Source organism: Sarcophilus harrisii, chromosome 1, assembly GCF_902635505.1.
Source record: "Sarcophilus harrisii chromosome 1, mSarHar1.11, whole genome shotgun sequence".
NCBI classification, from domain to species: Eukaryota; Metazoa; Chordata; class Mammalia; order Dasyuromorphia; family Dasyuridae; genus Sarcophilus; species Sarcophilus harrisii.
In genome coordinates, this window is record NC_045426.1 from 463,504,417 (window position 1) to 463,792,774 (window position 288,358).

Genomic DNA, 288,358 nt, shown 5'->3' on the forward strand with positions numbered 1-288,358 from the left:
GTTGTTGAAGTATATAATGATCTCCTGGTCCTGCTCATTTCACTCAGCATCAGTTCGTGTAAGTCTCTCCAGGCCTTTCTGAAATCATCCTGTTGGTCATTTCTTACAGAACAGTAATATTCCATAATTTTCATATACCACAATTTATTCAGCCATTCTCCAACTGATGGACATCCATTCAGTTTCCAGTTTCTAGCCACTACAAAAAGGGCTGCCACAAACATTCGTGCACATACAGGTCCCTTTCCCTTCTTTATAATCTCTTTGGGATATAATCCCAGTAGTAACACTGCTGGATCAAAGGGTATGCACAGTTTGATAACTTTTTGAGCATAGTTCCAAACTACTCTCCAAAATGGTTGGATTCGTTCACAACTCCACCAACAATGAATCAATGTCCCAGTTTTCCCACATCCCCTCCAACAATCATCATTATTTTTTCCTGTCATCTTAGCCAATCTGACAGGTGTGTAGTGGTATCTTAGAGTTGTCTTAATTTGCATTTCTCTGATTAATAATGACTTGGAGCATCTTTTCATATGACTAGAAATAGTTTCAATTTCTTCATCTGAGAATTGTCTGTTCATATCCTTTGACCATTTTTCAATTGGAGAATGGCTTGATTTTTTATAAATTAGAGTTAATTCTCTATATATTTTGGAAATGAGGCCTTTATCAGAACCTTTGACTGTAAAAATATTTTCCCAGTTTATTGCTTCCCTTCTAATCTTGTCTGCATTAGTTTTGTTTGTACAAAAACTTTTCAGTTTGGTATAATCGAAATTTTCTATTTTGTGGTCAGTAATGATCTCTAGTTCTGCTTTGGTCATAAAAACCTTCCCCTTCCACAGGTCTGAGAGGTAAACTATCCTATGTTCCTCTAATTTATTAATAATTTCATTCTTTATGCCTAGGTCATGAACCCATTTTGACCTTATCTTGGTGTACGGCGTTAAGTATGGATCAATGCCTAGTTTCTGCCATATTAGTTTCCAATTTTCCCAGCAATTTTTATCAAACAGTAAGTTCTTATCCCAAAAGCTGGGATCTTTGGGTTTGTCAAAGACTAGGTTGCTATATTTGTTGACTGTTTTATCCCTTGAACCTAATCTATTCCACTGATCAACTAATCTATTCCTTAGCCAATACCAAATAGTTGGTAACTGCTGCTCTATAGTATAGTTTTAGATCTGGTACAGCTAAGCCACCATCATTTGATTTTTTTTTCATTAATTCCCTTGAAATTCTTGACCTTTTGTTTTTCCATATGAGAGACCATATTTTTTATCACTCCTAATATTAATTCATTCATGGCAACCCGTAAAATAATCTTGTGAATCTATGTTCAATTTTCCTTGCCATTGAGGTTATTGAGGTTAAATCACAACATTCATGCAAATCTTAAAATAATTTAATTTTAAAAAATATGACATCGTTGTGTTCAAACCTTGTAAAAATTGCCTTTTATTTAGAAGTAAGACATTTGATAAATATGGCAATGTAGCAATTAATATAGTAATTATATAACTGAAAGTAAATAATTATTTAACATTAACAAACTTCAAATTTATATCAGTTTTTTATTAAAATAATTTTTTATTTAAAATAATTTTTATGAAGAGAATAGATATTTCCTTTGTTCTTAAAACTATTTGCTTTGAATATTATAGTTAATTGTTTTCAAATGTGAGGACACATGAAAATCAAAGGATATATTCTAACAGAAAAAATAACTATTAACAACTCAAAAACCCAAAATCTTTTAATTGGTTGGAATTTTGAAAATTACCTTCCATTTTTAAAGAAGAGAATCAAATATAAAGAAAACCCACTGAAGTTAGGGACTAACTTTTTTTTTGCTTGTTTGTTTTTAAGAAATTGATAGGATATAAATTGAGATGAGCACAAATTCAACCCAGTTTTAGAAGAAAGCCAATATAGTATAGTAGTAGAAATGGATTTAGAATTGGAGTGTGACCACTAAGTTCAAAGATGAACATTACTCCTTAAAATATTTGTTTTTCTAGCAAATCATGTACTTTCTCCAAGACTCAGTTTTCTTATTGATAAATGAGAGAATTGGACTGTGTAACCTGTGTAATCTATCTTTATAACTAAATCTCATGGTCCTCTGACTCTACGTTCATACTACTAGCAATAGTATTTCAATTTCAAAATGATGCTCTGGAAGCAATGCAAGATCTTTAGCTACTAAACATGGCATTTTAAGTTATTGTTATTTTAAGATATTTACTGAAGCATTTCAGTGGATTTTTGCATTTATAGAAGGCTCTCAGGAATAAGACTTGAAACAAAAAAAGGAAGGTAAAGGATCTAGAGGTGGAAGGAGTGGCTGAGATTATCCATCTGGTTCTGGACTTCTTAACCTGAGGATCTGCAAGCTTTTTAAAAAATAGTTTGACAACTGTATTTCACTATACTTCCTTTGTTATCCTGTGTATTTTATTTTATTCATTTAAAAACATTATTCTGAGGAATTCATAAATTCATAAACCTTTATCATACTGACATAGGAGACCAAGACACAAAAATTCTTGCTCTAGCATTTCTCTTTCATTTCTCAATCATTTTTGATACATGATCAACCCAATTTTTTTCTGTTCCCTGTTTTTCTGATGACATTCTTTTTTTAATTAAATATTTAAAATTTTTATTTTCCCCAGTGACATATAAAATAATTTTTTACATTAAAAAAAACTTTGAATATCATATTCTTTTCTTACCCCTTCTCGCCCCCCATTAAGAAGGCACCTATGAAGTTATGCAAAACATTTCTATAAAAGTCATGTTCTTTGGGGTAGCATTTTTCATCCTAAGTCCTCTGTAGCATTGGATCATTGTATTTCTGAGAATAGCAAAGTCATTCATAGATATTCTATGAATCTCATTCATATAGCATCACAAAAATATGTATATTTAAAACTATAGGCCACCATCTACATGCTTCCATTATACACTTCAGATCCCATTTATCCAATTATATCATATATGGCAATCACAATCTTACCTTTCTTGATCATGGTCCTCCTCTGCATCCAAAACCTTATCCTGAGATGGCCATTTTCTCTTTGAGAAGCATGTCAGCATTATTCTCATTTATTTAACATTCCAAAGTATGTTATTTTTATAAATGTGGTTAATTCTTCCACCAAGAGAAAAACTTTCACTGACATTTCATTGCCTACAACACAAGATAGAAACTGATGGCTTTTAGATGTTCCACATTCTGGTTTTTCTCTTGTCCCTTTGGTCTCAGTTTATACATATAAATATACACATATAGCCAGAAGCTGTTACCCAAACTAGACACAGTTTCATGAATGCATTTATAAAAAAGGCTCTCCCCTTCTAATGAATGCATTACTTCCTATCTCCAAATCTTAGGATTCCTTTTAGGTACCACCCCCTCTGCTCTCTGCCCCACCTCCCAGTGATTTCTCTCTTACCATCCTTATTTGTACATATGTTATTCTAGTCAAATGCAAATTCCTTAAAAGCAGAAATGGTTTTATTTTTGCCTTTGTGCTTCAGAGAAGCAGCTGGTAGCACAGTGAGTGGAGCTCTAGGTTTGGAGACAGGAAGACTGGAGTTGAAATCTACTCTCAGAGTAGATTTGGGAATTTCACTTAGCCTCTGTTGCTTCAGTTTCCACAACTGTAGAATAAGGATAATAAAATACCTCAAAAAGTTGCAAGGGTGAAATAAAATATTTATCAAGCACTTCTCACAGTGTTTGGCATATTGTAGGTAATTAACAGACATTGATAAAATTGAAACGAAAAGAGGCCATTTGTGGTCTTAGTGCTAGTAGAGAAAGGGTCTTTATAGCTTTGAATTTGTACAACCCTCCAAAAATTAGAAACCATCTCATGATTTCTGTCACCTTGGTCAACTTCACAGGGCCTAAGATGATAGGCATGGGCATCCTGTGGTGTGGTCTATACTCAGTGCTCTGCCAGCTTTGTAGGATTTTTCAAAAGGCATGTTTTTCTTCTGCTCTGACATTTAAGAAATAAAGTCATATCCACCTTGGAATGGAATTCATTAAAGGATCATTTTCATTATCCAAATGCATTTGTTCACAAACAAAAAGTAGTATTTCAGTATTGATCTGTACAAAAACTCATTGATGTACTTTGTAAAACATTTAAGAAGTTTAAATATTTTTTTTGGAGATTATCTACAAAGAAGCTTTTTTTTTCTTCCTTTATGTTTTTAAGACTATTATCTCATCAGTTGCCCCAGTTCTCTACTACTTCAGAAATGAAAACAGATGGGAAAACCTTCAGTTTGTCCAGTAAACAGAAAATAGCTATCTATGGGAAGGGAAATGAATAAAAATAAAGCTTTGGATCAATGTTAAATGCAAAAATAAACTTTTAAAAGGCTGTATCTACAGAACAGTCAAATAATATTTTATATGTGGGTATGGGCTACTCAGAAGAAATACTTATGGAGTTAGTTTTCTGTAGTTGCTAAGATATACAAAAATATTTCATTTCAGGTTTGACAAAAATGACCCTCTGTTGTCCTTTCAACAAAGTAGTCTGATCAATTTTTTATTTAATCCTCTTCCTTGTACTCCTGGGCTCTCTCATTTTCTAGGAGATGAAAATTCCTTACAGGTGCTGCTGTGATGCTGAAAATACAACTCGGGTCTTTGGGACAGGAATTTATGTCTTTTAAATATAGCAATTTACTCAGTACTAAGAACAAAGCATTTTGACTTAAATACTCTTGTGAGTACTTGCTCATAACTTGTTAAAAGTCCAGAAAAATCCAGCCATAAGAACATTTTATTATCCTTAAAAACATTTTTTGGTGCTGCCATGTAGCCATACACTGAAATGAAAATAAAAATGTTGACCACAATGTTTGTTGGTAGCTGCATGCTCCAAGCTAAAATCAGCCACATTCTTGTTTAAAATGAGACATGAGTTAGTGGTAATGTATTAGTGTTAGCATTAATAAAGGTATTTTAGGACTCAATTTAGGACTCAGAAAGCTGACCTGTTTTTAAATATTATATCGTATTTGCTTTATTTTTATTTTTTATTAGTTGGATCTTGACAGATATGAATATTTCCATTTGCTAAGAGTGGAGAAAGACCTTTTAAAATTTATTTATTTTTAATATACATTGTTTTATGAACTTAATGTTGAAAGAGAATAATCAGAGCAAAAAAAATACCATGGGAGAGGAAAAAAAAACAGAAAAAAAGAAGTGAACATAATATGTGTTGATTTAAATTCAATCTATATAGTTTTTTTTTTTCCTGCATGCAGATGGCATTTCTGTCCAAAGTCTATTGGGACTGCTTTAGATCACTGAACCACTGAGAAGAACTAAATCTTTCATAGTTGATCATTGCACATTTTGCTGTTATTGTGTACATTGTATTCCTGGTTCTGCTTGTTTAGGCCACTATCAGTTCATGGAAAGACCTTTTAAAAGCATCACCATCCTTAGAACCATTCCCCCCAGAAATGAATGAATGAATGAAGAAAGAAGGAAGGGAAGGAAGGAAGGAAGGAAGGAAGGGAAGGAAGGAAGGAAAGGAAGGAAGGAAGGAAGGAAGGATGGAAGGAAGGAAGGGAGGAAAGGAAGGAAGGAAGGAAGGAAGGATGGAAGGAAGGAAGGGAGGAAGGAAGGAAGGAAGGAAGGAAGGAAGGAAGGAAGGAAGGAAGGAAGGAAGGGAAGGAAGGAAGGAAGGAAGGAAGGAAGGAAGGAAGGAAGGAAGGAAGGGTTAATTTAATTTATCACCTCTCTGTCAGGAAGGATACTTAATCATTCTGTTCTTCATCAGCACTCTGGAGTCACGGTTCTTCATTGCATCAATCAGTATTATGAAAGCCAGACATGTTTGAAGATACTAGCATGTTCTTCTATAATGCTATATTAAATCTTGGATCATTTGGTTTTTTTTTTAGTCAAAATGTAAAATGTTATTCATAACATAAGATATGCAGTGGTGAAAGGTTACAAATTGTGCCACTTTGGAATATATTCTCTCAAATGATAAGGTATTGCAGTGCTGAAGATTTTCAGTCCCATCTTTTCAAATCAACATAACCATAGGTATATTTTGTATATACTATTGTATGGTGAAAGGCATAAAATGTTTGCTTAACTAATTGTCACCTGCTAAACCCAAAGTATTTTGATTGTTTATCATCTGCATCCTGTGTGTTTGACTGTGTATGTATATAATAATCTAATTGTATGGTATAATTATTTAAGGTTAAAATGATTTTTATAAATACTTCACATGAAAACATGGATGATTATTCTATTTTGATTTCTTCTATTTACTGATTTTTTTCAAAGTATAATCTTACTGATCCTGAGGTAGAGACTTCAGAGACAATCCTAGCCCAATAGTATCTTTGGAAGAAGCATTCTTCTGTAGCATTCCTTGTAAAGAGTCATCCAGCCTTTGATTGATGAATTTTTCCTTACCTATGGATAAAATTTCCTTCTCTGAAGCTAACCCCAATTTTATTTAGTTCTGTCCTTTGGGATCATAGAAACCCAGTCTAAAAGCAGTCATATCCTTCACATCCCTCATCCACATGACCCCTTTTCAAATACTTCAGCACAGCTATTTTGCCCCATCCCCCATCTAATTCTTTTTTTAAACTAATCATTGCCCAGTCTTTCAACCAATGTTAATGCAACAGAATCTTGAGACCTTTTACCAATCTGATTGTCATTTTTCTAATTCTCTCCAGCTTATGAATATTTTCCCAAAAATATGACACTCCAAACTCTCCAGAGACAGTCTGACCAGGGGAAAAATCATAGAATGATCATTTAGATGGCTTTGGATACTGCATCTTTTGGGGTCTGAGGTTGTTTTGTTGTTTTGTTGGCTTCTGTTTATTCTATGAACAATGGCTGTTCCCAAAACATTTCCACAGGAGTTGGCTTGTGTTGCCTCTCTCCTGCTGTATTTGTGATTTTCTTTTTTTAGTCAAAATATTAATTACTCTTTTAGGAATTTACCTAAATTTAGCTTTCTCATTTAAAACTGTAGAGATCTCTTTGAAATGTCTGTCATTCAGCACATTAGCTATTTCCCTCAACTACATCTCATCTACAGTTATGACAGCCATGCTTCCTATGACTTCATTTTAGACATAGGCAGACAGATTGCACTGTATACCTATATCCACGTTCTTCCTCATCGTTTCTAAGAGAATATAAAGCACGGACATAACTATATCACTGCTCTACTCAGTAAAACCCAATGGCTTTGGGTTAGATCTTGAAGCAAATGTAGGCTATCTTTATCATTTAAAACTTTTCTCCACCAAACCTCAACCTATTTTTCCTAGATTTCTCATCATGCACTCTACAATTCAGTCAATAGTGTCTGACGTGGTGCTCTTCCTATTTGGCACTGTTTCCCATCTCTGTGTCTTTGCCTTGGCTACCTTGCCCCTTCTGAGTGCATGGAATACATTCCCTCCTCACCTTTGCCTCCTAAAGTTACCTCCTTCAAGACACAGTATATGTCCTACTTTCTATAATAAACACTTCCTTATACCTTCAGTTGCTAGTGCCCTCTTCCCATTAACTCATATCAAACTTTTTCATACATTCTCTGGCTTATTATGCCCCATTGAAGAGTAGAAGTCTAGAGGAAAACCTTTTTTTTAAAGAAAAATTAACAATTGCTTCTTTGTAGAGCCTTTCCAAAAGAATTAGCAGGCTTTTTTCTAGAGAATGAATTCATTGTGGGACAACTAGATGGCATCATGGATAGAGCACTGGCCCTGGAAACAGGACCTGTGTTTAAGTGCAGTCTCAGACACTTAACACTTTCTGTATGTGTGACTATGGGCAAGTCACTTAACCCCAATTGCTGCCCAAAGGGGAAAAAAGATTAAAAAATGTATTTATTAAACAAAACAGGAGAATTAAATTGTTTACTGTATTTCCTCTTTCACAAATGAAGCTCTTAAAATACAAAAGACTGGTAAACTTCATATTAAGAAATAGTTAAAACATGAAACAGAAATATATCACATTGGGCTCCCAGGAAACCATAAATAGAAAAACACATGAAGCACTCAGAGAACTTATAGAAGCCCATCACTTTCTGGGAGTGCTAACCAGATTTCATTTTTACTTCATTCTAACCTATCCCTTCAGCAGTTCTCTCAAGATCCAGGTCTTCTGTCTAGGTAGCCATTTATGGTTCAGCCTCATGGCTATGGTGGTCTCCTCAAATGAGATCTTAGTTGAGCATTCAGGACCCACATCTTTCAATGGTTCCATAACATTTACCTTATAATATAGGAGTCAAGGAAAGCAACACGCATCCTAAAATCACCGCTTAATTCCACTATTCTCAGAGAAAGAAATTATGAAGAGGCAACTGGAGACTTATTGCTGAGAGAGAAATGATAACAAATAGACAAAATTGATCGTTCTTTTTACGTAGTCCTCAATCATCTCTCTCCCTCTCTTTTCCTCTTCCTCCCTTTCCCTCTCCTTATTGATTGCCCACTGGCACAAAACACAGTGATCCTGAAAGTTTTTTTTTTTCCATTTAAAAGATAGACTTTCTGAGTACGGTGCCAACTTTTGTATTAGTAACCTCTCTTATTCAAATGACCTGGTAGTGATATCTGTTATTGGAATCTGTTCTTTCTAGATCCCTGCTCTTTAAAACCTAGGTATTCCCACAGACTATTGTTTGTGCAATACTCAAAAGCCATAGATGATACTCCAGGTTAAAAAGTTTTAAGAATTCAGTATTCAGAACTGGAACAAGTAAAAAAAAAAAATGAAGTGATTGAACATTACCTACTTTAATAAAATTGCCAAATAGACAAATGTTCTAATCAGTAGTCTAAATTAGATTAGAAATAGGGAATGATATATATTCCATTGTTTATTGCAATATTTTAAAAATGTTTATTAAAATATAATAGATGTATAATGTTCCAGATCTACTCATACTGAATTATATAATCTCTTATGCCCTCTATTGTTTGCTTTTAATCAATACCTGCCATTGATCCTATAGAAAATAGACACCTAAAGACAGATTATTCAAATTATTAGCAATTAACACTTTTAAATGAGTTACTATTAAAAATCTAGTTATTTGCTGAGTGTATCCACAAAAGTGGACTTTGCCAGACAGATCAAAGAAAAATTGAAGGTATTTGTCCAAATGAAAATTGGAACATAGAGCTCAAATATATTAAATGAACATCTATGTTCCTGTAATGATAATTTTTATTATCTCTAAGTTGCAGAACAAAATTTTAATTATGACCCCTTTATATCAGCAGAAACCATGTATTTGGGATTAAAAAACCTATTGCTTTAACTAGTTTAATGATAAACTATGGTATGATACTTTGTATGCTGCAAATTTCCTAAAAATCAGAAAACACGTCTAATAACATTTTTCTAATTTCATGGTTCAATGCACAGTCAGTAGAGATTTAAATAATTTAAAAAGAAAGACTATTCTGTTTCTTCATTAGAAGTTTGAGTCAGGAAAATTCTTTCACATTTAATAGGTTTTTAACCCATTTAATAACTTCTTATAATGAATTGATTGAAAGTTGTTTTAAAGAAATAGTTATTATCTTAGCATGAATATCATTTAGTAGTTTTTATGATTAGTTTTTGAGATCTTGACCCTGCATGACTCAAAGGGCATAAAAGCATTAAAGAAAGAGCAATGTTAATAGTAACTATAGTAAGCATATACCCAGAAATATGAAAACTCCATATGATTACATTCATATCTTAATGTGCTATAAAATATTGCACACAGATATCAGTTTTTTAATTAAAGTTTTTTAATTTTCAAAACATATTCATGGATAATTTTTCAACATTAACCCTTGCAAAACCTTGTGTTCCAATTTTTCTCCCCCTTTCCTCTACCTCTTCTCCTAGATGGCAAGTAGTCCAATATATATTAAACGTGATAAAAATAAATGTTAAATCCAATATGTGCATACATATTTATACAATTATCGTGCTGCACAAGAAAAAATCAAATCAAAATGAAAAAGAAAATAAAATGCAAACAAACAACAACAAAAAGAAGGAAAATGCTATGTTGTGGTCCATATTCAGTTCCCACAGTTCTCTCTCAGGGTGCATGTGGCTCTTTTCATCACAAGATCATTGGAACTGGCTTGAATCACCTCATTGTTGAAAAGAGCCACATCCATCAGAATTGATCATTGTATAATCTTGTTGTTGTCATGTATAATGATTTCCTGGTTCTGCTCCCTTCACTTAGCATTAGTTCATGTAAATCTCCCCGGGCCTCTCTGAAATCATCCTGTTTTTTACAGAACAATAATATTCCATAACATTTATATACCATAATTTATTCAGTCATTCTCCAACTGATGGGCATCCACTCGGTTTCCAGTTTCTTGACACTACAAAAAGGGCTGCAGTGCTATTACTGGGTTTATATCCCAGAGATGTTAAAGAAGGGAAAGGGAAAGTATGTGCAAGAATGTTTGTGGCAGCCCTCTTTATAGTGGCCAAAAACTGGAAATTGAATGGATGTCCATCAATTGGACAATGGTCAGATAAGCCCAGTAGAAATACTATTGGATCAAAGGGTATGGACAATTTGATAACCCTTTGGACATAGTTAAAAATTGTTTTCCAGAATGGCTGGATCACTTCACAACTCCACCAACAATGAAATGTCAGTTGTTTTAAAAGATTGTAAGGTCAGTTACAGACAGCTGACTTTAAGAAATAAAAAAGGGGTCTTTTTCCAAAAATTGATTTTCCCAGATTATTAGTAATGTGCTTAATAGAAGAGGATTCTTTGCATTTCCCCATCTTGGGTTTATTTTGCTCTAGTGTTTCATATTATTTCGGATTATTGCATGATTTCTATAAGGAAGCAAAAGCATAGAATTAAACTTTGTCTCTGCTAATTGTTGTTATGTTATGTCCAGAGAAGCAAAAATATGTGTATCCTTAAAATTGGGCTACGACCTATTAGTGCTCTTAAAATTTCGCATAAATGAATGTTTGTTTTTAATGACCAAAGAACTTTTAAATGAACTCAATTTTCCATTTTTTCATGCTGACATGGAACCAGATGGTGCTCCTTTTATTTGACCTATCTTTATTGTTATATTCAGACACCTTTAAGAGAAAAAAATTTTTTAAAGTATGATAAATTCTAAAGTATAGCGCAAAAGGAACCTTTTTGAGCTGAATTGCTTTAGACATAAATGCAAAAGCTTGGGGAAATTTCTAGAAGTCATATTATAGCCACAAAAAACCCATATCTAATGAATAGATCAATTGGTGTATTACTAACCATCTACCTATGACATTTTGTTTGTTTCAGTTTTTTGAAAGTGATTTGAAAATAAAGTGACACGTTTTGTAAGCACTTCTTTGAAGTTCAAAAGGAAAGCCATGTGGGATGATATTAATATATTTGAATACACTTTAAAAGGGAGAATTAGGAGCCCTGTTGGGAACATATACTTCCTTGGGCATTTTGTAATGCAGTTGTAAAAGTATAACTGAATCTTTCTTGCCTATCACTCATAATTAAATCCAAAGCAGTTTCATATGTACTTCTTGCCAAATAATTAAGGGGTTTTGAGGAACAAGCCACTCAAATGTCCTACACAGTGGAACTTGGACTTGATGTTAGCATTGACTCAGCTCAGGGATGTTCTGATTAGATAAGAATTCCTGACAAGTCATTACATTGGAATAATGGTTGGATTTTTCAGAACCATCTAAGGTAAAAATGTTGCCTATTATACATATGTTTATTTTCTGTTCATGAACTCTACAGAGGAACCATTTTCAAGAACACAATGAAAAACTGTTTCAAACTTGGTAATATGGAAGTTGATTGTTTAAAAATAATAGCAGGAGACAAATAATGTTAGAATGAAGTAATCAGAAATCACTTAATCCCAATTGCCTCAGGGGAAAAAAAAGAAAAAAACTGACCAGATTACTACCACGCAATTATGATCAGTGATACTGGTTTTCTTGCTTCTAACATTGCATTTTCCTGACTGTCCTTATTCCTGGAATGCTTTGTGTCTTTATCTCTAACTCCTGGCTTCCCTGGCTTCCTACAAGTACCATTTAAAATCCCACTCTCTACAGGGAAAATTTCCCTGTTAATATTCCTCTAGTGCCTTCCTTTTGTTAATTCTTTTCCATTCTGTAAATAATCTGTACATGGTTCTTTGCATTTAGTCTCCTCCAGTAGATTGTGAGCTCCTTGAGGGAAGGGAATGTCTTCCCTTCCTTAATGTTCTAAACCCTTAGCCTAGTACCCAGCACATGGTGGCATTTACCTAAATCAAGGGTCCTCAAACTATGGTCCGCGGACCAAATGCGGCAGCTGAGGATGATTATTCCCTTCACCCAGGGCTATGAAGTTTCTTTATTTAAAGGCCCACAAAACAAAGTTTTTGTTTTTACTATAGTCCAGCCCTCCAACAGTCTGAGGGACAGTGAACTGGTCCCGTATTTAAAAAGTTTGAGGACCCCTGAGTCCTAAATACTTCTTCCCTTTGTTTCTCCTCAAACTTCATACCATTGTCCTTATGATTGTCCTGTCCTTTTTTATGTCCTTCAGTCTATAGACTCTTTTACTGTCTCTTCTCCCAGGTGCAAAAATATCTAGCAGTAACTTTGTAGATAGCAAAGGAGGGAAAATCTTTAATTCTGTAGTTTGACTTTTAACTTTTGCATCTCAGAAAATATGAATGGAATTCATTTTAAATATAAAATTATTACTAGTCATACTAGCTAGCAATCAGTGAACCCAGCAAAATCAAAATTAAAATATGTTCTTTCAAGCTTTTTATAATCTGAAGTCTTCCTTCCTTTCCAGTCTTAACATTGACTAGAACCCTTCTATGCAACGTAAAATCCAATTACACTAGTCTAGTCTATGATTTTCTCAAATATGACATTGCATGTCTTCCATCTCTAATGTCTGCTATGTTCTGGACACAGTGCTGAGTCCAAGAGATGAAAAGGAAAGGCAAAGATGACTTCTTGCTCTCAAGGAGTTTCATGGTCTAGTGAGGGGAGAGAACGTGCTAACAATTGCCACACACAAATAAGATATAAACAGGATAAACTAGAGATAAACAATAGAGGGGAAGCAAAGCATTCATTGCTAAGAAGGGCTTCCTCAGAATCCAGAAAAGGCAGGAGGAAAGAAAAGGAGGAAAAGTTTCAGATGAAGAAAATTTAGGGAATCTTCATTTTACTATCCAATATATTAATTATCTTCAACTTTGTGTCACTCACAAATTTGATAAATATTGTCTTCTTCAGTGGAAAATAGTTTCATAAAAATGATCTTCTGGGAAAGCTAGTACCTTTGGTGTGAGGGGTTCATGAATCCTTTCCAGGCCTGCTTATCTAACAGTTTTGGTGTCCACTTTTCACCTGACTCACCTGTGGATCCAAGAAACTGTAGCATGTAAGATGACAGAAAAAAATAATGATGACTGTTGGAGGGGATATGGGAAAACTGGGACACTGATACATTGTTGGTGGAACTGTGAACCGATACAACCGTTCTGGAGAGCAATTTGGAACTATACCCAAAGGGCTACCAAACTGTGCATTCCCTTTGATACAGCAGTGTTACTACTGGGCTTATATCCCAAAGAGATCTTAAAGGAAGAAAAGGGACCCACATGTGCAAAAATGTTTGTGGCAGCCCTTTTTATAATGCCAGGAAACTGGAAACTGAGTGGATGCCCATCAGTTAAAGAATGGCTGAATAAATTATGATATATGAATGTTATGGAATATTATTGTTCTGGAAGAAGCGACCAGCAGAATGATTTCAGAATGGCCTGGAGAGACTTACATGAACTGAAGCTAAGTGAAGTGGGCAGAACCAGGAGATGGCAACAAGATTATACAATGATCAATTATGGACATGGCTCTTTTCAATAATAAGATGATTGAGACCATTTTCAATGACTTTGTGATGAAGACATCCAGAGAGAATTGTGGGAACTGAGTATGGATCACAAAATAGCATTTTTCCCTCTTTTTGTGGTTTGCTTGCATTTTATTTTCTTTTTCATTTTTTTATTTTGATTTTTCTTGTGCAGCAAGATAAATGTATACATATGTATGCATATATTGGATTTTATATATATATATATATATATATTTTTTTATCATGCTTAATGTATATTGGATTACTTGCCATCTAAGGGAGAGGTTGGGGGGAAGGAGGGAGGAAAATTGGAACACAAGGGTATTATTGAAAAATTATTCATGCATATGTTTTGAAAATTAAAAAAAAAACTTTAATTAAAAAAAAAAGAAAGAAACTGTAGCATGTTCAGTGGTCACACCTCAGTAAAATCATGTCAGTAGCCTAGCCAAACCAGACTAACTGACTGGCCTCAGACACATTAGTGAATGAGGGGAATGTCTACTCCAAGCATGTGAAGGTTTCACTGAGTGGAATGAGCAGAAGAAAACAGTTTGTTCTGATGGCCATGAAGGCAGTAGCAGCAGGTGCTGTGAAGTGTTATGGCTTGATCAGACATTGAATATTTTAAAACCTCTACTGCATACTAGACCTTCGGCATTCATCCTGATTTTTTCCTTGACACTACTAGACTTTGATGACTCTGGAATGATGAGTGAAATTGATGCTTTCTTAAATCCATTTTTACTCACAAGTCAAGACAATACTCTGTAATGTTGTTATTCATTTTTGAAAATGAAGGATGAACAACAACAATTATGACAAATCCAAAACGAAGCCCTGTGGAACTTCCCTATGGAAGCTGTGAAGCTTCCCTACGGATGGAATTCATAATCCAGATTTAGTCGTCCTAGGGAGGCAACTTAAAATAGTCGGATGAGTGCTGGGTTTAGACTCAAGAGATACTGCTTTCAAATCTTGTCTCTGCTTATTTGCCCCCTATGTGAAGTTGGATAAATTCTTTAAACTTTTATTAACTTCAGATTTCCTACTTATAAAATTACCATGTTGAACTAGTTGACCTCTGTGATATATTTCATGTCCATATCTACACAGTTTATAAAACTTACTAATGAAGAGTTGTCTATATACAGAAAATGATAACTATATTTTGATAATGAACATAATTTTCCTAGTTTGGGGAGGAAATAATTTTCTTTTTGAGAATGAATTTTTAAAAATAAATGAAAATTTGATTAACCCATTTGTTTATGTAATATATATTTAAATATTAATTGAATCATTGACAAAAATATGCAATTGATAAAAAAACAATGTTTTAATTCTTCTCATAAATACTCAGAGAGTGTTATTTCTATGAAAAATGATTTTTTTTTCTTTTCAACTTAGTTCATCAAGGAAGCTGAAAGGACTAGTAGCAGGGATCAAAAGTTTCCTTTGGGTGATAATTTAGAGATGCATTCAAGAGCATGCTCAGAGTGGGTTGGATAATAAGCTCTCTTCACAATTTAATTCCAATAGGGACTCACAATAGCCCTGGGGACTGCAGTCAACAATATTCAATGTCAGAAGATGATAGTCAGAAGAAGGGTTTCAAAGATTTCCCTTGTTTTTGCTGCAACTGGAATACTTCCAGGCCTAGCTTGCTAACACCACATAAAATAGCAGCTGGTGAGTAACATTAGCAAATAAAGACCTCAGGGCTACCTATGTTCCAGCTCTCCATTCACCAACTGCTATTCAGTGAAACAGCTGGATCAGAAGAGAGACAGCCAAGAAGTAGTTAGGAGTTTTATATGTACAACTGTTTTGATATAGATTATCTGCTACTGGCAGAGATAATGATAGCTTTGAAGGCTTATATGTTGGATTGAGAGGGATACTGATATTTAAAAAAAGGAAGCATACAATCAGTAAAGATTTTGAAAAACATTCAGTTTTTAAAAAGCAAAAGAAGACTGAAACATAACTCTTCACTTATTCTGTCCTTTTCTGTGTGCACAAATCAGTTTATTAAGCATTGTAATTATAGAACCTAATGCAACTATTTTTATTCCATCAATTTTTTTCCTTGGTAAATTAAGGTAGATAATGCTAGCTCCCCAATTAAAGCTATTTTCTTCTTTTGAAATAGCACTCAACTTAGCAACATTCGTATTTTAAGTTGCAAAGAGTTTAAGAAAATACTCAATAAAATATGTACAAAAGGCATTTCTCTATTTTCCTACTGCTTAACATTCCTCAGTATGGAATTTGTCTTAACAGAAAAACAATTAAGTTTTTGAGAAGATATATGTAGGAAAATCCAGGAAATGTTTACTTACTAGATCATGAGAAGTGCCATTTATATATTTTTTTCTTTTTTTGCTGAGGCAGTTGGGGTTGAATGACTTGCCCAAGGTCACACAGCTAGGAAATGTTAAGTGTTTGAGACCAGATTTGAAGTCAGGTCCTCCTGACTTCAGGGCCCATGATCTATCCACTGCACCACCTAGCTGCCCTGAAGTGCCATGTATCTTTAAACTAGGTTTTGCATCCCTCACTTTTATAAACTAGTTTCACCTTGAACTTACTGCTTTCTTCCTGTTTTTGCAGACAATACTACTCATCATTACTTTGTTCTCTACTAGAGTTAATATTGTATACTGAATCCTAATCTGGGTTCAAATTTTGAATCTTGTTGACTGATTCTGGGCAAATCCTATAACTTTTGGTCACCTTGGGCACAACCATGGGATTTTTTTTAAATCATAGATGAGTTACAATTTACTATGTAGAAGGAAGTTCCCAGATTCAAAGTTCCTTATGCATAGAAGTCATAGACCTTTTTCATTTTCAGATATTCCTACAAAGGACTGTATTTTTCAGTATTAAAATTTGCATAATTGTGCCTATCATTTGGGGAATGATTGAATAATATGTTATATAAATGTAAATGGTGATATGTAATTAATTTAATAATATAATACATAAAGAAACAATATGTGGCGTATAGATGGCACAGTAGGTAGAGCACCAACCCTGAAGTCAGGAGGACCTGAGTTCAAATCTGGTCTCAGACACTGAACACTTCTTAGCTGTGTGATCCTGGGCAAGTCACTTAACTCCAATTGCCTCAGAAAACAAAACAAAACAAAAAGAAACAATTTTATATATAAATATAAATAAAATTCTGCATAACATTAGGAATGTAAAAAGGGTTTAGAGAATCCTTGGTAGATTCAAATGAATTAATACAGAGAATACTATAACTATAATGATGTTAAAACAAATAACATTGAAATATTTATGAACTCTACTCAATTCAGTGACCAACCATGGTTCCAAAGAATTGATGTCAGCCTGTGCAAGATTATAAGAATATTACAAATTACTTCTCCTTACAGAGAAGGTGGTAGCTTCAGATGCAGAATGAGGAATTTGGGGATATGGAAAATGTGAATTTTTTTTTTTGTTTAACTATGCGTATTTATTGGATTTTTTTGTTTGGTATTTCTTTTTTCTTCAAAACTGGAAGAACAGAAAATGTATGCTTGTTAATAAGAAACAAAGTAAAATGGAACTAAAAGAAAACAAAATATCAAAAATGATATGCATAAAACACAATTTGGACTTCTAAGTTGTATGAGGATGTGTTGCTTGCACATAAGTCTCATCACTCCTCTTCAATTAGAGGGAAAGACTGAACCATTCTAATCCAAGTGAAATATGAAAATATGAGGAAGGCCCTTAGCCAAAAGAATGTGAAATCACTTGAAAAAAAACCCAATTCTAGAAAGAACCTTGAAAGATATTGGTTGTGAGGACCAAAATGATACCATGATGTCAGGGACAAAGTCACAGTCTCATACTGTGGCTGATCAGACCAATTTGAGCTCAGAATGCTTTTCCTCTGGTCAAGTTCATATAATCCATTTGAAAATTTGGGATGAAGATGTCACTAAATTTGATCATCTCCTTTTTCATTTTTATTTATTTATTTTTAGTTATTCCATTTTTCCTTTAGTCAGCACTTTCTTTGATGTGGGCATGTCATGCTGGATGGTCCTATGTCACTGTCTCCCATGTCTCACAGTCAGTTCTTCAGAGAGAACTCGAGTGTGTCCTTGTGTCACTTCTGCTTACCATGTCAGTGAGTTCTTATATGTGACTTCTCCATAAAATAGTCTTTTACTACAATGTTCATTTGATATTTGAACAACATGGTCAGACCAACATAGTTGCTTTTCTATAGTAGACCTTAAATGCTTGGTAGTTCAGCTGGAGAAAGACCCTCAGTGTTCTGTACCTTATCTCTTGCCAGGTGATCTTCAGAATCTTCCTAAGACAATTCAAATGGTTGTGGTTTGTTTTTCTGACAAGATACTGGTAGACTCTCTAGACTTCATAGACTTACCACAGTGACTCTGGAGACCTTTAGTTTGGTAAGCAGCCCAATAACTCCTTTCTCTCATGTTTTGTCTTGAAGCCTCAGAGCACTGAAATAGCTCTGGCAGTGACTGTATCAGGCTCATCATCCATGTGTCCATCCCTAGAGAGTATACTGCCAAGATAAATGAACTCATTCAAAATATCTTCCTTTGCCATAACTGATGGTTCCATGTTATAGATGGTGTGGTGCTGACTGGCTGGACTGGTGTCAGTCCAAAATTAGCAAAAGTGGCAGAGAATCAATCCACCTTATCCTCAAAGGCTTCATTGAATGCAAAATCTTCTGCTAACAAAAAGGCACATACCAAGTCTCCCTCCACTTTAAATTGACTGTAGTTCAGTAATTTACCAGCAGTGTGATAGCTGACTTTGATGCAATTGTTGGTCTTGGGGGAGGCATCTGGTAACACCGCTGAAAATAGAATGCTAAAAAGCATGGGAGCAAGCACACAAGTATTCTACTAGTAACTGGGAAAGCAAGAAATCATTGTCCATTATCCAGAATTTGTTGCAAGCATGCCATTGTGAAACTGGTATACAATACTGATTAAGTTCTCAGTTTGATATTTGATAATTTGATATTGATTGACAATATCAAAAGGCTTGGTAAGATCAATGAACAATGTGTACGTACCTCACTTCTGTTCCTGACATTTCTCCTGAATGTTGGATTTATTATTCCTCTGCCACAGGACAATCTATTTTCTTTTTCTTTATAGAGATGAGCACTGAAAGCACCCATGCTAATCTAGGGTTTAACTTCCTCTTTGACATGTAAACTGGAAGATTTCAGTTAGATTTTGTATGAGCAATAGATCATGTAGTTAGTTGGTTTGTTGATTAGTTTTTGTCTTTTGTACTTGAAGATGACCAAGATAGCATGACTATGTCAAGATAAATTATGTCTAACTGTGGCCAGTGAGGCCAATATCAGCATAGAAAACTTTACACAAGTCAGGCACAAATACTCCATATAATTATTTAGAGTGGAGATTTCCTCTAAGTTCTTTTTTGGAATGGAATCAACATCCGGTCTTTTGCCACACAAGAAGAGTCTGATGGCTTTCAAAACCTCTTCTTCAGTTGGAAGTTCAATCAGAGAGAAATTGACTTGAACCTGAGGGTATATAGTCAGTGGTTTCAGCATTACTTGATGGTGATCTGTTAAGAACATGGAATTATTCATCCCATCCCTCCAGGAGTATGTCCCCATCATTAATCAATGTGATTCTCAGCATGGAGTAGGTGAGATGGTCCAAAGGACGGTGGTCCATAAAGAGTCTTCAGGACATCAGAAAAGCACATTGGATTGTTACTATAAGTATAAAACTGAATCTCATCTTCCTTCTTCCTGAGCCAAGAATCCTGAATCTCTCTAAATTTTGCTTGTACTTTACATTTGATGGAGCCTTATTAAAGACAAATTGTCCTGCTGGCGAACCCTATGGAGTTCTCATTTTTCATTTAGTAGTTTCTGAATATCCCCATCATTTTCATCAAACTAATTCTGATGTTTTTAAGTGTTCTGGCCCAGATGAGTAAATGTGGTACTGTGCATGAAATGGCTAAAAGTTGTCCAGTCCTTTTCCTTTCCATTGGTGCTAACTGTGTGTTGATTCAATTTTCCCTCCAAGTTAGAAACAAACTGTTGACACAAGGAGAAGCACTTTAATTTGTTGGATTAGTGTCTTCTGATAGTCATTTTCCCTTGGGAACCACTGCTTTTGTTGAATACAAATGTTTAACTTGGAGAAATTATCTGTCCAATGCTGTGTACTACCCATCACCTTTGTTCTTTCACATTTTGTCTATCTTTTCTCCCTACAATTAAATTCCAGTGCATCTATGACATTTTGTTGAATTTAGGTAAATGAGGTCATGAGACACACAAATCTTCAATAGTAAGTGACTTGTTCTTTTCAGTTTCATTCCTCCTAAGGATTCCCTGCCAGTGTCTGGTGGAATATTCCTACTCTAGCACTAAAGTTAGCCAGAATTATAAACTTGTTCTCTTTTGATACTTAGATGATGAGGGTCTCTAGTTCTTCATAAAACTTTTCTTTGATTTCATCAGTTTGTCATAGTTGGAGCATAAACACTTATGATAGTACTGTGTCACTTTGCTGTAAGTAGAATCACATTCTCATGAATCTATCGTTCATTTTTTTGGCAGACATATAAGCTTGTTGATTAGATTAGATATAATTGCAATACATGTGCCAGCTTTATGGAGTTCCTCATCACAACAGCTACTCCAAAAAAATGTGTAACCAGCTCTGACTTTAGAAAATAGGTGTTCACTTGCCAGACTTGTTTCCTTCCAGAATGCTATTGGATGCAGTACCTACTGAGAGCCCTCCAATAAGAAGTATTCATCATTTAGGTTTACTGAATTTGGTGTTGTTCATAAGCTTGCATAGAGTCTATGTACCCATATGAGTGGAATCATCTTTGCACAAGTTTTTGTACATTATTTTTCTTTTTGAACATAGGGTGAGAACTTTGTTTGCTTTTTGTAAGCAAGCCAGGACTAAGTAAAGCTGTTTGTAGGGTACTTTTTCTAACCCTTTCCTCATGCTTGGAGGTGAACAGTATGGTCCTTTTAAAAGATGCTCACACATCCAGGAGGCTTCTTGTTAGTTATTTCTTTACATTCTAGAATTGTCTAGAAATTGAAATCAAGCCTCAGTCTTATAATTTGAAAATTCTACTCTCTTCCTTTTTTTGTAAGTAAGAATAATATTTTTACTTTCATCCAGATTCATTCCAGAAAATGACAGATAACATGGTAGCATAGTCAGCATTATGGTATACTGCTTTATTTCATACTGGAGAAAATGCCCCATAAAATCTGCTCCAGCCAGTCTCATTTCTTAGTATCTTCACCCAAATACTGTTAACAAAACCTATTACAAAGTTTCCAAATCCTGTTAAAATATCTTTCTACTTGACATTATGTTTTCGTGAAAACATTTAATGACATTCAGGGATAGATAGCATTCCTATACGTTTATAGAAATTTTAAATTTTTCTAGGGAAGTGTACCATTTTGATGGTTGTTTTGATACCAATTGTTTTGCTATTGAAAAAAAAAAGATAAAAATAAGCATAGTATAAGTAGCAGTAAAAGAAATATCAGGATATATTTGACTTTAGAATATAACAAGTTTACAATATAAAATCAAATATTAAACCACTTTGTAATTCCTTATTTTTTCCCTATTGTCACTAAGATAGAATATAGGTGAAAGTGGAAGAGCCACATCATCATATATATTCCACAAGCCAGTAATCTGATTTTTGGGTATATAGACAATTCTGATGGTATCTTTCCAATAAATGTGGATTTGAACCAAAGGAAAGAAACTCAAATTCATCCTTTTCCTTTCCAATAATGTTAAAGATATGATTTAATCATGGATAATTCATACCCTTTTACAAAATAGCTTCATTGAAAAAAGTATTACCTTTGCCTTTACAGACATAGACATGATTTGCTTTGCTTATCTGTGCATAATTGGCAAAAGGAAGGATTTTGTTGGGTTCCTGACAGTGAAAAGAGAAGAGACAGCAGTTAAGTTGAAAGGAAAAGTGATGGAAATCCCCCCCCCCCCCCCAGAGTATAAATATAACGTTTATAAAGGAAAAATCAAGTATCATTGTGATTTAACAATTACCTCCTTAAAAACCAACTAATTCATGCATTTCTATTATGTTTTTAATCTGTGCTGTAATTATGCATATTCATTTGTATATTCTTATCTCCACTGTCATTATCTTTAGTCTAATGAACTTTACTTAGTTTTCTAGCTTGTTTCTGTTTTCAAGTAAATTCATGCTCCCATCCCAGTGGTAGATAACATTTCTCACTCCATTTCCCTACTTAAAATTCACCAGTCTTAGTCTCTGCAGAAAACATGAAGATATTCTACCGGCCAAACCAGAATTCTTCTTTTAATTGATAACAGAACTAAAGTGGCAATAATAACATATTATTGCCACTTTAGTTCAAGATGTATTTTAAAATGCTAGTTAGCTGAACCTATATTTCAAAGAGATCATAAAAAAGGGAAAAGGACCCACATGTACCAAAATATGTGTAGTGGCAAGGAACTGGAAACTGAGTGGATGCCCATCAGTTGGGGAATGGCTGAATAAGTTGTGGTATATACAATAAGTTATGGTATATTAATGTTATGGAATATTATTATTCGACAAGAAATTATCAGCAGGATCATTTCAAAGAGGCCTGGAAAGACTTACAGGAACTGATGCTGAGTGAAATGAGTAGAACAAGAGAAGATTGTACATGGCAACAAAAAGGTTATACAATGGTCAATTCTGACAGACATGACTCTTTTCAAAAGTGAGGTGATTCAGGCCAGTTCTGAAGATCTTGTGATGAAGAGAGCCATCTATACCCAGAAAGAGGACTGTGTGGATCACAACATAGTATTTTCACTTTTTTATTGTTGTTTTCTTGCATTTTGTTTTCTTTCTCATTTTTTTCCTTCTTGATCTGATTTTTCTTGTGCAGCAAGATAATTGTGGACATATGTATAGAATAATTGCACATATTTAATATATATTGCATTACCTTGCCATCTAAGGCATAGGGTGAAGGAAGGGAGGGAGGAAAAAAATTGGAATACAAACTTTTGCAATGATGAATGTTGAAAACTATCTATTCATATGTTTTGAAAATAAAAAGCTTTAAAAAAAAAAAAAAAAGAAAATTCACAATGAAAAAGGGAAAAAAAGCTAATTAGACCTTGACCATGAAGTGCATGGAAGAGTGGCCCCAGTGCTATAAACCTTGCCTTTTATCTTCTTCTTGAGAAGTTACATATTTTTGGTAAATGATTTCTTTTGAAAGGACCACTGGCCTCAGTTAATCTAGACAGATAATTATGAACAAAAAGTGTGTCTTTAAAGAAAAAAGAAATAGTTGTGGCAAAATGGGCAGAGTGTAAGTAGAATAAATATCACCTTCCCAAATAGTGCCTAGCATACTTTTTTGATTATTATGAAGCTGTCTTAGTAGCAGTAGAGCATAGTTATTGTTAAAGAAAAACATATAGAATGAACAAAAGTAAGCCGCCTATACACTAGATGCTTATTTTTAAAAAAAACATATAATTCAGTGCTCATAATGCAACTGATGCTTTAAGAAACTGAAAAATTACTGACATTGGAAGCCAGTTCATTTGACATTGCCTTTCCTTTCATCAATTGTCAGGCTAAGGATATTTAAAATTCTTGTGTTTTGATTCTTTCATGGAGCATTACCACATATACAAAGGAATTTGTTCAAGGAATGTACAGAGGACAGGAAACTAATTTTCTAAATTATCTGCATATAATAAAACTCCATGGTATAGTGGATAAAGAGCTAGTCTCAGGAAGACTATTTTCCATAGTCTACTTCTGACACATATTAGATGTTAGTTATTTAACTTTTTTAGTGCCCCAGCCACCTCTCTCTCTCTCAAATGATAAAGATGGTTGCCAGTGTGGAGTAGTTGAGGCAATTTCCTCAGCACGAATTCCTCCTGTACAAAAGAAATGAGAGATACAAACCAGATACAGACAACTAAAGTTTTATCTTATTTTTTAATCAATTACCAATTCTGCCCCTCTGAATTTAAAGGTATTTATAATCTGACTCCTGCTTAAGAGTTAAAGTCTGATGAGGGGTCTGTGAAATAGTTGATAAAACATTGAACTTGGAGTAAGGAAAACCTGGTTTCCAATCTTATCTCATAAACTTTATAGGTCTACTACCTGGGCCGGTCGTTCAGTGTCTCTAAGATTTCACAATCCCCACCTAAAAAGTTCATGATTTCTAATGTCCCTTTCAGCTCCAAATCTCAGATTTTGTAAGCCTACATTTAAAAATTTTTAAACTCTGTAAATTTTGAATAATTTTCCTATTGACTTCTATAATTGCACACTTTTTAGCTATATATACTTTTATTATTTTATTTTTTCCTATTAAATATCAGTAACGTTTTTAGCATTCATTTTTACAAGATTTTCTGCTCGAAAATTTTCTCCCTCCCTTTCTTCCCTATCTTCTCCTGTAGATGATAGGCAGTTTGATATAGTTTATATATGCACTATCATATAAAACATATTTCCATATAAGTCACAGTTGTGAAAGAAGAAACAGATCAAAAAAGAAAAAAAAACATAAGAAAGAATAAGGTAAATGTGGGGGAGGGATTGCATAGACATTTTTGTCTTCATTTTTGACTGTTTCATTTGTAAGTGGTTTCAAATACTTCCTTCTCATCTTCATTATTTTTCTCTCTTCCCCTCTGCCTACACATACTCAAGTCTCCTTCATCTTTTATAAATAAAAACAAGAAAACTCTATTGTGTACTCAGACTATCATCCTGTATCTTTCCTTTTCATAGATGAAGTCCTAGAAGATGCTGTTTATACTCATGCTTCCTCTTCTCTAATTTCTCAAATTTTTGCAATCTGACTTTTGACCTCATCACCCAACTGAAAGTTGTCTCTCCTAAATTACCAATATTATCCTTACTTCTAAATTCTCTGACCTTTATTTAATCCTTGTTCATATTAATTTACCTCTAGCTTTTGACACTTGGTTATCTTTCCTTCTAGAAACATTTTTTTTCCTCTGAATTTTGATAATATGCACCCTAGTTATCTTCCTACCTCTTTGATTGCTTCCTATTAGTCTTTTTTGCTAGCTCTATATTCTGCCCCTTAACTATGGGCATGCTCCTTGAATGTTTTGGATAGAATTGAACTTGAGTCACAAAGGCTTAAGTTCTTTTTGCTAAGGCAATTGGGATTAAGTGATTTTCCCAGGGTCACACAGCTAGGAAATGTTAAGTGTCTGAGACCAGACTTGAACTCAGATCATCCTGATTTCAGGGCTGGTATCAAAGACTTAAGTTCAAATCATATTTTTAGTAGTAGTGATCCTGAGATAAACATTTAAACCCCATACCTCAGTTTTCTCTTCTGTAATATGAAAGATTTTGAATTGCAGACTCTTCAGATCACTTTGAGCTCTAAATCTATAATTTTGTGATAACATGTACTTAGAAAACAAATTAGTTAACATTTTCTTTTCTTTTCTTTTCTTTATGCTACAACTGTACCAATTCTATTTGAGGCTCATAGAACAAGAGCATAGTAAAATCAAATACCTTAATCAGCCACTTAAACAGCAAACATTTTTAAGGTCTTCCTATAAACTGGGCACTTTTCTAGGCCCTAGGCTGCCAAAATCAATCTCTACCTCCAAAATAAAATAAACTTTGCTGTTAAAAAAACAAACAAACAGCATTTTAAAGTTTATTATTTGCTAGAAATTTGCTAACAACCATTTCACATGCAAAGAAGCACTGAAAATGGGAATTATGCTTAGAAATTTTGAATACATGACATATGGGTTGTTTTTTTTGCTGTCCTAACTTTACTGTTAATGTGCCACCATTGCCTTGCTTCTCTGTACCCATATCTGAGTGCTTACTGATGGTTTTAAATAGATGCTGCTATTTTAAGGAAAAGTCTGTTTATTCCTATACTCTCTAGTGTTTTTAATAGGAATGGATATTGGATTTTATCAAATGCTTTTTCTGCATCTATTAAGATAATTATATAGTTTTTGTTAGTTTGATTATTAATATAGTCAATTATGCTAATAGTTTTCCTAATATTGAATCAATCCTGCATTCCTGGTATAAATCCTACTCAGTCATGGTGTATTATCCTGGGGATGACTTTCTGTAATATCTTTGCTAATATTTTATTTAAGATTATTTGCATCAATATTCTTTAGGAAAATTGTTTAATAATTTTCTTTCTCTGTTTTCATCCTACCTGGTTTAGGTATTGGTATCATGTCTGTGTCATAAAAGGAGTTTGGTAGGAGTCCTTCATTCCCTATTTATTCAAGTAGTTTATATATTATTGGAGTTAATTGTTCTTTAAATGTTTGGTAGAATTCACTTGTAAATCCATCTGTCCCTGGAGATTTTTTTCTTAAGGAGTTGATTAATAGCTTGTTCTATTTCTTTTTCTAAAATAGGACTATTTACATAATTTATTTCCTCTTCTGTTAATCTGGGAAATCTATATTTGTTTAGGTATCCCTCCATTTCACTTAGGTTATCAAATATATTGGCATAAAGTTGGGCAAAATAACTTCTAATTATTGCTCTGATTTCCTTTTAATTGGTGGAAAGTTCTCCCTTTTTATTTAATCTCTCCTTTTATTTTTAGAATTTCAAGTTTGGTATTTGATTGGGGTTTTCTAATTTGCTCTTTTTCTTTTTTAGTTGCAAGCCCAATACACTGATCTTCTCTTTCTCTATTTTGCAAATAAGTATCTAGAGATATAAAATTTCCCTTTATTACCACTTTGGCTGCATCCCACAAATTTTGGTATGTTGTCTCATTATTGCTATTCTCTTGGATGAAATTATTAATTGTGTCACTCATTCTTTAGGATAAGATTATTTAGTTCCCAATTACTTTTTGGTCTATTTTCCCCTGGCCTTCTATTGAATGTAATTTTTATTGCATTGTGATCTGGAAAAAAATGCATTTGCTATTTCTGCCTTTCTGCATTTGATTTTGAGGTCTTTATGTCCTAATATATGGTCAATTTTTTATATAGGTTCCATGAACTGCCAAGAAGAAAGTGTACTCCTTTCTGTTTCCATTCAATTTTCTCCAAAGATCTATCATACCAAACTTTTCCAGTATTCTATTTGCCTCTTTAATTTCTTATTTATTTTGTGGTTTGATTTATCTAGTTCTGAGAGAGCAAGATTAAGATCTCCCACTATTATAGTTTTGCTGTCTACTTCTTCTTGCAGCTCTTGTCACTTCTCCTTTAGGAATTTCCATGCTACACCATTTGGTGCATATATGTTTATTATTGATATTGCTTCATTATTTATGGTACACCTTAGCAAAATATAGTTTCTTTCCTTATCTCTCTTAATCAGATCAATTTTTGTTTTTGCTTGATCTGAGATCAGGATGGCTACTCCTGCTTTTTTTACTTCACCTGAAGCATAATAGATTCTGCCCCAGCCTTTTATCTTTCCTCTGTATGTATCACTTTGTTTTAAATGTGTTTCTTATAAAACATATTGTAGGATTCTAGCTTTTGATCCAGTCTTCTATCTGTCTCTGCTTTATGGGAGAGTTCATCCTATTCAGATTTACAGTTAAAACTACTAATTCTGTATTCCTGCCATCTTATTTACCCCAAATTATAGTTTTCTCTTTCCTTTTCCCCTTTCCCTCCTCCGTTTTCCCTCCTCCCAAGTATTTTACTTATGAGCACCACTTGCTCAAGTAATTCTTCCCCTTTAGAATCCCTCCCTTTTTCTTATACTTTTCCCCAACTATATCTGTTTTCTATTAGTCTTTCCCTTTCTTTTCCCCTTTTCCCTTCTACTTCCTTATAAGGTGAGACAAGTTTCTCTGTGAAACCAAATATATCTGATATTCTCTCTCTGAGGCAAATCTGATGAGAGTAAGATTCATACAATATTCACCCTCCTCTCTTCTTTCCCTCAATCATAATAGGTGGTCTTTGCTTCTTCCTGAGATGTAATTTCCTTCATTTTATTTCCACTTTCCCCTTTTTCTGGTATCATCCCCTTTCCATTTCTAGTTTCTTTTATATATTACAATAGTAAAATCAAATTGTATTGCATTATCTAGAAATACCCATAACAGAGATACAGTTCTCAAGAGTCCTTTTCTTATTACCTTTTATGTTTCTCTTGAGTTTTAGATTTGGAAGTCAAACTTTTTGTTTAGCTCTGGTCTTTTCATCAGAAATAAATAGAATTTACCAGTTTCATTGAATGTTCATCTTCTTCCCTGAAAGAGAATGTTCATTTTAGTGGGATAGTTTATTCTTAGCTGCATTCCAAGTTCTTTTGCCTTTCAGAATATCAGATTCTAGGCCCTGCGATCCTTTAAGGTGGAAGCTGCTAGGTCCTGGGTAATCCTTATTGTGGCTCCTCTGTATTTTAATTGTTTTCTTTTCTGGCTGCTTGCAATATTTTTTCCTTGGTCTGATAGTTTTGAAATTTATTTCAATAATATTCTTTGGAGTTTAAATTTTGGGGTCTCTTTTGGGAGGTGTTAGGCGAATTCTTTCAGTGGCTAATTTTACCTTCTGATTCTGACATACAGGTAGTTCTCTTTGATGATTTCCTGAAAAATAATGTCTAGGATCTTTTTTTAATCATGTTTTTTCACAAAGTCCAATAATCCTTAGATTGTTTCTTCTAGGTCTATTTTCCAGGTCAGTTGTTTTTCTAAATAGGTATTTTACATTTTCTTCTAATGTTTTCATTTTTTTGGTTTTGTTTGACTGATTTTTTTTATTTCTCATTGAGTCCCTCATTTCCATTTGTTCAGTTCTGATTTTTAGTGAATTTTTTCTTCATTTACTTCTTTTAGTTCTTTTTTGTATTTGTCCAATTAAATTTTTCAATGAATTGTCTTGTTATATGGATTTTTCTCATTTCACAAATTCTGTTTTTAAGAAGTTATTTTCTTTTTTCATTTCATAAATTCTGTTTCTCAGGGGGTTGTTTTCTTTTTCTATCTCACAAATTATGTTTTTCAGGGGGGTTGTTTTCTTTTTCCATGTCAACTCCATTTTTTAAGGAGTTATATGCTTCCGTTTCACTAAATCTATTATGTAATGAATTTTCTTCAGATAATTTCTATGTTTTCTTTTCCAAACCCTCTTGTAAATTTCTCATTTCCTTTCCCCATTTTTCTTCCAGCTCTCTTTTAAAATCTTTTATAATTTTTTCTAGGAGAGCCTTGTATGATGGGGACTTATTTATATTGCCCTTTGGGGCTGCTTTTAATCTCCTCAGGGTTTGAAATCTGTTATTCTTTTTCTCCATAAAAACTGTTTATGGTTAGTGTTCCTTTTTGCTTTTTTATTCATTTTTTTAATAGTTGAGATCTGCTTTTAGGGCAAGGGAGATCTAAGCTTCCTCTACAAGAGCACCAGCTGCGCTGAGTCAGTGCAGATTCTGCTATTTACATTTTGTGTTTGTGTTGGATGGTTTATAACTTCTCTGCTGAGCTACTAGATTGCATCCAGGGCAGAGTAGCCAACACTGCTGTAGATTCCTCCCTGTAGATTCTCTGGTGTGTGGGTTCTGGGTCTGTGTGCTGCCTGCACTGGTATCTGTGCTTGGCCTGTTTGCGCTTGTCTCACCTCAAGCACTGATTGAAACAGACCTTTTCTTGAGAGCTTCAAAATTGTCTTCTGCTGGTAATCATTACACTCCAATATTTGTGGGTTCTGCCAGTCCAGAACTAATTCAGAGAATGGATTTGCTAATTAATCTGAGGGTCATGGGAGAAAGTCAGAAAGAACTGTGTGTTTTCTCTCCACCATATTAGCTCTGCTCCCAATTAGCCCTCATTTTATTTTTTAAAAGGTTTTATTAATGCTCTTTTGTTTTCTCTTTTGACTTTGTGTTTTGTATCCAGCACTTCTCCCCAATCTCTATTAAATTAAAGCCCTCCCTTGTAACAAAAGTGGTCCATCAAAAACACATTTATATTGTGAGTTTGTATCTGGAAATGTAAGTCTCCTTCTGTACTTCTAGTATATCACCTCTATCGAGAAGTGAGAAATATTAACAGTTTTCACTACATTCAGAGTTTTAAATTCTTTCATGGTCCTATTCCTTTACATTTATAGTCATTGTAGTAAACATTTCTTGTTCTGCTTACTTCACTGCATCAGTTTACAGAAAATCATCTCAGGTTTGTTTGAATTGATTCCTCTCAGTATCCTTAAGGCACAATCATTTTCCATTACATTGCTAGGTCATGTTTGTTTCACTCATTTCTCAGTTGACATATGCTTCATTTGTTTCCAGTTTTTTGAACAAAAGGTACACATATGTACACACAGATTCATATTTTTATATATATTTTTTTCTCTTTTTAACTTTTTTGATGTATATCAATTACTTTCCAGAATGGTTGAGTCATTGCATGGCCCCAAGAATTTACATTTTTAAATTTAGGAGAAATATATTAATATTCTTATTAATTGATTCTTATAAATATGTTATGAAATCACCTCAAGGCAAGCAGTTAAGTCACTTCACTTTTGGCAAAGCAGTTACTACCTTTAATATTACCTTTTTTTTCCCTCAACAATTAAATTAGGATGAATGCTTATATAATTCACAAAGTATTTATTAAAAGTCTACTCTGTGCCACACAATGTAGCACAGATGTAGTTGTGCTATATATAGGATATTTAAAGATAAAAAGTGAAACTCTCTCTGCCTTGAAGGCATTTACATTCTATGCAGGGGTGATGGGTCAGAGGAGACATGTAAACGAATTCCTGATTCTTTGGTATATATTTTCCAGTTATGTAAGATTTAACTAAAAAACAACTGCAATAAGGTAGGGCTGAGCCTATAATAGAAATGATGAGGAAAAAAATTTTTCACATTGGTTGAATTCATTTTTCCTAAATTCTTGGTATGAAGAGTTATCTGAAAGTGTTTCCAAAAGCCACAAAACAAAATTCTTCTAAACAATTTTCTTCCCAAGCACTTTCTCTCTCCAGACATAGCTTATATGCCATATATGGAGTCAGTTCCCTGAATTAGTGAAAACATGAGGAATGAAACTAATATGCATAATCTTCAGGCTTTTTTGCAAACGGACCCAAGATAATCTTGCTCCTTGACGTGCAGAAGAAACCTGGATCCAGTTAAAACAAACAGGCAAACAAATAAACAATCTAACTTTTCATTACATAAGCAAATGAAAAGATGAACAAGAAAATCTAGTAAACTTGATGTAAGCTACCACTTATGGAATCATAGAACCACAGAGCTAGAAGGGACCTTTCATATTTTCTGATCCAGCTCCCTCATTTTATACTTAAAGAAACTGAGGCCCAAGGTGGTTAAATGACTTGTGAGTACCAGAAACAGGAATTGAATCCTAGTCCTCTGATTTCATATTCACTAGGGTCTTTCCACTGCTTTTCACTCAGTCTTTTCATGCATATTGTCTATCAGCTGCTTATTTCAGTTGAAGAGTATAATCTGAATGCCTGGGGTAAGCTCACCTCAACTTAATGTTAAATTCTACTTTAAGGAAATCCAAGATGCTTATTTATCAACTATTTTAATAACTATCTTGGACTTTATGTGCATTTTCTTCTATAGTTCGTTTTAGATTAACATAATGGCTATTTGATGATTACAGTAATAAATATGAATGTGAGAGGGGGGAAAAAAAGCATGTTGGATTCACCACTAGTTGGCCTGATTTGTTTCCATCCAACTACATTGGCTTCAGAAATTAGCCAAGGGTCAAAACGATGGTTATTGGCTAATTATGCATTCATTTTAGCTAATCTCAAACATAACCATATTCATTCTCATTATGTTCATTTCAAATATTGCATGGTCAGAAAACCAACAATCATTCAAAAATATGACTGTTTATTTAGTCATTCCATTCATAGTTAAGTTTTTTCCTTCCAGAAAACACAAAATAATAAGCACCTGAATTTTCAATATACCAGAGGCTACAGAGTAGACCTGGAAAATCTTCCTGATTCTGTGATATTAACACATATCATAGGAGGAGACCATAGTTGCATTCTCTACTATGATTGAAAAATGCAAGGAAAAACTTAGGAAATGCTTTCAGTTTCCTTCACTGATATTATAGACTAATTTAGCATTTAAACTCGTTAATTTAGACTCAAAGCCACAATGAGAAGGAACATTCTCATTTCATAATAATAGTGGAATTGAAGGCACAAAAAGTTTTATCCATACAGTCATCTTGTAATGCATTCTAATATCCTGATTTTATGGCAAACTCAAGATTCAGGCACCCAGGCCAGTTTTAGTTCCTCTTAGTTCCTCATGAATTCTATTTTATTTAGACTTCATTAACTTTCATAGCTGACAAAAAAAGGAAAATCAGGCTTTAGTGATAACCCATGTTCTTTAACTTGTGCCTTGTATTCTTCATTGGTAATAGTGGTGTAAGGTAAATGTGTGTAAGGTACTTGTCTCTCCCTAAAAAAACATGAAGAGAATGAATTTACAGTGATTTAAAAATGCAGTTCTTTCAACTCAATTAAATAGATATCTACAAAATGCCTCTGTTGGTAGGCACTGAGTGAGCTATCACAGAGCTGGGAGTGATTTAAGTCCCATCTCGATTAGACTGAACAAATAGCCATCTAATTCTTGTTAAAGACCATGTGGAATAAAGAATTCATTACCTCCTGAAGTCACCCAGCCTACTTTTGTTTAGCTTTTTTCTGTGCCATTCTTCCTCCAATCAAGTAGAAATCTACTGCCCTTCAATTTCTACATAAGTTTTTTTTCCTATATTCAAGATTAAGAAGAGTAAGTTTGACTCACCTTCACTTGCTAGTGATTGCTTTTGACTTAAAAACGGGTATCATAATTCTACTAAGTGTTCTTTTCTCCAGGTTAATTGCCCTATTTCTTTCAACCAATTCTTATATGGCATGATCTCATGTCTTCTCACTATCTGGATCACTGATGGGAAGCACATTAATCTGTCAAAGTCCATCATAAATTGTGGCACCTTGCCTAAAAACAAAACACCGAACATAGTCTCACCAAAGTTGAATACAAAAGATTGTTTAGTATAAATTCAGTAGTCTATAGTTCCCAGGTTTTCTCTTAAATCTTTTTATACAAAGAGTACCAAAGAAACTCTGATAATCCTTTGATCCAGTAGCTGTTAAATAATAGGCATTTGTTTAAGATAAAAATTGAACATTTTTTCACTCAGGTTCAAGCAATGGATATCATTGTTTTGGTGTGTTATCTACCTCTCTTATCAATTAAATATATCCTGTATATTCAGCATTCTTGGATCTAGCACATCCAACCCTTTCACTGCAAAAGTTGCCGATTACCAAAAGGTAATTTGGGAGTTAAAATTCTTTGCTTCATTATCTTTCTTTTCCCCATTAGTGTGACCCTGGGTAACATGAATGCTTTATGATATAAGTATTTGCTACAGCTACTTCACCACTCTGTGTATAACTTACAGAGGAGCAGTCTATTATGTGCTTTTATCCTCATTTTATCTCTTTCAATTTTTAACTCTATTTATCTATATAATTCTAGTCCTCTGTAAATACAGTTCAAATTAAGTTTCTCCTTAAATGTACAATTCTCATTCAATTAGTATTTACTATTTATCTCTTACCTTTCATATAATTCCTAATTTAAAATCCTTATGTACCATGCAGGAGCTCAGATCTCACAAAAAAGAACATCACTGTAGATCTGAAGTTTGAATCTTGACTCTATTGCTGGATCTACCTGCGTGATCTTAGGCAAGTTACTTAACATCACTTGGTGTCAGTTTCCTCCTCTATAAAATTAGCTGCAAAAACTAAGTTGAAAAACTAGGATAAACTCCTTGACTAAAGAAGAAAGTAAGTTCATTTTTAATACTAGCATGTGTGAGGTTGTATAAATCAGTGCCATTAAAATGTGTTTGACAACTCCCAAGCAGTTTTCACTATGACTATAAAACTCAAAAAAAAACCCAAAAAGAAGGATAGTGGAGTCAATATATTAGGGTAATAATTCTATAAAGACAATAAAAAATGTAAAATTTGTTATATAAGTTGTGAGAAACATAATTTACATGAGATATACATGAAATTACATTAAGTTACAAATAAAAATTCTACTTAGGATTATGCATGTGCATCTGTAGTCTAAATGAGAAACAGCAATTTGATTTGGCCCATGCTTTAGTGTGCCTCTCTATATTCTACTGTAATTTGCTTCCAGATAAATGGTGGAGAGAAAAGGTCTTCTTCTGATATGGAAAAGAAACTAAAACTCCCCAAAAGAAGAAGGACCCTGACGAACCTCAGAAATTTGTATTTGCCTATGTATTATTTTTCCAAGACACCCAGGCAGCCATCAAAGGTCAAAATCGAAATGTGGTTTTTGGTGAAGTTTAATTGTGGCCTCAGTGTGGGATAGTTTCAGAGAGGAGCAAAAACAGGTAAGAAGTGTTTAAAAAAGGGAGTGAATTAACTTGATTGTAGAAATTGAATAACTTGCAAAGAAGTAACTTCTAAGTGCTTTGAATGACTTCTTCAGGGACTGGGATGAATGACAGAAAATGGGCTACATCAGAACTGCACTTTAGGAAATTTGGATATAACTTTATACCACTTTATTGTTCTATTATCTGTTATTTTCTTTGTTTTTAGATTTATATAGTGCAATTACTTTTGAAAGAGACTTTACATGACATAGCCAGGATCTTATTACTCCTAAGAGTGTGACTATTAAGACTAAAAGATTCTGAGGGTGTTTTGAACTGTCCATATCTTTCTTCAGTACTTTCTGTTTGCTTATTTGTCATCAAAACCCAGTTTTACTGTTTGCTAAATTAACTTAAAACTTAGTTCTTCTATCCTCAGTCACTCTCAAAAGTCACATTAAAAAAAAGTTTGACTCAAAAGGCAAAAAACCCAGAGGTTACCCAAACTCTTCTAGACCACAGTCCATATTGGATTAAATGCATTTAATACATACCCCGTGGTATCACCATATACTCTTTTGGGGAAGACCAAGGAAGAGCAGCCCTATCCTGAGATGTTTGCTGAGTCCTTACATTATAGTGGAAAATCAATTAGTGAGGTGGTTGTCAGAATAACTCCCTTCCCTTGATGATTACCAAGTTTTGCCTATTTTTCTAAATCTTGAGCATGTTTACCATGGCCTTTCAATGACCAAACAAATTGCCATTCTTACTTCAGTTATGTAGCAGCTAACAGGAGCTTTATTTCCAATGAGGGGAATCAAAATAGTCATGAAATGCCTAAAAATCTTTAGCTTTAAGATTTGGGGAATATGAACATCTCCTTGATGATGAGTGTCTTATGTTTGGTGTCTTTCCTCTAAGCTGATTCATAAATCATTAAATCCCTTCTTATCAGATTTGTGAAATCATGTCAGAAGAAATAGAGTCTGTTTCCTCCTGGAGTCTAAGTATACCTTTGCATTGTGAAAATTAACTCAGTTGTGGGTTTCCTTAAAGTGAAAATTGCTGCTAAAGTCATCCAGAGAACCTCCCCCAACAACCCTCTTTTGTATTTTAGAAATGTCGAGACTGCAGATATTGAGATAGATACCCAGAGAAATAGCCAGCCCCAAAGGGGTTCTTTTGATGGAAGAAGAGAGAATTGTGCCACTAAATCATAAGCTGCTATTGAGTTCCATTAAAGAAGAAAAAAATACCCCATTAGACAAACCTTCCAAGCATGTTACTTGAGTTAAATTTAGAGGCAATGCAGACATTGCTTAAAAAAGAAATAATTAATTGAATAAGTAAATTCATATGTGTCTCTATGCTCTCCAAAATAGTATTCTGATTTCTAGCCAAATTCCCGTCTTACTGGTCAATATTCAGAGATCAGGATGGTTATAGACCAATAATATACAAAGTGTCTTCAAAGAGCTTCCTTAGGCCATTTTTCTGTGGTATATTGCCTATTTCAACTAAGCTCTCTATTCTTAATTTACTACTAAATCCTCCTTCATGTCTTTATTTCAGTAGACAATCCGTTATGTTATAATGTAGAAAATGTAATGACATATATCAAATAATGGCATAGTAAATTGAATGCTGGACTATGAAACAGGAAGACTACAGTTCAAATCATATCTGACACTCTCCCCATGGGCAAGATACTTAGCTTCTCTAAGGCTCAGTTTCCTCAGCCATAAAATTAAGAGGTTAAACTTGAGATAACCGCTAAAGTCTCTTCCAATGCTAAATGTATGATCTTATGTTTCTGCCAGAAACTAGACAGTTTGGAATTTAAAACATTAAAAACCCCCGGAATGTGGCTAATTTTCCTCTAAAAGCATCACCAGTTTCAGTTTTGGCAGGACTTTTCTTTTTCCTTTTTTGAGGGTGGGAAAAGAAGGGAAAAAGGATGCCAGGTGGCCTTGCATGGAGTCATTTTCTATCTCTACTTTAATATTAAAATAAATCAAAGAAACATTGACTTTCAAGAAGGAAGTTAAATCTTATTGTTTTCATACATATATGAGACATCACTTGCTTTACAGTCTGTCTTGCATTTACTTTTTGATTCATTTATAAGTTACATATAATTAGACTGGCTTTTGTTTGCCTTTTGCTAGAGCTTGATTTAGAGCATCTGGCTTATAAATAAGAAATGAAATGTCATCTTAGTTAGACTGGTTATTGTGAAGCAAAAGTCTTTGCCAGAGTCCAGTTGCTAACTGGATGTAGAGTGCTGCATGCATGGTGGAGGAATACAGATATAAAAAATGGGATTTCTTATGCTTATTTTTCTCTTTTAGAAAAGCATTCTAAGACATGAGTCTTAATAGACAAGGGATTAGCAGAAAGATCACTCCTACAATCAAATAGGAAACTGTTTTATTACTGCCTATTTCCCAGCACTGTTGGGGGAGGAAAGTGCTGGGTAAAACTTTAAAGCACCAGACAAACAAGACTCCTATGTCTCCTATGACAATTTTGATTTTATTTATCTTCATGATTATTGCCAAATGTTATCTTTTTCTCCTAACAATAGAGACATTGAAAGGGACAATTTTTTCCACAACTATAGAAAACATTACAAATACCCCAACCCTTCTCAAGAACAGAATGAGATCAAAGAGATGAAACCAACTCATAATTTCTAGAATCTGCATCCTGCATATGGAGGACCAGAGCTATCCTCTCAGGAGATAGTCCTGCTGGAGCTGAAAAGGCTCCCTATAAAATAAAGGCACTTATCTGGTTTTTACATTTCAGCATCATGAGAATTTTAGCAAAATATTCATTAGTGTCATCATGGTGTACTACCACCTGTTACATTCTCTTTATGTTGACTCACTGTACCAGCATAATATAATATCTGTTTCAAACTAAATTAATTCTGCTTCGCCCTTGTTTAATATTCAAATTGGAGAGCATACATACTGTTATTTATTTTAAAAGGAATGTTGCTGGAGCATATTAGAGGAAGGCTATTAAGCCCCCAAATTTAGGACTAATATGCATGTTAGAAAACAAAGCCATATGATGCAATTGGCATCATGCAGCAGCTGGTTCAAACATTCAAACGTGTGGCTAAGATTCCATGGCCCACAATTTTGTATAACTCCTGTTGTCCTAATAGCCTACAATTGTCAACAGCTAGAAATGTAAACAGAGACTGGAAAAAATGGACAAAATTGTTGATGATTTATTGGGAGCTTAGAAAAATTACAATATTTAAGAAAATCTAGCTATTAGGGAGATTAAAATTGAATGTTTTCTTGACTGTACACTAACAGTTGCCATGTATTTATATCACATGTTCCCTCATTGGGGAGTGTGGGAGAGAAAGAAGCCATGGAAAATGGCAGGTCTTTAATTTCAGGATCTGTGGTGAATGAAGGGCTATAATAGATAGATAGATGGGGGGAGGGAGAAAGAAGGGGAATAAAAGAGAGAGAGAGAGCATCACTATGAAGTTCTAAACAAAGAAGGAATTCAAATGAAAGCAGAAAGAAGAAATCAGATTGAAAGAACACAGACATATACATATTGCACACTTGCATATAAACAATTCTTTTCAAAGCTGATTTTTAAAAATTCACCTTTCAGAAATATCTTTAATTTAATACTTTAGAAAATGATGTTGGCTTTGGAGTGGGAACAGAACTGTGTCAGGGAATCCAGCTGAAGTTTTAAATGATAATGAATTGTAAGACAATTAGATGAGTCCATTTTAGTAAGCTAGTATATTGTCTTTTTTTCAAAGGTACCAGATGGGGAAAGTAAGATAAAACAAGTTATCAGTGTGATGTTGTTCTTTGCTACTTATTTTTCACTGACTACAAACTATAGGGGGAAAAAGAAAAAATCAACTATGTCCCATTGGATTTCCAGCAATTCTCAGCATCCTTTTTTAAATGAGGTTTCAGTTAAATCTTTTGCCTATCTAAGTATTCTTGAATTCTTTTCTGCTGCTCCTCTTAATATAAATGCCATGTTTGCTGGCTACTGTGAAGCTCAAACAAAATCTATTAAATAGAAGCTTTTCTCTCTTTAAAGCAGATGGGAGTGGTCCAAATAGCTATAAAGGGCACAAGGGTCATTTCCAGCCAAATGAAAGCAGCTCTTAAATGGGAAAGGAAAGTCACTTTAAATTAGAACCAGATGTATATATACTAAATGAACCTTAAGTTCCTAATTGGAGACACAGTAAGGCTGTAATACATTTAGCAAATTACAAACAAAATGTTCTTGTTTACATTACATTAAATAGCTTTAAAGCTTCTACCACAGAGCTAAATAAACATGCTATTATGCTAAAAGTGGAAAGGAATGTTTTTTTCAGAGTTGGTATATTCAGAAAGGACAACAACCTGTGTGTGTCTTTGTATGAAAAAGAGAAAGTTTGGGGAGGAAAGGTGGGGAAAGAGAAAGATAGATATTGATTTTCTTTTTGGTAGAAAAGGAAAATAGATTTACTTTGGGCTCTAGAATTTAAAGATCAGCAAGCACTTGCAAGGCAAGTATTTGAAAACTGTAACATATGCCTTCTTTCATACTGCATAATTCATATCTGGCAATATTAGCCATAGAGGTTCAGCTCACTAGCAACACCTCATTATTTTCTCTCTTGGTATTTATTTTTATGTTTGACACCTCATAAAATCCTTTTGTTAATTTGTTTATAAAAGAGCAGATCTAAAACAAATGAGAAGAATTAAATTTCCCACTCATTCTTTTCTATTGATGTGTCCTCTTCCTGTGGTACAATGGGAAGTGTAAGTAGTTAATTTTTTGCAATTATAAGCCTATCTTGTTAAATTAGAAGTCGCATGAATATGAAGTATCAGAATTATACTTATGTGGCCTCTGACATCCTGTGAGCTTACAAAGTCAAATCATTTACTTCTGTGGAAAATAAAATTAATAAAGGTAAGCTGAGGTGCATGTTTCCAAGCTAAATCACATTATTAAGAGTTATGTGTAAAACTGTTAACAAAGCAGGTTAGACTGGCAACCTCTATAAAGCTACTTGAGAAGGAAGGAACTCTCTATTAACATATAGCAAAGAAAGGTAGACCACAACATAGTGTTTTCACTCTTTCTGTTATTGTTTGCTTGAATTTTTGTTTCCCCTTCCCAGGTTTTTTTTTTCCTTTCTTGATCTGATTTTTCTTGTGCAGCAAGATAACTGTATGAATATGTATACATATATTCATACGGAGTACAGGTACAAGTACAGAGTGTATATATACAAAGTACAGGTATAGAGAAAAAGTAATCATCTCTTTTCTCTGACAATGTAGGAATGTCAATTATTTTACAGGACCCAATTGCATCTTGTTGTCTTTACTAGGGGATTAATCTATCAGACTTTCTGTTTCCTTGGAAGAAATAAAAACTCTCTTAATTTTACAAGGACAGGAAAAATCTGTGATATGTCCTTTGGGAGGGTATCAAGTTAATTCACGGTGTGTAAACATGGCAAACAGATATTCTGAAAGTATCCCAGAGTCCTCTGCCATGAGAGGTAACAACTTTTTTTTTAATTATAACTTTAAACTAAGAGGGAAATTTGAATTTCTGAAGTCAATTCAAAACATAGGAAGGGGACTTATATATTATTATATATATATATATATATATATATATATATATATATATTATATAACCAAATACTACCTGAAATCAATACAATATAAAAACAATTACATAGTACAATTTCTCAATCCCTTATTTGATTCTTGGTAGGTCACAATTCCCATGAATCATTTGGTCAGATTAAAGTTACCAATCAAAATATAGTAATGTGTAGTAAAGCAATGATTTTAAAAACAAAAATGGTGTTAACCAGTATCTCTTTTGAGATTTCTCGCTCCTTATTCTAACAGTGTATGGGAAGAGGGATTAAACAAATTTTATCTTCAACATTGTACCTTAATAGGACTAATTTGAGAAGGGTTGTTCCTCAAACTATTAAGTTTAATCTTATAACAATTCACATCTTAGTCTTGAAGACCATATGTGACTGACACATTTACAAACCACTTTGGGTGGAGTCCTCTTTCATAACTAAGCCTTACAGAGATAGTAGCTCATGGTTGAAGGAAAAAGAGAGAATGACGAACATTCAGTTTCTTTCCTAGTAATCTATTCTCTGTGTTCATTTCAATAGCACATCATATCTTCGGATTCAGATGTCTTATTCAGGCATCTGATTTCTGAAAACATCTTGGGCTTTCTGGAATGGGTTTGTTCTCAGAGAAGCTCTAAAGGGAGGAACTTGTAGAGGATCAGTTGGTTCGGGTTACATATAGGGATTCTTAGATGTTTCTGCTAACATTTCCCAGTAACTAGACTCAATACAATTTAGTACAATAAACATTTAAGATTTTACTTTTTTAATAACTAGTTCATGTCTGAAAATCAGCTCAAATCTTATGGTTCTAATCCTTTTCTAATCCTATTAACAACAAAATTATAAGAGGAACATTAAGTTTGGAACCTATAGTTCATTTGAAAACTTCAAAGAATTTAAGTTTTTACTTGCTTTTTTAAAACTCTGTATGTGACATAGATGCTGCCAACAACAGACTGAAAGAGGAATCTTAAAAAATATATATGAGGATCTTACTTGTAAAATGAACTTCTTTTTAAAAAATGTATCTTATTATAGCTTTTTATTTATAAAACATATGCATGGGTGGTTTTTCAATATTGACCCTTGCAAAATCTTCTCTTCCAAATTTTGCCCTTCTTTCCTCCTATATGGCAGATAGTCCAATGCATGTTAAATATGTTTAAAAATATATGTTAAATCCAATATATGTATACATATTCATACAGTTATCTTGCTGCACAAGAAAAATCAGATCAAGAAAGGAAAAAAAAAACCTGAGAAGGGGAAACAAAAATGCAAGTAAACAATAACAGAAAGAGTGAAAATGCTATGTTGTGGTCCTTACTCATTTCCCACAGTCTGCTCTCTGAGTGTAGATATCTCTCTTCATTGCTGAACAATTGGAACTAGTTTGAATCATCTCATTATTAAAGAGAGCCATTTGATTATCATATAGTCTTGTTGTTGCCATGTATGATGATCTCCTGGTCCTGCTCATTTCACTTAGCATCAGTTCATTTAAGTCTCTCCAGGTCTTCTCTGAAATCATCCTGTTGGTCATTTTTTACAGAATATAATATTCCATAACATTCCTAGATTATAATTTATTCAGCCATATTCCAATTGTTGGGCATCCATTCAGTTTCTAGTTTTTAACCACTACAGATAGGGCTGCCACAAATATTTTTGCACATTTGGGCCCCTTTCCCTCCTTTAAGATCTCTTTGGGATATAACAATAGTAGCAGTAACACTGCTGGGTCAAAAAGGGTATGCACAGTTTGATAACTTTTTGAGCATAGTTCCAAATTGCTCCCTAGAATAGTTGGATCCATTCACAGTTCCATCAACAATGCATCAGTGTTCCAGTTTTCCCACATCCCCTCCAACATTTGTCATAATCTTTTCCTGTCATTTTAGCCAACCTGAGAGGTGTGTAGTGGTATCTCAGAGTTGTCTTAATTTGAATTTCTCTGATCAATAATGATTTGGAGCACTTTTTCATATGACTAGAAATAGTTTCAATTTCTTAATCTGAAAATTGTCTTTATATCCTTTGATCATGTAGAATGAACTTTTTGTCAAAGATTTAATGTTTACCAAAGTAACATGTAAACTAAGGCTAAATGTGTTTTTCTAAGACAGACTTTTTTTCCACCCCTTAATGCCTTTTTCTTTGATGATATCACAACAGAATCTATTCACAGCCACGCCCTCAGTCTATGAGATGCTCCCCTTGTCTGCCCCAGTGATAGATAACAGTTCTCAAGAGTTACAGATATTGTTTTCCCATCTAGAGATGTAAACAGTTTAACCTTTAAATATATTTTTTCCCTCAATTTACCTTTTTATGGTTCTCTTGAGTCCAGTGTTTGTAGATTAAATTTTCTGTTCAGTTCTGGTTTTTTCAATAGAAACGATTTAAAATTTCTTACTTCATTGAAGATCCATTGCTTCCCATGAAAGATGATCATGAGTCTTGCTGAGTAGTTAATTCTTGTTTTTAACCCCAGGTCCTTTGCTTCTAGAATATAGTATTCCATGTCCTCTGATCCTTTATTATAGAAGTTGCCAGATACTGGGTAATCCTGATTGTTGTTCCTTGATATTTGAATTGTTTTTTGTCTGGCAGCTTGCAGTATTTTTTCCTTGAGATTGCACTGCTGGAGTTCTGCAACAATGTTCCTTGGGGTTTTCCTTATGGGATCTCTTTCCTAAGGTGATCATATGATAAAATGTATTTTTTTTTAAATTGGCATTGACTTTATTCATGTTGAGGGCATTCATTTATTTCATTTTTATTTCAGATGAAAGGCTCAGAAATGGAAAACTTCAGTTTTACTATTTATAAATGTCTTGTTAGGTAATGTTAATGAAATATGTTAATTTTAGAACTTCTGAAAATCTTTTAAACTTCGTATTTAAAAAAAATAATGACCATTTTGTGTAGAGGATGAAAAATATAATTTATGTATATAAATAATATATATATTTGAATGACCTATATAAATATACTAAATACTTAATCTCAGATTGTATACAGACAGCAATATACATCTCAACTGAGCAAAATGCATGTAAATTGCTTGCACTCTAGGACATGCACACATATAGTAATCCCAAACTAAGTAATAAACATAAATAAGATAGGATTTTCCTTTGAAGTAACAAAAGATAGTCCATAAGTTACTCTCTTCAAAGATTACTAATTGTACTGAAATTATTTTTCTTACAACCAAACAGATGATCTAATCTTGCTAATTAATAGATTTATATCTTTATCCCACAAACTTATTCATCTTTATTTAATTATTCCTATATTATTCTGAAATATTTCAAGGACCATTTCATACGAGAGTTGTTTGTCCTTTATGCTCAAAGAGGACCAAAATGACATTACAATATTGAGATCAACTTACAGTGTGTCTGGTTCAACTGGATTATGTACTCTGTATGTACTCTGAGGTACGGCTATCGCAGGGCAGGCACAAATCTTCTATATCACCTTTTGGGAGGGAGTTGTTTCTAAATTTGCTTTTCTTATATTACTTTTGAGCTACCAAAATTCTCCTTTGCTTCTATAGCACAGCAACTTCTTTGATACTGAATAATTTTGAGCTATTCTCTTCCATGTCTCACAATCAGTTCCACAGCTCTTCAGAGATGTGTGTTCTTCTACTACTTCTTCTGACCACTCTGTGACCAGTGCCTTATGTGAGTTCTGCAGAAAATATTGTTTTAGGCAGACATACACGTGGAATTTGAAAAATATAGCCAATCCATCATAGTTGTTCTCTCTGCAGTACAATTTGAATCCTTGAATCCTATACTTGAATTCAAGTATAACTTGAATATGTGTGCATGTCCTAGAGTGCAAGCAATTTACATGCATTTTGCTCAGTTGAGATGTATATTGCTCTCTGTATACAATCTGAGATTAAGTATTTAGTATATTTATATAGCTTATTCAAAATAAGAAAAAATCTTATTTTGCCAGGCAATCTTCAGAATCTTCCTAAAGCAATTCAGAGGGGGATGGTCCAATTTATTGGCATGGTCTTGGTAAATTTTCTACAGTGAGGTCAGCACAAGGGCTTGGTAGACTTTCAGTTTTGTAGTGGTAGACTTCTACTTTAGTCTTGGCTTGTAGCTTTTTTCAAGTTAAACAATTTACTGTCAGTTCAGTAGCTTATCTTGCTACTGTTTTTGTCCTGGTTGAAAGTGTCTGACAATGTTGCCAAAAATAGCAAATCATTGAAACAAAATATTCATATCAAACTATTCTGCCAGAGAAGTTTTCACATGCTTAGGGTTGACATCCCTAATTCACTGACCAGTTTAAAGTCTTTTGGTTATTCTCAAACTATTTAGCCCATTTGTCAAGAGTTTTTTTGTTTGTTTGTTTGTTTGTTTTACTGGGGAAGGGTTGTTCCATATGTGATAGTTTCTTGGAGCCTGTAGGTGAGAATTGTGTGGCAGATAAACACCAAAGGTAGATGAGCAGCCTTCACACCAGGGATATCAATCTTCTTTGAATGCTCCATATAATAATATAATATAACATAGCATAATATAAAATAACTGTTAATTGGTAGGTAGGTGACAGCCACAAAACTCATTTATTTAGTTTTATAGGATTCTAGAATTAACTACAAGTTTCAAATAAAAACAGTGGGATCTTTCATAATTTCATCCTATACTCAGAGGTGATTGGCACAAGAAGATTCATTATGTTTTTAAAATAATTACAGCTTTACTTGCACTGGCTAAAGAGATTTTTGTGAAAGAAATAAAAGCAGAGACATGAATCTAATTGCATCAGAACTGGTCTTAAGCCTAGAAGTATCATCTAGTAGTATCATCTCAAATAGCAACGTTTCATTACTGTTATGTTGTTGCAATAAACATTTACCAGACCTTACACTCAACATCCTTTTCTTCATTTTTTTTCTTCTTCTATATCAATTTCAACACAGTCTGGTATGAAAATTAATTATTAGAAATTTAAAAAATCATTATATTGTGGAATTTTACATAGTAGTGAATATAAGATCATTTATTTAAAAAGAAAGAAAAAAAGGAAAACTAGCTAATTACTATAAATCTCCAGACAAACTAATAGCTGTCTCTTAAAATATTGCATGTTAACCTCTTAATCAAAATTAAATATTTAAAACTGATCACTGTTAAGACTAAGATGGTTTCCTATAATAATCTGGTATTTAATAAACCAAAAGACTCCAGTTCTAAGATGATAACTCACTATTTAACAAAAATTGCTGGGAAATTGGAAAATAGTATGACAGGAATTAGGCATTGACCAGCACCTAACACCCTATACTGAGATAAAGTTGAAATGGATTCATGATTTAAACATAAAAGTGATACTGTAGACAAATTAAGAGAATGAGAGATAGTCTACCTCTCAGATATGTGGAAAAGGAAGGAATTTATGGACAAAGAACTAGAGTATATTATGAAATGCAGTAGAAAATTTTGATTATATTGAATTTAAAAAAGGTTTTGTACAAACAAAGCCAATTCAGTCAAGATTAGAAGGGAAGCAGAATATTGGGGAAAAAATTTTATATCCAAGGTTTCAAATAAAGACTTATTTCTAAAATTTATGGAGATTAACTCAAATTTATAAGAATACAAACCATTCTCCAATTAATAAATGGTAAAAGGATATGAACAATTTTCAAATAAAAAAATTAAAGCCATTTCTAGTCATATGTAAAAATGCTCTAAATTACTATTGACTAGAGAAATTCAAATTAAGACAGCTCTGAGGTACCACTTTATACTTCTCAGATTGGCTAAGATAACAAGAAAAGATAACAATGAATGTTGGAGGGGATGTGAGAAAACTAGGACTTTAATTCATTGTTGGTAGAGTTGTGAACTGATCCAACCATTCCAGAGAGCAATTTGGAACTATGCCAAAGGACTATCAAACTGTGCATACTCTTTGATCCAGCAGTATCTCTACTGGGCCTGTATCCCAAAGAGATCATAAATAAGGAAAAAGGACCCACATGTGCAAAAATGTTTGTAGCAGCCCTTTTTATTGTGGCCAGGAACTAAAATAATAAGACATTATGACCAGGCTGATTTCAGATAGCCCTGGAAAGACTTACATGAATTTGCTAAATGAAGTGAGTAGAACCAGGAGAACTTTGCATACAGCAACAACAAGATTATGTTATGATCACCCTTGGCTCTTTTCAACAATGACATGATTCAAGGTAATTCCAGTAGTCTTGTGATGCAGAGAACCATCTGCATCCAGAAAGGACTCTGGGGACTGAATGTGATCATAATATAGTATTTTAATTTTTGTTGTTGTTATTGTTGTTCACTTTATTGTTTTTTCTTTCTTATTTTTTTCCCTTTTGATCTGATTTTTCTTGTGTAGCATGATAAGTGTGGAAATATGTTTAGAAGAATTGCATATGTTTGACCTACATTGGATTACTTGCTTTTTAGGGGAGGAGAACGAGGTGGGAGTGGGGGAGAAAAATTTGGAACACAAGGTTTTTCAAGGGTGAATGTTGAAAACTATCTTTGCATGTATTTTGAAAAATGCTGCTATATATAAAAAAGAAATAAAAGATACTGTTACTGAAAAAAAGACTAAGTTGGTTTCAAGATATAACTTCAACAATATACTGTTCTAGGTCTCACTTCATAATTTTAATAATTACAAATCAAGATATAAATCACTGCTATAATACAAACAACTTTGTAAATATTCCTCCCACCCCACCCCCCAATTTTTCAAAGAGTATTTATAATACAAGAAGGGAATCCCATTTTCTTAGTAAACCAATTCACAAATTTTCTAATAGTATGGATAAAATTCTGTGATCTTACATAAGCATATGGTCCTAAGAAAGCTGGCCAGTTCAGAAATAAAAAGTTTTTATAAGGTATTTCTCCCTCTCCTCTTTTTCACAAAGTAAGTAATTATAATTCTTTCCTTTCAAAATATACCTAATTAAATGTTTCATTGGTTTTAACAAGCTAGCAATAACCTCTAATAACTTAATAATTTCATAATATCCAAATCAAAAGGAGTTAAATTATTCAGTGGCAAAATCTTATCTTTTAATAGCATTTCTTATACAATAGTTTCCCAGAATTTACGATACAAGAAAATAAACACAATAATAACATTCACAACAACATAAGCATTTTTTAATCATCTTGCATAGAAAACCATTCATTTTTATCACTTTTGGCATTTTATACTAAACACACTAAGGACATAGTACAGCATTCAATTAAGAAATAATGCATATTCTAATGTTTGTGGCAACCCTCTTTGTAGTGGCCAGAAACTGGAAATTGAGTGGATGCCCATCAATTGGAGAATGGCTGAATAAATTGTGGTATATGAATATTATGGAATATTATTGTTTGGTAAGAAATGACCAGCAGGATGATTTCAGAAAGGCCTGGAGAGACTTACATGAACTGATGCTGAGTGAAATGAGCAGGGCCAGGAGATCATTATATACTTCAACAACAATACTATATGATGACCAATTCTGCTGGACCTGGCCATCCTCAGCAATGAATGACTAAGAACCATTACATTGAATTCCCAATCCCTATATTTTTGCCCACCTGCATTTTTTATTTCCTTCACAGGCTAATTGTACAATATTTCAGAGTCCAATTCTTTTAGTACAGCAAAATAACAGTTTGGTTGTGTATACTTATTGTGTATCTAATTTATATTTTAATATATTTAACATCTACTGGTCATCCTACCATCTGGGGGAAGGGGTGGGGGGAAGGAGGGGAAAAATTGGAACAAGAGGTTTGGCAATTGTCAATGCTGTAAAGTTACCCATACATATAACCTGTAAATAAAAGGCTATTAAATTATTTAAAAATGAAATAAAATAAAATGAAAAAAATGCATATTACTTGCTGTCTAGGGGAGGGGAAAAGGGTGGGAGCACTATTTATATAGTGCTTATAATATGCCAGGTCTTATGTTAAGCATTTCACGTTCTTCTATTTCTCATAACAAATCTGGGAGGTGGGTGCTATTTTTATCCCCTTTACAGATTATTAAACTGAGATAAACACAGGTAAGATCATTTGCTTAAGGACACATGGCTAATAAATTTCTGAAAGCCAAATAGCAACTATAGTTTGTAATAGGTGTGATTTGCCACAATTATCCTATTTAGTTTTAGAACAAAATTTCGCTCAAATTGAATCTGGATTTTTAATCATGAATGGCAACATTTAAAGCTTTAAAAAAAATTTTCTCTCTAAGGTCATTACTTGATAGTACCTCAAAATTTAGATCCCACTCCTTTTGATCATCTCATGTTCAAAATTTCATGGAATAATGACATATTTTATGTGAATCATGGTACTCTTATACTGCATAATGCAAAGTTTACTCATGATTATTCTCGACTCTAAGTTGGCTTACTTAAGAGTTATTTCAAATAAGGGGCTGTTTCTAACCTTTACATTGTTATAATCCAGCAAAGTGTAAATCATACTACAGCATTAAAACAAAACTTTTCACTAACTTATAAAATACATGTTTAAGTCTCAAATTTTTGTTCAAAACAATTTAAGTTTTTGTCCTGAGTATAAAGTACAGGTGCATGATCATCACTGAATTTATCTTAGAAAACCAGGAGTAAAGCCTCAAATTAGAGAAACTAAAATAAACATTTAACTAAATTTGTGGGTTTTGTTGACATTTATAAGCAATCTGAACAACAACAGTAACAATTTTTTGTTAAAATAAAACTCATAAGATTTCAAAACATTTTGTGTAATTATCCCTTTAAATCATGATCCTCATTCCTTTTATAGATTAAGATACAGATATGAAGACAAATACATCTTACCATGGATAAGATCACAATTTATAAATTCTATAAAATCACTAAAATTTCATAGATCCAATACCTAGTTTTAATTTTTATCCGTATTTCAGAAAAGGTGATTTAAAAAAACTAATTTTTCTTAACTAATATATTTTAGTACACATATCACAAATTCCTATAAAATAATAACTATGATTCAATGTAAGTTATTCTCCATATAATAAAATATTATTTATAGCTAGGTATGTATAACTTTTTAAAAGAAGTCTTATTCTAAAACATATTAGATACCTCTTTTAAATTTAAACTGCAGTTAAAGACAGAATTCTATTTGAACCAAATTTGAATATATACTCTCAATTGGCACTATTTTAAATGCCTTAATATTTTAAATTACAGAAAATGTTTTATGAATTTTACCCATTTAGAGAATACTTGTTGGATGATTCAAAACTATAAAAGAATGCTGGTTATGGTAAACTTTTAAGTTCTGCCTTTCATTCAACCCAATTTGTTTACAACATTTTAATAATTTTCAGAAGTATTGAGTAAATAATGCTTGATAACCAATCTTTAATAAAAAAAGCTTTTCTGCATAATTACAATACAGCCAAATGAGTATATGGTTTATTAATTAACGATGAGATTTTATCTGAGTATACTGAAGGAGTTATCTATTTAAAAATATATCCAATTGAATATCTGACAACCTTATAGTATTCTGGATAACAATTTTACAGTGTTTGGTTTAGAACCAACAATAATATGATATATCTTAATTATTAACAGTGCTTAAACAGTCTAATCACACTCTTTAACGTCTCAGTTTATGATCTCTTATTATTCTTCATATAGTATTCTTTTAATGTAAGAAAAATCTAGAAACATCACTTATAATCACCAATTGTGTTTTTGACATTCTTCATTGATCACATGTAAGACTAGTATAGAGTATTCTGTATACTTTCCTAATGTCAAATAAATATTGGCCAAGAACATAAACCAGTATTTCTCATTGGCAGTGCTTATAAAGATGTTGCTTAGCACTGTTGTAATGTCTACCATAAAATTAATTAGTAGACTCATTGTCTTTCTGGATGGGCTTGGTCCTTTTATGCCCTTCTTGTGCCAATTAGGGTAGAAAACATATAAATGCTATTTGATCTAAAGTTTTTATCATTTTGCAGGAATTCATCCCAAGTGGCCATATGGTTTAATTGAATAAATAGCCTAGTCACAGATCTGGTGGATAGTTCATAGATCTTAATAAGGGTTCAGAAATCAAGTTCATAGTGTTCTCTTTTTGTCATCAGTGTATCCCTCCTGGGAAGACTGACCCTTGCTTTGGTGGTGAGGTTCATAGTGCTATTTAAGTGTGGTTGCCAGTAGGTACGATCTTTTTGTTCGGAGACCCAGTTTATGAGCTGATATAGGACAGGATTATGGCCAAACATGGAGATTGTCTTTTTTTGTTAAATGAATCAAAGGGATGTTGTCATATGATAAATATTAAATACTAATGATGAAACTGAAATATAAATATGACAAGTATAATGCTGTTCTCAGTTTGACCACAAGATGTCTCCAGAGACCATGCTGTCATTTATCTTTACTACTCAGAAAGATCTGGCCCTGGGAAGAAAACAGCTTTATTTACGGAAATAAACTGACACGGCGATATTAAACAGTAGTGATAGAACACTAAAGACAGTCATTGAGCACACATTAAAAATCCCTTTTTGAGGCCAATATTTGGATTTAAGCTAATTGTTTTAGTTATCTTCCTCTCTGGTTAGGAAGGCAAAGCTACCCCAACTCTTCATAGGCTCTGAAGACTGTCAGTTGTTGTGTGCTGTCTCTGATCAACTATCAATCTCAATTGAGGGTCACTGGTGAGGGGAAAAAATCTTTCAGGGGATTGTCCTTAAAGGATTTTTCCCTATCACACTAAACACAGACAGCAAAAGTTGTAACTTTTTCCAAATAGGGTTCTGAGCTTCTAGTTTGGGATAAAAATTGTGGAATTTGAAGTTGAGTCCATATCCCTGCTTATAATACTCCAGAAGTCTCCCTCCTTCCACCCTCTTTGCAGTCTTACTGGGAGTGTTCAAAAGATCGGGGTGGGGAGGAAGGGAGGGAGCATAGATTCGAGCAAAATCCGGTTATTAATAGTGCCGTGTTTATTAACTGTTAACAAAGGAAGTCAGACTAGCAACCTCAGTAAAGCCAGTAAACCACAGTGAAAAGGATGGGGTTTTCTTTAATGACATGTAAGAAAGAAGGTTTCTTGGTAGGTATAGAGAAAAAGTGTAGTTAGGGCAGGAACATCACAATTGGCTTTACTTTAGAAAGAAAGAAAGAGGAAGAAAGAACGAAACGAGAGAGAGACAGACAGAGAGAGAGAGAGACAGAGAGAGAAGAAAGAGAGACAGAGAGAGAAGAAAGAGAGAGAAGAGAGAGAGAGAGAAGAAAGAGAGAGAAGAGAGAGAGAGAGAGAGAGAGAGAGAGAGAGAGAGAGAGAGAGAGAGAGAGAGAGAGAGAGAAAGAAAGATTGCCATTCATGTGAGGCTAATCATTGCTCTTCTTTGATAGTAATCGTAATAGTTTTATGAAACCCCATCTGTATCTTATAATCTTTGCTAGGGGGATCAAAACTACCAAATTTGCTGTCTTCTGGGAAAAAGATAAAAAACTTGCCCCAATTTTAAAAGGACAGGAAAGAACAGATGATATGTCTTTTGGGGCTAGCACCAAGTTAACTTATAGCACTTAAAAATAACAAATATATCTCCTGGAATTATCCAAGTGGTTACTGGTGTGAGAGATGACAACTTTTTGTTTTTTTTATTATAATTGTAACTCACTAGGAAAACTGAATCGCAGAACTCAACTCAAAAATGTAGAAAAGGGACTTAAGCAGATACAGAATCAATAGTCACATCAAACCTGTACAATATGGAATCAGTCACAAAGTAGAATTAATTTGAATTTTCTCACCATTCATTAGTGCTCAAACACCCAGTAGACAAATGGTATTCATAGAACTTGGATTTTATGCCACTAGAACTTATATTACTTATAAGTCCATTATATTCTTAAGTTCACACATGGGCTTTTCTTAGCCTTATCATTAAAATTATTTTGCTTAAGGAAGAAAACTTCTAGCCTTTCCCTAGAAAAGCTTTTCCTGGAGGTAATGGCAATATTCTCCACTGAGGTTCTCTTCTGATGTCTCATTGTGGTGCAGAAACAGAAATAGGATTCCTGATAGCAATTTCAATTGAGTGCAACCTTTATCCAGTCCGACCAGTCCAATCCAGTGAACATTTATTACTGTGGGAAGTGCTAAAGAAACAAAGACAAAAGCACAAAAGATTCTCCTTTTAAAAAGTTTATATCCAAATGGGGAAGATTCCACCTGGTGATGGGGCTGTGGCTTATCACTAATCCAACTTAGTGCAGAGACTCATCATTAAAAAGTTGGCAATTATTTTTCTTTTTTAGAATTTAATTAATTTTATTTATAATTTTTGGGAAAAACAGGTATTTCCATAATATAGTATACTTTAAAAAAAAAAAAGAGTGTACATGATGCAAATCGTTGTATATAATTTACTATTCTTTTTAAAAATTTTATAAAATTATTTAAATTTATTTTTCTTTTTTTCCCCCTTTCCCACCCATGCCCTAAAGATGGCTACCATTAGACACAAATATGTCTAAACATGTAAAATCATTACGTACATACTTTTATTTATCTGTTCTATGTGGATGCAGATAGTCTCTTTCTTTATGGGTCCTTTGTAGTTAATTTGGGTATTTATAATAGAATGACTTAAGTTGTTCAAACTTGTTCTTAAAATAATATTGCTATTGCCAGATACACTGTCTTCTTGGTTCTGCTCATTTCATTCTTCATTATATCACACAAATCTATCCATGTTTTTCTAAGGTCATCAAGCTCATCATTTCTTATAGTACAATAATATTGCATCCAAATCTTTTATCACAACTTGTTTGTTCATTCCCAATTGAAAGGCATCTCTGAAATTTCTAATTCTTTGTCACCACAAAGAGATCTGCTATAAATATTTTTAGAACATATAAGTTCTTTTCCTTTTTCCCTAGTCATTGGAAATAGACCTAATAGTGGTATTGCTGGACCAAAGGGTACAGGCAGTTTAATAAATGGGTATCCGAATTGCTTTTCAAAATGGTTGGATCCCCTCCACATTTGTCCATATCCTCTCCAACATTTCTTGCTTTTCCTTTCAATTATTTTAGTGAATTCAATAGATACAAGATGATTGTTTTAATTTGCATTTCTCTAATCAGTAATGATTTTGAGCATTTTTCATGACTAAATTGTTTTGATATCTTCATTTTTTTATCATTTTTCATTTGTTATTACAATTGCTTTTTCAGCCACAACAAATCTCAAAAACTACCTTCTCAAGTGAGAAGTAACATTGTTAATAGGAGAGAACCATATCGTGAATATGATCCTTTTCAAAAAGTTAATATATCTAATATGACTATATATTAAAAGTAATTTCAGTATAGTATAATACTGACCTGACCAAATATATTTTGTGCCATTCTGAAATTGAAAATAATAAAAATTTGGAAATAATAGTTATTTTCAAATTGAGAATTGACCAATTGCAATTATTATATTAAAATGTCATACATATTTCATTTCTATATTTCAGGTATTCTATATATGCACATAAGTATTTGTATGCCAAATAGTCTCATCATTAAATACATTTTGCAGACATATCCTAAATTATTACTAAATTAAATATTTTGCATTGAACTGTGTGCGCTATATTGTCAGAGATTTAGGGCAAAGAATTCAAAATGTGTCCCCTCTGTACCTTTGACAGCACCTTCAAGATTGTTCTCAGTTCTTTATGTCAGTCTCTGTGTCAATTCTCTGTTATCCTTGTATTCACCTGTTGGGAATGCTAATTGCAGAGTCTGTTACTAAGCCTATAGTATCTTTTAGTTACTTTTGCTGCATTTCTGTTAAAGTGGTACATTGAAACCTATAGTTTTATTTATAATGCTTATATCAGTCCTTTATGTGATCCTTGTATGGATCACAGTGTCAGATAAGTGGAATATAGGAATACATCATACTCTTCTGCCACACCTGGTCTGGACCACTTTCACAACTATTAACAGGAAACATAGGAAAGAAAGCCTTTCAGTGTGTCTCAGAAGATTACCATTATAAAGCAGTGGATAGAATCTAGTCTAGAGTCAGGAAGACAAGTTCAGATTAGAACCAAGGTACTAGTTATGTGACCATGAGGAGTCACTTAACCTTTTAAGTTTCTTCATGTGTAAAATGAAGATAATAATAACCTCTTTCTCATAGGGTAGTTGTGAGGATTAAATGAAGTAATATTTGTAAAATACTTGACATAATGCATGGCACAGGTCCTATATGAATGTTTATTCCATTCTCAATACCCTTTCTTCCCCAGATGTTTTGTAGCAGAATCCATTATCATTCTGTTAATAATAGTTTTGCATTCCCTTGGGTTTTTATTATTTTTAGATATCTCCCAAATTACATCATGACTAAATTTGACTAGTTATTTTGAGAAATCCAACTGTGGGTAAATGATATTTATGGGAGGCAGTATGCTGCAGTGGAAAGAGTGGAGGATTTGTTACCACCAGACCTTGGTTCATATCCTAGTTCTGATGCTTACTAAGAGTCTTCTTGAAAATGTCATTTAATTTAAATGAGCTTCAGGTTCCTCAAGTGCAAAATGAGAAGATGGGATAAACTGCCCGTCAAGCTATAAATGTATGTGCCCTATACCATTAGTTGACTTAGAAATGTTTAAATCCCACTGAAAAATATCAGTGCTATATTTGTTTCCTTGGGCATTTGTTTTAAAATATTGTATCCTAGAAAAAATGTGGGGTGTCCCAAAAGTCCTAGACTGGGTCTTAAAATTTGAGAGCTCAAACCAAGACTGAGACTTTTGAGTCACTTTGTATTTTGAGAATGCACCAAACACTTGCTTACAGAATGTAAATTTCTTCAGAACAGGAATGGTTACATTTTTGCCTTTCTACCTTCAGTGCCTAGTCTACTGTCTGGCACATAGTAAGTGATAGATGTTTGTTGATTGATTAATAGGTGTTTTATTTCTTTTTGCTCCTTTCAAATCTGCAAAAAGAAGTCCTTGTGCAGTCATTTTCTGAAGTCTTCTGAATCGAAGTACATATTCACTATAGGCTAATACTATCATCCATAAATGATACAAATTAAATTTTCTGTTACATTCTGTAAGTTAACCAGAAACATCCAAATTTGACTTCGTATACTCCAAATTTAGGTGGAGAATTTTATGTGGCCTTTCTGCTATAAAGTCTTTGTTGAAATAAAACATTCTTGGAGACAGGCTATAAATCAAGTCAATGAGAGAGGAAGAAAGAAAGAATGTAAAGAGATTTTAAAGAATTTTCTTTTCTATGAGTTTTTCTCAATGGGGTGGTGAGAGTGACAATAAGAAAAATTTTCCTCAGCATGAATTTGTTGGGGGTTTTCTTTTCATGTCCATAACAATCAGTAATTTTAAAAAACAGGGTACATTTTAGTGAGGGACTTTTCATCTATTAAAATACTCTTAAATGTTAACATTTTTTTTAATGAATCATAGATTCAGAAGATTACAGTTTACTAAGATTTGGCTTCCTTGAAGGAGTCATTGATTAAGTTACATCAAGCTATAAAAATATGTATAAATATCTTAGTTTCACGAACATTGAGATGCATTTCTTGGAGAAAACATGGCAACCCTCTCAGAATACTAAACAGTATCATGTGATTGTTAATGCAGGATAGATTCAAATCTTTTGATAAACTATAATAAACTGTACATTTGATGCATTGTGATATTCTAATTCTCCTCTGTTCAGCATTTCCCTTCATTTCAACCAGCTGTTCATCATTTGAATATAAATCACAATCTTTTTCAGTGTTTGTTTTTCTCTAAGAGGGAAAGATCAATTCTATCACAGACTTGCAAAATCAATCCTATCCTTAAAACATGTGAAAACTAAGTAAAATGATCATCACAGAATGTTATTCCTATAAATTATAGATCACTTCTAAGTACATTCCCTCATTATTCTTTTTTGTTTGTCAAGCTAAAATAGATAGATATCTTGGGTCATGCCATTCCAAGGGGCCTCTAATGCCACTTCCTGAGTAGCACGGGGATCTTTTTAGTATCTGTTCAGGAGAGACACAGAGAGAGAGAGAGAGAGAGAGAGAGAGAGAGAGAGAACATTTTATTTATTTATATATTCATTCATTCATTTAGTATTTCCCCCCAGTTATATGCAAAACAATTTTTACATTTGTTTTTAATATTTTTGAGTTCTAAATTCTCTTCCTTATCCCCACCACAATTAAGAAACCACATGTGAAATTATGCAAAATATTTCCATAAAAGTCAAGTTATGAAACATAGCTCTCTTCCACCATAATGAAAATAAAAACTCTCAAAAAAATTAAATTAAAAGGAAAGACAGAGAAAAAGAAAGAATGCTTCAATCTGTATTCAGATGCAATCAGTTCCTTCTCTGGGTATGGACAGGATTTTCATTATAGTAGTCATGGATAATCATTTTACTGAGAATTTCCCCAAAACATTGCTATTACTTTGTATACAGTACATTTCACTTTGCTTGACTTCATGGAGGAATTTCCTTCACAAACACATAGCATACTTTATTGAGCCATTCCCTAATTGATGGGTATCCCCTCAGTTTCAAATTTTTTTATCTTTAGAAGAAAGCTGCTATGAATATTTTTTGTATATTTAGGTCATTTTCCTTTTTTTTCCCTGAATCTTTTTTGGTATTCGTGACTAGAAGTGGTATTCATACCATGTATGAATTTATAGCCCTTGGGACACAGACCATATCTTTTTATCATTTATCAATTGGGGCATGGCTCTTTTATGTTAGGAATTTGACTCAGTTCCCTTTATGTTTGAGAAATAAGGCCTCAACTGTGGGAACTAAGGGTGGATTACAACATAGCATTTCCACTCTTTTTGTTGTTGTTTGCTTCCATTTTGTTTTCTTTCTCATTTTTCCTTTTTGATCTGATTTTTCTTGTGCAGCAAAATTATTGTATAACTATGTATACATATATTAGATTTAATATATATTTTAACATGTTTAACATGTATTGAATTACTTGCCACTAGGGGATGAGGTGGGAGAAAGAAGGAGAAAATTTGGAACACAAGGTCTTGTAAGTGTCAATGTTGAAAAATTATCCCTGCATACATTTTGAAAATAAAAAGCTTTAATAAACAAAAAGAGAGAAATAAGGCCTTATCAGAGAAACTTGCTTCAATTTTTTTTTACGTTTTTTGTTTTATCGACATTTATTTTAAATGGAATTTCTTTTTGTGTCTCTTGCTGTTGAATTTTGTTAGTGGTGTATAAAAATGATGATGATTTATGTGGATTTATTTTGTATCCTGCAATTTTGCTAAAGTTGTGGATTATTTCTAATAGTTTTTTAGTTGATTCTCTATGGTTCTCTAAGTATACCATCATATCATCTGAAAAGAGTGATAATTTGGTTTCCTCATTACCTCTGATTCCTTTAATTTTTTTCTTCTTTTATTGCCAAAGCTAGCATTTCTAATATGATATTGAATAATAATGGTGATAGTGGGCAGCCTTGTTTTACCCCTCATCTTATTGGGAATGGTTGCAGTTTAGATATGGCTCTTTTCAACAGCAAGGTGATTAAGGCCAGTTTCAATGATTTTGTGATGAAGAAAGCCATCTGCACCCAGAGAGAGGACTATGGGAACTGAGAGTGAATCACAATATAGTATTTTCACGTTTTTTTGTCATTTGCTTGCATTTTGTTTTCTTTTTCATTTTTCTTTTTGATGTGATTTTCCTTGAGCAGCATGATAATTGTGGAAATATATATAGAATAATTGCACATGTCTAATATATTACTTGCAGTGTAGGAGAGGGGGTGGGGCAAAGAGAGGGAGAAAAAATTTGGAACACAAGGTTTTGCAAGGGTGAATGCTGAAAATATCTATGCATGTTTTGAAAATAAAAAAACTTTAAAAAATAATATAAAAATATTAAAAATAATGTTATTATATGTAATTTTATATAAAATTACCAAAAAATATTTTGCTACTGACCACTCCCTCCCCCAATATACCTTCTGTTTTATCATTCTGTTCCCTCTCCTGTTTTCCTGCAGGGTAAGATAGCTTTCTATGCCCCTATTGAGTATGTATGTTATTTCCTCTTTGAGCGAATGCTGTTGTGAGTAAGGTTCACTTACTCACTTTCTCCTCCTCCTCATCCCCTCTATTGTAAAAGCTTTTTCTTGCCTTTTATGGCAGATAATTTGCACTAATCAACTTCTCACTTTCCCTTTCTCCCATTACATTCCTCTCTCACCCCTTAATTTCATTGTTTTTTAAAAGATTATCTCTTCATATGAAACTTACACCCGGGCCCCCTGTCTTTTTTGTACTCCTTCTAACTTCCATAATAATGAGAAAGTTCTAATAAGTTACAAGTATCGTCCTCCCATGTAGGAATATAAACAGATGTCACTTTCCTGATTGCCTTCTCATCCTTTTTCAGAGTCATGTATTTGAAAATCAAGTTTCCCATTCAGATCTGGTCTTTTCGTTATAAATGCTTGAAAATCCTCTATTTTATTGAATGATCACCTTTTTCCTCTGAAGGATTATACTTAGTTTTGCTGGATAGGTGATTCTTAGTTGTATTCCTAGCTCCATTGCTCTTTGTAATATCATATTCCAAGCCCTCCAGGCCTTTAATGTCAACGCTACTAAATCATGGGTTATCCTGACTGTGACTCCACTACATTTAAATTGTTTCTTTCTGGATGCTTGCAATATTTTCTTCTAGATATCAGAATTCTGGAATTTGTCTATAATATTCCTGGGAGTTTTCATTTTGGAATCTCTTTCAGGGGGTGATTGGTGAATTATTTTAATTTCTATTTTACTCTCAGGTTCTAGAATAACAGGAAAATTTTCCTTGATAATTTTTTGACAGATGAGGTCCAGAGTTCTTTTTTTGATCATGACTTTCAGTATGCAATAATTTTAAAATGATCTCTCCTGCATCCATTTTCCAGGTCAGTTGCTTTTTCAATGAGATTTCATTTTTTTTTTTTGCTATTTTTTTCAGTTTCTTGGTTTTGCTTTATCATATCTTGATTTCTGATTCCATTTGCTCGATTCTGTTTTTTAAGGAATTATTTTCCTCAGTGAACTTTTATACCTTTTTTTCCAATTGGTCAATTTTGCTTTTTAAAGCATGCTTTGCCTCATTAGCTTTTTATATTCTTTTGTTCCACTCAATTCTTTCCCTAATTTTTCCTGTATTCCTCTTACTTGATTTTCAAAGTCCCTTTTAAGCTCTTCCATGGCCTGAGCCCAATTTTTATTTTTCTTGGATGTAGGAGCTTTGACTTCGTTATTATCTTTTGGGCATGTGTTTTGATCTTCTTTATCATCATAATAATTTTCAATGGTCAAAACTTTTTTTTTTGTTTGTTTTCTGCTCATTTTCCTTGGCTTTTAACTCTTTATTAAAGTAGGGCTTAGTTTTTAAAGTTAAGGATGTAATGTCCTAAGCTTAAGGGATTTTGTCCAGCTGTTTTCAGAAATCCTTCTAGAAATTCTACCCTAAGCACTCTTTTCAGCCCTGTAGCTGGTAGGTGTGTCCCTGTAGCTGTAAGATCTAGTGTGCTGGCCAAGGTGCTGACCTGGTGTGCACTAGGACTGCACACCAGATTCCCACCCTGTTGCCACAAATTCTCTCCACTGATCTTTCTAGCCCCTCACTGGCATCCCCAGGCTGAGAGGTCCAGAAGCCTTCAGCACTGCTGCTGATTCAGAAGTCCCACCTCACTGATACTGGAGTCCAGCCTGGGCTGGGTCTGGAGTTTGGGTCAGGTCTGCTCTGGTATAGCCTGAGCTGGGATTGCACTCCCGCCTCAGTTCCACAGACCTTTTCTGCCGACCTTCAAAGTCTTCTTTGGTGTTCTCTGGACTGAGGGGGCTGAAAGCCACCAGTATTGCCACTGATCCAGAGATCAGGCTGGAGCCTGGGCTGGGGCTTCACTGGGACTGTAGGCTGGAATTCCATTTTGGTATCACAGATCTTTTCTGCTGACCTTCTAAGTTGCCTTTAGCTGGAAAATGTTCTGCTCTGTCTTTTGGGGTGTCCTGATGCTCTAAAATTTGTTTAGAGTTATTATTTAAAGGAATTTGGAGCTGTTTGTGGGAGAGGTTGGGCAGATTATTGCCCTTAGTCCATCATCTTGGTTCTGCCCCCCAGAGAACTATTTTTTTGGTTGATAATTCAACAAAGCCATTTGTTAAGAAAAATCATACTGCTTATATATCTTCAAACCATATGTTATTATGAAAAGCATTGTTTTTGACCAACCCGGGTTTCTGTTTTCTATGATCTAACTTTCTGAAGCATGTTGTTAGTTTCTAGGGATTCAATCTTACATAAAGTTCACAATGCCCCAGTAATTGTGTCAGGACCTTATGTTTTCTCATGATTTCAAGTTTAAATGTATTCTTGATTAATCTTAAGAGAAGGGGAAAATTGCAGTTAGAAAGTTTCCAGCTTCCTGAGAGTCAGAGAACATTTTTTGAGGCAGCCTGATCCTATAGAAAACATGCAGGATTGGGAGTCAGGGTTTCATATTACAGCTTTGCCATGTATAACCTGTATAACTTTGAATAAGTAATCTTCATCTCCAGGCAACAGTGGGGCAGTGGAGTGAATAGAGTCAAGAAAAATAATCCTCCTGAGTTCAAAGGTGGCCTCAGAAACTTTTTAACTGTTACGACCCTGGGCAAGTCAGTTTCCTCATCTATAAAATGAGCTGGAGAAGGAAATGGTAAACTAAGTTTAGTATCTTTGCCAAGAAAACCCCAAATAAGAGCACACATTATTGGACTAAACTGAATAACAACAACATGAAGAGGTTAAAATATATTATCAGTCTTAGGTGCCTTCCCCTATATGATCTCAATTTTGCCATACTTAAGTAGGATTCTTAAAGGTTCAGAAGCACCTCTTTATTAATATTCAAAGATTAAATGGCATTGTTGAGAAATTCCTTGAAGTATTTTCATCAAAAACAATATCTGGTATCAGGTTAGGTCTTAAATTAATAAGACTAATTAAGTCTAATTAACTAATTAAGTGTTTAACATTTAAAAATCAAAGAGTCATAAGATATAAAGTATCATAAACCTCGGCTAATTTTCAAATCTGTGAAAGTCCCAGCTAACTGGATAGAATCCACATTAGGTTTCCATTTTGATTTGTCCCATTGCCACTAATGCAGAAATATGTCTCTTATAATCATTCCATTAAATCCTTCCTTTGAACATTTACAGTTAACAAGAGAAAGTGGATACATCAATCTATGTAATGTGATGTGATGAGTTTAGTCCTTTCTTAAGTGGTATTTAGGCACTTATATGAATTATTCCACACAGTCAATCATCAATAGCTAATGGGGAGCCATTTGTGGAAAACATGAGACTATGAATGTTAGTCTGGTGCCTCATAGCAACGATATTCATCCCCAAGTGATTGGGCAAATATTCAGCATAAAATGCATGGAGAAAGCCTTTTCTCTTCCTCTACCCTTTCCATTAATGTTAATTGACAATTAACAAAAGAAATTATCCTTTTCCTATCAATTTTGCAGTAGGGAATTCAATCAAGGAATTGTACCATGTTCTTTGTTAGGCACATTGTCAATGTAAACAAAAGGTCTTGTGAAAACATGGTTATCTTAGTAGTCAACAAATGATAAAGGACTATAAAAGCTGTAAGCAGGCAAGCCTGCCTGTGAATGGAAGATCCTCTCTTGGTCTGATTCATTAATCTTTTTTTAAGGAATGCTATAAACAAAAGTGTGGCATAGACCAAACAATCTTTTGGAAACTGAATGGACTTTAGTCACCTGGATGAGGGTCACGTTGAACATCCTCTTCATAAAAATAAAATAGAAAACATAAATTTGTGTTACTATAAAAAATGTCTTTGTTAAAATATTTGCTTTCAAGCTGTAAATAGGACCTCTATGGGAAATAACCTCTCAGAAGGTTTCTATGGTACTAAGAATAAATAGAAACTCTACCAGTTTAAGGCCATTCATTATAATTGATGTCTTGAAGAGGTGCTTCAGAGAAACTTTATACAAAAAATCTGTCTCTCCTAAGGAAAAAAGGAAATCTGTAAATAACTGCAAAACCATATGTTTCTCAAGGACTGAGTAACTAAATTGGCTGCATAAATTTCACATCCTATTTAATGAAATACATACAGTGTTAGTGTTTGATTTCTTTCATTTCTTTTTCAGTTTACAGATATTTATCTCTAAAAGTAAAGTAAATACTAATTCAGACCCAAATAATTAGATATACACAACTAGACTACTAGGAAGAAAGAACGTAAAGATATAATTGTAGATAGAAATTTATTTCTCCTCTTAGTTTTCCTCTAAATTTTTCTATTGAAGACATCACCATTTTTCTAGACCCGGGATTGCAATTTGAGAGTCATCTTTGACTCATCCCTCTCTCTTATATTTCATATCCAGTGAGTTACCGTTGTTGTCAATTCTATCTCCATAGGACCATAATCATCTCCTAATCAGACTCTTTCCTTTTGGTTTCTTTAAATCTATCCTTCATATGGCTACCAAACTGGCATTCCTAAAGCCCACTACATTTCTCTGCTCAAAATTTTTTGTGGTTCCCTGCAGCTTGACATCATTTCAAGTCCCACACAATCTGGGCCCGGCCGATAGTTCAGGCTGAATTTCACATTTCTACTCTTCGTGCTCTCTGTATTCTAGATGGACTGGCCTGCATGCTTTTTGCTAGATTTGGTATTGCCTCCTCTGCTTTGGTGTCTTTGACTGTAGCAACCTACTTTCTAAGCTGAAGGGGACCACAGAGTCCAACCCAGGCCAACTGGCATTTTGCAAGTTAGAAAAATGAAAAAATGCAGCTCTTGCCCATGTCCTTCCCTAAATTCAAGAGGCCTAGCTAGTGTGCTGGAGACCTTCTTTAAGCAAGGAAGAAGGAAGGAATTAAGTGCTTTTTAGCATTTAATAAGTGCCTAACCCAGTGCTGAGCACTGAAGAGTCATATAGAAGCAAAAACAAAGCCCAGTCCCTTCTCTCTATTCTTTAGAGAAAACAACACACAAAACTGGAGCTGTAGAAGAGGCTCATTCTGTGGGCCAGAGAATGTCAAAAAAAAATGAGGTCAGGAGGGACTAAAGGTAGTCCAGCCTGGGCCTTTCACAGAATGGTGGCTTCAGAAGAAACTTATCAATGGATGGGAGGAGCGCCTTGTTGAAAACTATTCCAAGGTGCACACTCTTGGTGGTCAGATGTTCCAGACTGAGGAGGAGAGACATGATTTTAAGTCCAGAGGAAGTGAGGAACAGGGCCAGGAAAGGAATGAACAATTAGTATATGTATTAATTAGGGTCCTGTTTCTAATTCCCTTTGTCAAGGCTGATCATTTGTTTTCCTTGGGATAGTCCCTCTTAATTAAAACCATTAGTGCCCAGGAATAGTGTTTCCCATGTATTGAATTTCACAGCAGAGAGTCAGGCTCCACTAATAATTGTCTGCCTTGGAAATAATGAAATAGCATTTTTGTCTTGCAAGCCTGTGTTCAGTGTTTACCCATTTTTAACTGTTTTTGTGTTTTGGCCAAAGCCAAAGATAACATCCAATTTAATATTTTTTTACTCATAAATTTCAATATTAGAAAAAGGTGGAAGACCTTGACTCCCTGACATGAACTTAAATATGTGAAAAAGTTAAACTTAATCATGTAGTTAGTATTTGGAAAATTTGGGAAGTTCTAAGTATGGGCAGCAATAGATGAGCAGAAAAAGTAGTAACTCAATTAACAGATGCCCACCTATTTTCATGTCACCAATCTTCCTCTGAAATGATTTTTCTTGATTTAGCTTAGCAGTATGACCTTTACCTTATGTCCCAAATCTTATTCATTGTAGACCATATTTATTTTCTAAAATAAAGGTAGAGTAGGTCCTTAACAATCAGTGTTCTGTTTAGAAAGTATAAGAGGAAATAGCCATTTATATAATACCAAATCCATGCTAGGCACTATAATCAGCACTTTTTTTAATTAAAGCTTTTTATTTTCAAAACATGTATAGATAATTTTCAACATTCACCCTTGTAAAACCTTGTATTTCAATTTCTTTCCTTCTCTTCCCCCTCCCTTCCCTAGTGGGGAATTAATTATATGTTAATATGTAATTATTATTATATGTTAATATAATATATATGTCATATATAATGTTAATATATGTTAAGCATGTACAATTCTTCTATACATATTTCCTCAATCATCATGCTGCACAAGAAAAATTAAATGAAAAAGGAAAAAAATGAGAAAGAAAACAAAATGCAAGCAAACTATAAAAAAGTGAAAATGCTATGTTGTAATCCACAGTCAGTCTCCACAGTCCTCTCTCTGATTGCAGGTGGTTCCCTCTATCACAAGACTATTGGAACTGGCCTGAGCACCTCACTGTTGAAAAAAATCACATCTGTCAAAATTGATCATATGATAAGCACTTTTACAAATGTCATCTCTTTTGATTCCCTACCACAAACTAAAGAAGTAGGTGCTATTATGATCTCAATTCATTGTTGAGGAAACTTGAAGCATAAAGTGGTTAAATGACTTGCCCAGGGTCATATAACTAGGAAGTATATGACTTAAATTGGTGGTATAAAAATAGATGGGTATCTGTTGATTCAGTTTCTTCTTTCAATTTATTATATAATGGTTCTGCCCACTTACTGCTGTCGAGTACTTAGAACTCCCCAAAATTTCCAAATACTAGCTATTGTACATAAGGGCAAAACTTTTGGCTTAGCATGTTTAAGTCCAACTTTTTCATATATTGAAGTTCACATTTGGGAGCCAAGTTCTTCCATCTTTTACAATACTGAAATTCTTGAGTAAAGAAATATTATTTTGTAATCTAAAACATTATCAGTTAATATGGCTGACATATAGTATACTTTCCCTATATTTTTTCTCTTTTGATTGAATCTCTTTTAACTTTAACTTTGATTGATATAAATGATTACTATGTCTACTGTTTTCTAATAAATTCTACTCGATTATTATGAGTGTATCTCATTTCCAATCCCTACTCTATTTTACTCTTGCTATCTTGCCTGCTGTTACTTAACATACCCCATTCCAAGGATCCCTCCCTTATTCTCTCCCTCACTCTTTCTTCTCACCTTTTCCCTCCTTCTTTATCCTAATCCCATGAATCTACAACCCTTCTGTGCCCTCCCTTTATCCTATTCCCTCTTTCTTATTTCTTAATAAATTTAGAAGATATTTATAACCTTAAATACATATATGTAGTATTCCCTCTATTAACCTATTCATATTATCCAACTACTCTTTTTTTAACTTTTCCTATATGATTTTGATTTTTAGAATCATTCAGTTTTATCACAATCTTTTTTTTTTAACTACCCACTTAGAAATGACAATCTTAGACATATGGTTTAGAAAAACCATATATAGAAAGCATAAAGTTTGTCCTTACTGAGCCCCCTGAAATTAATTTTTGACATTTACTTGATATTTTTCTTAGATCTTTTATGTTAAATTTCCTATTAAATTCAGATCATTTTGCAATAAAAATCTGAAAGTCTGACAATTCATAGGATGTCCATTTTTCTCATTCAAGATTAATTTTTCTGAATATATATGGCTCTTTGAGATATGTGTTCCAAGACAATTATGGTCTTTTAATGTCCTACTTCTAGGTATTGTGTGATTCTAATTGTGGTTCTGTTGTATTTGAATTGTTTTTTTCTTGTTGCTCATAATATTTTCTTATTGACCTGGGGATTTCAGAATTTAAATATGATGTTCCTGGGGATTTCCTTGTGAGATCTCTTTCAGATAGTGAATAGTGGCTTTTTTTCCCTATTTCTATTGTCCTCTTTTATAATAATAGTTTAGGATAATTTTCTTTAATTATTTTTGTATTATTATATCAAATTATTCTTTTAGTTATAGCTTTCAGGTAATCCAGTTATTCTTATGTTTTCTCTTTTTGATTTGTTCTCTAGATCTTTGGGGGGGGGGGGTGTTTCTATGAGACATCTCAGAGGCTTCTATATTTTTCATCTTTTATATTTTGTTTTATTATTAGTTTCCTTTTACCCAGATCTAGTTTTCAAGAGGTCATTTTCTTCCTTAAGGTGTTACTCAATTCCCAAGATTAAACAATAGATGTTATTTGCAAGAAAATGAGATTTAGGTCTCAAAGTGGAGTCAGTTTGGTTCATACAAATCCCATAATTCACTCTGCTTTAAAAGAGTAAAAGAAGGGCTGAACAGCATTAATGCAAATGCTAAAAGGGAAAATTGTTTGCATTCAATAAATGCAGTTCTGCTTTCCAGAAAAATATAACTTAGAATTATAAGTGGAGCCATAAGAGTTCCTGATGTTGTTTCTTTTCATAGTCATAGATTCCTACAGAATCTGTTTTGTTTCATCTCTCTCTCCCAACTCTATGCTACATGCTTGATTTATATTTATCAGATTAACAACACTTTTTTTTGTTTTTTAATAATATTAATAGCTTTTTATATTTCAAAATGTATGCAAAATTAGTTTTCAATATTCACCCTACAAAACCTCGTGTTCCAAATTTTTCTTCTTTCTTTCCCATCTCTTCTCTCCTAGAAAGCAAATAATCCAATCTAAACATATTTCCACATTTATCATACTGAGCAAGAAAAATAAGATCAAAAGGGGGAAAAAATGAGAAAATAAAGCAAGCAAGCAAACAACAAAAACAAAGATGAAAATATTATGTTGTGATCCACAATCATTTTCTAGCGTACTCTCTCTGGTTGCAGATGGCTCTTTCCATCCCAATTGGCCTTAATTACCTCACTGTGGAAAAGAGCCAAGTCCTTCACAATTGATCATCACATAATCTTGTTGTCATTATGTACCATGTTCTCTTGGTTCTATTCACTTCACATAGTATCGGTTCATGTAAATCTCTCCAGGCCTTTCTGAAATCATCCTGCTGATTATTTCTTATACAATAATAATATTCCATGACATTCATATACCATAACTTATTCAGCCATTCTCCAATTGATGGGCATCCACTCAGTTTCCAGTTCCTTGCTACTATAAAAAGGGCTGCCACAAACATTTTGGCAGGTCTTTTCCCTTTTTATGATCTCTTTGGGACACAGACCCAGTAGAGATACAACTGGATCAAAGAGTATGCACAGATTGATATTCCTTTGGGCATAGTTCCAAATTGGTCCCCAGGATGGTTGAATTAGTTCACAACTATATTAACAATGTATTAGTATCCAGTTTTCCCTGATCCTCTCTAACATTTATCATTATCTTTTTCTATCATCTTAGCTAACTTGAAAGGTATGAAGTGGTACCTCAGAGTTGTCTTAATTTGCATTTCTCTCATCAATAGTGATTTAGAGCATTTTTTCATATGACTAGAAATGGCTTTAATTTCTTCATCTGAAAATTATTCATATCTTTTGACTATTTATTAGCTGGAGAATAATTTGTATTCTTAAAAATTTGAGTCGATTTCTATATATTTAGAAATGAGACCTTTATCAGAAACACTGGATATAGAATTTTTTTCTGTTTCCTTCTAATCTTGGCTGCATTGGTTTTGTAACATTTGTTCTTAAAAGATGCTAAAAATCCTCAAGCTTTCCTCTAAGTCAGGAATTCTGAACCATTTTGCTGTCATGGACACTAATCTTACCTGGTGAAGCCAGTGAATCCTTTAGCAGGATAGTATTTTTAAATGCATAAAATAAAATACATAGCATTATAAAGAAAATGAAGTATAGTGAAATAGCTCTCAAAAAATGAAAAAATTAATTCACAGGCTGTCTCTGATTTAGGTAGAAAAGTCTTATCATTTAATAACATGGATGAATGAGCTCAAAGTCTGGGAAGTTTGTGTGAGTCATATATATAAAATAAAGGTGAGTCCCTGTCTAGGCAGAGGAAGAACCTACCTTTTCATCCTGCACTTAGTTTTATTATTTCCTTACTCTCCCCCATTCATTTGCGTGATGAAGAAAAAATAATAATGCAAAGTTAAATTAAGAAACATTTATTAATCACCTACTATGTGCCAAGGATTGTGCTACAATCAAAAAGAAGAAAGGTCGTTCCTTCCCTCAAGAATCTTACAATGTAATGTGGGGAGACCACATACAATAGGAGGCAAGAAAGTGGGGGTAGAGAGTGTACTGAGGAGTCCCCAATATGGGACCATCTTGCTTATGGAGTTGGAACCAGGCAGAGCAGCAGATGCAGAGTGGAATTTACCAAAAGTCCAGTTTCTGTTCTCTTCAAAGGAAGGCATTGGAATGAGTTTGGTTCCATACCCTTTTATTCTCCAAACAGAGGGAGAAGAAGCTGAAGGAAGGGGCATCCTCCAAGCTTGCATTAGCTCATGGTGATGAGAGGTAATGAACTTAACCTGGAAGGGGCATCCTGAGAGAAGCATTGTTTAGGGTTAGCAAGCACTTTGCACAACAGCTTATGCCTACGAGATAGAGCTAAGGGCTGGGCCTGATTTCATTGGTATAAAAATGATGAGAAAATTTCTTTATTAATGCAGGTCATCATGGTTACATTCCTGTTAATTAACTTTCCTAAGATCAAGTACTAGTTTGTGTGTTTTAGAATTAGGATTTGAAGCCATATCTTCCTGACTCCAAGCCTAATTCTGTATATATATTAATTCTTAATATAGAACAGGAATATAAGTGGTTATTGATTTACTAATTCTTTGATGATAGTAAGCTCAGCTTTTTATTGATATAAAATTTGAAAGCCCAGAAGAAATCTCAGAATTGTCAGGGAGTAAAAGAATAATAAAGAAAAGGGGGGGGGAGAGAAGAGAGACAGACAGACAATAATGAAGAGACCCAATACCTGAAGAAATACGGAAGAATCTAGGGAGCAAGTGTGACTTAGTGAATATTAGATAAGTTTAGTATTTTTTGAAATTACATTCTGGCCTTTTAGATCCAAGGTAATTACACTGTATGTAATTACAAGAAATGTAATTAGAGAATCCTTAACATGATGGTTTAGTGGAGTGTAAATATTATTTTACTATAGTTTAGCTCAGTTAAAAGGGGCAGGAACTTTCTAAATTAGTCCAAATTATACCCTAGAAAGAGATGAATATAAGGACATTTTATATGTGCATTCCCTTATTTATACAACACTGGAAATATGAAATTGAACATTTATTTTCAATTCTATTATGTTAAGAATTAAGCTCGATTTAACATTTCCCCTCACTGTTCTGGTCCTTGCAGGTTTACTCAGGTAACTCTCAGGTCACTCACTGGGTCACAATTCTATTCTTAGGATTCAGGTAATCTCAAGTCTTAAAAGTCAATCTCATCCATTTGAAACTGTTGTAGCAACACCCATTGCCCTTTTATAAAAGTTTAACATTTTTAAGTATTTGTATGCAATTATTTAGTGCCTCTAAATTCTTTGTTCTAAAACTAATTTAATCCCCAATTCTTTAAGCATCCTGGTTCAGAAACATTTTAAACCTCATTTTTTAGTTAAAGTGAAAATACACATGTCCTCAAAGTCTTAAAGCAGTTTTTTAAAGTTTTAGCTACTTAATAACAATAACTAATAAATGACGTATGTAATTTTGATAAAGTAGATCAAGAATTTGCCTTAAGGCAGTTTTAGTGGGAGTTTTTTTGTTTCTTCATTATAGCATTTGTTTCACATCAGATAAAATTTATAATCATTATATTAGGTATTAATATACTTTTCTCTATCCATTTATCATTTTTATCACCAACAATTTCTTCTACTTTCATATACTTAGCATTGGCCTCTCTTCATTCAGACCCCTATTACTATAGTTCAGGCCCTCATTACCTCTCATGTGAACTATTACAATAACCTCATAATTGCTCTCATAATTTGTTTTCCAATCTATCCTCCACTCAGGTGCCAAAAAAAAAAATCTTCCTAAAGCAAAGTTCTGACCATGTTATTCTCCTGTTCAAAAAGTGCAAGATCCAGTAACTCCCAGGTTCCACCAGAATAAAGAAAAATTCTTCTTAGCTTTCATAGCCTTTCATCATACCTGCTATGTCTCCCTTTGTACACGGTGTCTTTTGAATATACAGCCTTTTTACCTCTACTTCAAAGAATCCTGACTTCCTTCAAAGATGAGCTCAAGTGCTACTTCCTATTGGAAGCCTGTTTTTTTTCCCCACTTTTGTTCCCTAGGTCTTTTGGCCAAAATCTTTGTCACTAATAGTCAACTGAAAGTTAATTTGATTGTTAAGTGAGGTTCATCCTTGCGCCAAGGGTTATACTCTAACCTTACACTCTTTCTAGCATTTTTTTTTTTTTTTTTTTTTTTTTTTTTTTTTGCTCACCTGATGTAACCTTTGAGAGCAGAAGGTCACATCTACAATAGGATAAACCAAATGGGTCTTCATGGTGCTTAGGCCTTTCATAATGCACAAAGCTCTCAAAACACTTAAATTTTTCTATTGAGGAAATAATATATGTAGCCAAGTAAATATAAAACTCATGCCAAGTTAATGCATAGTGATTTCAGTAGAGGGTAAAGGAAGTGCAAACTGCTGAGAGAAGCAAGGAGAGTCCTGTGCAGGAGGCGGCTCTTTTGCTAGTGTTCAACACAAATATGACCAACAATCATTCTCCAAAGATAAATGATCAAAGAATACTAAAGTTTTCAGAATATTAATTATCTAAAATGCTCCAAATAATTAAGGTATAAAATCAAAATGAAAACTCCATTGAGGCTTTACTGATGGCTCTCAAGGGGTTACAAGAAGAGAGATATACTGTATTTTTGTGCCATGGTATACTTTTATTGTCCTGCCTCAGTTTCCCTAAATTGTTCTGCCTCAGTTCCTTGAATTGTTCTGCCTCAATACCCGCTGGTTGCAACCTCCTCTTCTTGACTATTAGGACTGATATAACTTAGGGCTGGCTACTTAAGGTTTTAAATTGTAAATGTTTAATCTCAGATAAGGGGGAGTTCAGACATCCTGGCTCCTAAATCCTCCTAAATTATCAGAATTTATGATCCTACCTCCAACCTGTCAGAACCGAATTGATGGTCCTTGCCTGGAAATTCCCGCCATTTACCAGTGTTCGGACTCCACCCCTTGCCTTTGTCTCCCCTAATCACTTGGAGCCATATATAACTCATTAGAATCTCACAAACAATGCTAGATTCTTTGAAATGAAAGTCCAATTCAGCCCTGGAGGAAGAATGGATTCTGTTCTGCCTCCAGACTATCTCTCCCTTTCAGAAACTAAATAAAATATTTAAAACTCTCTAATCTCTATCTTGCCTTAGTTCCTCCACCATTACAGTATTTATGATAGTGGAACTATGAATTGATCCATTTTTTCTAAATAACAGTTTGAAATATTTTTTTAAAAATGTCTAAATTCTATATATTGATCAACACGTTCAGAGATAGAAGCAAAGTTCCAAAATATTATTAGAAGAAACTGGGGGAGTAGGGATGTAAAGAAATGAAAATTAAATGGGTATCCATCAGCTTTGAAGAAACATTCCCTCTGTGCTACCTCCCTTACAGAGTTTTCAAATTTTAACAGGTGGGTACTTTAGGGAAGTGACTACTTGTGTTTAAGGGAATATTCTAAGGGTTCTTAATCTTCTTCTTCTTTCCCTGAGGCAATTAGGGTTGAGTGACTTATCCAGGGTCACACAACTGAGAAGTGTTAAGTGTCTGAGACCAGATTTGAACTCAGGTCCTCCTGACTTCAGGGCTAGTACTCTATTCACTGCACCAGCTAACTGCCCCTCTCATGTATTTTTCAGTATTCACAGGTTACTGTGCCTCTCCATCTCTTCCTAGACTATTCAACAGGTGTGCTAATATTCTCCCAAAGCCAAAGCTTATATTATTTATGTTTCTTATTTAGCAATTAATCACGTACTAATCTACAACAGTCCTTTTTGCCTAGATTTTAAGTTGAGAACATTAACTAGTGAAAATCAATTTATTGCCTCTGTAAAAATGATTTCATTTTATCATAAGCTTCCATTTTATGACAAGTAATATAAGTTGCTTTTCTGTAATAAGGACTTGAACATTGTAGCTTGGCAGTAACATGTATCCCCCAAATTTGGTAAGCAGTTACTAATGAATGATAAGCCTTCCCCAGATTTGATAAACATGTGTTTTACTGATTTTGTAAGCAATTGATAAATACTTGCTGATGCTGTTAGCTTTGGTTCACAGCTTCTGTTCATCTAAATATACATAGTCAATCACCAATTTGAATTTGGTTAAAACAGATCTAACACCCATATCTAGAACTATTAAAAAAATTCATAGGAAATACCCCATCTTAAGCTTGGCCTTGAGTGGCAACTGAGGCTATCTCCACTATCCCCAGAAGAAAAGGAACCTTGTTATTGAATGTCAGTACAAGACATATTTACTAGGAAGCCCTAGAAAATCTGGTAGTTTGTTCCTTTATTGTCTTTATTGCTTTATTGTCTGTTGTTTGCATTCAGTTGATTAATAAAGTTTGTTTGATAGCATTATAACAATTAATTCTAAATAATGTTTCTTTAATATTAGACAATGAAAATATAAGTAAATTGATACTTGTATCACTATTTTTCATATAGTCCATAATCCTGTCACACTACCCCTATACCTAGTAGACTCACAATAAATAAAACTCTAATATATGCTGCTGCTCACTGAACACCTTTGGATTATATCTCTTTCTGATCCTCCACCATATTCAAATATCTATTGAATGCCTACCCTGTGCAAAATAGTACAAGATATGGTCTCTACCCTTTATTCTAGGTCTTTTGAACTAGCTCAGGGTTCAGGAGCACACTCATTTAGAAGTCTTTGAAAAAAGTAAATCACTCATTGTTATACCTCGATTATCAAATATTAGAGGTATTATCCCATATTCCTAAAATTTTAAAGCTACTTAAAAAGGATCTGTGGTCTCATCAATTTGGTTGATCCCTCTAATACTACAGATTGCAACCTATTCATTCCTGCCCATCATACCTGATTCTTGTTCAAGTCTTCCCAAAAGTTTGCTCTAAAAGGGTTAGTGAATATGCAGGGAGCCTTCCTCACTTTTTTCTGATGTTACAGATGGGGGTACAAGTGGAAGACACAGGCTGTTTACTTAACACTTCTCATTGTCATAAAGCCTGTCTATCTTTTTTCATTATTCTTGTCCTGATATCTTTTATTCCTGTTCTGAAATTCATTTATTGTTAAATAAATTGTTCTTTCTTTCCATCACAGGTGTATTGGAATTGCCTTGAATCACCTCGTTGAAAAGTCCAAGTCCATCACAATTGATCATCACATAATCTTGCTGCTGGGTACAGTGTTCTCTTGGTTCTGCTCACTTCACTCAGTATCAGTTTATGCAAGTCTTTCCAAGCCTCTCTGACATCAGTTTGTTCATCATTTCTTATAGAACAATAATATTCCATTATATACATATACCATAACTTATTCAGCAATTCTCCAATTGAGGGGCATCCAGTTTCTAGCTATTACAAAAAGGGCTGCCACAATACCATTTATTGACTATTATACCTGAGTCCCTTTCTGTTCTTCTAATATTCTTTGGGATATAAGCCCAGTAGAAATACTGTCTGATGGGGGCGGAGCCAAGATGATGGGAGAAGACACATGCGTCTTTCTAAGCCTTCTCTTACCACTCTTTATCAATATATATCGAGCCTCAAAAATAGTCTTGACTGCTACAATTCGTAAAGATAAGATAACATACTCACCGACCGGAAGAAAATCCTGCAGTCTCAAAAAAGGTTGGTTCGAGTCCTCCAGAGATCGCAGTAACTGGGGAGAGAAATTGGGTTCCAGGAGAGTCTCAAACCCAGGGTGAAGGCACAGATCTCAGCACAAGCTGCCAAGCCCAGACTCACAGTGGGCCTTTCCTTGGGGCAGTTGGATCCTGCGCAGGAGGACGCAGCCGGGTTAGCCTCCAATCTGCCAGTGGGGAGCTCCGGCTTAGGCCATAGAGCTTTTCAGGGCCGATTTGCATCAGGCAGAGCACTGGGCAGAGTTTGTAGCTGTCATGCGTTCTGCAGTCTAGCGATCAGCTGCTAACACTCACAGTCCCACTAAGAGGCTCGGCCTAGGGCGGGTGACACGTTCCACTTTTAAGTCTCTAGCCGAGGGCAATCGATAATCCACTCAGCCCTACTATAGCAGTTTGAGAGCTCGCAGTGCTGAATCCACTTCCTGTTGGGGAAGGGAAAACTCTCACCTAGAGCACTCCCATATCTCGAGCGAAAATCGGTTTATCTTTCCCTGCTCTGCAGAGGAAGGCTGGTAACCCCTGCACTAGGAGAACTACCCTGAAAGGCTTTAAAACATGAATAAAAAGATGAAAAGAACAACTATCGCAGCTTCTATGCAGAAAAGGACAGGTCAGGACCAAGAGACCTCAAACAGCAAAATGCATCAGGACTCTCCTTTGCATAATGCTCATCAGAAGAGACATAAAAGTCTCAAAAGAGAGTTAGAAGTAAATGGGGAAAGGAAGAAGCCTTACAAGGAGCAACAACTTCCTTGAAATACAGAATTGGAAAAGTTAAAAATTCCAGGAAGTGCAGGGAAACAAAATTGGTGAGATTGGAAAAAATAAAAAATCTTCAGGAAAGTAAAATTGTGAATTGGAAAATAAAGAGCATTCACTAGAAAGTAGGATTTGATGAATTGAAAAAGACAAAGAATTCGCCAAGAAAAGGGATCCGTGAATTGAAAAGACAAAAGAACAGCAAGAAAGTAGGATCTGTGAATTGAAAAAGAAAATAATCACTAAAAAAATTAGTGAAATGGAAAAAATTCCACAGACCAAACAATACATTCAAAAACTCAATTGACATATACAGAAAGTAAGAAAAAGCTAATGAAGAAAATAATTCTTTAAAAATTAGAACTGAACAAATTGAAAGCTAATATGCATTGAGACAGCAAAAGAATCAGTCAAGCAAAACAAAAATGACAAACTGGAAAAACCATGAATTATCTATTGCTAAAATGACAGACTTGGAAAATAGATCTAGGAGAGTAATCAGAGGATTATTGGACTTTCGAAAACTATGATGAAAAAAAGAGCCTAGATACATATTTTACAAAGAAATCATCAAAGAGAACTAGCCCAGATGTAATAGAATCGAAGGATAAAATAAGGCATTGAAAAGAATTCATCGAACACCTTCTGAAAGAAACCCTAAAATAAAACCCCAAGAATATTGTGGCAAAATTTCAGAACTATCAGATTAAGGAGAAAAATTTTACAAGCCGCCAAAAAAACCATTTAAATACGAGGTGCCACAATAGGATCACCAAGATCTGGCTGCCTCTACATTAAAAGGAAAGAAAGGGCCTGGAATATGATATTCGAAAGGCACAAAGAACTTGGGATGCAGCCAAGAATAAACTACCCAGCTAAGCTGAGCATTTTCTTCCAGGGAAGAAGATGGACGTTAATACGAAACAAATGAATTCCATTTGTTTCTGAAGAAAAACCAGAACTAAAAAAATTTGATCTCCAAGAATAGAACTCAAAAGATGCAGAAAAAGGTAAAAATAATCTTGAGAATTGTATTTCTGTTGTGGATATACAAAAAAATACATGTAAAATTTGATAGTACTGATATAAATGCAAAAAAGGGAAGTAGATATGGAAAAGGGATGATGGCAGAATAAGGTGGGAAGGAGGGATAAAAAGAGGGAAACCACATCCCACAAAAGAGGCTAAAGGAAACTTATCATATCTGAGGGAATTTAGAGGGGGAGGAACATTAGGTGAATCTTACTCCATCAGAGTTGGCTCAAAGGAAAAATAATTGAATTTTTAGAAGAAAATTCTCTCGCCTCATTAAAACGGGGAGAGGAAAAGGAAAAGAAAAGAGTAATAAGGAAGGAGGGAAAGACTCAAAGAGGGAGGGAGGGATTATAAAGAGGATAAGTATCGTGATACAAGAGGGATACATAAGTTTAAAAGGGGAAAAGAGGGTTGGGGGAGGCAAAGAATAAAGTAAAGCACAATCTGGGGTTATTAGGATGGCAGAAATAAGACTTAGTAATTCTAACGTAAATGGAATGGGATGAACCCCATAAAGAGGAGGCAGATAGGCAGACTGGATCAAAAGTCAAACCCTACAATATGTTGTTTACAAGAAACACATTTAAAGCAGGGGATACATATAGAGTAAAGGTAAAAGGCTGGAGCAAAATCTATTATGCTTCAGGTGAGTCAAAAAGAGGGGTAGCCATCCTTATCTCAGATCAAGCAAAAGTAAAATTGATCTAATTAAAAGAGATAAGGAAGGAAACTACATCCTGCTAAAGGGTAGCATAAACAACGAAGCAATATCAATATTAAACATATATGCAACCAAGTGGTATGGCACTCAGCTTCCTAAAGGAGAAGTTAAAGAGAGTTGCAAGAAGAAATAGACAACAAAACTGTAATAGTAGGAGATCTCAACCTTGCACCTCAGAATTAGACAAATCAAACCACAAAACAAATAAGAAAGAAATTAAAGAAGTAAATATAATATTAGAAAAATTAGGTATGTTGGATCTTTGGAGAAAATTGAATGGAGATAGAAGAGAATATACTTTCTTCTCAGCAGTTCATGGAACCTATTCAAAAATTGACCATATATTAGGACATAAGGACCTCAAAATTAAATGCAAGAAAGCAGAAATAGTAAATGCTTTCTTTTCAGATCATGATGCAATAAAACTACATTCAACAAAAAGTTAGGGGAAATAGACCAAAAGTAATTGGAAACTAAACAATCTCATCTTAAAGAATGATTGGGTGAAGCAGCAAATTATAGATACAATTAATAATTTCACTCAAGATAATGACAATGATGAGACATCATACCAAAATTTGTGGGATGCAGCCAAAGCGGTAATAAGAGGGAATTTTATATCCTTAGAGGCTTACTTGAATAAAACAGAGAAAAGAAAAAGATTAATGAATTGGGCTTGCAACTAAAAAACTAAAAAGACCAAATTAAAACCCCAATCAAATACTAAATTGGAAATTCTAAAATTAAAAGGAGAATTAAAAATATTGAAAGTAAAAAAACTATTGAACTAATTAATAAAACTAAGAGTTGGTTCTATGAAAAAGCCAATAAGATAGATAAGCCTTTAGTAAATCTGATTAGAAAAAGGAGGGAGGAAAATGAAATTAGTAGTCTTAAAATGAAAAGGGAGAACTTTCCACCAATGAAGAGGAAATTAGAGAAATAATAAGGAGTTATTTTGCTCAACTTTATGCCAATAAATTTGATAACCTAAGTGAAATGGATGACTACCTCCAAAAATACAGACTTCCCAGACTAACAGAGGAAGAAGTAAATTGCTTGAATAGTCCCATTTCAGAAAAAGAAATAGAACAGGCAATTAAACAACTCCTAAGAAAAAATCCCCAGGACCAGATGGATTTACATGTGAATTTTACCAAACATTTAAAGAACAATTGGCCCCAATGCTATATAAATTATTTGATAAAATAGGGAATGAAGGAGTCCTACCAAATTCCTTCTATGACACGACATGGTACTGATACCTAAACCAGGTAGGCTGAAAACAGAGAAAGAAAATTATAGACCAATCTCCCTAATGAATATTGATGCTAAAATCTTAAATAAGATATTAGCAAAAAGACTACAGAAAATCATCTCCAAGATAATACACAATGATCAAGTAGGATTTATACCAGGAATGCAGGGCTGGTTCAATATTAGGAAAACTATCAATATAATTGGCCATGTCAATTACCAAATTAACAAAAACCATATGATCATCTCAATAGATGCAGAAAAAGCATTTGATAAAATCCAACATCCATTCCTATTAAAAACACTTGAGAGTATAGGAATAAATGGACTTTTCCCTTAAAATAATCAGCAGCATCTATTTAAAACCATCAGTAAGCATCATATGTAATGGAGACAAACTGCAACCATTCCCAATAAGATCTGAGGAAACAAGGTTGCCCACTATCACCGTTACTATTTAATATTGTATTAGAAACGCTAGCTATAGCAATAAGAGCTGAGAAAGAGATTAAAGGAATAAGAATAAGCAATGAGGAAGCCAAATTATCACTCTTTGCCGATGACATGATGGTATACTTAGAGAACCCCAGAGATTCTGCTAAAAAGTTATTAGAAATAATCCACAACTTTAGCAAAGTTGCTGGTTATAAAATAAACCCACATAAGTCATCAGCATTCTTATATATCACTAACAAAATCCAACAGTCAGAGTTACAAAGAGAAATTCCATTTAAAGTAACTACTGATAATATAAAATATTTAGGAATCTATCTGCCAAGGGAAAATCAGAAACTTTATGAGCAAAATTACAGACCACTTTTCACACAAATAAAGTCTGATCTAACAATTGAAAATATTAAATGCTCTTGGATAGGGCGAGCAAATATAATAAAGATGACAATATTACCTAAACTAATCTATTTATTTAGCGCTATACCAATCAGACTCCCAAAAACTATTTTAATGACCTAGAAAAATAACAACAAAGTTCATATGGAAAAACAAAAAGGTCAAGAATTTCAAGGGAATTAATAAAAAAATCAAATGATGGTGAGCTTAGCTGTACCAGATCTAAAACTATACTATAGAGCAGCAGTTACCAAAACTATTTGGTATTGGCTAAGGAATAGATTAGTTGATCAGTGGAATAGATTAGGGTTCAAGGGATAAAACAGTCAACAAATATAGCAACCTAGTCTTTGATAAACCCAAAGATCCCAGCTTTTGGGATAAGAACTTACTGTTTGATAAAAATTGCTGGGAAAATTGGAAACTAATATGGCAGAAACTAGGCATTGATCCATACTTAACGTCCGTACACCAAGATAAGGTCAAAATGGGTTCATGACCTAGGCATAAAAGAATGAAATTATTAATAAATTAGAGGAACATAGGATAGTTTACCTCTCAGACCTGTGGAAGGGGAAGGTTTTTATGACCAAAGCAGAACTAGAGATCATTACTGATCACAAAATAGAAAATTTCGATTATACCAAACTGAAAAAGTTTTTGTACAAACAAAACTAATGCAGACAAGATTAGAAGGGAAGCAATAAACTGGGAAAATATTTTTTACAGTCAAAGGTTCTGATAAGGCCTCATTTCCAAAATATATAGAGAATTAACTCTAATATATAAAAAATCAAGCCATTCTCCAATTGAAAAATGGTCAAAGGATATGAACAGACAATTCTCAGATGAAGAAATTGAAACTATTTCTAGTCATATGAAAAGATGCTCCAAGTCATTATTAATCAGAGAAATGCAAATTAAGACAACTCTAAGATACCACTACACACCTGTCAGATTGGCTAAGATGACAGGAAAAAATAATGTTGATTGTTGGAGGGGATGTGGGAAAACTGGGACATTGATTCATTGTTGGTGGAGTTGTGAACGAATCCAACCATTTTGGAGAGTAGTTTGGAACTATGCTCAAAAAGTTATCAAACTGTGCATACCCTTTGATCCAGCAGTGTTACTACTGGGATTATATCCCAAAGAGATTATAAAGAAGGAAAGGGACCTGTATGTGCACGAATGTTTGTGGCAGCCCTTTTGTAGTGGCTAGAAACTGGAAACTGAATGGATGTCCATCAGTTGGAGAATGGCTGAATAAATTGTGGTATATGAAAATTATGGAATATTACTGTTCTGTAAGAAATGACCAACAGGATGATTTCAGAAAGGCCTGGAGAGACTTACACGAACTGATGCTAAGTGAAATGAGCAGGACCAGGAGATCATTATATACTTCAACAACAATACTAGATGATGACCAGTCCTGATGGATCAGGCCATCCTCAGCAACGAGATCAACCAAATCATTTCTAATGGAGCAGTAATGAACTGAACTAGCTATACCCAGAAAAGAACTCTGGGAGATGACTAAAACCATTACATTGAATTCCAGTCCCTATATTTATGCACACCTGCATCTTTGATTTCCTTCACAAGCTAATTGTACAATAATTCAGAGTCTGATTCTTTTTGTACAGCAAAATAATGTTTTGGTCATGTATACTTATTGTGTATCTAAGTTATATTTTAATATATTTAACATCTACTGGTCATCCTGCCATTTAGGGAGGGTGGGGGGGTAAGAGGTGAAAAATTGGAACAAGAGGTTTGGCAATTGTTAATGCTGTAAAGTTACCCATGTATATATATCCTGTAAATTAAAGGCTATTAAATAAAAAAAAAAAAAAAAAAAAAAAAAAAGAAATACTGCTGGATGAAAGGATATGCACAGTTTGATAACTTTTTGAGTATAGTTCCAATTGCTCTCCAGAATAGTTGGATCAATTCACAGTTCCACCAACAATGTATCAATGTCCCAATTTTCCCACATCCCCTCCAACATTCATCATTATCTTTTCCTGTCATTTTAGCCAATCTGAGTGGTGTGTAGCGGTACCTCAGAGTTATCTTAATTTACATTTCTCTAATCAATAGTATTATAGAGCATTTTTTCATATGACTAGAAATAGCTTTAGTTTCTTCATCTGAAAATTGTTCATATCCTGAACAGACAATTCTCAGATGAAAAAATTGAAACTATTTCTAGTCATATGAAAAGATGCTCCAAGTCATTATTAATCAGAGAAATGCAAATTAAGACAACTCTAAGATACCACTACACACTGTCAGATTGGCTAAGATGACAGGAAAAAATAATGATGATTGTTGAGGGGATGGGAAACTGGGACATTGAGGCATTGTTGATGGAGTTGTGAATGAATCCAACCATTCTGAGAGTAGTTTGAACATGCTCAAAAGTTATCAAACTGATACCCTTTGATCCAGCAGTGTTACACTGGGCTTATATCCCAAAGAGATTATAAAGAAGGAAAGGGACCTGTATGTGCACGAATGTTTGTGGCAGCCCTTTTTGTAGTGGCTAGAAACTGGAAACTGAATGGATGCCCATCAGTTGGAGAATGGCTGAATAAATTGTGGTATATGAATATTATGGAATATTATTGTTCTGTAAGAAATGACCAACAGGATGATTTCAGAAAGGCCTGGAGAGACTTACACGAACTGATGCTGAGTGAAATGAGCAGGACCAGGAGATCATTATATATTTCAACAACAATACTATATGATGACCAGTTCTGATGGACCTGGCCATCCTCAGCAATGAAATCAACCAAATACTTTCCAATGGAACAGTAATGAACTGAACCAGATACACCCAGAGAAAGAACTCTGGGAGATGACTAAAAACCATTATATTGAATTCCCAATCCCTATATTTATGCCCACCTGCATTTTTTATTTCCTTCACAAGCTAATTGTACAATATTTCAGAGTCTGATTCTTTTTGTACAGCAAAATAACGGTTTGGTCATGTATACTTATTGTGTATCTAATTTATATTTTAATATATTTAACATCTACTGATCATCCTGCCATCTGGGGAGGGGTGGGGGGTAAGAGGTGAAAAATTGGAACAAGAGGTTTGGCAATTGTTAATGCTGTAAAGTTACCCATGCATATAACCTGTAAATAAAAGGCTATTAAATAAAAAAATTAAAAAAATTGTTCATATCCTTTGATCATTATCAATTGGGGAATGGTTTATATTCATATAAACTTGAGTCAGTTCTTTATCTATTTTAGAATTTTGAAATTTAGAAATAGGCCTTTAATAGAAACATTGAATATAAGAATTTTCCCCAGTTTTCTGCTTTCCTTCTAATCTTGGCTGCATTTGTTTTATTTGTATAAAACCTTTTAAAGTTAATATAACCAAAATTATTTGTTTTTGCATTTCATAATGTTCTCTTGTTCTTCCTTGGCCATAAATTCCTTCCTTCTCTAAAGATCTGAGAAAACTATCCCTTGTTGTCCTAATTTGTTTATCACTTCACCCTTTATGTCTAAATCATGAACCATTTCAACCATATCTTGTTATAGGATGTTAGGCATTGGTTATTTCTGCCATATTTTTCCAATAACTTTTGTCAAATAGTGAATTCTTATAGAGAGACCATTTTAATAACATAAAATTATTTAGTAAAAAATAAAATCAGTGTCATACCAGTGAAACTACCAAAAGATTACTTTAGAGAGCTAGGAAAAAATAACAAAATTTATCTGAAGAAATATGTAGAAATGAAGACTATCAAAGAAGAAAAATGAGAAGGAAAAAACCCTGGCCATTACTGATTTCAAACTATACTACAAAGTTTTAATCTTTTTAAAAATATCTTGTCTGAATAAAAGCCAAAGAAGTTTTAATTAATTAAATAAATTAGCATGGTAGTTACCATTTGAAAAACCTAAGGATACTAACTATTAGGGCCAGAACTCACTAATTGACAAAAACTGGAGGGGAAACTGGAAAACCCCGTGGCCAAAATTAGATGCAGTCCAATATCTTTTACTGTATTCCAAGATAAATTCCAAAGTCATACATGATTTATACAGAAAGGGCAACATTATAAGTTAATTAGCAGAGGATGGAAGAAATTACCTAACAGATCTGTGTATAAGGGAGGATTCGTGAATAAATTTAAGAGAGAAAAGGTTCACAAAAGGAAATAATAAAATTCTAATTACATAAAAAAAAGCAGGAATTAAAAAGGTTTTGCACAAACAAAATCAATGCCGATAAAATTAAAAGAGCAGCAGGAAAACTGAGGTATGTGAGAGAATTATGTAGCAAGTTTCTCTAATAAAGATATCATTTCTAAGAAATCTAAGGAAGTGAATTAAATTTATAAGAATAAGACTCATTCTCACTTAATAATGGATCGAATGATATGAATACAAAGTTTTCAGAGGAAGACTTTTCAGGACATTTGTAATATATTTAAAGCAATGTTCTATCACTATTAATTTGAGAAATGCAAATTTAATAAATTGAGTTACTACCTCTAATTAGTTAAGATGACCAAAAAGGAAAATTACTGATGCTAGGAGAGCTGAGGCAAAATAAGTAAAATAATGTGTTGTTGGAGTAAATTCATTGAAACATTCTGGAAAGCAGTTTGAAGCTGTGCTCAAAAAGTTATTAAATATTGCATTGTTTTTAACCCAGCAATATTGCTCCTTGAGTCTATACTTCAGAGAGATCAAGAAAAGAATAAAAAGCCCTACATGTACAGAAATAGCTCTAGCAGTTCTTTCTGTAGATAAAGAATTGAAAATTGAGGAGATACCTATCAGCTGAGAAATGGCTGAAGAGGTTGTATAATATGAATATGATGGAATACTACAGAAATGTGAGAAATGGTAAAGTGAGTGGTTTCAGGAAAACCCTGGAACATTTGTATGACCTGATGAAGAATGAAGTGTAAAACAGCAGAGAAATGTATACAGTAAAATCAGTATTATAAAGAGTATCAACTTTAAAAGACTTAGTAACTCTGTTTAGTATAATGATCAACCATAATTCCAAAGGACTCATGATGAAACATGCTATTCATCTTCAGATAGAGACCACATAGACTCAGAGTACAACATGCAATATATTTTCTTATCTTTTTTTTCTCTCCCCTTTTGTTTAGGACTCATGGAAATTGTGTCACATAAATAGATGTATATTTATATTTGATTTTTTTGCCTTTTCGATGGGTAGGAGGGGGGAAAGGATAGAATTCAGAACCGAAAAATAAAATTTAAAAGTCTAAATGGATTCATGATTTAAACATGAAGAGTGGTACTATAAGCAGATTGGGAAAGCAAAGGATAGCTTATGTGTCAGATCTTTGGATAAGGGAGGAATTTATGACCTAAGAAGAACAAGAGAACATTATGAAATGCAAAATGATAATTTTGACTATATTACATTTAAAAGTTTTTACATGAACACAAAACCAATGCATCCAAGATTAGAAAGGAATTAGAAAGCTGGGAAACAATTTATACAGCCAATATTTCTGATAAAGGCCTCATTTCTCATTTCTAAAATGTATAGTGAACAGAATCAAGTTTATAAGAATGCAAGAGAAAATAATTCACTAAAAATTAGAATTGGACAAATGGAAGTGAATGACTCAATGAGACATCAAAATCAGTCAAACAAAACCCCCCAAAATGAAAAAAATAGAAGAAAATGTAAAATATCTCATTGAAAAAACAACTGATCTGAAAAATAGTTCCAGGAGACACACTCTAAGAATTATTGGATTATCTAAAGACCATGATGAAAAATATCCATTGAAAGAATCTGCTGATCACCCCTGAAAGAGTCCCCAAAATGAAAACTCTAAGGAATATTGTATTTAAATTCCAGAATTATCCATGGAGAAAATCTTACAAGCAGCCAGAAAAAGTCCTATAATATGATAATCCAGAGGTTAAAAGAGTATGGACTGCAGCCAAGAATCAACTACTCAGCAAAACTAAGCATTATCTTTCAGGTGAAAAGATGGACATTCAATAAAATAGGGAATTTTCAATTATTTTTGATGAAAAGACGTCAAGGGGCAGGTCAATTATCCGAGAGCCTCCACAGCTGTGAATCATAACATCTGAAGGAGTTACAGATCAGCTTTTGCTGACACAGGTGTTACTGACTGAGAATGAGATAAATTGGAGGCAGAGGGAAGAGGAAAGAGGTCAGATAATACAATGGCCTCTCAGTCAGAGGGGTCAGAGAACAGCAACTGTCTCTTTGTATGATCCTCTCACAAGAAGAGATCCGTTCTGGGTTGGATCTTCAGCAGCCATTGCCAAGTAGCTACTGTGTATTCCAACAAAAAGACCAGAGCTGAACAGAAAACTTGATCTTAAAATACAGAACTCAAGAGAAGCATAAGAAGGTAAAAAGGAAAGAAAAAAACAATTCTTTTTAAAAAGTTAAAATGTTTTCATCCCTACATGGGAAGTTATGAGTAACTCTTGAGAGCTGTTTTTCAGTGTTTTTTAAGTAGTACAGTGGTAGTTCATTAATTCTTAAATTGGCTCTCCTGGATCTATTTTCCAGATCAGTTGTTTTTCCAGTGAGATGTTTTACGTTTTCTTCTATTTTCTTTTAATTTTTTTGGTTTTGTTTGATTCATTCGTGATGTCTCATTCAATCATTTATTTCCATTTGTCCAATTCTAATTTCTAGTGAATTATTTTCTTCAGTTAGCTTTTATACCTTTGCATTTGGGCAATTGTACTTTCAAAGGAGTTGTTTTCTTTATTTTTTTTTCTGTTTCACCAATTCTATTTTTTCAAATTGTTTTCTTTTCCATTTTGTCAGATATATTTTTAAGAAGTTATTTTCAGTATTTTTTCCCATTTTAACAAATGTATTCTTAAGGCATTGTTTTCTTCAATTTCTGTGTTTCCTTTTTCAAACTCTCCTGCAAAACTCATTTCCTTTCCCCATTTTTCTTCTCTCTTAAGATCCTTTTTGAAATCTTCCAAGAGAGCATTTTAAGATGGAGACTAGTTTGTACCCCCTTGGAGGCTTCAGCTGGAGGCTTTTTTTTTTTTTTTTTTTTTTTCTTTTAGTATTTCAGATTTGGGTACTGTTCTTCCCTGTCTCCATAATGGCTTTCTATGATAAGAGCTCTTTTTGTTTTTTTTACTCACTTTTAAAGGTTGCGCTCTGTTCCTAGGGCACAGGGAAGATTGTTCCGAATTTTCTCTATAGGGGCTCTTCACTACTCTGGGGCTGATTGTGCTGCAGTCTTCCCCCTGGACTGGGTAAGTCTGGGCGAGACCCACCTGTTATGTTGGGATTCAGGGGCTCACTAATTGCCTTTGGGAGCTGCATTGGAGATCTCACAGCTAGTCTGCTGATTTACTGGTTTTGTGAACCAGGACAGAGTAGCCAATGCTGCTGTATTTTGGCTATAAACTTCTCATTAAATTCCTGTGCTGGACCCCCCGAGGTGTACTTGTGCTGGGCCACATTCCTCCCCACCCAAGTGAGACAGACCTTTCCTGAAGTCCTTCCAAGATATCATCTGCTGGAAATTTGTTACTTTAAATATTTGTGGCTTACTTGAAAACTGTTTAGAAGCTTGATCTAGTGTTGATTCTGAGGGAATCCAGGAAGAGCTCAGGCAATATCCTGTTTAAGCTCTGCCATCTTGGCTCTGCCCTTCAAAGAACTTTGAGTGTAAAATGCCATCTGCTTCTAGAGAGAACTATGGATAGTGAATGTGGTTCATAACATACTGTTTTCACCTTTTTTGGTTTTTTCTTTCTTGTGGTTTTTCCTTTTCTGATTTTTCTTTCCCAATATAACATGTATGAAAACATGTTAAATTAATATACATATAACCTATAGTGCTTGATGTCTTAAGGAGGATGGAAAATAATTTTGGAACTCAAAACCTTACATAAATAAATCTACCTGTGTAATCAGAAAAAATAAAGTACTACTGGGGGAAATACAAAGCAGCAGTCTTCAAAACATTTTGGTATTTGATTTAAAAAAAAAAAAAAACTATTGGTACAACTGTGTTGCAAAGTAGATAGAGCACTGGCTCTAGATTTAAAAGAACCTGAGTTCAAATCCAACTTCACTACTAACTTATTAGTTGTGTGACCCTGGGCAAGTCAACTAACCCTTTTTGCCTTTTTAAAAAAACAAAACAAAAACAAAACAGGAAAACGGAAAAAATTTTGGCAAAAATTAGGCTTATACCAATATTTTATGCTGTATTCCACAATACATTCTAAATGACATGACTTAACAGTCTTACTATGAAAAAAATTTAGGAGAGAAGCAGATCATACACCTCTCAGTTCTGCAAATGGTACATATATTTTTAAATAAGCCAAGGAAAGAAGCAATTACAAAAGATAAAATATCACTTATTATGAGAAACTGTAAAGCTTTTATATAGACAAGCCAGCTATGAAGTACTTTTTCCTCTTCCCCTTCATAGTATCTTTCCTCTAATGATGTCTTTCTCCTTACTTATAACTAACTTGGGTTAGTCTGCTAAACTTCTCTACGGACCTAACTTACCAGTCTATGGCATCTCCTGGCCTCATAGCATATTCCTTTAACGTATTCTTCTAAATTCTCTTCCTTCCTTATTGCTGTCCTAACTCTTTCACATTTGCCATGCCTGGTGCCTTTTACCTCTTATATTTTTTCTGTAACTTATTCTCCTAAATAAGCCTAACTTTGGGCAGAGAGAATGGCCATTGTGAATTTGTCACATGTTTATTTCGAACTAGGAATTGCTACCTTGACCTCCTCAAATTTAGAGGGACAAATACAAGATTACTGCTCCTGGGTTGATTCCCAAGCCTACCCTCAAATTTAATTGAGGGAAATGAGGTTGTGGCAACTAGAATAATGCATGTGAAGGAGTATGGAGTTAACTTAAAACCATGACCATTTCAAATCTGAACACTCTTGGGCAATTTCTCAAATTAGGTTCCTATAGAGCAGGGGTCCTCAAACTACTGCCCAAGAGCCAGATGCGGCAGCTGAGGACACTTATCCCCCTCACCCAAGTCTATGAAGTTTTTTTATTTAAAGGCCCACAAAACAAAGTTTTTGTTTTCACTATAGTCCGGCCCTCCAACAGTCTGAGGGACAGTGAACTGGCCCCCTATTTAAAAAGTTTGAGGACCCCCTGCTAAGAGGCTAAAGAGTATATTTCCTACTAGCTATATTCACTGCCAGGGGGTGAACATGGGTAAGTTAATGGATTAATTTTTTTCCCAGGTCATGAGAGGTAGAGAAATCTGGGCATACCAAGCCTAGGAATTAATTATTGCCTCTAAAAGCAAGGGGTCATTTGTCTGAATAGTAATTTTTATAACTGGAGTTATCTTGCAAGCAGGAATAGTTCACACTGCTCACCTGACTATTTTGTCTTCCTTACAATTAAAATACAGTCTTCACTTCTGGTTTGAAATCTTTCTTATCCCTTAAATAAATGATCTAGAAATAGGGCAGCATATTAGAGGGGGGAAAAGTGGCTAAAATAGAGAGCTCTAGTTAGCAGAGATGATTGCTGTTCTCTTTACTAAGCATAGTATAATTACTTACTGAAAATACTTGCTCTTAAAATATCAAGAGAAAGAACTATATAGGATGCAAGTAAGGTCTGCTTCTCAGTAAGGATATTGAAATCCTTTCTTTTCAACTGATTCTTTTTTTTATAGGACAAACTGTCAAAAAGATGTGATTTCTGCAATTTGTCTGAAGAGGAAAAGAAGGCAATCAGAATTATCCTTGACTTCTCAGGTAAGATATATCTATTTGAGAGTGTTCAAACTGAGACATCAGAGGAAGAATATTTTTTTTTAATACATAGTCCTTGGCTGAAACTGTTGAAGAGGACAAATATGCAAGAGCTACCCCTGCTTTCAGGAATTAGATTCAGTGCAATTGATTATCTGGCAAGCCTCTTTACCCCATAATAGAATGGCAGTATGAGCAAATGTCTGTGCACACAGGATAAGGTAATTCTGGATGGGTGTTGAATCTATTGTACTTAAACAACTTCTTGTCAAATGCTCATGTTATATTGCTTTCATAATTTGTCGGTCAGGATTATATATAGAGCAAAGTTTCTTTTTTCCCCTCGATAACATTTTATTCTTAAATACATAATTTCCAACATTCATTTTTGTAAGATTTTATATTCCTAATTTTTCTTCTTCCTATTTCTTCCCATCTACCCAAAACAACAAGCAATGTTTGCTTTAATCTATTTAACAGTAGGTTAAACATGCAGTCTTTTAAAACGTGTTCATATTTGTTCATATCTTACAAGAAAAATCTGGCCAAAAGAAGGGGGGGAAAAACCACAAAGAAAAAAGCAAGTAAGCAAACAAACAAAAAATGAAAACATTGTGCTTCCATCAATATTTAGTCTCTAAAGTTCTCTGAATGCAGATGGTATTTCTCCATCCCAAATATATTATAATTATCTTGAATCACAGTATTGCTGATTAAGAGCCAAGTCAATCACAGATGATCATCACATGACCTTGACTTTACTGTATACAATGTTCTCTTGGTTATATAGGACAAAGGTTCTTAACCTGACATAAATAAACCCCTCTTCTCCCTCTGCCCCTCCACCAAAATTCACTTAATAGATATTGCAAGAATTGTGATTTACTGATGTTCTACCAAGACAAATTTCTGTAAACATTCCCCTTTAACAGTGGAAATTTCTAGTGAAATTACACACAATCTGATTTACAATCATTATTTGATAACTACTGATTTGCTATTCCCCATTTCTCTAGTAATTTAAAATCTCTGGCTATGTGCTCAGAAACATAGATCTTTCTTGATACAAGCCTCTGAAATAGCCAGGACTGGGATAATTACATTTTCAAGTCAAAGGTTTGATTCAACTTAAATCTACTGTCTACTATGCATAAGGCAGTGTAGTAGGTAAAGATTAAAGACTCTATTTCATAGAAGTATAAAAACAGAAAATCAGGGCCCAGGATGTAGGCTAGATTTATGATCTACTCAGTTTGGGCAATGGAGGTAGAATTCAGACCTTAGTTTCATATTCAGGCTCCTATTTGCAACACAAGGCTGACAAATTTGCTGAATATTACTGTATACAATGATCTCCTGGATCTGTTCACCTTCCTTAGCATCAATTGATGTAACTCTTCAAGTTTTTCTGAATGTCTTCCCATCATTTCTTTCATAGAACAATAACATTCAATTTCATTCATGTATCATACCTTATTTAGCTATTCCACAATTGATGGGCATCAAGTCAGTTTCCAATAACTTGCCATCACAAAAAGAGCTGCCACAAACATTTTTGTACATGTGTGTTCTTTTCCTTTTATGATTTCTTTGGGATACAGACCCAGTAGTGTCCTTTGGGCATAGCTCCTAATTGCTTTCCAGAATGATTGGATCAGTTTGTAATTCTACCAACAATGTTAGTGTCCCAGTTTTTCCACATTCCTTCAACATTTACCATTATTTTCCTGTCATCTTAGCCAATCTGATAGGTGTGAGGTGATACAGCAGAGTTGTTTTAATTCACACCTCTAATGAATAGTTATTTTTTAAAATTCTTATGACCATAAACAACTTTAATTTCTTACTCTGAAAATTATCTGATCATATCCTTCGACCATTTATCAATTGGAGAATGACTTGTATTCTTATATGGAGAATTAACTCCAATTTATATTTTAGAAATGCGGCTTTTATCAAACACTGGTGGTTAATAAATATTCCCAGATTTCTTTCCTTCAAATCGTGGCTGCTTTGGCTTTATTTGTACAAAACTTTTAATTTAATGTAATCTGAATTATCCATTTTGCCTTTCATAATGCCCTCAATTTCTTGTTTTGTCATAAAGTCCTTTCTTTAAAGATCCAACAGATACTATGCCTTGCTCTAATTTGTTTACATAGTATCATCCTTTATGTCTAAATCAAACTCATTATCTTGGTGAGGTATTAGTCTGTGCCTAGTTTCTGCTATGCTTTTTCCCCCCAGTTTTCACAACAATTTTTGTCAGATGAATTTTCATCTGAGAAGCTGGAGTCTTTGAGTTTAATAAACAGTAGAATACTATAGTCATTGACTGTTGTCTTGTGTACCTAACCAATCCCACTGATTCATCACTTTATATCTTGGTATCAAAAAAAAAAATTGTGATGACTGCTGCTTTAGGATCATTGCAGAGCTACAATTGCTACAAATTTTTTGAAAATTATAAAAGACCTATTATTTCTTGTTCCTCGGGAGAAACACAGATCACTTTCATAACTGAGACTTTTCAGATTGAGACCATCAGGCACACAACATTCTTTATGAGCCCTTCCTGCCTGCAGGGGAATGATTGAAGATGAAGGATGTCAGAAAGCCTCTTTATTTGAACACATATTTGGATGGATGAAAAACCAAGCCTATTGTTTAGAGACTAGATTTGTTTAATGCTTAACTTAGAACCTATGTTATAATGAACTGATATTTCCCCCCCACCCACTGAAAAAAGTTTTGTATAATGTTTAAAAATCCATAATACTATTTATCCTATTGTTAAGCTAGGAAACTTCACCATATCTACCTGCTATTTAAAACCTTTAATTAAGGACCTATATTATGCTGCCCAGAAAACCAATTAGATCCAAAGACTGATGCAGAGTTTTCTCAGTTGTAAATATCAAGCAACCCATGTTTTATCTCAAAACTGACCTCATACTGTAGAATCAGTTATTCTTCCATGTTTCTTTGATTGAATATAGATATTTGTGAATGGAATACCTCTTCTTCTGAATTCAGGGAATTGAATAGTTTTCTCTCACACTTCCAATTTGGATAGTCCCTAATCTGTCTTCCAAATAGAAATCAGATTACCTACCTAATGTTGTATTTTCTTAATTAATTGACTTTATTTGATTGCTTTTAATATATAAAAGTCTTGTCTCCCCTTGTTTTGGGAGTTAAGGTCAAAGGCTAAAGATGTCTGGCCCCAATTTCTTGGCCAGTTGCCATGCATTGCTTATTAAATCAATATGCTTAGAATATCCAACCTTTGTTTTACTTGGTCAATTCATCTTTTACCTGTCATAAAAGCCAATATGATTAGATTTTTATAACATCCTATTAAATTCTACTAATGTTTATTTCTAGAAGGTTTAAGCAGCATTAAAGTGTCTTGGAACTTGGACACTAGAAAGAATATTTCTGCAAATCTGCCTAGAAATAAGGCCCATATTGCTGTTTCAGATAGGCATATCTCAAAATCCAGATCAAACTGGATAGTTTTTAGTCGATATTTAGAGACAGTCCCTTATGACAGAATCCCTTTGAAGAAATAATTCTCAGAAGCAAACAACTTTATGTGTTTTTCTGGTGATAAAGAATCTCTTTGCTAAATATTTTATTTAAGATTTTTTGCATCAATATTTATTAGGGAAATTGGTCTCTAATTTTATTTCTGTTTTGACCCCTTCTGGTTTAGGTATCAGCATCATATCTGTGTCACAAAAGAAATTTGGTAGGACTCCTTCCCCTATTTTTTCCAAATAGTTTGTATATTATTAGAATTAATTGTTCTTTAAATGTTTAGTAGAATTCACTTGTAAATCCATCTGACCCAGGAGATTTTTTTTCTTAGGGAGTTCACTATTTAAGACTAAGTAATTTATTTCCTCTTTTTGTTAATCTGGGTAATCTATATTTTTGTAAGTGTTCATCCATTTCACTTGGAATTATCAGATTTATTGGCATACAGTTGGGCAAAATAGCTCCTAATTATTCCTTTAAATTCCTCCTCATTGGTAGTAAGTTTTTTTTTTTTTTTCCTTTTTGATACTGGTAATTTGATTTTTCCTTTCCTTTTTCTGATCAAATTAACTAAAGGTAATTCTATTTTGTTTTTTTCATAAAACCAACTCTTAATTTTTCTTATTAGTTAAATAGTTTTCTTTCAATTTTCTTATTTTCAGAATTTTAAATTTGGCATTTAATTGGGGGTTTTAATTTGTTCTTTTTTAAGCTTTTTTAGTTGCATACCCAATTCATTGGCCTTCTTTCCCTTTATTCATATAAGCATCTAGAGATAAAACTTTACCTTAAGGGGATAAGTTCATGAAGTAGAATAGCTCTTTCCAAGAATCTGAACTTGGGTGTATACTAATGATAAAAATAAATAAATAAAAACTTTTCTTTTTTTCCCTTCTTCATCCTTGCTTATGTTTGTGTTTTTCCCCATGGACATTTCTTTTCATATGCCATTCCCTTGCTTGCCATAACCTCCTAAAATAATCTATTCTCATTCAGATGCTTAGTCTTTTATTCCAGATTTCAGTTTTATCCCTGTAGTACCTCCTCCCAACTTAAAACCAAGGACCAAACAAAATAGTTTGATCTTATCTATCATTCTTTCCTACATTTCTCACTGACTCTTAAGAACTGTGACACTCTCAAAGATCCATTAAATGGAGGTATTGTGTAAAAGACTGTAAATACAGAAAATTCTTGCTAATCTTCCTATCAATTGAAAAATGCACATATCCATTTACTTTAAAAACAAGATACTCCGCTATATTAGAAACATTTCCTTAAGATCAACTGCATTAACTGCTTTCTGATTTTCAGCTGTTAAAGTTGACCTTTACAGTGACTACTTTAAATTATTCTTGTTAAAGCTGCAGAATTCTGCCTTAAAATAGTATACATGTACCTGGCTAGTAAAATGAAGAGAATTTCTTTTGTTTCTAGGCTTCTGTATTCTTACTGAGCATCATGAACCCACAGAATGTTCATTCAGTAAGGACCACTGAGGGTCAACTTCAAATGTAATTCTAAAATGAACATCAAATCAGTGAAATAGACTGTACTAAGTGAAATTTCATAAAGACTATAAAGGAAGAAAGGACTTCTTTTAATCAAGAACTGAGATCATCTCTTGCTGCATTGGTTTTCCACATGCCTCATTGTCATTGTTAAAGTACCCTCTTGAAAGGGACCCATGTGTACAAAAATGTTTGTGGCAACCCTTTTTATAGGTGCTAGAAACTGAGTGGATGCCCATCAGTTGGAGAATGGCTGAATAAATTACGATATATGAATGTTATGGAATAGTCTCTTTCTATAAGAAATGACCAGCAGGATGATCTCAGAAGCCTGGAGAGACTTGCATGAACTGATGCTAAATGAAACAAGCAGAACCAGGAGATATTGTACATTGCAATAACAAGACTATACAATGATAGAGAGATCTGAACAGAATTTTGGTAAGCTTTGGTTTTTAAAACTTGCCAGGATATAGTGATAGTCTCTAAAGGAGTCACATTAGGGTTGTCACTTAATGGAGACTAGAATTTTCCTCTTGGTGATTGTGATATCAGGGTTGGGAGAACTAAATTCAATCATGTATGACAAATTTATTTTCCATGGGATTTTCTTGGTCAAAATACTGCATTTCATTCTCTTGTGTCCCCATTTTAGAGATGAAAAACTGAACAAGTAGGAGTTAATAACTTACCCAGAGTCACCCAGCTAGTAAATATCTGAGTCCATATTTTAATTTGATCTTCCTGACTCCAAGCCCAGTGCTCTAAGCACTGAGCCACCCATCAGCAGGCCCACTCCTAATACTATGCCTCAGTAAATAGTTTTTGGACCTAATTACTACATTAAGTGAATTGTAGAAGATAATTGTGTGTGTATACACATACACAGAACAGCCCAGGTAAACCTGCTGGTCTAACACAATATGAAAAGACCCAACTTTCAAGGGCTGAGGTTTTGCCTCTGGGAGGAGCTGGACTGAGCTACCCTCAGATTTCTAAAAATTCCATCTCTCAGTATAAAGGGCTGAGTAGGAGAAGACTGAAGCACCTTCCACTGTTTTGGCATGTCAGGCCCAACTGCACTGATCAGAGGTGCTCCAGGCTGTAGGAGAAGGGTCTAGCCCACATCTGGGAATAAAATAACAATGAGGCTCCTGCTGGCTCAGGACACTTGCAGAGTCCTTGGTGTCAGTTCCAGGGCAGCTGTAGTTGGCAGCCATCAGAGGGATGAGAAGAAGCAAGATCATGTGAAGAAGTGTGGCTGGACACTCTAAGATTAGAAGTAGGGTAAAATTCTCTAAAGCATTACAGAGCAGAGAAATGGCAAATTAAGACTACTCTGAGGTACCACTGCAGCACCTCTCAGATTGGCTAAGATGACAGGAAAAGATAATGATGAATGTCAGAGGGGATATGGGAAAACTGGGATACTGATACATTGTTGGTGGAACTGTGAACTGATCCAACCATTCTGGAGAGCAATATGGAACTGTGCTATCAGAACAAGCTATCAAACTGTGCATAACCTTTGACTCAGTAGCGTTTCTACTGGGCTTATATCCCAAAGATATCTTAAAGGAGGGAAAAGGACCTATATGTGCCAAAAATGTTTGTGGCAGCCTTCTTTGTAGTGGCAAGAAACTAGAAATAAAATGGATGCTCATCAATTGGAGAATAGCTCAATAAATTGTGGTGTATGAATGTTACAGAAACAATCTATAAGAAATGATCAGCAGGATGATTTTGGAGAGGTCTGGAGAGACATGAACTGATGCTGAGTAAAGTGAATAGAACCAAGAAATCATTGTACATAACAATAGGATTATGCAATGATCAATTCTGATGGAGGTGGCTCTGCTCAATGAGGTAATTTGGGTCAATTCCAATAGACTTCTCATGGAGAGAGCCATCAGTACTGAGAGGACTATGGGGACTGAGTGTGGATCACAATAGTATTTTCACCTTTTGTTTGCTTACTTGTTTTGTTTTGTCTTTTTTTCTTTTTGATCTGATTTTTCTTGTGCAGCATAACTGTGGAAATAAATATAGAAGAATTGCATGCTTAACGTTGAATTGTCTAAGGAGGAATGGGGGAAGGGAGGGAAAAACTAGAACACAAGTTTTGCAAGGGTGTTAAACCTTTTAAAATTTTGAAAATAAAAAGCTAATTTTTTTTAAACTGGTTTGATTGGATTTTTCTTGTGCAGCATGATTTTTATATAAATATGTATGTCATATATGGGATTTTACATATTTCTACCATGTTTAACATTAAACTACTTGCCATCTAGGGGAAGGCATGGGAAGGTGGGGGGAGGGGAGAGCCGAACACAAGTTTTTTAAGGACTAATGTTGAATTGTCCATGTTTTGAAAAATAAAAAGCTTTAATGAAGAAAAAAAAATAAAAAAACTAAAAAAATAAAATAAAATAAAACACTTTTGTTTGTTTAGGGTTTGGGCTTTTGTTTTATTTTGCTACATTATTCCCCTCTATGAACTTACCTTTCAGTGATACTGTCCTATTTGCTCTTTCCCATAAATAAATATGAATTTTGCATCTTTGCACAGACCTGATCTCTGGAGTGGTTGTTTCTCCTAACCTCCACCTTGTAAAATATCTGGCTTCAAGCAAGATGAAGTTGAAGCACAAAAATGGAGAGTTCTTTCCTCCTTTCACCATTATCTTTGGTGGAATAAATGACTTGTAAAATGAAAGAAAAGTTAAGGGATTCCAGCCCCAATCAGGAAATCTCTTAATGCAGAGACTTATCTCTCCATATGTGCCATCACACTTTGTCTCTCCTTAGGTCTAATGAAAATTTCTAAAAAGAGAATTTTTCCATGAATGCCCATAGGCAGAATTCAAAGTGTTTTCTTTTTCTAGAGCTCCTTTGCTGAATTTCATCTTCCAATAGGAGCAGTTGATAATTCTAGATTCTTGCAATGTTCCCTCACCTATATTTGAGAAGACTTCACTATTTTTAGTCCTGTCAGCTGATCCTCCTCACCCTCCTACAAGAACCAAGCAAATAGTTTCTGAGTAGAAAAAACCAAACACTTCAGTGTAGTTTAAAACTCACCTTCTCTAGTCAATCATTTTGAAGCTTAGAATAATTTGCAGTGTGGCAAAGATTATATTCTAATCCCCAAAATTTAAGTCTTTTGGCTTATCAAATACAAGATAGTTAATCTCTGGGAGATGACTATGAACCATTACGTAGAATTCTCAATCCCTCTATTTTTGTCTGCCTGCATTTTTGATTTCCTTCACAGGCTAATAGTACATTATTTCAAAGTCCGATTCTTTTTGCACAGCAAAATAACTGTTTGGACATGTATACATATATTGTATTTAATTTATACTCTAACATGTATTGGTCAACTTGCCATCTGAGGGAAGGGGTGGGGGGGAAGGAGGGGACAAATTATAACAAGTTTTGGTGATTGTCAATGCTGTAAAATTAGCCATGCATATAACTTGTAAATAAAAAGCTATTAATAAAAGTGTCTGATTTTAATTAGGGTAAGGATCACTGTCCCACACAAACATGAATTCAGTTGGTAGAACTGTATCTAATCCAACCATTGTGAAGAACAATATAGACTTATTCCTAAAGAGTTATAAAACCATCTTATCCTTTGACCCAACAATAGCACTACTAACTGTTGATTAAATGAAAAGATTATTGGAGAAAAAGGAAAAGAATCCAAATGTTCTAAAATATTTATAGCAGTTCTTTGTGATTGCATAGAACTGGAAATTGCAGAAATGGCCGTCATTTGGGAAACAGATTGTAGTATAGGATTGTGATGGAGCACTATGTTATAAGCAATGATAAGCTCAATGATCTTAGTAAAACCAAAATATTTGCATGAAATGAGGAGAATCAAAAGAACCCTATATACAGTAATGAAAATACTGTTTTAAGAACAATTTTGAATGACTAAAGCTATTTTGATTATTATAGATTCCCAAATTAACATAAAGAACACATGAAGGAATATATCATCTTTACCCAGATAAAGAACTGATAAACAGAATTATAAGAATAGTGTATGTATACACATATTGTATATACATACAAACATACACATACATATATTTGTGCCTAATGGTAGCCATCTCTAGGATAGAAAAGGGAAAAATACAAAGGAAAAAAAAGAAAATTCCAAAATAACTTTCTTACATTTAAAAGGAATAGAAAGTTGTATATAATAAATTTGCATTTTAACAAAGTCATCTTTTGTTCTATTATACTGTTGTGGAAATCCTCCCTTTCATTCAGAATGAAATAAATAAAATTTTAAAATAGTGTGCAAAGTTAGCAGATCACATTCTAAGTGGATATGAAATTCACAGTGAATATCTAAATAATATCTAAAGACTGTTAAGACTAAAGTTGGGACATCTTTTAGTCAACTTAGTCAATTATCATAGCCCCCAAATAGAAAACCAAAGGGGGCTAGTGTCCTATGTAGTTCCTCATTACTGTTGCAGTATTTCATATTAACTGAAACATTTCCCTTTGATTTCTCACAAATGGCACCAATTCCATTCAGAAAAGGAAATAATACTCCTACATTGGGATAATAATAATTCCCACATTGGGATATCCTGCACTGATATCCTGGTTTATAACCTGAAAATTGTTTTCTTTTAAATCAGAAAATAGTGTTTCCCCTGTAATGGGGTCAAGTGCCAAGCTGAGGAGGTCTGGTACTGATTTATTGTGCAATTGGCATGTATTACTTATTAAACCTATACTCAGAAATTGCAACCTTTATTTCCTTAGTTATTTCAGATTTCACCCATTACATTCTTTTGGAAAGAATCAAAAGAATTTAAGTTAGGAGAGTATGCTGAAGGAATCCACTACTGATTGGTGTTCTTTAATTTTAACAATGTCCTCAGCTGGGGATAGTAATCCTTCTGCCATTCCCAGGCAATTCTCTATTAGTCATAAGGTAGTAATTCCAAATCTTTTCTTCCCCTACCTCTATTGACTGAGAACAAAATCCAAATCTAAAATAATTTAGAAAGAAGTTTATTAAGTCATCCAGCAGAGGGAAGAGTTAAAAAGTTGGTGGTCCATTGCCAATTATTTTCTGTAAATTACACATAATGCAGTATTCAAATAAAGAAAAAAAGAAACAGAAGCTGACTGGCTAGTTGAGAGGCATTTCCAGATAATACACATGGATTGCTTGAGATGTTTAACCAGGGAAAACTCCTAACATTTCTTGCAGCAGTCTTCACACCTGACTGGGTTTCTGGTCAGGGCAATCTAGGTTAGGAAAGGGAGGGAAAATATTTCATTAATTAAGTATAACTAGAATGAATAACCTTGGCCCTAAAGAAGAGGCCAAGAGAAAAATGATCCTTCCCTTCATTTTTTGGAGAGGAATTAGATGAGTGGCATGAAATATTGAATGTATTTGGTATATATGTTAATTAATTTTGTAAAACTACTTTTTTCCTCTGTGTTTTTTTCCCTCTGATCAAAATGGCTTACTGAATAAAGGAAAATATGGAATATTCTTAGAGTTGAAGAAAATGAAAAAATGAAGGCTAGCAGTAAGTGTGGGTGATTCTTTAAAAAGAATCCTGGTACAGAAAATGTTTGAAAGGGAGATTCAAGGAAAAGCTTACTCTTTGTAGTCCCACATATTCCTCGTCTTCTTCTTAGCACATTTGATTCTTTTAATTATTGTTCCTAATTCTATTTGGAAGGCATCTACTTATGGGCTAAGAAAATTTTCCAAGTAGAGGCAAAGATATTAGTCTAATCTTTGTGATTTTAAGTAAAGGAAAATGGCCAAGTAAGCAATGTGAAATCTTCCTCCTTGTTCAAAGTGACTTGACTTCCAGCAGTACCTAAGTGTGAACAAGCCTCAGGGTTAAGGGAAGGCCAGGAGAATTCACACCTTGAAGGAAGGAGGGCTTCAGTGTACTTAGGGATATATGAAAGGCCTAAGAGGTGACAGAATCAGAGTTTCCTTCTGCTAGAAGCAGAGTCTATAGTAGAGCAGGAAAAAAGGAAGGTAAATTTCCCCATGAAAAAGTTCATTTCTGAGTCAGGAATGTAAGAATTGGGCCTTCTGGTACAGCATGTATTGAGGTTGAGAGCTATGTTTCAATATGAGGAAATATAAAACTTTGGGAATGAGTCCTTTGAAGCCAGCAAAGGGAGAAGAGAGTCATATTTCATGTTCATGGGTTAGGAAATAATATATCAAATCAAATGGAGAAACTCAGTTTGCTGAGACAAAAGGAATGGTAGGAGTCTAGAAGGATTAATATCTTCCCTTGTCCATCTAATTATCTGAATTATCAATTTTCCAAGTAGAGATACCAACTCCTTAATGAAAGTATTCTCTAAGCCATTAATAATCAAATGAACTCAAAGGTGGAATCTCACACCCAATCAACTGGGAAAGGTGATGAGAAAGAGAAAAAAATAGACAATGCTAACAGGTCTGGGAGAAGACAGATGAACTAAGATACTACTGGTAGAACTGTGAGTTAGGCTATCCAAATAGACATTTGTAATTATGCCCCAAAATGAATCTAAAGTATCCAGAATCCATAAACATAGATCAAGAAATGTCATTTTTAGCCAAAAGTGAAAGGGTACAAAGATAGAAAGAATAATACCTATTCAATCAAATATTCATCAGATCATTTTTTCCTGGTAGTGAAGAATTAGAAAGACCCTTGGTACTACAAGTCCGTGACTGGGTAATCTATTATGGTAAATGAATATGTTGGGAAAATTATTCTGAATTTGAGTGAATTTAACACCACTAGGAAAACTAGTATACACAAGGAATATATTCATTAACTTGAAAAAAAGATAAGACAATATGGTATTGAGATAGTTGTCCTGGTCCAATTAGAATTAAGAAAAATTACCTCTTTCATACCTTTGCAGATGTGTAGCGTATTACAGGTATGAATAATTATAAGTACTGGCTTATATAGTGGATATATTCTTTGTTTTGGAGAACTGTTGTTTTGTGATGTTGGGTTGTTTTTATGAGACAACTGATGTAGAGGGGATGAGCTTTGCAAACTGAGATGTGAAAGAGAAAAAAGACAATAAAATTTAAAAGAGAAAGTGAAAGAGAAATTTTTATTTATTTATTTATTTGCTGAGGCAATTGGGATTAAGTGACTTGCCCAGGGTCACACATCTAGGAAGTATTAAGTGTCTGAGGTCAGATTTGAACTCAGGTCTTCCTGACTTCAGGGCTGGTGCTCTATCCATTGTGCCACCTAGCTGTCCCAATGAAAGAGAAAAAGTTCTTCAAAAGATATAATTGAATAAGTGAAATGATCATCACAACTGGGCTGGGAAGGGTAACAAGTTTGATCAAAATATACTAATACAATTATCTTTAAACATCAAATCATAACAAATGAAAGAATTTTTTTTCAGAGATCAAACATAAGTTTAATTAATTTCAGAGTGAAGAAAATACTTGCAAGCAGAAGCAAACTTCTCCCCTTGCTTTGAGAAGGAGGGCTTAACATGATGGGGCAAAGAGAGGGCTTATATAAATAAAAAACCACAAGTTGATTGGACCACAATACAATCATTCTTAGGTCTTGAATAACAATTCCCATCACAAGTTCATGAGTGGACAATGCTGGCATTTCCTGGATTCTATGGAAATGATCTCCAAATTAAGAACCAGAATTAGCATGGCAGGTTTGATTCATTCAGAATTTTAAAATTTTAATTAATTTAATTAATTTTTTAAAATGGATTGTGAGCATATCAAGAGATATTGATAGATGACTCTCAGATCCTTGGGAAATAGGGAGAGTTCCAACAAATCTAGACAGTTGTTGATTAATATGAAAGTCATAAATCCCTCAGTGAGCACCTAGTACTGGTCAAAGCAATACACTTTGCCAGAGAGTGAGATCATCAAGAGTGCAAAGGATTGTTGTTATACCAAGCTCAAGGCAGCACCTCTGAGAAACAAGGTGTCTCCAAATACCTTGACATATAGATATAGATATAGATATAGATATATACACATATACATACATATACACCCAGTTTGGGGGACTCTTTCAAGGAGAACAAAAGGCATCAAGATTTCCCCTTTTCCCCTAGTCCCTATTCAGGGGATTGAACCAACCTAAACCCACAGTTAAACTCCAGGTTTGCCAATCCAAATCCTTGATCCCAGAATTATTTATTTTGAGCCAGAGGGGACTTCAGATAACTGAAGATCAACAGGACTTTAGAAATGGAAGGGAGTTTAGAATAGATGCTGTTAACCTAAAATACCTTCCATCTCCACATAAAACACCATGACTCCTATTTTATTAGGACTAAGGCCTTATTTTTTTTTAATATAGCTTTTTTTAATACAGAACATATACATGGGTCCCTTGCACTCACTTCTGTTCCAACTTTTCCCTTCCCTCCCTCCACTCCCTATGAAAGAATATTAATTTGACTAGTTTATCAAAATTATTATCAAATTGGTATAAAGCAAACCTTGGAAACAGGAGAGTTGGACTTGAATCCTACCTTCAACTTTTAACTAGGTCTCTGATTCTGGATAAGCCTCTTAAGCTTACTGAAGTTCCTGATCAAACATTCAAATAACTGCAGGTATTTCATAAGAGTTTTCTGTGGACTAAAGAGGATAATGTATGAAAAGCATCTTAAAACTCTAAGACAAAGCTAGATATTATTAAATAGTGTCCCATAATTGTGCATACTCTTCCAACTGGTGGTTTCTATGTTTGTGGGAGACTTTGGCCCAAGTTTAGGGAACAAAACATCAATTATTATTATATTTGCTATGGTGTTTCATGAACTATGTTTGATAAATGGAGTAGTGAAAGAAACATCCTTATTGTGCCTTCTTTTCTCTCTTCAGGGTCATGACTGATGAATTTGAAGAGTCAGAGGTTCATCTCTGTGTTATTTGCTTAGGTGAAGACATAAAGCCAGTCACCCCTAAATTTGGACATACTATTTGCATATCTTGCCTCAGCAATGAAGCCCCTCCATCTTCATGTTGCACTGAATGTCAGGAATTTTACCAGTTGAGAACTCAGGCTGATATGGCCATGCACCCTGAAGTTTTGAAAAAGCATGTGTGAGAGATACAGTGAAGAACTAAAGTTGTATTGTTATAATAATAAGACCCTACTCTGTGTGACCTACTGTAAGTTAGAGGACCATGAAAATCATACACACTGGCCCACTGCAGTGGCTGCTCAGTACTACAAAGTAAATTATGCATTGATTGATGTCATTTCTTCAGGTAGTTTAATGTGTGCATTGGTAATGACTCTTCCCTGATCAATTTAGTCATTCCTATTTTAGTCTCTCACTTGGAAATATTCCCTGATACTCAAGTATTTATCAGAGTGAGGTCAAGTAATGTTTATTCTTGTTTCTCTTTCAGGAGGAGATCCAGATAAATCTGGAAAGCTTGTGTAGAATGGGAAGGGAACTCCAGGAACTTTTCCTAAAAGAGAAAGAAGAATCCCTCATATGGACTGTGGGATGGGTTATAAGTATCTGTCTCCTCAGATATCTTGCATATAATCTTACATATCCTCAATCTCAGAGGATTTTCACAAAAAAACTTCTCATCATTGTTATTTACCATATTTAACAAATGAGGAAACTGGTTCATAGACATGTTATTTATCACCTGATATTAATGAGTTCAGAAATTTGAGTCAAACCAGTATCTCCTGATCAAAAACCCAGTGCTGGATGTTAAGATCTCTTTCCAAGCTGGCTTCTATCTCTTCCTTCTTATTTCAGCTTTCTCATCTGTGTTATCTAGTCTTAACCCCCTTCACTAAAGTAGAAAAGTGAGATCTCAAGTGAGAGAGTAACTAAAATGTAAGAAATCTTTTGACAATAAGTAAAGACTTTACTAATACAATGGTGTACAACTATTACAAACTGGCTTTGAAAGAATACTTGGAAATCAGTGAATCATATTACCCTTCCATCATTATCTTCCATAGTTAACAATTAGTAACACCTATTAAGTTTCTTTTATGTTTTAAGTACTGTGACAAATGGTGGAGAGCAAGCAAAAGGCAAAAATGGCCCTTGCTTTGAAGGAACTTTCAGACTAATAAGAGAGAAAAACATGAAAACAGGCATGTTCAATAGGAAGGACTGCCATGAAAAAATATAGGGAAACACTCCTTGGAGAATTCAGGATTTGAGCTGAGGCTGAAAGGAAGCCAGGAACCTATTAGTGATGAGGACAGGGTAAGTTCCCAGCATTAGAGGCATCCCAGATATTGCTTGAGAATCTAGAGTACCTGGAACGCAAAGATGTTGAAGAAGACTGCAGAGCTTAGAAATATATTTCTGATGCATTTTCAGGTTTGCATGGGCAGACCAGTCAGTCAAACATGTTCTTATGCCTTATGCAGAAGGGGAAAATTATAGGTCTTCTGCAGCAGATAAGCAATCACTTTTATATTCATAGTGAAGATTGCTACAAATATAGCAACAGTTATACAACTTAGATACATTTAATGAGGAGAAGTGACATCAAAGGATATCTCCAGAATTTAGCAAGTTTGGGTCTAGTAAGAGAAAGGAATATGAGGCCATACTTCCTTCATTGTAAACTGGAGAGTTTGTGAAGATTAGGAAGGTGACCTGTCCATTTTTTTTCTTTCTAGCCTAATGGCTGCAGTGGGATTGCAGCCATTAGGGATTGTAGTAACATGACCAAAAATATAGAAGTAGAAATTCTGATTGAGTACAGGGAAAGCCTGAACATTGGAGAGGCTTCTGTAAAGGTAGATTGGCTCTAGTTTATGGAGAAGTTTAAATTCCTTGGAAAGAAGTATTAATTATATTTAACAGGAAATAGGGAGCCATGACAAGATTGTGAGGAAAAGAGTTTCTGAAGAAGATGTAAAAACAGATTAATCCCTAAGGTGAGTTGTAAATTAATTCACAGTCAAATTTAAATGCACATTCTTTCAGGGAGCTTATGAATGATGAGGAACTTGGGAAGAAGATCTGTAATTAAAGTTTTAGTAAAGGAAAATATGAAAAAAAATCCTGACTTGGAAATATTAGAGATACCTTTAGGAATTGAGAGTCCAAGCTTGGAATAGTAAAGGAAGCAAATTTTTCCTGTAAAGTGCTATGGTGGGTGGTTGAATGGATGGGATGAAAAACAATTCTTCTTTTGGGAGAAAGAAGGTAGAAGATAGAGAAAGATAGGTTGGAGAAAGTTTCTTGAATGCCTTAAAACTTCTAAAATAGTTAAACTGAAAAAGCCCATAGATGTCATTCAAATGTATAGAAGTTCACAATTTAAAGGATAAAATTGAAAATGCATCAGAAGCCAAGTAACTTCCTCCAGTTAACACAATAGGTAGGAGGATTTCCTGGGCTTCTGACTCCTGCTTAGCCCAGTAGTCTTTGCATTACACCACACTGAACAGTCAGGGAAAGGGAGGTTTTGGTGTTGCCCTTGGTATATCACCCAATAGTTTCTCTTCAGGACTATACAAACAGAGAGCAATTTCAGCAATTTAAGCAACTATGGGAATAGGAAAGAAAGTCAAAGAGGAAAAAGTTGTTGTGGAGAAGGAAAACAAAATGCTTTATGAACTCTATCAATACTGAAGGAGATGGAGGCTATACAGGAACTACAAATCATGAAGAAAAAGAAGGAAGGGAGACCATGATGTTCAGCCAGAGCAAATTCTTAATAGAAATGATCACTGAGCTGGAGGAAAAGATGCAAAAGCCAGATTTAAAAATGCTACAGGTGAGATTATGGACTCATCAGGGTCTATTGTTTATGGGGATAAGAAATCTTAGACAACTTCTTTCATTGCTCTTCCAAGATCCCAAAAGATTTCTTTTGGCATCTGTCCTTGTCTCCTGCTCTATGTACCTTATGTTTCCTGGTGGTGCAGATGAGGAGAAGGGGTCACTCCTGAAAGATGAGGTGTCTGACTACAGACAGCTTGGCTTGAGAGCAGCCTGGAGGACTCTAGGAACTGGTGCTAGGGCCAAATGATCCTAGGATATGAAGCCTAGGAATCCTGTTCCTCTAACTTGGAGCTCTCGTGGAGTAAAAAAAAATGATATAAGAACACTCTCAAGGTATCTTTTAAGAACTTTAGAATCAATTGGCATGGGAGACACTAACATAAGACAGCCTAGCATGGCATGCTCTTATCAGAGAAGGTGCTATACTCTACAAGCACAGTAGAATTGAATTAGCCCAAAAGAAACATGAGATGCACAAAATTAGAGAAGCTACCCCAAATGTTCATATGAACTATTTGTGTCCAACCTGTGGTAGGTAGAGCATTCCAGGTTTCTATTGGTCTGATCAGCCACAGTCAGACTGAAATTCTACTATAACATAATGATATCATTTTGGTCTTCTTGGAAAACGAGGGATAATAACCACCAATCATATGTGTAAGCAATAGTGGCTGGTTTCCACAGTATCATAGAGATGGCTCCAGAAGATCCCCATTCATTCTTAGGAGAACTTTTATTAGTACCAATATTTTTTCCCTCTATTTTTCTCCATATGAAAGAAAATGCCTGAATGGGCTTTTTCACAAAATGAGGTAAACAGGTTGTCCTCTAAAATCTTCTTTTTTGACCACATTTCTGCTATCACATTAGAGGAACAATCAAACACTTTGTAACATGGGGAGTTTATATCCAGAATCCAGCTTTTCCAAGCTGAGATTTAGTGAAATCAAGAAAATAAGAGAAAAAGATGATGGGCTTTTTTAGAAGTGGGTGTCACAGAAAGATTTTAGGAGAAACTTCATGGACTATTCTGATATTTTTTTTCCTTTCTAGAATATGGAAGAAACATTGGAAAGGTATGTTTCTTTTTAGATAGTAGATTATTACAGAACTTAGTTTGGGGATTGGGGGAAAATGAGCCTGTGTGTTTTCTCAAAAGAGGTAGAGGAAATAAGGTATTTAGTACAATGAAAGGCACAGCCTGTACAATATTAATTTTTTTTCCTAAAGGAGTGTGGTTTGGCCAAATTTGGAAATTTTCATACTGAATTTGGATGATTCTCATCTCAGTGTCCTAGTGGAATTTTTAAAAGTCTTTCTAAGTAAGTGTCAGCCCCTTGGGCAAGAACTTTGGGCTTTCCTCACAAGAATCCTAGGAGGAAAACAACCTACCCATTAGAATCTTCAATGTCTCCACTATCAAAACTCTGATGATGTTGTGTCTTTAACTTGGAAATTACTCCTAGTATAGATAGTCTCATGTGCCTGATATATGCCAAAAGATAGAAGAAAGAAGCTGATCCAGAATAGTGTTGGGAGAAAAAACAAGGAGAAAAACAAGTAAAGGGAAAAACAATATCCATGAGATCCACTGATTGTTTCGTTTGGGACAATCATATAGCTTCAACTGAGGTGAAGTCTTGTTTACAGTCAGGAAAGAATCACACAGAGGACTTTTAGCATCAGTTGGGGGCATTGAGACATCTAAGCAGGGTACTTGGCCTATAGTAACTCTTATAGACTCTGTGTTGAAAGGTAGAAGAAGAAATAGGATTCGGAGGAGAGAATTCCTAGGGGTCTGGGCAAAGGACAATTTTAGTAAGAAGTCACTATATGCCTCTTTCCTAAAGCATGTAAAATATAGAAGAAGGATTAGGTACTAAAGGATATGCTTGTCCAAGGGGAAAGAACTTCCAGGATCAGAAGTGTAAACCATTTTCTATTCCTGACACTTTCTGTGTAGACTTAGAAAGCTCTTTCTAACTCCTTTCATTTCTGCCTGGCAGGTGAAAGGTATATTAAATGACTTCTATGAGATTCCTTTCATATCTATTATTTTAGAATATGTTTTGGAAATGAAATCAAAATCCAGAAACTTGAGGTGCATGGTTCCTTTCCTTTGAGGGCTGCTACCTGTGTATTTTGGGCATAATGGGATGAGATAAGAATTTGTTTGATACTCAGACCCTGACAGCCCTAAGAAATGAAGATCCCTTAGAAAAATTTGTGTTAAGAAATAAGCCTTCATATATTTGGGAACACTCATCTTCACCTTAAGAATGTATTGTTCCAGTCGATAGACGCTTGAAGATGTAATTTTTGTACAATCTTTCTTTTCTTTTCTGCATGATGAACTGATAGGGTGACAGAATTTAGGAAAGTAAAAACTGATGGCTTTGCTGATCCAATTTATTTTGAGAGATTAAGACATCAAAAACTTGACCATTTTTATTATACTATTCCCTTAATTAACCACGTGTTTAGTTTGATGAAAACTTAGAAATGGGAAGGTAACTGTTAATTCTTTGCCCAGATGATGAGAGCTGAAATACTCTGGGCATTCCAAACCCAGGAAGTCTATAAAGTCATTTATCTGTGAATAGTTATTCTTATAACTGAAGTTATCTTTGTCTTTACTGCAAGGAGAAAGAGTTCACATGGTTTATTTGGCAATTTTGCCTTACTTAAAACCACAAAGATTAAAATACTATATTCACCTCTACCCTGAAAGCTTTCTTAATTATAAATGGCTACTCTTGAAATAGCTATGGTAACCTATTAGACAAAGAGGAAATGACTGAAAAAAAAGAACTGTACTTAGTTTGCTTTTTACTTTCCTAACTATAGTATAGCTATTTACTGAAAATTCTTCCTCTGAAAATACTAAATTTTCTGGTTATCCAGGGAATGAACACTATAGGATTCAAGTAAGGTCTTCCTTGCATTAAAGATATTGAAATTCTTTCTTTTGGACTAATATCTTTCCCTTTATAAGGATATAAAGTATCAGAGAAATGCAATTTCTACAGCTTGTCTGAGGAGAAAAAGAGGGTCATAAGAACTCTACCTGGCTTCTCAGTTAAGAAATGCCCTACTTATATATTTGGAAATTTTCAAGCTGAAGACATCAAAGTAAGAGAATTCATTATAGAGGCTTAGCTCCTGGATAAAATGATGAAGATGAAGACTATACCAGAATTATCACCACTTTCAGGATTGCCATGAAGAGGGATTAATCATCTAGCAAGCTTTTTTCTTCCAATAAAAGGCAATCTGAGTAAAAATGCCTTTGCACAGATGTTGAAGTGATTCTAAATGGTGTTCAATCTATTATATTTAATAAAAGTCACAACTTGCCAAATGCTCATATCTATTGCTTTCTTATTTGATCACTCATAGAATTATAAATCTAGAGCAAAGCTTCTTAATTTGGCATATATGGAATCCCTGTTCCACCCCCAGATATCACTAGACAGATAGTGGGTGATCTGTGAATTCCTGATATTCTACCAAGACCAGCCTCCCAAAATATTCCCATTAGCAATGGAAAGTTCTTTTCAATTACTAATGACTTTGCAACTAAAAAAGCTGGAAAAAGAACAAACTAAAAACACCCAATTAAATACGAAATTTGAAATTCTGAAAATAAAAGGGGAGATTTATAAAATTTAAAGTAAGAAAACTACAGAACTAATATACAAAACTAAGAATTGGTTTTATGAAAAAAAAACAAAATAGATAAATCTTTTGTTAATTTGATTAGAAAAAGGAAAGAAGAAAATCAAATTGTCAGTATCAAAAAAAAAAAAAAAAAAAAAAAAAAAAGGATGAACTTAGCACCTCTGAATAGGAAATTAAAACAATAATTAAAAGAGCTATTTTACCCAATTGTATGCCAATAAATCTGATAATTTAAGTGAAATGGATGAATACTGACAAAAATATAGATTTCCCAGATTAAGAGGAGAAAATAAATTATTTAAATAGTTACATTTTAGAAAAAGAACTGAACCAGTTATTAATGAATTCCCTTAGAAAAAATCTCTAGGGACAGATGAATTTACAAGTGAATTCTGCTAAACATTTAAAAAACAATTAATACCAATACTATGCAAACTACTTGGAAAAACAGGGAAAGAAGGAGTCCTACCAAATTCATTTTATGACACAGATTTGGTGCTGATACCCAAACTGGGTAGGGTCAAAACAGCGAAAGAAAATTATAGACCAATTTTCTTAATGAATATTGATGCAAAAATCTTAAATAAAATATTAGCAAAGGGAAATTATCACCTGGAGAATACACTATGACCAAGCAGAATTTATACCAGGAATGCAGGGCTGGTTCAAGAAGACTGTTTATTAGCATAATTGGCTGTAACACTAACCAAACTAACAGAAATTATATGATATCTCAATAGATGTAAGAAAAGCATTTGACAAAATCCAATATCCATTTCAATTAACATTAGAGAACACAGAAATAAATGAAGTTTTCCTTAAAATAATCAGTAGCATCTATCTAAAACTGTCAGCACGCAACCATCATGCGTAATGAGGCTAAACTACAAGCATTTCCAATAAGACCAGGAATGAAATAAGGTTGTCCACTATTACCATTATTATTTAATGTATTAGAAATGTTAGCTTTAGCAATAAGAGAAGAAAAAGAAATTAAAGGAATTAGAGTAGGTAATGAGGAAACAAATCACTCTTTGCAGATGATATGATAATTTACTTAGAGAATCAACTAAAAACTACTAGAAACAATGAACAACTTTAGCAAAGTTTCAAGATACAAAATAAATCTGCATAAATCATTAGCATTACCAACAAAGTCCAGCAGCAGGAGATAGACTCCCAAGTATTTTATTTTATCTAAAACAGTTATTTTAAATGGGCTTTCTCTATCTGCCATGACAAAGTCAGAAACTATATGAACACAATTACAAAACATTTTCCACACAAATAAAGTTAGATGAAAATAATTGGAAGAATATCAAGTGCTCATGGGTAGGATGAGTTAATACAATAAAAATGACAATTCTACCTGAAATTAACTATTTAATACCAAGAAATTACTTTATATAGCTAGAAAAAAATTAACAAAATTCATCTGAAAGAATAAAGGTCATGAATTTCAAGGGAATTAATGAAAACAATGCCAGTGAAGCTAGTCTAGCTGTATTATAGCTATACAGAAGATAGCTGTACTATAAAGTAGCAGTCATCAAAACCATTTGGAACTGGTTAAGAGTAGTCCGTTAGTGTAATAGCTAAGTCTGACAAGACATAATCATCAACGACTATAGTAATCTAGTGCTTGATAAATCCAAAGATTCCAGGTTCTAGGATAAGAACTTAGGATTTGACAAAAATTGCTAGGAAAATTGGAAAATAGTATGGCAAAAATTAGGCATTGACCAATACCTAAAACTCTGTATCAAGATAAGGCTGAAATAGGTTCATGATTTAAACATAAAGGGTAACACTATAAGCAAATTAGGAGAACAAGGGATAGTCTTCCTCTCAGATCTGTAGAAAAGGAAGGAATGTATAGCCAAAGAAGAATTAGAAAACATTATGAAATGCAAAATGAAATGAAAAGCAAATTAAGACCACTCTAAGGTACCACCATACACCTCTCAGATTGGTTCAGATGACAGGAAAAAATAATGATAAACATTGGGAGGAGATGTGGGAAAACTGGGACACAAATACATTGCTGGTGGAATTGTGAACTGATCCATCCATTCTGGAAAGCAATTTGGAACTATGCCCAAAGGGCTATCAAACTATGCATACCTTTTGATCCAGCAATGTCTCTACTGGGTCTGTATCCCAAAGAAAGCATAAAAAAGGGAAAAGGACCCACATGTACAAAAATGTTTGTGGTGGCCCTTTTTGTGGTGTCAAGAAACTGGAAACTGAATGGATGTCCATCAGTGGGAGAATGGCTGAATAATTTATGGTATATGAATGTTATGGAATATTATTGTTCTATAAGAAATGATCAGCAGGATGATTTCAGAAAGGCCTGGAGAGACTTACATGAACTGATGCTAAGTGAAATGAGCAGAACCAAGAGGTCACTGTACATGGCAACAAGATTATGTGATGATCAATGATGAGGGACGTGGCTCTTTTCAACAGCAAGGTGATTCAGGTCAGTTCCAATGGTTTTGTGATGGAGAACTATCTATATCCAGAAAGAGGACTGTGGGGACTGAATGTAGATCACAGCATGGTATTTTTGCCTTTTTTATTATTTGCTTGCTTTTTTCCTTTCTCATTTTTTTCCTTTTTGATCTCATTTTTCTTGTGCAGTATGATAAAATGTGGAAATAGAAAAAGTACACATATTTTACACATATTGGATTACATGTCTAGGGAAAGGGTTGGGAGAAAGGGGGGAGAAAAAATTGAAACACAAGGTTTTGCAAGAGTGAATGCTGAAAACTACCTTTGCATAAATTTTGAAAATAAAAAGGTATTATTAGAAATTAATAATGACCTCATTATGATCAATATGTAAGAGTTCAACTCATGGAGAAGTCAGCTTCATTATAATTACTCTAATTTTCACAATCCATGATTTACCTTTCTTAGAGGCAAGAAGGCAGGTAGTATAAATAGTAGTACTTAGGCCACAAGGTGACTCTCTACATAGTTTTTGAAACAAAGTTCAAATCTGTCCTCAACTATTTACTAATTGTGACTTCAGGCAAGTCATTTAACTTCTGTCTACCATAGTCCCACTCACCTTTAGAAAGGAGATACTAACACAAGCTTTCTAATGTTGCTTTAAAGATCAAATGAAATCAATTATATAAAATGCTTTGTAAACCTTAAAACACTGTGTTAGCTATTGTTAGGTATTATTAGTAGTAATCAGTTCAGAACAGCCCCTCTAGAAAGATGGCATTTCATTCTGAAGAAAATGGAAGCCTTAAGAAGCTGAGAGTTTATTTTGAATTTAATGAATGAATATAATGAATTTAATTGCCAATGGCTAAATTAAAAAGACTGTTTATTTCAAACTAAATACTTGGCCCCAATTACCTGCTTTTACACTAATCTCATGAAGGCAGAGACTTTAGTTTCCAATCCCTTCACTGCCTTGTACATAATAGGCAATACATTTGAATGGGATGAAAATTTTGGCTTGAAAATGGAGATAACATTATTGTTCTGCCTGCTTCACAGGGTTGTTGTGAGAAACTATCTTTATTGAATAAAATAAATAAATATTTATAATATTTAAATAAATAAATAAAAATAAGCAGCCTTTAAGTCTATGACTTAATGGCTAGAGAAATGTGAAGAAGAAAATTTCTATTACCTTTGTTTAAATTGAGAGATAGGGAGACTTCACAGCTTCTCAACAGAGTAGATATAGGGGGAGATATGGTTTTTAGAAACTCTTGAGCAAGGATCAGAGATTAAAGGGAGATGACAAATGCAGATACAATAAGCCAAGGAGCAGAATATTTAGAAAGTCCCAAGTAAGGTACTGAGTTTGTAGCTGCCCTTTACTTGTCAAGAATGATTCTGTGGTTTCTTGCAGTTACCAGCATCTCCAAATTTAGCTAGAGGACACTCCAAATGATCACTAGTATGGTCAAGAAGTTTGGGGCTTTAGAAGTCTTTCTGATTAGCTAGTTGTTGTGTAACTTTGACATGTAATGGGCTGAAGCTCGAGTTGATGCACTGAGGTCCCAAGCACGTGAGGCTAAATAGTAATTGGACCATACTCTATTAATATATATGCTTGGAGAAAAAATGGCCCCCACCCACTCTTTGTGCAAGTCCTGATGTGTTATATAGAAAATGATGATTTTGGTGGGTGGAGGCAGAGGGGAGGAAGTGAGGCAGAGAGAGACTGCTGGCTGGGGTCCTGTCACGGCTGCTCACATTGCTAATCCTGCTTCCCCTTCACAGAGAATAAAGATCGAAGATTTTCCCTTAACCTGAATTCCTGACTATGGCTGATTTTAAAATACGGTCATCATACTGACAGATAATTACAGTTATTAGAATACATGTTAACACTCCAAGAAAAGAAAACGTAATTCCTGTTGTTCCTTCCAATCTATTCTCCCACTTTAGGATGACTTTCCCTCCAACCTCTACCCTTCCATATCATACTTAGAAAATTTGATTTACATTTTCTACTTCAGTCTCTTGCTTGATCTTCAGTCTTTGGAGGGAGGAAAAAAAATAAATTGGGATTTCCCATCTGACCCTGCATTTTATTTCATGCTTTGTGTATTTTTAGCTTTTTCTGGGAGAGAGAATTATAGCCTTCCAGTTAAAAATTAATATATTTACATTTTGTCATACTCTACATATCTCTGTTTTTATACCCCAAAAGTTATCATTTACCCATCCCTTCTCAATCCTCCAATCTTCCAATTCCTTCTCTCCATATCTTTGAGTCTTCCCATCTCAAATTTTCTATTGTGCCTCTTGAATATCTGTAGACATGTATACATATGATATTGTCTACATCTTCCTCCCAAATCAAAATCTTGATAATTACTGCCTACAAACTTACAGGTTATTTCTTCCTATATCCTGCAAGATCTTCAACTCAAGTTGACATGCTTTTCATAAAGACTCTTTCTCTCAGAGGATCTTAACCATTTAGTTCCTTTAATTTACAATCTATGACCTACTTTTCTATTCCAGTTAAGCCATACACCAAGGTCTTCCATATGCTTAACCATATCACACCTATATATTTGTGAATTCTGAAATCCCTTATTTGACTAAGCCTCAACTTTTGATCACTGTCACCTTCTGTTACCTTTGCTCCTATTCCCTGCTGCCAAAATGAATGCGGAGGAAAAAAATCACAATCATGCTGACTGGGTCTATTACAAATTTATGTTACACAACTTCAAGTGGGCCCTCACTGCAGCTAGGCAATGCTACATATCCCTTATTAATTTACTATCCCTACATATAGTATACAGATAAGTGGTCAAAGGAAATGAACCGGTAGTACTCAAAAGAATTACCATTAACAACTTCATGAAAGAATACTTCAAATCACGAATAGGAAGAGAAATGCAATTCAAAACAATCCTTTAGTTGTACCTTAATACCCTGCAAATTGTCAAAGGAAGAGACAAACACAAAATAGTCAATAGGGGGAAGTTGTGGGGGGAAATGGCATACTAGTGCTTTAGTGGTACAGCTGTAAAGCAGAACAAGTATTTTGGAAAGGAATTTAGAATTATGCAAACAAAGTGACTAAAATGTCCAAACCCTTTGAGCACCCTTTGTCACTGTGCTTAAACACCAGGAAGGCTATTGATAAGGAGTCCACCTTTCTCTCAAAATATTTGTAGAAGCATTTTGTGATAGCAAAGAAATGGGGGGGCGGGGGGGGGAGGGGGAAGCAACTACTCAATAGTTTGAGAGTGTTTAAACAAATTATAGTGTATGTACGTAATGAAATATTACAATAAATTGCTAAGAAACTGAAAAGAACTACTTGAACAGAACAAAGGAAGCAGAGCTAAGGAAACAATATAGACAATGGTTACAAAAATGTAAATTGTAAGAACACACTAAAATTAAAGGTATGCTAAAATTATAAAGAACAAACATGGCTCAAAAGAAGATATAAAAAAGACTCACACCACCTTTTTTGCAATGAGAAGTACATAAATATTACCATTAAACATATTTCCAGACTTTTTCCATTCATTTTTTCCTCTGAAAAAATTCTATTTGATATATGGGATGACTCTCTGAGAGAGGGACAGAGAAAGTTACTGGGGAAACTATGATATGAAAAAAAGAGGTGACATTAAAAATACTAATAAAAATTTTTATGGGAAAAATTAAGGACGCTCTGCAATTTCCAGAAAGTAGAATTCAGTCTGCTTTCTTGTTTAACTCTGAATCTAACTTAATGCCCAATTGCACTATCTCTACTCCAGATATACATACTTATGGACAAATTCTATAGGCTATCCATCAAACTACATGTTATGATTATATTTTTCCCTCCCTTCTTCCCCCTTTGGTCCCCATCCCAGCTTGTTTGTGACTAGTTTCTATGTTTACAACCATTTTGACTTTAAAAATGGCTTCAAAAACGTCCCCTTTGGGTCACCATCCATTTTCTATAACAGGCTCCCTAACCTAGGATTCCATTAACTTAATTTTTTTTTGAAAACTTCAATAAGGTAATTATATGGTTTTATTTGATGCATTTGAAAATAGTCTGAGAAGCGCTCCTTAGACTTCTCAAAAATGGCAGAGGGATCCAAGACATAAAAAAAAAAAGTTAAAGGAGGGGGGGGAATGTTACTGGGGGCATTATGATAAGAATATTAATAAAAAGGCAGTAGTTGTGATTAGCTAGAGCTAGGGAGGTAGCAAGAGGATGGAGACGGAGCCGGAGGCCACCTGGAAACCAGGGGGCCGGACTCCGGAGATGTTGGGCCACGCCCCCGCCTCCCTGGAGCGCGACTTTACGGGGACACGGCGGGGGCCACGGCGGGGGCCACTTGGCGCCCTCGTTGCCTCAGACACGCGCACAGCCGGACAGCGGAGCGGCCTCGCGCGCGGAGCGGCCTCGCGCGCGGAGCGGCCTCGCGCGCGGAGCGGCCTCGCGCGCGGAGCGGCCTCGCGCGCGGAGCGGCCTCGCGCGCGGAGCGGCCTCGCGCGCGGAGCGGCCTCGCGCGCGGAGCGGCCTCGCGCGCGGAGCGGCCTCGCGCGCGGAGCGGCCTCGCGCGCGGAGCGGCCTCGCGCGCGGAGCGGCCTCGCGCGCGGAGGCCTCGCGCGCGGACTCCCTCCTGCCCCGCCCGCCGAGGCGGGCCAGAAGCAGAGAGTGCGGGAGCTTCGGCGCGTGCGCGTTGGCGAGCGGCGAGGGCGGAGCGCACCGAAGGCATCCGGGGAGGGAGGAGGGAGGCGGGAGGGGGGAGGGATTACAAGCACCACCTTCTTCTCCCTCCCCCGGGTCCGCACGCCCGCCGCGGGAGGGCGGCTTGCGGCATCTGGCTCTGCTGGGCTCCTGTAGCTCCCGGGCTCTTCCTCGGAGCCCCGAGCCCAGAGAGACATGGCTTTCATCCGCAAGAAGCAGCGAGAGCAGCAGCTGCAGCTCTACTCCAAAGAGCGGTGAGCGACCTTCTGGGCCGAGAGTGCAAGGGGCCGGCGGCGGGGGGAGGAGATGGGGCCGGAGACCGGGGCGGGGGGGGCCGAGAAGGAGGGCCCGGCGTGACCAGTCTTCCCGGCTGCCGGCACGCGGCCCCGGAACCCGGAAGAGAGGCTGGCGGTGGGGAGGACTCTCTCTGGCCGTAGGATCGCCCTCCTTCCTCCCGCCCCCAATCCGGCGGGCCTTGCTGAGGGAGGAGGGAGCGGGCACTGAGCCCTCCTCCCCAATCTGGGAGTGCGGCTGCTGCCGCTCCCCCTTCCCTCCCTCCCTCTGGGGGACGGCCCCGGGCCCAGGTGCCTCCGGCCTTTCCTCCCCCCTCACTAGAATGAATGGTCCGGGACTCGCAGGGATGGGAAGTGTCCGCCTGCGAGCAGATCAAAGTTTAGAGGCGGATTTTTTTTAATCTGCAGATATAATCTGTTCAAAGCCGTCCTTTGCTCTGGGGGCTGTAAGTGTGTGCGCAGCCGGGGATAAAGGGCCGCCGCCGCTCGGAGAACCCTCTCCTAACCCAAAGCTTCCACCTCTTCACTTGTTCTCCGGAGGTGACAGCATCCTAGATTTAGAGCCAGAAGAGACTGGAGAAGTTTTGTCATCCAAGTCCCGCATTTTAGAACGGATCCCAGAGAAATAAGTGGCTTTGCCCCAGAAACAGAGCAGTAAATGGAATTGGAACCCCCAAACCCTTGCCTCCAAAAATAGCTCTCCTGCAGGGCGAGTCAGCCAGGATTTAATTATGGGCTATTATGGGCCAGGCGTTGGGCTAAGTGTTGGGGATAACACCAAAAAGCAGAAAAAAAAAGGAAGGGTGCTCAGTTCACATTCTAATAGGGAGATAACATGGGAACAGCTGTGTACGAATAAGATTGATCCCATGTAAATTGGAGACGCTTTTAGAGATTAAGCCACCAAAATCAAGGAAGGACTGAGACTGGCTTCTGGAAGAAAGTGGAACTTTAGCTGAGCCTTGAAAAAGCTAGGTAATAAGGAAGAAGGTGGGATTACTAGGGAGAAAGTTCTAGGCTTTGGGGTACAGCCTTCAGTAGGGAGGAGTGTTCAGTGTTCCAAGAAATAGTAAGGAGATCAGATTCAAGTACCATCTCCATCCTGATCATCCTCAGATCTATCCAATCCTAACCTTTCTCCTGACCTTCAGTTTCAAATCTGTCTTCTTTCTTCTTTGTAAGTGCCCACTGTCCCTCTTAAACTCACACTTCCCAAACTTCTGATCTCATTTTCTCCTCAAACGCTTAAGAATACATTGGAGGAATTAAGGGATAGAAAGGGTTCACATTATGAAGGGCTTCAAAAGCCAAGCAGGATTTTTTTATTTGACCCTGGAGGTCAATAAGGAACCATTGAAGTTGATTGAATTGCAGGGTGAGATGGTCACACTTGTGAAAATCAGTTGATAGCCAAGTGGAAGAAGGATTGAAGAAGGGATAGTAACCAGGTTATTACAGGGCTTCTAGCATGAGGTCATGATAGCTGAACTGGGGTGTCCAGCAATGTGAGATCTAGAACAGGTCTTTTATGAGAAATCTTGTGATATAGCAACAGATTGGATATGGGGCAGGTGGTGGGATGAGAGATGATGCCTAGGTTGTGGCTGGGGTAGAGTGGGGTGCTGATGTTCTCAACTCTAATAGGGAAGTTACCAAGATGAAAGGGTTTGAGGAGAAAATGAAATCAGAAGTTTGGGAAGTATGAGTTTAAGAGGGTCAATGGGCACTTACAAAGAAGAAAGAAGACAGATTTGAGACTGAAGGTCAGGAGAAAGGTTAGGATTGGATAGATCTGAGGATGATCAGGGTAGAGATGGTACTTGAATCCAAAAGGGTTGCTTGATGAGATCACCAAATAAAAAAGTCTAAAAGGGAAATGGGAAGAGATCCAGGTAGAATCTGGGGGAAGTAGTGGATGTGATCTGGATGAAGGATATAGGATAGGTAGTAGGAGAACCAGTAGAGAGCAGTGGCCTATAAAACCTGGAGAGAACAGAGTGATCAACACTATTAGGCCAAGAAGCATGAGGAAGAACCATTCCATGCTATCAAGCTATCAAGCTGCCTGCCTCCCCTGCTCTGAGAAAGAAGAGATATGGTAGTGAGGGTGAGCCTAATATTTGGGATGATATCCCAGATGTAGTCCTTTAAACTTGACTTTTAAAATATAGTTAGAATTTTTAGGAAAAGAGGAGTTTTTAGGATATGTTGGGAGCAAAGAAGTGAGAAAGTCAGAATGCATTCTGGGTATGTAGTGGACTTCAGCCCAAATGGAGAGTCTTGGAAAACAAAAACTGTGACACAGGCAGGTGTGGAAAGCCCTGGATACCAAGATGAATATCATAAGCTCCTAGATTTAACAAATGAAGAATCAGCTAAGCCCTTACCATGTGTGAGAAATACAAACAGAAAAGCAAGACAGTCCCTGTTCTCCATGATTTTACCTAAGTGGGTGAGACAATGCATCTAACAAGGTTCAGCTGCTGGTTTAGTTTCCAGCGCAGCTGGAAAGAAGCAGAGAAGTCATGTAATCCCAGTGATGAAGAAACTGAGGTGAGTGGTTTGCTCAGATTGACACTAGGGTTTGGAACATCTTTCGTTATTAGTGGGGAGTCCTTGACGAGCTTTGAGCATGCTGACTTGTGATGTGATCAGAACTGTGGCCACATCAAGAAACACATATTGGAGGAATGAGAAACCAGGCAGGAAGATCTGAAAGGAAGTTATTACAGAGTCTGGGAAAAGAGATGAGGGCTGGAAGTAGGGTGAGGATAGAGGGAAGAGATTTCCTAAAAATAGAGCTGAAAAGACTTTGGAAAGCCTGAAAATTAAAGGAGAAAAAGGGATCAAAGATGAATGGAATTTTTCCTTGGTGACTTTTTCAGAAATGGAGGGAAATTGTGAAGCAGGACATATTTGGGGTTTCAGATACTCATTTTGGTAGGCTTAGGCTAGGGGTCCTCAAACTACAGCTCACGGGCCAGATACGGAAGCTGAGGACGATTATCTCCCTCACCCAGGGCTATGAAGTTTCTTTATTTAAAGGCCCACAAAACAAAGTTTTTGTTTTTACTATCCGGCCCTCCAATAGTCTGAGGGACAGTGAACTGGCCCCCTATTTTAAAAGTTTGAGGACCCCTGGTAGGCAGTTGAAAAGGCAGTTTGGAGCCCAGAAAGATAGCTTAGAGTGAAGGTCTGGACCTGGACAGCATCTGCATGGAACATAGTTAAAACTGTAAGGAAGACAGTATAAGAATAAAGAATAATAACTCACATTTATACAGAGAGAGTTTCAGAGTTTGCATTGTTCTTTAATATTTCATTGCATTTGAGAAGAGAAAAAGGGTTAAAGACAGAGACTTTGTGGAGCCTAGTGGAACAACCCTACATTAAGGGGTCAGGAAGAGAAGCTAAAGAAAAAAAAAAAAAACAGCAGGAATCAAAGAAGTAGGAAAATAACCGGAAGTATATAATATCTTAATAGACAAATGAAGCATCAGGATCAAGGGCAGGTTCCCTTACCTCAATCCCAGTTTTGCAGAGACCTAAGGATAGAACCAGTAGAATTGGGTTTTATCACTCTGTGTCATAGACCCTTAGGTAGGCTGGTAAAGTCCTGTTCAGGTGTTTGTAAATGTGTAAAAGAAGATTCAATGAAGTCAAATGTATTGAAGTATAATTATCAAAATATTAAAAAGTGTTCTTGTGCTCCAGATTAAGAATCCCCGGAAATATAGAGGTAGAGACACCAAAGAGGGAAAAAAGTTAGAGAAGAAAGCTCAGTAAAGGGATCCGGAGGAGAGGTTGGTCCCAGAAAGGAAGAAGCATGTTAACTTCAAGGCAGGAGGGAAGGTGATCAGTAATGAGGTGTAGAAAGGATACTGACCTGGATTTGAGTCACTAAAGGGCTAGGGCCTTTTAGTCTTAAATTCTTCATGTGTAGAATAAGTTAATAGTGCTCCAGTCACAGGGTTATTAGGAGAAAAGCACTTTATATATTTTAAATCCCTTTAAGAATAAAAGTAAGAATTAGCAATATGGAGAACTTTTGAGGAATGGAGGAAGGGATTTGAGGGATCTTCTGCCAAATCACCTCAGTAAAAAAGAAGTGGTCCCATCAACTGAGAATGAAGTTGGGATTTGGATTTTTTTGGGGGGGGAGAGGAACAGATTTAAAAGAACAGATATAAGAAATCGTATTAGGAGTTGATGAAAGATAAGTAGAAGAATTACTGAGGATTAGTGAGACACCCCTTCCTCCCCCCCCCCCCGCCCCCCCCCCCCCCCCGCCCAGGTTAAATAACATTACTTTCTATTTACTATTCTTTACCCTAGTTTTTGATTCATTGTTTTACCTTTCTTATTCTTCTAAATTAAAATGCAAGTTTAAGGATCTCTTTTCTTTATGTCTTTGGAAAGTATGGAGGAAGGCAGAAAGTTACTTATAGAAGAGAGTAGAATTACAGATTATGGAGATCCTACCTCAAGTATTTCATAAAACCTTGGGATCCCAAAATGTCTGTCAATCCCTTTCTTCAGTAATATCAGCTCAGGCCAAAATTAAAGTGAACAAATTAGCAAAGCATTGATGTGAGTCAGTATGGCAAGTGCTGAGAATCCAAAGGAAGAGTAAATAATCCTTGCCTGAAATTGTTCTATACCCCTTGTGTCTTCAAATTTTCACTTTGGAGCACTTTGCTGCTGGTTTACTTGGAGAATTCTAGTTTATGGCTTTCTGTCCTTTCTCTGAAATCTGTGAGTTCTCTTTTTGAACCTAATAGTAACAATAATTGACATCTTATCAGATGAGATCATTGTGTATAAAGTTTTACTCCTGACATGTCATTGTGTTATCTCTATGATATAGATGAGGAAACTGAGGCTCAGAGGCAGTAAATGATTTGCCCCCGTGGTCAAGTAGCTGGTTAGTACTCAGTGTCTAATTCCAAGTCCATCTCTTTTATCTGTCATTATTAATGCTTTCTTGGAGCATTTGATACATTACAAGTGTGATGCAACCCAGTACAGCCATTAATTACCACTGACAACTAACATCCAAGTCAGGTGTCAGTTTCCTTCTCACTTTAGTACTCTTCAAGGATATTGTTGTTTTTAATTCTTTCTGTGTTGACTCATTTTGACTTTCTGTGGGAAAAAAATAACTTGTCAAAGTAGGAGTATTTCTGGGGTGTGTATTTTTGGTGAGAGAAATCTATTCAGGTTTTGCTTATTCATTTTTAGGGATCAGTGTCATCAAACTTGGGAAGGGTAACAAAACATGAGAGAGATCATTTTACAAGATGATGCTCTTCTTGTGAGTAACACATTAGTCTTTTGGCTGCTGCTGGCTGATCACATGCCTTTTTCTGATGAAGAGAAGCCAACAAAGCTGCATTATGTATATGAAAGAAAAGAATAATTATAAAATTTTTCAGAATACATTGTGGAATCTGCTCAATGTAGAGTTCTTAAGGCTTTTCCCTTTCCCTCTTTTTCCTCTTATATTAAGTATCTTTTTGGATTCAGGAGATTAAGTACTAGAATTTCACCTCCCAATTATAAGGAATTTCCCCTTTCTATGATGAGATGTACAAATAGCATCTTAATATAGTGACATTAAAATTAAAATTTAATTTAAAATATTTTAAAAGGCCAAATAAAAATAGTTTAAAAATATATCAAAGAAAGTTTTTTTCTTTTAAATTTAGATCATTAATTTCTAAAAAGGTGTAGTCTTTAAATAATACTGTTGTCTCCAGATGTAGGGGAAGAAGAAGAAAAGATTAGATCATAAGTGCTCTTTCTGCTGGGGAAGTTTCCTGATTTCACTTGGGATTTGATTGCTTCCTATTAAGAAAGGATTTGGCTAGAAGTCACATATTCATTGTGCACTAGCTGATAATGTTTGGCAAAGAAGTAAATATTAAAACTTGTTCTGTATTACTCTAAAGTAATTTATTATAATTTTTAATGATCTTAGTATTTTGGTAGTTCTCTTACTACTTTGAACATAACAACAACACCTTTATGTGGCACTTCATAACTTATAAAACTTTTTTGATATGCATAGTGTTCCTTCCATTGTTGTCACAATAGAAATAGTAAAACACCCACATATTTTAACACCTGAAAGTACTTTCTTCACAATAATCATCTGAGCATAGTACAAAAAAGAATTCTGCTCTACAGTAAAGAGACCGAACTTAGAGTCACAATGTTGGAGCTAGGGCTACCCTAGTGTTTCATGCTTGCTCTGTAGATGATATTATTACTTATTTTCCAATTATGTATATCTGTAATACCAGGTCTTAAAAGTTTTTATTTACTCTTATTTAAATATAAGATAATTTTTGGTAACATTCTATTTAGTTTCCTCATACGTCTGTCTTCTTGTTCTTTGGGTCACATATCATGTTGGTTGTCTGAAGATTCTGCATGCTATGGTTCTCAGCCATAAACAGGAGAAGATGGATGTTACATGGGCTTTTGTGGCAATAAGCACTTTGAAGTATCTGCACATAGTCTGTGGTTTCCTGGATGCATTCTAACGTGATTACTCGATTCTGGACTAAGCTAATTGTTCATTTTCCTTTCCATTTGAGAAATAATTGTTGAGGTAGTAACCACCTATCCAATGGCATGTTGTAATCCAGGGAATATATGAGTTTTCTTAAATTCTGCTTTTTTTTTTTTTTTTTTCTCTTCAGGGACAGCTCGCCTAATATTTGTAGTACCTCTACAGAGATTATGTAATGTCCAGAGCTTATTGTAATTGAGGGTCATTTTCAAATAGAAATGTGAGGAGAGCTTTACTAAATCTTCATTATATCTTCTGTGATGCTGATAAATATTTTAGGAGAATGTTTGTCTCCCTCTTATACTTTCCTTCTTCACCTGGGTCACTGAACAAAGTTATCTTCATAGTCACATCTCTTATAATTGTATGTATTCTTTGGTCATTAACTCAAGTTTGACATCTTACCTGGACTATTTCACTAGCTTCCTAATTGGTCTCCCTTCACATGATCTTTTCCTGTAACAATCCATCATCCAAATGGCTGCCAAATCAATATTCCTAAAGCATATGGAACTCACCTGCCAAGAAAACTTTCTTGGCCCCATCTTGTTATCAGAAAAATAGAAACGCTTTGGCATTTAAAACCTTTGGCCATCTGGCTCTAGCCTCTTTCCAGAATTAAACATTACTCCCCCCTTATGCACACTACATTCTATTCAAAGGGCCAACTTACTGCTTCCCATATATTCTTTTTATCTCCCATTTTCATGTCTTTACATAGACTGTCTCCCATGCTTATATTTGCTTTCAGCAGTTAGTTGTCTCTCCCCCCTCCAATTATTTTATATTTATTCAGTATGTAGTATGTATCTGCTTATCTATGTACATATTTCTCCTCAGTAGGAATTGAGCTCCTTGAAGGCAGGAATTGTGTTTTTGTTTTTGTAGCCTCACACTTGGCACAATACCTAGTCCCTAGTAGTGACTATTGAATTTTTTGAATTGAGTCCTCAGTGGCCAGTAAAGTTTGCTTTCTTTAGATCCATCACCAATTTAGATGTGAGAATAGATTGCTTACCTTTGTGCAGCCTCCCAGCTTACCATCAGAATCCACATGATTTGTTATACATACTTGTATGTAAAGGCAAATTAAGCTACTAAAATTTAAATATTCTCATATTTACATTCAGTTCTGGTACAGTGGTTGAGTTCCAACATTGCTTTTTACATCTCTCATGGCCTATAGGAATTACATCACTTCTCTGAGGTAGTTAGATGGTGCAGTTGATAAGAGTTGGGCCTGGAGTTAAGGAGAACCTAGTTCAAATGTGGGCCCAAACACTTACTGAGAGACCTTGGACAAGTCACTTAACTTTGGTTTGCTCAACTGTAAAATGGGTATACTAACCCGGCCTACCTTGGGAGAGTTGTTATGAGGATCAAGTGAGATATTTGTAAAGCATTTAACACAATGCCTAACACATGGGTGCTATATAAATGCTTATTCCTTTCTCCTCTTTTGAACCATCTGGGTTTCCTCATTTGTAAAATGAGCTTAATAGCATTTGCATTTCCTACCTCCCATAATTGTCAATGATGGTGGAATGTGATAATGTATGTGAATGAAGCACTGAGTGTAACCTTAAAGTGAAACCTGCGTATTAAGTGGCTTGAAAAACCAAGAGAATCATATTCTGACATTTTGTTTCTATATTATAAAGTGAAATTTATGCTTATGAATTTAGAATCATTGCCATCTTTTACTTGAAATTCCTGATGATCTTCAAATCATTACTAAAGTCTTCTGACAGATAGCATTCAAATGCTGATTTGTTAAATGGAGCCTTGTGTTTATGATTCAGAACACAGATGTAGCCTAAAAAGTCCCAAAATAGCAGTAGTTCACAGATGTGATAACTTGTGAGGCCTTTTGAGTGCTCCACAAAGTGTCTTGGCCAAGAATGTAGGATCCTGACTGCTTTGAAGTTCCTGGCTACAGGAATCCTGCCTCATGTACCAATATTCTAATTTTCACTGAAACTTTAATGGAATCTAATTGGGCTGTAAAAAAAATGACCAAAAAATGATTTCAGAGAATCTAGTGTAGTGTGAACTGATGCAGAGTAAAGTGAGCAGAACCATGAAAATTTATGCAAAGGCAACACCACTGTTCTAAAAGGGGGAGGGGGGGGGGAGAGAGAGGAGAGGGGGTGGTGGTAAAGAACTAGAATTTAATGAGTTGAGCATAATTCAGGAAATAACAAATCAAATTGTGACATATCAATGTAGTGAAATATGACTGGGATGTAAAAAATTACAGATGATTTCAGAGAATCCTGTGTAGTATGAATTTATATACTGAAGAGGGAAGTAAGCACAAACATGAAAACAATTTATATAAGAATAACAGTAAAAAACCACCAACAACCAAAAAAAAAAAAAAAACTTTGAAGGACAACTAATCTGCAAAAAAAATATGATGGATCATGTTACCGATCTATGGACAAAGGAGATAAACACAAGATGAGACATGGATCCTAAGATAAGATATAAACTTAGCTTTTTAAATTTCAGACAAACTTCTTTTTGTTTCTCATACTGGGTGTTCCATTTTCTGTCTCCTTACCATTGCATTGGTATATAACTAGAATACACTTCTGTCTAGAATATACTCCTACTTTTATCTCAGAGACTCCTTTTTTCTTCCTTTATGATGAAGTTCAGGTGTCATTCAATATGAAGTTTTTCTTGTTTCTTTTCCTCTGATTACTAATCACTTCCCACCCAGTTTACCTTGTATTTAATTTAAATTGTATGTGATTTTCCATGTTTCTCTTTATCGTATCTTTATCTTTATTATATCTTATCTTTATCTTATAATAATGGAAGCTTCTTACAACTAGGGATTGTTACATTCTTTGTATTTGTGTCCGAAGTAGCACAATGCCTGGCACATATTTGACAATAATAATTTGTTGATTAATTGGTGAGTATTGTGTGGATTTGTTTTTTCTAGAGTATATTTATTTGTTATAACTTTTTTTTTTCTCTTTGGGGTTTTAATTATGTAGGAACTTGAAAGGAGAAAAGGAGGATTATGGTAGTAGTGATTACCTAAAAAAGAGGGCCGCTGAAAATTGTTTTAATGCACAGAGGTAAACTTGTTTTTTAAACATGGGCAGAAGGACGCACAGATAAGATAGTTTTGAAAGCAAAGTGTAGAATCATTTTATATTTTTGGAGATTCATAGTTGTGTATATCTTCCTTTTTATGTAATCTGTTGGGTATGTGAATATTCTTTTTTTGTGTTTAGGTTAAGAATAAAAAATACTATTTTTACAGCTAAAGGTTCTGATAAAGACCTCGTCTTCAAAATATATAGAGAATTGACTCTAATTTATAAGAAATCAAGCCATTCTCCAATTGATAAATGGTCAAAGGATATGAACAGACAATTTTCAGTTGAAGAATTTAGAACTATTTCTGGAGAATAAAAAAATACTAAAAGAGAGATACTAATTAGGGATCTTGACTAGTTTCCAGCTCTTTTTCATCTTGGAAAAATTGTAAAGTTTTATAGAAGTTTTAATAATTGAAATATGACAATACAGTAAAAGTGTTCAATGTATATAACCTATATCAAATTGCTTGCTCACCCATCTTGGGGGAGGGGAGGGAAGAGTGAGTTTTGAAACTCAAAATCTTATAAAAAATGAATGTTAAAAACTATCTTAAGTGAAAATGGAAAAAATCAAACACTGTTTACTTTTTTTAAAAAGTACACATCTGCTAATTGACCTACCTATGGAAAAGACCTTTGACTTAGAAGACTTAGATTTGCTCCAGTTTTGCCACTTGACAGTTGTGTGACATTAACTTTCTTAACCACTCTGAGCCTCAATATCCTCATCTATAAAGTGGTCATAATATTGTACTACTTACTTTAAAGGCACTGGTAAGAATCAAATGAGATCATATATGTAAAATGCTATGGAAACATAAAATGCTATACAAATGTAAGCTATTATCTTTGTAACCTAATATGTTTAATTGTTGGTTGTTGCTTTGAACTTAATGCTGTCATATTCCAAGCTAAAACATCAGTGATCCTAAATTTTATATGAGGCGCCTGCATATTAGAGCATTTTATGTGGTGAATCATTTGTTTTATAAGTATTTCTCAGACTTTATAAATACTTTGTTCATAACATGAGTTTGTGTAATATACCCTCAATTGTATTCCTTTGGAAATTTTTGTCATCTACATCTTGATTTAACTTTTAATCTCTACATTTAGTATTCATTAACTTATTTAAGAATATTTCTTACGCACCGACTTTGTATAAGATGTTATGTTAGACACTGAAAGGTATGCAAGAAACTAAAATAAAACATGTCTCCTATTTGAAGATAGTTGAGTAAGGGGCATAGAAATATATATATATATATATAAAATTATAGTGCAAGGAAAAATGTGATAAGTTAGTAAGAGGGATATAATAATTTAAGTGGGAAGATAGTGGTTCAGAAACTGGTTAAGTCAGGATGAGAAGCAGGTTTTAGTTGGGAAGTGAGGAGTTCAATCTGGAATTTATTTGCGGTTGTTGTAAAAGTACATGGTAAAAAGGTGGAAATGTGAAGCTCTTGGAAGAAAATGGTACTGGACTTAAATGTTTTCCTTTCTATTTTTAAAGTCACTCATATTCCCAGCTTCACTGTTATATTTTTAAGAAAGCAAGGGAAGGATGCAAGAGATGTTTCAGAGGTAGAATTGATAGGATTTAGTAGCCAACTTATTGAATGTAGAAAGAGAAATCAAAGATAAGCACTATGGAGTTTTGAAATAATTGTTTGAAAAGCTTGTTAGGAGTTGGGAAGTTGGATTAAAAGTCATTTTTTTCTTAATTGATAACTTGCTTCCCAGATGAACTATTGAATGAATGAATTATATTGCTATTAGCAAACTCTCAAAATGTTTTCTTCAGCTAGAAAGTTTTATCTTTCATTTGAACCCCCTGCTTTTCAAAATAGTACTTTAACCTAACAAACATTTATTGAATGGTTACTTTGGGCAAGTCAATGAGCTAGATTCTGAGAAAAGTAACAAAATAAAAATGTCTCTTTAAGTAGCTTCATATTCTACTGGACAGAATGAGAATGTGTATAAAAATAAATATGATTGTAGATAGGAAATTTGGGGGGCCTAAATAGAAAACTAGACAAATGACTTCTAGGTATGTTTGAGGAAGGAAGTGACCCTTTTGATTGACCTGAGCAGGGAAGTCTGAAAGAAATGGTGCCTGAGCTGAATCTTTTTTTTTTTTTTTCTTTTGTAGTAACTTTTTATTGACAGAATCCATGCCAGGGTAATTTTTTTTACAACATTATCCCTTGCACTCACTTCTGTTCCGATTTTTCCCTCCCACCCTCCACCCCCTCTCCTAGATGGCAAGCAGTCCTATATATGTTTGAATATGTCCTAGTATATCCTAGATAAAATGTATGTGTGCAGATCCAAACAGTTTTCTTGTTGCACAGGGAGAATTGGATTCAGAAGGTAGAAATAACCCGGGAAGAAAAACAAAAATGCAAACAGTTTACATTCATTTCCCAGTGTTTTTTTCTTTGGGTGTAGCTGCTTCTGTCCATCATTGATCAATTGAAACTGAATTAGGTCTCTTTGTCAAAGAAATCCACTTCCATCAGAGTACATCTTCATACAGTATCGTTGTTGACGTATATAATGATCTCTTGGTTCTGCTCATTTCACTTAGCATCAGTTCATGTAATTCTCTCCAAGCTTCTCTGTATTCATCTTGCTGGTCATTTCTTACAGAACAATAATATTTCATAACATTCATATACCACAATTTACCCAACCATTCTCCAATTGATAGGCATCCATTCAGTTTCCAGCTTCTAGCCACTACAAACAGGCTGCCACAAACATTTTGGCACATACTGGTCCCTTTCCCTTCTTTAGTATCTCTTTGGGGTATAAGCCCAGTAGAAACACTGCTGGATCAAAGGGTATGCACAGTTTGATAACTTTTTGGGCATAATTCCAGATTGCTGAGCTGAATCTTGAAAGAAAAGAAAGATTCTGAAAGGTGAAGATGAGAGAGTATATTCCAGGTGCAGGGAATATTCTAATTATAATAATTGAAATTTAATACCTCATCTCAATTGAGCTTTTTGAAAGGCCTAGGATAGAGATACTAGTTGCATGATCTTTTCTATTTTATAAAATCTTGAAACAGATTTAGAGACATTAAATAATTTATCCATGCTTTTGCATCCAATAAGTGTTGTACTACTATAAGGAGATAATCATGTTTATTTCAAGACCTGGCAATCCAGTTTGACTAGAATGAATACTGTGGGATGGGAACTGCTGTGAAACAATAGCTAAACAATGGATTGGAGTAAGATTGTAGAGGACCTTAAACTTCAATTTCAAGAGTGTATGTTTTCTTCTAGAAATGTCAGAAAGCCGCGGATGATTTTTGGAAATGGAATAGAGAGGAGAGACTGGAAGAATAGAAATTAGGGTGCTCATTACAATAATCCAGGAAAATGGTAATGAAGGGTGAAAATTAGGGTACTGTTAGTGTAAATGGAGTAAAAGGGACAGATTTAGGAGATTCTATGAAAGTAGATTCCAGCAAATTTGGTATCTGAATGGAGATGTAATAGGTAAAGGAGGAGGAAAAGTCAGTGATTGCTTCAAATGAATACTTAAATTACATGACTGGGAATATACTAATTTTTTTAATTAAAAGAGGGGAGTTTCAAGGACAGGAAAGATTAAAGGGGACAAGATGAATTTGGTAGGAAATTAAGGATAAAGGAAACTGACATTATTGGTGTCTTGCAGAAATAAGGAAATCTAGAAGAAGGAAAGGTTAAGGAGAAAATATAATTTGTGCTTTAGACAAGTTGAATTTGATCTGCCTACTCAATATCCAGTTAAAAATATTCAGTAGGCAATCAGTGATGTGATGTAGAAGCTTAGGAAAAAGACTGGTGCTACTAGTTAGAAAGATCTAGGAATCATAGAAGTGATAGTTAAGCCTGTTTGGGCTATTGAGGGCTGAGAGAGCTTTACTAGAGAAGTAAAGGATCTGACACAAATATATGGGGAATATCCATTGTTCGGGCACTTTATCAAGTGATTGATGAGCCAGTGAGGAGCTAGAGACTGGTAGAAAGCAAATGAGGAAAGGACAATGTCATGAAATCTCTGAGAGGAGAAAGGGTCAGGGAATACTTGTGAAGTGTCAACAGAGAGGATTAGGACTGAGAAAAGACCTTCAGATTTGTCAGTTGAGGGGTCATTATTAATTTTGAGGATGATAGTTTTAATTAAGTGATGAAGTCAGAATGCAAATGGTCAAGAATGAAGAGTGAATGAGAAGAAAGGGAGTAGAAGCAATGTGTAGAGTTTGTTTCCCTTAGGAGTTTGGCTGAGAAAAGTAGGGGACACAATAAATAGCTTGAGGGGATGGTTAGGGTGGGGAGACCATGTACATTTTTGAAGGAAGTAAGGAAGGAACCAGTTGATAGGAAGAGGTAGAAGGCTGGAGGTAGAGGTGGTGATTAGGAAGAAATCTGGAGAAGTGTTTTGTCTAAGGGTGCAAAAGCAACAAGTTTTAAAAAGATAAAGAGAATAAAAGAATGAGATCATGCCAAGGAGCCTCAATTTTCTCAGTAAATAACAGGCAAGGCCCTCACAAAGAAGGAAAGGTGGGTTAAGGGGAGGCTTTGCAGACTTGGGCATTGCAGAGTAAGAAAGATATTATGAGGGGAGCTGCATTGGTAGAAGTTTCTTACCCAAAGTTTTTTTCATCAGTGACATTGATGTGATCTAGGTTGTGGGATGTGACACCAGATGATGGCAGGCACCAAAAGTTGGGGTTTCTTGTGAAGAATTCTCTTTGACAAAAGATAGATTTATTTGGGAGAATAGGTTAAAAACAAAATGAAGGGATACAATAGGTATTGGGAATGGTAAACATGAAAGAGTGGGAAAGCATATGAAAGGCAATTTCCTCAGTGGAACTCACAGTTACCCAGTAGAAAGCGGCCACTCCATGTCATTGGGGCAACCTGGAAGAAACTTAAAACCTAAAGGGTTAGTTAGCTGTAAGGAAGAGAAGTCGGGTTGGGAAGCAGAATGGAGATATGAGGGAAGAGGAAGGGGAAAGATGCCATAAGGCAGAGTGCTGTGGTAGACTGACCCAAAGGAGGACAATCATTATGGCATGGACTGTAAGTTGTCTTACAGGGAGAATTTAGCCTCAGAGACTTGACATAACTTGGATTTCTGACTGGATTACCTCCAGGTAAGGGTAAGACCTGGAGACTAAACTAAATTATCAGAGCTGCCTTCCTGTCCGCTCCAGGGAATAATTTTTATCAATTCTTCCGTTTTTTCTGACCACCACAGCCACCATTCAGGACCTCATCAATATTACAGGTCTATTCCCTTTCCCTAACTTCAGAAATTATACACAGGTATTAATTTTAATAATGATGCCTGACATTTACATTCTGTTTTAAAGAATTCAAAGTAATATATATCTATATCTATATCTATCTATCTATCTATATGTTATCTCATTCATTCAAGTTTCATAGCTCCCTTTTTAAGACTATATTATAGGTATTATTATCCATCCCTTTTACAGAAGGGGAACTGAAGCTGAGACATGCTTGTGTTTACACAGCTATTAATTTTCAGAGATCACTATGACAGTAGGTCTTCCTGATTCCAAATCTTTCACTGTATTTACAATATCCTGCTGCTTAAATTTTAACTCATTAAAATGGACTTTTTTTGTTTGTTTTTTGTTTTATAGAATAGCTTTTATTTTTCCAAATACTGGCAAAGATAGTTTTCAACATTAACCTTTGTGAAACCTTATATTCCAAATTTTTCTCCCCCGTCTTCTCTCCCATTTCTCCTAGACAGCAAGCTATCCAATGTAGGTTAAACATGTACAGTTCTAAATATATTTCTTAAAGTCAACTTTTAATAAAAATACAAAACAATGAGCAACCTAGGTCTTTTTTTTTTTAAATTTTGATTTTGAAACAAATTGCATGTTTATGATCAATATAAGGAAAATCTCTTTATAACAAAAGATTTTCTAACCCAGCTAATGGATTATCCATTTTTAGCAGTATCCAAATTCTGATACAACAGAATTTAGATATTCTATATGTTAATGATTACATATTATACCATGTAAAAATTGTAAGTCTGTGTATCCATGTACACAGATTACATGTCAGAAAAAGCGACCTTAGGGTTAAAAAATTGCAGCAGGTATTTGCATGTGCTATGGCAAGCCTTGAAAGTTTGAAATCAATATATTGTTGTTGCTTGGGTTGGGATAAAGGAAGGAATTGGGGGAACAGTGGAAGTGACTGTTCCAGTTGAGTATGAATAAGTTTTATTGGGGCCGTACTAGTTGGGAGAAATAACCTTCTTGTTGTGTCTTTATGAAAGGAAAGGAAGTCTAGAGATATCCTTGAAATATTGTCAAATTATAGTTGATTTAAATGTGATTCCAAACATTTAGGTGAGAAAGACTTGAGCATTTCTTGTATGTCTAAGCTCCTTAGAAACTATCCAAGTGTTCTGAACTGAGTTGGTGATAAACAATTATTTGATTGTTCATATACTGTATTCCTTTTCCCTATTGTAAACTTTCCCCTCAGGCCTGAAATACAGTATTTAATTTTTTAACCTAAGTGCAGCATGTGCAACGACATGAAAAGGACAAAGAATATGAGTGTTTCCAGGGATCAGTGAAGGGACCAATGAAACTACTAGCTTCATTGGAGTAGATTATAAAGTGTTGTACTAAAAGAAAGAAAGTCAAAAAAAATTTGGGCTTTTTGAGGAAGAGTCTTAAGTTTTGTCCTCAGCCTTTTTGTACCTTTGATAGGGCAAATTTTAAAGATCAAATGTATTATGTAACATTTTCCTCTGAATATTTTAGTAATCTGGAGTTTATTATTATGTAGAAAATTTATTTTAAAATTTTGTTGTCTTAACAAGTAGCATACTTTAAACTTATCTTAATATTAATGCAAATTACCTTTAGAAATTACTTTTACCTATAGCCACATCCCAATGGATGCAAATAATTAAGCTTCTAAAGCATATATTCATATTCACACTATTCAGTTACAATGTAAAATAGGACAATTATTTCCAGCCCAATAGAAATAATGCAGTGCAAATTTGAAGAATGCAAGCACTTTATTATATTCATTATTCATACTAATTGGGTCCCAATTTTTCTCTACTCTTTAAAACCTCAAGCTTTATCTATCATTTAATTTTATGTCTTCTTAAATTTTAGGTTTTCCTTGTTGCTGCTTAACTTGGAGGAGTATTACTTTGAACAGCACACAGCTAATCATATTCTCTGTGAAGGGCGCCAAAATGAAAGGTAGGAGAATAGTTAAGAATGAAAATGTGCTTAACAGATATTTCCAACTTGACGTAAGAGTTAGTAAAAATAAAATTTGTCCTTAGCACAGTTCAAAGTTATGCCTTGGAGGTTTCTTTCCTTCTTCTCATTTAGGAAAAAAAAAAAAAAAAAATGAGGAAACATCCTTGTTACAGGCTCAAGAATATTTACTGTATCTTAAATACTATTCAGCCCTAAATATTTTTGCCATGTAATAAGTCTGGAGTTTGGTTAGATATTCATCTTTCATGTTCTTCTCTGAGTGTCAGTTGAGTTTACTCAGTTCTCACTGATTTGGACAACAATACTATTTAAAATAGTTTATAACTATTCTCTAAAAGAGTAGAAGCAGCTACAATAGGACACTTTCAAGATGGGTGTGTTGCCATCTGAATTAAAAATAATTTCATTTCTCTGTGTTTTTATCCTGCTTAAATTTTCCCCAAGTTGCTATAGAAATACAGTATTACTTTCCTTGATATATTCTCTTATCATAGCTTTTTAAGAATGTGATGAAATAAAACAAAATACTAACTTGAAATTAGCCAAAGTAAAAGTTTTTCTTATCAAGATGTCTAAAGTTTCTCTCAGGCAGATCACTTTTAACAACGTCAGGGCCATTTAAAAGGACAGAGATGATAACTTGAATATAATGAAATAGTCATTATCATGAGTGTTTTATTTTGTAGCCCCAAAAGCTATAACAAAAAAAAAAAAAGGTAGTTTTTTGTTTCATTAAATGCTGAAGTAACAATGACCTAGCTATTTGTCAATTTGTGGTATCTGATCAGGTCAAATTGAGACTTCAGAGATACCCCTGAGTGTTTAGATTCCTTGATGTGAGAATACCTTCTGACAGTGGTGGGTTTTTAGCCTTACCTTAGTTCAGACCAGCCTAGACTGTGGGAGGAATACATACCAGATCATTCACTTACATAATGAATAGTCCCACATGAAGAGGTTTAAGCATTTCTTGGCTGTGTGTGTATGTGTATGTTCACCCACATATTGATTTTCCCATTTTTTTTTTTAAATAAAAGCTCTCCCAATATGATTTTTTTTTATTTTTATGTTTTCTATGTAATTTTTTTTTTCATTTTGTGGGGCAGTTTTAGCTATTCATCTTTTTCTACTTTTTTCAGAACTCAGTCATGTAACTTAAAAGTTTTGGCTAACCTTTCCTTTCTATGCACTTTTAACATATCATACAATATATCAACATTTAACATATCAACAATATATGCTTATTATTAAAATATTAACAAAGTAGAAAATAGTGCATTGACTATATGATCATTATACTTAAACCAGAAGGAAAGCAGTGCAACTAAAAACAGCATGGGTAGTAAATATGGGAAATGAAAAATTTTTGCAAACCTTGGGAAATTTGACAGTTTATTGATGATCTGAGTGGTTTTGACTTTGATGTTTAATTCTTATACCTTAATAGGTGTCATAGCATCTCATTTAAAAGAAACAACACTCATTAGAAGTTATTACTAGAAAAATAATTAAAGTTGCACCAAAGAAGACTTAATCAGAATACTAGAGGCATCCCATACAAATTTTTTCATGTTTCCTAGAATTCTTCATATTCATCATTTCTTACTATCCAATAATATTCTGTAACATTTCTATATGCCTTTTCCCCCCCTCTATCCATTTCCCAAGTACAGACTTTCCCATTTTGGTTCTTTTAATATTTTATGAATGAATCAGTGTTAGACTTGGACTGACTATATTGTGATTCTCGGTACTGACTTTTATCCTATCTGTTTTTTTATATCCTCAGAAATATATTTAATGCCACAGTTCATTTGTATGCCATTGTTAATATCTTGTAGCCTATTTATGTCCTTTTTTTATGTTTCCATTGTGCAAAGGAGTTTACCTCTATAGCAAGGTTAATCACACTACTAGAAAAATTAGACTCTTCAACTATGAAGATTAAACCCCAAATCCCATATTTCAAACTCTAAAGGGAATTTTTAGAATATTTTTAATAAAAAAGTAGTATAGACTGGCCCCATTTTTGGATTTACTATATTCATGGAGACCATATCTTAAAGCACATTACCATATAGTGAAATTCCATTTTAATTTGCATGTCCTTTTATTCTTCTCTGTTATTTGTAAAAACTATCTAGTGATGAGGTAAAGATGCCAAGAAATGAAATTCAGCAACCCTGAGCTGGAACATTGTTTAATTCCAGGAGTGAGAGGGCTACTTCACATTGCTTATCAGAGTTCAGACCAAATTTCTTTAGTTTTTCATCAAGGATCAAGTATAAAATTTTGAGTAGCAATAGGGTGAAACCAATTCAGGAGAAGATGAAAGTGATTCCTAAAATCAGTGAATCTGTGGATAACAGTAGCCAGATCCTTAATTCTTAATTCTAATTCTTAGTCCTTAATTTTTATAATAATTAGAACTAAGTAACCAAATATATATATAATCTGTAATCTTAATGGTGTGATGAGATCTATAGTCTTAGTGATGTAATTATTCCCTCCATTAGGACAAATATGCACCAATCCAGACTTTCCCATCTTTGCTTTTCTTTTACATGTTCTCTTAGATGCTATTAAGACTCCACAGAGAATCAGAATCCTTCAGCCTTCTTTAGGAGCCCACCTAGGATAAAGACCTAGAACTAATTTTTCCATCTCACGGGTATCTGGACAGTACTCTGACAATCTGCTTATCATCTTTCACTTTCCTTTTCCTACTATATATTTTTCAGAAGTTTGTTGAAAATGTGTGGTAGTCTATTTGTATCCACTGCACTCCCCTCTATGGGATTCCAAGATTTGTAACCATTTATCATCACCAGAAGATACTTGAAATTATATACAAAAATAACAACCATATTCTTCTTGAGTGCTTTCTTAATGTTAAGATCTCAAAATTCAAGTCCTTTGGATCCTTTCACACCAAAATAGCACATTTACACAGAAGTAGGTTTTTATATATCCTAATTTTGAAACAGTTGGCTCACCACCTGCTTTCCCATTTAATTTTCTATATAGGGTATTTTAAAATATATATATATCTAGCATATATAATAGAAATGAAGAATTGAGGGCTCTTTAATATAATCAGTTTGAATATTTCAAATATGAAGAAATGAAAAGCCAGATGAATTTAATGAAGATAATGATATTATAAAAGAGAAAATCTAAAAACAATTGAGGAAGAAAAATTAATTTTAAAATCTCATACTTGAAACTTTGTATACAATTCTTTTCATTAATAATACACTAAAGATATTCTAATTGTGAGGCTCAATTAGGTGGCTCAATGATGGAGTACTGGACCAGAAGTCAGGAAGATTCTTCTTCCCGAGTTCAAACCTGAACAAATCACTTAACCTTCTTTGCTTTGGTTTTCTCATCTATAAAATGACTGAAGAAAAAAATGGCAAACCTCTCTAATATCTTTGTCACAAAAACCCTTATGTGAAGTCATGAACAGTTAGACATTGAAAAATGAACAAAATTCTAGTCAAGCTTTTAAATGCACTAAAATATATTTCCACAACAAGTAATGTTCAGTTCTTCTGGTTTGATCTCTAGGAAAATCCGGGGATCATTAAAAATCTGTTCAAAGTCAGTAATTTTTGAACCAGATGAGACATTTCAACCCATCATTAAGGTAAAAAATTACTTAAAACCTTTATAATTGTTGTACTAAATTTCTTCTTTATGAATAATTTTTCTATATTTCTTATAACATTTTTCTTATTTTCTATAGATTCCTTTGAGAGATTGTATAAAAATAGAAAAGCAAGGAGATAATGGAGCAAACACCCTCTTTGCAAAGTATGTTACTGTTGGATCACTAGATATTTGATTCATCATTCTTTAATTAAATTATTGAATGTACTGAGTGTCTCTTTTTTCCATTTTAGGACTCGAAATGGAAGGATTTCTCTTGTTTTCAGCCAAGTAAGAAATGTATTTTAAATATATTTTTTTTTAATCCTTAATCTAAAGGCTGTTGGTAAATACTGTTGTAATAGATATAATTGCCTATTTGTTAGAGTTCTGAACTTGGACTCAGGAAAACCCAGATTTCAATCCCACTTCAATTACCCATTAATTCAGTTTCCTCATCTGTAAAATGAAGGATAATAACAAATATCCCTACAAGGCCCAAATGACATTAATGTGTTCTTTAGGAAATCTTAAAAGTCCTACATAAAAGGCAATTTTTATTGTTATGCAAAAATATGTATCTTTGCAATTTACATTTGAAAAGGATATAGAATCAGTTATGGGAAATAACAATCAGTCATAGAAACTTAGATTTGGAGCAGCTAGGTGGCACAATGGATAGAGTACCAACTCTGAAATCAGGAGGACCTGAGTTCAAATCTGGCCTCAGACACTTAACACTTCCTAGCTGTGTGACCCTGGACAAGTCACTTAAACTCAATTGCCTCAGCCAAAAAAAAAAAAAGAGCGAGAGAAAAGAAAAAGAAACAGATTTGGAAGAAATTATCTTAGATGATTAAAGGTCATTTTATTCAGTCATGCTGCAGCATTGTTGACAAGTAACCACTTAGCTCCTATGCAATAAATATTTATGTAATGCTTTAGTTCGTACAAGGTTTTATGGCCTTGGAGTTTCTAATGAGAAAACTTCATTTTCCTTTAGGACACTTTTTTCAGTCACTTTGAGATAAGGGTTTTTTTCCCTAACTTTCCTTGTTGCTTGGGAGGCTTGAGCCAGATGTGATCTAATCTGAATAAGTTTTTAGATCACATTAACCATTAAAGGTACTACTTAGCATGACTTTAAAAGATAATTACTTATGTATTATATACTTTTGTGAAATAGACTTATTAACTATTTTCTGATTTATGCAATTATGTTTTTTTTCTTACATATAATCATATTCCCCAAGATGGAATTCAGTCAGTTCAGTTGCTTAGTTCCTAATATTAATGTGTGGACTCATGCATATAACAAAATCCCAACAATTGAAATACTATTCCTCCATTCCTTATTATTAGGCTGTCTATTTGTAGGTTAGGGATCCCACCATGATTTCTATAGACCATTCTCCTGAGGGTAATTACGGTGTTCCTAATTGAAATAAAGTTAGAGGAATTTAAAATTAGGCAGAAATTCACAGGGTCATTCAGATATTTTATTATTCTAAATTGGCCTCTAAAGAAAAATATAATGCCTGGGCTAGTTCTCTGGAGGGCCTTGGGATCAGCCTGAGACCTTAGGCTTAGTGGGGGATTGAAGTGAAGGAGATAGGAGAGCAGCCACGTGGCTGGTCAAAGATGTCTGGAGCCTGAAGTCTCCTCTGTGGCTGAGGTTGACCGTGGCCAAGAGAGCAAGAGTCCTCTGTGACTTCTTTAATACTCCAGTACGATCAAGTCACTACCTCACACAAAGCATGCTCAACCACACTTGAGCATGTGTCACCTTGTCAGGAGAGCCATCACATCACCATATTACCTTAAGTATATGTACTTGACTAGAGTGAATACATCAATAGTTAGAGAATTATCTCATCAGCTGTACTGAATTTTAAGTACACCTTTTCAGAGTTCCAGCCCTCTACAGAAAAACATGTGAATTTTCTTGTTATTTTGAAAAGAAATCTCTCATGTTATAACTTTCTCTAACAAGTAACAGTACTGTAAAGTGGCCTTGAATTAGAAGATTCTAGTAATAGCTTGATCTAAAGTTTTAGTTCATTCAAAAGCGAAATGGTTTCTTAAGAAGCATTGTTTATATAGAGTAAATATTTACTACATGGAAATTTCTTTTATTCTAGGCTCCTACTTTCATAGTAATTCAGCATTTGAGAATGTTTGATTTCATTAGCAATCATTTCCATTACTGAAACAGTTTACAGTACCATAAATGTATCTTATGTACAATCTTAATGAGCTTCTACAGCCAAAATCATTCATCACATGATGGCTAGACTCAACTTCCAACTTAGATGCACTGGTCTTTGTATGACAGACAACAGTCTAGCTCTGATTTGAAGCCTTTGCAGCTTGATATAGGACCTGTAGTATTTTATATTTAACTGAACTAGTCCTTGCAAATCCAGATTTACTTCTATACTGCCTTGAAATATCAGAATAAGACCAGTGAGGAAGAGAAGGAGTAGGAGGAGGGAAAGCTTAGAAATAAAAATAAGCTACCTACCCTTAGTGATTTGAGAGTGGGTTTTTTCTCTAGAATTCCTATACAAAATTAAGCTAATACTACAGTTAGCCTCCAGACCCCAACTATCTTCAAAATGCTCCTTTGAGGAATCTGCATGAGATGGACAAGATAAATCCTAAATTTTTTGATGCTTTATATAATTTTACTTCCCTATTTTCTACCACCTTTTACCTAGGAGATGAAATAAATGTTTTTTAAAAGGTTAATGTGCATTTAACAGATATTTAAAGAATAATTGTAATAATTTTATACAGCACTGCTACTGATATTCTTAGAAATTCAAATCAATCTATCATCTCATTTATATCAGGTAGGATTAGAAACAGAATTAGGTTTAGAAGTAGAATTAAGGTTAAGGTTAGAATTTTAAAGGGAATCCCAGCTATGACTTACTATTCGATGAAACTTTCATCTATATTCTCCTATAAGCTTAGCTACTCAGGGCTTTCTTTGCTTTCTCCTATGTTAAGTGATCCATCCAGGGCCCACAACCAGTATGTGTCAGTAGTGAGTCTTGAATACAGATCTTCCTGACTTCTGACTCATCTCTGTATCTATTATGTCATGGTATCATCTCAGTCTTAATTTGTCAAAATACATAGAATAAGGGGCAGCTAGGTGGTGCAGTGGATAGAGCACCAACCCTCAAGTCAGGAGGACCTGACTTCAAATGTGATCTCAGACACTTAACATTTCCTAACTGTGTGACCCTGGACAAGTCACTTAACCCCAACTGCCCCAACCAAAAAAATACACACACACACACACACACACACACACACAGAATAAAGCAAAAATCACTACACAATTGGAAAAAAACAGTATAATACTGTTTTCATTCATGCCTGTAATAGAATTTTCTTTTTAAAGGAAGTGATTAGTAAACTATGAATTACTGTATAAACCTGAGTGGTTATTATGATTTGTGTTTCTCTTTCATTTGTTTTGACTTCTTCTGCTTTGTAAGGAACTGAAACTTAGCTTAGTCCATTTTTTCCTACTTACAGAAAGAGGAAATAGCTTCATCTCCTTGAAGTTAGTTTCATAGGGTCATAGATTTAAGAGCTCACAGTTTAGCTCTCTCCTTTTACAAATAAGGAAACTGAGACATAAAGAAGTTGAATGATTTGCCCACCTAGTAACAGCTAGTTACTGTTACTACAGTAGTGTCAGAGGTGGTCTTTGAATCAATGTCTTTCTGACTTCAGCACTTTGTCAACTAATTAGAAGGCTAGCTTACATGATTTCTAAGATCCTTTTCATCTCTAATGTTATATTACCCCAAGATTTCCTTGATTACTTTTGTATGTGATTATATGGAATTAAAATATATGAATATTTTAGTAATCTGAGGTTTGTTTAGTTATCTATATTGTTTTGTAAGAAATTATTTTTGAAAAATAGTATTGTCTTAACAAATAATATATTTTAAACCTATTCTAATATTAATGTATAATGTTTATTTTAGAAATGATAATTATAGCCAGATTCTCTTAGTACAAGAAAGAAGCTCCTAAAGTGGTTACATATGTTCATATTCATCCTATTCAGAGCTATAATGTAAAAATATGGCACTTGTTTCCAACCCAATAGAAATAATGCAGTGTACATTTGAAGAATGCAACCACTTCAGGGCATTCATTAATCACACTAATTGGGACCTAGCTATATGTCAAAAGAAATTTTATAATCCAGTTATTCACCTCCTAAGTGTAGCAGTTTCTTACATTGGAAAAGTTGGGGTAAGACATTTTCCAACTACTCAATTTGTCCCCCGTAGGTGTATTTCATTAAAGAAGATAATGTCGTAGCACCATATAAAATCGAAAGGGTAAGTAAACTTATTTGCATCCCTTTTTAAAGGTCTTTAAGGAATAAAGTGTAATACTATATTGAAGCCTTCAGTAAAATAAAATACTGGTAAAGCCATAAAAGCTTAAAACTTGCTAGTTATTTATAACAAGACTGTAGAGAGGGAAAGCCTGCATCAGTGAAGTAGAATGATTTTTATCTTTAATAACTTAAATGACAAGATTAGACAAATGAATGCTGTATAAATATTTACTTGTTTTCAATTACTGACTACTTAATATAAAATATACTGAATTCTACATCACTGGTTTGTGAGCACTCTTAGGGTCTCTCAAAAAAAACTCATTAATAAACAGTAGACAAGGCATTCACCTGGTCTGTGCTTCACTCAGCTCTCTGCTTTAGCTTGGCAAAATTAAAAGGGAGAATGCATGTCAGAAAGTAAGTGTTTCTGAGGGCAGCATATACAGCGAAAGCCTTACTTTCCATCATATTAGAGTAATGCATTAGTCATTTATTTAGTCAGAAATTCTATAAACCCAGTCAATTCATGTTGCCTCAGGTAACCTTTCTCTCATTTTTCTTCTTGTCTTGTATCCCAAGAACCAATTTGTATTCAGTTCGCAGTCTTCATCTTGAAATGAAGCACTGTATAAGTTCTATTGAAAAGCAATATGTAAGTAAAGAAGTTCAGTATAAAATTAGAAGAGAAAGAAGAAGCTGGAATGAAGAGGAGATAATTTGAGCAAAGATAGGACATTTCATATTTATTACAGATATTCAGAGTCTAAAAATGATATCAATCATAGAGCTGGACTACATAGAAAATAAAACTTAGCTGGCATGAGCCTAATAAGATACTTGATATAGTTTTTACTCTAAATCAAAATTATTTCAATTTGAAGTAGCACTTAGAATTTGCTAGATTCACAGGTGTCCTCTGTGAGTTTCCTGTTGTCATTTAGATGCCGTTATCTTTCATCGTTTTTCTTTACATTGTAATTTCCTTTAATTGGTGAATTTATTATTAAGTATCCACTATATTCAGTGTTAACCTAGTAATACTTTCTTGCACTTTTTCTCCTTCTGGTCCTTGTTTTAAAATTTCCGTTTGTGTTAGGGCAAAATGCAATATGTCTTTGAGTTGGATATAGCAGGAAAAGTAGAAGATGTTGTTGAAACTCTCCTTCAGGTAAGCTTTTAAAGAAACATCTAAGTTTTCTTAGAAGAAAAATAAAAATATATTTATAAAGCTAAGTCCTTAATCTATGATATTTTAGCTTCACAGAGCATCTTGCCTTGATAAACTGGGAGATCAAACTGCCATGGTAAGATTTCCCTAAGATTTTAATTATAATTACAGTTACTATTTTGGTACTTGAACATACCTATGTCTTTTTATTTTCAAACTTTTATTTGAAATAGTTTTATATTCTTAACAGATAACAGCTATTTTGCAATCACGTTTGGCTAGAACATCATTTGACAAAAACAGGTGGGTTTTTTTTTTCTTAAAATTTTGCTAGTTTTTATTTAATGAACCAATAATTTTCATATATCCATTGAATATTTTATAGTTTCTTAGCAATATTCAAATTATATTTGGGTAAGCAGACTACTTTGAAAAGAATAGATTCCATTTTAGAAGGGAAAAATGATTTAAGAAGGATTAGTGTCTTTTGCTCCACTTAGAATGCATTCTTTTTGTGCACAGTGATTTAGGCTTGAATTTTAAATATGACACTAATTTTGAAGTCTAATTATAAAAGTCTTAGCATATTTAACCACCAAAATGCTATGCTGATAAATTTCTTTGAAAATTTATATAGGGTAAAATGCACACTGGTAGGTTTCTGAAAGGAAAAAAACCTACATTTAAATTTAAGGAATACATTTTATTTTATTGATATTTTCGTAGACTATCTAATTTTCATTTATATTTTTTGCTCTATTATTATCTTCATTTCTAAATGTTTCCTCTTTTTTCCTATCTGATAAGCCATCCCCAAAAGGAAAATAATAAAAGGAGAGAATATAAAGCAGTTCAGCAAAAACAAAAATACATCAATCATTTCATACAACTTTCCATATCTATAATCTCTCCCTTCGGTCAAGATAGAAGGGAGTTAGATTTTCTCAACTCTTCTCTGGGGCCACATTTCATCATTGAGATTACATAGTGTTCAGATTTGGGGTTTTTGCTGTTTCCATTTATATTGCTTTTGTCATTGTGATGTTTTTCAGATTCTGCTTACTTCTGCATCTGTTTTTCTAAGTCTTCTCATGCTTCTGAATTTTTAAAGGTCATCATATTTCACAGCACAGCAATATTGCATTTACATTTCTATACTATAGCTTGGTTAGGCTCTATTTTTATTTGCAGTTCTTTACTATTCCAAGCAGTACTGCTTTGAATATTTTGCTATATTTGGAATCTTTCTTTCTGTTTCTCTTTGACCTCCTTGACGCACATTGCCTAGGAATGAAATTTCTGCATTTTGCGGCTATGGACATTCTGCGGCTATGGACATTCATGTTTTGGATATAATTCCCCAAACCTGTATTTCATTGGTATAGGGTGAGGAAATTCCCTTCACTAATATAAATTGACAAAGAAAGGGCCAATAGACAAATTGAAGATGAGAAAGGTAGAGAAAAATGATCTCTGATAACAGCTTCTGGAAAAGAGAGTAGAGGATAGAATCAAGGGCACAAGTAAATTCCAGCAAGAGGTCCCATTTCATTCTCTGAAACAGAACAAAAGAGAAAGATGTCAAAAGCTTTGAGGTTGTGGAGGAGGGAAGATAAAATAGTATAATTTACTTATACCTTGATTTTTCCATCGTTTCTTAAATGCTAAGCAAATGGAAATTTATGATGTATTATATCCCCTACATTTTAATATTTACTTGCAAAGAAAAAATTGGAACAAGAGAACATATGGGACTGATTTGTAAAAAAAAAAAAAAAAAAAAAAAAAAAAAAAATTTGTCTTCACTGCCTCCTTTATGTACATGTGTTCTTACTGGTTTAATCTTACATTGTTATATCCAGAAAGCTTGCTTCATTTTTAATTCCCCTGGATGCCCTTTTGCATTGCATCAACAAAGCAGTGACTAAATGTAGCTGATAATTTGTATAAAACCAATTACTTTAGAATAGCTCATATTGTAGCCTCCAAATTGTGGCCCATATTTCCTTTCTACACTCCACTTGTGTTTTCCTTTAAAAGTTTAGATAATAGACAATTACAATAGTTATTTGAAAAATATCAGAAAAGTTGAAAACAATGATGGGGAACACTCTTTATTAACATTAATTAACATTAACTTATTATACAAGTTAATCATAAACATTATCTAAAGGTACCTCATTTTTTAAGAAATAGAAAAATATGGAGATGAAAAGTCATGAAATAGTTGATCTGTTTTTTTGTATTAGGGACCACAAATTATATTCGATATATATTATATTATATATATGTTGTTATATTATATACAAGCTATTTCACCTAGCTACCTACGTGAAAAATTGATTAATGACTAAAGGTGTTTGCTTTTCCATTTTAATTTTCAGGTCACCTCAACCTGTTTTGATTTTGGTATGGTTGCAACCCTAACAGCATAAGTTTCTGGTCTGAGTCTCAATAAAGAGCCCAGAGATATTATTGACAAATGAATTATCAAACTTTAAGGAACAAAACACATATAAGTACAGTAGATTAATTTAATTCATTCTATGAGGCAAATACAACGTTATTTGGTAAACCAAAAGAAAAGCAAAATTCAAGAATACTATAGAACAATATCACTAAGTATTATTGTTGGGAAAATATTTTTAAAATATTTTTAAACAGAATTGAGGGATAAATAAAAAATTATTCATCACAGTCAAGTATTATTTATTAATAGAATTCAGTACTGTTTTAATATCAGGAAAACAATATAATATCAGCAAGAAAAAATAAAGAATAAACAATTATACATAGATACAGAGAAAGTGTTTGATAAAATGAAACTCGTTTTAAGTTAAAAAACATAAAAAAGAATAAAAGAATCTTTTCATAATAGTTTTAAAAGTCTGAAATCCTTGTGTGTGTGTCTCTGTGCATGTATATACATGGGCACAGGAAATAGCAACTCACTATAGAGAGCGTGTGTGTGTGTGTGTGTGTGTGTGTGTGTGTGTGTGTGTAATAGAATATTATACCACAAGAAACTATAAATGAGATATTTAGAAAAACAACAAAAAAATCTGTATAAATGGAAACAAGCAGAATCCAAACAATTTTAGATAGACACATAATTACAACAATGTAAATTTTTAAGAAATCAGATGAATAGTAAGTAATGAGTTCTTTCTTTCTTCCTTATGGCTGAAGTAAAATTTAATTTATCAGAAGATAGAGCTCTACATATTATTTTTTAAAGTTATCAGATGATTGTCTTAAAGAAATATCCCAGAGAAACCAATGAAATATTCCAGGACTTGTAGAGCAGAATATAATGTACATGTCACATTTTTAATAACATAGAGTCACTCTGGTACTATTCTCTCCAAAAGGAAGACTTATAAATCATCTTTTATTCAAGGTGGTATTTCATGTTTTATTTGAAAGATCATGCCATTCAAAAGAATATAAGGTTTATCTAAGTTAGCAGTTTTCTTACTTGTTCTCTTGGATGTAGTACTTAGAAAATGAAAACATTTAAATCTAGATTTCAGTCTAGATTAATCTAAATTTGGAAATTGTATCTCAGTCTCAAAATGTATTTCATTTGTTATTTTAAAAGAAAGAACTTATCGCTTTAAAAAATCTTTTTTAGATTCCAAAGCCTTTCTGAAATACTCAAGATGGAATGTAAAGCAGAAATGGTGACGCCGCTAGTGACTAATCCTGGACATGTGTGTATAACTGACACAAATCTGTATTTCCAGCCTCTTAATGGGTATCCTGTAAGTAAAAAATGAATATCACATTAGTGACCTTATTTTAGTGATCCTTAAATAGTATAACTTTAATTATTTACTATGCAGTCATTTTGAAGAATTTAACTTTTAATTGCTTAAGACAATTTGACAACAAGCACTCATTGAAAGTTTAATACTATTTTCTTTACCCACTTCATTTACCATGCAAAATCAGATTCTCGAGGCTACCAGGTGGAGTTGCTGTTACAGAGCAAAAACAATTTCTTCTTTCCCAGATTTACTAATAGTATTTGGCCACCTGTTCCAGTTCTTTCTATCCCAGAAATAAAGATTGTAGAGAAATTCAGATTTCTAAATTGAAACTTGGTAAGGTATTTAGCATATCAAGATCTGGTCCTTTTAAAGTACACTTAAGAACAAGATTCCTAAAATGCTCTGATAATACATTTAGGTTGGCCTGGCAAAGGAAGCTAGAGGTATTATTAGTGCCCTCAGTCTTAGAAAATTGGAAATTTTCTAGTCTCTTCAAATTTTACTGAACCATTTAATTTTCCAACTGGAAGGTATTGTTTTTAAAATTATGTCCACTAGGTGGTAGGACAAGCTAGCCAAGACTTCTAGCTGAACTTAACCCATATGGCTTTGGATTTTCTTTTAATGTTCAAAAAAACCCTGTCTTTTGGCAATTACAGCTCAAAGTATTAAAGCAGAATCTTTCCATGAAGTAATTATGATAGCTGGGCCAGAAACTTTTGAAAAGCTCATTTATATTGCCTTAAATAGGAAAGCATTAACTTCTAAAATTCAATATGTAAACTTTCATCTCAGTTACTCCTATTTACTAGTAAATAGTCTAGTAGATCTCAGTGTTTTGTTGCTACTTTGAACCCATTCTCTCCTATATCTTCTTTCTGTAGTTTGATAAGGAACAGGGTAGTATAGTCTGGAGTCAAAAGACCTGGGTTTAAAACCTGGTTCTGTTCATTACTACTTGTCTGAAATTAGTTAACTGCCTTCTCTGGGCCTTAGTTTCAATAACTATAATGAAGGAGTTGGCCTAAATAACTTTTGAGGCCCTTTCCATCTCTTAAGTCCATTGGGAAAGAAGAGCACAACAATGTCCTTTCCTACATCTTAGAGGACTTTTCTATTGTGGTCTGCTTTGCCATGATCATCTCTACTGTGGCTTCCTCTCTCTGTCTCTTCCTCTCTCCCCACCGCCCCCCCCATCCCACCCCACCCCCATCTTCCAGGTGATTCAAGACTTCAAGAAAATAAGAAGTATCTCCTTATTAAATGTTGTGTGTGTGTGCATGTATTTTGTTTTGTTTTGTTTTTTATTTAATTTGATCATTGCTACAAGTAATAAGGATATAAGAGGAGGGAGGGGAAAACCTCCAGAATGGTAAAAGGAACTTTGAGAAGTTCTTTCTTTCTTCTTCATGGCTGAAGTAAAATTTAATTTATCAAAAGATAGAGCTCTACATATTGTTTTTTAAAGTTATCAGATGATTGTCTTAAAGAAATATGCCAATATTGTGATATTTGGGATTCTTTCTCTTAAAGAAACCTGTAGTCCAAATAACACTTCAGGATGTGCGCCGGATTTATAAAAGAAGACATGGCCTAATGCCTCTGGTAAGTAAAAGTACATGAATGATTCTGGATTAATGGTTTTCATTTCCTGAACTAATGAAAGAGAGAGTAGTGTAGAGGATAGAGTCATAGAGTTATAATTAAGATTTGAGTTCAAGACCCACCTCTGACTAGCTTATGGATTGCAAATTGTGTCAATAGTAGTAGTTCTCTCACTTATAAAATTAAATTATATGTCATTGATAGAATTAAATCATAGGCCTTGAGCTTACAAAGAATACTAGTTTGTGTACTTAATGTGTATTTTTTTAAAAATGAGCGTGTTCTTATTTGGCAAATAATAGATGGAATCATGGTGTCTATTCCTTTTAGATGAGGTGTACTAATTGATATACTATGGTAAAAATGACTTCCTTTTAAAAATTATTTTTCTCTGAACTTTAACAAATAGCTACCAAAATGAATAATTCCATCTACAAAGACAAACATAAAAGGAGGATTGCATATAAAACTTTGACTTTTTAAACTATATCACTTATTTTTAAATGTATATTATAAATTCAGCATGCTTATTTTCCAAGCTGCCTTCTTTATATTTTCTTCTCAAATACTTTTTTTCTGATTATTCACACACATGCACACATCTCTTTAAAAAAATATTTTTTTATCACTACCACAAATATCTATCTTCCCCTCCCCCCCCCCAGTTAAAAGCCACACAGTAATATAGCATAGTTAAGCAAAGTATGAGGTCATGTCTGAAAAGGAATATCTTTGTCTTCATCTAGAGTCCATCATCATTATGTCATGCTTTATTATAAATCCTCTGGATTCAGGATTGACCCTAAGCTTTTTAAAGTTATTTTTCTTTACAATATTACTGTCATTGTAGAAATTGTTTTACTTATTTTCACTTTGTTCTACATCAATTCATACAAGTCTTCCCAAGATATTCTGAGTCTCTTTTATAATTTCTTTCAGCTCAATAATATTTTATTATATTTTTATACCAAAATTCATTCAATCATTTACCAATTGATAAGCATCCCCTTAGTTTCTCTAATTCTTTGCTTCCCTCATTCCCCCTTTTAATCCACTTCAGAGCTCATCCTTTGACGTTTAAAGTTTTTTTTCCTCGTCAATTTTCCCTTTGTATTATCTTCCTTCTTAATCTTCCTCCAATCCCCATTCTTGCCTGAGTTCCTATGGATTTTTTTGTATTTCTACACAAAAGTGTGTGTGTGTGTGTGTGTGTGTGTGTGTGTGTGTGTGTATGCGCGCGCGCGCATGCGCGTGCTTCAATTCCCTTTGTCTGATTCTGGTAAAGATGAGGTTCATAACACTTGCTTTTTCCATTTTTTGAAGACTCTTTTCTTTCAACTCAGTATTAAATTCCACTACATTCTTCTTTTCTACATTCATGTATTTCTTTTTATCTCTCTTTTTTTTTTTTACTGTCTTTAAACCATCTAATCAAAACCAATTTACACCCAGAGTCTTAATTTTGTCTTATTATATTTATTTTATTTCAATTCCTCAATGTTCTTTGAATTTGTTAATGTTTCAAAGGCATACTTGTATCTTTTCCCTTTATAAGAATATTGTCTCATATATAGAAATATTAATTTCTCTTTGGAATAGTTTGATTTTTAGAGTCCCATTACTATTTTCTGTTCTAAAGTGTCTCTAATTATTTTTTCTAGAGTTTGTAATTTCATTTTTAAAAAATCTTACTTTGCTTCTTCTAGGTACTTATCAATTTTTTCCCCTTTAAGATTCTTCCAATAATAATTGTCAAATTGTTCTATTCTTCTAGATTGACTTTTTTGATATAATTTTATCTACAATAATTTATTTTTTTATCATAATAACTTTTTATTGACAGAACCCATGCCAGGGTAATTTTTTTTAGAACATTATCCCTTGCACTAACCGATTTTTTCCCTCTCTCCCTCCACCTTCCCTTAGATGGCAAGCAGTCCTATATATGTTAAACATGTCGCAGTATATCCTAGATACAATATATGTGTGCAGGACCGAACAGTTCTCTTGTTGCTCAGGGAGAAATGGATTCAGAAGGTAGAAATAACCCAGGAGGAAAAACAAAAATGCAAACAATTTACATTCATTTCCCAGTGTTCTTTCTTTGGGTGTAGCTGCTTCTGTCCATCATTGATCAATTGAAACTGAGTTAGATCTCTTTGTCGAAGAAATCCACTTCCATCAGATTACATCTTCATACAGTATCGTTGTTGAAGTATATAATGATCTCCTGGTTCTGCTCAATTCACTGAGCATCAGTTCATGTAAGTCTCTCCAAGCTTCTCTGTATTCATCCTGCTGGTCATTTCTTACAGAACAATAACATTCCATAACATTCATATACCACAATTTACCCAACCATTCTCCAATTGATGGACATCCATTCATTTTCCAATTTCTGGCTACTACAAAAGAGCTGCCACAAGCATTTTGGCACATACAGGTCCCTTTCCCTTCTTTAGAATTTCTTTGGGGTATGAGCCCAGAAACAGCACTGCTGGATCAAAGGGTATGCACAGTTTGATAACTTTTTGTTGGGTTTTTTTCTTCTTTAAAATATAAGATTGTTCTCTCTGAGGGAGAGGGTTTCTTGGGGAGGTTTTCTGGAGGCAGCTTTAGTTTCAGTTACAAGTAAATAATCACCCAAAATCGCAGCCAGCTGATAAAAGTTCAGATCTTTTATTGTGTCCTTCAATATAGCCCGGTTAGCTCAGAGGCCTATCTCTCTGCTTGGTTCCAAGAGCTCTTGCAGCTTTGTTCTTTGCTCCTGCCTCTGCTTTCTTAGCCTCCAGCCAGCACCAAGTTGGAAGTTGTAATGAATCTCTCTTGCCTTCGAGAGAGGGCTTGTGAGCTTCCTCCCAGAGTGCTCCTCTCCGACCCCTGGGAATGTTCCCAAGTAACTGGAGTGGCTCAATGAAGCTCTATTTATGTTGAGTGTAAAAGGGTGATTTCCGCCTTCTGGAGGCAGGGATTAAGGGAGGTGTGAATTCAGATATCTCTTTCTAAACCCTGAAATCTCCCAAACATGTGAACTCCAATGAGTACTTAAATATTTCTTGCTTCTATGAGCTCTCTAAAGGTGTGAACACAAGCATCAATTCTATCAGTTGTACTTAGTACCTTGTTTCAAGTTCTGGCCCAAAATATCTCCTTCTAAGATCAAATCAATCATATTGAACCATGCTAAATTAGATAATTATTGTCCTATCAACTCTAATGGCTTAACAGTTTGTAAAGATTCCAACAACTTTTTGGGCATAATTCCAGATTGCTCTCCAGAATGGTTGGATCCATTCACAACTCCACTAACAATGCAAAGTGTCCCAGTTTTCCCGCATCCCCTCCAACATTCATCATTATTTTTTCCTGTCATCTTAGCTAATCTGATAGGTGTGTAGTGGTATCTCAGAATTGTCTTAATTTGCATTTCTCTGATCAGTAGTGATTTGGAACACCCTTTCATATGAGTGGTGATAGTTTAAATTTCATCATCTGAAAATTGTCTGTTCATAGCCTTTGACCATTTATCAATTGGAGAATGGCTTGATTTCTTATAAATTAGAGTCAATTCTCTATATATTTTGGAAATGAGGCCTTTATCAGAACCTTTAACTCTACAGTAATTTCTTATGGTGATCTGTGTCTTCTTTTGTTTACGCATATCTTTTGACTTAAATCCTGAATTAGAACTTTGTACTGGGGCCAGATTACTCTTTGCTATACTCTTGGATAGGATAGTCAGCCATACTTGGTTTTGACCTGGGTTCCTGAGATTATCTCCTCCTCTTCAGTTGTGTCTAGACTAACAGAACCGGTATACTCAAATTACTTAATCTTTAGAACTTTTGATAGTGTCTCAGGAGAGAGTGCCTCAGAGCCCCTGGGCCTGGGTGTCCTTTTGCTACTCTTTCTAGTAATGCCAATACTATGGATTACCAGCTACCCTGGAATTGGCTGAATTTTTATGTAATTCTGGCATTGATGAAATCACTCGCTATAGTTTCCCTACAAATGAATCTCTTTTTAAAAATGTTTTCATAGTATTTTATTTTTCTAAATACATACAAAAATAGTTTTCAGCATCCACTTTGTGCAGAAACTTGCGTTCCAAATTTTTCTTCCTTTCCTCCCCTTTTCCCCTCCGCAGGACAGTAAGCAATTTGATATAGGGTAAACATGTCTAATTCTTCTAAACATATTTCCATATTCATCATGCTAGAAATATATATTTAAAAAAAAAAAAGATCAAAAGGGAAAAATGAGAAAGAAAAAACCATAAGAAAACAAATGATAACAATCAAAAAAAGGTGAAAATACTATGTTTTAATTTACATTCAGTCTCCATAGTTCTCTCTCTGATTGTGAATGGCACTTTCCATCATAAGTCTATTGGAATTGCTACAAGTGAATCACTTGAATTCAGGCTAGTGCAATTTTTAGCTATTTGGCTGTTTTGTGGGAGTTGGGTTGCTGGCCTCAGTTGAAGTAGCTATTTTAGCCAGAAATTTCCTGATTCTTTCCTTCTAAAAAGACTACTCCCAAGTAGTGAGCAAGATAAACTTATTTCATAGCTCTAGGCACATACATAGAACGCTTGCATCAGTTTGTGGCCTTAAGTGGAATGTAATGAAATCAAATCAAATCCCTAGCTTTTTACTCAATAATTTGTGGGAACTCCATCAATCATTCTCTTTTATCATATAGCTAGGTATGAAAGTAAAAATAGGGAGATAATGGTGAGTTATTACTTTTTTACACTACTTTATAATAGAATTAGTACAGCAAACCTAACATAACAGCAAGTCACACTACTAAGATGCAATTTGTATACATTTCCCTTTTCTGTTCCAGAATCTCAAACTTTCCTATCTTATCCCAGCTGGAGGCAGAGACAGCTAGCAGTAGGGGAAATGAGGCAGCAGATAATCTACTTTAATATAATTGAAATATAATTGTGACTATTTACATGGTCAATTTAAAATAATTTTGTTGGTACTATATTAAATTACCAGGTAGCTTATAGGATATGTGATATAAAAGTAGATGCATAATTTTATATTATTTAATTTAAAAATAAATATTAAGACCTAATTTGATATATATATGTATATATTAAGCATGAGAAATATTTATAACACTTAGTTTAGTGGTCCTTAAAATCCCTCTTATAGTTACCTCTAAAATACTTACTCCCAAGTTTGTAAATGTAAAAAATGCAAAATCTTGATTAAAAAACTGAAATTTTTGTAATGTTTTGAATTTGGTTATTAAATGTATATAATGTCACTGGTTTTAATTTTTTTTTTCTGACTTTATAGGGTCTGGAAGTATTTTGCACAGAAGATGACTTGTGTTCTGATATCTACTTAAAGTTTTATGACTCTCAAGATAGAGATGAACTCTATTTCTATATTGCAACTTATTTAGGTTTGATGTTAATTTCTTATTGTTACTTTAGTCTTTCTGCTTCAGTAGCTGGGTCAGTGAGTAAGAGGAATTTTTTAAAAATCTAAAATTATATCTGTGTGATTTCATTTATTTCCCATGAGTTTTTAACCTTAGGTTCATAAACTTTTAAAATATATATTTTTTTTGATAACTCTTTCAGTATAATTAGTTTCCTTTACAATTCTCTGTATTTTATTTTATTCATTTTTTAAAACTCCATTATTTTGAGAAGTCTATAGTCTGCCAAAAGAGTCTAACAAAAAAGGTTAAAAATTCCTGTTGTAAATAACAGATATAGTTGATTTATCTCTTTATCTAGAATAACAAAATGTATTGATTCTTTTCTTCATAACTTCATGTGTTGCACTTCTATAGTAGAGAGTATTTTTATAATTCTTGAGTTTTTCATTTTTGAAATAGGTTATTATAAAGCAACATCAAAAAAAATTCCATTTTGATATATTAACTCAGATTTTGCTTCATAATATTGCTAAAATATGTTGATAAATCATTTATTTTATTATTGATTATACACAACTGAAAAGAAACTTAAGAACTAATTGGTTCTGATAAAATGTACTTTCTAAATAATAGTGCAATTGTATCAAGGTTTAAGGTTTACAAAATGCTTTACAAATATTTGATCTTTACAACAAACCTGAGAATTAGGTACTGTTGTTATCTCCATTTTGCAGATGAGGAAACGGAGGCAGACAGAGATCAAGTGACTCACCACAGTCACGTAGCTAGTAAGTGTCAGAGGTAGAATTTGACATTAGGTTTGCTGTCTCCAGGCCCAGAATTCTCTATCACACCATTCAAATTCCCCTGTTCTATAGTTCAGATTTTTTTAGATTAATTGCTTCTCACCCTTCCCCTCCCAAATAAGAAGGTACTCATAGAAATTTGGACTTCTTCACTTCAGTTCCTTGTTAATGAAATGCAGAGCAAGAATCCATATTATTATTTATTTGGCTTTGGTAAATTATTTTTATGTAATAGAATTAGCAGAGGATAAGTATTAACCAAGTCCCATTTAGTGTGTATAATGAATCCCCTTCCTTGATCAAATTATAGTTTTTATAAAAGAACAGAAGAGGACTTTTATTGATGTGGTTATAATTGAGATTAATACATCTTTGTGTGTAGTGGACCATTTTATAAGGTAGAATTAAGTGTATGTTCCTTTAAAAGTAAAGATTTCCCTCAGGCAATTTATTTCTAAAAATTCAACACAGCCTTTTTTTTTTTTTTCCCCCTCTTAAACTCTTCAGGTTAACTCTGAATGCATTAAATTAACTAGTGGCATAAACTTACTTTTATCACATGCTTTCTAATTTTATTCAGTCATACTTCTCCTTTTATTTTTTCTTAACACAATCAAAATGTTACCAAAAAAACCTAGAACTGTCATAATGAGTCCTATTTTTTTAAATCACCAAACTAGGACTTACCCTCAATCCCCAAAATGTAGGAACAACTCTACCTTTTTTTTTTTTTGTTTTAAATCTTATTGTTCAGATAACCCACCTTTTCTGGGTTGAAGGTAGGAGAAAATAAGTTAATTAAAGTGTTTTGGTTTAAGAGATCTTTTCTGGTAGCTAGCTATTTGAGAAAATTAGAGAATAAATTTTGAATCTATGCCACATAGATTAGAAATAAATAAAAATGTCTCAGTAAATGAATCAAAGTAAACAGAGTCTGGGATACTGTTCACAGTAATGTAAATATGTGATGATATGGCCTACAGTTTCTGCTACTGAGAAGGCTTAGGCTAATGGACAGCTTGAAGTTGAGCCCTGAGCTTTAATAAGCTAAAGCTAATTGAGTGCCTTCACTAAATTAGGTACCAAAATAATGAGTTCCCAGATCGTTGCCTCTTTACAAGTCTAGTGGGCTTTCAACCACAGCAGGTCAAAAGCTTTTGTCCCAATCAGCAGCAGTGCCAGACCCATAATTTGGCTGCTATGCTTCAAGTGAGTGAGATGAGGAGAACTGATTCCCTCCAATAAATAAATAAAATAACAAAAACGAGTAAATTTGCTAAAGAAGATGGAAAATCCAGTGAATTTATTCCAAATTTAGGGTTTGACTATATTTGATATTTTTGTTGGGGGTGTGTGTGTGTGTGTGTGTGTGTGTGTGTTTTATATGTTTTCCATAGTCTTTATGCCCCTTTATGAAAACCATTGCTATTTGCTGAAAAATCATTTTCAACCTTCTAGCATATTTTCTCAAATGAATAGCCTTGTTTTTTTTTTTCCCTACTGCCACTTACAAGTGAGATGTAGTCACTAGCAAATAATTTCCTTCTTCCAAGTTTGAAAGAAAACAAGAAGGCTTCTCCCCTTCCCCCCATGTTGTTGTATTAAAAGAATCTAATTATCATAGCTCTTTTGTAGGAACCGTGAAATATTTTATATGTTATGAGAATTTTACCCAACATTTGAGAAACAATCTTAGAGCGATTTGTAGTCTAAGCAGAAAACAAAAATGGTAAAAATAAATTAATTAGCCTATCTTTAAAATTCCTATATAAAGTGTACTAATTGGTCAGTTATTTGGAAATAAATGCTTTGCCTCCCAATGGCTTTTTTTTTCCTCTTCAGAAAATCACATTACAGAGCATACTGCGGAAAGTTATATGTTGCAGTGGCAGCGAGGGCATATCTCTAATTATCAGTATCTTCTGCACCTCAACAACCTAGCTGATCGGAGTTGTAATGACCTCTCCCAGTATCCTGTGTTTCCATGGATAATAAATGACTATTTCAGTGCGGAATTAGGTAACTAGCATACATATATTAAGATAATATTAACTGTCACTGGGATAACACTCAAAGGTTTTCAAAAGAGATGGGATGATGTGCTACATAGCTTATTGGTCCTCCTTAGAATCAGGAAGACTTGGAAGTGCCAGAGGCACACAGTTATAGATAAATTGCCCCTCAGAATAATATTCCTTGGAATAATTTCAACATTAGGAGTCTCCTATATACATGAAATCACATGTCTAAGGCCTAATATTCTCCCTCCCCTGATAAAAAAGCAGTGGAGAATTTACCAGGTTCTTAACAGATGTTAATAAGGACGTAGTTGCCTTTATTTTTTTAAAGAAGAAAACTTAATTCTTTGGGGGATTTATTTTAATGATGTATTGTCTTTATTTTTCAGCTTTTGATTACTATCTTAAGAAATGAACACTCATTGGTCATACTTGGGGATCCTAGATTAAGAGCTGACGGGGAACCATTTTGGTTCCTCCCATTACTTTAGAGATGTATTTTAATTAGTCAGTCGATATTTATTAATCACTTTTATTAAGCTAGGCACTCAGCTAAATTTTTTAGTGAGGTGCTGAATTTTAGTCTTGGTTCTGTCCAGTCATCAAGGCTGTCTTCTGGGGAGCCAGCCTCTATATGGGCAATAGGAACCAACTGCCAAACAGTTGGACCTTCACATGGCCAGCCTAGGTGAGCAGAGGGCAACTGAAGCAAAGATAGGGATTACCTTGTGCCAGGCAAGTCAAACTACTGTCACCATCATGATCTTTACTGCCTCTGACATTGTTGGAGACAGCCCAGGACCTTGAATCCTGTAACTTTGAATATAGCTCTGCTACTAGATCAGTGGCAGATTATCTAATACAAGAAAATTATAGAATTTTTCTGTGGAAATAACATTTAAAATGAGGCTTCACTATCTTTGTTGCCACAGTACCCTGAAAATCATATGGTCTTTCCATCTGATTCAGAATTGAAATCTCCCCTATGTTTCTAGGGAACAATGATTGTCTTACTTTTTTGTTTGTGTCCCTAGCACTTAGCGTAGTGTTTTGCACATAGTGATCACTTAATAAATGCATCATTCCTTCATTTATCCAACTATGGAAGTGGATTGATTAGATATTCTTTTCAGCATCTCAATACTAACTATAATAGATTTCTTTGCACTGTGATATAGAAGAAAATGAATAGGATTTCTAGTTATAGGACCTGAATTCTAATCCTGCCTTTGCCACTTGGAAGACACTTAATCCCTTTGGACCTCATTTTCTTTGTCTGTGAAATGAGAGGGCAAAATAACCTCTAAGGTCCATGCCAGCTCTAATTCAATATATGTTAATTATTGAGAAATGTTTAATATCTGTATGTTGTTTTAACTAAACACATTACTGAAGCACCACTTTCATGTCTCATCATGGCATAGAAGTCAACTTGAGGACCTAAGAACAAACCCTGTCAGGTCCTGCAAAACTGGAAAGACTTCAAAGATGCCCTATCACTGAACTTGTCTATTGTAGTAATAACCTACTTAGATTTAGAGAGGTTCATTATCAAAAGGCAGGCCTTTCAAGGGGTATATATATATATATATATATATTTTTTTTTTGGTAGAGTTGATAAAATTTACATTACTACAACTCTTGAAAACTGTTTACTAAGGTGTGGAAAAGCTATAGTCCATGCCACTAGAATGACTGCTCCTATTGAATAAATGTTCTTTTTTTTTTTTTCTTTTGAAATAAATTAAAATCATTCTCATCCAAATTCTTCAAAATATATACATAGAAATGATACATGGCAGTCATACTATACTTAGAAGTGCTAAATGTTGACGCATCACTTAAATTGTTCTTTTTTATTGCTTTTTTTTTTCTGGTTACACATGTATATTCATTTTTTTAAAATATATTTCTTTATGAATCATGTTGGGAAAGAAAAATCAGAACAAAAGGGAAAAACTGCAAGAGAAGAAGAAAACAAAAGGAAAAAAAGTGAACATAGTATGTGTTGATTTACATTCAGTCTCCATAGTTTATGCAGATGATGCAGATGATATTTTCTGTCCAAAGTCTATTGGGATTGCTTTGGATCACTGAATCACTGAGAAGAACCAAGTCTTTCATAGTTGATCATTGCATAATCTTACTGTTACTGTGTACAATGTATTCATGATTCAGATTGTTTCACTCAGCATCAGTTAGTGTAAACCTTTCCAGGCCTTTCTAAAATCAGCCTATTCATCATTTTTAATAGAATAATGATACTCCATCATTTTCACATATTATAACTTATTCTGCTATTCCCTAATTGATGGGTATTTAATTATTTTCCAATTCTTTGTCACCATAAAACGAGCTGCTACAAACATTTTTGCATGTGGGTCCTTTTCCCTTCTGGGATATAGACCCAGTAATGGCACTGCTTGCTACAGCATAGGTTATGCATAGTGTTATAGCCCTTTGATATAGTTCCAAATTGTTCTCCAGAATGGCCGGATTATTTCACAGCTTTACCCACAAAGCATTAGTGTCACAGTTCTTTCCTCATCCTTTCTAGCATTTATCATTATCTTTTCCTGTCATCTTGGCCAATCTGAGAGGTGTGAGATGGTATCTCAGAGTTGTTTTAATCTGCAGTTCTCTAATCAGTAGTGATTTAGAGCATTTTTTTTCATATTGCTATAGCTGGTTTTAATTTCTTCATCTGAAAATTGTTCATCTCCTTTGTTCATTTATCAGTTGAGGAATGACTTGTTTTCTTATAAATTTAATCCAGTTCTTTGTTTTAGAAATGAGGCCTTTATCAAAAACACTGCTATAAAATTTTTTTCCTAGCTTTGTACTTCCCTTTTAATCTTGTTTGTGTTGGTTTTGTTTGTGCAAAAAACCTTTTAAGTGAAATCAAAGTTGTCCATTTTGCATTTCATGGTGTTCTCTAGTTCTTTGGTCATAAATTCCTTCTCCAAAGATCTTATAGGTAAACTATCCCTTGCTCTTCTAATTTGCTTATGATATCACCCTTTACACCCAAATCATATACCCATTTTATCCTTATTTTGGTATGGGGTGGGAGAGGTAGGTCTGTGCCGAGTTTCTAATGTCATTTTCCAGTTTTCCCAGTAATTTTTGTGAAACTGAATTCTTATCCCAGAAGCTGGAGTTTTAGGGTTTCTCAAATACTAGATTGCTATAGTCATTGATTATTGTGCCATGAATAGCTAACCTATTCCATTTAGTTATTCATTTTGAGAGGCACAGTTAATGTCAACATTCTACAAGTGTGTAAGAGCTTATTTCTCAATGATAAAGTCATGCCTCCATACTTCTCATAATTTATACTTAAGTTTTGAAACAAGGCAAAGCAAATTTTTTCAATTAGAAAGCATTTTTTGTTTCAATTAGATCATCACCTTTTTCCTCACCGAGTGGTTTTTATCAGTCTCCAGAATGTCCTTAATATTTAAGAGGTCCCACACTTCAATTAATGTTAATAACTTACTATACTAGAGATTATGATTGCTTTTTTTTCTTTGCTCTGTGCCTTCTTGATGATTGAGAATATTTTCATTTCAATTCAACATATATTTAACATTATGTTGACTCAATGGATATTACCTTTTTCTTTAGAACCTAGGAAAGTTGGGGGAGGGGGTGGTGAGTTTGATTTGGTTTTTTAACACATGCACTACACAAATAGCAACAGAATTTGGGTTTTATGTTTTTTAGATCTGTCAAATCCTGAAACCTTCCGGGATCTTAGTAAACCAATAGGTGCACTGAATAAGGAAAGACTAGAAAGATTATTGGTAAGTTAAACCATGATGTCTTTTTTTCTGTCAGAGATTCCTTGAGCTATTTCCATCGCATCATCTTAATGACCAAGGTATATTTTATTTCTCAAACAAGCAAAAAATAAGATAAATAGTCGGGAGAGGAAGTTCCATGAAGTCAGTTTCCCATACTCTTCCATAACCTTACTTACTCCAGTATTTCTACCTGTTCTGCTACCACATGGATGCCAAGGTTGTCATTAGTCCAATCTTCTTGTTGAGTCATTGTTTTCAGACCTCTCTGACTCTTTGTGACACCATTTGAGCTTTTCATGACAGATATATTGAAGTAGTCTGCCATTTCCTTTTCCAGCTCGTTTTATAGATGAGAAAACTGAGGCAAACGTAGCTTGCCTATTATCACACAGCCAGTTAAGAATCTGAAGCCAGATTTGAAAAGGAGTCTTCCTGGGTTAAGCCCTATCTCTATCCACTTTGCCAACTCACTACCCAGTCTAGTCTAACAGAAAAATAATCTTATTCAGATACTTAAGTGGATCTGTATTGTCATCTGATTTGGAGACTTCAAAGAGATTCAAATTGCAACTCCTTGTGTAAATTTCATACATCCATCTGTTCCTGAAAGGTCATCACAGAGGGTTCATTCTGGAGGCCTTCTTAGAGTTCTCCCAACTTTGCAAGAATACCAGTAGAGAGCACTTTTGATATCTACCTGTCATCCCTTACTTGCCATGTGACTAGCCCATTTTTTCATTCTGTCTGACAAATTATCTATGAAGAGCTCCTGGGGGGCTGAGTCATAGCCAACTCCATGGGCCTGTTTCCCTCAGTGTGGTACTCCTCTTAAATTCAAACAGATCTTAATAACCACAAATCTTTGTTGCTGCAGAAGTTGCATTCTATATAAAGTAACCACATGTCTCTATAGATAAGAAAACACAAAATTGGCTTAACTGCTGGAAGCCAGTTAGTAGTATTTGCATATTTGTCCTTAAATATTTCCTTCCCTCCTCTTATCTTTTGAGAAATAAATAAGAAAAATCTGTTTTCCTTTCTGCCTTATATTTTCACCATATCCTCAGCCTCTTCTAGCATATCAAATATCTTTTAGGCACATTTTTCTATAATTTCATTTTCTTTGTGTACATATGATGGCTCTTTTTTTTCATTGCTAAGAACGGTGTTTTCTTTCACATGCTATAGATACGTTACCAGGAAATGCCAGAGCCAAAATTTATGTATGGAAGTCATTATTCTTCACCAGGCTATGTGCTCTTTTATCTTGTTAGGATAGGTAAGATTCATTTTTATGGCCTATTAAGTTTTGATCCACTTGGATGCCAAATGATTGAATGATCAAACTTGGTTCTTTGACTTTCTTTCTAGCTCCAGAGCATATGCTTTGTCTTCAGAATGGAAGATTTGATCACGCAGACAGAATGTTCAATAGGTTTGTTATCTCCTTTATATGTTTTTGAGGTGTGGCATTTAAAACAGACTCTCTTTTTCAAAATTGTATATGTGAAACTTTTAAGAGACCAAAATTCTTAATCTTTCTTGGTGAGTCTAAATTGTACTGTTTTATTATATTTAGTGTTGCAGAAACTTGGAAAAACTGCTTGGATGGTGCAACTGATTTTAAAGAGGTCAGTAAGAAAGCTGATGATTCACCATGTACATAGTTTTTATGTACATTAGTCATTAGTACATGACCAATGATCCTTAATAGTTTTTGATGTTTATTTGTTTTTTCCTCCCATAAAAAACTTTCAGCTGATTCCAGAATTCTATGGTGACGATTTCAGCTTCTTAGTCAATAGTCTGAAGTTAGATTTGGGGAAGAGGCAAGGAGGCAAAATGGTTGATGATGTACAACTCCCACCATGGGCATCAGGTAAACAGGATCAGTGGAATCCTAATAAGCTTTGTTGTCCAGAATAATAGCAAATGTTTCCATAAATATCTTTTTGTTATTTAGAGTATTCTCGAATGAAAATAAAACAATTTTTAAAGGGGGTCATTGAAGAAGGGAATCCTATTTAGGATCTAAAGTCTTTCATCTTTGTAAAATGAATAGAGGGTTTTATATTTCAAGAAGGTTGAATTTTGTGAAAATAATTATTTCCTACCCTTCATGTGTTTTTAAGATGGTAAATGAAAATATAATCTTGTTAGTGGTTGGTTTTCACTATCTATACATAAAATGGGATAGATCTGTTTGGATTAGGAGGATATGAAGTGGGAGAAAAGAAGAATGGAGACCCCAAAATCAGTTGTCTTATTTATTTTGTTCTAATAGGTCCTAAAGACTTTCTTCAGAAAAGTAAAGAAGCATTAGAAAGCAATTATGTCTCAGAGCATCTTCATGAGTGGATTGATCTAATATTTGGCTACAAGCAAAAAGGAAATGAAGCCATTGGAGCCCATAATAGTGTGTAACAGATCTATTGAAAATCTTTCATATCATTTGGTGAAAACAGTCCAACATTGATTAAACGCTTTTTTGCAGAACCTAGGGCTTGGTGCTAAGGACACAAAAGCCAAAACCAAATAGTCTACTATTCAAGAACTTATGTTCTACCTTAGGGATACAAAATGAATACAAACAAGTGAACACACAGAAAGTTAAAAAGGGGAAAACATGTAGTGAGGGAGAGGTTAGGGGAGTACCTGAAGGAAGAATAGGATTATGAGAGGCAGAGGTGAGGAATGAGCCCATTTCAAGCATGGAAAATAATTTGTGTAACTGTATAGGGATGGAGAATGAGTGACAAGTTCATGAAATAGCAAGTAATCCAGCTTGGCTGGAATGTAAAGTGCATGAAGGAAAATTGTGTGACATTAATGGAAAAGCAATTGGGGCCAAATTGTTGAAGACCTCTAAACATCAAACTGCGAAGTTTATATTTTATCTTAGAAACAATTGGGAGTCACTGAAGTATTTAGAAAGAGGGACTAAAAATGTAGATTGGAAATAATCAGAGAGTTCTATAAATAAATTTAGAATATAACTAGAGAACTTCACTTTGTAACCCTAAGAGGTTTCATATGATTTTTAATACTCTTTTATCTTGTTTGTATTCTCTTCTCTCCAGCTGTTCAACAACTCTAATTATAATCCAATTAAATATGGTGGCAAAGAACTCAGATTCCTCTAGATACCTATTAACATCTGTTTTTAATTGAAGTGAAAGTGATCATTTGTGTTATCTTTCATTTTACTTTTTCTCTGCACAACTTCTGAGGGGAGGGGATGAAGGGAGAGAAAAAGCGGAGGTGAGTGGGAAAGATAAAAAAAAAAATTCAATCTAGATTGTAGACATGGCTGTATACTGCAATACTATTACCATTCAGGCTATAATTCAGACTAATGAGTCAAGTGCTTAATGAGAAAATAATACATTTTTGATGACTGAAAAAATAGCACTTAAACAAGTCATCCAGGCTGACAACTTAATTCTTGTTTTAAGGGATTTTGCTCTTTATTGGTATCTTGTATGAGTGTAGTTGCTAAAAAACAAAAATCAGAAATCTAGGTTCTCTGATAATTAGGTTTTTAAAATTTTAACCTCTTGACCTTTTGAAGTAGATATTATATGTCATGGGAATTTACACATTTTCAGTTAAACATATCTTTTTTTTTTTTTTTTTTTTTTTTTTTTTTTTTTTTTTTTTTTAGTATTTCATCCCCTCACCTATGAAGGAGGTGTCGACTTGAACAGGTATTGAAATGACTATTTTTAAATGTTTCTTCAACATAAGAAATACAGTGCTCTTACAGATTAATTTTTTAAATATACTCCTCAGTGAAGTTAAGGCACATTTAACATGAGTCTTATTTGATGATTTATTGTATATGATGTATCTCTTATGTGCAGTGTGTTATACTAGATACTGCAGCAAATCCATAATAATTATGGCTGGGTCTTTGCCTTTAGAGTACTTAGAGTTCAGTGTATAATAAGAGTGATAAGACAAAAAGAAGTAGAATATAAATAATAAATACAACATGCTGTAATGTCAGATGACAAAGAAATCATTAGCAGATAGGAGATATACAATTGATTTGTCTTGCTATCACTATGTATTATCTGAGTTGGATGTTTTTAAGAAACTTGTGATATAATTGCTCTGAAAATTGTGTTTTACCTAAAAGTATAGAGGATCCTGATGAGAAAGTAGCTATGCTGACCCAAATCTTGGAATTCGGGCAAACACCAAAACAACTATTTGCAATACCTCATCCTCGAAGAATCACCCCAAAGATCAAAAGCTTGTCACAGCCCTCCAGTCAGAGTGCTTCCTTAGCAGATTCTCCAGGTAAATTTTATAGAGAACTCAAGTACTTTGTTCAGACTCTCTTTCATAAGATAGATAAATAGAAGTAGAGATTGGTTAAGAAGTGAGCTTTTGAGTTGCAGGGAGTAGATTTTTTTTAATGTCTACCAACTTCATGTTGCTCTTATAAATTATGAATAGCTGTTGGTTTAAGTCCGTGACCGTAGAGAAATCCAATTACTTTTATTTGGGGCATTATTCTTTTAGCTTAGGTTAGGACTGGTTAGGACTTCATGAATGTTGTTTGTTCTTTCTCTTTTTCCTTGATTCCTTTGCCCAAAAAATCTAGTTTTGAGTCTTGGTTCTTCATTTCCCCATGTTTATGGCCTCTAGCTATGACATTATTTTGCTGTCAAGCAGCCTTAAGACTCCTAACAAGACAGGAAATCAGGAACAATTGATATCCTATTCTTTCTTGTGGGCCACAAGACAAAATCATCCACTGAGCAAATAATTGTGTGTCCAGAACTGTGGTAGGTGTTATATAACCTTATCCCATTTCCATTTAGAATGTTTTTCAGGCATAATCAAGGTAGGTAGGTTGCAAATACCACAATATACTCTTTCACAGATTTTTCTTATATTTTTTCAGCAATATCTAGTGAATTTTGTTGCTCTTCATGAGGCTACAAGGCTTTAAAAAATGTCATTACCCAGCTATACATAAGATTATTTCATGGTCATATTTACATATTGATGCTTAGTCATATTCTCAGTAACTACAGTCATATGATCATGTTGCCCAAAAATACTAATTATTTTAAAAAGGTGAATGAATGCCTCTAATCCATCAGAAAAGCAGAAATAAAGGGAATGTCAACAATAACAGAATCCCAAAGAGAAGTGAATAAACAAAGGCATCTAGTAATCAAAAAACTTATTCTTTTAGTCAGTTCATAGGGTTATTAGGTTACAGTTGAAAGGGACTAAAGTCATTGAATCTAACTTCTTTACATAGGCATGATGAAAAAAGTGGAATCCAGATCTCCCTGAGTTCAAATGCAGAGCATGCTATAAAACGTGCTGTCTTAAATTTCGATGGTCATGGACTGTATGCAAGGAGTTCCTTTTGGCTAGAAAATAGATTCTCAAGAAATTTTCCTTATATTTTTCATTTCAATTCAAATCAATGATTTTTGCTATGTTCCTGCTTTATAATAGATATGGAAAAGATACATCATTTAGAGATAAGTCCCTATTCTCATGAAACTTACAGTTTAGTGGAGGGACATGACAGATTTTTTTTTTTTTTTTTTTTTTTTGTATTATACTTCAATGTGTTAGTGTAGTAGAGGGCTGTGAAAAATGCTATGTAAATTCTGAGGAGTAAGGAAGGTCATTATAAAATGGAAGGATCTGAAAAGCTTTCAAAGAAGAGGTGATAAATGAGTTATACTTCAGACACTGGGTAAGATTTTAAAGAGCAGAGGTGGCCATTTTTTTGCAGGGAACAGGAGACTTATGGAATGATGACTAATCAGGTTTTGCTAGACTACATGCAAGTTGCATGAGATAAAGAAGTAAAACTTTACTAAGTACAGAATAAGAAACCACTGAAGGGCTTTGAGAAGAACATGACTAAATAAATAAAGTTGATTGGTCTGGTGGTGTGTGGTAGTTGTCCTAAGTTTACAAAGAGGACCAAAATGACATCACTATGTTGGAGTCAAGTTACCATGAGCCTGACTTTGGCTGATCAGATCAGTATGAGCTTGGAATGCTCAGCCACAGGTCAGACACAGGTAGTCCGGTGAGCTAACTGTGCACATCTCCTGTTTCTTCTGAGCAGATTCAATTCTGCTTTGTTCATTTGTTCTCTAATGAAGGCATGCCATTCTGGGCAATCCTGTGCCAGTGTCTCCTATGTCATACAATCACTTTCAACTTTTCAGAAGTTTCTGCACATTTTTTTAATGTTTTGACCACAGAGTGAGATCTCCACTTGCCACAGTAATCAGAAGAGAGTTAGGTAAGCAGACAATTTTTAGGACACCTTTTCTCACACTTGGAGGTGAGCAATGTGATCTTTAAAAGGCTGCTGAGGTACCTAGAAGGCTGCCAGATCCTACAGCTGCTTCCAGTGAGAAGACAACCCTGGGCCACCTATGGGTAGGGTTGTGACCTAATACATCTACACCTGCTGCTTCAACATTCGCCCAGTGCTTCAGGGCTCTGAGAGAGGTAGAAATAGTAAAATGGTGTGGTCCAGTCTTTTGATTCATATGTAAATTGGATTTAAGAAAGGCAGAGTTGCACAAAGTTATTAGCCTTACTCTCTTCCAGTCATCACTGTCCAGCTTCAGGATAGAGTCAAGACAACTGGTGATGACTGAAGGTGCAGGAGAGGACCTTGATGTCTTCACTATCTAACCAAGCTCCGAGCTCTCCACCACATCTGCTCCTCCTGCCTGGATGGCCATTGGAATGTGTTGTTCATGCTCCTGTCGCACAAGGGGAAGTCTGTGCTTGCTTGGAGCAGACTCCCTGGCTGCCTCAGGGACTGAGGGGCTGAAATTTGTTAATTCCGGCCTCCTTTAGCCTCTCTGCAGAATCAGTTTACTTGGAGGCGTGGCCACTGTGTGCGCTGCAGCTTCGAGTGAATTGGGGGGGTCAGGCAAACACCAAAGGTCAAAAGCAGCCCATAAAGGGCCTGACCGCTCTCACGCTAGGGGCTTTAGTCTTCCCTGGACACAGGATGGATTGGAAGAGGGAAAGTTTGAAAGGAACTAGTATAGGTCTTTTTGGAGGCAGTAGTCTGGGGGCATGATGATGAGGTTTTGTCCTAGAATGGTAATTATTGGAACCAAAGGAAAGAGGTGGTTGTGAGAGATACTGTGAACATATAATTGAAAAGAATTTGTAACTAACTGGATGTGTGAGGAAAGGGAAGAGTCAAAGATAACATCTTTTTTTCTAATATAAGAAGCCAGCACCTTAATAGAGACTGATAAATCAGGAAAATAAGGAAAATACAATAACTTGTTTTTTTGGTACATGTTGAGTTTTCAGGAGTCACATTGTTATCTCAGAGATATCCTGTTGAGTAGCTTCAAATACAAATTTTTTAGAGAAATCACTGCAGATGAATATTTTTAAAACACTCATATAAAGGTGATAGTTGAATTTATCTTTAGAAATAAATGAGATTGTCAGGAGAGAGATAAAAGGTGGCTGAAGATAAAAACTTAATGAACAGTTGGCTTAAAAGGTTAGAAAAAAGACAAGCAGAAGCTAAAAGGGAAGAAACAAAACTTAGAGGAATAGAAGTGAGATGGCCAGTAGTGTCAAATATTCCAGACAGGTTAAATGGAGTGAATGATGGGGGAAAAAAAGTCCTTTGCATTTGAAAACTAAGGGGGTCTAAGGGACAACATTCCAAATGCACCCATATCGAAAAAATTGTCTTCACAGAATATGCTTCTGAAAATCAGAACCTAGTCATATTATCGCTAGTATTTTTCCTTGAGTATTGCAACAGTAAAGTAGTATAAGACATAACTATTTAGAGTTGGGTTTTTTTAGTTATAACTATTTTGGCAATGACTTAGTCTCTCCAGGTGAAGAATCATTTGAAGATCTGACTGAAGAAAGCAGAACACTTGCCTGGAATAACATCACCAAACTGAAATTACATGAGAGCTATAAAATCCACAAAGAGTAAGAGTTTTAATTTGAATATTAGCAAACTGGCAGACTTTACAAAAATTAATATTTTAAAACTTTATTCATGTGTTCATAGGAATTAAGAAAAGCCATTATTCCATCTCCAAAAGTATGTGTTGTGACCTTGGATAAAGGGCTTTGAAATGTGGCCCTGAATCTTTTTTTTGGATCACCTTGCTGAATGATGACAAGATATTAGAATTTTGTTTACCTTCTCATTTTACAGTTGAAAAAACTGAGACCCAGGAAGTGACATGCTTAGGTAAATAAGTGAAAGCCTAAATATTAGAACCTAGGATTCTTAAGAGGAAAGCTATAAACTCAGGAGACTGGGCTTTCCATTTGTTACTTCCTCGTGTCATTTTGGGCAGGTCACTGAAACCCCATGACCTCAGTTTACTTTCCTTTCTAAGGGCTTAAACTAGATTATCTTTCAGGATTCTTTGAGCTTTAATGTACTTTCCTGTTCTCAGTAAGAGAAAATATGGAAAAGGGAATTCACATATGTTGTTATGTGTGTAAGGCCCCATTCCTAGATGTTAGGGCTTCCACTTTTGACCCATATATAGTAGTTATCTATTACTAGGATTGTTGATCATAGAGTGGGAAAGAATCTTAGAAATAATTTACAAATGAGGAAACTGAAATCCAGTTTAATGACTTGCCCAAGGTCATACATACAGATTACAGTAAATTGCATGTCTATGATTTTAATCCTTTAATCCAGAAGATCTGGATTAAAATTATCCTTTTCCACTTCACTATCCTTCTTCCATATATACTCTTACTGGCAGTTTCTTCTCTCCATAAATAATTTCAAGGTTTTCAGAAACCCCCTCAGGCCCTTTGGACAAATTTTGAAATTATGATTCATAATCACTATTCAGGGGAGGAACAATATAGGAGAAGGAAGCTCAATGATGATCTTTGCTGAATAGTGATTGTGGATGTCAGATTTTATACTCTTGAGGCATTATTGTGCTTTAAGTTGGTGTAATCCATGGGGGAGGCATTTTATGGAATGAGAACTTATAGGCTGCTGAATATGTTTTATCAGAACTCTTTTATAGGATGTGCTTGTAGCCAGTGATTTTTTTACTAAGGCTGGAGATGTATGCATGCTCATAGACTATGAACATTACCATTACTAGAGAAAGGGTTCAGAGGAGGAGATCTGATAGCCACAATTAAACAGTGTCATCTTAAACACTGCAACTCTGTGTTATTATTTTATTCCAAACTGACTTTTTGCTTTTCTGGAGCTTCAAGCAGACGGCAATGCAGATGTAATCAAACCCTTCAAAGAATGTGTAGAAACATAGGCGACCTGTTCAGACACCTAGAATGTTATAGATCTGCAGGGGAGCAAGTCTACTGGCAAATTCATGTGCTTATTCATTTCAGCTCAGTGGGATAGAAGAAATCTGCCACTTCCCATTTAGAAAAGATATTGTGAAAAAGTAGAATTGGCTTGGTGAGTTAGAAGAGAAGTTGCCTAGCCTAGCTTAGCCTACCCTTGCCTTAGAATACCTGTAGAGCAAAAGGATGTGAGTAGACATGAGATAATTGAGTAACAATTTAGTAAATGTGTGTAGGGCAGAACACTTGGGGATCCAGAAAGGAGAGTAAGGTAAGAAAACAAAAGAAGAATATAGGGTAGCGGGAATTGAAGAATAGGGTAAATCCCCTACAAATATGATGATAACTGATCTATAAAATTGTTTTTAAACAGGGCAATTACTGGAATAGCAGTCTCTTATAATGGGTCTTCAGTCTTCACAACATCTCAAGGTTTGTCTCATGTTATAAAAATTGAGAAGTGAATCTCAGCAATATGACTAAATCTGAACTTCAGTTTTTCCAATTCAGATTCCTTTACACAAGGAAGAAGCCAAGTAGCAGAGAACTTAAGTTGCAGAGGACTATTCTGTACAGCTTTGCCATAGACATGAGTTCAGCTGATTAAGTAGAAATTCCTACAGATTCCTTATTTTTCTGATTTAACTTAAACCTTTTTGGTTTGTTTTAATTAAATTTCTTGGGCATTTTACAATGTAGAAAGAGTTAGCTTGAAATTTGATTATAGGCTCCTGGGTCTAGAAGCAAAAGGGATCTCAGAGGCTGTCTGTCCAACCCCCTCATTTTACAGTGAAGGATACTGAGGCACAGAGAAAAATGACTTGCCCAGGATCATCCAGGGAATAAACAGAATGAAGTCTAAATCCAGATTCTCCAAGCAACCCCAAAACTAATTCCTTTTTATCTGTCCCACTTAATTTATTGGGATATCTTCCAGAGAATTCCCTCTCTATAGAAATCAGAATCAACCCATGAGGAATGAAAGACTATCAGGGATGAAATTATGAAGACACAAAGAAACAATTCTGACAAAAAGAATTTGTCTAAAAGAGATTGCTGTTCTATTGTTATCATTATCATTTATGTTATACCTTAACAAGATTACTAAAATAATCTGAAATTGTTAGTTGATAAGTATATTTTTAAAAGATTACATTAATAATTTTAACATCTCTAAGATGGACTGAAACAAGAAAATATATAAATATGAATATGTCTGCTTTCCCTGGTATCTTGATTTTTAACATTTTATCTGTTTCCTTTTTAGATTTCTGAAAAGTTAATTTTAGGAAGGATACTTTTAATTAAGCAATCTATTCTTTGGGTCTCTAATCTGTTAAGTTTTGATTCTGTTCTATTAATCTAGAAGCTTTTACTTTTCTATCAAACACTATCAAATAAGCCAAAATAGTACTGTTTGATTCTTGTTTAGCACAATATTTTATCATTCGTGATTTTTCATCCCTTTTATATGCACAAATATCTACTTCAGTAGATATTCAAAAGCAAATTCCCACAGAGGATAGATGTGATTATAAAGCCAGTCAAAGGAAGTTAATACTCTGATTCTTTACTAGGCTCCTTTAGTCTCCCAAGTTATACAAAGACTGTTCTTATGAAAGAAAGAAGCAATGATCTTTTGCCAGGATGTTCATTCATTTGTGTTTTGCTATATCCCCAGTCTTTATACTGTTAAAGGCATCTTTAAATAGGGCTTTGTATTCTTAGCTAGGCTTGTCCAACACAGTTGGTTTAAAATCCTTCTTTAATCTTTGTATGATCTTGTAAATCTTGACATTCCTTTCTCCAAGCTCTTGAATATTAAAGTTTAATTGTTATTCTTGATTTGTCAGTAAGACATGCAAAAATTTGAAAACTTTAATTTTTACTATTTGCTCATCTTATTTTTTTTTAAAGAATCAGTTACTGATATGCACATTTCCTGCATATTCTATTATTATTTTCATTGTTGAATGTGTTTTAAGTATGGAGAGGTAATAATCAAAGATTGGTTATCTAATAGCTCAGATTAAAAATTGAAACAAAAATTTAATAGTTGTCCATCCAACAATGAGAAAAAGACAGATTATTTAGTCATGACAGGGGCAGGATATTTATTGAGGACATAGCCATCCTGTACTGGTGTTGGCATATTGCTAGAATTTTGCCTCAGAGAGAACAAGGCTCAAGGACATTTTCAGTGCCCTTTAAACTGGCTTAGCCTGTGCGGGATAGGATTTGAAGAAGAGTTGTCCAGACCTAGATCGGGGAACCCTGATAGATAATCTTCTTGCCACAGGAGAGAGCCCAGGAAAAATTACATATTAACTTAACTCTTATATTCATCTTTGGCATTATCAGCTCTATTACATAGTAGAAATTATTGATCTTAAGAAAATGTCTTCTAAATAGATAATTATAAAAAAAAATGTAGTTTCATTTATCCTACTTTCTCTGTTCATCTTATTATATTTCATTAGTAAATATAACATAAAATGAAAAAGTTTGAATTCTAAAAGTTAATCATATTAAAAACTTGATGGGAGTGGCTTTCAGATAGGATCTATACTTGGTAGTGGAGCATTTATAGTCCAATTTCCTTAACTTTCAACCACCCCAAAGTGATTGTAAAGCACAGTAAGGATTTCTGTTTTCTTCAGTATCTTTATGATCTGTAATTTCATTGACATGGATGGATACTCCCTCCAGCAATACAGTTTGTAGCTGCTTTTAAACTTTGTATACAACCTATGAAAGTTCCCATGAATGAAAAATTTTTCAGCCTATTTTCAGTATTGATGCTGAGCTTCTCTGAAGGTCAGTACATTTGTCTGTAGAGAGCAGCTATGTAGTCCATTGCCAGGCCCATCTTTGAAGTATGGTAGGTCCTTGTGTTTTATTGAAATAACTTCAGAGAACCCAGGGTCCCCTCAGAGCTAGTAGGCATCTAAGGTAGGACTTCAATAGAAAGGTGATCAGTACCTTCATGGAAAAAATTCATCTGTGTTTGCAAGTGCCTTTTTGTTTTGTTTTGTTTTCTTAAGTTACCATCAGAGAACATATGCAAAATATGTAAATGCTGTCATGGAACTTCAGCATGGTTATTTTCTTTATCGTTCCATTTAAGTTGTAATATACAAAACAAAATAAAAAGTTATGATTACTATTTTCTCACAGTTTTTAATTAACTCTCATATTTGGACATTAAAGTAAGTTTATATGTTAGTGCCAAATCTTGCATGTGCCAAAAAGTCAGTGAGGTGGTAGTGTAAAAAATGATTTTAACATTTAAAAGTTGTGATAAGCAAATGATGCTAGAATAATGTGCTTCTCAGTTATTCTGCTTCAGGAAATGAGTGATACCTTTAATTGGGGTTCCTTTCTCATGATTACCAAAGCAAGAAAGGCCCATAAATATTATTGAACTATTTGTCAAGGCATATATATTAGGTGGAATATTTAAATAATACAAGTTAAACATTTTAAATTTTCACTTTCTGTCTTTAAGCTCAAATCTGTTACTATATTTTCAAATTTTAAATTTGATCATGTTGAAGTGTGAGAAAAATAATACAGTATTTCATTTGGGTTCTGTAAATTCTTTCTTTGGCAGAGAATGATGTTCCATGGAATCTCAGTTGTCAGTTAGACCATTCTGCTACCTTGATATTATAGAATCCTTCTGTAGCATGTGTGATGGATAGTCACCCTGTTATCTGAACAAACATTTCAGTGGACAGAAATCTTACTCCTTCAAGATGCAGTCTGTTCCATTATCATATAGCTTTAATTGATAGAAAGTTCTTTAACTGATGGTGTCTGAATACAAATTTTAGCTTACTTTTTTCCTTCACTTTCTTTTGTTTTCATAGGTTTTTTGTCTCTTTTTCACAATGTGACTAACATGGAAATATGTTTTGCATGACTGCACATGTATAACATTTATCAAATTGCATGCTTTCTCATTGAGGAAAAAAAAAGGAAGAGAATTTGAAATTAAAAACTAAAAGATCAAAGTTATATTTGCATGTAATTTTTTTTAAATGTTAATTTTTCAAAAGTTGTTTCTCATATTTTTTTCTTAATAATTGCATTAGATTCTACTTTGAAGATGTTTTCTAAAGAATCCAAAACTCTCCAAAGAAGTATATCATTTTCAAATATGGTGAGTTACTTTTAAATCTTATTTTTTATTCAGTTTTGATGGACATCAGTATACAGTTAGTAATTTGATTATAGTAATTTGATGCTTAATTTCTCTTTCATCTGTCCCCATAGAAAATGTTTTGTGTGTTATTCTAGGTTATTAAATTAATCCATTTTGAAAGTCAGTTTTTCTTTCTAATGCTATTGTGTTTAACCTAGAAGTTAGTGAATGAATGAATGAAAAAGCAACAATTAAGCACTTACTTTGTTCTATGTATGAACTATATTTTGAAGGTTTAAGTTGAAAAAGTTAGAAAGTTCTTAAGGAATGTTCTTAAGGAAATTCTACTCTAACTGGGAGAGATAAAACACAGAAGCAATTTCATCTGTAAATCAGATAGCAAGACTTAGAATAAAGTCATCACAGGGTAAATGGGAAGATCTAGAGGTGCATATATTACATGCATAGTTAAGATGGTAGGGATTGTGGGACATAAAGATAAGACAGTAGAGGAATCTTAGGAGGGAGTGACAGTTCGGATAAGGCTGGGAGTTTTCTCTCATCAAAAAATTTGGAGTTGATTCCCATATCATCCATAGTTTTGAACAGTCAGGTTTCTGAGATAGAGTAGTGGGTTCAGGACAGCCTCAATTGTGTGGCTCTTCTAGCTGCCCAACTGCACTAGGTTGGTTCTTTCCCATTTTTGTTTGTTGTTTTGTTTTGTCTTTTTTGTTTTTTGGTTGGGAGGAAATCAAGTTTAAGTGACTTGCCCAGTTAGTAAGTGTCTGAGGTTGTATTTGAACTCTTGTTCTCCTGATTTCAGAGCTGGTGCTCTATCCATCCTCCCCCTCTCCCCTTTTTAAAAATTATATATATATATGTGTGTGTGTGTATGTATGTATATGTATACGTATATGTATACATATGTATATATATACATACATATATATATATACATATATACATATACATATATATATATATATATATATATATAGTGACTGTCCAGGGTCTAACAGCTGGTACGCACTAAGTATTTCAGGTCAGATTTGAACTTAGTTCCTCTTGACTCTCAGACTGGTGCTCTATCTACCGTGCCATTTAGCTACCCCTGCTATGTTGGTTCTTATTGAAATAGCTTCTCCACTAGAATTTTGAGTCCATTAGGGAGGCTATGTCACATCTATTTTGTCCTCCCTTTTCACACTGCCAGAAGAATATTCTGAAGTTATGTATGAATCCATATTCAGTGGTCACCTCAGCATTTTTTTCTTTTTGCAGTTCATTGGCTTCCCAGGGTCTTGCCTTATGGCATAGTAGTAGGAACCTTAGTAAATAGTTTTTTGGATCTTTAATTTGTATTTCTCTTTCTTAAAATGTTAGACTAAAGTAAAATAGGTTCTTACGTGCTGATGTCTTCAAAAGTTGATATTATGCTTAGCTATCTATTGTATTCACATTTTCTTACACAGCCTACCTAGTGAGAAGGGTGAGGGGTAGAAGTCAGGAAAAGTCAATAAAGAGAAGTGGGATTAATTAATAATTTAATAGGTAATAATAAGGTAATTTGAAGGATAATTAATAGTTAAGTAACCATTATAAATAAGGTGGAACTCAGAATTTGAGTAGCCTACTTTTTTCCCAAAAAAAAAAAAAAAAAAAGCCTCATGAGATTTTTACCACCATGTTTTAAAGAATTATGTATAAATATGTAAATCACTAAAATTAAATCTTTTTTTAACACAAAATTTCAGGCTTTATCATCTTGTTTAGTTTTACCAGGAGATAACACTGTCATAAGTTCTTCATGGGATAATAATATGTGAGTATCATTGTTTGCTTTAATATATAACATTATCAATTGCACTGAAAATATTATGGGGACTTAGAAGGATGCAGATTGAAATTGAGGGGATTCTTTCCTACCTCATTTTAGAAAAACATTGTGTCCTTTTAAAAAAATGTACAAATAGGACATATTCGAAAAACACAAGATAATGCTATTTAAAAAAATAAGCAACACATAAATTAAATCTAAATCATGTTGTCTGTCACTGAAGATTGAACCCAAATGAAAATAACCCACTTAATCTTTGTTTTTAATTCATATTTTAAAGGTGAAGAAGGGTCTATCAGATCCGAAGTAAGCAATCTGCAACTAGAATTAGCTGTGTAAATCACTTAGTAGATTTGAAAATTAACAATATATTGTTTCTTGAGTATATATTTAAAAGAGCCACAATATCGATCTTAAATGATATTTTAATAACATTCATTATCTTTTCTCTTAAGCTATTTTTATTCCATAGCATTTGGAAGACGGCAAGACACACTAATGGGACATGATGATGCTGTTAGTAAAATCTCTTGGTATAACAACAGACTCTATTCTGCATCTTGGGACTCTACAGTGAAGGTTGGTAAATATGCATAAAAGTGAAAATTCTTGGAATATGAATAATGGCAACTATTATGCTACTGATTATTATCTTAATATTTCTTAAGTGTTTACTTGCTGGTGGCTTTTTTAAAAATTCAGTGATATTTTAGGATATCTAACACAGTATTGACTCCTTGGATTTCATAGTATGCAACCATAAAAAAGTATCATGATATTTAATTAAGATAACTAGCACCAGCAATAAGTGTGCAATGCATATGCTTTTAGAGCTGGAAAGACTAAAGAAATCATCTAATCCAACTAGAAATATAAACAATAATGGTGCCTGTAGTGAATACTTAAAAATATGCTTGCATCTCAGGTGTGGTCCTGTGTTCCTTTGGAGATAACAGGGACCAAGAGACATCACTTTGAATTGCTGGCTGAGTTGGAACATGATGTCAGTGTGAGTAGGACAAGAATGAAATATAGACAGTAGTATCTTTCTTTTCCTTATGCACACACACACACACACACACACACATTTTTAAAATTCTGATTTTTTTTTTTTTTTTTTGCTATTTCAGGTGACAGTTAATCTGCCTTTTACAAATGTTTCTGATCCACAACTTCTTTATCTTTCTATAGCTTTGCATAGTTCTTGTATATTTCATTTCTTTCTGTCATCTATCCAACAGAGGATAAAGGAGAAATTTAAGATTAATTAATTAAGAAAAGCTTTAGGACACTTTAATGAACCACTAAAAGCATATCTTGCCTTTGATAGTTGCCTATAGAATGTTAAGAACTACAGGGATTGTTTCATCCACCTCTCATTTTACAGATGAGGAAACCCAAGTTGTTGTTCATTTGTGTCTGACTTTTTCTGACCCTATTTGAGGTTTTCTTGATAAAGATACTACAGGGATTTGCCATTTCCTTCACCAACTCATTTTACACATGCGGCAAGCCTGGTTAAATGATTTGTCCAGTTACATAGCTATTAAAGAGGCTGGATTTGAACTCGGGTCTTCCAGACTCCATTCTACTCCACCATCTAGCTGCCTCTGAGGAAACTGAGACTTATAATTTTATTTATCTGTTTACATGTTATATGTGTGTGTGTGTGTGTGTGTGTAAAATATGATGTTGATATATATACTTACATCTATGTATTTTTCCAACAAATATATGCTGCAGTTTTTAAGTGGTTAAAATTTTAAAAGGTAATAAACTGATTCTTGACAATTTACCTGTTCTGTCATTTGGGAGGTCTTTTGCATAACCCATCTCCATCAGGAGTTAGCTGTATTTCAGACAGTTTGGCAGCTGCTATTGTTTTTTCTTACTCCCAGATCTATTTTTCTGAGAATACCATCAGTTCAAGTTTGTTTAAAAAAAAAAATAGCATATTTATCCAGCAACACTTCATCTTTGGCAGCATACAAACAACTTAGTTTCCAATTTTTAAGAAATAGGAATAATCATTTCCTCTGAGAAGATGGTCTTAGGAAACATTTATACTAATGACACCAAGAGGAAAAAATTTGTGGACAGTATAGCAAAGTTGAGTGATTGCATTAGAACTAAATTTTTGAAACTACATAGTGACATTTAGTTATACCTATTTATTTCTATTTGGGATGCTCATCAGTGTACTTCCTTTCCTAGGTAGATACAATCAGTTTAAATTCTGCAAGTACACTCCTGGTGTCAGGTACCAAAGAAGGCATTGTTAATATTTGGGACCTTACTACCGCCACTATGTTACATCAAATATCCTGTCATTCAGGAACTGTATATAATGCTGCTTTTAGTCCTGGTACGTATCTTTCTTCTTTCTTTAGATGCCATCATACAGATTGGAATCCCTTTTTCCCTTTTCATTCCACTGACCCCTGAGTCCATGTGGGAGGTTATGTCACCTCTACTTTGCCCTCCCTTTTCACACTACCAGAATACTCAGAAGTTATGTATGAATCCATACTCAATGGTCACCTCAGCATTTTTTCCTTTTGCAGTTCTTCATTGGCTTCCCAAGGTCTTACTTTACAGAATAGTAGTAGGAAGCTTCATAAATACAGTTTTTTGGATCTTTAAGACTAAGTATATTTTTTATGTACCTGTGTTTAGATTCCTATTCTTCTTATCAAGTTTGGGAGAAAATTCTCCCATTAGATATTTATTAAACCTTATTTAAACAGAATCCTAATGCTAGGGCAAATTTAGACAAGGTTAATAATACTAGCTGATATTTCTATAGTACTTAAAGCTTGCAAAGTACTTTATGTACATTATCTTAATTGATCCTCACAATATCAGCTCTGAACTATATTCTCATAGACCCATTTTATACTTGAGGAAACTGAGATTCAAAAAGGTAAATTAACTTGTCCAGAGTCACATAACTAGTATGGGTCTGAAACAGGATTCCTAACTTCTGAGGAATTAAGAATATGGTTAGGAAAAGAGGAAATATATAAGACAGTTTCTAATGTATACTGCTCTACAGAGTTTATGAGAGTTCACAGTAAGGTATATAAATGAATGGTCAGGGAAGGAAACTGGATACCTGGAGAGAAAAATAATCCACCTCACCAAAGGTACAGGGCTTCCTTCTGTCTCAGTGACCTCAAGTCCAAATATTATCTCTATTTAGATAATTCCCTAATTGAGTTAGCCATAGTCTTTCTTCAGAGCACCAGATTCACATCACTCATTGCTTGTTAAGACATTCAGACTCAATGTCTCCATATGCGTCCCATATTTAGGTCAAAATTTATCTTTTATCCAAAAGCCAGTCACTTTTTGATTTCCTTCTTCTGCCAAGAGCACCGCCATTTTTTCTAGTCAGCTAGTTTTATAATCCAGAAGTCATTCTCAGCTCTATACTTTCATTTATCCCACATTATCTCTTGTCAGTTCCATACCACATTGTCTCTCACATCTTTATCCTTCCATCTACTTGCATGATCATTACCATAATTCAGGTTTTCCCTTCACCATGTCTCTTTTCAACTATTGTATAACTCCTAGTTAGTCTCCCTGCCTCAAGTTTCTCTCTTCTCTAGGCCATTTTCCAAGTAGCTGCCAAAGTGACATTCCTAAACCATAGGTCTGATTGTATTATTACCTGCTCATTTAAACTTCATTAGGTTCCTGTTACCTCAAGAATCAAATACAAACTTCTCTACTTGGCATTTAAAACCCTTCCCAACAGGCTTCTATCTACTGTCATATTCCAGGTTCACTAAATACTTTGCATCACATTTTCTTTAGCCTAGATAAATATATTTCTTACTTAAAACATTTCATTTCCCATATCCCTGCCTTTTCATAAGCTAAACTTCTGACCCAAAATGTACTTCCTCTCACCTGTATCCCTTAGAATAATTGTTTCTTCAGAGCTTAGCTCAAACACCAACTCCTTGAGTCCTTTCCTAATTCCCCACCTCCAACTATCAGCATTTCCCACACAAACATACTCTCACTCACCACTTCCCCTAATCCTGCCCAGCTTCTTTAGGAAATTACCTTGTATTTATTTTGTATATGCTTTAGATAAGCACGTGTCATTTTGTCCAATAGAATGTATAACCTGTGGGACTGGGGACTATATCATATTAGACTTTCCATTCCCAGAAAATAAGACTGCCCATCCAAGGTACTTAATAAATGCTTATTAATTTGGTTGGTTGATTGATGAACAGGCAAGGAGAAGGTCTTAAATGTGCCACCATGTATAGGTCAGCCAAGAATCCATGTGAACAAAAGAAGAAACTGCAGTAGTGATAAACAGTGGGGAAAAAGGACAAGACCACATTTTGACAAGCTTTCAAAAACTAAGCAAAAGGATTTAGATTATGTAGGAAAGGGAAACTATGGAAGGGTTTTGTGCAGAGCAAATGTGATGTGTTTTTAAAAATTGTAATCTGAAAGCATTTTGCAGGCTGCATTGGAATATGGAGAAAACTAGATTATTGCAGAAACTAGAATTGTTGCAGTAATTAACTAGATTAATATGTGGAAAGGGGTTAGTAATGGGAACATAGAAAGAACAGACATAGGAAACATCTTAACAAACTCAAAGGACTTAGGTGGACTAACAATTCTTGGTCCACTTAGTCTGGGTGGAGCTTATGAAAGAGAAGGAATCAAAGATAATTTCAAAAGAATGATGATGTTGTTGACCAAAACTGAGAAATCAGAAAGAGAAAACAGCTTCAGGTGGAGATGAGTTTAGTTTTAAAGACATTATTTCACTATCACCGGGGAAATGCTATAAGCAGTAATGAAATGAATTAGAGCAAAGACAGGACCAGAGGTAAGTTATTAATGGTCATTAATTAAGTCATCAATGTATAAAAAGTATCTGTAGCCATGAGATTAGATTAGTTTTCTGAAGTAGACTGAGAACAGAAGAAAAAAGTCTAAGCTTTCCTGCATATAATTACAATTCAGGAAGAAGAAAAGAAATCCTCCAAGAGAAGAATAAATTTCAAAGGGGATAAAAAGGCATGAGTTCATGTTATCAAGTATAACAGATCTACAAGGTTGATAGAAAAGGCTGTTAGATTTGGCAGGAAATTCTTCAGAATAACTTAAAATGGATTTTTTTTTTTTTAATCATCCTCTTAACAATGCTGCCTCCTTAAAATGTTACTTTAGATAGTCGCCATGTTCTTAGCACCGGAGAAGATGGTTGTCTTAAGGTAATTGATGTACAGACAGGAATGCTCATCTCATCTATGACTTCAGAACATCCACAGAGGTATGTGTCTTTGAGATGCTTGTGATGAAGCTTTATTTTTAGACTTTTAATTTATAATTTTTGCACTTACTTTATTTACTTCTAAAAACTGTTTTCAAATTACTTTTGCAGATGCTTTCTTTGGGATGGGAATTGTGTATTAGCTGGAAGTCAATCTGGTGAATTGTTAGTTTGGGACCTTATTGAAGCAAGAATTAGTGAAAGAATTCAAGGCCACACAGGTAAGTTCTCTCTAGACTGATATGTATTTGTCCTCAGGATACTTAGATCTCACTCTAACTCAAAAATGTTTTCTTGAGACAGGAGTGAAAAGTCTATTTTGTTTTTCATGATCATATGTAATTTCATGGTATAAATGTTCCCACTACCATTTTGAAAGTGGGTAAATCTGACTGGGCATCTGAGTAGGCTTCCTCTCTGGAGGGCAGCTGCTATTCTTGGACTCTAGTACTAATTTTGTGGATATGCATTCTTTATATTACAGCTCACAAGCCCCTACTGGTGTTTCCAATGAACAATGAATGAATCTTACAATCTTTTGACTCTTGAAACTCTCCAAAGGATAGTTATTTAAAGGGGCCTAGCTAGTTTGTTGCCCAGCTAATAAATGTACCTCTTCTGATTCTTGTTAGAGAAAAGTATTAACTGTCTTATCAAGACATACTATTTTTATGTAAAGTTAAATCCTTTGTGTTCATGTTCTAGGGGAGGTGAGGTGGAGTTGTTAAGACAATTGAATATAGGGGAGGTGAGGTGGAGTTGTTAAGACAATTGGATAGTATTGGGCCTGGAATCAGTAAGACCTGATTTCAGATCTGGCTTCAGACACTGCTAATAGTGTGACCGTAGTAAGTTCACTTAAATTGCTTTTTGCGCCGTGTGTGTGTGTGTGTGTGTGTGTGTGTAATAGTTCTGACTACTAGCTGCATGTCTTTAATATCCATTGTAAAGAATTTTGAGGTATACCTCAGAAGATATAGGTGCTCAGTCAGCATTTAGGCTGATTTGGGTAAAGTGGATAGACTTGTGGGATTCCCAGATAAGGAAACTTCTTCCACTACTGCAGAGATCAACACCTTCCTGGGACTTGTTGAGAGTGGGGGAGGGAGGGAAAGAGAGAGGGACTTGTTGAGAGTGGGGGAGGGAGGGAAAGAGAGAGGGAGAGAGAATGCTGCCCTTTTTTTAAACTATGGAAAAGAGGTAGAAGAAAATTAATCATTTTCTGTATCTTTAAACTCAAAACCAAAAACTGTTTTGGAATGAAAGATATTCAGTTAAAAATCTTATAAAGAATTTAATTGGATGAGGTCCAGTGTGAAGCACATTAAACAAGGGATGAAAAGGACTATACCTAAGTTTATCACAATTATCCTAGCATTTTAGGAATTAACAATTTCCATATGATGAAAAGAAAATGTTTTCTTTCTCCTCCCAGGTGCTGTAACAAGTATATGGATGAATGAACAGTGCAGCAGCATTATTACAGGAGGGGAAGACAGACAAATCATGTTTTGGAAGCTGCAATATTAAAAGTGCCTTTTCCTCATTTGAATTTCAAATTGAACTCTCTTCAAAGTTAATGTATTTTTAAAACAAACTTTTTAAATGGATTGGTGAATGTGCAATTATAGCAGTTGGAAGTTTGACCAAATAGAAAGTTTATGTAGTTTTAAAGTAACTTTCTAAATCATGGTGACTTCATTAAAAGCCATTAATTACCATCTTTTAAGATGGCCTAAAGGCCACAGTTTAACTTACACATGGTGTTGTTAGGAGAAAAAGTTACAATATTTATAAGGAAGAATAATAATCTTCTTGACGGTCAGAAGGTCCAGTGAGCATCAGCCTTTAAAGCTGGCAAGAATGGTAGCTGTGAGACAACGTGGTTTAGGGCACTGTGCCCAAGAAACATTACAAGGTTTAGTTTTCTATGAAAGGTGTGTTCTCTTCTCTACTACACGAGTCCCATTATCCTACCAGCATTGCTACTTTTGTTTTAAAGGAGTGGCTGTTCCTTGTAAGTAATCTGCTATACCCAGACTCTTAAGAACCTGGATAATCTTAATTAAAATTCAGTAAGTTTACTATTTATAGGAATGGTTTGTATTTTCATCATGCCTGTCATCTCAACTTAAATGCTTGTCTTTATCTTTTCTATGATGACATTAAAGTTATTTTTCTGTAAAGAAAGAACCTTATATTTGCAATCATTTAGCAGACAAATTTAAACTTGAAGTAAAGATTTTTATATGAAGTTTAATTGACTTGTAAACACAAAAGGCTTTATTTTTACTCAAATACTACCACTACATAAAATAGGTTAGGAACTGTCTTTGGGTTCCATATTTACTTCCTGCCCTACTAAAAATATTCTCAGTGGTAATAAAGCATTTTTCAGGAGGTATATAATTTTCTGGTCCAGCCCAGAACTCGCGGAAAAGTTAAAAAAAAAAAAAAAAAAAAAACTTGCAAAGGTAGAAAAAAGACTGGGAAACTGGAAATTGGAGTAATGGAAGAGAATTATTATGGAAATTATTACTTAAAAAGTAGAATTGGCCAAATGGAAAGAGAAAAATCCACTGAAGGAAACAACTCCTTAAAGAGTACAATTGGCCAAATGAAAAGAAAGTACAAAAACTATTTGAGAACACGTTAGAAAGCTACAGATATTGGGGGAACTCTGGATGAGGTATAAGACCCCTTTAGCCCAGAGGCAACCTGCTGACAGATGTCTGATTTGGCTCCCCATCTTCCCTAAGGGCTCTTGGCCTAACTGAGAAGTCAGGGGGTGGTAACAACCTATGTTGTAATTAAAGCAGAGTAATACTAAGTGACAAACAGTCATCTACATACAATAGCAGATTGTTTATATGGTCCTGCATGTACAATGTGCTTTGGTTATGTAAGACCTTAGGGTATATAAAGGTGAGAAAATTTGGAATAAACAGACTCCATGTTTGACCATCCATGTGAATCCCACCCCAACCTTATCACTCCTCTTCTGAGACCAAGGACTCAGGCTGGTACTGAGATCCTCCAGAGAGCTAGTCCAGATACAACAGAACACCATCATAAAAAGCTAGAATTGGGCAAGTGGAAGCTAACGACTCTGCGAAACATCAAGAACCAGTTAAATTCAAAAAAGTTGAAAAATGGACAAAAATATAAAATACCTCATGGGAATACTGACCTGGAAAATACATCCAGTAGAGTCAATATCAGAATAATTGGACTACCTAAAATCCATAATTATATCAAAAGGAGAACCAGGACAATATCTTTCAAGAAAATTTATCAAGAAAAACTTCCCTGATGTCCTGGAACTAGAGGACAAAACAGACATTGAAAAATCTACTAATCATCTCAGGAAAGAGATTGCAAAAAAGACTCCAAGGAACATTATAGCTAAATTTCAGAAACAAGGAAATCAAATTAAGGGAAAAAAATACCATAAGTGGATAGAAATAAACAATGAGTCACAATAGGGAGGGGTCACAATCAGGATCACACAGGACCTGACAGCCACAACACTGAAGGACCAAAGGGCATGGAACATGACATTCCTGAAGGTAAAGGAACTAGGACTACAACCAAAGATCATCTACCTGATGAAATTAACCATGCTTTAAAGGAAAAAAATGCTCATTCAATAAAATAGGACTTTCAAGTTTATTTTCATAAGATGGGAATTCCCAAGAATTATAAACAGATAAAAAGGGAAAAGAAAATATAAGGGATTCAAAAGTGCTAGTGTTTACATCCCTATATGGGAAAATAATATTTGTAATACCTAATAATTATATCACTATATATACAACCAGAAGGAATACACATAGATAAAGCAATAGTATGGATAATTGAGGGAATAACAAAAATCAAGTGATGAAAAGTGATGAGAAAGAGGGCTATACAGTACAGAAAGGATAAGTAGAATGTTGTAAATTATTTTACACATGGAAGGGAAGATGGGAGGATGGGTGATGAGCATCACTTGAATCACATCTTTATTAGCTCAAAGAAGGTGTGGTAGACTGATAGAAGAGGGCAGATCAGGAGAAATGGACAGAAGCAAAACATTGGTGAGGAAGGAAAGGGTAAAGGACAAACAGGAGGAATAATAGGATAGAGGGAAATTAACAGGTAGTAGTAATCAATCATTAATGTGAATGGGATGAACCCTCCCATAAAATGGAAGCAAATAGCAAAGTGAATCAAAAACCAGAATCCTACATTTATTTATAAAGAAACACTTGAAACACACACACAGCAGAACTGTTTGTTTTAGCTGAAGTAGAAAAAAAAAAAAATTAGGAGCAGTAATCCTGGTTTCAGACAAAGCAAGAACAAAAACAGACCTAATTAAACAAGGAAGGAAAGTACATTGTCAATACTAAACATATGGACCAAATGTTATAGCGTCCAAAAAAGTCAAAGCAATTATTAGGAAATATTTACCCAATAATATGCCAACAAATTTGACAATCTGAATTCAGTGGCAATTTATGAAAATAGAAATTACTTAGATCAGGAAATGGAAAGCCATCTCAGAAAAAGAAATTGAAAAAGCCATTAACAAGTTCCTTAGAAAAAAATCTCCAGGACAAGATGGGTTCACAAGTGAATTTTACCAAATGTTTAAAGAATAATTAATTCCAATACTAAATAATTTGGAAAAATAGGTGAAGCCCCACCAAACTTCTTTTATGACACAAATATGATGCATATATTTAAACAAGGAAGAGCTAAAACAAAATTGTAGACCAATTTCTCTAATGACTATTGGTGGCAAAAAATTTTGAACAAAATATTAACAGTGCGTTTACAGCAATATATTGCAAGGATTATCCACTATGATCAAGTGTGCCAAGAATGCAAGGTGGGTTCATTATTAGTAAAACCATCCACATAATTTGCCATATCAATACAAAAACCAACAGAAATTATATGATTATCTCAAATGATGCTGAAAAGGCTTTTGAGAAAATATAGTACCTATTCTTACTAAAAACATTGGAGAGCCTAGGAATAAAGAAAGCATTCCTTAAAATGATTAGCAATATCTATTTAAAATCATCACCAAGCTTTATCTGTAATGAACTTCCCAGTTCAAGATCAGAGTTCATGAAGCAAGCATGCCCATTATCACCACTATTCCGTGTAGTACTATAAATGCCAGTTTTAACAATAAGACAACAAAGAAATTGAAGGAATTCGAATAGGCAATGAGGAAACACAACTGATATGACAATATAAAGAAGCATAGAGCATCAACTATAAGTATGTATGTGTATTTGTGTGTATAGCAGTATCTATCGAAAACCAGCAAAAATTATCAATGTAATAGAAATAAACTAGAAGCCTTCCCAGTGATTCTGAGGTGAAACAAGGATACCCATTATCACCGCAAACCCAAAAACTATATGAACACAGCTACAAAACATACTTCACACAAATAAAGTCAGATCTAAACAATCAGAAAAATAACAATTGCTCATGACTGAGCTGAGCCAATATAATAAAAATGACAATTCTGCATAAAGTGATTTACTTATTCAGTGCCATACCAATCAAATCACCAAAAAACTATCTGATACAGCAAGAAAAAAAAACAGGAAAATTCATCTGGATGAACAAAAGATTAAGAATATCAAGGGAATTAATGGAAAAAAATTAGAAAGGAAGGTAGAAAGCAATACCAGATCTCATACTATGTTATACAGCAGTAACTATCAAAACATATCTAGTACTGGTTGAGAGAGGTTGGATCGGGGAGTACATTAATAAATCCAAAGAGTCCAGCTTATAGGGTAAGATCTCACTATTTGACAAAAACTGGGAAAAGTGGAAAAGAATAGGGACACATCTCACACCATATACTAAGGGCTAAATAAGTGCCTTATGTAAAGGGGGATACCATAAGCAAATTAAAAGAACAAAGAATAGTCTACCTGTCAGACTTATAACGAGAAAACTTCTTGATCAAATGATAACATTACAAAATGCAAAACAGATCACTTTGATTATATTAAAAGTTTTTTTTTTACAAAGAAAACCAATGCAACCAAAATTAGAAAAGCAGAAAGCTGGTAAATAATCTTTATAAATAAGTCTGTAAAGCGCTCATTTCTCAAATATGCAGATAACAGACCTCCCATGGCCAAAGAATATGAACAGGAAGTTTTCAGATGAAGAAATCAAAAAAAGCCATAGTCATATGAGGAAGTACTCCAAATGACTTGATGAAGACACTATAAATTAAAATAATTTTTAGATAATCACCTCATACCTATACCAGAGAGACCAACAGAAAAAAAAAAAAAAATCATGTGATAAATATTGGAGAGAATGTAGGAAAATTGGGACACTTTGCACTGTTAGTGGGGTTGTGAACTGATCCAACCATTCTGAAAAGCAATTTGGAACCATACCCAAAGGACAAACAAATTGTGCATACTCTATAACCCAACAATACTATTACCACTACTAAATCTGTATCCCAAAGAGATCATAAAAGGGAAAAGAACCTACATGTGCAAAAACATTTATAGCATTCCTTTTCATGATGACAAAATACTGAAAATTGAAGGGATGCCCATCAATTGGGAAATGGCTGAACAAGCTATAGTATATAAATGTAATAGAAATGCTATTGTGCAATAAAAAATGCAAGCAGATTTCAGAAAAAATTGGAAAAACTTGTATGTACTGATGCACAGTGAAATAAGCAGTACCAGGAAATCATTATACATAATATCAGCAACATTGTGTGATGATCCACTATGATTGATTGAGCTCTTCTCAAGTAACACAATCATCCAAGACAAATACAAAGGACTTATAATGGAAAATGCTACCCATAACCACATAAAGAACTAATGGATTCTGAATGCAGATCAAAGCACTTTTTTTTCCACTTATTTTACCTTTTCTCATGTTTTTTTTTCCCCTTTTGATCTGTTTCTTTTTTCACAACTGATTAAAATGGAAATGTTTTACAAAATAGTATATTATAAACTAGATCAAACTGCCTACCTTCTTCAGAAAGGAGGAAGAAGAAAGGGGAGAAAAGGAGGGAGGGAGAGAAATTTTAGAATCCAAAATCTTGTAAAAATGAATGCTAAATTTTTCGTCTTTTATCTTACTTAAAAGTTACAAGTTAGTTAAAAGTATATGTTAACCTGTATTTTTTTTTTTTTTAATGTGGGGAGCATGGAAATGCTAGAAAAGAATATTTTCAGTTATCTTTAAAACTAATTAAAACTAAATTCTTGTCTTTAATTCACAGAAATGCATTCATTTATTAAGGGTTTGAACAACTCATAATTTACCCAGTAAAGTTTCCTTGGTAATTTATTTTCAAGAAGTTTTAGCTTCAGAAGCATGTAATTCTGAGGACATAATATGAAGATATAAATGAAGCAAGATAATGTTTCTTTTCCCTACTTTCCAATATTCTGAATTAACTATTTAAAGGTTAAAGTGAAAGTAAATGACTTCCAGAAGCCTACTTATTAAAAATTAATACTTTGGATTTTTAATAACATTGCTACAAAGGAAATGTTTGTTTTAGAATGTATAAAAATCAATTCGCTTCTTAGTAAAAACTAATAAATTTTGAAAATGTTTGCAACTGTTATGTTTAGCTGAAATTGTTCACCCAGGATTAACTCAATTATAATATGTTTAAATAACTAGGCATATCAAATGCAAAAGTATGTAAAAGAGAGTAATTCATTTTTTTTTGAGATGCTGAATGGGCTCTGATCCCACATAATCTCCCCTTTGTTTCTCCCCACTAAAGACTATCCTCTCTTTCCCAAGTACTGCTTCACAATTAAACTGAAATGATATAAGTATTACTACAGATATGTAATGGATTTTAAAGACAGTAAGTGAACATGTTGAGAGTTAATCAATTTATTTGATTTTTATTTCAGAACTTTCCTTTAACATGGTTAAGGCGACAATTGAAGCATTAGTTATACATTATTAAAGATAAAATCATCACAATTTTGTGCAATTCTACATTTTGCTATTTGTAATGCTCATGTGGAATGAAACCAAGGTTGCTTAACTGCATTTTTGTAAACAAAATTGGAACTAGCAGAAAAGTTTTTCTAGAGGTACAATAGCAAAGCATTAAAAATACTACACCAGAAGAAAAGCAAGAGAAGCAATATTACTTTCTAGAATATCTAAAATACAGGTACCTGATTATAACATTTTTAAAAATCTGTATTAGTTATCTTAACCATAATGGCTTACAGAAAGAGTAGTTTAACTACTGGAAACTTGATGCCGTGAAAGTCAAAACTCTTGAAAGGTTCACATCTATAAAACCAGTATAAGGCTACAAATACAATTTACAGCTTGAACACAAAACTGTGTCAAACAGTAATATTCCCAGCCATAATACGATACAAAGGCTCTCATGCAGCATGTGCTTCTTGGCTCCCAGGAAGGTTTATGTGTCTAATACAGAAGATGCTGAGTAAATTGCTCAAGTTCAGCAGTGTTTCCAATATATGAAAGATACAACAGCTTGAATTTTAAACTTCTGGGATAGCATGATCCATTAGATTTTTCATAACACTTGACGCCATCCTGTAAGAGTGACATTTATATATTATACATAGATTTCAAAATAATAAAAGACTTCCAAGTTTATTCCTAACACCTAAGAGGTCACAAGGTAGGGATTAACTTTTTACTATAGAAGCTAAGAAATTAAAATCTCAAGCGTTAGATAAGCTCCACTGAGTACCACTTCCCCATGGTAGAAAAGAATTGGCAAACCAAAAGCAAAAAACTATTTGTTAAGAAATCTGTATTTGTCTCATAGCCTTGGGATTTTCTAGTCAATGACTGAAGAGTCTTGGACTTTTAACTTGTGTCTCTTTTAACTATAACATTTGACACATATACAGGACGACTCAGTGCTTGCCTGAATTACTCTTTTGTTGCTCTTCAGTCTCATCCAAGTCTTCTTGGCCCTGTGGACCACATCATACCAATAACTTGGCAAATATCCTGTTTGCCATTTCCTTCTCCAATGGATTAAGGCAATCAGTCTTACATGACTTGCCCGGGGGTCATACAATGAAGAGATATGTGAGACCTGATATGAACCCAGCTTTTCCTAATTCCAGGTCTAGCATTCTATCCACTGAGCCATAATCTGGCTGCCTGGGATGACTCATTACCAGTCATGTCTGCTACTAAGTAATTTTCTTTGCAATTTTAAGAAACAGAATAAAGAAAAGGGACCCTACTCTATATAGTCCTAAAGACAATGTAAGTTTTCCCCCATGTTCTTTGAACATAACTGACATAAAAGGGGGAAATAATAGATCCAATCTTGGCCATTAACAGCCAATAGTTAGTAAAATTACTGCCAGTACAGCAATTAGTAAAACTTTTAAAGTACTTTTTAAAAAATAAAACTTAATCTTCAAAAGCAGTTTTGAATAAAAAGTAATCTCAAAATTAAGGGTTATAAATTACAAAGACAGAACTGTCAGGGGCAAAACAGAGCTATCAATACTTTGAAGCTATTCTTTGAGATGCTGAATGGGCTCTGATCCCACATAATCTCCCCTTTGTTTCTCCCTACTACTGACCATCCCCCTTTTCCCAAGGCCCTATACACAATTTCCGGAGGAGAGTTAGTGCAGCTCTTCTAGCATTTCACTTATCCTCAATGTTCCAGTGGTCCTTATCAGCAACTAAGTCAAGGATGCATAAGCAAATTTCATAGTGCCCAGGAGTAACAAAAACAAGTAAAACTTTCTTTGTAACACCTTCCTTTGTTCCCCTTTTTCTCTACCTCGAAAACTTTCTTTGTAACACCTTCCTTTGTTCCCCTTTTTCTCTACCTCATAGTCTAGAAGTGCTAAAAAGAAGACAACTCTTTTCCCCTGTGGTCAGCATTTCCATTCTCTCCAAGCTAAACCACAAATCAAACCTAACTTTTAATTGCTTAGCTCTTCAATGGCATATATAACAAAGCTATGGGCTATCTTTATTGGGGAAGGGGGAGAAGAGGGGAGAGATTGGGATAAAGAGAAGGATCAATTAAGAGGGACAAGAAAACAACAAAAAGAATCTTTACTGATCTTAAAGAGAATGGGAGATTTGATTAGCAGCTATTGAAGCTAGGATTAATTCTGCCCTTAAAATACATGAAATTGTAATATATAGCTTGAAATAATTTATAAGAGCTATAAAAAAGTTTTCCATTTGAAGATTGTTCTATTTACCTTTTGATTATGTGTTCAAAGATGAAAGCAGGCATAATTGTAATGGTAACTACAGTGCCAGATGTTGAAAGTATGTCTGCAACTTGAGAGTCCTATTAAAACAACAAAAAAAGAAAATAAATCAGATTGAGGCTCAACTGAATTGAAATCACATTGGCTCCAAAGTTCTCTTCCTTCCCATCATGGGGAGGATAGGTCCTTCTAAAATCTGAAACTCTAATGTCACTTTTTATCACCACTACTTGCATCTAGCAAAAGGTTACATGTGTGTGCTTAATAATGTTTTTTTAATCTGAATTAACTTCCCAATACAGTACTTGATCCTTTGCATTTGATTCTGATTTATACAGAACCATATAAGATAATTTCTTAAAAAATAAGATCACAATTTGTTTTCATTTGACAAAACTTAAGATTATTATTACCAAAGCCCCTCTTCTAAGACATTTAGATATATTAGCTATTTTAATATACATCAAAGGAACTTAGAATTTCTAAATTCAAACTTATGTTTTTAAAGTTAACTATACCTGTTAATCATTCAACAATTATTACTTGCATCAATTTGCTGCCTAACATGAACATTAAAAATTATAAAACCAATTGGTTGACACAGGACTTTTGACCAAATTAAAAAGTGAGTTTGTGTGTAGTGTGACATCCCCCTTCCAATATATAGACATTACAAAATTTTACTAGCCTTGACCTGTTCTCTAGAACCAATAAAAGCCATTCATTCAAAAAGTACATGAAAACTTCTGGAAATATATAAAATAAAAACTAGTAAAGAAAAAACATATCACATTACCTTCAGACCAATTACATTCTGACCATTGATTTCACAAATGTTATGCTCGGTAAGAAGACCATTTCTTGCTGCAGAACTGTCTTTCACTATAGAGGTTATCTTTCCATTTTTAAAAATGAATCCAACATGTCCTGTACTATCCTTATGCATGGTAATAGTTCGTTCAAATGGTCTGTGAAAACATTTTTAGGAAAAAAGTCTTTAGTAGTATATATTCAAATTTGAAATAAAACTTTTGGGCTATAGCACTGCCTAATAAATATCATCTAAAACTACCATACTAAAATGAACCATCAACTTTTAATATTTTAAATGTGTTCAACTTAACTGTTACTTTTGACTTTGTTTCATTAAAAATGCTGGCTCTAACAAAGACAAAAAGCACACCACTATAGTTAGTTTTTTGAAACAAAAGTATGGAAAATTCAAGAGAAGCATGTAATTTGCCCAAATGTTTTTTTTCCCTCAGAATCATGAAGTATATGCTTTGAACAAAAAGTACTGAACTTTAAATAAAGTGATCCTTTTTTTAGAAATTTGGTAGATCTTGAAAAAACTAGAACCCAATACAACAATGAAAAGAGGAAACATTAAGTGTCTATAATGTGCCAAGCATTGTCCTAAACACTTTACAAATATTATCTCACTTGTTCCTCACAACAACCCTGGGAGACAAATGCAATTATTTCCAATTTACAGCTGAAAAAATGCAGACAGACAGCAGTCAAGTGACTTGTCCAGGATCATAGTATAGTGTGACATCATTGTCAAAGACTGGATTTTAATTTAAGTATTCCTGACTCCAGGTCACTAAGGTTATTCTTTTTAACTAATTATTAGGCAGGAATGAGAATATTCCTCAAAAGTGTTTTCAAGTAGTGTTACTTTAATGTCCTAGAGTCTTTTTCTCTTCCAAGCTTCTCAGAAAAGTTTTTGTAGCAACAAAATCACTCAGCACTTTAAAACATGAACAAACCACTTTTTAAAAGTGAGGGCATATATACCTGTAATGGAAGGCCATAAATCAAGAGAGCCTGTTTGAAACTTCTTACTTAGAAAGATTGCAGCTTCCATGTATTAAAGCTAGAGGGTAAACATTTGTTTTTATCTGCTCAGAAAAAAACATCTTGGGGCATATGGCAGTAGTTGTTTAAAATGGTTTATCTAAGTGACTAAGAAGAGACAGCTCCCAAAGCATCTATTACAGTTGCCTGCATCACAGCCTTCTTAAGATCACCGTACTCAAGGCCAGAAGACCTGGATTTGAACCTTGGCTCTGATATTTAATGCTTCTTTGACACTTCTCTAAGACACAAAGTCTTCATATATAAAATGAGGAGATTGAACTAGATTATATCTAAGGTCCCTGACAGCTGTGATATTCTGCATTCTAATGTTAAGAGTTTACCAAATGGATCTAGTAACCTAAATTACTGCTGGAAACACGAACTCTTCCAAGGCAGAAAAGTCAGTCTTAAAAAAAAAAAAAAATACATAAAAAAGCAAATCTCCTAATTCCAAAAGCAAAATGCATAAAAAATTTTGTTTTCATAAATGATACCCTAGAATTAATTCCATCAGACTTTTATAAACTATTATGCCATTTATTTAGATTTATACACCTAATATTCTGATTATTTTTAAAATAAACTTTTAAATGTATTAACAAAATACAGCATAATATTTATGCTTTCTAAACTATGAACCTTATGTTCAGACAATAAACAAATGCAACATTAGCTAAAACTCTCATGCAATGTTAAATATAAATAGGATTATAAAAAATAATTTAAAATGACTAAAAGTTTACATGACAGTAAAATCAGATTAATTCAGGTATCACTAATTTAAAATTTGGGAAAATAGAAATGCAACTTAGTTAAAATAAAAGAACAAAATGATGACTGTAGAATTTGAGGGTAGAATGAGCTTCAGTAGATAAAGTAGATAAATCCCTTCATTCTGCACACTAGAAAATGGAAGTTCAGAAAGGTTAAAATACTCAAACTTAATACAGCCCAAATTGAATCCATCTTCTCTTTCTAAACTTCAGTAAGTCAAAGACACAACCAGCTTTCCAGATTCCACCTAATCTTTCCCTCTAATTACACAGCCACCATCTTTGTTCAGGCCCCTTAATACCTATTTGTAGAGGGCTGAAACTCTTCAGTCAATGCACTGCCATCGGTTGGAGCACTTAAGGCTAATTACCGATTGGACAATACTCTATGGGCATGTGCTTGGGGAATGGCCCTTCCCAGTATCCTGTGCTGGCTCAATAATTGGTTTATGCAGAGAATTGTAGGAGGGAGTAGGGGCACTCTAACCAGAGTCACTTTGGCGGTAGACGAGGAAGAAGGAGGATTCGGAGATTCTGCTTCCATCCAATTCAATACTACCTCTAAAGATCAAGAATAAAGACTAAGGCCTTTTGCTTATCCTGAGTCTGGCTGATTCTCAGGTATCCAGGGTGCTAATGCGGTCATCACACCTATTATCAGGATTGCATCATGTTTCAACTAATCTCCTTGCCTCAAAATTCTTTCTACAATGCAGTCCATCCTACACATTTGATGCCACTGATTTTTCTTTAGTGCATATTTGATCACAAAACTCTCCTATTCAATATACTCCGAATGATCATAACTTCCAACTAGTTCCTATTAACTGTATTTTTATAGTTACTCATTTTAAAATTATATCTAGATCAAAATATAGCAGTACAATTAACGTACAGCACCTAGCATAGTCCCTAAAACATAGTGGAAACTTATATGCTTATTAAATGCTTATTTCTCCCCTTCCTTCTCCACATTATCATATTACAGAAATTGCTATATGTCACAAATTCAAAATGGATTTTGTTCTAGCTAGCATTTTTAAAATTTAGCAGCAATAGAGATTTAGCATAACAATACTATTAAGAGAAAAAAATAAAACAAAGTGGAAAACTTGTAGGAAAACTATCTAAAACCAAATAATGACGTGAATTGTTGAAAAGATATTATACTCACAAAATTCTTGAAGGGTAAGGGGAAGAATGCTATTTAGCATTTTAAATATGCATTTCTAACTTACAGATTTCTAATATCTTACCTGTCCCGAATAGTCATTGTAATCTTCTCTCCAAAAGCCTGTTTGAGAACTTTATGAGCTTTATCAGAGCTCCACCCTGCACAATTTTCACCATTAATTTGAAGAACTTGGTCACCAAATCTCAGACCAACCAAAGATGCTGGAGAATTGGCCTGGACTAGCTGAACAAATACACCCTAAATAATGAAAAAGAAAGAAATGCTAGAAATATTTAAACAAATAGCAAGCAACATGGCAAATTAGTCTCATTAAAGTGAAAAAATAACTTACAACTTTACAGTTACGAAGGACATAAAACCAGAAAGTAGAATTCTGAGAGCTGGATCATAAAACTCTTCCTCAAAGCATGATTTGATCATGCTCTGAATTATGTTATGGGGCAAGTTTAGTGAACCTGCAATTAATTATCATGTGATGACATTTTTTTTTTTTAATCAAGAAAGCCTATTAAGGTATAGAGGTAGAGTGATAGTGAAGAAATAACAAATACCAATGAAATCCCAGATCCTCAAAACTGAATAGTAGCTGACATTTATTACGTAGCCCTTTAAAACCTACACTATTCAAGTAGTATTGGTACAGTACTATCGGTATAGTACTATCTCTACTGTACCGAGAAAAAACCAAGTCTCAAAGAGATTAAGGCTTTGCCTAAGATTACCTATTAAGGTTGTCACAGACCCAGGATTCAAACCCAGGCATTCTAATTCCTAGGTCCATTGTTTTTCTCCTGTTCTGGAGATTGCTTCACCACCTCAGAAGCTCTGGTTCAAATCTCACCTCTGATTCATATAAGCTGTCTGATCCTTGCATAAAAGACATTCTTTCTTTGTTCTAGAAGGGTATAAATTACAGAAAAGGTACTATCCTGCTTTGGGATAGCATTTTCTTACCTCAAAATTCCCTATATCACTAAAATCACAGGTACAGTCCCTATCCATATCTAGCTCTACCAAAGCCAGCTACTACCAGAATTTGAAATGCAAAGCCAGAAATAAATATACAAGTATCAGATAACACAGTGTTGTTTGAATATGAACATCTTAATGATTTAAAAATGGCTTTTAGTTACCTCTATATATCTTAGATAGAATTACTTGATATAATTTACATCAAATAAATATCAAGGGATATTTATATCCCTACCCTCTACTGCTGCTTTATTATTCTAGATTGTATTTTTCTCATTCTTCTCATATTCTGGTTTTCACAAAGATCTTTTTTAAACTCCTTTTTCTACCACTAGCTGCTCTTTCACTCATTTTTTTCTTTATTTATTGATCAAGGAGGGAAAGGCTGGAATATTCCTTCCCCTCATTGTCATTTCCAGGTTTTCCCCCACTTCACTCAGTAACTTATCTTCCCTTGAAGTTCACTCAATCTATATCAAGCAATAAAAATTCAGGTAACAGATGTCTATGGACCTCCAGGACACTCCCCTTCTTTCTTAAAGTTCAGTATAGGACTCACAATCTTTCTCTTCTTTCTACTGACAAACTAAAGGCACCCTCACTCTAACCTCCCAATTCCTCAACTTATTCATTTTCTATAGCCTACTCCACACAACCACAAATATGGACATAACATCACCCATAAACCAACCACTTTCCATGTGCACAAACTTTGAAATTACCTCATATGATCACAATCTATTGGCATTCAGCATTCTAATAGCAAATTCTGTTTATCAATAACAACTTCCAATCCCTCAACCCCTCATTTCTTTTCAAAAGCCATTATCTCTGAACTCTTTGCCATGAACTAGGTATATTCTCCTCTCCCCAAATGGATTCTCTGTTGAACTAGTTCAGCTCTACATTATCCTGTTCTCTGTATCACTGATTATGTTCTGATAAGCCTCAGTCTTGAATTACTTACCAACATTCACTGTTTCTGCTCATACATATAGGCTACTGAACTAAGATGAGAGATAATCATGCAACAATTTTGATTGGGTCTTCTACTAATCTACATGAGGCCCTTATTTTAGCTAGACAATCCTTTAACATCTTCCAAAATAACTAACACACTCACCAATGACTCCTTCAAACCTTTTCATCCCTTCTAAAACCTTCCATGGCTCCCCCTCCCATCACCCTCTCAGCTAAGAATCTTATTTCAAACTTTACAGAAAACTAAGTCCACTTGCCAAGAGATCCCTCTTCTCCCCTTTGCCTTATCTCACACCACCCAGATGTTTCTGCCACTATCTCCTTCACCTGTCTCACCTAAGGTAGCCTTTTTTTTTGCAAAGACAACCCCTTCTACATGTATAAGTGGTTCCTTTCCATCCCATTTTCTCCAATAGATTGACTCCTCGATGATCCCTAAATATCTTCAATCTCATTGTCTACTGTTTTCTTTCTGAATACTACAGCCTCAAAAACCTCTCACTTGATCTATCCATCCCAGATAACTATCATCTTCTATTCCTTCTAGTCTTTTCTGGCTAAAGAAGGCCATCTACAATAGGTATATCAATTTCCTTTTCTTTTATTCTTCTTAACTTCAGTCTGGTTTTTATCCTTAATATTTAACCAAAAGATGTCTCTTTAAAGTAAAGTTATCTTGGCAGCCTCCGTCAATTTCACCTTCTTCTTGATACTCTCTTCTCTAGGTTTTCAGAACAACATTCAATTCTTCTCTTCTTACTTACATGACCACTTCATTATCTTTTGCTAGATCTTCATCCAAGTCAGGCTCCCTAACTATGAGTGTCTCAATAGGGTTCTGTCCTGGGCCCTTTTCTCTTCTTTCTATATACAATTTCAATTAAATACCTCATACAGTTCCCATATATTCAATTATTTCTATGCCAATGATTCTCAGATCGACTTACCCAACCCTAATAACCTCTTTGCCGATTCTCTTTTCTTGTATGTCAACTGCCTATTAGACATCTTCAAAGTGTATTTCCCATAGACATCTTAAATTCAACATTTAAATTCAACATGTCTAAAACTGAACTTATATTCCCCCCCCCCAAAAAAAACCTCCCCTCTTTCATATTTTACTATTAAAGTAAGGAGACCACTATCTTCCCAGTCCCCCATGCTTACAACCAGAATGTCATCCATGGTATTATTCTGTTGGGTTCATTGCTTTCTTATCTTGTGGAAATAGTCATAATTAACTCTGACATAATTCCTCTTTTGGGATTTTTCAGAGTTTTTCATTTCTGGCTTTGCATCCAGCATACTGCCCAATAAATAGTTAAGTGTTTAATAAATGCTTGGGCAGCTAGAGGGTTCAGTGATTAGAGTGAAGTTATGAAGTCAGAAGACCTGAAGTCAAATCCAACCTTAGACACTTAATTACTATATGAGCCTGGGCAAGTCATTTAATCCTGTTTGCCTCAGTTTCCTCATCTATAAAATGAGCTGAAATTTTTCTTGTGCAACAAGATATTGTATAAATATGTATGCCTATATTCAATTTACATATTTTTACCGTGTTTAACATATATTGAATCACTTGCCATCTAAGGAAGGGGGTGGGGGATAAGAGGAGAAAATTCAAACACAAGGGTTTTGCAAGGGTCAATATTGAAAAATTATCCTTGCATATATTTTGAAATAAAAAGCTTCAATTTAAATAAATATAAAAATAAAATAAACTGAAGAAGGAAGTGGCAAACCACTCCTGTACTTTGCCAAGAAAATCCCCCAAAGAGGTCACTGAGAGTCAGATATGTTTGGAAATAACTAAACAAACAAAAGCCTGGTTGGTTGTTCATTCTCAAAGAGGACTAAAATGACAACAATTATGTTGGAGTCAAGTTACATATGGGTCCAACTCTGGTCAAACCAATATGGGCTCAAAAGACTCTTCAAGTCAGGCACAAATAGTCTATATGAACATTTGGAATGGAGATGTCTAAATTTGTGCATCTCACATTTCTTTTCAGGTACTGCTGCAATTCTGCTTTGCTCTCGCACTTTCTTTGATACAGGCAGTTCATGATTTGAGACATAGCAAACACTGCCACAAAATCAATCTCACAGTTCTTCAGAAAGATCTTGAAAATTTCCTTGTTTCACTTTCTCTGAGCTCTGTGTGAGGGCGTGGCCTCATACAAGCATGGTAATCTCCATGTCACAATGAGACATACCTCTAAATCAGAAAAAAAAAAAATTAAATACTCACATTATCTATTGACTTAAGTCGAAGGCCAATTTTTCCATGTTGATCTTTACACAAAATGACTTCACGAATTCCTTGTTTAATTTCTGCTCTTCGAATTCCAATATCATTACCAGTTATAGGAGCCACCATATAATTCACAGCAGAAGGTCTGGCCACCAATTGCTGCCAAAAGCATAGGTGATATTAAATTTAGAAAAGCTTTTCATATATATAATACTAAAATAAATAGTCGTTTACATATGCTCTTAAAGAAAGCATTTTAGACAAGTTTTTCTGCTGAAATATGTTGTTTCTTAATGAAACTAAACATATTATTTTCAAGTGGGACCTTGCTCCCATAATTACTCCCTCCATCTCTAGCATTTTAATGTCTTTATCTCTCAGTTATTTTCTTTGCACTTTTTTGTATTTTATGCATGTATCTAAACTATCTTGCATATCTCTTAGTAAAATTGATATGTTATACAAACCAGAAGCACAGGTTAAAAAAAAATTAAAAGGCTTTATTTCCATCTATTATTAGACTATATTGGCTCATAATCATATGTAAAAGAGAAGAAAGTGGACTTGGCCTACTCCACAGTAACAACCAGCACACCATACTCTTTGCTATTTTTGTCACAGAACTGTAATAAAATCACTCTGTGTAAAAAATTAATTGTAGAAATGATTCATTGTATAATGAAAGCAGAGGCTCAGCCACTTATTTTCTTCAATTCAACAAATGATTATTAAGCACCTCTGAGCAGAACACCATGGCAGACATTAAGAATTATGCAAAATTTGAACAAACATAATCTCCATTCTGATGAACTAACATTCTATGGGGAGATTAAGTGAAACATAAATATGCAATATTATATAAGATTGTGATATATAGTAAATGTAAAATAAATATGATCAAAAATACTATATTAAGTCAGAAGAAGGAAAGATCAGATTATATTAGCAAGTAAGCAGTGAAGGTTTCATGTGGAAAAACTAAGTTGGCCTTGGAGAAAATGCTTTGGATAAAGAAAATGTGGATAAAGAGTAGGGTCTAGTTTGGAATGAAAAAGGGGAGAAGTAGAAAGCCAATAGAATATGGTCAAATAAGAGAATTTCAGATTCTTAAACTGGGAAGTGATACATTTGTCAGTGATGACAAGATCTAGAGTAAAGATGTAAAATGAAGGCAAGTTTGTTGCCTGCTTATAGGAAGGAACTTGCTTTTTTTTTTTTTTTTAAAAGCTTTTAGAAATCTGCATTGGATATTAGGAGATCAAATATCTCAAACATCTGCCTCTTAGTAGTTGAATGAATAATTCTAATCTATTTAAATATTATCTATGTTAACTGACATTTTGACTAGGCAGGGCTTTTCTGGTAGTGATCTGTCACATAGCCTAAAAAGGAGGGGAACTATAAATTCAATTCAAGCAAGTTCTCATGGTTATTCCTGTCCTAAACACCGAAATTTCTATAAAGGATGAGGGGGGAACATAGTTAGAATTATACAAAATGAAGTAATACTACACATGAGTTAAAATATAATTATAGAAATAAAATTAATTTCCTGAGATAATTCAAATGGATTTTTCTCCAAATACTATAATACAGTGAAGTCTAATACTAGCTATGTGCAAATACTAAACTGTAATAAATTAGAATTAGAATGTAGTGTATATATGAGTATACCAGCTAGATTGTAAATAAATGCAGATAGGTTCTAGTCCTAGATCTCAAGTCACTTTCTGTGGACCTGTGGTCCAAGTCGAGTTCTAATAATACCATACATTCTAAAACTATCAAACACATAATGTATATACATTAATTATTTAAAAAAAGTTATATATTAACTATATGCTAAGTATAATTTATGAAATTCTAAATTACTTCCACTTTACATACCCCCTGAGATGTTGCTCCAGGTACTAGGGCCATGTTGGTATGAATTTCTTCTTCATTTAAACTCAGACCCATATACTGAGAGAGTTCAGGATACAGTTTAGGATACAGACCTAAAAAAAAGGAAACTAGGTAACTTTCAAGAAGAATAATGTTTAGATTTAAACAAGATAAAGCAATTAAGGCAGCTTCTCTAAGCTTCCTACCTATAGAGTGTTAGATATGAAATTTCAATAGGAGTATTCAATACCTCTAGTTGGGCGGGGGCGGGGGGGGGGGGGGGGGAAGAGGGGAAGGAGAAAAACAACACAAAAGAAGATGAGACACATGCTATATGAAATTAATGAAATAGCACCATTGCTCCAGATTTAAGAGTAGAAAGGATTTTTCCTTGATAATTATCAAACTACCCCATAACAACCTTACTTCCTATGATTTACAGCTTTTGCAATTACTTAAGTAAAACAATCTACTGGTTTGAGATTTGGTCTTTCACTCTGTGAGAAACTCACTGGTATGGAAACTTCCTCCACCAAGACTGATCTGCATCTCCATGTTCAATGGATCACCAAGTTCTAAAAATTACTATATAGATATATGTGTGTGTATGTATATACATACACATATATATACACACATACATACACACAGTACACACAGATTAGTCTTTATTTTTATATTATATAAAAATAAATGAAGTTAATATGATAGGCTAAATTGATTCTGCATTCTGTTTAATGTTTTAATCAATGATTTAAAAAAAAAAAAAAAACTATTTTTCAATCAGCAAAAATCTGTCCTCTCATCCTACAATCTGACCTCCTTCCAAAAAACCACACACATAAGAATTAAAAACAAACCTGATTTATACATAGTCAAACGAATTTCCATATTAATCATGTCTGAAAAAAAAATGTCTTATTCTGTTCTATAACTCCTTCACGTCTCTATCAGAAGATGGGTGTCATTTAATCATTACCCCTCTGGAATTAGTTAGTCATTACACATTATACTAAGAATTACTAAGTCTATCAAAACTGTTTGCTTTTGCCATATTGCCATCATTGTACAAATTATTTTTTTTAGCTTCATTTACTTCACTAGAAATTAAGATCATCCAAATCTAGGTCTTCCCAAGTTTCATTAAAATCATCCCCTTAATTATTTCTTTGTTTTCACCCTATCTGATTTAGGTATCAGCACCATATCTGTGTCATAAAAAGGAATCTGGTAGGACTCCTTCTTTCCCTATTTTTTCAAATAGTTTGCATAGTATTGGAAATGTTCTTTAAATGTTTGGTAGAATTCACATGTAAATCCATCCCCTTAATTATTTCTTACAACACAATGATATTTCGCAACATTTATCTATGACAACTGGTTCACCCATTCCTAAGATTCTGCCCCCATTCCCCAGTCTTTTCCATCTCATACAAGGTAATAATATTTTTATATATTATTAAGAGGTTTTTTCCTTTCCTTTTCTTTTTTTTGCTTAGGACCTTAAGTCCTTCACTTACTCTCTCTTATTCCTCTTCCCCCCTTTGCTATTTCCCTGCTGACTTCCATGTATGTGTATTCTTTAACAATTTCAGATAAGAGTGGGAGTATAAGTAGCCCCCCATTCTCTCCTCCTCATTTTCCCTCCTTTCATTTTTCTTTTAAAATAATCAAAACATAACAATTACTCCTAAATCTTGTCTATTTAGATTTCTTCTGACTAGTGATAATATTAGCACTTAGAGGGAACATATATATCATCTATATTAGAATGAAACTGTTTATTCTTGTTTAGTCTAATATCATTGTTTATTCCTGTTTACCTACTTATATTTCTCAATTCTTGCTTTTGAGACCAAAGTTTCTTTGCAATTGTGATCTTAACATCAGGAATGCTTAGAAGTTTTCTCTTTCATCTTTCCCAATGTAATGGAAATGTTATATAATGCTACAGTTATATTCAGTTTTTCTGGATAACTTATTCTTGGATATAAGCCACTTTTCCTATTTTTTTTCTTTCAATTTTTAAACATTTTGTTGTCTGTTTTATTTTGCAGCATCACAAATATGGAAATATGTTTTGCATGACTTCACATGTATAATAAGTATCATACTGCATACCTTTTCTTTTTTCTTTTTGTTAAATATATTAAAATATAAATTAGATACACAATAAGTATACATGACCAAAACATTATTTGCTGTACAAAAAGAATCAGACTCTGACATATTGTACAATTAGCTTGTGAAGGAAATCGAAAATGCAGGTGGACATAAATATAGGGATTGGGAATTCAATGTAATGGTTTTTAGTCATCACCCAGAGTTCTTTCTCTGGGCGTAGCTGGTTCAGTTCATTACTGCTCCATTGGAAATGATTTGGTTGATCTCATTGCTGAGGATGGCCAGGTCCCATCAGAACTGGTCATCATATAGTATTGTTGTTGAAGTATATAATGATCTCCTGGTCCTGCTCATTTCACTCAGCATCATATTGCATACCTTTTCAAGGAGAGGGGTGAGAAAGAGGGAGGGGAAACTTGGCACAAAATTTTTATTTATTTATTTTTATTAAAGATGAGCCCCTTATCATTTGCCTTCTGAAACATCCATTCTTCATTCCTTATAATGGTAGCTGCTAAATCATATGAGGTCCTCCTGACTGTGATTTCCTGGTACTTACATTCTATTTGTAGCTTTTTTTTTTTTGACCTGGAAGCTATGAGTTTTGATTATGATGTTTGTGGGAATTTTTATTTTAGAGTTTCTTCTAAGGTCATCAGTGGATTCTTTCTCTTTCTACTTTGGCCTTTGGTTCTAAGATTTGGACAGTTTTCTTGTGTGCTGGTTGGACCAGGTTTTGTACTTCTTGTACAAAGTTATTAATTCATTGTCCAATTCTTTCTTCCACAGCTCTCATTTCTTTTCCATTTTTTCCCCTCAAACCTTCATTTCATTTAAAAGAACATTTTTAATTTAAAATAAAACCTCTTGCTTCATCTCTACTATGAATTCTAGTTTAGTTTGTGTACAAGCTCCCCCAAAGACACTATTATTAAGTATAGTAAATATTTTGAAGTTATCACCTTCTATATCTTGATCATTGCTTCCATTATATCAGCTCATTATAGCAGGTTTTTTTGTTTGTTTGCCCAATCTTGCAAGCTGCTTCCCTGCCTCTGGACTTTATGTAAGGGCTAGGCTTTATCACTCTTCTAAAAGGAAGGTTTAGGCCAGTCCTATTGCTCTTTCCTTAGGTATTGAGTGTTTCTACCCTGAAACACTATTTCTGTGGTATTCTGGGATCTTAAGAACAGTCTAGGAATCTTCAAATTTTCAGTGTTTCCAAAATGATTTGATCCAAGGCATCCATTGTTATGAGCTCTTCCAAGTTTTTGAACTGAATTTTGACCTGAACAAAAGTAGAATGATAGTATACTAATTCTCTTGAAGCTAGCTTGGAATCTCTGCTGGTTCAAAGTGACTCAATTATAACTCAACCAACTCATTGGTGTGGAATTCCTACCTCGATTATTCTTCTGCTAGAAGGGACAGCTAACACTGTCTAACAAAGGATCCAAAAAAAAAACCACAGGTCAGAATAGTGGCCTAAATCTAATTAAGATGATATTTAAAAGGAATGCATGGGTTAAAAAAATCAATATCACAAGAACAAGATGGAGGAGGCATGATTAGGCACCAGTATGAAAAAGATTTTGGAGGATTTTAATAAACATAAGCTCAATGAATCAGCTGTATGTCAAGCAGGAAAAAAAAAAAAAAAAAGCCAGTGTGATCTAAGATACTTTGGCCCACTATATGACTTTGCTACGATCAGATCAGAAATGCAGTACATGTTTAGTTATAGGCACTACATTTTTAAAAAGGAAACTAATGGAGAGTATCCAGAGACCTGCAACCAGAATGGTGATGGGTTTTGAGACCATTTTAAATCAGAAATGGCATACTGGGGATTCTTGCTTTCAGGGGCTTGGATGCCACCAAGATGATAAGGTTACTATTATTATTGTTGTTGTTAATCATAATTCATATTCATGATTCATCAAAAAAGTCACTATTGAATGTGATAGAAGTACTTTGTTATAGTATGAAATTTCAATATTTCTTCTTAATATCACCAATACTTCATGGGCTGAAATTGTTTGCAATAAACTTTCTGAAAATTAAAAAATTAAAAATTTGAAAGATTTTCATGTTCTATATTTCAATAGTTCTGTAAATTAACATAAGCAAAGCATTCCCACACAGAATCACTGAAAAATAGAAAGTTCAAATAAAATCACCCTTTTAAAGATGAGGAAACATGGTCACAAACTTATAGTCACAAAGCTAGTAAATCTTAGAACAGGAACTTGAACCCAAATTTTCAGATTCCAACTTAAAATTTTAATTTATCATGTCTTCTAGAAAAATGTAAAACTATAGCTACTTACTTCCATCTTGAGAAATGGGGGCAGAGGCATCTGACAAAACTGCTGTACTGGCAGGGTTTGTAGAAAAGGCTGTCTGAGCCTGAATGAAGGAATAGCAGAAATACACATTATAAACTGTATATTAAGAAAATCAGTTATTATTACAAAATAATCATTACTTCAACATAAATTGAAAGCCTTACAACTACTTCAGGAAATCATTCCTTTAAGCTTCTAAGTAGTAACATCACTTTTTTCAAAGACTCTTCAGCCTAAGTAAATGAAAACAGTAAATACACTTAACCTATAATTTCATCATTAACTTTTAATGAAACTAAAACTGGCATCTTAAACAAAGGATTAAGATATAAATATATATTAAAAAAATTAAGTACACAATCAGAAGTGTTATGTGCCACATTTTCTTAGCCATTTATTTCACTATAAATTTAGCATTTAGTGAAATGATTCTTAAACTCCATTTTTGAGTCCATAGGGCAACAAAGTATATTCCAGAGACCACATCAGGCCTGAGATCTTGTGATTACTTATTAGTTCTGTGAGCCTATGTCCAACAACAACAAAAAAAATTATCCCTCCTTTTGTATGTGCATCAAGATCTGGCATTCCTTTCCTACAACTGATAAGGAAGAGCCAGCACTCTTGTTCTCCTCACTGATGTTACTAAAAGAAAGAGACAATACAGGGGCTAATTAGAAAAATAATAAGATTTTTGTCAAAGTTAAATTAAATTAAACCAAAGTTAAACAAAGTTAAATTTGTGCCTCCTAAATCACTTACTAAGAACTAAACCTCATTTTACAACAAAGTGAAGCTAATATCTCTAGTGAAAAATGACCTTTAGCTTTGGAAAAAATAAAATAGAGGGCAGGATTCTGGGAAGATGGTAGAGCAGATCAGAAAATTCCAAGCTTTCCAGATTTCCCCACAAACAGAAAAAATTTATGCCTCAGGGAGAACATAGATTGGTGAAAAAGAAAGACAATTTGGGACAAAACAGGAGTCCTCCTGGGACAACCCAAGACCACCCAAGAAAGACCCTAGGAAGGGGTGTGAAGTGCAAATACTTCCAGGTTAGCTCCACAAAAACATCAAGTAGAGAACCTCAGGGCTAGCTGGATGTAGAAAAATATTCTCCTGAACACTGGACATACCTTAATTAAGTCTCAGAAATGATCTAACTTTTTTCAAAACTGCCAGAACACTCTATAAATTTTTGTTCACTTACATTATTTTCTGTATTATAATTCTTTGCATCACTGTCTTACTTCCCTTCCCAAATTGTAAGCTCTCTGAAGACAGGAACGTGACGTCTTTGTATATATCCTAATGTCTATCATGGTACATTACATGGTCAGTACTTTGTACGAGCTGAATGAATATCTTATCTCTCTTCTCAATTTCCTGTGCTGGAGCTTCATCCAGCTTATCCTTACTAATGGTATAAGTATACCATGGGGCTCTGTGTTCTGAGTCTTATTCTCTTTTCTCTCTATATTATTCACTGGTGATGAGATCCCATCAGCTATTAAGGATTTACTGATCATCCATACCTCTCTGCTAACCTTGTAATATCTTACTGTTCAAGAGTGTCTTAACTCCTCATGGCCCCATGGATGATAGCATGCCAGTGTTATCCATAGGGTTTTCCTGGCAAAGATACCAGAGTTCGCTATTTCCTTCTCTAGTATATTAAAACAAACAGAGGTTTACTTACTTGCTTAAGGACACAATGCTATTGAGGTCATATTTGAATTCAGGTCTTCCTGACACCAGAGCTTTCTAGAACTCTGTCCACTGACCCATTTCATAACTCAATGTCTCACAGATGATTTAAACCAATATGTCCAGGCTGATTTTATTATTTTCCCACAAAACTCTCCCCTCTTCCCAACTTCCATATTTCCATGTTTGTCAACAAGGCCTGATGATTTTATTTCATAACATATGCTCCCTTCCTTACAAGGTCCAATCACTTCATGCTTGGACTCCTTTAATAGCCTATCAGATGGTCATCCTGCCACAGGTTTTACCCATTCTTATAAAACTATCAAAAGTGAACTTAATATCATGAAAAACTTCCTAACTAGAACTATTCCAAAGTGAACAGTGTTGTCTCAAAGTGGATTTTTAAGCAAAGACTAGCTAGACAACTATCATGTATCAGATGTGTTATCCTGAAAATTATTTTGTGATGAAAAAGTTGCACCAGATGGCCACTAAGGTACCTCAGCTTACCTACCCAGAATAAAGTAGAAAACAGTTGCACTGTATTAGAGTAACTATATAACTTTATAAAAGAGAACAAATACATGCAGGTAATACCATAGTTAATGTTATAAATAAAGGTGTCAAACTTTCAAAAAGCTTTGTGAGAAAAATCAGTTCACAGAAACTTTGCAGAGTAAGGTTAGGTAAAAGGAGATAAAAATACACTTTTAGTATTTTTGTTTTAACACTCACTCTTAATTCTTCATTTTGTATCAAGAATATTTATAGTAACCTCCTCCCTCCTCCACTTTCTATAAGAAAAAGAAAGAAAAGAAAGAAAGAAAAGAAAAGAAAAAAAAAAGAAAAGAAAAGAAAAGAAAAGAAAAGAAAAGAAAAGAAAAGAAAAGAAAAGAAAAGAAAAGAAAAGAAAAGAAAAGAAAAGAAAAGAAAAAAAAAGAAAGAGAAAAACATACTTAAAACATACCTGAATTACTTTATCTACTTTCAGGTCTTCAAGTGATGGATATAAAGACATTTTTGCAGAGTTTACTAAAAAAAAGAAGGAAAAAAAATGTTAAATCCTCTAAGTAACTTGGAAAAGCCTTTAAAAACAATACACTTGTGGTTATTTTAAAGCCCTATTTTATAAAAAGATACAGTAAAACTACATGTTCATAAAGTTACCATAAGAAATATTTAATACAATAGTTATATCCTATTGCAGATCAAATGATAGATGAATAATACAATTCACAACCTAAGCTGTTGCTATATAAAACTAAATACATAAAATATCTGAACACTGTAATATTATTTTAAGCCTACTATTTATATGTGAGAAACAGTATGGCATAATGAGTAGATAGCACTGACATTGAAAGACACAAGTTCAAATACTGATTCTAGCCCTTACTGGTTATATGATTCTGGGAGAGTAACTTAATTCTTCAATGCTCCTACAGAATTCTCTACTACTATAAATTGCATTAGAGCTGTTAACTTGCATCTCAAAAAATATGAAATTTTGGTGAATGGAGGTTATGCAGCATGAAATGGAAAAATAAGAAAATTAAAGCATATCCAAATATTTCTACTTAACTGAAAAGTTATTTTGCTAACTTATCCAATGCTGTGTAGACCATTAAACAGGAAAGCAGAATAGCATCTTTTCCCAAGGCCATTTCTATTTGAAGTCCATAAAAAAGAAGACTAACAACAATAATGATAGCAGTATGTTATTATATGACAATATGCTAACCAATTGGATTTACTGAATGTGATCAAAAAATTATTTATCTTTAGGTAAAATATTCTTACTAATATTCCAACATGAATCCTTTTTCATTCTGGGGAAACCTATGGACCTTTCCTTAGGATGTTTTAAAATGCATAAAATATATTGAATTAGAAAAGAAATCAATTTATATTGAAATATTGCTAAAATATTTTTTTAAAAACCATGAATTTCCAGCAGAGAGCCCCTGCTCTAGAAAGACCCTATGGAGTGAATAAGATAGAAGAGAAGAATCAAAAGGGCCTCTTTGGGCAATATCCATATAATTTTTTTTTTAAAGCGTCAACAAAGGAAGTAGAGAACCAAGTATAACCATGTTGATTTATTTATGGACAGAGAAGAATTTATGATAGCAATCCAAGATCAAGTCATCACCACCAGAAAATTACGAATTATTCTAAGGTCCCTCAAGTTATTGATCATTGCAAACTATATAAAGAAGGAGAAAGCATAACTGATCACTATCTATCGACTTAGCAAGACATAACATAGCAACTTTTAGTATATTTCCATACCACAAAAATAGGTCTCAAAATATCATTAAGAATGCAATATATAAAATGTGTTGGAATGGAAGCATTACCATCATCTGGGCATAATATTGATCCATAAAAATTTAAGAACAACATTTTAAATGTCATTATACTCACTACCTCTAAGCTATGTGAAATGAAAAAGCTTTCACAATATAAAGGGCGTAGAAGAAAGCAATATCATTGCTTTAGGCAATGAGAGATAGGCCTCAAATACCATAGGATTGGGAATAAGCTAGGGCACATGTTGTGTCTGAATCTACAGAAGATAAATTTACATTCTAAAACTCTGAATCCACAAAAAGAAATATCTCCATGCTTATTTACCACTACTACCACTACACATGGTAATAACTTTATATATTAATACCAGAGGTTTTCTTTAGGCTGTAGTTCTAGGAAAGTACCATGTGATTCTGCTCTTAACACCCTATCCTACTACTCCAAAAGAGCAAGAAGCAGTGTAAGCATTGCTTCCTTCAAGGAAAAAGGAAAGGAGTGAAAGATGGAAGGTATGCTCCACCCATTGCTCACAGGTCAAGAAGGCAGGGACAAGAGTAGAATAAAGCATTAGGACTGAGGCAATGAGAGCCAGGAAACCCACACTAGCATAGTTCTAAAACAAGGGTACTCAGGGCAGAGATCTAAACCCCAGCTAGCCATGTCATATCCCCCAACATCAGGGGACAAAAGAAACAGTTTGGCCTGGGCCCACATCTGGGCAGCAGTGGGTGGTAAAGGTAAGGAATACTCTCAAAGTATTGGGTGACAGGGAATATTAGAAAAATGCTCCAAGATGAAAAATTTTGATGAAAACCTGTATAAAAACACAGCCTACAAGCAGATAAACCAAAGACAATATTTTATCAATATTCAAGTCTCTGCTCAAACACCATCTTCCATAAGAAACCTTTCTTGCTTCCCAACTAGTAGTTCCCTGTCCCTTAACTACATTATATTTATTTTGTATAAGTATCTGAGGCAGAACTCCAGGTCCTCCTGATTCCAGGACCCAGTACTCTGCCTACGAACCATCTAGCTGTTCAAGCCTAAACATCCTGCCTCAATATCTCTGCTGTTCTCCAATCTCACATCTCCAACTGCCTTTCAAACATCTTTGAATATCCAGTAAAAAAAAAACTTGTCGAAATGAAACTCATTATCTTTCCCACCAAATCTCCCCTACTACTAACTTCCCTATGGCATACAGCCAGGCTTGCTGTCTGGAAGTCATGTCTTTGAATTCAAATACAGGCTCAGACACATACTAACTGTAACTCTAGGAAAATCGCTTAAACCCTTTTGCTCTGTTTCCACATCTGTAAAATGAGCTGGAGAAGGAAATGACAAACACTCCAGTATCTCTGCTAAGATATACTTGGGGGTGGTCAAAAAGTTGAACATGATTGAACACAAAAATTACTACAGAGGAATAATACGACATCTTTCTATCCCTCAAGCTCACAATATAGGAGTCATCCTGTGTTGGAATCTTTACTAAAGTGTTAAGACATTTCTTTACAAAAGTGTTAAAGACATTGGAGTTAATTTAATCTTAAGAGTTATTTTGGGCCAGAACTTGAAACAAGATACTAAGTGGAACTGATTGAACAATGCTTGTGTTCACACCTTTAGAGAGCTCAAGTATCTAAGTACTCAATGGAGTTTACAAGAGAATTCAGGCCTGGCTTAGTCTGAATTCACACCTTCCTTAGGACCAGAGAGCACTCTGGGAGAAAACCCATAATCCCTGCCTCAAGAAGGAGGAGTTAACCTTTGGGAGATCACATAAATGAAGGAAGCTCTTGGAGCAAAAAAGGAGAATTTCTCCGGAACATCAATAGGGCTCTGAGACAGAACACTCTGGAAGAAAAGACTACTCGCCACAGACTGGAGATTGAGAAGCCACGAGTCGGAGCTGGCTGGAGCTGAAGAAAGCAGAGGCAGAAGCCAAGGACAAAGCTACAAGATCTCTTGGAGCCAGGAAGAGAGATAGGCCTCAACTAACCGGGGTAATTTGTAAGGAGAAATAAACGCTTGCATTTTTACCAGCTGGCTGTATTTGAAGTGATTATTACTTTGAACTGATATTAAAGCTGCTTCCAAGAAAAACCATCACAATCCTGGATTTTTTTTTCTCTCTCCCTCTTTCTCCCCCCTCTTCTCTTTCTTTCTAACTCTCTCTGAATGTCTCTGTCTCTCTTCCTCTCTTTCCTTCTCCCTCTCCTCTCTTTCTCTCTCATCCTTTCTAGTCAAACTGTTGCCAAGGTCTGCTAACCTCTCTTTTACAACATCTTTATTATATAGACATTGCTACTTCTCTTTGGTGCATGCCCTCATCATCTCAAGACTAAACTAATAGCCAATTGGTGAGACCACGTGCCTCAAAATTCCTCCCCACTCTAATTCATCCTCCATCCAGCCACTAAAGTGAACTGCCTAAAGCACAAGTCTTCCCTCTCCTGAATAAATTCCAGTGATGGGGCAGCGAGGTGGTGCTGTGGAAAGAGCACTAGCCCTGAATTCAGGAGGATCTCAGTTCAAATCTGGACTCAGACACTTAACACTTCCTAGCTGTGTGATCCTGAGCAAGTTATTTAACCCCAATCACCTCAGCCCAAAAAAAAAAAAAATTCAGTGGTTCCCTTTGGTCTCTTAGGATTAAATACAAAATTCTGTTCAGTTTTCAAAGCCCTTCATAACACAGCCTTCTAATCTTCCCAATCTTCTTCTTAACACATACTCTAATCTAGTTAATAGGGTTCTGTTGGCAGTTCTAAGAACAAAGCACTAAAACTCTTAGCTCTGGGTATTTTCTCTGGCAGTCTCTCAGGCCAAAAAAGCTCTCCCTCCCTAACTCCACCCATTGCTTCCTGGTATTCTTTAAGCCCCAATTAAAATCCCTACAGGAATGCCTTTTTCAACCCTCCTTCAATTCTAATGCCTTCCTTTTCTTAATTATTTTTTGTTTTTTTTCCTGTATATATAGCTTGTTTGTACATAGTTGCTTGCTTGTCTTTCCCCTATTAGATTGTGAACATCTTGAGAGGGATTGCTATTTGTCTCCGTATTCCAGAATTTAGCACAATGCCTGGCATACAGAAGGCACTTAATGTTTAATGACTGATTGGTTTATATAGAAACACGAGAAACAGAATGCAAAGTAATTCAAAGGACTGCTAATTCCAAATTAACCATACCCTTCACTACCTATTTGGCTCTTGCAAGGAAAGCATTTGTAAACTATCAAGTGCATGATAAATGAAAAGTTGTATTGTAACTTGTGGCTGTCTGTTATCTCTAATCCTTCTATTTGTTCACTCATTCAACCAAATAACAATTATTACATATCTACTATGTAGGATTTTTTTTTTTTTTGTCCAAGTCTTTAATTTCATTGATAAAAGGGACCTTGATGAGACTCTTCCACTTCCGATGGAGATGAGCACCAGGACTTCAACTAATCTAGAAAGTTACCTACAGGTACTGGCATTTAAGCAACTCTGATTAAGGTTAAAATAAGCACGGCAGATGCAAATTTAAAAATAAGATACAACTCAATCTCTGAATTTTCTAGGTAACTCTCCACTTTCCATCAATGGATCTGCAATCTGACTGAATAGAACAAGCCCCCACTCAGGGATTTCCTCCCTCCTTTTTCAGCTTCCTTTAGTCTTTCCCCTGTTAGAGTATTAAAATTTTAAGTTCCTTGACAGCAGGCACTATCTTTTTCTTATCTATATCTCCAAGACTTAGCACAGTACCTGGCAAGAAGTTTCTGGAGTTCTTGTTGTTCATCCTTCAAAGGGACCAATGACATCCTGGGGTGATATCTGGACTTTGCCTATGAATTGGATTTAAGTGATGCAAGATTGCAAGTCTGCTCACTATTTTTTCCAGTCATTGAGCACCAGTGACAAGATAAAATTCAGAACAATTGGTAAAGGCCAGGGATACAAGGGATGACTTTGGTGTCTTCAATGTCTGACCAAGGTCTAAGAGCTCCATTTCACCTGCATTAGCTGCCTTCATGGCCCTGGAACTAACTGTTGTCATCTGGTCATTCCACAGGAGAAGTCTTCACTGCTTGGGGTAGGTTTTTCCATAACTCCCTGAGCCTAAGTCTGGGGCCTATCAGTCTAATGAGATCCTTTTACCAGGATGTAACCAACGTACACACAACCTGACAGCTTTTTGGAGCTATAGGTAAGAGCTGGGTGAAGGGGAACATCAAAGATAGATGAGCAGCCCTGAAAAGGGCTCAGAAAGCCCTCACACCAGAGGTGCTAGTTCTCCCTGAACATCCTATACAATCCTGGCACACAATAGGCACTTAAATGTTTATTGAATTGAACCTTTCTTTAAGGGAAGCAGGAAGTCCAATCACAATACAAATAAAAATTATAATATACAAGCATAACAAAAAAATTTTTGATCTGGCTCACTCTTGCTTCTTTATGACTAAAAATTGTGATGGGAAACTCTAGCTGACTTTTTTTCCTCTATGACGCTGGGCACTTCCCTAGTCTTATTTTGAATTTCCGATGATTGTTCCTGGAGCTAGAAAGTCACAACATCTACAAAAATCAAAGCTGGTAAACAAACTGTGTCCCCCTACTGTTATTTATTTCCATATGAGTTTCCTTATCTTTCCCTTCTGTTTTCACTGAAATTCCACTTTTCAACACTACTTATATATTTACCTATACAATAATTCACATAGGCCCTCTTCTTTCCAGTATCACTACAATGATCTTAGTTCAGATCTGCATCATTGTAAAGTTGTATTCCTCTTTCCATTCTACATTTCTTCCTTCACATGGTCAAAGTAATCTTCCTTAAGCACAACTCTGATCACATGACTCCTTTACTAAATAAATTCTTCAATGACTCCCTATTGACTATAAAAGTACCAACTATTGATTTTGGCATTCAAAGCCCTCCAAATTCTTGTTCCAAAGCCTTTCCAGCCTAACTTCACGTTTCAGTCTGGTCTTGTTCTTTGTGGTTCTGCAAAAAGTTCCATGCTACATCCTCTATCTTTGTTTTTGATTTCGATACCCCTTCAGGTTTTGGACTCTCCCCTTCATTTGTCTATTAAGTTCTTCTCTTTCCTTCAAAGTCCAACTAAATAATGTCTTCTCTATAAAGATCTCTCTGATGCCCACCACTCTTCCCCATTCTCTCTACTTATATAAATTTCTTATTGTACTTTGCTTGAATTTGTCCTCAGCATTTTCTTTCTTGTATGTCTTTTTATGTGTCCTTTTCTCTTTCCTACCCAGCAATCATATTATGAAGGACTTTTCTCATGTTTATTTGTGTATGATAATCACCTGAGAATGTCTTTCGTATACTAGGCACTTAATAAGTGTTGAAATTAAATAAAAAACAATGTCCAAACTTAATTCCAAAAAACTGATGATGAAGCATTCTCTTATTCTGGTGAAGAAGTAGCAGACTATGGTGAGTACTAGTACATAGGTTTGTTTATTTGGTTGTTTCTTTGTTATGATCAGGAAAGGAGATATAAGGAGAATTTATGAGGAGCAGCTATAGTAAAATTGGCCAAAAAAAAAATCAATTGCTAAAAATCAAAACATTTTTAAAATAATTAAGTGAGCCATCCTACCAATGCCAGGGACCTTCCTCAGATAGTTTCCCTTTTATAACATTTTAGCATTTATCTGATCTATTGCTATTTTATCTTTCCAAAAGTTGAAAGCATAGTAGAGGGACCCACTGCTTTCCTGAGGTCTTCTAGACTTACCTAGAATTAAACTGGTTTACTTCTGACAACTAGCAAATGATCCATTTAACTAAAGGTGATCATCATAAAAAATATTTCCAGAAATAATCAGTAAATCTTAAATGTTATCGCATGTTCACATAAAAAAAACATCATTAAGATAACTTTGCACGAGCTTGGAAAAAAACATCATTAAGATAACTTTGCACGAGACAAGAAATACTAAAGGAAGATACTAATGGGGAGGATGGGAGAGAGTAATGACCTTCCTTCTTGGAACGTGTCAAAAAAAATAGGATCATACTGCTAGAAATCATCTAATTCAATCCTTTCCTTTTACATAAGAAGAAAGTAGTCAAATGGGTATTAAATTTCAGAAGTAATTGGAGACAAGAACCCAAAGCCAGGGTTTCCTACCTTATCCCAAAAATATTTTCCTATTCATTTGCCTATTTCATCATTTGAAAAATAAATACTGCCTGAAGGACAATAGAAAACTGCATATATACATATATAATTGAATATAATGTTCCACAAAGGTAATTTTTCTTAAAAATCATAAGTTTCATGTTCCATGTATCTGAACTAACCTATAGAAAGACAACACTGTATACTAAAAACAATGCTAGACTTAAGTTAGAAGACTTAGTATATATAAGCTCAACTCTCACCTCTAGCACTTAGTAGCTGTGTGATCATCTTTTGGAGCCTCCATTTCCTCATCTGTATTCTCTTCTAATTCGCTAGAGATCTTGGCTAACTAAAGAGATTTAATCTGTCTGTATCTGTCTCATCTGTAAAATGAGGGACTTGTAACAGGATGACCTCTACAATTCAAGTTCAAGATTTCTGATCCTATTCATTTAAGACTTGTTTCAAGAGGTAAGTTCACACTTTTAGATCTTTATCAGTCTCCCTTTTAGTATTTCTTTTGTTTCAAACTACCACGCAATATTGGTGTTTTAACATTTAACACGGGCAAAACACTCAGCACATCTGGGGAGGGAGTTTGTTCATTTGTAACATGGCAATAACTATCTACCTCAAATGACTGTTGTAAAACTCAAATGAGAACATAAAGAGTTTTGCAAGCCTTAGAGTACAAGAGAAATATTAATACAGATAAGGCCTAGAGAAATTAAGTGACTTTCTTATAGTTACACATGCCAAAAAAAAAAGGATAAGAATATAGATTTCACCTACCTCTTTGCCCAACAATCTAGTGGATAAGTCAATTTTTATTAGGATTATTAATAAATGCTAGGATTTATTAGTCGAAATTTAGGATTTTATGTACCACACAGTACAAATAACTGTCTACCAATATTAGATTCTTCCCATTTTGGTCAGAAAGACTGTATCCTATTCTTCCTAGCAATATCCAATAAAATACCAGAAATTAACCTTGCCAACATTTTAGTTTATATTAAAATTTTATGGTTACTGAAAAGTCTGATAAATTTTCTTCTTTTTTGTAGTTCTTACTTTGTAATATTCAACTCAAATGTCTTGCAGAACTACCAAGCGCTAATATTGATAACCAATCAACTATGAAGCAATAATTTTTACATTTGTACATTTATATTCCCAAGCTAGAACGAGAAAAAAATGAAATGACTACTCAAAACTAAGATCTTCACATCTGCTAAACACACTGTAAAAGGAAACCCTAAAACTAGTAAGTAGGGTTCATTGGCCGCTATTGCAACATAATCTTTACCAAACAGACTTGAGGCAGATCTGAAACTTATAAAAAACCAAGTCAAATCAAGAAACATTGTATCAGCTAATTGTACAATATTTCAGAGTCTCATTCTTTTTGTACAGCAAAATAACGGTTTGGTCATGTATATTTATTGTGTATCTAATTTATATTTTAATATATTTAACATCTACTGGTCATCCTGCCATCTGGGGGAGGGGGTGGGGGGGGTAAGAGGTGAAAAATTGGAACATTGGAACAAGAGGTTTGGCAATTGTTAATGCTGTAAAGTTACCCATGCATATATCCTGTAAATAAAAGGCTATTAAATAAAATTTAAAAAAAAGAAACATTGTATCAAGTGCCTACTATGGGCCAAAAACTATACTCATCACTATCGTGGGGGGGTCACTGATTGAAATTTTTTCTCTTTAAGTCACTAGTATTCTTTTCCTTCAAGTATGTGCTAGCGGCAGAAATTAATACGCGTTAGAATTTGGCACAAAATACGTTCGGAAACATAAACCTTTGAAATAACCTTAGAAATCCTGCCAAAACTTTTTGCCATTTAGGTTTAAATCAAAGTCCAAGTTATGAGTCCCTTTTATGATTATTCGATGCAATAAACATTTCGGTAAGCACGTATTAAGCGCCTACTATGGGCCAGGCACTGTACTACCTACTAGACAGGGTAAATAGTTTTTATTTATCTAAGTAATATGTGGTCACTTTCACTTATTATTAGAAAGAAACTGAGCCTCCAGCTCTGAGTCACCACCAGCTCTCCGGGGATCTCGCTCTGTGCTCCCACACCCAGCACTGCTTCCCCCAGAACCATCTTCTTCAAAAATTAAGGTTTTCTCAGTGAGAGAATGTTTGTGGAAGCGGCGCGTCTGGGGAGGGAGGTTCGAGCTTCGCCCATTAAACAAACACCCCCAACACCCCGCCCCCCTCAGACCCGAGACGCCCAAAGAGCTGGAGGCAAAATAGAACCAAACGTTTCTTCTGGAATGTTTTTTTCTCCTAGTTTGTGGATTTTCTCTAGAACCTCCAACAGATAACAGGGATTTGGGAGAAGACGCCCCTCCAGCCCGACGGTCCAGGCACAACCCACGCCCTTCCTCTCCGGTCCTTGGCCCAGCTGGGGTCGCCGGGGCTTCCCGCACTACGCGGCTCTCCCCAAATCCCGCCACTTTCTGCTTCCTCCTCCCCCTCCCCCCTCCCCCTTCCCCCCTCCCCTCCGGGGCCTCCCGAGCCCGGACCGATCCGGACCAGCTGCGGGCGGCTCCCCTCGAGAAGCCCCCGCCCCCACCCCGGGGGTTCACCGACTGAGCCCCAAGGAACGCGTCCTTCGGGTTCCCGCCCACTAAAACCACCGATTTAGTGGCATCCTACTGTTCCTCCCCCACTAAGAGTCGCCGCTCACCTGAGTCTCGTCAGCGATCTCCGACAGCCTCCACAGCTTTTCCCAACAACGGTTTTCTGACCCTCTGGGAAGAGAGAAGTCCGGGAACCAAGCAAGCGGCGGAGTTACGTCATCCACGCTAGGCCCCGCCCCCCGCCTGCGCAGACCACTTTCCGACATCCAGATCAGGTGACTCTCCCCCTCTCGATTCCCTCCGCCCTTAGGGTTACCAAGACAACCGTGGGACCGAGTTAAAGCCAAGAGTCTAAAAACGGAGGGAGGAGGAAGGGGATGTGGTTTGTGATAGAGCGCCACTGTTCCCTCCTCTGGCTCTCATCCTTCCGCCCCCTGAGGACAGAGGAAACCACCGGTAACCCGCACCAAGCGATGACTAACTGCTTTCCGGGGCACAGATTTCAGTCATGCCCACGTACTTGTCTCCATCCTTAGATTAACATAGTGCCAGGTACATATTAGGCGCTTAATAAAAGCTGAGCTTCACGCAAAGCTCTTCCCCCTTTATTCCGACTATTGATCTCCTTTGGCTTTCTTTGGGTCCCGATTAAAATCCCATTTCTCTTCCCCTCCCCCCCTTAATTCCTGTGCTTTCTCTTTTTAAAATTGGAATGCTCTTAACTCCTCTGCTCTGAGTACTGATTTCTTTGTCTTTAAGTAATTAAAAATTAATAAATATTAATTTAATAAAATAAATTAAATTTAATTAATTAAATTAATAAAATTAAAAATTCAAGTTCTACAAGTAGATTTCCATAATCCATCTTTATTCCAGTGCTTTCCTCCTGTTAATTATTCCCTATTTGTCCTATATACAGTTTGCTTTTATATATATGTATTTGAGTGTTCTCTTTCCCATTAGATTATAAATTCCTTGTGGGCAAGAACATTCTTGTCCAACCACATGAGTGAGATAACTTCCTCTGATTAGCTGCGCCTTAACCCGGAGCTCTGTCTATCTCTCTCCATCTGTCTCTCTCTGTCTCTGTCTTTGTTTCTGTCTCTCTTCTCTGTGTCTATCTCTGTCACTCTGTCGTCTGTCTCTCCCTGTCTCACTGTCTCTGTCTCTGTCTCTGTTTTTCTCGTTTATTTGTCTTCGCTTCCCTTCCCCAGGAAACCGTGTGGTTTCTCTTCAGTTTCACCTGCTAGAAGTGTTCCCATAAGGACCAAAAATTCAAGCCATGACAACTTTGGAGCCAAGATTCCAGGCAGGATGGTACAACTAGATCCCCACTCCCCAGCAAGGGGAACCCCTGAGAAGTCAGGATATCTAAGTCTAGATGATGTGGGAAAGATTCCCAAACCCCCCCCCCCCACTTAATGTAAATTACCCTTTGACTCACAAATCCTGGTCCCTTTGAATTCCAATAGAAGATCCGGACCTGTCCCAGCCCCACCCGGATCTGAGCCAACTTTGGGGCTACACCCAAAAGCCCTTCGAGCTAAGTTTCCTAGTATAAAAGGGCCACGCTGGGAATCCCTCTTTGCAGAGATTCCAAACATGCCAGCCATGTGAGGACCCTCTGTCTACTAGATCCTCTGTCCAGTGCCCTCCTTATCTCTACCTTCACCTATCTCCTACTTCTAAACTCAATAATAAACCTCTTTTATCAATCTAGCTCTCTGGCTAATAAATGCTTTTATTGGGGACTCGTGCCTCTACTAGACCTCATTTACTGCAGTATCCTTGCACTTGCACCGAATCCAAGGGGGTTGCAGGGGAGCTCTGTTTGACTCCCTATACCCCAAACCTGCCACTAGACCTTAACTAAACCCTAATTTCATTTAGGTACCCCAAATCTAGACCTCAACATAGAGCCCAAGAGAAGAATTTGGAGTCTAACCTGAGATTCCCCAGTAAAAGAACCAATCTAAACTATAAACCTAATCCCCTTCCCCTCCTCAGAGACTGAGGGGGGGAAGGGAAGGGGAGGAGGATTATATATCCTATGAGATGGGGAGAGAAAAAGAGGTATGTGTATTAGTAAGGTAAATATTCGTCTCCCAGTCTTAGCTATTCACAGTTTTGAGAATTATTTTGATTTTTTTTATTTGCAAAGTATCTGAAACACTAATATTGTAACACCATTGTAGCTGTTATTCTATAGATTTCTAAATTAATTTTAGCATAAACCACTAAAAAGTTAATTATTTGCAGGTCATGTGATTTGTAAGATTGTATAACTCCTTCCTTCTTTTAAGCCACCCACATGACAAAACACCAACAGTTTCTCCATGTGATTTTTTCCCCCAATGTGCAATTCCTTGTAGGACAGCGAAACCACTATGCTTCAGCTGACTAGCATGCAACAAATCTACTTCCACATATATAAGTTGTTTCTTACTTTAGATAATAATTTGTTGAAAAGTTGCATACAAAGCACTTTTTAAACGCATGATAGTCTAAATGTAATAGTAATTTTTAAAAAAGGAATTCAGAGATAATTTTGTAAAATCAAAGATATACACATTTGGATTACTGTATTGGTAAAAATGTAGGTTGAACTTTCCCCCAAAAAAAGGTTGCGTTTAGATTCTAAACTGAAGGAAATAGAAGAATTGTGCTCTCAGACTGGCTAAGATGACAGGAAAAGATAATGATAAATGTAGGGGATGTGGGAAAACTGGGACACTAATACATTGTTAATGGAGTTATGAACTCATCCAATCATTCTGGAAATCAATTTGAAACTATGCCCAAAGGACTGTCAAACTGTGCATCTACCCTTTGATCCAGCAGTGTCTCTATTAGGTCTGTATCCCAAAGAGATAATAAAAAATAGAAAAAGAACCTACATGTGCAAAAATGTTTGTAATAGCCTTTTGGTAGTGGCAATGAATTGGAAACTGAGTGGATGCCTATCAGGGAATTCCTGAATAAATTATGGCATATGTATATTATGGAATGTTATTATTCTATAAGAAACAATCAGCAAAATGATTTCAGAAAGTCCTGGACTGACTTACATGAATTGATGCTGAGTGAAGTTAGTAGAGCCAACAGACATTGTACACAACAACAAGGAGATTATGTGATGATCAACTGTGATGGACTTGGATCTTTTCAAGGTGATTCAGGCTAATTCCAATAGACTTGTGATAGAGAGAGCCACCTGCATCAAGAAAGAGGACTATGGGGAATGAATGTAGATCACAACTTAGTATTTTCACCTTTTTTATTGTTTGCTTGATTTTTTTTCCTCATTTTTTCCCCTCTTTGATCTGATTTGGAAGATATGCATAGAAGAATTGCACATGTCTAGCATATTGGATTACTGGCTGTCTAGGGGAAGAGAGTAAGGGTGTAAAATTAGGAACACAAGATTTTGCAAGGTTGAATGTTGAAAACTATCTTTGCATGTATTTGGAAAATAAAATGCTATTATTTTTAAAAAAAGAAAATTGTATATAGCTTATAATCTGTTATTTTAAAACATAAAGCATTTATATGTGTTTACACATATATACATATATAGAATGGCATTTTAGAATTATGACCTGTATTCAGAAGCTGAATATAATTTGATAAAAACAACTTATTGTATGATCTTTTTACCCTAGTTTGACTGCCTCTGTGTGGTGTTCTTCTTCTTTAAAATAATGGTTCTCTGGGAGCAGGTTTCTCGGGGAGGTTTTCTGGAAGCACCCTTAGTTTCAGTTAAAAGTAATAATCACTCCAAAATGCAGCCAGCTGATAAAATGCAAACATTTATTTTCTCCTTCCAAAATAGCCTGGTTAGTTTTTCTTAGAGGCCTATCTTTCTGCTTGGTTCCAAGAGTTCTTGCCGCTAGTCCTTTGCCTCTGCTCCCTTCAGCCTCCAGCCAGCACAAAGGTAGAAGATGGAATGAATCTGTCTTGCCTCCGAAAGAGGGCTTCTCTCTGAACTGACTTGACTGGCTCACTGAAGCTCTATTTATGCTCCTTCTCTGAGAGTGGGATTGTGGGATCTGAGAGTGGGATTATAGGTTTCCTCCCAGAGTGCTCTCTGGCCCTAAGAGCTTCTTGCTTATAAGAGCTCTCTAAAGGTATGAACACAAGCATTGTTTCTATCAGCTCTACTTAGTACCTTGTTTCAAGTTCTGGTCCATAACATCTCCTTGTAGAATCAGATCAATCATACTGAACCATGCTAAATTAAATAATTGTTGTTTCTATCAACTCTAATGACTTAACACTTTGTAAGGATTCCAACACCTATATAGTGACATTGTTGTCCCTATTGAAGATACTCTTAGTATTATGTATGCCTATGTGTTGATACAGGTCTATGTGTTATACTAGAACATACATTTGTTCATATTTCAATACTTCATTGGGTTGTGTTTCCTTTGAAGTAGATATTTCTTCCTACAGTGTAGCCAACATTGTTATGTCATATTTAAGACAATAAAGCTGGACCTAATATAGATCTGCAGTTTCAGGTAGAATATCTTTTTCTATCAAGTCTTTTAAAATGTCTATTTTGTTTAGTGTTTGTTAAATTCACTATAAAAATAAATGATAAAAAATGAAAAGTAAAACATATGCTATGAGTATCAATGAAGTAATCAAATTAACTGTTCTCTCTCATTTTTCACTGGTTCACCTTTTCCAAATATATATATATATATATGTCACAAATCATCAGTGCTAATGTATTCTACTGTATTTAAGCCTAATTGTGAGTCTTTTGTTAGAACTCAGCACAGGACATTTTTCCATGACAATGGTGAGTACCTTTGGTACGTGTCTTCCTGTTATTGATATTAATAGTCTATCACTGAACATTTTCTTTATAGTTACAACTCTATATTATGAGTTTTTCCTTTTTTATTATTAAAGCTTTCTATTTTCAAAACACACGCATAGAAAATTTTCGACATTCACCCTTGCAAAATCTTGCATTCCAAAATTTTTCCCTCCCTTCCCCCAGCCCTCCCCTAGATGGCAAGTAATCCAATATATGTTAAATATGTGCAGTTCTTCTATACATATTTCCATAATATGATATGAGTTTTAAGTACATGTTGGAAATACTTTCTTGAACAAAAACTTCTAATATTGTATTTTGCTTTCCTGAGTCAAAATTTTTTTTAATCCAACAAAAAATAAATATAGTGGGACCTTATATTTTTTGTACCTTTACTAAATTGAGTGACTTTGAAGCTATGGAGTCATGTGGAAAATAATTTGTGAACATCTGCGTATTCTATGCTCACAGATTCATCAAATATGCACCCTTTATAGGTACAGATCATGCCTGTGTAACAATCAAGGACTACTTCTAGGTCCAGAGGAGTGGGGCCTTTATTTTAATAGGGTCTCTACCTCTAGACTTTAATGAGTCTGACTTCTAAGTTGAAAAGTCAGTCTTTTTTTCTCAAATTCTTTGGAGCCCCGAAGAGAATTATTTAAAGTTTATTTTTGGCTTGTGTCTGTAATACAAAAAGCAGGGTAAAAAAGTGTAGATCAAGCAAATGAAATGTATTTTCACACATACACATTGCTTAAAATATAAAATTGCACAATGCATTAAACATTAAAACATGCAGCATTTAGTGCTACTGCTGGGTAAGCATTTTACCTTCACCTCTACTTTTGCATTGTCCAAACAATGTTCTTAAAGTCCATGTCTTCTAGTAAGCTCATCCTGTTAGAGTCCGCCTACTTCTCTAAGAAGCACTATAGTAGCTGTACAAAGGCACTTTCTATAGTGCAGCTGTCTCCAATGGAGGGAGTAGGAGCTCTCAAGCTCTTGTATTCACAAAGTTCTTCTACTCTCCATATCTTTCTTAGATAATCAATTATGGTTCAGCAGTCACATGAACATCAATGTCATGGGCAACAGTTTATCTGAGCCTGGTCACTTATCAAAGGGATCTATTTCTCTCATTATATCCATAGTTATCTTGTATTCCAACTCCCTATTTGTCATTTTTCTTTTGTCCTTCCTAGTTCAAAGATCATTTTCCTCTACTTAGAAAAAGAAGAAAAATAAAATTTTGAGTAATCTTGCTTTCTCTGTCATTGGTTATCATTTCCCTTACCCACCCTAAATAGTAGATCTATCTTCCAATATGCCTTCTTTTCCACATTATAGTTTACAAAATATGTTTTTGTTGTCTGAATTCCTAGTAAACCTTATTTCATTCTGAGATTTTGTGGTACTTGCATTATTCTTCTTTTCTTTTTTTCCTGCGGGGGGGGGGATGGAGAAGAGAAGAAAGAGGGCAATTGCCCAGGATAAGGAGCTAGTGTTAAGTGTCTGAAGCCAAATTGAATTTGGGTCCTGACTCCAAGGCCAGTACTCTATCAAATGCGTCACCTAGTTGCTCCACTTCTATTATTATTACTTAATTTGACTATACTATTTTTTGGTCAGTCTCTGTTATCTATCCTTGATTCCATTTTCTGCACTTGCTCTTTAAAAATCTAACATGACATTTTGACAATTTGACAATTTCTGGCAACTCTCCTATTCTTCCTCATCAGAATTGTTTCCTTTTTTGTCTTTAAAATTAATGCTTTATTATTTTCATTTCTTTTAGTTTTTTCATGTTTTTTTTCTTTTGTTCCATTTCTTTTTTCACAACAGATTAATGCAAAAATGTATTTTAAATGATTGTACATATATAACCTATATCATATTGCTTGCTGTTTTCAGGAGGGGAGAGGGAAGAGAAGAGAGAGAGAGAGAGGAGAAAAATTTGAAGCTTTCAAAAAATGAATGTTGAAAACTATCCTTACATGTAATTAGAAAAATAAAATACTATATGATTATGAGGGAATGAAGAGCAGCTTCTGAGCAAAACAGTGATCCAAGACAATCCCAATAGACTTAGAATGGAAAATGCTATCTACATTCAGAGAAAAAACTATGGATACTGAAAGTGGATCACAGCATGGTATTTTCCACCTTTTTGTGTGTTTGCTTCTTTTTCTTTCTCATGATTTCCCCCTTTTTGTCTGATTTTTCTTGTATAATATGACAAGTATGGAAATATATTTAAAAGGATTGTACATGTGTAACCTGTATCAGATTGTTTGCTATCTTGGGGGCAGACAGAAGTAAAAGAGTGAGGGAGGAAAAATTAGAACACAAAATCTTACAAAAATGAATGTTGAAAATTATATTTACAAGTATTTGGAAAAATAAAATACTACTCAGGGGAAAAAAAGAAAAACTTTGCAAATCCTCCATGAGCTCATGCAAAGTGAAATGTACTGTGCACAAAATAATTGCAATGTTGTGGAATGATGAGATGCTATTTTCAGTAATACAATGATCCAAGACTACTCAGAAGGACTGAAGTGCCCAGACAAGAGAAAATGCAGGACAGCCAAAATAATGTAAATTTAAGAGCGTTTATTGCTAGCTAGCGACTGAACCCCACCAGAACAGGGGAGTCAGTATTACTTTATAATTGAGGTCCTCCTGCCAGAGGAAATTCTTGAGAATCATGAGAGTCAAATCCCCTTCAAAAAATTCCCAGTCCATATAATTCACAGTACTTACTGGAGGTCCAAATTTGCTCCTACAAACCATGATTCTGTCCCTTGCGTTTCTTGATTCCCTGTCCTTAGCTTGGTCCAGAAATTCCTCTCTAGTCTCTCCAGGCCTCTCTGAACTCATCCTGCTGGTTGTTTCTTACAGAACAATATTTGATAACATTCATATACCACAATTTATTCAGCCATTCTCCAACTGTTGGGCATCCACTCAGTTTCCAATTTCTTACGCTACAAAAAGGGTTGCCACAAACATTTTTGCACATGTGGATCCTTGCTCTCCTTTAAGATCTCTTGGGGATACAAGCCCAGTAGAAACACTGCTGAATCAAAGGATATGCACAGTTTGATAATTTTTTGAGCACAGTTCGAAATTGCTCTCCAGAATGGTGGGATTCACAGTTCCATCAACAATGTATTAATGTTGCAGTTTTCCCATATCCCCTCCAACATTCATCATTATTTTTTCCTATCATCTTAGCCAATCAGAGAGGTGTGTGGTGGTACCTCAGAGTTGTCTTTATTGCAAGCATTACTCTTTGCCAGAGTATGATATCATCCCCAGCACAAAGTATTATTGTTATATCAAGCTCTGCTTGCTGTGCCTTAGTTCTGGGAAACAGGGTATCTCCAAAGTATTTTGACAGGGTACTCCAAGTGAGGAAAATCTAACAATGAAAATTAGCAGCTTTTCTATAATTTGTAGTCTTAGAGAGTCATCTAAAGCAGCAAGAAGTTATTATATGTCAGAGGGAAAACTTGAACTCAACTCTTTTGGGCTTCATGGGTCTCTCTAGACATTCTGTTATTTTATTTATATTTTTCAATTCAATTTCATTTTTCAATTGAAAATTCAAAATTTTTCCCTTCCCACCTTATATAAATGATAACTATTACTAACATTGCATTAATTAAATGGCTAGATGACACAGTGAATAAAATGTTGGCCCTGGAATCAATAAGGTGAATTCACATCTAGCCTCAAATACTTACTAGCTATATAATTTTGGGCAAATCATTTAATTTCCATTTGCCTCGGTTTCCTCAACTGTAAAATGAACATAACAATAGTAGCTATCTTTTAGAGTTGTTGTGAGGATCAAATGAAATCATAGTGTAAAACTCTGAGCACATTTTCTGGCATTTAACAGATATAAATACTTATTCTTTTTCCTTCACATGCTCCCCTTCCCTCCCTCAACCTTTGAGAGAGCTAGACAAATGTATCAATAACTAAAACAAATTCTGTCATTAGAAATACTTTAATTGGCACTCTGAAACTATCACTTCTCTATCTCAAGGTATATAACATCATGAATCCTCTGGAACTGTGGTTGGTTCCATTGTGCTTAAAGATGTTCATGTTTCTTTCAAAGTTGTTTGTCTTTACAGTATTATTATTTTATAAGTATCTCTGCTCACTTCACTTTATATCAGTTCAGACATGTCATCCTAGGCCAAATTTTTAAAAACTATCTCTTTCACCATTTCTTACAATACAATAAGCATTATATTACATGAATACACCATAAATTGTATGTGCCATTCTCCAAAGGGTAAGTACCCCTTTGCTTTCCAATTCTTTGCCACCACAAAAAAAGAACTGCTATAAATCTTTTGTACATGTAGGTCTTATCCCTCTTTCTTTGATCTCTTTAGGGTATGAATTAGTAGTGGTATTACCAGGTCAAAGGTTATATACAGCTTAATAGCTTTGGGGGCTTTCCAGAATGCCAGAACCACCAGTTAACAGCTTCATCAGCAGTGCACTAATGTAACTTTTCGCACAGCCTTTCCATCATTTGTCATTTTCCTTTTTTAAATTATCTTTGCTAAATTGAAGGGTATGAAGTGGCTTTAAGTTTTTAAAAATTTATATTTCCCTAATTACAACCAATTCTTAGCTTTTGCAAAGGTAAAGTTCTTAAGAAGTGGTGAAGTAAAAGTAAAAAAAAAAAATTGTGAAAGTTGATAAACTGAATCCATAAGAAACAGAAGGTTAAGTTCTTGTAATCATAAAAAAAAAAAAAACTGTAATCTTTCATTAGGGATTGCTATAAATCCATTTTTCTGCATAGAATTCTTTATAACAAGACATTAATTCTGATAATAGCCACTTTTCCTAACACAGTAATCAAGGAAAACCCATAAAATTCAGTACACAAAATAAAATTGGTAATATGAAAAAAAAATTTTCTCACTAATAATTCTCTAGAACTCTATGACCTTTTCTCATTGTCACATCACTGACTTTGCACTTGTAGGCTTAGAGCCTGAAGAACTTTCATTGTATTTTGAGGGTATAATTGCAACACAAATCTTGAGTTTTAAGGACAAACAATGAAATATGCAACAGATGCATGGGGAACTCTTTACTGATTAGTAGGATGAATAACACCAGTGAAGCACCTAGCAGAATACCAGCCACTCCACTTGCCCTCATTGTGCCTTTCATTTTTTCCTCTCCATTTCTCATAGCTGTGAATATGTATAATTGCTTATGCAAAACTGAAAATGAAGTCACTAATAAAATTACTTGGTGCAAAAATTAAACATGCACATGTTGAAGATTGGCTGTATTAATGCATTAGAAATGTCATATAATTGTTCATAGTTTGTGACATAGTTGTTGAAAATTATTAATATCCTTTTATTTAGTTATTGTATTAGTTTTATATGATATATAAAATGTCACATTAAAATATCATCCTTATTCTTACTCTTAGATATTTTAAGTAGTTCCCTATATATCTTAACCTTTTCTTAGTTTATTGCAAAAATATGTTTGCCAAGTTTTCTGCTTTTCTTCTTATTTTAACCACATTGATTTTGATGCGGGTTGTGGTCCCTTTAAGAATTGATTTATTCCTTTCTTTCTCATTCCCAACTCCTCCTAGCTCATGCATTATCAATCTAGGAAGCTAGGACCTTTTGATTCACAAATCCTGGTCAAAAGCACCCCTTTGAATCCCAATAGAAGATCTGGGCCTGTCTCAGCCTCCACCTGGATCTGAGCCAACTTGGGCTGTCCCAGCCCCTGTTCTAATGATCTGGTCAGGTTTCCCAACCCCCACCAAGCAAACTCTAGCCCTCACTCTTATCCATCGAGGAGCCAACTTGGGACTCCACCTATGGCCCCTCTAGCTGAATCTCTCATTATAAAAGAGTCAAGCTGGAATCCTCTCTTTGCAGCCTTACTCCTGGCATGCCAGGGATCTCTGACCACTGGAATCCTGTTTCTGGTGGCCTCTTATCTCTTTATCCTCACCTATTTCCTTAACTATACTTTAATCTTACTTCCAAACCCCATAATAAACCTCTTATCAATGTACCTTTCGGGCCTGTAAATTCCTTTACAGGGGACTCTTTGCACCACCATTAGACCTCATTTAATTCCATATCTTTGCATTGAATCCAAAGGGGCTGCAAGGGATGACTCCCTGTACCCCGAACTTGCCACTAGACCTCAATTAAACCCTAATTTCATTTAGGTACCCCATATCTAGACCTTATCAGTTTTACTTGTGTAAAAGCTTTTTTAATTTTATGTAGTCAAAATTATCCATTTTATCTCCTGTGAATGTCTCTAATATTTGGTCATGAAGTCTTTCCCCATCCATAGATCTGACAGAAATTGCTTCCCTGTTCCACTGGTTTGTTTATATTGTTATCATACTTTAGATCTAAATTATGTACTTGTTTTGAGGTTGATTTGGTATTTGTTGTGAAATGTTATACCGTCTTAATATTAACAATGAATAATAATTTTACAGAGGAGATATTGAGCAGATCACTCTACTTTCTAGTTTTCTCTTTAATTAAATGATGTGATTAGACTGGAATCTCTTTAAAGTTCTTTATAATAGTGATTGATCTTTCTGTAAGATCTAAAGTAGAAGAAAATGGAAAACCTGATATTATGGAGTGGGACAGGATATAATAGTAGGTACATTCTGGCAAGACTGTTAGTAGAGATCCTCCGGTATGACTACTCAAGAGAAACTGATCTCTTAGTTCACCAGTAACTGCTTAATTGCCAAATTCCATAGCCTGTTCTTATGTTTAATATTGCTGGAGTTTTTTTTTCTCCTTGATATATATCATTTCTTAGAATTTGTGCTATCATAATTTCCTGATTCTCTTACCTTTCTTTCAATTCCTTTGCTGTTCTTTTTTTTCCCCTAAGGCAATTGGGGCTAAGTGACTTAAGCATGGTTATACAGCCAGGAAGTATTAAGTATCTGAGGCTGAATTTGAACTCAGGTCCTCCTGACTAAAGGGCTGGTTTTCTATCCACTGCTTTATCTAGCTGCCGCCTTTGCTGTTCTTATTTACTCTCCAGAAGTCTATGAGGTTGGTATTCCCCTAGGTTCAGACTTTCTTTCTACAGACTATCATGATTTCAGTTATAACTTCTATATAAATGACTCTCAAATTTACATCTCCAACTCTGGTACTGACCTTTTTTTTCTGTCTGCTAAACATCCACATTTAGATATTACAGTAATATTGGAAACACATCTCAAGAACAGAAATTACAATAATATAATTTACAAAATATTTATAAATTGTAAATACCTATATAAATCAACTCATCACAGCTTTCCTTCTCTCAATAGTACCACCATCCATCCAGGTACAGACTTGAAACTGTAATGTAGAATCAGAAGTACATGCCACCTCAGAGGTCATTCTAGTAGAATGTAAAATATTTAAAAACAGGGATTATTTTATTCTTACTTTTATATTTCCAGGAACTATCATTGTGCTTTGCAGAAAATAAACATTTAATAATATATATTGATTGAAATGGGAACATCTAGTCCAGTGGCATCAAATTCAAATAGAAACTGGGGCCATTAAACTAAACATAAGGATAATTAACTTAGGAACCCAAATTATCTATCCTTTATATATTTTTATTTATTTTGTAAAATATTTCCCAATTACATTTTAATCTGATCCTTCTCTTATGAACTGCTATCTAGTCATACCTACCCCTCACTAAAGATTTTCCAAAAAGATTGGATGGCTAATTGTTGGAGAAATTGTTGAGATGAGTCTCATTAAATTATGAATTGGATGAATCTGTGATTTTATAGAGATTTATATTCTAGTGAGATTCTCTTATTTTACCCAGGAAGAATCTGTGTGCCAAAGAGTTTATAACTTAGTCAACATTCAATTCTTGGCAGGGTTGGGACTTGAATCTGTTTTTTTTTTTTTTTTTTTTTAACACTTCCAGATCTTCCTCAAGTTAGGTTCTCTGTCACCACTCCACTACCCCAAGAATACAAAGTTGATACATCCAAATGATCAGTCTCATGTAGGAGGGTCAAGACAAGTATTGTGTGGCTCTAAAATTTCTTTGCACTCTCTTATATACACAGTAAAAGTCCAATTTTCTGTAGTCTCTCCTGATACCTGTAAGGAATCCTAGTGAGAAATCCCAGTGAGTCTCTGGCATGCCATTGTGTAAATTGTTTGCTGAGAATATTGGAATATATTCACAGTTATCTGCTCAGGAAACACACAAGAAAGGTCAGCCATCTTTCTGGTGCCTTAATTAATGAGTATCCTTTATTGTAGGTCTCTGTTTACCCCAGAAACCTGACCAGTTCCTGGAATAAATATAATCCTCCTAAAGGAAATAGTGGGTTTCCTTCCCCACCTAACCTCCAGAGCAACGAAAAGATCCTCTTACACAAATGGTAGTACCTTTGCTTTATCTCCTCCTTCTCAAAGCTATAGTATCTTATTGTCCTAACTTTTGAAGCTGATTTCAATTTGGTTTGCCAATCTCCTAGTCCATTCCACTATCTTAGTTAGAATCACAACTGAATTCTTAAACTCCTCCTAAATCCTTGATCTTTTCATTCACTATTCCTTTTAGATCCTCATTTAAACAGAAATGTGGTTGTCCCAAAGGATACATTATAAAGCATAAGTCCCACACAATTGCTTTGCTATTTACTGTTTTGATTTAACTATTTTGACTAATTATTCATGCAACTCATAGCTTTAACCTTTTTTGGTATAACTATTATTAGACCATTCAAGAAGCACATACAACCAATAGCAAAAGCATTTAAGATGTGAAAAACTTGTACATAAGAAATAAATCAGTCATTCTTCTCCCTCCCTACATGCAAAAGAATACAGGAGAATTGTAAGCCTATTTCTCCTTTATCTCCTAAGAGCTTCCCAGAATCTTAGAGTTACTTCAGAATTCACAGTCACAGCAGTATACAATTAGGTCCTGTGCTGTCTGTCTGTGTGGTCCTATATGGTTTGGGGAAGGCTGAAGAATGACTGAAGTCTCTTGCCTTAAAATTAGAATACAGCTGGGAGTCTTCTGTCTCAAAATCTAATTCTCTGATTATTGTCCTAGATTCTGCAGGTATTATGGCCAAATTTTTCTCCACCTTCCCACTTCTTATTTCCTTTTTATTGATTTCCAAACTCTTACCTGACATCTTTCCAGCAAGGAAGAACTCAAGACTGTACTAGTGCAGTCTTCTGAACCCAGGCTCATCTCCTTGCCATGATGATGTAATGAGAGTCTAAGAGTATGTCTTGTAACTTGATTAACTTTTTCCAGACTCTCCTAATCGACCATCTATACTAGTTTTGCCTTTTGAGATCAAGAAGAATAATTTTAATCCCTCTTCTACATGATGGACTTTCAGTTATTTGAAAAGAGGGTTTTTTAAAATTATTAAACAGCTTTTTTATTAAAGCTTTTTATTTTCAAAACATATGCATAGATAATGTTCAACATTGACTCTTGCAAAATTTGTGCTCTAAATTTTTTCCCTCTCTTTCCCCCATCCCTCCCCTAAATGGCAAGTAATCCAATATATGTTAAACATGTGCGATTCTTCAATACATATTTCCACAGTTATGCTGCAGAGGAATAATCAGGTCAAAAAAGAAAAAAAAATGAGAAAGGAAACAAAATGCAAGCAAACAACAACAAAAAATTGCAAATATTATTTTATGATCCACACTCAGTCCCTACAATTCTCTTTCTGAGTGTAAATGGCTCCTTCATCACAAGACCATTGGAACTAGCCTGAATCATCTCATTGTTAAAAAGAGTCACATCCATCAGAATTGATCATCGTATATTGCTACCAACATTTTCATTTCAAAAAGTTATTGCATGCCCACTATATTTATTTTGTTATATTTAGAGTGCTAGTAGTCCTCACACTCTTAGGTTAGCTTAATAGGAATTCACCAAACTAATTGTTATACAGTTAGGAATTACATGGAATTTCAGTTTAACATTTAATTGATATAAATTTGCTCAATTTTTCATAAGAAATATATTTTCATTTTTAAGAAATCATTTAAATTAATATCATCACCTGTTTTCCCTTATTAGTTTGTCTCTTATCAAAAAGAAAAGGAAACTTTTTAAAGCCTAAGGAGTTAAATTTATTCCTCTGTCAGATAAAAAGTACAAAGGGTAAGTGAGTCAGCATTTCTAGTGGTCACAAGCTTTCTTCAAAGTTCATCTTATTATTAAACTTGCAGCTCTCCTGTCTTTGTAAGAAAGTTACACATTACACCATTCATTACCATGATGCTATGAGAGGTTTAACTCTATAATTAGTTGACACAACCTTCCAGTTTTTGTTAAATTTTAAAGGAAGGGATGTTTTAATGTATTTATTCATCCTTATCTCCTCAACTCAATGACTATATCCTACTCTTTTATATACATTTGAATACAAACTTTGAATTTCCAATAATTTTTGATATCTTTAGTTTTGTTATGTTTCAAAATGGCTACATTTTAGTAATTTCCAATTCTCAGTCACTGTTAGTCCAGTGTAAATTGGGTTTGGATGAGAAATCTTGTACACCCTTTCTCCAGCAACACTGATGTCAATCCAGAAAGTCTGTGTTAAGAGAAGAGATTTACGGGAGAATGCAAGGGATCACTCATGTGATAAAATCGTACAGATGCAATTGGATATGCAGAAGAGATTCCATGGAGCATCATAAAGATCTTGTAAGAGATACTTTGAGCTTAAAAAATACAGAAAAAAGGAAGGAGAAGCACTAATTCTGCAAAAATGAGTTAAAATTCAATGATTTATGACAGTTTATTTTGCTTTTTAGGTAATTGGGGTTAAGTAAGTGACTTGCCCAGGGTCACACAGCTAGTAAGTATTAAATATCTGAGACCTGATTTGAATTTACGTCCTTCCGACTCTAGGGCCAATGTTCTATCCATTGTGCCACCTAGCTGCCCCATTATGACAGATTTTAATGGAAAAAAACCTTAGTATTTTAGAGAGCTCCACAGTCCCTCCAAGTTCTAGTCTACATCGACATTCTTAGGTTTTTCTATTCAAGGAAAATCATAAGCTACAATGAAGGAATCCTTTTCTCAAGGGAAGTTGTATTACTGTATAAATTACTGTATATTACTATATAATCCTAATATCGTCGCATATAGTATCATATAGTAACACATATATATCCCATATATTAGCAAATGTAAATATATATAAATATATGAGAAATACATATGTTTTAATGAGAAAGCATGATTAAAAATCAAAATTTGGTAGTTCTGCAACAAAACTTAGAAATTCACAATTAAAAAGAAGGAAAAATGAACATTATTGTTCAATTAGAAAATTACTAAATAAGGGTTATTGTATTTGAGGAATGTTTTGTTGTGCCACAGTTCCCTTTTATTGTCCTGACTCAGTTTCCCTAAATTTCCTGCCTCAGTTTCTTTGAATTGTTCTGCCTTAATCCCCCTGATTTACAATGCTCCCTCCCTCCTGATCATTAGGGCTGTGGAGATCTGGCATTCCAAAAAATAAGATTCAGATGTCCTCTCTCAGATACCTAATTTGCATTGTTTATACTCTTAAGTTTCAGACTTCCTGGCTCTAGTTGGACACCTCTTTTAACTCCCAGTTAGTAAGAATTTATGGTCCTACTCCCCATACTGTCAGAACTTGATTGATGGTTCCTTGCCTGGAGATTTCTGCTCACTAGAATTTGAACTCCAACTCCCCTGCCTTTGTTTAGCTACCGGAGCTTAGAGCTATATATATGTCATTGAGAATTCACATTCACTGCTGAATGCTTTGGACATCAGCCCTGGGAGCATCATGCCCCCAGCACAATCTCTCCCTCTCTGAAATCCAAATAAATATAAATAAATAAAATGTAAATATAATAAATATATAATATAAATATTATATAAATTATATAATTATATAAATTATATATTTTATATAAATGTATATAAATTATAAATTATATAAATAAATATATAAATATAAATATAATAAGAAATATAATATGTAATATATATAATAAATATAAATAAAATAATAAATATAATATAAAAATAAAATATTAAAATCCAAATAAAATATTAAAAACTCTCTAATCTCTATCTTGCCTCAGTTTCTCCAGCATTAAAGTATCATTTGTTTTACTTTTCTTTTTTTTTTTTTTAGTTACTGATTCCTAGTTGGTGAAATACTTTTAACTGTAAACTACCTGCTGCATTTACTGAAGAATACAGCATAGCTGGGCACTTAAAAAAAACAAACTAGTAATTTGTGTTATTTAGGAGTTTAATTATCTTTCTTTTTCCATATTTGATAGAATTTGTTTCAGTTATCAGTCTTCTTTAGTCAGTGGAATTCTTTCTTCCACAAAGATTCTAGGTCAATATGTTATAATGGAGGTGAGCCTGGGTTTCAAAGGTTGCCCCAACATGACCTGGAGTTCTTCCATACTAGAAAGGCTCAGGTAAGGGCCTGGAAATGAATTCTTCATCTGTTATGCAGGGACTAGTCTCGCTGCATTCAAGGAAGCTAAACATTAAAAGAATGACCACCAAATTATGACTTTTGGAAGTTACAAAGGAAATCATGAATCCATTAAGTTGCTACTCAAGAATAGTGCAGCTGTTAGATACATTTATGGACACCCATGAAATCATAAATTCTTTGATTTATTGAATTATAAGATTCTTATCTTAGTTCCAGAAAATGACTAAGTGCCTTGCAGCCCTGACTCTGTGGCTATCACATCCCAGGTAAGAAAAAGAAAAGATTTTTTTTTTTTTTTCTTACTCCTTTTCCTTAGGGGGATCTATATAATGAAAAATATATGATCAAAGAGGCATTTAGACTAGTATTTTGTTTATATGAATCCCATATTATTTTGGTCAATTATAAAAAAAAAATGCTACTAAGAAGACTGAATGGAAGAACAAATCCCCCAACCTCATACAAATTGCAACTTCAAGTTGCCATTTTAGTGGTCATAAGACTTTAACTTTTCTTTTCTTGGGCATGTCTATAACTGAAAGGAGACAAAAATTAGCTGATACCTTTGAGAATTGTTCTTTTAAGTCTCCACTTAGTTGAACTCTAGAAAAAAGTGGGAGTACTTAAAATTTATTTGTAGAATCCCTTCTTTTCCCTTTTTAATAGGGAAGATAAAACATAAAAGGGAGCTGGAAAGGGGCAGAGGAGAAAAAGGTACCTGTTGGGGATGATATAAATTGTATCCCCTTTAACCTTTGAGGGGACCCTGAAACTGTGTCCCTTTTAATTGGTAAAAGAAGGGTGACTGGGGTCTCTAGCTCTCCCCTGGGAAAAGCACATCTTTCCCAGACTATACTCTTTCCAATTCAATTGGAGATCTCAGCCTCATAGTCCTCTTTTGAGTGGCTCAAACTCCCAGTTAAGTAATCTCATTCAATTTTGAATTGAATTGAAGCCCCAAGCCTCAGATGGCTAATAAAAGACAACTCTGAACCCCTAATCTTGGCAGATCCTAAATAGGACCATGCCCACTGTTGAAGATATTTTTTTCTCAGTGTAACCCACCTTTGCTATATGCTTTGTCCACTAAGAAGGCTGACTTCCTAGCAAGCTATCTTTTTAGGGGAAATAAAATTCCTTTCACCACAGATTTCGAGTTTGTGAGTTCTTTAGCGTAGGACCTGCGGCTCTGACCAGAAGGTATCTCCCACCCCAATTCTCCCACTTATCAGGGAGAGGGTAGGTGGACTAGGGCTTTTAAAATTTTTTCTACTCAACCCCTTTTCATCCAAGAAATGTGTATGTGACCTCAGATATGTAAGTTCATAAAATAGGTATACAAATCAAACATTTACTGATAATAAATCATAATTTCACCACTTCAACATTGTTTGTTACAAGACCTCATTTGAGGTCCCAAATCACAATTTAAGAAACTGGGGATAGACAGAGTCAGCAGATGAGATCTGAGAATGTGTGGAATTAACTGAGTGAAGACACTCTCATAGGAATATAGCCTTAAACTATAGTTTAATTGTGATTTGAAACTTAATAATAACAAGTAGAGCTATAATTTTAAAAAGTTGCAGGTATTTGTCCCCCTCCTATTTCCCCCCACCTTTTAATGAGTGCTTAAGTTTCTCTTTTAAAGGCAATTCTTTTATTTCTGGGAAGATTTCCTTGCTTAGAATGGAAGTCCAGACTTCCTCCCAAAATGGGAGTAAATGCCAAGTGTGTAGGGAGGGGTGGGGGGAGCTCAATCACAGGGGGGATGTTCAGGCCATTTAATCTTATGCTTTGCAGTTTTTATTTTGCACTCCTTTAATGCCAAACACCTGTCAGATGGGAGATGCCCTTAATTGTAAGATTATAATAAACTCCTTTTTGCTTTTTCTTACTCTCATTGTTTTTGTGTTTGCTATTGTCCCACACAAAGTCACAAACCACAGTTAAAGAAGCTGAGGGGTAGACAGAGTCAGCAGGTATGACCCGAGAAGAATAAAGACATAGTTGGCCTAGGCACTTTCCTTAAAATGGAGGGTCTGGCAGGAAGCAACCAATCAGAGAAAAGTAATGTACCACAGTGAAAGAAGTCCAAGGTGTGGTGAACTTTTAGGGTCAAGAAGCTGTTTTGGCATGGTAGAGAAAGTAGAGAATCAGTCCTGAGACAAATGAAGATGTGGCACTTGTATAAATGTTTCAAATGTGTTTCTTGTAAACAACATATCACTGGATTCTGTTTTCTAATCCATTCTTCTCTTTTCCATTTTATTAGTGAGTTTATCCCATTCACATTCATAGTTTTGATCATTAATCATGTATTTCCTTCCATTTTATTATCTTATGCTTTTCTTTCTCTTGTTTTGTGTCACATCTTTATAAAAAAAAAAGTATGGTGAAAAAGGAGTATGCTTAAAATTAATGGTCTAGATTGGGTACAGCCTGTTAATACTTTGCTATCCTTCTTCTCTTTCTTTCACCCAGAGCACAATCACAGATTCTTATCTTTTCTTTTAAACTCTTCTTTCCAATTCACAGATTCATAATTTGTTTTATAAAAGGATAATCCTTTCCTTAATCTGCCTTCCCTCTAATCCCCACCATCCCCTTTTCCTCTGTTTCCTTTTAGAGTGTATCACATTCATATGAGAATTTCTCACATGAATCAAACAATATCCATTCCTCAAGTATCTATATGACTAATTTTTTTTAAGCATTTTTCTATAATGTTTCAAACACAGATTCTAAGATGTCTGCATACTGTTCATGCTGGTTTATCATTTTTACATCTTCAAAAAATGTTAATATTCACTATCTAAGAAGAAATATGACTTTAGAGTGAACATCATGTTCTTTTAACTTGAATTTTAACTTGTTTTACAAATCATGTTCTTTTAACTTGAATTTCTCATCATAGTGGAAAGTACTAATTATCCTAGTTTCCTTCTTGGCAAAAAAAAAAAAAAAAAATATATATATATATATATATATATATATATATATAATACTTCAAGGTTTGTAAAACATTTTATAAATATTATCTCACTTGATACAACAATCTTAGGAGGTTGATGCTATTATTATCCCTATTTTAGAGGAAACTAAAGCAGAGATGCAATGACCTGTCTAGTGTAACACAGCTAGTAATTGTCTGAGGAAGACTGTGAACTCAGCTCTTCCTAACTCCAAGCCCAACATTCTATCCACTGAGTCACCTATAATGTTAAATTTGAGAAAGATTAATGCTAATTTAGTCCAGCTCTCCTAGAAGGCCCAAGAGAGGTGAAATTACTTTGTCTAAATTTATACATTCAGAAAGTGGTGAAGCTGCAACTTGATTCCAAGTCTACTAATTCCACCTTGGTGATCTTGCCAGTGCAACACAATGCCTCTCATGTTGGACTATATTTAGTTTTCTGTTAATTTGTAGGATGGCTTTTCTGGGGTGCAGCAAATCAATTATAAAGTATTGCTCTAATTAGGCAATAGTCAGTGAATTTTTTTAAACACATGATATAGTTAAAAATCATTGTTCATTCATTGATCATGCTTTAATGTTTAGTATATGCAAAGAGTTCTCACTTAATTTTCACAATTACCTAATAAGCAGACTGGATCCTTATTCACTACATGTTTTTCAGGTTAAGAAAATTAATGCTTAAATTATTCACTTAAAATCAGTTTGCTAGTAGTAGAGTTGGACCTAGAATCCAAGTGTTTTATCTCCTAATTCAGTGAGCACTCACATCTTAGTCTGATGATTTTCTTTAGGAATGACTAACATCCCTCCACCCTACCCTACCCCAAGATAAGACAATGCACTAAAACCTCACTTAGTTGTGGATTGTTTTTGTTTGTTTGTTTGGTTTTTGCATACTTCTGTGCTTTCTTTGGCATGATGAACTCCCAGTGATGAAATTCTCTCCTCTAACTTAGATTGACATCTTTTCTATAATTTAGCCTTAGAAAGTTGCTTAGGGGCACTGAGAAGTTAAGTGAGCTGCAAGAAGTCACACAAACAGCATGCATCAGAGACTACATCTAGAAATTGGCTTCTTTTGCATTACAATTACCTTGCTTAATTTTTTTGGTTGACATATTAAATCAGATTTCTTTTTCACTCCTTTTTTGTTGAAAACTTCAAAAATATGTGAGCATAGATGTTTGCCTTAATAAAATTTGATATGAAGAATTTAATTTTTTTTAATAACTTTTTATTGACAGAACCTATGCCAGGGTAGTTTTTTACAACATTATCCCTTGCACTCACTTCTGTTCCGATTTTTCCCCTCCCTCCCTCCGCCCTCTCCCCAAAGATGGCAAGCCGTCCTATACATGTTAAATAGATTGCAGTGGATCTTGGATATAATATATGTGTGCAGAACTGAACAGTTTTCTTGTTGCTTATGGAGAATTGGATTTAGAAGGTTATAAATAACCCGGGAAGAAGAACAAAAATGCAAGCAGTTTACATTCATTTCCTAGTGTTCTTTCTTTGGGTGTAGCTGCTTCTGTCCATCCTTGATCAATTGAAACTCGGTTGGATCTTGTCTTTGTTGATGAAATCCACTTCCATCAGAATACATCCTCATACAGTATTGCTGTTGAGGTATATAATGATTTCCTGGTTCTGCTCATTTCGCTCAGCATCAGTTCATGTAAGTCTCGCCGATCCTCTCTGTATTTGTCCTGTTGGTCATTTCTTACAGAACAATAATATTCCATAATATTCATATACCACAATTTACTCAACCATTCTCCAATTGATGGGCATCCAGAATTTAATATTTTACAGCTATTCCACAGGCTGCATGATCTCTTCCATGCATTGTTGTTCAATCATGTCCAATTCTTTGTGACCCTATTTGGGATTTTCTTTGCACAGATCTAGAGAAGTTAGCCATTTCCTTTTCCAGATTGTTTTACAGATGAGGAAACCAAGATAAAACAGTCCCAGGGTGAGTAACTTGCCCAGGGTTACACAGAACCAGAGACCGGATTTTAACTCAGGTTTTTCTGACTGTAGGCCTGGTACTCTATCTAATACACCACTTTATGGGGAGTCTTCCCCATTGAGATAGCAGTGCATCCACATTTTCTTGGGCTTTGAAATTCTTGTTCATATGCTTCCATAAATCTGTCCCTAGGGTTCCACACTATGTACTAAAGAAAGATATTCTTTTGATTCTATGGAATAAATGCTCATTCTGACAGATCCATTAAATTTCTGATCATACATTTCTCCCATGACATAAATCCTTTATGTTGCTTCTCCTGCATAATTTTTAATTTTTCATGTCCATATCTTCTCATGGTCACGCAACCTTTGGGTCATTATCAATTTCAGTTCTTAGGAGACTGTGGTATAGCATGACTCGTAGCTACACAATATTACTAGAAGAACACTGATAAATTGGGCCTTTATTTCAAGGAGAAATTTGGGATAATTAAGAGAACTGTGTAAGATTACCAAGTCAATTTAGCCTGTTCTCCCACAATTGTGGGCCATACTAAATGTCATTTATAATGTTTATTCCAAATATGTGTACTGATGAAAAAGGGTGTATGGTATATTAAAGAAGAACTAGCACTTCTGGCATGAGAATTGCTGAGTTCTTTTTAGGACTGTCCATCCATCTTTGCTGTCTGTCTGGCATTCAATTCTTATCTATGTCTCCAATACAGCTGTAGTACGCACGGCAACTGCATCTTAGTAAATCATCTTGCCAAACTAGTTTGGCAACTAGTTGAGGGTAACCAGCAGGCCTCAAACCCATTGGTAAGTTAGGGTTGTGTCAACCCAAGCAGGTGAAGACTTTCCCCTGGTCAGATGAGCATAGAAGAGTAATTCCTTCCATGAAGATAGCTGAAGCAGGAGATATGGAATCCACATCAAAGATCCCAAGGCCATGCACTACATCCTGGGCCATTCTAACTTTTGTTTTGCCACTGTACTTTGATGATTTTGGAAAAGAGAGTGAGGTTGATCACTATGCACAATTCTGTCTAATTTAAATCTATAATGTTCAAAAAGTTTGAGAAACATGATTTCTGGATATATTAGTCATTTTATTTATAATGATAGAATTTTTAAAAGAGGTCAATATCACTCTTGAATCTCAAAGACTCATGGCAATGGGCTTACACTTATATTGTCCTTGGAAGAGAGATGTTCCTGAGGATGGCAGTCAACTCTAGGTAGAAGAATATGAATGAAGTGGCTCCTCAGAATTGTTTTAATTTACATTTCTTTAAGGAAAGTGGTTTAAAGTAGGGCCTCTTAAACTTTTTCCACTTTCAGTCCCTGTTTACCTGAGAAATTTTTATATGATCTGGGTTATACTGGTATATAAAATAGGTACACCAACCAAACATTTACTGAAAATAAATGATAATTTTGTGACTCCCACATTCAGTTATGATAACCTTCCATAGGGTCATAACTCACAGTTTAAGAAGCTGGAGTTTAAAGCATTTTTTCATATGACTATTGATAACTTCGAATTTTTCCTCTGAAAACTGTTTGGATCTTTCGAACATTTATCAGTTGGAGAATGGCTCTTATTTTTGTAAATTTGGATCAGTTCTCTTTGTTTTTGAGAATTGAAACCTTTATCAGAGAAACTTGCTATAAAATTTTTTCCCCCAGTTTATATTATTATCATAAAAATGTTGTGTATGTGGGAAAATCGAACATGGACTAATAGTTATAGTCATTTTCTTGGTCACATTCTTTTTTTTTTTTTTTTTTTTTTTTAATAGCCTTTTATTTACAGGATATATACATGGGTAACTTTACAGGATTAACAATTGCCAAACCTCTTGTTCCAATTTTTCCCTCTTACCCCCTCCCACCCCTCCCTAGATGGCAGGATGACCAGTAGATGTTAAATATATTAAAATATAACTTAGATACACAATAAGTATACATAAAAACATTATTTTCTGTACAAAAAGAATCAGACTCTGAATTATTGTACAATTAGCTTGTGAAGAAATCAAAATGCAGGTGTGCATAAATATAGGGATTGAATTCAATGTAATGGTTTTAGTCATCTCCCAGAGTTCTTTTTTCTGGGCATAGTTAGTTCAGTTCATTACTGCTCCATTAGAAATGATTTGGTTGATCTGTTTGCTGAGGATGGCCTGATCCATCAGAACTGGTCATCATCTAGTATTGTTGTTAAGTATATAATGATCTCCTGGTCCTGCTCATTTCACTCAGCATCAGTTCTTAAGTCTCTCCAGGCCTTTCTGAAATCATCCTGTTGGTCATTTCTTACAGAACAGTAATATTCCATAATTTTCATATACCACAATTTTATTCAGCCATTCTCCAACTGATGGACATCCATTCAGTTTCCAGTTTCTAGCCACTACAAAAGGGCTGCCACAAACATTCGTGCACATACAGGTCCCTTTCCCTTCTTTATAATCTCTTTGGGATATAATCCCAGTAGTAACACTGCTGGATCAAAGGGTATGCACAGTTTGATAACTTTTTGAGCATAGTTCTTGGTCACATTCTTGATGTAGTAATCAAGTCCCAAATTTTTTTCTTTGCCTTTGGAATCTTCTTTTTGAGATATTCATATTGAGGATCAGTCCTTCAATACCCTCAAAATTATGTTACCTTTAGCACATATCTCATGTATATATTTTGTTCACCTTCATTTTTAGTACTAATCCGTCATACAACACATTTGGGATGATAGGACCAAATGTAATGACTCTGTCTTCTGTTGCATGAAAAGAATCTGTTGTAAACATTCTATGTGGATGATCTCTCTCCATTTTTATTATTAAATATCCTCAGGTTAATTTGTTTAGTTGGATATCTCTCCAAACTTTTTAAAAACTTGTTTTCCCTCCTATTGATTCTTGCTGTTACCTAAGCAGTACTGCCAATAATCTTGCACTATCCTTGTCAGTAAAATTTACATATAATCTTAGTCTAAAAATTGGTGCTTGTTTTTGAATTCAACATTTTCTGCTTAACAAAGTAACAAGTACTTGATGACTGATAAGTAATTTCTGATCTATTTTGCTTCCCAAATTATGGACATTAATTTACACTTGGGCTTTTTAAAGAAGTGCTTTTAATCAGTATTAAAATCGATTCCTTCATTTATTATATATTTTCCAGATTAACAATTTAACTAAATGGGTTCGGTTGGAGTTGTTTCTAATTATGTGCTTTATATTTTATTTTTGTTCTTCAATTTTTATGTTAATTCTAATTTTTGCTTTAATAAATTAATGACTTGACTATAAAAAAGCAGATGGCTAATTTGGTAATAACTTCTATATCTATAATGAATGATTGCTTCTCTATTATATTTTAACCAATTTAATTAAAAATGTTATTTGGTCCTAGCTATATCTGTTATCTCTCAATTCTTTCTTTAAAGAAAGAATTCATAATCTATAAATGTGAAGCTTTCTCATTTCTTACTCCTAAATCATACTTTTAAAAATATTTTTCATTGTTCTTCCCTATACTCTTCTTTGTCAAGTGAGATAATATTTATAAAATATTTAGTACAAGAACTGCTACATGTTAGGTGCAAGCTATATAAATGCCTATTACACTCTCCCCTTTGTTTTGATATCACTGTTATCAAGCATATATTGGTTTAATTTGGAGGGTCTTATCAAGATGTCACAGAATTTCTTTTCCTCTTCATCTTCTGTAATAGATATTGGAAGGTGAATTTCAATTCTTTCACCACTATGAAAAAGGTTATCTTTTAAGACCTTTCATGAACACTACAAGAAGAGTATCCTTTTAAATGATGGCTTTTTATAGGTGGTTTTTTTTAGTGCAAAATTAAATTAATTTTATTAATCTTTCTACTTGCCTATCCAAGAACAATCTCTGGGCCATCCTATTATTTACTTATGACTGCCTTTTGTCTTTCAGTTTCAACTGTAGAGTGAATGTGAAGATTGATACTATCTGATTTCTCCATTTATAGATACATTTTTGAGACATTGGACAAAGGTCTCATGTAGAGTATCAGCTTCTAAGTTAATATTTATGTTTTTGTTCTCCTTTCTGTCATTGTCACAGTTACTGCAGCTAATTCATAAATCACTCATATCAGTTATTAAGATATAGGCAATTTTATATTTTGTGATCTTCCTTAGTACTCATTATATCCAGCACCTTCTGACACTCTTCTTTTTTCCCCCCTAATAATAGCTTTTTATTTTCATGCAAAGATAGTTTTCAACATCCCCTGTAAAACCTTGTGTTCCAAATTTTTCTCCCTCCCTTCCCCTTTCCCTAGACATAAGTCTATATATGTTAAACATGTGCAGTTCTTCTATACATTTCTACATTTATCATGCTGTATAAGAAAAAATAGATCAAAAAGAAAAAAAAAAAGAAAGAAAATAAAGCAAATAACAAAAAAGATGAAAATACTATCTTGTGGTCCACATTTAATCCCAACAATTCTCTTTCTGGATGCAGACAGTTTTCTACATCATGAGTGTATTGGAATTGGCCTGAATTACCTCATTGTTGAAAAGAGCCATGTCTATTACAATTGATCATCACATAATCTTGTTGGTGTATACAATATTCTCTTGGTTCTACTCACTTCACTTATTATCAGTTCCCGTAAATTTCTCCAGGCTTCTCTGAAATCATCCTGCTGATTTTTCCTTATAGAACAATAATATTCTATAACATACATATACCATAACTTATTCATCCATTCTCCAATTGATGGGCATCCACTCAGTTTCCAGTTTCTTGTCACTACAAAAAGGGCTGCCACGAACTTTTTTGCACATGTGAGTCCTTTTTCCTTTTTTTAATTCTCTCTTTGGGATACAGACTCAGTAGAGACACTACTGGATCAAAGGCTATACACATTTTGATAGCCTTTTGGGCATAGTCCCAAATATGCTCTCCAGAATGGTTGGAACAGTCCATAACTCTACCAACAATGTATTAATGTCCCAGTTTTCCCACATACCCTCTAATATTTATCATTATCTTTTCTCATCTTAGCCAATCTGAAAGGTACTGATACTCTTCTTGAAGAAAATATTGATGACTCCTTCATACACATGTATTTCTCTCTGCATTATACATTTCTTTTCTTGAAGTTCTTTCTTTCCAACAATACATCTTATAGGAGATGAGGAAGAGTATTATTGAGTTGTGGAAGGGATGGTGTTTTATGTCAATTCTCCAAATTATTCTATAGATTATTTTCATGATGAAGGCAAAAAGATTTATTGGTCCATGAGAGACTAGCCCTTAAAGTATGCATAGATATTCTCTTCCTGTTAAATATTGAATAGATAAAAGTAAAAACATTGACTGGTTACTATCATTTCTCTGATGTACACAACAAGGAAGTCGAAAACCTCCCAAAACCATCTGAGCCTGTAAATACTTACCTTGTCAAACAGAAATAATGCAGCTAACAGCAAGACTAACTTAGCAATTTCTTAAACTGGTTCACAGCCTCATTTTGAGGTCTTGTAACTTAATGTGGGCGGTTGTGAAATATGATTTATTATCAGTAAATGTTTTCTCTGTATAACTATTTTATACCTAAAATCCAGGGTTGCATAAAAATTTCTCAGGCAAAAAAGAACTGTAAGTGGAAAAGATTTAAGAAGCCCTGATTTAAGAATACAAGCACATTTGAAAAAACTATGTAAGATAATGATAGAAAACTATAAGAAATAATAAATTTAAACAGTGGGAAAATCGTAGATGGAATGATTATTCTGCACGGGATTTCAAGTTAAAATCTCAGTTCAAATTCCAGCTTTGTGAATTACTACTTGTCAAGGACATTGGATTAGATTATTTCTAAAATGCTTTCTAGTTCTTAATTCTATTATTCTAATTTGGCATGAGAAGCTAAATCAGATGATCCCAATCCAATCATCCAACCAATTCAACCCACAAGCACTAATACTCACTATATGCCAGCTCCTGTGCTAAGTACTAGGGACACCAAGAAAGTCAAAATAGTTCTTTCCCTCACAGAGCTTATATTTAAATGGAGAAGATAGTATATGTAGCACATACCTTAGAATTTCTTTTCCAACTCCTCATTTTTACTGGCAGATCAGGTGTCCAAAAGCATTGACTGTATCTACTCTGAGGGTTCTAGGGGTAAACCTGGAGAGTCCAAGCAGCTTTCTAGTGCTGGTATTCATAAGTCCCCACCTCTGGGCTTCTATACCATTATTATCAATTCATATAAGTCAGCCACACTTAATAACATTTAGAGATTATATATTTACAAAGTAATAGAGGAAGAACTGTTGAAATATATTCCTGAAATATCCATGACCCATTCTCCTATAATTAAATAGCAAATCCAACAGAAAATGGGTTCAAGTCTAGCAAATGCATATGGCAAATGGATAGATAGTTCCTGGAAATACTTTCCCTAGAGTCCTTAAGATGCTCTCTTTTGGTAGGATGTAGCTTTTCTTCTGAAATCTTTATAGAGCCTTGAATTTGTCGCTCCTCATCATATCTAGTCTGTCTTTGGCTCCCAATGCAGACACTGCCCTCAGCTGTTACTAACCTGGAACACAAGTAGGACAGTTGTCTCCCTTCTCCACATTGATTTCTCTCATGGATGATGGCTGAGAAACCTGAATTGAAAGGAATGATATTCTTGAGGAAAAGGTATTGCTACTCCCAAAGCACCTGAGTTTAGAGTCCTGGACTATCTCCATCAGAATATAAGGGGAAGTAGTGTAGTAATTTGATTTGCCTGAGATAAGCTGCTTTTTTCTCCCTCAGAGTGCCTTGCTTCTTAGAGCTGAATTAGCTTGTCTGCCCTATCTGTGCAGTTGATTGGCCATTGTTGGACTCGGCTGGCCCCTTCACCACAGGGCCAGCTCCAGGAACTGCTTTCTGGGATGATGACTACATGGGCTAGGTTGCAAGGATTGGTGATCCATTGTATATTTTTGAAAGTTTTGTATTCTTTGCTTTCATCAAAATGCCCTTAATAGATGATAACTGTGCAGATTATTCTCATGACGATTTTGTAGAGTTGAGAATGTAGGCAATCCAAGCCCGTTTTTAGTTACATTTTGATTTCCTTTTTGGATAAAAAATGACATCTTTGGGGCTTTTTTCCAAGTTGGAAGTTTATCTTTTGATTATCTTGGGAATCAATTCCCCATGCTTTCAAAATCGTGTCACCTCTATACAGATCTTTTCTGTGTATACTTGGCCTAGTATAACTTTTCCCCCATATATTAACAATGTCTTTTCTACTACTTCATATAGAAATCAGGGTCTGTGATAGGAGAATTCAAATGTGATTACTTCATTGCTCTTTATGGGGAGGGGTGTTTGCTTAAGAAATCTTTACAGATCTTTTTTATTTTTGCTTTGTTTATTGGAGTACTTTCTAATTTTATCCTTACTCTCTTGGGAAACATGAGTTAATTGAATCTATTGTCCAGTTTCCTCTGAGTATGTTTTCTTACCCCACTAATTCTTGCAGATAAATATCCACAACACTTACAACACAGGTAAATTAGATAAATTCACTTTACTGAGGGAAATATTACATTTCTTAAAATCCAGCTCCTTTTAAATGTAATTGATTTATTAAAATGTGACTTGATTTCCTAAAATCCAGTTCTTCTTAAGTGTGATTTAAAATATGGAAATCTGATTTTCACACACATTTTCAGGAATACATTGTCAAGATAAAGACAAGCCTATCTTCCTTCTATGCAGACTTAAGTTTTGTTGCAAAATTAGAGATGGTATTAAACACAATTGTCCACTAGGTGGCAATACTATATAATTAGTGCCAAAATTAGCTCTAAACTAGATATCAAGAATTTTTCATATTTGTTTTCTCCCTCCTCCCCACCCAGAAACAGATGCAAATTGTGGAAAGAGACATTTATGAATTAAAAAACAATATCAAATTACTTCAAGAGATATATCTCTGTATTCCTGATGTGATGAAATTGGTTCTCCAAAAATATTTGAGAGTATAAAAGAATAAGATCTCAATTAAAAGCCTGTTCTAGTATTTTATCTTAGTATGAAAGTAATCCTGGATTCTTTAACAGCATGCTAGTTGAATGCAAGGTCTATAAAATCCCACCAAAATGAGAATGCTCTGGGCATGGACTGAGTGATATACTTATCATTAGAAGATCAGCCTTCTAGAATCAGAGAAGCCCAACTAGAAGTTTAGTGATATGATTGATTTTTATTTTCCTTCAGTTATAGAGACTTTCATACTTACTTCTATTAAGATACACAGCAAAAGAAGAGCCCAAGATATCAGAGTACTCAGCTGAAATCTCCCAGTATTCCTCTCTAAACAAATGCAAAATGTAAAAAAGAAGTTTGCAAGAAAGGTCTGTAATATAAAGAAGCAGGGTTGACAGTTCCAGGGGAGCAGAAGCCCTTCTTGGGTAATGACCACAAGGGAATAGTGGCCACACCTCTTTCAGGATAATCTCAGGATAAGCCAAAAACTTGTAGACACCTAGAACTAAGTTTGAGAATAGCACACACACACACACACACACACACACACTCCTCAGGCTTGGCCTAGTGTGTCCCCAACCTCAGGTGAGCATGATCCGATTTAACAGAGTGAAGACACAGGCTGAGAAAATGAGCAAATACCAAAAAAAAAAAAAAAAAAACCCTCTTGACCCTAGAAAGCTACTGCAGTGGCAGGAAAGACCAATATAAAAACTTGGAAGAAGAAAACAATGTGAAAAAAAGTTACAAGCAAAACTTCAAGGAAAAATACTAATTGAATTGAAGATCAGCAAGAATTCTTGGAAGAATCAAAAAAAAAAAAAAAGAAAAGAAAAGATGAGTGGTAAAGAAAAAAATGGGAAAAAAACGAGATGCAAGAAAATTATGAAAATATAATTAACAGCTTGGTAAGAGAGGAAAGATAAAGAAAATATCACCTGGAAAACCAGAATTGGCCTAATGGTAAAAAAAAAAAAAAAAAAAATACAATAATTCACTAAAGAAAGAATTTCTTTAAAAGCAGATTAGGTCAAATGGAAAAAAGAAGTACAGAGTGTTAATTAAAGAAAAGAACTCCTTAAAAAGTAGAATTGGTCAAATGGAAAAAGAAGTACAAAAGCTCACTGAAGAAAATAATTCTTTAAAAATAGAATTGGACAAGTGGAAGTTAGTGACTTTATGGGACTTTAAGAAGTCAATAAAACACAGTCAAAAGAATGAAAAAAAAAGAAGAAAATGTGAAATGTCTCATTAAAAGAAAAACTGACTGCTAAACAGATTGAAGAAAGATAATTTAAGAGTTATTATACTACCTAAAAGCCATCATTTTTAAAAAGAGCCTAAACACCATACTTCAAGAAATTATAAAGGAAAACTACTCAAATAACTTAAATTCAGAAGGTAAAATAGAAATTGAAAGAATTTACCAATCCCCTCCCCGTATGAAAACTCTAGGAATACAGCCAAATTCCACAGCTGCCAGGTCAAGGAGAAAATACTGCAAGCCACATAAAGAAACAATTTGAATATCACAGAGCCACAGTCAGGATAACACAAAAATGAGCCATTTCCACATTAAAGTAGTGGAGAACTTGGAATACTGTATTCTGAAAGCCAAAGGATCATAACCAAGAAAAACCTACCCAACAAAACTGAATATAATGCTTTAGGGGAGAAATGATATGTTTAATGAAATAAAGGACTTCCAAGCATGCCTGATGAAAAGACCATAGCTAAATAAAAAATTTAACATTCAGATAGAAGACTCAAGACAAGCATAAAAAGGTAAATATAAAAGAATAGTCCCTTATAGGGACTTAATAGAATTAAATTGTTTATATTCCTATATGGGAAAATAATAAATGTAACTCTTAAGCTTTATCATAAGACAGTTAGAAAGAGTTTACTTAGGCAGGGGACATGAGTATGAGTTAATTATGTTGAATGATCTCCCCAAAAAAGAATGTAAGGGTGAGAAAGAAAGATGCACTGGGAGAACAGGAAAGGAGGGTGTAGAATGGGGCAAATTTTCTCACATGAAAAACTCAAGATGAAAAAAAAAATGCTATCTACATAGAGCGAATTGAGATTCTGAGTACAAAATTTAAGTATATTTTTTCACCTAATTTTTGTATTTTACTTTTTTTGATATGCCTACTATGGAAATATATTTTGCACTATTTAACATGAATAATTGATATTATATTGTCTATGTATGCTCCAATCCTTATAATTCTCCCAGTAGCATCACCTTTTTATTCTGGGTCTTCACAGATATCAGACCTCTATTACATAAGTAAGTTGTAAAAGCTCTTAAGAAGAAAGAAAAAAAAACAATGATTACTTTATAAACTAACTTTTATGATAAAAATTATAATTTATGATAATAAATGCCCCAATAAAAAAGTTTTAAAGAGGTTTTTTTGGGGGTGGTGTTTGTTTTGTTTTTATTTTTTTTTTAGTAGTTGCTTCCTTTTTTTGACAGCAAAGGCAACTGACATGGCAACTGCATCCATGAATTCCTTAACCTCTCTGTAGAGAAGAAGATTTACTCTAACATAAGTCTTCTGGAATGAATAATGATCATTGTCTTTTATTTGACTTCTATTAACATCTTAATGTTCTACTTCACACTATTATAATCACTGTGTAAATGTTACTTTGTATCATTTTATATGTCTCCCCTTGATTCTCTGAATTAATCATATTTGTTGTTCTTTAAAGTAGAAGCCATCATGTATACATACCACAATTTGTTCAGCCATTCCCTAATTAATTGAAACCTTCTTTGTTTTTAGGTTTTTTGTTTTGTCACTAAAAAAATTACTATGATGGATATTTTAATACATACAAAATTCATTCTATTGTTGAACTCCTTGAAGAATGTGTCTAGCAGGAAGTGGAATTATTGAGGCAACAAATTACGCAATTTAGTAATTTTTCCTGCACGAGGCTGACTTTATTTCCAAAATGATTGGACTAATTTTCATTGTATAATTAATCAGTGAATATTTACTAATCATTTGCTATATTCCAAGCACTGCACTAGGAATTCAAAAGAAAAAAAAAAGAGATTGTTTCTTCCAATAAGAAGCCTGAACTCTATTGAGGGAAACAACATGTAAATCCATATGCATATTGTACATCAAATCTGTACATAATGAATTCAAGTCAGCTTTGGGAAGTCAGGAACCAGAAACTGGAGGTATGAGGAAAAATTTTATGTAGAAGATGGCGCTTGAATCGAATCTTAAAAGTAGACTTCCAAGAGGTACAAATCCAAGATATCTAAAATATTGAAGGAGTGCATTTTAGACATAGGGACAACCAGTGTAAAGGTAACAGAAAGTAGGTGAGGAAAACCAAGGAGATCAGTATGCATGAAATCACAGCTTATGTGGAAGGCTGTAATGTATATGAAGATCAGATAGAGTGAAAAGGGATGAGAGATTTATGAAGAGATTTAAAAACCAAATAGAAGATTTTATATTTGATCCAATAATGTGGAGGGGTGACATAGTCTAACTTCCTACAACCTTATTTCTATTAATTTTCTACTGTTTTTTGCCAGATTTGATAGTATGACTTCATATTATATCTTAGTTACTCCAGTTGAAATTTCTTTTATAAGTAATTTGGAACTTTTTGTTGATAGATTACATTTCTTCTTACAAAAACTTAGAATCTTTGACCACTAACTTGAAATCATACATTTGTTAGAGATATTTGATGTAAATATATGAGTGCATATTTACCAGTGTCTAGTTTCTCTTTTTATTCTAGAAATATGGATTTTCTTTTATATTATAATATTTGTATATTATATACACTATATTATAAATTTGTATAATTTAAAATTTTCTTCTTTTGAAATGCCCTATAGCTTCTGTTAAGGTCTCATCCAGTAATAATTATTAAATGTACCTCCATCCAATAGCTTTTTTTTTTTTGCCCTTTAATATTAAGGTTATTTACCCTTTGGAGTTTATTGTGGCATAAGTACTAGTCTAAAGTATTCTACTAAAACTCTTTCCAGTGTTCCCAGAAAATTTTTCTTCCAGAGGGGAGTTTTTTTCTTAGGAAAATGTTCTTGGGTGTTGTTAGTAATTGAGAACTTATGACTGAAGCAGAAAGCTGGATGTTTCAGTATCTTTTCTCTTACATGAAGGAGTTGAGGCAAAGGGATAGTTAATGGTAGTCATTCTTGTCCCCTTTTCAAGAGCAGGGAACAAAGGAAGAGCCTCCACCAATCCTCAATCTTACATCAAGGCAGTTTTTTTTTCTTTTAGATATCACTTTGGTCTGATAAACACAACAAATAACCATAGTTCCAATAATACCTTATCACAGTCACTTAGGAAAGGTTAGTTCAGGGAAGGGAATGCCAGGACCCTGTGGTGCTGATCTACATGCTTCAAAGCTGGAAGGCAAACTACAAACCCTCACTGAAAACCGTGCTCTGCTCTTTTCTACATCTTTCTCTCAGAAATCTCTGCAAAGGAATCCCCAAAAACTACCACAAAGAGTCTTTCCCAGAAATCTCAATCCCAAATGTCAGTAGCTAGTGGATTTAGGTGTATTGCCACAGCAACCTAGGGTACACTTAGAAAATTTTCTTTCTTAATCAGCAGGATGATTTCAGAGAGCATTAGAGAGACTTTACATGAACTGATGCTAAGGGAAATGAGCAGAACCAGGAGATCATTGTACCTGGCAACAACAAGATTATATGAAGATCAATTCTGATGGACGTGGCTCTTTTCAACAATGAGATGACTGAGGCCAGTTCCAATGATTTTGTGATGAAGAAAGCCATCTACACCCAGAGAGAGAACTGTGGGAACTGAGTGTGGATTTCAACATAGCATTTTGAACTCTTTTTTTGTTGTTTGCTTGCATTTTGTTTTTTTTTTTCTTTTTTTTTCTTCTTGATGTGATTTTTCTTGTGCAGCATAATTGTATAAATATATATACATATATTGGATTTAACATATATTGAATTACTTGCCACCTAGGGGAAGGGATGGGAGGAAGGGAGGGAAAAATTTGGGAACACAAGATTTTACAAAGATCAATGTTGAAAAATTATCCATGCATATGTTTTGAAAATAAAAGCTATAATAAAAATAATAAAATTTCTAAAAAATAGAAAAAAAAGAAAAAATTCTTTCTCATTGAAATCTTTTAAGTCCTCATTCAGATTATATTTTTGAATAAAGTTTGTGTAAGGTCCTTTTTACCCATTTCCCAGCACTCACTCCCAATCCTCAAATTTTCTTAGAGTACCTTATCCCTGTCACATTCTGCTTTGCATCATAATTATCTGGGTGAACATATCTGTCTACTAAAGTATAGTCTTGTTAGGACTGAGATAATTTTCTATTCCTAGGGACTAAAACAGGTTACTTAGTAAAAGCTTGTTGAGTAGAAGAGAATGGCATGAAATAGAATTGATTGTTTTTCTTTATTAAATTGACTAGTTAATTCAGTTAACTAACAATTTTCAAGTTGCTTGTGTAAGCAAAAGATAAAATTGTGACAAAGTGCTGTTTTTTTATCCCTCCCACATACAATATGTGTAACATGTTGGTTATCTATTATAATTAACTTTATATTGTGGATTTATTTGAGTTTCTTTTTTTCTTTTCTGGTTTGCATTGCCATGATTTAGTCAACTTGGATTGTTTGACTCAAATCTTATATCTCTCCGGAGCCTAGAATAGTTTATATTTACTGACGGATTGATTATTTTAGTAGCAGCAGTACTAGTGCAGCTGAAATTAAAGGGGTACTAATGATACTGAAATTCATGTAAACCTAATCCTTGTCCAAGTTTTCTAGCAAGTAGCTTCTTTAAAGATTTAAAAAATAAGAATGCTTTGCTTTTCTGTTGTCCATTTAGCTTGAGGAACGAAATGGCAAACTTGTCCATTATCTCTGCCAAGAAAAGCCCAAATGGGATCACAAAGAGTTGGACACACTGAAAATGATTGAACAAATTCATTTAGCCACCCAAAATGTGAATAGCTAATGAAAAAAAAGTCCTCTGGGTAGTTAAAAGAAATATCACAAAATGTTTGCATGAAATCTCATGCAAGAGAGATCTTGCATGCAAGAAATGCATGAAATGCAAGAAATCTCAAAGAAAGAGGATCAGTTTAGTCTTGGTTTAATTTAACTCTTAGTTTATTGTTTAATTTTTTTGGCTAGGCAATTGGGGTTAAGTGACTTGCCCAGGATCACTCAGCTAGGAAGAGTTAAGTGTTTGAAGTCAAATTTGAACTCAGGTTCATCCTGACTCCAGGGCTGGTGCTCTATTCATTGCACCCTTTAGCTGCCTCTAACTCTTAATTTAGACATAACTCTGACTTTGTTCATTGGGAGAGACATAAACTCTAAGAGTGATACAAAAACTCAAAAAGCACAGCATTCTGGGGCCATTATGGAGAGTCAAACAGCGTCACTTAGCACAAGACGCTGTAAGTGAATCACTGTATTATTGCAGCATACATTATTTGGGAACAAGCAAGTTTTTGCAACTAATATTCAACAATGGGTCACATCTTTATACTCTTCTTATAATTAACTGTAAGCTATACTAGATATAAAATTCCATTGTGCTTATTGTTTGTTGATTACAAAAAAAGCAATTGAAAACTGCAAAGCTTCTCCCATTATACATCGAGATCACCTTGGAAGATGTCATAACAGAAATAACTGTTGGCTGACTTTCTGATAATAAATATCAGAGAAGGCATAAAACAGGATGAAGTGTGCTTGCCAAAGAAATTTTTCATTGTTCTGGAAGAGATCCAGGTAAGAAGTAGGTTGAGGAGGGTTTCCTGGGAGATGAAGTAAAATGAAGTCTTTTAGATGTTTGTTCCCTGATGTCCCCAAGCCCCAGGACACTGTAGAATCTCCTGGTGTAGATATATAATCACTCAAAGAAGTTTGACTTATTCATGCATGCAAGAAAGACCAAAAGATGAAGAATATCTGTTTTCTAATTCCAACATGAAAATTGGGTTGCTTTTGGGAAACTGCAAAGGTCTTTTAAACTAACCACATGTTTTCCATGAAAGCAATAGTCCACATATTCAATAGCAACATTTTACTGGTATTACTTTATATCAATTAGATAAAATAGCATTGTGTCCAAAGAAGCATAGAGATAAAAGAGAGAATCATGGCAAGTATGACCAAGCTACTACAACAGCAACCAGTGACAACAAGCAGCACTTGTACAATACTTTAAGATTTGCAAACTACCTTACACCTATTATTTTATTCTCACAACAACCTTGGGAGGTAAGTGCTATTATTATCTCCATTTTACAGATAAGGAAGTTGAGGCAACAGGGTTAAGTGACTTATTTGGTGTCACACAGCTAGTAAATGTTTGAATCTGGATTTGAATTCAAGTCCTCCTGATTCCACAGAGAGCACTCTATCTGTTGTGTCATTCAAGTACCTCATGGGAACTTTAAAGAACAGGAGTAAAGGATACCATCAAGAAGTGCATGAAGGCAGAGCAGATGGGCTGGATATGTAGCAAAAATGAGGGATACCAGATAAATAGAATGCCCCATCGGAGCCCTTGAAATGTCAAAAGAAAGCCGGAAACACTTCTAGCATGGTAGGCAGACCTTCTATGGCATACTGTTAGTAGTATCTGGACTAGAGCCTCAAAAGATGGAAATGGCCAGGCATAGATGGACTGGGATCTGCACTGTTGTAGGAAAATCCTAAATCAAGAAGATCATAGATTCAATTGAACATTTGAGCATATAATGATTGATGATCCTAGTAATGACTGTGAGTTACCCTAAAAGTTAAGTTCTGTGGGATTCATCAACAATAGTTTAGGAACAAATAGGTGCCGCAGCGGATAGAGCACTGGCCCTGAAGTCAGGAGGACCTGAGTTCAAATCTGGTCTCAGACACTTAATACTTCCTAACTGTGTGACTTTGGCAAATCACTTAACCCCAATTGCCTCAGCAAACAAAACAAAACAAAAAAATTAGTTTAGACTTTGGGTTATGAATATATTTGGCCGTGGCAATTCATGAAATTGTCTATTACAGTACAAAAGTTTACAAATCTGTGTTGATAAAAGTTTGACCTGTATCTATGAAATAAAAGGTTTTTTGAAGCTTTAAAATACCCATGAGGCAGAGCAATATGGGGTATATTTTTAAAAGATTCTGATTAAAAATGTTTTGCTACAACAAAAATTATCCTTAAAAAGGCAAAATATTTTGTACAACATAGTAAAATGTGATGATGGAAATCCATTAAGGAGAGAAAAAAAAAATGTCACTGAAATATAAACACATTTCACTAAATTCTCTTTTCTTTGAACTTGACTATTAATTCTCCCTTTGGTTAATCAGATAAGACATTTTCTTTCTTAAAAATCAAAGGATTGAGTTCATTAGGCTGCCAAATAATTTATTTCATTCTTTACTGCAAATGTTATGTTCTACATCTCTACTGAACATAATTCAATCTAAAAAGTATTATTCATATTTATTTGTATTTATTAGGTTAAATTTGTACTGTTAATTACAGTGGCTAAACTTAGGTGATAGGTCAACATATTTCTGAGAGACCTTCAATTTATCAAGTATTGCAGCTCTTTGATTGTTTTGGAACCTTTCCTCATACCTATGGACTTAGTTCAAGGCCACTCTTATAACTGTCCAGCAGATACTGCTTTTTTTTTTTTTTGGATCCAGATAGAACAAGTAGTAAATTGTTTGCTTTGGCCATTTATGTTCAGGTTAATGAATCTATGTTCTCCCATATATAAAAACGTATGCTGAGGTCTTTGTTCAATATTTCCTTACTCATTTGAATTCAGGTTCTTCAGCTTCTCAGAAGTTTCCTGTAGGATTCCAAAATGTTGACAATATCAATATCTTTGATCTGGGGTTTTGTTGTAGCTGTTTGTTGTTGCTTATGGCTTATTATTGGAATAAGGAGAAGGTAAGTAGTGTTTTACTTTTATGTTACATTTAAGTTTATTTCATTTGAGACTTGTTTATACTTGATATCATATCATGTTTACTTTTTTGCTTAGACACCAGTGTTTTCTAGCGTTTGTTCATTTTTAAAGTCCCTTTTAATAGCCTCTAAAGAGTCATAGATTTTCTCTGGGCAGTCTTCACAGTCTTTGGAGTGATTTCAATAAGGTGAGAATTCCATTTTAATTATAGATATGTTCAGTGGAGGTGATAGAAAAAGAAAAATATCAATAAAAATGAAAAACAACTCGTGCACACATACATAGATCATAAGAATACATAAAATCATCTTTCCAGTAGTGTATAAAGTGGACATAAGTGAGAAGAGACTTGAGGTAAAGTAACCTATTAGAAAGCTATTATAATAACCTAGGTAAGAAATGATGAGAACTTGAAATAAAGAGGTAGCTGTATGAGTAGAGAGAAGGAATAAGGAACAAGATGTGCAGGAAGTTATTGCAAGATTTGGATGTGTGGGATGAAGGAAAGCCAAGAAGTAGAAATTTTGTTAAAGTTACAAATCTGGAAAACTGGAAGAATGTTGGTACCTTTGACAGAAATAGGTAAGTCTGGAAGAAAGCTAGATTGGGGCAAAATGATAATGAGTTAAGTTTTATAAATGTTGAGTTCTGAGTCATTTCTAGAACATCAAGTTCAAAATAATAGTCAATTGTAAGGCAAGTTAGGTCAAGGGAGAGGATGGGACTGGATATATAGGTCTGGCAGTGGACACGGAGATGTTAATTAAACCCAGGAAAGCTAATAAGGTCACTCAGAGAGAATGCATATATGTTAGGTCAAATACATATTCTGATACAAGAATAGTACCACATTTACATATGAGATCTTGAAGCAGATTTTTGGAAAGCTTATGCTGAATTTTATGGTTTGGAAAAACCTAATTGGCCATGCTCAACCTCTCTGGTATGTATTTTTCTCTTTCAGGCGATTAGGAGAACCACCTCTGGACAATGGGCTAATTCCATATGTAGGCTGTGCTTTGCAGTTTGGAGCTAATCCACTTGAATTTCTCAGGACAAAAAAAAGGAAATATGGTCATATTTTTACATGCAAACTAATGGGAAAATATGTACATTTTATTACCAATCCTTTTTCATACAATACAGTATTGCGGCATGGAAAATACTTTGACTGGAAAAAAATTAACTACGCTACCTCTGCAAAGGTAACAATTTTTAAAATTTCAATTTAAATTTCTATCACATTATTCTTCATATACACCCAGTTGACTATGTGACTATTTCTATCCTTAATCACCAAGGCCCTCTTCTTAGGTCTCATCCTAACATTATGGGGTCTCTGAAATCAGCAAAGTAGAAGCTCTAACATGGCCCATCAAGCTAGAAGTCTTTGAGAAGAGGCCTGGAAATACCCTGGATTCTCCTAATCTGAGGGCCAACCCAACTAAATTTGGAAAGTCTTTTTATAAGCAGGCTGTCTACCTGTGACAATTCTAAAAACTTTTTCTTAGTCACAATGGTGACTGTTAAATTTAATTTTTTTTTTACTTCTATGATGCCTGATTGCTAATTTAAAAAAATAACAACAATAACAATAACATAAAGCCTTAAATGTAAGTTTATTGAGTTAGGTATTGTGGAAAATATAAAGAAGCAACCTTGACTTCAAGAAGCTTAAAATGTAGTTGAGGATAAAAGACACATGAATTGTGACATATGCAAGACACATAAAGAGAATAACAATAGAAGACAGTCTATCCCAAGTTCCAAATGTTTTAAAGTTAATTTTAGAGGAAACAAAGCTGCAAATAAATTCAACAAGCATCTTAAAGCATTGTCTAATGTTGCAGGCACTGTCCTTAGTGCTGAGGACTCAACCTTCTTATATTCTACCATGAGAAATTCAGATAAGGAAATGCAAACTATAACAGCAAATTCAAAGCAATTTGGCAAGATGAAGACAGAAACTAAGAATAGTTAGTAATGAAGAATAGGCATGGAGATGGTATCCAAGGGAATAGAAAATCATAGATGACAAGGATATTAGAATAAAGTATGTCTAAGAATCAGTAGGAAGAGCAGTTTAGCTGTGGTAGAGTATATGTTGCACAAAGTAAGAAATAAAATTATAAAGGTAATGCCTTTTGAACAGCATAAATTCTGAGCAAATTTATAATTTACTATTCTATAACCTATATAAAATATATGACCTTGCATGTTCAAGAAATAATTTACTTACATAAAAGAATCACTTTGACTATAGAATATTTAGGGTTCTTAACTTAAAGATTCCCCATCTTCACAATATTTGTAAACTCTGAAACATTATGCTTTTCATGTTTTGTGTGCAAATATCCTTGGCTATCATTTCTATTTTTAGCTTATTCATGGTATTATATTAGGCTTTCATTTTCTCACACATATTTTGTTTGATGACAGGCATTTGGGCACAGAAGCATTGATCCCAGTGATGGAAATACTACTGAAAATGTACATGAGACTTTGATTAAAACCTTGCAGGGAGATGCCTTGAATTCCCTCACTGAAGCCATGATGGAAAATCTCCAGTATGTCATGAAGCCATCAGTTCTTTCCAAAACAAATCCTGACAGCTGGGTGACAGAGGGCATGTGTTCCTTCTGCTACAGAGTGATGTTTGAGGCGGGTTATTTAACTCTCTTTGGCAAAGATCTTACAAGGCAAGAAGTACAGAGAACATTCATCCTAAACAGCCTTAATAACTTCAAGCAATTTGACAAGATATTCCCAGCCTTGGTGGCAGGGCTTCCAATCCATGTGTTTAAGAATGCTCATAATGCAAGGGAGAAATTGGCTGAAACGCTGAGGCATGAAAATCTACAGAAGAGAGATAATATCTCAGAACTGATCACTACTCGCATGTTCCTGAATGACACATTGTCAACCTTTGATGACATGGAGAAGGCAAAAACTCACCTGGCCTTACTTTGGGCAGCTCAAGCTAATACACTCCCTGCTACTTTCTGGTGCTTATTTCACACAATAAGGTAAAATAACATCATTGATGCAGAAAGAAGGAAATTTACCTTTTCAACTATTAGCATTAAAATACTTAGAATTCTTGTCCTGTCATCAATCAGGGACTGAAAGCTATAAGCTAAATAGGAGTGCCTGCATTTAAGTCCATGATGCATTTTATAGTATTTATTTTTTTTAAACCTTATGTTCATCTTTTTTTAGCTTGAAGGGACTGGGCTAGATGATCTTGAAATCTTAAAGGAAGGGATATTTCAGACAGGTACTGGGGCAATGTTTCATTTTTATAGGCTTTTACTTTTCCCCCTCAAATATCTATTGTGCCCTTATCATTCATTCTGATAATCACATAACTCTTGATTCATTATCATCTTTTAGTCAATCTTGTAGAACTTAAACTTAATCTTTTTCATATATATGTATATACATTATCCTCTTACATTTTTATTATATGTCATTCCTTTATGTTTATGTATTATATATGTTGACATATATAATATATTCATCATATATAATGTGATTGCTTACTACTCAAGGAAATTGGCAGAGCTCTTCAAATCTATGAAAATACTCTGTGTCCAAATATTACAAAGAACTGACTTTTCAGTAAAGTAAAATCATGAAATGGATATTGTATAATTAATACCAGTAACAATTTACACTGATATGGCACCTTGAAATTCACAAAGTGCTTTCCTGATTACAGATTTTACATTGATTGTTCTCTTTTTTTAGGAGAGAGAAAACTGGCTCCAAGAAATTAAATGATGTACCCTAGGATCCCAGCTACATTATACTTTCTCCTGACACCAAACCCATTGCTCTTGACCATGCTGCAATTCCTTACAACTGTATAGTCAACATATAGCTAACACTCTTCAGCCAAATATATCTTGTCAACTAACTTCTATTTTATAGCACACACCTCTTAACATGGAACTCATGCATAAAATGAAGCCATGTGAGAATTTTTATGTGTTAGTTACCCTTTGGCAATTCAGAGTGCTGTTGCATAATACTTTTGTAGCAGCAGAAAATTTCTTATTCTGGCTGAAACCATAGAATCATAGACTTTGAGAGGCAATGAGGCTTGGCAGATTGAGTTCTGGATATGGAGCCCCAAGACTTTTATTTAATACTCTTTTTGGCACTTCATAGGCAAGTCATTAATCTTTAATCTTCTGTTTTCTCATCTTTAAAATGACAACAACAATAACAGCAACAATAGTTGTAATACCTAGCCCAGAGTTGTTGTGAGGGTCAATTGAGATAATATTTATAAAGTGTTTTTTAAATTCTAAAGTACTAAATGGATATCTGCTATTTTTATTCTTACAAATTTCTAGGAGGGGAAAATAACCTTAAAGATTTCAAGATCATCTATCCCAGTCTCTTCATGCTAAAAACGATGAAAATAGGGTTTTAAAAGTGAATGCTGTTTTCTATTTGAAGCTTTGGCAGAATAATATAGGACATATAGAATGACTCTTATAGGTTTTTTTTAATCTTAAGTGAGACCTTTTCATAAGCTACTTAGCTTCTCCTACCCCTTATGAGAAACAATACTTTTCAGTGATGGTACTATATTTCTATATTACAAATTTACTTCTAGCCAATGACAACTAAATTGGAATATCATGTACTTTCCCAGGATTCACCTAGTTTTGACCAGATATTTAAGAGAAGACTAAAAAACCCAACCCAATTTAAATCTACATTTCGATATACATTTCATTTTGATGTAATGAAAACTAACATTCTATGCATCTTTTCCTTCCTTTTCTTTTCTTTTCTTTTCTTTTTTTTTAACAGGAGTCCAGAAGCAATGAAGACAGCTACTGAAGAAGTCAGAAAAACTTTAGAAAATTCTGGTCAAAAAATTAGTTTTGAAGGCAAACCTATAAGCCTGAGCCAAATGCAGCTAAATGATATGCCAGTACTAGGTATGCTTTCCATTTGCATTGCCACAGAACATTTTCCTAATGTTTTATTTTCTATCTTATTAAGCTAAGTGAATTGGACAATAAGAAAAATTATTTAAAAGACATGACCTTTGACTTTCAACAAAAAGCAATCAAAGGGCAACCAACAGATAAAAATGAGAGCAAAGGATTACTGCCAAGGCTTACTTTTTCTGCTTAATTTAGAATAACAATTTAGTTTTTTTATTATCTATTTCTTTTTTACTTTTATTGCTTTTTTTAGGCAGGAAGAATTCCTATATGACTCCAAATATTCATTTGTAAAACCTGTAACAAATTAATGTTCTAAGCTTTAGTTAAACACATGCCAAAATATCCATCTGTATAAAAGTGGAAAAATTCAGTTTGTTTTGTTTATCCAGTGCCAAATAACTGGATATTTATAAATACTCACAAATGATTGGCTGAAATTTAATTTTTTTATCCAGATGTTTGATATAATGCACATGTAATCATGTATTATCATTCCATAGGATTATTAAGTCCAAATTCTTATTGATTAGAATTTTGTCTTTAAAGATCAAAAGATCACACTGGACCTTGACTTTCTGATTCAAAAATTCATCCAAATGATGTACAATAATCAGTAAAAATAAAGCAGCAACAAAGAGAAGTCAGAAAAGTCTGATGAAAAGCTTATCTTGTCGTATTCTGTTTTTAACTTCAATCTTCTATGCTCATCTGCTTTTTATTTTGTCTAAGTTTTGTTATGAATTTGCAGACAGTGGGACCTAAATAAATATTCATAAAATTGTAGAAGTATAGTTGGAAGGGACATTAAAGGATATCTAGTCCATTTCCCTCCTTTTCTAGATAAATAAACTGTGGCCCAAAGACGTTTAGTGATTTGTCTATAGCTACATAAAGATTGTCAGAGCCAGGATTTAAGCCAACCCAAATAATCTCTTTCCAAACCCAGAACTATTTCCATTGCAAAATGCTTGAATTGAGTTGTTGTGTATTATATGGGATGATTATACCTTGTTAAGTTCTTTAAACACTTGGTTTCTTTATTATACAGATAGTATAATCAAGGAGGCTTTAAGACTTTGCAGTGCATCTTTGAACATCAGAGCTGCTAAAGAGGATTTCACTTTGCACTTAGAGGAGGGGTCATATAGCATAAGGAAGGATGACATAATAGCTTTTTATCCCCAACTGCTGCACTTTGATCCAGAAATCTACCCTGATCCTTTGGTAAGTAATTTTTCCTTAAAGCCACTATCAAAACTGGGCAAAAGCAAACTGAGAATATATCATTGCACAGATCATTCTTTAAGATATTTGATTTGTGTGGTGCTAAAAATTTGGATTGTGGAAACATCTGAATGATTTCTCTCCCTCCTCCCCCCTCCCCCGATTTTCTTTCTGACATTTGGCTTTTTGCAAATAGATAGTTCTGTCATAGATGTAGTACTGGTGATAAGGTTGAAACGTCTTTGTTTTCTCCAAAATGGGAAACATCAATATCATATTTTTATTCCCAATATCCAAGAAACTGTGCTTATTTTAATAGATTCCTATCTTCTAATTCAATCCAACTCAGAAAGCCAATCTACTAGGAAAAGACAGGACAGGAGAGTGATTTAAAAGTCTTTATTATCTATCTTTTCTCATGTGTCCTTGTCATTGGATAAGTTTTGCTCCATTGTAATATTCTTGAGTTACTAAAATACTATTGTGAAGTAAGAGATAAATATAATTCACAACCTTAAAACTCAGGCCAACAAAGTGTGATTAAAGATAATCTAGAAGTTATTTCAAACTAGTTCTTGAGATATTTTTTTCTCCATTGTAATTGCAGGTTTTCAAATATGACCGTTACCTTGATGAAAATGGAAAACCAAAGACCAACTTCTATTATAATGGCATCAAGCTGAAATATTACTACATGCCCTTTGGATCAGGACTGTCATTGTGTCCTGGAAGATTGTTTGCTGTCCATGAAATCAAACAATTTTTGATTCTCATGCTTTCTTATTTTGAAATGAAACTTGTTGATAGTCAAGTTAAATATCCTCCTTTAGACCAGTCTCGTTTAGGTTTGGGCATTTTACCACCAACAAATGATATTGATTTCAAATACAAACTAAAACACCTGTGATTGTTTTACTGAAAGGAGAAGAGAACACTAAGTGATGTTATAAGTCTAGAAAAAGCCATTGCTTCCAGCCAATCTGATGGCAGGCAGAATAAACAATGTTGGACTATAGTCCAACTATAGTACAGTAGGAACAGTAGGATGTGGAGCTGGATTTGTATCTGAGCCTCAACTCCATATTTACTACTTGTTTGGCCATCAACAAGTAAATTATTCACTCTCTAATTCAATTCCCTCATTTGCAAGAGGGGGAAGGGATATTGCAAAAAGTGATTTCAAAGTTCTCTTCAAGCTTTAAATTTGGGTGACAAGATGGGCTCAAGTGTTTCAATAATTCTGTTTTTATTTACTAGTACTTGCTAATAAAGTACGATATCTGAAGAATAATTTTAGATATAGTATAGAATTGTGTTTCTACAGAGAATAGTTTACAACTATTCTTGTTTAAATTGATAGATCAACTTTCTTTCAACCAAGGCCTATATTTTATTCAAAGGGAGAAGGAGCAGAAAATTAGTATTTTTTCAGGAGGAAGGAGTTGCAGTTGGTTGAGGATTTTTTTTTTCCTAAGGAAACTCCTTTTTGTTTATACAAAATCAATTTTTTAAACAAATTTTTTGCAAAATTTTTTACAAAAATCAGCCAACCATTATTTAGAAAAACAAAAAACAAATATGAAAAGCAATTCACGTTTTAGTGAAACTAGCCATCTGGCACGCTGGTTGCTTCTTCAGCTGTGAAAACAATTTTTACAAAGGTTAAAATCAGATATTAAAGCTAAGTGAAAAAATGTCTTTCAACTGTCTTTGGATCTTAAAAATTAAGGCAACGTAATTTTAGTTTTAAAAAGATGATTTCAATGTACTAATAACATTGAACTTTGTTGTAACATATTTTCTTTCATTATGTATTAATTTATTTTTTCAGGAATACCTAGTAAACAGGTATAAGTGATAATATCTCACTTATTCTTATATTTGAACCAATTTTGGCAAGGAGAATTCTTTAGAAAATAAAAGACAATTTCATTTTTCTCTTCAATGAAAAAAGCATGTGGCTTTCAAATAGTGTTTTTTGAAGGTGAATAAGCCAGTCCATTTTAAGTCTGTGGCTATAAAAATACCATGAAGATAAAAATCACTTATTTTTAAAAACTTAGTTTTTAGATTTCATTTTATCATTTTCTACTGCTAAATTAAAAGATGTAGTATAAGTAAAAACATGATAATTTGTGACTATGGATAATAGTGTTTTAACTATTGTGTATAACTTAGATTTGATTTAATATTTTAAGTATCAACTATTATCTATGATGGTGTTATTCCTCTATGTGTATATATCTATGTATAATTTATACTTAGTATATTTCTTGTATATTGTACAGAAAATTTAAGAAAATGACAAAAGTGTATTTTTCTGAAATGACATTCATTTTAACTTGTATGAGTTCATTAAAACTCATTAAAAATAAAAACTATTGCAGGAGTGCTTTTTAAAAACATCTTTTATATTTTGCATATTAAATTATATATATATATATATTGATTTTAATATTTAAATAGATAACTATAGATCTGCAAAAACAATGACTGCATTCACAAAAGAAAAGGCATCACAAGATAAAAAGCAAAATAAATTGACTAATAATAATAAACGTTTATATAATGCTTGCTATGTGCCAAGCAATGTACTAAATATATCATAATTATTATCTCATTTAAATCTGTCACTGTTACTATTATTCTTATTTCACAAATGAGGAAATGGACAAGCAGAGATTAAATGACTTGGCCAGGGACACACAGCTTATAATTGTGAATCTGAATTTGAACTTAAGTCTCCCTGATTTCAGACCTATCATCCTATCCACTGTGTCACCTAGCTATTCCTACCTATATCCTATCAAGGCAATACAGTAAAGAAAAATTTTTAATGCCTCTACATGATGCATAACTTAAAAAGTATATATACTCATTTCTATTACAAAGCAGTATGTGCTGCACTGGAACTTTGATGAAACATAGTTTTCAGTCATGAGACTCTCTTTAGAAGAAAGGTCATTTTCATGGAATCATAGACTTGTAGAACTGAAAGTACCTTTGTCAGCCAGATAGTGTTACCCATATCTAAAGGATGGCTTACCCAAAGTAATGGTCATTCAGGACAACTAAAATGTTAAAAACCAGTTCATTAGGATATATTAGAACCCATTTCATTTCTAGTTAAATCCCATTGCTGAGAAAGTCTTCCTCACATTGAGTAAAAATATACTTGTCTGTTTTTTCAACCTGTTTGCCCTAATTTTTCTGCACTAAAGCAGAATATTTCTAATCCATCTTTTATGTGATATCTTTTTATGTGTTTTTCTTTAAACAATTGAAGACAAAGATCTTAAGTATCCCTCTATTTTAGAGGCTAAATGGTATCAAGTGTTTCAAGTGACCATTGTACGACATGGTTTCCAGTATTACTCATTATTCTGTCTGTTTCACATGCCTGAGTTTTTCAATATGTGGTACCCCACAATGTGGCTCCCAGGATAATAATGATAAGACTAACATTTAGGTAACACTTGAAAATTTTTAAACAACAAAAATCAACAAACCTCTTAAAATGCCCAGAATAAAAGTAAAACTAATTTCATATAACATTAGAATAACATATAACATATAATATTTGCAAAGAATATATATTATTCATATATATATATACATATATATATTATATATACTGAATATATATTATTCAATGCTTCTAACAATTCTGTGAGGTCGTCATTAATACTCCAAGTGGGGTCCGCCTAAGAAAAAGCCATGGTTCTAATTCCCTGAATTAGTATAAATAACCATAAATAATCTAAGACTTGAATGTCAATCAAAGAAAACTTTTTGCCAAGATGGCTGCCTAAATGGAAACTTTTGCATATGTACTTCAATAAAACTCTAAAGTTCACACAAGATTAAATAATAATCAAGAAATCCAATAAAGAAAGAGTTAAGCCAAATGCCAGAGGGCAATAAGAAAAAAATGTGGTTAACAAAGCCAGGACTAGTGTAGGGTAGCCTCATTATGGCTAGATATTGGCTAGAGACCTGTGTAGCCTACCAGTCTATGTGGCCAAAAGTACTAAGAGTAAAGGGCCTCTTGAGACAACTCTAGGGTGGTTAGAAAGTCCCAGATTGGAGGCCTTGAAAGAGTTAAAGCTAAGGAACAGCAAGGAGCAGCAGCTCTCAGACTGAGGCACAAGTTTTTCAATGTCCCTAATACTAATCTGAAATTCCAGAAAATGGCCTTAAAGGTCAAACCCTTTGAATCTCCAAGATCTGGTATTATTAGATCAGAAGATAGAGGCTAGCAAAGAAACTCAGAAGACCCAGTGTAAGACCAAGCAAGGTCAATCACACTAGTGGTTGGCCTGAAAATATAACTGGAGAAGAACCTGTCCCTGGCACAAAGCTCTAAATTAGAAATCAAAGTTGGAAAGAAGATATTAACTTGTTAGTAGAAAAAACCATTGTGGGCCTAGAGATATCTAAAAAGTAGGAGTAACTCTCTGACACCAGCAAAAACTAACTCATCAGCAGAAAAAAGGGAATATCCATTTGAATGGCCACTGGATTAGAAAATGTATGTTTATGACCCAATCCTAAAAAGGGGCAATGCCAAAGAATCTTCCAACTAGGGAACAATTGTGCTCATTTCACTTGACAGCAAGTTTATGCCTAAAATTTTGAAAGCTAGGCTTCAGCAATATTGAATCAAGAATTACCAGAAGTTCTTTTTCAAAGAGGCAGAGGAACTAGAGACCAAATTGACACTATTCATTGGATTGTGAAGAAAACTAGGGAGTTTTAGAAATATATTTTCTTCTGCTTAATTGACAATACTAAATTCTTTGCCTGTGTGAAGCACAATAAATTGTGGTAAATCCTAAAAAAAAAAAATGGGAGTACCAGATCATCTTATTTATATCCTGTGTGTCAAGAAACAACAGTTAGAATCTTAAATGGAACAATTGATTGGTTCACAATTAGGAAAGGAGCATGATAGGTAGTTTTTTGTCAATTTAGGTAGAATTCTCATTTTTATTATGTTGGCTCAGCCTACCCAAGAGCAATTAATAGTATTTCATTTGTTTAAGTTTGTCTTGATTTGTATTAAAAATATTTTATAATTGTCTTCATATAGTTCCTGAATGTCTTAGTAGTAGACTTCCATGTGGTTTATATTATCTGCACTTATTTTAAAAGTAATTTATCTTTCTATTTTTAGTGCTGTTTTATTGATAATATGTAGAAATGCTGATGGTTTGTATGAGTGTATTTTATATCCTACAACTTTGTTTTCAATTATTTGATTAGCTTTTTCATTGATTCTCTTGAGTTCTCTAATTATGCCATATTTCAGAACAGCAATTTCCACATTGCCAATTATTATTTCTTCAAGTTCGCCTTATCTTTTTTGCTATAACTATCATTTCTAGTACACTGGTGAATAATAGTGATGATAATGGACATCCTTGCTTTATTACTCATCTATTAGGAAGGCTTCTAGTTTATCCCAATTACAAATAATGTTTGCTTTGGTTTTTAATAGAAACTACTTATTTTGAGAAAAGCTCCTTTTATTCCTGGCATTTTAATGTTTTTAGTAGAAATGATTAATGTATTTTATCAAAAGCTTTTTCTATATCTATTGATATAATCATATAACTTTTGTTATTGGCATGGTTTCATATTGAACAAGTCCTGTATTCTTGGCGTAAATTTTACCTGTTCATATTATCATATTATTTATGATACAATGATGCTAGTATTTTATTTAAAATTTTTTGTACTAATATTCATTAGAGAATTGAGCTATAGTTTTCTTTCTGTTTTTGCTCTCTGTTATTTTGGTATCAAATTTTCTTGAGGGATTATAATGATTTTGTTTACTTTTTTTTTTTTTTTTTTTTTAGCAAATGCTTGTTGTTCATCTATAATTCCTCAAATATTTAGATTGCCAGGCTATCTCCCTTTAGCCTTCTATTGTTCATCCTAATATCCCAGTTCTTCCAACCATTTGTATTATATACACAAAAGAAAAAAGGTTCAAATCAAGAAAGGATCTTAGAAATAATCTAGTCCAACAATCTATTTTAAAGTCAAGGAGATTGAGGCTCAGAGACATGAAATATCTAATAGTGAGAATGGGGAGTCGGTTCTTCTGACTCTAAATTTCCTGTTCTAATTTCTCCTAGTCTAATGACTAGGTTGCAAGGATTTCTCTAACTATCTTTGTTAATGTTTTTTGGGGATATATTTTACCTTGTCAGTGTCTCTCCTGAAGGTGATACCCAAACCTGGACCCAATATTCCAGATATTCTCCTAGCTGGTAATTATACAGTTAGACTAATTCTGAACTCATACCAGACACTATAACAAGTAATCAACACAACATTTCATCCATTTCTTTTGATTGCCAAAATCACCCTATTGGCTCATAGTTTCAAAGGAAAGATAATAAGCTTGGTTTAAGACAGGTTGAGTTTGAGATGCTTCTAGGACATCCAGAAATGCAGATGGATGGACAAATATGGACCTCAGGTCAGTGATTTCCTTACCCATTTTAGTCTGGTCTATGGGACAGCTAAGGGAGATAACCAAAATGATCTAATATTTGTGGATTCCCATAAAAAGTCAGTACACTCTACATGCCCCCAGTCCTCTCCATCTCTTGATCACTTTGGTCTCCCCTATTCTAAAATATTGGGAAACAACTACGTATGGAAACCAGAGTACATGACTAGCTTTTGTTCAGCGCCAAATTGTGTGATGAGGTGGGTTTTATTATTTGCTAAAACCTACCAGAAGGTGGACCGGTTCACAGACTGTGCCTGGCAAGGTAAATTGTTGACTATCTGAAGGAAAGATAAAGCTATTTTGATTAGTCAATATTGTTACAAGGTTCTAAGTTGTACTAGAGAGACAATGTGGCAAAGGGGATGGGAGTAGAGTGAGGTCAGAATTTTTTCTTAGTATTGTTTTTTCTGTCACTAACTCACTGAGTGGCTTTAGGTTAGCCATTTAAATTTTCTTTTACTCCACCAGTTTTGGATTTTTTTTTTTTTTGACCTGGAAAAAGGACTCTCCAAGGAACTATCAGTATTTGCTTTATGGCAAATGGAGCTAACCCAGTCATCTTGTAATTTTATGTTGATTAGAGTAATAACAGCAATGGCTAATCACCATTGGGGACTTTTCCTAGTAACTATTTCATGTGGGAATAGCCCAGATTAACTTCAGGTAAAGTTCCTCATCTCTTCCCCTACTTCTTAAAAGAAGCATTAAAGTGAAAATACTACCAGCAATTCCTAAACTCTTTTGATCTGTCTCTTTTGTTATCCTTTTAAAATCTTGCCTCAGAACTTTTCTTGGTACTGAAAAGCTGTTTATTTAACTGGTGATTGTTGGTGCTTTACACCTATGTTGTACAGAATTAATGAAGGTTAAGAGAGATACTGATCTTCTAGCTTCTGGCTTTGATAGGACAAACAGTTCCACTTTTTCTTTAGGTTTCCTTGGGTGAGGTTTTAGATTCTCTCTGTCTTGGTTGAATTTAGTTTTCTTGGTTTCAATGGGAAAGCTCATTCACCCTGAATATTATCTGATGTTCTCATATGATTCTTGCTCCGATTTCTGTTTGAATGCCATCTGTTTGGATGTTTAATGTACATTCATTGTGGAACTAGCATTTGGTTGGAAGGAGATCAAGCCTTGGATTTGTAACTTGGGATACTTCTACATCAAAGAGTACTAATCAGGGGCATAGCTTGAACCTAGACTAACAATATTTAAGAGAGCAAGTATAATCCTAGCTCTGTATTCTCTATTTCTCCTCAGAGATAGAGAGTTCTCCTCAGAGAATACCAGAAAACAGAATACCAGTTTAAGGTCCCAACCTCCTTCTTTTTCTCCTGGCAGGAATCAGTCTCCTTTGGAGAAGGGTTGGGGAAGGAGGGAAGATTCAAAAGATATCATTCTTACCTCCCTGTGAGCACTAACTAGATAGATCCATGTGGGCACATAGGTCTACATAGGCAAAAGACAGCACTCATTTCTTTAGAAACATACATTTAATGCCATAGGAAAGAACAGTACAGCAAGATGCAGAGGCAGGAGAATTACAAGGGGTGGAGAGCAAGCATATTCTGGACAGAGGGGCCAGTTAATTGCTTCTACCCTTCTATCTAAAGGGGCTACATCAGAGATTTATGGGAAACAAACAATGGGAAGTATGCAGTAAGCTACAGAAAGCTTGAAAGCGAGGACAGAATGAAGCAGTTAGTTGCCAGGTAAGGTTGTGGATGTGGTCATACAGCAGAGCTCTTAGGACCCTTGGCCATGACCCACATATAAAATGATGCCTTTGGGAAGAGCTTTTTTGGTGCTTGTGACCCTGAAGTGCCTGGGCAATTTTTGGTAACATTGCCATTTGTTCTGGTACATTTGCATCCAGAGGAGAGGCTAAGTTGGGAATGAGAGTTAGTAAATGCTGATACACTAAACACTGTTTGTTTGAAAGACGTGGGCATCAGAGGTTAGAGCTCAAATAGCTAAGTCTACATTGGGGGATCATAATGAAAAAAAAAGGACCCATTAAACATTTTTAATGCATAAAAGAGAACAAGAGGCAATTCAAAAGGAAGCACAGACAAGGAAGACAGCTTTGAAAGGAATATTCAGATTTTATTAAATGCTTTATATATTTGGTGATATTAAATGAAGACCCACAATTTCATAAACTTTCTGTGTTTTGCTATGTATATAGAAATGCTTTTTTTGGGGGGGGGAGTGTGTTAAATTCAGAATGAAAAAAATTTGGAGGGAGGGAAAAAGTCTGTATTGATTTCTCTTATTCTTAAAGCAAATTCATTTCTTGATATAGCTTTCCTATTCCCTTACACAGTTATTCATTACAACAAAAATCCAAAAAATGTAGTTCAGTAGGATTAAACAAAGTATCATCCTAGTCTGACAGTATATGAAAGATTCCATCCCCATAGCTATATACCTCTGCAAAAAAGGGAGAGAAGTATTTTTTCTTAACTCTCTTTTGGGTCTAAGTTTGTACTTTGTACTTAATACTGCATTCAGTTTCAGTTTTGTTGTTCTTTCTTTTTGCACTGTTGTAGTATATCTTATTTTCTTGGTCATTTTTATTTCACTTTGCATAAATTTATATAAGTTTTACCATGCTTCTCTGATTTCTTCATATTAATCATTACTTGCAGGTTCAAAAATATTATATTAATGTACTATGATTTGTTTAGTTATTCTCCAAAAGATAGGCACATATTCTCCTATTCAGTTTTTTGTTGCTATCAAAATGAAAACTTACTGCTATGAATAATTTGGTATTTATGATTCCCCTTTTTTGCTTAATCTTTGACCTCCTTCAGTTAGATATCCAATGGTAGACATCTTGGTTAGAAGGTATGAACATTTGGGTTATTTACTTAGCATAATTCCAATTGAATTTCAGAATGGTTGGATGCTAGTTCCCTTTTAGAATAGATTTGATGTTAAGCATATCTCTACTTTCATATTTTAATCTACAAGGTTCAATGCATTAGAGACCACTTAATGAAATAATAGAGCATCTGAAAATTCTTATCCATTGCAGTTTTATTTCAATGTGGTAGATTTGCCTACTAGTCAAGAAAGTATATCTTTTAACAATAACTGAATTTGGTCAAAGTCAAACAAAGTTCTAAGATACTGTGGAAGAAATAGGTTGTCACTGCACAAATTGCACAAATATGTGCAATGTTGAATTGAAAAAGAATAGAATTTAGTTAATTTACTAGTTCATAAGCTCTGATCTACAAATCTGGCCAGGGCAAAGAAATTTGTTGTGAGTGAAAATTGTTTAATAGTTTGAAAATAGGCCCCACAATTCTAATAACATCCTTTGTTCTATTTTATTTTCACAATCATTGAGAATAAATGCTTGTTGGTGGTGTTCAGAAATAGCACACCTGCAACACGTAAAGGTTTAGGATGGATGAAAGGATTCTTCATAATTACTATGGCCTTCAGAACTTTCAGAATTCATCTGCAAAGCTGATTGATTGAAAGTCACCTTTATATGAAAGAGAAGGACTGATTCTCTAGTCTCTGGCCATTACTAGACATAAGAAGCTAAGATTATTGTTACAGGATTTAAGAGGAGGGGCATGTGAATATTCTGGTTATAACTTATGAAATAAATAATTATTTTTCTCTTGTATCAATATCTAATTATTGAATCAGAACCAAGGTTCTTCCTTTTTTCTGTTTCCTCATGCAGAAATCAACAAGTCCAGGAAATCCTTCTCAAAGATTGACTCAGACCAAGACCTAAACAGGTTGTAAAAGAAATTCTAAGTTTGGGTTAAGGAGAAGATTCTCATTGTTTACTCAAACAGGTCTGGAAAAATGACAATTCTTCCTTTTGTCAGACAGGAAACTTATCTCTCTTTGCCCACAGTCTCTTTGCCCAAAATGTGGGTGATCCAAGTCATATATACCAAAACCCTTACTGTAATATTCTTTCTCTCATTAATCTTTAACCAATCAGAGTTGATGGCCATCCTCAGGAATATCTGCACTTCCAAGGGCATATAAACTGCCATGAAGGGTTTTTATTTTAAGAAAGATAGCCAAATGATCATCTTTTTATTAATAACCATGCTGGGATTATGTCTTTTGAACTTTTCTAAATGCTATAGTTATGAATGAGAATGCATTTTTAAAGGCAAAGTGAAAGTGGCTGAAACCTGGTGGGTTTCATAATTTTGCCTGTTTTCTTGGTCTACCTTCATGAAAATTAGACTCATCTACTTTGTGGAAGTAAGTAATGTCTCTGAAAATAAGACTATTCTTATGATATCTAATAACAACCTTCAGCCCTGTATGTATACACACACACACACACAAACATACACACACACACACACACACACACACACACACACACACACGAGTATTGGCAAATAATGGAATAGGAGGCCATGAAACTCTGCCCTAACAGAAATCTGTTCTGACTGTATCTGCCAACGCATTCTATCTGGCTACCTAGGAAAAGGGAAGAGTTGTAGTCACACCTCAAATTGTCCCTTTCATTGGCAGTTAGATTATTAAGCTAAAATGTAAATGGGGATGAGACTTCCCAAAGGGAAGACTAAGGTTTCTGTATGAATCACATTTAGGTTGATTTTCAAAGTCTTTCAAAACAGGTAGCATTACAGTAACATTGTGCTTTTGGACCAAATCCAGTATTTTTTAGACTGACATTTCACAAGTCTTGACATTGCCACAATTATAAAGTTAGTCTGCAGTGCTTCCACTATCCCACTCTCATCTCTCCCCCACCTGTTTTTGATATGTTCTCTCTCCTTTGTAGGTGACTAGTACTACTCTGAGATCTATATTTAGAGAGACTTCCAACTTAGGATGGAAGGCCTCCTTCTTTATATCTGCAGAAAGGTATTGGTGTACAATGGAAGAAATACTAGAATGAGAGACAGAGAAGCAGATTCAGATTCAAGTTCTGTTATTTAATAAAAGTGTGTGTGGTCTTAGGCAATTGCTTTACCTCCTTGAGTCTCAGTTTTCTCTATAAAATTAGGGCAGAGGACTTGAGGCCTTCTAAAGTCTCTTCCACCTCTCAATCTATGAATCTATGCTTACTCCTCTACCATTGAATAAGAGAATTATATGATTGAGAGCTGGAAGGAACCAGCTTTTTCATCTTTTCCAGGTGAAAATTATTCACAAATTTTCAATAAAATTAGCATGTCTCTTTACTTGTGTTTGTCACCCAAATTATGCACAAGAAACCCTTCTTCCCCCTCCCCACCACAGTAAAACGAACTGAAGAAAAAAAACTTCATTGGATCATTCTGAAGTGCTGTCTCATGGTGTTTGTGATTTTGGCAGGATTCTGTAAGTCAATAGTGATTTGCTAAGTGTTCACCTTGCTTTCATCTGTTGAAATGATGTAACTTAGTTATATCCAAGGATAAAGTGAACAACTGGAAAATCTGGAGTCACTCAAGGGCACTGCTGAATAGTAGAATTCTTAGCAATTGGACTTTTCCCCAAACAGAGCATGGCCAAAGAGCAAGTGAACACAGTTGTATGGATAATTCTAGTTACATGAAAATAAATGCAGGGGGGAAATGTTAAAAAGAAAAAACCCACCCCAGAATGTGAAAAAAACCAGGAATTATAACAGATGTAGTGGAAACTAGCAATTAGGCATATATGCATATATATTTATTTAAAAATGCTACAAATACATACATACACACATCATAGATACATAATATACATATATATACACATAGATTTTAAGGCATACATATTTCTTCAATAAAGAATATTGATAAAATATTATCTTTTTGAAGCCAGAAAATATTTAATTTTTCTTTTGAATCACTAATACCTAATAAAATATCTGGTAGATCAGAATTACTTAATGAATGCTTGATTCTTTTCTTTTACTGAGACTAGACTTATGATTTCATTGGGATAAGGAATTCTTAGAAACTCTTTATTGATACAGTTCAGCATATAATCTGCAATGTCTAGTCTTAGAGAATTCCCTGGGTCACAGAAGGGTTAAGTGAATTTTGGGGGTGCACACTGTGTCAGAATATATGTATATGTCAGTGACAGGAGTTGAAACTAAGATGTTCTTACTTTTGAGACTAATTCTTTGTCCAGAATCTTCCTCTCATGCCCCATCCTTTTCTCTTTTCTTTCATCCTCCATCTCCCTCAATCTGCTTTCTCGTCTATCAGCACCCACTTTTCTTTCTCCCTTTCCTTCTACTTCTGCCCTCCTTTTATCAACCTTTCCTTCTTTTTTCTTTCATATGTGGAAGAGCCAAATTCATTGGAAATAAGGTTCAAACAATGTTCACCCATTCCATTCATTTTCTATATAGTAGCAGATTTTTTGCCCCTCCTCATGTAATGTAATTTACTCCATTGTTATTCCCCCTTTTTCCCCCCAATGTAATCTTTTTTTTCATCTCTTAATTTTTTTTTATCTCATCACATCAAAATCAACTTAAACCCATATTCTCTACCTGTTCTAATAGAGATACAGTTCTGAAGAGTTATAAGCATCATTTCCCCATATAGGGATGTAAACAGTTTAACATTATTGAATAACATGTTTCCTTTTTCTTTTTTCCTGTTTACCTTTTTATGCTTCTCCTGAGTCTTATATTAGACGACTGAATTTTCTGATCTGCTCTGGTCCCCTATTTCATTGAGTGTCCATCTTTTCTCCTGAAAGATTATGCTCAGTTTTCCTCAGTAGTTGATTATTGGTTGTAAACCAAGATCCTTTGTCTTCCAGAATATCATATTGCAAGGTAGAGATCCTTTAGTGTAGAAGCTGCTAATTCTTGCATATTCCTGACTGTGGCTCATTGATATTTGAATTGTTTCTTTCTGGTTGCTTGCAGTATTTCCCCCTTAACATGATAATTCTGGGATTTGGCTACAATATTTCTTGGATTTTTCATTTTGGGACCTCTTCCAGGAGGTGATTGGTGGATTTCTTCAATAATTATTGAAGCTCTGCTAACATTGAGTTCTGCTCCTGGGGCAAAGGGGACACTACCCCAAGCTTCTTTTACAGGGGATATTTACTCAGAGGGGCTCAGATGGCTTTCCCACTACACTGTGGTAACTTCTATTAGGTTTGGGGCTAACAATTTGCTCACTGCTTTGGGACTGGAGGCCTCATAGCTGACCTGCTGTGCCACTGTCCTGTTGAATTAAGACCAACGGGTTTTGGTTGCTGCTCTATGCTGTGGTTAAGACCCCCCCTTCTTACCCTGCCCCCACATATACTTGGTTATATAGTGCTGGCTCTGGGCTGTACTCCCCTTTTACCCAAATAAGCCAGATCTTTCCTGAAATTGTTCCAAGTTATCTTAAACTGGAAAATTGTTTCACTGTTTTTTTGTGGGTTTTGTCACTCTAGAATGTTTTTAGAAGCCTGATTTAATGTTGTTCTGAGGGAGAGCTTAGGCAAACTTCCTGGCTTCTTGCCACCATCATGGTTTTTCTTGCTTAATGGATTCTTTTTTAAAAAATTATTTATTGAATTATTGTTCTGTAAGAAATGACCAGCAGGATGAATACAGAGAGGCTTGGAGAGACTTACATGAACTGATGCTGAGTGAAATGAGCAGAACCAGGAGATCATTATATATCTCAATAACAATACTGTATGAAAATGTATTCTGATGGAAGTGGATTTCTTCAACAAAGAGAAGATCTAACTCAGTTCCAGTTGATCAATAATGGACAGAAGCAGCTACACCCAAAGAAAGAACACTGGGAAATGAATGTAAATTGTTTGCATTTTTGTTTTTCTTCCTGGGTTATTTTTCCCTTCTGAATCCAATGCTTCCTGGGCAACAAGAGAACTGTTCCGTTCTGCACACATATATTGTATCTAGGATATACTGTGACATATTTAACATCTATAGGACTGCTTGTCATCTGGGGAGGGGATGGAGGGAGGAAGGGGAAAAGTCGGAACAGAAGTGAATGCAAGGGATAATGTTGTAAAGAATTTTTTTTCAAAAAACCCCAAAAGAACAACCCATTATAAAAGCAAACAGTGTTAATCTTTTCCACTCTGGGATAAAATAAGATGTCTAATTTCTTCACCAAATCTAATAATGAAATGTAGGTTAGACAATACTCTTATGACCTTCCAAGATATTCACGTCAGGTTTTTGTTTTTTTTTTTGTTCTCTCTTTATCTCTGAAAAAGTATCTACACCTTGTTTTTTTTGCTATTTAACTTCTATAGTGCGATGGAAAAACTTTCTGAAGTGTTTGATGCCTGCAAAAGAGATTCATTTATTTTTAAATCTATTTTTAAAATTTTATTTTATTTTTCTAATTTATAATTTTTTACATCAACAAATGTTATATAAAATGAATACAAACATATATACAGTAGAAGAAAAAACAAGGATTGTACATGAAATGATGTGTCTTTATATACAACTTGCTTTAAAAAAAAAACAACCCATATGTAACTTTAAAATAATTTATCCTGCTTCAAACCCATTCATTTGAATGGGTATATTAACCAAGGAAAATAAAACACTTTGATAATGTCAGGGACTGCTACTATATAGTAACTGTTTCCTTAAAGCATGTCAACTCTTGTGACCTCAGTTTCCTTCTTTGTACATTGAAAAGATCAAACTAGATAATCTCTAAGGTTCCTTCCAGGAACCTGAGAGCCTGCCCAAGAACCTTTGAAATCCTATGAACCTGATTCCTGATAAGGAGTACAGGGTGCAAAACTACTGAGCCCCACCCCCCCCAAATGTATTAAGGTTTTAGGACTCTTTCTGTATGGACTACCAAATGTTGAGGAATGGGGTTTGAACCCTAAAAGTATATTGGAATTTCTGGCCAGTATTACAAGGTGTTTCAAAAGGATTTGTAGGCTTAGACCTCTCCAAATCAAGAAGCAAAGATTTCATTATTATGCCATTGACTGGTGTGCTAAGCTTGAAAGGGGAGTTTTTGCTATTAATACAAGGAAAGACACAAGTTAAGTTCTCTAGTGGAATCTGCTATCAACAAGAGTGTAGAAGCCATAAGGCAAGCTAAGCCCCTAGAGAACTTGCTGCCATAAGACATACATTTCCTAATAAGCCCATAAAAAATGGGGGGGGGGTAGGAATTATGATGTTGACTGGCACTGGTCAGCTATTCCTAAAAAGGAGTTGGGGGCAGCTATTGAGGTACAGGTAAATTCTATTATAGGAGAGAAATAATCTTGGGGATTGACATTATTACTTGGCTTTCTGCAGTAATAAGGGGAAATTTTATATCTCTAGATGCTTACTCACATAAAATAGAGAAAGACAAAATCAATGAATTGGGCTTGCAACTAAAAAAGCTGGAAAAAGAACAAATTAAAAAACCCCAATCAAATATCAAACTTGAAATTCTAAAAATAAAAGTAGAGATTAATAAAATTGAAAGTAAAAAAAGATTGAATAAATAAAACAAAAAGTTGATTTTATGAGAAAATCCACAAAAGAGATAAACTTTTAGTTAATTTGATTAGAAAAATGAAAGACAAAAATCAAATTGTTAGTCCCAAAAATGAAGAACTTTCCACCAATGAAGAATTCAAGCAATAATTAAGAACTATGTTGCCCAGCTTTATGCCAATAAATTTGATAACCTAAGTGAAATGGAGGAATACCTACAAAAATATAGTTTTCCCAGATTATCAAAAGAAGAAATAAATTACTTAAATAATCCCATTTTAGAAAAAAGAAATAAAACAAGCTATTAATCAACTCCTTAAGAAAAAACCCCCAGGACCAGATGGATTTACATGTGAATTCTACCAAACATTTAAAGAACAATTAACTTCAATACCATATAAACTGTTTGAAAAAATAGGGAACAAAGGCTCCTACCAAATTCCTTTTATGACACAGATGTGGTACTGATACCTAAACCAGCTAGGACAAAAAGAGAGAAAGAAAATTATAAACCAATCTCCCTAATGAATACTGATGGAAAAATTTTAAATAAAATATTAGCAAAGAGATTACAGAAAATCATCCCCAAGATAAAACACCATGACAAAATAGGATTTATACCAAGAATGCAGGGCTGGTTCAATATTAGGAAAACTATTAGCATAATTGACTATATCAATTGCCAAATTAACAAAAACCATATGATTATCTCAATAGATGCAGAAAAAGCATTTGATAAAATCCAACATCCATTCCTATTAAAATCACTAGAGAGTATGGGAATAAATGGACTTTTCCTTAAAATAGTCAGTAGCATCTTTTTAAAATCATCAGCAAAGCTTCATATATAATAGCAATAAACTAGAACCATTTCCAATAAGATCAGGGATGGAAAAAGGTTGCTCCATTACTATTCAATATTATATTAGAAATGCTAGCTTTGGCAAAAAAAGAAAAAAAAAAGAGATCAAAGGAATTAGAGTAGCTAATGAGGAAACTAAATTATCACTCTTTGCAGATGATATGATGGTATACTTAGAGAACCTCGGAGAATCAACTAAAAAACTATTAGAAATAATCCACAACTTTAGCAAAGTTGCAGGATACAAAATAAATCCACATAAATCATCAGCATTGTTATATGTCACTGACAAAATCCAACAGCAAGAGATACAAAGAGAAATTCCATTTAGAATAACTGTTGATAGTATAAAATATTTGGGAATCTATCTGCCAAGGGAGGATTCAGGAACTATATGAGCAAAACTGCAAAACACTTTCCACACAAATAAAGTCAATCTAAACAACTGGAAAAATATCAAATGGTCTTGGAAAGGTTGAGCGAATATAATTAAGATGACAATACTCCCTAAACTAATCTATTTATTTAGTGCTATACCAAACAGACTCCCAAGAAATTATTTTACTGACCAAGAAAAATTAACAACAAAATTCATCTGGAAGAACAAAAAGTCAAGAATTTCAAGGGAATTAATGAAAAAAAAAATCAAATGAAGGTGTCCTAGGTGTACCAGATCTAAAACTATATTATAAAGCAATGGTCACCAAAATCATTTGGTACTGGCTAAGAAATAAACTTGTTGATCAGTAAAATAGTTTAGATTCCAGGACAAAATAGTCAATGACTATAGCAAGCTAGTGTTTGACAAACCCAAAGACCCCAGCTTTTGGGATAAGAATTCAATATTTGACAAAAACTTCTGAGTAAATTCAAAACTAGTGTGGCAGAAACTAGGTACTGACCCACACCTAATACCATATACTAAGATAAGGTTGAAATGGGTTCATGATCTAGACATAAAGAATGATATTATAGACAAATTAGAAGCACATAGGATAGTTTACCTTTCAGATATGTGGAGGAGGAAGGATTTTTTTTTTTCTGAGACAATTGGGGTTTAGTGATTTGCCCAAGGTCACACAGCTAGGAAGTATTAAGTGTCTGAGATCAGATTTGAACTCAGATCCTCCTGACTTCAAGGCTGGTACTCTATCCACTGTGCCACCTAGCTGCTCCAATTATTTGTAACCAAAGAAGAATTAGAAATCATTATTAATCACAAACTAGATAATTTTGATTATATTAAAAGTTTTTGTACAAACAAAACTAATGCAGACAAGATTAGAAGGGAAGCAATAAACTGGGAAAACATTTTTATATTCAAAGATTCTGATAAAGGTTTTATTTCTAAAATAGAGAATTAACTCAAATTTATAAGAAATCAAGCCATTCTCTAATTGATAAATGGTCAAAGGATATGAACAGACAATTTTCAGATGAAGAAATGGAAACTATTTCTAGTCATATGAAAAGGTGCTACAAATCACTATTGATCAGAGAAATGCAAATTGACAACTCTGAGATACCACTGCATACCTCTCAGATTGGCTAAGATGACAAGAAAAGATAATGACACATGTTGGAGCAGATGTGGGAAAACTGGGACACTGATACGTTGTTGGTGGAATTGTGAATACATCCAACCATTCTGGAGAGCAATTTGGAGCTATGCTCAGTTATCAAACTATGCATACCCTTTGATCCAGCAGTGTTTCTTTTTCTTTTTTTTTTTTTTTTTTTTTTTTTTGCATTTACAATACATTTATTATACTATGTAACAAGAGAATTGTGGTGAACCACACAGATTCCATCTTGTGATTCAATTCTGGAGCTAGTTCAGTTCCCTTTCTATTCAATTATAGGTCTAGCTCAATATATGTGTTGTGAGAAAACTTTATTGCATTGTTTGAATCTAGTCTTATGTGACTGGGAAACTGGACTATTTTTTTTTTTAATAGCCTTTTATTTACAGGATATATACATGGGTAACTTTACAGCATTAACAATTGCCAAACCTCTTGTTCCAATTTTTCACCTCTTACCCCCCCCCACCCCCTCCCCTAGATGGCAGGATGACCAGTAGATGTTAAATATATTAAAATATAAATTAGATACACAATAAGTATACATGACCAAAACGTTATTTTGCTGTACAAAAAGAATCAGACTCTGAAATATTGTACAATTAGCTTGTGAAGGAAATCAAAAATGCAGGTGTGCATAAATATAGGGATTGGGAATTCAATGTAATGGTTTTTAGTCATCTCCCAGAGTTCTTTTTCTGGGTATAGCTAGTTCAGTTCATTACTGCTCCATTAGAAATGATTTGGTTGATCTCGTTGCTGAGGATGGCCTGGTCCATCAGAACTGGTCATCATATAGTATTGTTGTTGAAGTATATAATGATCTCCTGGTCCTGCTCATTTCACTCAGCATCAGTTCGTGTAAGTCTCTCCAGGCCTTTCTGAAATCATCCTGTTGGTCATTTCTTACAGAACAGTAATATTCCATAATTTTCATATACCACAATTTATTCAGCCATTCTCCAACTGATGGACATCCATTCAGTTTCCAGTTTTTAGCCACTACAAAAAGGGCTGCCACAAACATTCGTGCACATACAGGTCCCTTTCCCTTCTTTATAATCTCTTTGGGATATAATCCCAGTAGTAACACTGATCCAGCAGTGTTTCTGCTGGGATTATATCCCAAAGAGATATTAAAGGAGGGAAAGGGACCCACATGTGCAAAAATGTTTGTGGCAGCCCTCTTTGTAATGGAAAGAAACTGGAAACTGAGTGGATGCCCATCAGTTGGGGAATGGCTGAACAAGTTATGGTATATGAATGTTATGGAATATTATTGTTCTATAAGAAATAATCAGTAGAATGATTTCAGGGAGGCCTGGAGAGACTTACATGAACTGATGCTAAGTGAAATGAACAAAATCAGATCATTATGACAAGGGTTAACCCTGAAACTGTGTCCCCTTTAATCTGTAAAAGAAGGGTGACTCTGGGTCTCAAGCTCCGCCCTGGGAAAAGCATACCTTTCCTAGACAACACCCTCTTCCCCAAGTTAAGTGCTTTCATTCAATTGGAAATCTTGTTCAGGGACTACTTGTGCTCTCTACTGAGTTGAAGATTAGTCTAGGATCATTCCCAGTAGCTCAGGCTCCTAAGATAAGTGATCTCTTTTCTATTAGAGATCTAAGCCCAAAGCATTGACAACATTAAAGGCATCTCATTCAATTTTGAATGTAAGCCCAATCCTCAGACTTCTAATAAAAGACAACTCTGAACTCCAAATCTTTGCAGAAGTCTGAAACAGGAATTTGCTTTGCCAAGGAAGCTCTCTTCTTGGTAAGGTTGCCTGCCAGTACTTTTGCCCACTGTGAAGATATTGTCTTCTCAGTGCTAACCTTTGTTATTTCCCTAATGGGACCTTTTTACCCACAAAGAAGCCTGTCTTTCTAGCCAAGCTGGCTTCTCAGTGCCAATAAAAATCCCTTTTGCCATGTAGATTTTCTGGTTTGCAAATTATTTTGCATTGGACTTGCTCTGACCAGAGGGCATTCCTCACCCAATTCTTGTACCTCTTCACTAATGTCATAATTTGCACCTCATCAATTACACACGGCAACAACAAGACTAAATGATGATCAATTCTGATGGCCGTGCCTCTCTTCCACAATGAGATGAACCAAATAAGCTCCATTCGTTCAGTGATAAAGAGAGCCATTATACACCAGAAAGAGGCCTGTGGGAACTGAGTATGGACCACAACATAGCACTCTCACTCTTTCTGTTGATGTTTGCTTGCATTTTGTTTTCTTTCTCAGGTTTTTTCTTTCTAGAAACGACTTTTCTTGTGCAGAGAGATAACTATATTAATATGTTTACATATATTGGATTTAACATATATTTTAACATATTTAACATGTATTGGACTACCTGCCATCTAGGGGAGGGGTGAGAGGGGTGCAATGTTGAAAAATTACCCAAGCATATGTTTTGTAACTAAAAAGCTTTAATTAAAAAAATAATAACTTGGTTTTCTGATTGAAGAATTTGTCAATGCAAGGAATTAAACAAGGAATTCAACCAGGGCCTACTGCAATTAAGTGCCACTTAGGATAACAAATGGCCTAATCAAATTCAAAAAGTCCACATAAAAAAATAATTGCATCAGGCTTCTCCCTCTTTGCCTTAGGGAATAGCTTGGCTTCCACATTGTTTACAATAATTCAGACTAACTGTTAATGCCCCTCCCTACTGCTCACCTAGACACTGGGCTGCTAGTAGGGAGTTGGTCTATTGATGGTGTCTTATTTACCCTCATCAATAACATTGCCATATAGAGATACTAAGATGTTTTCAGTAGTACTGAAGTTACTTCTAATTTCAGAAAATATGGACAGAGAAGATCACAACGTACCAGAACCTGTCCCGAGGAGGTAAAACAAATACAGACTTACTAAATAGATGCCTACTCAAAGAATAATTGCCAACAGCAATGGCTTGATTCCAGAAATGACAGCACAGAGATTAGTTGACCTAGAGTTCTCCCCAAAGATTAATCAACTGCTGTTCAGGCTGCTGTTTTGGAATCTGTAAGAATTATATGCAAGACCCTGAACCTTACAGAAATTACACATTGAAAAGCAGCTGATTATCTAAATCTGGTCCGTGGTTGTGACCCTGAGAGAATAAACAGAAAAGGATGATAAACAATAGTAAGAAATAAATGCAGAAAAAACACACCTGGCGATACATGTGGGGAACATTTTATTTTTTAGTATTATGTGCGCATTTGGAGCGGGGTAAAGATATGAATACCAAGAACTTTTTTTTCTTGAAATAACAGTACCTCTTCTTTTCATTGTAAGAAGTTCATATGAGGTTCCTGAAGCCAACGGAAATGTATTCCATATGTTAGCATACTTGCAATCTGCTGACTTCTGGGTATATTTAATTCCAAGGGGAGCAAGGAAAGAATCTAGTTTTGATGTGTCTTACTCTGTTCTCCTATCAAGAACCCTCAATCCTGTTTGTATAGAATAATGTGAAGTCAAAGTCTATTGTTAATTCATTCATCCTCCATCCATCCAATGCTCCAATCTAGTGAGCATTTTTTAAAGACATTCACAACAATCTTTGAGACAACCTTGATGGAACTTACCTTTCCCAGGCTGTTTTATAAGTTAAGACAGTTGTAAATTTTATCAACCATAACTGCATACAAAGATTGTATATTTTTAGATAGATCTAGGACCTGAATTTGGGCTCAGCTTGTTTTGAGTAGAAAACACTGCTTTTCTCACTTTCTTTTGACCTGACCCCTAAACATAATACAGACCTTTTAAGGATTTAAGGGTATTGCTACTGTGGCATTACTGGGTCTGAAATATACAATTTAATTGCATAACTTGGGAGTATGTTTCCAATCTACAATTCAGAATGATGGGGCAATTCAAGACTTCACCAATAGTATTTTAGGATACTGTCCCCTCCACAAACCCCTAATAATTTTCATTTTTATTTTTGGTCATCTTTGTCCATATGATGGGGTGGGAGGTGAAATCTCAATTGTTTTCATTTGCAGTTCTCTGATTATATAATAACAATTGCAAATCATTAGAGTTGGAACATTTTACAGGATAGTTGACAGCTTATATGTCTTCTTTTGGACTACCTATTCACATCCCTTCACCATTTATCTGTTGGGGAATACTTCTTATTCTTTTTAATTTGTATTGATTCCATATAAATCTTGTATGTCAGTCCTTTATCACAGCCATTCATTGTATGTTTCCCCAGCAATCTATTTACTGTCCATTCTAATTGCTTTGTTTTATTTATACAAAAATCACTTCAGTTCTATGTAATTAAAAATGACATAATCTGAATTTCTGTTGGCTCTTGGAAAACAAAAATTCCCTATTTTCAGAGGCAGCATGGATCAGATATGGCAAGACGTCAAATCTTCAAGTGTTAGTTTTCCCAGACATAAAATGGCAATAAAAAATATCTGTATTATTTTCCTTTTTTCTCTAGTTTCAATTACAATGCTAAATATACATTATTTTATTAGAATTTATAACCCCAATCCAGAATAATCTTTGATAATAATAACATAAAGGTTTTTGCCTTTCTATTTTAAATAAATCTGAAGTAACCTTCATGAATTTTGACTTGTAAAATGCTTTATGTTCTCACATAAATTTTGTTCTATGAGTACAAAGTGTTATGGATGCATTTATGAGTTGGTCCTTGGCCAATCAGTAGAATTGTTTAACTACAGAAAGAATAGTGATTAAGGTATAGAATTCAGTGCCAGAAGTAGATAATGCATATTGCATGAAATGTTTTTCTTTTTCTTTTTTAGATTAATTTTTGTAAACAGTTGTGTTTCTCCTTTTTTAGTCTCCCCATCACTGACATGCACATTGGGCAACTTAAAGAAAAAAACTCATAACAAACACACATAATCCAGTAAAATACAGTCCATAAAACAAATTGGTCACATCCAAAAACGTGTGTCTCTTTCTGGATTTTTAAATCTATCTCTTCCGGGGAGGGGGAGGGAAGGGAGGAGGAGAGTAAGGGGAGGAAGAGAAGATGGTATGATTCACCTTCAGTCTTCTGAACTAATAGTTTTTCATCTAAATGAAGTTTTTCACAAAGCTGGGCATATTGGCAAAAAAATGGCAGAATATATTCTCTGTGGATAAGTATGAGATGAGGAATCAAAAGAAATGCACAAACAGTACTCAACTTTTCCCTGACCATAACAACTACTTATGCTTCTATACCCAAAAAGACTATACAAACTCTAGGAATTATTTAGAAGTATCATAAAAGTAAATCGACAGCATAATACTTGTTCAAATCATGGGCATCCACAACTGAATACACTTATGAATTTCAAGAACACCATTAAGAAGCTAGAAGAATGAAAAGAATGGTAATTAAAGGAATAAAATGAGTTGTATAAAGAGGCAGAAAACTTAAAATTTTCAATATTCTAAACAAAGTCAAATTGAATTGAATAATTACTATAACTCAGATATTGAATGGGAATGTGATTCAACATGCACAAAATCATGGAGGAAGATATGAGTTGGATAAATATATTCATAAGACTATAGATCTCAATAATGAAAAGACTTTAAAGGTCATCAGAGCCAATCCCTTCATTTTACAGATGAGGAAAATAATTCCCAAAGCTATTATATGCTTTGCTTAAGGTCACACAGGAAATAAATGGGAAAAATAGCTTCCGAATGCAGATTCCTGGTCTACAAAGCCAGTCTTCTATATTCTATGACATGTAGCCTCTTTTACTTCTTGAAATGTGTATTCGTTACTTAAATGCTGAAGGAACTAATTTTATAAAAAATAATGCTTTGCAGCATTGTAAATGTAGAGCTGTTAGGAACTCTAATGTCTGGCCACAGTTGAACCCAGGAAGACCTGGTTTCAGGTCTTGCCTCTCACAAATGCTAACTAAATGACCTCAGGCAATTTCCTTACCTTTTAGCATCCCAGGCAAAGCTCTA

The 288,358-nt window shown here is 34.4% G+C and overlaps 3 protein-coding genes and 1 long non-coding RNA gene across 7 annotated transcripts; 3 read left to right on the forward strand and 1 right to left on the reverse strand.

Annotated features, from left to right (window-relative positions):
* Nucleotides 1-85,936: 85,936 nt before the first annotated feature.
* Nucleotides 85,937-108,780, forward strand: LOC116420577. Its single transcript, XR_004230938.1, has 3 exons — nt 85,937-86,058; nt 88,489-88,570; nt 102,527-108,780. It is a non-coding gene; the product is annotated as an uncharacterized LOC116420577 (long non-coding RNA).
* Nucleotides 108,781-116,358: 7,578 nt separating this feature from the next.
* On the forward strand, nt 116,359-182,961 carry NSMAF (neutral sphingomyelinase activation associated factor). 4 transcript variants are annotated; one of them, XM_031946372.1, is made up of 32 exons: nt 116,361-116,562; nt 133,496-133,585; nt 137,183-137,261; nt 137,361-137,428; nt 137,518-137,554; nt 141,589-141,639; nt 142,741-142,812; nt 142,901-142,948; nt 143,063-143,115; nt 146,447-146,576; nt 148,119-148,190; nt 153,509-153,617; nt 154,334-154,387; nt 156,248-156,424; nt 160,150-160,229; nt 161,418-161,508; nt 161,601-161,664; nt 161,809-161,860; nt 161,988-162,108; nt 162,514-162,645; nt 163,894-163,936; nt 164,371-164,534; nt 168,101-168,209; nt 169,948-170,006; nt 173,672-173,739; nt 175,476-175,543; nt 176,014-176,137; nt 176,484-176,567; nt 177,773-177,923; nt 180,770-180,872; nt 180,984-181,093; nt 182,308-182,961. In XM_031946372.1, exons 1-32 carry the CDS (start codon nt 116,504-116,506, stop codon nt 182,400-182,402), a joined length of 2,817 nt encoding a protein of 938 aa, XP_031802232.1. In that variant the 5' UTR covers nt 116,361-116,503; the 3' UTR covers nt 182,403-182,961. The 4 variants fall into 4 exon arrangements, 3 of the variants coding, with proteins under 3 accessions (XP_031802232.1, XP_031802234.1, XP_031802233.1); XM_031946373.1 differs by lacking the exon at nt 116,361-116,562 and adding an exon at nt 118,245-119,154; XM_031946374.1 differs by lacking the exon at nt 154,334-154,387.
* Nucleotides 182,962-188,772: 5,811 nt separating this feature from the next.
* On the reverse strand, nt 188,773-218,579 carry SDCBP (syndecan binding protein). Its single transcript, XM_003759753.4, has 9 exons — nt 218,438-218,579; nt 208,218-208,282; nt 205,523-205,601; nt 201,072-201,181; nt 199,182-199,343; nt 195,036-195,211; nt 191,940-192,111; nt 191,132-191,223; nt 188,773-189,476 (listed from the first exon to the last, which is right to left on the reverse strand). The coding sequence occupies exons 2-9, from the start codon at nt 208,266-208,268 to the stop codon at nt 189,422-189,424; spliced, it is 897 nt and encodes a 298-aa protein (XP_003759801.1). The 5' UTR covers nt 208,269-208,282; nt 218,438-218,579; the 3' UTR covers nt 188,773-189,421.
* Nucleotides 218,580-257,568: 38,989 nt separating this feature from the next.
* LOC100926104 (cytochrome P450 7A1) lies at nt 257,569-266,323 on the forward strand. The gene is made up of 6 exons (XM_003759756.3): nt 257,569-257,742; nt 258,726-258,966; nt 260,201-260,787; nt 262,589-262,719; nt 263,780-263,955; nt 264,563-266,323. The coding sequence occupies exons 1-6, from the start codon at nt 257,657-257,659 to the stop codon at nt 264,860-264,862; spliced, it is 1,521 nt and encodes a 506-aa protein (XP_003759804.1). The 5' UTR covers nt 257,569-257,656; the 3' UTR covers nt 264,863-266,323.
* Nucleotides 266,324-288,358: the final 22,035 nt, after the last annotated feature.

Coding starts and splice junctions, on each gene's coding strand:
- NSMAF (XM_031946372.1), top strand. CDS start 116,504: ATGGCTTTCATCCGCAAGAAGCAGCGAGAGCAGCAGCTGCAGCTCTAC. Junction 156,425..160,149: donor CTATTTCAGTGCGGAATTAG/GTAACTAGCATA, acceptor TATGTTTTTTAG/ATCTGTCAAATCCTGAAACC. Junction 161,509..161,600: donor CTTTTATCTTGTTAGGATAG/GTAAGATTCATT, acceptor CTTTCTTTCTAG/CTCCAGAGCATATGCTTTGT.
- LOC100926104 (XM_003759756.3), top strand. CDS start 257,657: ATGTTGACAATATCAATATCTTTGATCTGGGGTTTTGTTGTAGCTGTT. Junction 257,743..258,725: donor ATTATTGGAATAAGGAGAAG/GTAAGTAGTGTT, acceptor TTTCTCTTTCAG/GCGATTAGGAGAACCACCTC. Junction 262,720..263,779: donor AAATGATATGCCAGTACTAG/GTATGCTTTCCA, acceptor TTTATTATACAG/ATAGTATAATCAAGGAGGCT.
- SDCBP (XM_003759753.4), bottom strand. CDS start 208,268: ATGTCTTTATATCCATCACTTGAAGACCTGAAAGTAGATAAAGTAATT. Junction 205,602..208,217: donor AAGTAGATAAAGTAATTCAG/GTATGTTTTAAG, acceptor TCCTTCATTCAG/GCTCAGACAGCCTTTTCTAC. Junction 192,112..195,035: donor ACAATGACTATTCGGGACAG/GTAAGATATTAG, acceptor ATGTTTTCACAG/ACCATTTGAACGAACTATTA.